The 243,793-nt window shown below is 50.1% G+C and overlaps 17 protein-coding genes across 32 annotated transcripts in view; 7 read left to right on the top strand and 10 right to left on the bottom strand.

Annotated features, from left to right (window-relative positions):
• Positions 1–3,592: 3,592 nt before the first annotated feature.
• Positions 3,593–13,968, bottom strand: nlk.2 (nemo-like kinase, gene 2). 2 transcript variants are annotated; one of them, NM_001123445.1, is given in 11 exon segments: positions 3,593–4,627; positions 5,047–5,140; positions 5,238–5,436; positions 5,952–6,038; positions 6,130–6,231; positions 7,028–7,237; positions 7,445–7,530; positions 8,308–8,414; positions 8,813–8,868; positions 10,390–10,519; positions 13,502–13,908. In NM_001123445.1, coding segments are annotated over 11 exon segments (1,365 nt in total). In that variant the 5' UTR covers positions 13,747–13,908; the 3' UTR covers positions 3,593–4,578.
• A 3,670-nt stretch (positions 13,969–17,638) lies between these two features.
• On the top strand, positions 17,639–30,796 carry LOC101732856 (zinc finger protein 850-like). Its single transcript, XM_018089975.2, has 3 exons — positions 17,639–17,738; positions 20,466–23,424; positions 28,646–30,796. The coding sequence occupies exons 2-3, from the start codon at positions 20,474–20,476 to the stop codon at positions 30,252–30,254; spliced, it is 4,560 nt and encodes a 1,519-aa protein (XP_017945464.2). The 5' UTR covers positions 17,639–17,738; positions 20,466–20,473; the 3' UTR covers positions 30,255–30,796.
• A 1,023-nt stretch (positions 30,797–31,819) lies between these two features.
• On the top strand, positions 31,820–41,050 carry LOC101732741 (gastrula zinc finger protein XlCGF26.1-like). The gene is made up of 3 exons (XM_031893044.1): positions 31,820–32,608; positions 38,217–38,275; positions 39,372–41,050. Exon 3 carries the CDS (start codon positions 39,431–39,433, stop codon positions 40,913–40,915), a length of 1,485 nt encoding a protein of 494 aa, XP_031748904.1. The 5' UTR covers positions 31,820–32,608; positions 38,217–38,275; positions 39,372–39,430; the 3' UTR covers positions 40,916–41,050.
• Positions 41,051–44,625: 3,575 nt separating this feature from the next.
• On the bottom strand, positions 44,626–51,849 carry znf208 (zinc finger protein 208). Of its 2 annotated transcripts, NM_001097373.1 has the most exon segments (4): positions 44,643–45,194; positions 45,317–47,502; positions 48,385–48,552; positions 51,521–51,542. In NM_001097373.1, a coding segment is annotated over 1 exon segment (1,602 nt). In that variant the 5' UTR covers positions 47,397–47,502; positions 48,385–48,552; positions 51,521–51,542; the 3' UTR covers positions 44,643–45,194; positions 45,317–45,794.
• A 3,558-nt stretch (positions 51,850–55,407) lies between these two features.
• xlcgf26.1l (XlCGF26.1-like) lies at positions 55,408–79,143 on the bottom strand. The gene is made up of 5 exons (XM_031893346.1): positions 79,020–79,143; positions 66,921–67,069; positions 63,768–65,604; positions 59,665–59,755; positions 55,408–57,380 (listed from the first exon to the last, which is right to left on the bottom strand). The coding sequence occupies exons 3-5, from the start codon at positions 65,518–65,520 to the stop codon at positions 55,745–55,747; spliced, it is 3,480 nt and encodes a 1,159-aa protein (XP_031749206.1). The 5' UTR covers positions 65,521–65,604; positions 66,921–67,069; positions 79,020–79,143; the 3' UTR covers positions 55,408–55,744.
• LOC101732639 (zinc finger protein 420) lies at positions 70,797–89,623 on the bottom strand. The gene is made up of 5 exons (XM_031893345.1): positions 89,528–89,623; positions 88,149–88,306; positions 86,284–87,452; positions 79,020–79,100; positions 70,797–72,418 (listed from the first exon to the last, which is right to left on the bottom strand). The coding sequence occupies exons 3-5, from the start codon at positions 87,359–87,361 to the stop codon at positions 71,280–71,282; spliced, it is 2,298 nt and encodes a 765-aa protein (XP_031749205.1). The 5' UTR covers positions 87,362–87,452; positions 88,149–88,306; positions 89,528–89,623; the 3' UTR covers positions 70,797–71,279.
• Positions 89,624–89,665: 42 nt separating this feature from the next.
• Positions 89,666–92,520, top strand: LOC101732550 (gastrula zinc finger protein xLCGF3.1). 2 transcript variants are annotated; one of them, XM_004919566.4, is made up of 2 exons: positions 89,666–89,752; positions 90,842–92,520. In XM_004919566.4, exon 2 carries the CDS (start codon positions 91,064–91,066, stop codon positions 92,204–92,206), a length of 1,143 nt encoding a protein of 380 aa, XP_004919623.1. In that variant the 5' UTR covers positions 89,666–89,752; positions 90,842–91,063; the 3' UTR covers positions 92,207–92,520. The 2 variants fall into 2 exon arrangements, with proteins under 2 accessions (XP_004919623.1, XP_004919624.1); XM_004919567.4 differs by having other exon boundaries at positions 89,691–89,756.
• A 1,352-nt stretch (positions 92,521–93,872) lies between these two features.
• Positions 93,873–99,834, bottom strand: cdipt (CDP-diacylglycerol--inositol 3-phosphatidyltransferase). Its single transcript, NM_001078906.1, is given in 6 exon segments — positions 93,873–95,929; positions 96,089–96,170; positions 96,279–96,360; positions 97,168–97,321; positions 97,463–97,597; positions 99,781–99,834. Coding segments are annotated over 6 exon segments (657 nt in total). The 5' UTR covers positions 99,824–99,834; the 3' UTR covers positions 93,873–95,768.
• Positions 99,835–102,244: 2,410 nt separating this feature from the next.
• Positions 102,245–138,126, bottom strand: taok2 (TAO kinase 2). 7 transcript variants are annotated; one of them, XM_031892746.1, is made up of 20 exons: positions 137,925–138,123; positions 122,951–123,151; positions 122,737–122,808; positions 122,551–122,652; positions 119,797–119,842; positions 119,571–119,667; positions 118,285–118,398; positions 117,817–117,908; positions 116,451–116,544; positions 115,761–115,842; positions 115,480–115,647; positions 114,790–114,996; positions 114,483–114,611; positions 114,142–114,378; positions 112,657–112,785; positions 112,264–112,467; positions 111,639–111,878; positions 105,060–105,272; positions 103,911–104,093; positions 102,245–103,657 (listed from the first exon to the last, which is right to left on the bottom strand). In XM_031892746.1, exons 1-20 carry the CDS (start codon positions 138,027–138,029, stop codon positions 103,115–103,117), a joined length of 3,258 nt encoding a protein of 1,085 aa, XP_031748606.1. In that variant the 5' UTR covers positions 138,030–138,123; the 3' UTR covers positions 102,245–103,114.
• A 10,621-nt stretch (positions 138,127–148,747) lies between these two features.
• On the bottom strand, positions 148,748–155,175 carry LOC100145486 (uncharacterized loc100145486). The gene is given in 4 exon segments (NM_001126937.1): positions 148,748–149,556; positions 149,663–149,695; positions 150,391–151,395; positions 154,937–155,175. Coding segments are annotated over 4 exon segments (1,218 nt in total). The 5' UTR covers positions 155,067–155,175; the 3' UTR covers positions 148,748–149,506.
• A 4,266-nt stretch (positions 155,176–159,441) lies between these two features.
• On the top strand, positions 159,442–163,226 carry nme2 (NME/NM23 nucleoside diphosphate kinase 2). Its single transcript, NM_001005140.2, is given in 5 exon segments — positions 159,442–159,474; positions 159,874–160,003; positions 160,533–160,634; positions 160,764–160,876; positions 163,051–163,226. Coding segments are annotated over 4 exon segments (465 nt in total). The 5' UTR covers positions 159,442–159,474; position 159,874; the 3' UTR covers positions 163,172–163,226.
• Positions 163,227–169,251: 6,025 nt separating this feature from the next.
• On the top strand, positions 169,252–190,614 carry sez6l2 (seizure related 6 homolog like 2). Of its 2 annotated transcripts, NM_001127416.1 has the most exon segments (18): positions 169,416–169,775; positions 170,729–170,878; positions 178,219–178,455; positions 178,835–178,968; positions 179,333–179,525; positions 180,047–180,232; positions 181,019–181,199; positions 181,279–181,442; positions 183,431–183,625; positions 184,443–184,581; positions 184,688–184,884; positions 185,434–185,628; positions 186,583–186,774; positions 187,458–187,649; positions 187,902–187,940; positions 188,224–188,341; positions 188,974–189,076; positions 190,009–190,224. In NM_001127416.1, coding segments are annotated over 18 exon segments (2,703 nt in total). In that variant the 5' UTR covers positions 169,416–169,717; the 3' UTR covers positions 190,039–190,224.
• Positions 190,560–196,999, bottom strand: dppa2 (developmental pluripotency associated 2). The gene is made up of 8 exons (NM_001126950.1): positions 196,709–196,999; positions 196,373–196,429; positions 195,601–195,658; positions 192,978–193,167; positions 191,603–191,649; positions 191,392–191,437; positions 191,206–191,272; positions 190,560–191,046 (listed from the first exon to the last, which is right to left on the bottom strand). The coding sequence occupies exons 1-8, from the start codon at positions 196,835–196,837 to the stop codon at positions 190,915–190,917; spliced, it is 726 nt and encodes a 241-aa protein (NP_001120422.1). The 5' UTR covers positions 196,838–196,999; the 3' UTR covers positions 190,560–190,914.
• On the top strand, positions 194,327–201,402 carry dusp14 (dual specificity phosphatase 14). Of its 4 annotated transcripts, none has more exons than XM_012954136.3 (3): positions 194,327–194,433; positions 198,512–198,597; positions 200,006–201,402. In XM_012954136.3, the coding sequence occupies exon 3, from the start codon at positions 200,370–200,372 to the stop codon at positions 201,027–201,029; it is 660 nt and encodes a 219-aa protein (XP_012809590.1). In that variant the 5' UTR covers positions 194,327–194,433; positions 198,512–198,597; positions 200,006–200,369; the 3' UTR covers positions 201,030–201,402.
• Positions 201,403–201,412: 10 nt separating this feature from the next.
• Positions 201,413–208,338, bottom strand: hirip3 (HIRA interacting protein 3). 2 transcript variants are annotated; one of them, XM_004919572.3, is made up of 7 exons: positions 208,122–208,338; positions 207,920–208,040; positions 205,259–205,382; positions 203,779–205,055; positions 203,320–203,479; positions 203,097–203,195; positions 201,413–201,726 (listed from the first exon to the last, which is right to left on the bottom strand). In XM_004919572.3, exons 1-7 carry the CDS (start codon positions 208,190–208,192, stop codon positions 201,539–201,541), a joined length of 2,040 nt encoding a protein of 679 aa, XP_004919629.2. In that variant the 5' UTR covers positions 208,193–208,338; the 3' UTR covers positions 201,413–201,538. The 2 variants fall into 2 exon arrangements, with proteins under 2 accessions (XP_004919629.2, XP_002940819.3); XM_002940773.5 differs by having other exon boundaries at positions 205,259–205,379; positions 208,122–208,332.
• Positions 208,339–208,426: 88 nt separating this feature from the next.
• ino80e (INO80 complex subunit E) lies at positions 208,427–212,273 on the top strand. 2 transcript variants are annotated; one of them, XM_002940772.4, is made up of 8 exons: positions 208,427–208,535; positions 208,797–208,947; positions 209,951–210,021; positions 210,262–210,314; positions 211,153–211,228; positions 211,398–211,494; positions 211,646–211,774; positions 211,934–212,273. In XM_002940772.4, the coding sequence occupies exons 2-8, from the start codon at positions 208,867–208,869 to the stop codon at positions 212,150–212,152; spliced, it is 726 nt and encodes a 241-aa protein (XP_002940818.2). In that variant the 5' UTR covers positions 208,427–208,535; positions 208,797–208,866; the 3' UTR covers positions 212,153–212,273. The 2 variants fall into 2 exon arrangements, with proteins under 2 accessions (XP_002940818.2, XP_004919628.1); XM_004919571.3 differs by having other exon boundaries at positions 208,534–208,717.
• A 3,187-nt stretch (positions 212,274–215,460) lies between these two features.
• Positions 215,461–243,793, bottom strand: part of doc2a (double C2 domain alpha) — a 39,669-nt gene continuing 11,336 nt past the window's right edge. Inside the window, exons 3-11 of the mRNA XM_031893060.1 lie at positions 237,454–237,533; positions 236,779–236,853; positions 231,562–231,671; positions 230,979–231,105; positions 228,868–228,927; positions 227,311–227,468; positions 221,928–222,009; positions 221,040–221,136; positions 215,461–219,862 (exon numbers count right to left, since the gene is read on the bottom strand). Coding sequence (XP_031748920.1) covers positions 219,726–219,862; positions 221,040–221,136; positions 221,928–222,009; positions 227,311–227,468; positions 228,868–228,927; positions 230,979–231,105; positions 231,562–231,671; positions 236,779–236,853; positions 237,454–237,533 — 926 coding nt within the window. The 3' untranslated portion in view covers positions 215,461–219,725. The remainder of the gene's footprint in view (positions 219,863–221,039; positions 221,137–221,927; positions 222,010–227,310; positions 227,469–228,867; positions 228,928–230,978; positions 231,106–231,561; positions 231,672–236,778; positions 236,854–237,453; positions 237,534–243,793) is intronic.

The raw sequence follows: 243,793 nt of genomic DNA, 5'->3' as shown, positions 1-243,793 counted from the left end.
CCCGAACCCGACCCATCGGGGAGTGAGCCGCACCCCATATGTGCAAAAGCCGGGGGGGTGGCCGGCCTGGGAATGTGTAGGGCCTGCAGCGCCAGGGGGACCCCAGGCAGGAGTTATTATGGCCTTGCCATAGCAGGCTTACACTCCATACCCAGCCCCGGGGAATCAGGCTAAGCACACACCAGTGATCCCAGCTGTATCTTGTATTTATTGTGATACTTTGTATTTATCTATTATTATATTAATAACCCCCTGTTTGTATTAATGTATTCTACTGTAAAGCGCTGGGTACATAAGTAGCACTTTATAAATAAACATATACATACATACATACATCCCAGGGCTGGAACATGGCCGTGTTATTCACATGAGACCCTATGGAAAGAATGAGGATACAACACACAATGTGATTCCCATAGAGATGAATGGAAACTCTATAACCAATAAGAGTAGGGGATCTCAATCTGATCAAATGCATTGTGTATAAGGCCCCCGGTCTCTCTATATACAGTTTCTATCCCCAGCGGCAGCCATGGCACCTCTGCAAGTCAGTAATGTACCTGCAACCTCGGCTGGCTACCTACAGGGGGCGCTAGTGTCCTCTCTAGCCAAACCCACCACCCTTTGTGCCCCAGTAACTAAACACAGCTTGGTAGACTCCTTTCCTTGCCTCTTAGCAGCCAAAGAGATCCTTGGGGGATATAATGCTTTAATAGTAAATGTAATTGCTATTGAATTCTATATCTGCCCCTTTATATTGCCTGCACTGATGGTTCTGACTCCTGAGAGAAGAAGAACGGGGAGCTTATTTGCTAGTGTGCAGCACATGAAAGAGCTCACATATAAACCCTAATTTGCCTGCAGATAAAGGGAATAAAATGAAGGTGTAGGTGCAGGGGAGGAAGCCAATACTCTGATGCAGGGTGTCTGTTTCCCTAACAACGTGTTTGTTTACTGCCTGTGTTGAGCGCAGTTTAGTCAATCCCTCCCTGTAGCACATCAGTTTGGTGGTTTTCTTGCTGAGCGATGGCATTAAGCAGTCACATCTCCAGGCCGAGAGACACACACTGAAGCACTCTCTGCTCCACCTCTCAGCCCTGTGTGTGTATTGGTTAAAGGGGAAGTAAAACTAAAACTTTGTCTTATGAAAGAAACTTTAATCAGTACTTTCGTTATTTGTGCACGTCAGTTTAGTATGTCAAGAAAAACCACGACGCGTCGCCATATACATCTCTACCATAAAATATTCCCATTCGTCTGGCTACTGGGCTTCTATGTAATCTTATTATTTCCTTGATACCAGCAGCAATGTACAAACCCAACTGCATCTTTAGGGGAAATTGTATGAAGAGGCAGATTTATAGAGGAGGGGGCACTGGCTGGTGTAGGTAGGTTTTAAAAAAAAAAAAACACTCAAATCTTGGGGTAAAATGGGCATTTGAAGAAGAGGGTTATATTTAGAGAGCTATAGCCTGGGGAGCTGGGAAGTTTAATGAAGACAAAGCATCTCGTGGGCAGAAGGGATCATTTAAAAAAGATGAAAAGTGCATGTGGGTGCAGGGGGTACTTTGAGGAGGAGGTTGCATCTGCTGAGGGGGAAAAGGGGCAGTTTGAGAAGGAAGATGATTAATGGGGATGGTAGAGAAGAAGCAACTCTGAAAAGAAGACAGCAGTGCTTGGGGGCAAACAAGATGGCGGTTTGAATGGGTTGAGGCACAACTTGCAGTTGGAAGAGCTGGGGTATAATGGGAGCTCCAAGGGTTAGGCAGTCTGAACTGGGGCAGGCACAGCCCAGGGGAGATGGGGCACTTTATACAGAAAGTGGTGGCAATTCCTGGGGGGGGGGGGGGTATTTCAGAGAGAAAGGCAACTTGCTATGGTGGAGTCCCCATCTGAAGGAACTGGGACAATTGATGAGTTGGTAGCTGGAAGCAAAACCTGGGGAATCCTGTTGGTTTAAATGAGATATGAAGATCAGGTATGAAGTCCAGTCTGGGAGGGAGAAGGTACAAAGATGTGGCAGCTGGATATAGGGCCTGGGTGGCATCATTGTAGTTTGTATTTCTGGAGTCCCGGTAGCTACGATCAACTGAGTCCTGATGTTTGATGTGCAGAGCATTTCGAAGATGAGGAGGCAACAACTGGAGGCAAATTGCAGTTTGAAGAGGAAGATGGATTGCAGATTGGGGGCAACAGTTGAATTTGTAGTGGAAGCAAAAAGAAGGTGCTTTAAATGGAGGAAGCAGCAACTGGTGGAAATTCATGGATCTTTGAAACCATGGGGGAATCATCTGGGGGTATCTTGGCACATAGAAGATGAAGAAGCAGCAGACAGTTGCAGGTGGAAGAAGCAGTTCCTGGAGGAGCAAAGGCAGAAGGTTTGGCACAACTGGAGCTGTGGTGATTATTTGAAGAGTCTGTTTGGCAGATGGTTTGGTGTTAATTTGAGGGCCGGCTCTGGAAGGGATCGGTTGTAGCATTTAGGCCAGCACTGGAAGGGATCGGTTGTAGCATTTGGGCCGGCTCTGGAAGGGATCGGTTGTAGTATTTAGGCCGGCTCTGGAAGGGACCGGTTGTAGTATTTAGGCCGGCTCTGGAAGGGACCGGTTGTAGTATTTAGGCCGGCTCTGGAAGGGACCGGTTGTAGTTTGGGGTCGGGCTCTGGAAGGGATCGGTTGTAGCATTTAGGCTAGCTCTGAAAGGGATCGGTTGTAGTATTTAGGCCGGCTCTGGAAGGGTTCGGTTGTAGTATTCAGGCCTGCTCTGGAAGGGATCGGTTGTAGTATTTAGGCCGGCTCTGGAAGGGATCGGTTGTAGTATTTAGGCCGGCTCTGGAAGGGATCGGTTGTAGTATTCAGGCCTGCTCTGGAAGGGATCGGTTGTAGCATTTAGGCCGGCTCTGGAAGGGATCGGTTGCAGTATTCAGGCCTGCTCTGGAAGGGATCGGTTGTAGTATTTAGGCCGGCTCTGGAAGGGATCGGTTGTAGTATTCAGGCCTGCTCTGGAAGGGATCGGTTGTAGTATTTAGGCCGGCTCTGGAAGCGATCGGTTGTAGTATTTAGGCCGGCTCTGGAAGCGATCGGTTGTAGTATTTAGGCCGGCTCTGGAAGGGATCGGTTGTAGTATTCAGGCCTGCTCTGGAAGGGATCGGTTGTAGTTTTGGGTCGGCTCTGGAAGGGATCGGTTGTAGTATTTAGGCCGGCTCTGGAAGGGATCGGTTGTAGTTTTGGGTCGGCTCTGGAAGGGATCGGCGTGGGGCATAGTTTCAGAGCAATGAATGCTGAAGGTCTGGATGTAGCACATTGCAGACACATAGCTATTCTGTACCAGGCGCAATAGGGGCAGGTTTAGAGCAACCTGATTGGGTAGTGGAGGATCTGGGCTCTAATACTAACAGGGCCCTTACAATCCAAACCAACAGCCCTTTACTTTGAGCATTCTGGACCCCCAGTACTGCTATGCACCTCTCCTATAAACCTGGGAACTCAGAGCCCCCACATAACAGTTTAATCGGACTTGGGAGATCCAAGGGGACAGAACTAACCCAGCTCCATTACCAGTTCAGCCGGACAAACAGCACAAGAGACAAGAGTTTAAAAGGCAGGAAAGAGTTTATTTAAGCTGCTGGGCTCACCCAACAGGCACTAAATAAAACCTTTTAGACGCTAAATTCAAGTTTTCAGGGATTCTGGGTTTTTTTTTTCACATTAAGGAAAAAAAAAAAAAATATTTAAACATAAATCATAATAAAAATAAACACTTAATGGAAGAGGTAGATTATTGAATGGGTTTCAAACCATTGGTACAGTGATACATTTCACTCGCCCTAACACAACGTGATACACACATCTGTACACAAGATATAAGTTAAAAATGAGGATATTGTGAGAAGGGAGGATAAACAGTCAAACATATTCGGTCTAGGAACGTGCCCTGCCATTGGCTATTGCAGCTCTGTCCCCAGGAACAACAGGGTTAATGATGGAACCTACCACAGCCCCTTGCAATACCAGCTGCGGCCATTGGGGGGAGTCTGTAACCCCCAAGTGTCATTGCTGTACCAGAGCAATGTAAGGGGGTACGAGAAGCGCCTACAAGGTACCACTGTAGCCAATCACATTTCCCAGTGTATAAAATAGAGAAATGGTCGTTGCTTTGGGGCAAAAATAAAAATATGCACGGCTGGGGCGCCAGAGTGTTCAGACTGTAGATGTGGGTCGGGACATCGGGGCAGTGCCGGAGAGGGGAGAGTTGGATAAGGCAGAGAAAAACTCTGTACAGAAAATATTTACAGCGTCCTTTATCCATGGAACAGGGCCCTCAGCCAATCACGGCCGCCCCCCCATTGGGGGGAGGAATGGAACCACACAGGATTCTGGGAGGCCAAATGCAGCCAGCGGTTTGGTGATCAACGAGGAAGGTGTTGGGGTTGCCGGGTAGAACATAAACAGGGAACGGGCCTCGGGGGATAGGGGCAAGCAAGCGAGATACTCCCATACAGCAGCTCCATGTCACTCCATGCCCCGGGGGTTTAACAGCCCAAGGAGAGCGAGACGGGAGGCCAAAACCTGAGGGGGTTCATCTCTCTTCCTTCTTGGAAACCTTTGAGGAATGCCACGCCGTCGATCTAGGGGAGAAAAATACACATCATATAATTACCCCTTTGCATAAGCGCAATTCAGCAGGAACAGCCCCCTAAGTTTGCCCATAGCCTGTACAGAGAGATACCATAAAACTATGGCACATAGGGATTCCCCTGTACTAAGCACAATTCAGCAGGAACAGCCCCCTAAGTTTGCTCATAGCCTGTACAGAGAGATACCATAAACCTATGGCACATAGGGATTCCCCTGTACTAAGCACAATTCAGCAGGAACAGCCCCCTAAGTTTGCTCATAGCCTGTACAGAGAGATACCAGTGTGGCCCCAGACTACCGCCCACCTACTGGCCACTCAGCACATCTGGGGTACAACTGGGGGATGAAGGTGGATCACACCATTCCTGTCAGTGGGAAATGAGCCCCAGCGAGGGCCACCGTTACCGACCTGATGAAGGTTTTGAAGGCGGCAGAGTGCGGATTAATGCACAGAGGGGGGCGCTTTCCCTGTTGTTGGTCTGTGATAAAGCGATGAACCAGCTCTGTGTAAAATAAAGCAGAGAAAGATACAAGATGTAGGTGGGTGAGAAACAGGACAAGGAATCAGAACACGCAGGGGGTTAATATGGAGACACTGACCTTTGACCTGCCAGACGGAGGTGAGGCTTTTCTCGTAGGAGTCATCAAATCGGTTGGTGGCCGTGGGCTCGAAGTCCGCAGTGTAGACACGCCCAGAGGACACGGAGTAGCAGCAGTGACACATACACGTGTGGTAGCGCAGGCGCCCTTCCTCCAGGTAGGGGTGGGCCAGGGCATCCTTGGCAGAGATCCGCTTCAGCTGCAAGCACATTATAGGGTTAATGCCTTACTGTCTGGATCGCTCTCACTAGTGCATGTCTGTGGCGAGGGGAACCGCCCAATTCCACTTGGGATCCATAGAAGGCGCTCAGTGCACACCCCACAGGAAACAAGGAGGGGGGGGGGTAAATAAATAACATTCCTTTCTCTGTTAGAAGCAACTGAACTGCAGCTCTTTTACTGACTTCCTTGTCTAGTATGAAGCTCCGCCCTTCTTTTGCTTCCTGAGCCCTCTCTGGCTATGAAGACATCAGAGAGGTGCCTACTGAGCATGCTCACTGCCTCTGCAGCAATCAGGCATGCTCAGTAGGCACCTCTCTGTGGTCTTCCTAGTCGGGGAGGGAAGGAGGGCTTCAAAAGCAAAGGAAGGGCGGAGCTTTACACTAGACAAGAAAGTCAGTAAAAGAGCAGCAGTTCAGCTGCTTGTAATAGAGAATCGGTGTAAAAAAGAAGTTTTTCCAATACATACAGACTCAAAGGACAGGATTGGCTCACCGGGTCAAACAGCAGCATCCGGCACAGGAGGTGAACGGCCTCATGGGTAGCTTCTCCCGACAGCATGTACAGGACCGAGAGGGACGGCTGCAGAGAGACATTAGGACACAGTTAAGTGCAACACAGATACAGTAACATGTATAGAGGCTCCATCTGCCCACAGCGTCTCCTCACTTACCGGCTTGTGGGGCCCACGCAGAATGTGAGCTCTTGCTCCCTCACAGGCCGAGCGCATTGCGGTGAGAGGGGGGGTGCCCAGGAGGTCGGTGATCAGGTCCAGCTGTGGGGGGAACACACCATTACCCAAAGGAACCCACATTAACAGCATTGTGGGCTCAAGGCGGCTTTGCATAGGCTCCCCATGTTCACAGTACAGTACTGGTCCCGCCCAAGGAATTCGGACCAATGACAGCAGTTTGAGTTTTATCCAACAAGGAGATACTATTCCTATAGGATTCCAAATTGCTTACATCAGGTTCTGGCCCAGAACTTCATGAACAATAGCTACTTGTCCAAATGTGTTACTGGCAATGGCTACCTGCTCCTATAGGAGACTGTATGCAGACTAGGAAATGGCTCAACCCAAGGGATTGTGGGTAGCTGTTGAGGGCTGCCCCTAAGGGATTGTGGGTAGCTGTTGAGGGCTGCCCCTAAGGGATTGTGGGTAGCTGTTGAGGGCTGCCCCTAAGGGATTGTGGGTAGCTGTTGAGGGCTGCCCCTAAGGGATTGTGGGTAGCTGTTGAGGGCTGCCCCTAAGGGATTGTGGGTAGCTGTTGAGGGCTGCCCCTAAGGGATTGTGGGTAGCTGTTGAGGGCTGCCCCTAAGGGATTGTGGGTAGCTGTTGAGGGCTGCCCCTAAGGGATTGTGGGTAGCTGTTGAGGGCTGCCCCTAAGGGATTGTGGGTAGCTGTTGAGGGCTGCCCCTAAGGGATTGTGGGTAGCTGTTGAGGGCTGCCCCTAAGGGATTGTGGGTAGCTGTTGAGGGCTGCCCCTAAGGGATTGTGGGTAGCTGTTGAGGGCTGCCCCTAAGGGATTGTGGGTACCTGCTGAGGGCTGCCCCTAAGGGATTCTGGGTACCTGCTGAATGGGGCTTTGTGCCTGGAACAGGATCCTGCGCCCCAGGAGTTCAGCGAAGATGCAGCCGACAGACCAGATATCGATGGCACTGCGGTAGTGCCGACTCCCCATCAGGATCTCAGGGGCCCGGTAGTACTGAGTTACTACTTCCTGGGTCATGTGCTGGGACTCGTCCAGTTCCTCCACCCGGGCCAGGCCAAAGTCACAGATCTGTGGGGGGGGGGGGGGGGAGAGGAAGGGTTAATGGTATGATCTGGGGTGTCTGACGGGGAAGGGGCAGAGCGAGTGAATGGTGAGAGGAACAGAAGGAGTAAATGGAGTAATGCAGGGCTGGGGCAGAGCACACAGGTGGGTGCAGGAGAGAGAGTGAAAGTAAAGGAAGAGACCAAGTGTAACGTTTGGGGGGGGGGGCTGCACCTTCAGGACACAGTTGCTGTTGACAAGCAGGTTCCCCGGTTTAATGTCTCTGTGCAGGATCCCAGCCGAGTGCAAATACTTCAGGCCTGTGAGGGAGAGAGCAGCCAATGAGATCTGCAGCTCAGCGTCGTCTCTCCTCAATATCCCTTCCTTACTGCGCATCTACCCCCACCCAGTACCGCCATCCTCCCACCCAGTACCGCCATCCCCCCACCCAGTACCGCCATCCCCCCACCCAGTACCGCCATCCCCCCCACCCAGTACCGCCATCCCCCCCACCCAGTACCGCCATCCCCCCACCCAGTACCGCCATCCCCCCCACCCAGTACCGCCATCCCCCCCCAGTACCGCCATCCCCCACCCAGTACCGCCATCCTCCCACCCAGTACCGCCATCCCCCCACCCAGTACCGCCATCCCCCCACCCAGTACCGCCATCCCCCCACCCAGTACCGCCATCCCCCCACCCAGTACCGCCATCCCCCCCCACCCAGTACCGCCATCCTCCCACCCAGTACCGCCATCCTCCCACCCAGTACCGCCATCCCCCCACCCTGCTCTGCACCCTGCTCAGCACCTACTCAACCAGTATCATCCCTTCCTTCCCAGCAGCAGTCCCTTGACAGCAATTGCCAGTCCTTCTATCCCAACCCCCCCGCCCCCCCAATCTCCCAGTCCAGCCATTCCTGCAGAGCATTCCCCCCCCCAGTCCAGCCATTCCTGCAGAGCATTCCCCCCCCCCCAGTCCAGCCATTCCTGCAGAGCATTCCCCCCCCCCCCAGTCCAGCCATTCCTGCAGAGCATTCCCCCCCCAGTCCAGCAGAGCATTCCCCATTCTAAGCAGAGCTGAAGGGCAATCCTTACCGCGTAGGATCTGATAGAGGAAAACCTTGATGTGGTCGGAGCTGAGTGGCTGCGGGGACACTATAACCTTGTGTAGATCCGTCTGCATCAGCTCTGTGATCACATATCTGTCATGGCGGCAAGTCAAAGACCATAACTACTGGCCAATATGGTTTATTTCCCTCGCTTGTCGGGGGGAGATTAGTCTGTGCACATCTCACTTCCTGCTGGGGCTTGCCTCGAGAAATAAAGACTTCCTGTAGTGGGGTCAGCGTTGCTTGGGGAAATAGCACCCCCAGTTGGCTGATAATACAGCGAGAGTTGCACTAGGGATGCATGGAATCATTTATTTTGGGATTCATACTGTATTTTTCATAAAGGATTCTCCTGACCCAAACACAAACGCTAATTTGCCTTCATGGAGAATCTGGTGCTAAATGGAAACAGATAAGCTTTTCCTATACCCCCTGCCCAACGCCCAATCCCTGGGAAACCTGCCCTGTGGGGCCCCGAGGAGTAAGGATACATCTCTTCGAAGCAGTCGATCTGCGGGGGCTGCAGGATATCCAGTGCCGACAGGACCTGCGGGGAACAGACGGGGTTAAAGAGCGGCAGCCATGTTGCCTTTCAGCATATAGGGCTAAACATTAACCCTATCTGTAACAATGGCCCCTTTATTGGAGCTCCCTATAGATCCTCTCAGGTCCCTGTCTGGGTTTCACATGAGGGGTGGGCGTGTCCTAACAGTCCCTGCCAGAAGCACAGTAGGAGGGGGAGAGCCAATCACAGCCCTGCAGTCACACAAGCACAGACAGGCTTCAGTTCCCTATCAGTTCAGCCTAGCTGCTGATTGGTTCCTATCCTACAGTGCCGCTGGCCCCCCTGCACAGCCTGGGAAAGGAGGCAGCAGGAAGTGGAACAGATGGGCGGGGCTAGTGGGGTTTGGGGGGAATTTCTCAATAAATCAGTCTGAAACACAACTTTAAGCACATTCCTTCTATATTTAGATGAATATAATGCACTGGCACATTCCTAATGTCCCCTTAACTGTAGCTGCTTAGGAGAAGCTTTGGCAGAAATGTACCAAAACACTAAAAAGCTACAGGGCAGCTCCAACCTCTCACACATGCCCATCAGGGAGGGTAGTGCCAAGCAGAACGCCAACCGATTCATTTTACAGTCCATGTAACATCTCTAAGCATAAAGCAGGGCTGCAATGTGTCTAGCACCAACTTGCCATATACACAGGGGTTAACTCACCTCAAAGGGCAAAATATGGGATAATTATAAACCAAAGCTATAAAAAGTGCAGACTGGACCCTCTAGTGGCCAAAGAGGGAAATGCTGCAAAATATATATAAATCTGCACCACTATAGAAGTTACAAAATAATGTCTTTATTATATATTTATATATTATATTTATTTTGTATACACAGTGGTACCAGTGCCAGGCTTAGGTATGTCCCGTAGTGCCAGCCACGTGCCCCACATGCAGTAAAGCCTTCCTGTAACGATACTACAGCTAACCCCATCCCACTGACAGATGAACAACGCCAGGGTTGGCGGCACAACGTGCCCATCTCTGCCGATACACGGGCAGCCAAAGCCCAGCGCCCATCTCTGCCGATACACGGGCAGCCAAAGCCCAGCGCCCATCTCTGCCGATACACGGGCAGCCAAAGCCCAGCGCCCATCTCTGCCGATACACGGGCAGCCAAAGCCCAGCGCCCATCTCTGCCGATACACGGGCAGCCAAAGCCCAGCGCCCATCTCTGCCGATACACGGGCAGCCAAAGCCCAGCGCCCATCTCTGCCGATACACGGGCAGCCAAAGCCCAGCGCCCATCTCTGCCGATACACGGGCAGCCAAAGCCCAGCGCCCATCTCTGCCGATACACGGGCAGCCAAAGCTCAGCGCCCATCTCTGCCGATACACGGGCAGCCAAAGCCCAGCCCCCCATCTCTGCCGATACACGGGCAGCCAAAGCCCAGCGCCCATCTCTGCCGATACACGGGCAGCCAAAGCCCAGCGCCCATCTCTGCCGATACACGGGCAGCCAAAGCCCAGTGCCCATCTCAACCCGCGCCACGCAGCCTCTTACATTGTCGTGTTTGAAGAAGCAGAGCATTTTGAGTTCTCTGAAGACCCTCTTGCAGGACACCAGGTTCTGGAAGACGTTTGGCATCTTCTTGAGAGCAACGCGTTTGCCATCCCGAGGGTCAGTCACCGACCTGTGGGTCCAACAGAAGCAGAATGAGACGGGACTCTGTGCCACAATGTGTGTGGGGGTATGCCAGGATTGCCCCCCTGGCTTCATTAAGCTAACGGGTGCCCCCTTACTGATTACCCTGTAGGGATCTGCCCTGCAGCCCAGCCCGCAGTTGTGCCCGTTACCCCTCAGTGGTAGTTACCCCACTGGGTACAGGACAAAGGACCATTCTGGGCACATAACCCATTAACACACAATCCTACATCCCTCTCAGCTTGCCGAGCAATGTGCCATACAAATGCCCCTTGAGATGCCCAGTAATCTCCAGTCCCAGAATGGGCTCCTTTGAGCATAATAAAGAATAATGCCAGTGGCCTACATTATATGGCCTACATTATACACTACCCCAAGGGGCACCCAGATGCCACCAACAGAAGTGCCCTATAGGTTCTCAATCCTGCAGTCCCCTGTGCCTGCAGCCAAGAAGAAGGGAACGTTGTGCCCAGTGATGCCCACCATGCTCTATATACAGCGCAATGCTTCTCTATTAGCCATTAGTGCCATCAGCATTCAGTGCCACCCAGCCATAGAGGTGCCCTTCAGTCTCTGCTTTCTCCAAGGGGATATGGTATCTCTAACATATAAAGCTCTCACCCAGCTAAGGCAGCGCCCACATTGCCCACTATGCCGGGCAGGCAGTGCCACAGGCCCAGTCATTTCCTACTCAGGGCGGCAGGAATACCCTGGGGGCCCCGGCACTGCTTCTTGTCATCTCAATGGACATTTTGGCAGTGAACACCTCCTATTGGCCGTGCTTAGGGCCACATTCTACACCAGGGATCCCCAACCTTTCTTACTCGGGAGCCACAGTCAAATGTAAAAAGACTTGGAGAGCAACACAAGCACCATAAAAGTTCATGGAGGAGCCAAATGAGGGCTGTGATTGGCTGTTATGCAGCCTCTATGCACCCTATCAGCCTACAGGGGGCTTTATTTGGTAGGAAATCTTGTTTTTATTCAACCAAAACTTGCCCCCAAGTCAGGAATTCAAAAATAACTCCCTGGTTTGGGGGCACTGAGAGCAACATCCAAGGGGTTGGGGAGCAACATGTTGCCCCTGAGCCACTGGTTGGGGATCCCTGTTCTACACTATGGGCAGCAAACACTTCTATGGGCCCCAGGGATTCCCCATAAGGACAACGGGCAGGGCTAGGGGCCACAGCTATGCAAACCTATAGGCAGCAGGCAGGGCTAAGGGCACACATATATTGGCACCTATGGGCAGCAGGCAGGGCTAAGGGCACATATATATTGGCACCTATGGGCAGCGGGCAGGGCTAAGGGCACATATATATTGGCACCTATGGGCAGCGGGCAGGGCTAAGGGCACATATATATTGGCACCTATGGGCAGCGGGCAGGGCTAAGGGCACATATATATTGGCACCTATGGGCAGCGGGCAGGGCTAAGGGCACATATATTGTGGCACCTATGGGCAGCGGGCAGGGCTAAGGGCACGTATATATTGGCACCTATGGGCAGCGGGCAGGGCTAGGGCCCATATATATTGGCACCTATGGGCAGCGGGCAGGGCTAAGGGCAAACATATATTGGCACCTATGGGCAGCGGGCAGGGCTAAGGGCACACATATATTGGCACCTATGGGCAGCGGGCAGGGCTAAGGGCACATATATATTGGCACCTATGGGCAGCGGGCAGGGCTAAGGGCACATATATATTGGCACCTATGGGCAGCGCTAAGGGCACATATATATTGGCACCTATGGGCAGCGGGCAGGGCTAAGGGCACATATATATTGGCACCTATGGGCAGCGGGCAGGGCTAAGGGCACATATATATATTGGCAGCAGGGAGAGTTGGGGCCACAGGAGGCAGTGCCAGCCCCCCAGTGACCCCCAGCTACACTACTGCCCCCCGCCAGGGACCCCCAGCTACACTACTGCCCCCCCCCAGTGACCCCCAGCTACAGGGTTAGGCCCCCCCCAGTGACCCCCAGCTACAGGGTTAGGCCCCCCCAGTGACCCCCAGCTACAGGGTTGGGCCCCCCCAGTGACCCCCAGCTACAGGGTTAGGCCCCCCCCAGTGACCCCCAGCTACAGGGTTAGGCCCCCCCCAGTGACCCCCAGCTACAGGGTTAGGCCCCCCCCAGTGACCCCCAGCTACAGGGTTAGGCCCCCCCAGTGACCCCCAGCTACAGGGTTAGGCCCCCCCCAGTGACCCCAGCTACAGGGTTAGGCCCCCCCAGTGACCCCCAGCTACAGGGTTAGGCCCCCCCCAGTGACCCCCAGCTACAGGGATTAGGCCCCCCCCAGTGACCCCCAGCTACAGGGTTAGGCCCCCCCCAGTGACCCCCAGCTACAGGGTTAGGCCCCCCCAGTGACCCCCAGCTACAGGGTTAGGCCCCCCCAGTGACCCCCAGCTACAGGGTTAGGCCCCCCCCAGTGACCCCCAGCTACAGGGTTAGGCCCCCCCCAGTGACCCCCAGCTACAGGGTTAGGCCCCCCCAGTGACCCCCAGCTACAGGGTTAGGCCCCCCCCAGTGACCCCCAGCTACAGGGTTAGGCCCCCCCCAGTGACCCCCAGCTACAGGGTTAGGCCCCCCCAGTGACCCCCAGCTACAGGGTTAGGCCCCCCCCCAGTGACCCCCAGCTACAGGGTTAGGCCCCCCCCAGTGACCCCCAGCTACAGGGTTAGGCCCCCCCCAGTGACCCCCAGCTACAGGGTTAGCCCCCCCAGTGACCCCCAGCTACAGGGTTAGCCGCCCCCAGTGACCCCCAGCGACAGGGTTAGCCCCCCCAGTGACAGGGTTAGCCCCCCCCAGTGACCCCCAGCTACAGGGTTAGCCCCCCCCAGTGACAGGGTTAGCCCCCCCCAGTGACCCCCAGCTACAGGGTTAGCCCCCCCCAGTGACCCCCAGCTACAGGGTTAGCCCCCCCCAGTGACCCCCAGCTACAGGGTTAGCCCCCCCGTTCATACTCACCAGACCACTCCGAATGCCCCGTATCCGATGGGCCTGTCGGGCTCCGGTTCCCCCCTCCCATCCCCGTTACACTGGGGGGCGCTGAGCGCTTGGGGCAAAGGGGAGGGCACAGCCGGCACCCCTCCCCCGCCGCTCCCCCCATTGGGACAGTAGAACTTTTGCCCCAGCGGGGGCTGAATGAGGCCGCCAAATACCCCAGCGCAAAGCTGCCCCGGCAGGGAGCGCCCCGGGCCCTGAAACGCCATGGGGGCAGGGAGAGAGCGGGACTGGGCTTCCTACAGCGAGCGGCCCCGGGCAGCGGGAAGGGACATGGCGCTAGCGGTATCAGGGCCCCGGTGCCCCCCAGTCGGCCCGATGCTCAGCAGTCACAGTGTAGGAGGAGGGGGGTCCCTGCTCCCGCTGCTCCGGAGACCCCGTACTGCATCAGCTGGAACAATGCAGCGGCCCGGCATGCACCGCGGCTTAAAGGGCCGCCCTTAAAGGGGACGTGTCCTCCCTGTCCGTACGGGGAGAAGGGGCGGTCTGTGCGCTGCAGCGGGAAGGGACTGGGCTATAGGGGGGACTGGGCTATAGGGGGGACTGGGCTATAGGGGGGGGGGGACTGGGCTATAGGGGGACTGGGCTATAGGGGGGACTGGGCTATAGGGGGGGGGGACTGGGCTATAGGGGGGACTGGGCTATAGGGGGGGGACTGGGCTATAGGGGGGGGACTGGGCTATAGGGGGGACTGGCTAGGGGGGACTGGGCTATAGGGGGGGACTGGGCTATAGGGGGACTGGGCTATAGGGGGGACTGGGCTATAGGGGGGGACTGGGCTATAGGGGGGACTGGGCTATAGGGGGGACTGGGCTATAGGGGGGGGACTGGGCTATAGGGGGGACTGGGCTATAGGGGGGACTGGGCTATAGGGGGGGGACTGGGCTATAGGGGGGGGACTGGGCTATAGGGGGGGGACTGGGCTATAGGGGGGACTGGGCTATAGGGGGGACTGGGCTATAGGGGGGGACTGGGCTATAGGGGGGGACTGGGCTATAGGGGGGACTGGGCTATAGGGGGGACTGGGCTATAGGGGGGGGACTGGGCTATAGGGGGGGGACTGGGCTATAGGGGGGGGACTGGGCTATAGGGGGGGACTGGGCTGTAGGGGGGGACTGGGCTATAGGGGGGGGACTGGGCTATAGGGGGGGGACTGGGCTATAGGGGGGGACTGGGCTATAGGGGGGGGACTGGGCTATAGGGGGGGGACTGGGCTATAGGGGGGGACTGGGCTATAGGGGGGACTGGGCTATAGGGGGGACTGGGCTATAGGGGGGGGACTGGGCTATAGGGGGGGGACTGGCTATAGGGGGGAACTGGGCTGTTAGGGGGGGACTGGCTATAGGGGGGGGGGACTGGGCTATAGGGGGGCGACGACTGGGCTATAGGGGGGGGGGGGGACTGGGCTATAGGGGGGGACTGGGCTATAGGGGGGGGGGGGACTTGGGCTATAGGGGGGACTGGGCTATAGGGGGGGACTGGGCTATAGGGGGGGACTGGGCTATAGGGGGGGGACTGGGCTATAGGGGGGGGACTGGGCTATAGGGGGGACTGGGCTATAGGGGGTACTGGGCTATAGGGGGGACTGGGCTATAGGGGGGACTGGGCTATAGGGGGGGGGGGACTGGGCTATAGGGGGGGGGACTGGGCTATAGGGGGGACTGGGCTATAGGGGGGGGACTGGGCTATAGGGGGGGGACTGGGCTATAGGGGGGACTGGGCTATAGGGGGGGGGACTGGGCTATAGGGGGGGGGACTGGGCTATAGGGGGGACTGGGCTATAGGGGGGACGACTGGGCTATAGGGGGGGGGGACTGGGCTATAGGGGGGACTGGGCTATAGGGGGGGGGGGACTGGGCTATAGGGGGGACTGGGCTATAGGGGGGGGACTGGGCTATAGGGGGGGACTGGGCTATAGGGGGGGGACTGGGCTATAGGGGGGACTGGGCTATAGGGGGGGGACTGGGCTATAGGGGGGACTGGGCCCCGGCATTTCAAGTACCCAGAGGCCCAAACAACCCCCCCAGCCCTGCCCCTAATACTGACTGACTACAGCAGCCTCTCTGGCATTTGCCTGAATCCACAGCTTGCCAGTCCGGGCCTGCTGGCTGTTTATATAAATATATATATTGTGTCTGTGTATCTGTATCCTAATACTGACTGAATATTTAGTGTATATTTATATACTGTATGTGAGTACACAGTTTTACAGTCCTGTCCTACTGTCTCCATTTTGCCCCAGGGCCGACTAGCAAAGAGTGTGTATCCTTTCCCTACTGTGTGTCTGGGTGGGTTACTCTCTGTGCGCTGTTCCTTCCACACCCTAAATACAAGCAGGAAGGTAATAGGCTCCTCATTAACTGTCCCTACTATGTGTGACTGCACTGTGATAGATTGTAAGCTCTACGCATATAGATTGTAAGCTCTACGGGGCAGGGACCTCCTTCCTCTTGTGTCCTCGACTCTTAACTTATTGCAGCTGTATTTATCTGTATTTATTATTATAATTTGTATTTATCTATTATCTTATTAACACCCTGTTTGTATTAATGTATTCTACTGTACAGCGCTGTGTACATAAGTAGCGCTTTATAAATAAAGATATACATGCATACATAAATTGTAAGCTCACTGGGGCAGTGACTGATAGGAATGGGATAGGGACCTTAGAGTGTAAGCTCACTGGGGCAGGGACTGATGGGAATGGGATAGGGACCTTAGATTGTAAGCTCACTGGGGCAGGGGCTGATGGGAATGTGATAGGGACCTTAGATTGTAAGCTCACTGGGGCAGGGGCTGATGGGAATGGGATAGGGACCTTAGATTGTAAGCTCACTGGGGCAGGGGCTGATGGGAATGGGATAGGGACCTTAGATTGTAAGCTCACTGGGGCAGGGACTGATGGGAATGGGATAGGGGCCTTAGATTGTAAGCTCCACTGGGGCAGGGACTGATGGGAATGTGATAGGGACCTTAGATTGTAAGCTCACTGGGGCAGGGGCTGATGGGAATGTGATAGGGACCTTAGATTGTAAGCTCACTGGGGCAGGGACTGATGGGAATGTGATAGGGACCTTAGATTGTAAGCTCACTGGGGCAGGGGCTGATGGGAATGTGATAGGGACCTTAGATTGTAAGCTCACTGGGGCAGGGACTGATGGGAATGGGATAGGGACCTTAGATTGTAAGCTCACTGGGGCAGGGGCTGATGGGAATGGGATAGGGACCTTAGATTGTAAGCTCACTGGGGCAGGGACTGATGGGAATGGGATAGGGACCTTAGATTGTAAGCTCACTGGGGCAGGGGCTGATGGGAATGGGATAGGGACCTTAGATTGTAAGCTCACTGGGGCAGGGGCTGATGGGAATGGGATAAGGACCTCAGATTGTAAGCTCACTGGGGCAGGGACTGATGGGAATGGGATAGGGACCTTAGACTGCACTATATAAATAAAGAGTGTTATTACTGCCTTCATTGAGCCTTACTTATTGACTGGTTTCTAACAACTTCATAAACTCTTCTCTTTGCTGAGCCCCAGTTTGCGCAGAATAAGGATAATAGCACCTACCAATGCCCTCCAGTGAGTGGCGCTGTAACAGTGACCCACAAATGGTGCGGCGTTGCTAACCCACACACACTGTGGTGTAACACACTGGGAGAGCCGCACCAATATCAGCCTACGTATGGCTGCCTTACTCAATTGGCCTTCACTAAGTACCCGGTGCCACACTGCCACCTACTGGCAGATTCCCCACAAACCCTGTGGGTAACTTTTCTTATTGGCGCCAGTGTCTGTGCCTTTTAAACTACAGGGAACAGCCCTACAGCGTGTATGGATGAGAGGATACTGGGGTAGAATGGATGGGGTAGAAAGGATGGGGTAGAGGGGTAAAATAGGGAGAAGAGACCAGGGGAATAGAAGGGGTTTGTGCAGTTTGTGGATTTATTAGGGTGTAATGGGATTACATGAGGGCACCGTCTGTTGGAACTAAAGCCCCAGTAACACTCAGCTCTAGTACTGTTACCCCTAAATGTATAGCCACGCCTTCCTCTATACCCCTCCCCATTTAGCGCCTAGCACATGTGCACTGCCACACCCCCTTTGCTTGTGAAACCCCGCCTCCCAGTGTGAAAGAGCCAACCCCTTCCATAGCTGAGGTTGAGGCGCTTCCACCAAAGGCCTGTCTGTCTGTCCTGCAGGTAAGTGCTGACTGTTGGTTGGGGTGGGCAAGGAAAGGGTGTTGTGCCATCCCTGGGGTATCCTTACTCTGTGATTGGGGGGGCTATGGGGTGCTCATGGGAGTTGTAGTACAACAATACCTGAAAAAACAATGATTAAACATTCCTGGAAATGTTATTAGTAACAAAAAGTGGGGGTTCCACATCACATTTATATTGGCTATATATATGCTAAATGGCTAATAAGCAAGCGGTGTGGCTGCATGGCCTCACAGACACCGGTGCAGCCAGCAACATGCAACTAATTGCCAACTGGCCCTGCTGGATGCTCATTTAAAGAGACAGTACTTATAAAAGAGAAGGTGTTTATCTGTGTGTAGTTGGGTTACGTGTGTCAGACATGGTGGAATTAGCAAGGAATTCCACTTAATAATCTGGTAACGAGCCCTGGAAGGTGCTGTGAATCCGTCTCCATGGTAACGAATGGTAATTACTGCAGGTGTAGCACAAAAACGCTAACGACCTTCTCACGCCGCAGGCAAAACCGCCACGTATCGCATTAGCCAATGAAAGCAACGTTTCAATGCACATTCATTCCTCATTATCACTGCCTTTAATTAAAGGGCTGCTTCACCTTTAGTTTTTAAATTATTCACCTTCTTTGCAGCTTTCAAATGGGGGTCACTGACCCCGGCAGCCAAACCCTATTGCTCTGTGAGGCTCCAGTTTTATTGTTATTATTACTTTTTATTCCTTATCTTTCTATTCAGCCCCTCTCCTATTCATATACCTGTCTCTCATTCAAACCACTCCCTGGTTGCTAAGGTAATTTGAACCCTAGCAACCAGGTAGCTGCTGAAACTCCAAACTGGAGAGCTACTGAGTTAAAAAACTGCAAATGATGAACCAAAAAAAAGACCAATTGCAAATTGTCTGTTAAATAGACAGGCGCTGCTTTCAATAGAAATTACATTGGCATAAAGAAGTGAAAATGACTGTATATTGGGAAGCTGCTCGGAATGACATTGACCCATTATGACCCTCTTGTACGACCCTATGGGGCAAGTGATTGGGCCCCAGACACATACATTGCTGTCGGTAGGGGTAACTGCCCAGCAGCTGCAGGAAGGGGTGAGGGCAAGAAGGCAACAAGACTGTGACGATGTGACTTTATATCACTCTTGCCTAATTTGTTGAAGTGCAAAATGGCTTAATGGGGTGGTTAATCTTCAAGTTAGGCACCCCTCCTATTCATATTCCCGTCTCTCATTCAAATCAATGCCTGGTTGCTATGGTAATTTCTACCCTAGCAACCAGATAGCTGCTGAAATTCCAAACTGGAGAGTTGCTAAATAACTCAAAAACCCTGCTGCCTTCTGTACGGCAGCATCTGGGGCTCAAACACTGATACACGATGTACTGGTCCATACTCCGCCATTACTGACCGGCGAGCCTGGTGCATGCTGGGATATGAGCTGCTGCTAGTTCTATAAATGTAGCCGCACAAACAGGGGTTGTTCCCTGGTCCCATGTGTTACTGCAAATTAATTGCATTTATGGACACATATTGTATATTTAGTCACAAAATGTTACAAGTGGTCAGGGGTATACGTTGTGACCAAGGGAACCCCATAACCAACACCTAGAGGATCATGGGAAGGAAGATGTCTGCAGGTTGTCCAAAATGTGATCATAGGCCAAGAAGTCACGAGATCTGCTCCCCTCTAGTTGCACCACTGTATGGAGTTTATCTTTGTATCTGCCCCTGTGTGGGCTTCCTCAGGTACTCAGCTTTCCTTCCACACCAGCAGCACAGGCAGGTCCATTGGCTTCTGGTAACCCTGCCCCTAGTGTGTGTCACTGTTATAGGGACCTTAGATTGTAAGCTCACTGGGGCAGGGGCTGATGGGAATGTGATAGGGACCTTAGATTGTAAGCTCACTGGGGCAGGGACTGATGGGAATGGGATAGGGACCTTAGATTGTAAGCTCACTGGGGCAGGGGCTGATGGGAATGGGATAGGGCCCTTAAATTGTAAGCTCACTGGGGCAGGGACTGATGGGAATGGGATAGGGACCTTAGATTGTAAGCTCACTGGGGCAGGGGCTGATGGGAATGTGATAGGGACCTTAGATTGTAAGCTCACTGGGGCAGGGACTGATGGGAATGGGATAGGGACCTTAGATTGTAAGCTCACTGGGGCAGGGACTGATGGGAATGGGATAGGGACCTTAGATTGTAAGCTCACTGGGGCAGGGGCTGATGGGAATGATGTATAATATGTTCATGCAAAGCTGTAGAATCCCCTTTCCCACAGTGTCACTGCCCTGTCCCTGGGATCAAACACCGCTCCTTAGCCAGATATTTATATTGATTATATTATAGATTATACTGGTTCCTGTTATACAAATCAAGTCAATTAGTTTCCTTTGTAAGGGGTCAAAGCCTTGAACCCCACTTTGCACTTATTTATTTGTAAAAAATGTTTGGAATCATGTATGATTTTCCTTCCACTTCTCACGTGTACCCCACTTTGTATTGGTCTTTCACGTGGAATTCCAATAAAATTGATTCATGTTTGTGGCTGTAATGTGACAAAATGTGGAAAAGTTCAAGGGGGCCGAATACTTTTGCAAGCCACTGTATATATATATAAAAATATGGGTGTTTAGCTCTTGCTGTATGTAAGTCGCTAGGAAGTGACTAATAATCATTTCTCACTAAATATCACCATTTCTTCCTCGGCAGGAGTGCAGATGGATCCAACACACAGTGAGAGCAGATCTTCTTGTCTCCATGAAGAACAATGTCCTCTGACCTCAACCAAGATGGATCTGCAGTTGCCCCTGACTGAGGCAAGAAGTTCTGAGTTGGAGGAAGATGCTTTGGGCTGTAGCGGCCTGAGCGCCATCCCTGCGGCTGCTGTTGCACAGACTGAGGCAGAAATATTCCAACTAAAGACAGAGGTAGTGGAACCAGAAGAAGCAGCTCATGTACAACCCACAAAAACCTCAGCAGTTAACAGGGGCCCACGAGTGGGTTCTCCTAGAGAAGAAGAGGAGGAGGATGAAGAAGCCGATGCCAATGAGCACAAAGCCACAATGAAGACTGAAACGTCTTGTTTCCCTCCAGCAGAATCGGAGCCAGAAACCCTACAGATAAAGGCAGAGAAAGACCAACAAGACCTTGAAGACCACTTGGTAGCCTTTATACTCAGTGAGAGGAATTGCTTAGATAATAAAGAGAGTTTTGGCTTAGATGGACCCCAAGAATTTCAACCCAGTCCAGAAACCAATGAATTCTGCTGCTGTTCAGATGTCTTGGATCCTGGGGGGGTTTATGGGCCAGCAGAGTGTAAGCTTGAGTCCAGTTGCCCGGACGATAGATTCGGGATTCCCGACAACTTGCAGATACATCAGCTGCTCCATGGAGGAGAAAAGGCTTCTGTCTGCAGAGAATGTGGGAAAAGCTTCTCTCTAATCCACAAGCACCAAAGGCTGCACACGGGGGAGAAACCATTCACATGTGTAGAATGTGGCAAAATGTTCTTCCTAAAGACCAGCCTTCAGAATCACCAGAAGCGTCACACAGGGGCGAAACCTTTCAAATGTCCAGAATGTGGGAAATATTTCTCTCAGAAATCCAGCCTGTGCACCCACAAGAAGATTCACACCGGGGAGAAACCATATACGTGCTCAGAGTGCGGGAAAAGCTTCTCTCTAAAGAGCCGGCTCCGCCATCACCAGAGAGTGCACACCGGGGAGAAACCGTTTGTGTGCACCGAATGTGGGAAAAGCTTCTCTTTAAAAAGCACGCTCAATGCTCACTGGAATATTCACACGGGGGAAAAACCATATACTTGCACGGAATGTGGCCGAAGCTTTGCTCTAAAAAGCAGACTCCAAAATCACCAGAGAGTGCACACTGGGGAAAAACCGTTTACGTGTACAGAGTGTGGCAAAAGCTTTTCCCTAAAGAGCACGCTCACAAACCACTGGAATGTTCACACAGGGGAGAAACCATTTCAGTGCACCGAATGTGAGAAAAGCTTCTCCCTGAAGAGCCGACTCCACCGGCACCAACGGCTGCACACAGGGGAGAAACCGTTTATCTGTACAGAGTGTGGCAAAATGTTTTTCCTTAAGACCAGCCTCAACAAACACCATGAAACTCACACCGGGCTGAAACCCTTCAGCTGTACTGAATGCGGGAAAAGCTTTTCTCAGAAATCTAGCCTTTATACCCACAATAAGATTCACACCGGGGAGAAACCGTATACGTGCACAGAATGTGGCAGAAGCTTCTCTCTAAAGAGCCGGCTTCTCCATCACCAGCGAGTACACACCGGGGAGAAACCATTTACATGCACAGAATGTGGCAAATGCTTCTCTCTGAAAGGTACACTGACTACCCACTGGAATGTTCACACAGGGGAGAAACCATTTAGCTGCACAGAATGTGGGAAAAGCTTCTCTCTAAAAAGCAGGCTCCGCAATCACCAAAGAGTGCACACTGGGGAGAAACCCTTTAGGTGCACCGAATGTGGGAAATGTTTTTCTCTGAAATGCTCGCTGACTGCTCACTGGAACGTACACACGGGGGTGAAACCATTCATGTGCACTGAATGTGGGAAAAGCTTTTCCCTAAAAACCAGGCTCCACACGCACCAGAAATTGCACGCAGACGCCACATGTTACACATGTTCAACCTGCGGGAAGAGTTTCTGCAAGAAGTGGGACTTCTACGTCCATTGTAACATTCACACCACGGAAAAACGGCTTACCTGTGCCGAGTGTGGCAAAAACTTCTCTACACAAGGCGTCCTCCGTAAGCACCAGAAAATCCACACAGGGGAGAAACCCTTCACGTGTACGGAATGTGGCAAAAGCTTTTCCCTAAAGAGCATTCTCAACCGGCACCATAGAGTTCACACAGGGGAGAAACCCTTTACGTGTATAGAATGCGGGAAAAGCTTCTCCCAGAAAAGCTCGCTTGACCTTCACTGGAATATTCACACCGGGCTCAAATCTTTCTCATGTACCCACTGTGGGAAAGAATTCTCTCGAAAGAGCAGGCTTACCATTCACCAAAGGGTCCACACAGAGGATAGAGGCTTCCCTAATACAACTGGAACTCACTGCAATACCCACATGGGGCAGAGACAGTTTCCATGTATGAACTGTGAGAAAAGCTGCTTGCATGACCACCATAAAGATAACACGGCGGCCTATGGGAAAAGCCGGTCTCAAAGGGGATACCTTGAGAACCATCAGAAAATGCCCACTGGGGGGAAACCATTCAGATGTACAGAGTGCGGGAAGAGCTTTTCTCTAAAATCCACACTTTACAAGCACCATATGGTTCACACAGGGGAGAAACCTTTCAGCTGCACTGAATGTGGCAAAAGCTTCTCTCTAAAAATTAGACTGCGCTATCACCAGAGAGTGCACACCGGAGAGAAACCCTACATGTGTAACGACTGCGGCAAACGCTTCTCTCTGAAGCCCAACCTCAATGTACACCAGCTGCTTCACACCGGGGAGAAACCGTTCACGTGCACCGAATGTGGGAAAAACTTCTCTCTGAAGAGCCGACTCCAACTTCACCAGAGAGTGCACACCGGGGAGAAACCATTCAAATGCAACAAATGCGGCAAAAGCTTCTGCCATAAACGTACACTTACTGTCCACTGGAAGGCTCACGTAGTGTAACGGCTGCACCGACACAACCAATATACCGTATAGCCGGGAGCATTTACTTTAGGGGCACATCTAAATGCACTAGGGATGGGAACCCCCCCCCCCCCCGTGGGTTCCACAGATTCACTAGGGGGATGTACAGGCTCAACGGGCAAAGTGTGAATGGGGGGAGTTTATTTCTAAGGACATCTATACACAAGTTATGTTATTGTTTTGTGTGTCTTATTTCTGTTCATTTGTGTGACTAGCAAAGAAAAATGCTTAAAATAAAATAAATGCAGATTAAACTGTGGGGAATTGTTTATATAGATAGAGATAATGTACCAGGGAATTATACTCCTCTAGATATAGAAGGATTGTGCTTAAAGTTGTGTTTCTGACTGATTTATTGAGAAATTCCCCCAAACCCCACTAGTCCCGCCCATCTGTTCCACTTCCTGCTGCCTCCTTTCCCAGGCTGTGCAGGGGGGTGGCGGCACTGTAGGATACGAACCAATCAGCAGCTAGGCTGACCTGATAGGGAACTGAAGCCTGTCTGTGCTTGTGTGACTGCAGGGCTGTGATTGGCTCTCCCCCTCCTACTGTGCTTCTGGCAGGGGCCGTTAGGACACACCCACCCCTCATGTGAAACCCAGACAGGGACCTGAGAGGATCTATAGGGAGCTCCAATAAAGGGGCCATTGTTACAGATAGGGTTAATGTTTAGCCCAAAGGGAAACCAGCACCGGATATTATTCATAACTGCCAACTGGGCAGGCACATTTGCAATAAAATATCCACTGGGCAGAAACGGTATTGTAAGTGGATCCAAAATGTCGGTGTGATGGTCTCTAAGAAAGGAGGTTGGTGGGGATTTTATGGAAGGGACCCCCCAGCTTGGGCCACAAGGTGATTTTCCGTTACTGGCCAACATACTGGGATCCCCCAGTGCTTAACTTTTAAAACAGAAGTAGTGTCACTGGGGACATTTCCCTCAGGCGCGAATTACCCTGCTGGTAGATTAGGGGGAAACCAGCGCTCCCACAGAATGCCCCCCAAACTACAAACAATTTCATGCTTAAAGCTCTGTAACTAAAGCAGTGCTACCCCTGTACAGCTGGGCCCCCACCCCATGGCAGGACTGTCACCCATGGAAGCTGGGCAATGTATGTATATATAACTTTATTTATAAAGTGCTACACGGACACGCAGCGCTGTACAATCTTACAGTAAATACAATGACACACAGGGAGGGCAAGTGTTATAATAAACTCAATAAATAAGTATAAATACACAGGGAGTAAGTGCCATGGGGTATGAGACACAGTAGGAAGGAGGTCCCTGCCCCATAGAGCTTACAATCTAAGGCCCTGTTGCACTACTGGCAGGGGCCGGTGGCTCAGTTTGTGTGAGGTAAATGAGCCGTATGGGCAAGCAATGGTTTTTTACCTTGAGTGCAAATGCCCTATATAGGCCGAGGCTCATGTACTGAGATATTATGTGCTACAGCAGGGCTGCCAGATTTATTTTTCCAAAGTCAGTTCTACAATAGCCCAAAACTAGCCAAAAGCCACATTGAAAGTAGCCCAATATGCGCAATGAAAAAAAGGTTACTGGGATGGCTGTTTCCCTGTAGGTTATAGTAGTTTTGCTGCTTCAGGTTCAGCAAAGAGGAATAGAAAAAGCTTCTGTGTATAATTGCATGCTGGGTATTGTAGTTTTACATTAATCTTAACTGTAGGCTAAATGTAAGATACAAACTACATTACCCAGCATGCACTGGGATAAGCATGTCAGAAAAAAAAAACTTTGGCTAGTTTCCAAACTACAAACCCGCCAAAGGCGTCAAAAACTAGCCCAAATCTCTAGCTTGGCGGGTTTGTACTATAGAAACCCTCCTGCGCTTTAAATTAGTAGCCCAATTTGGCGGAAAACCCGCCAACCAATCAGCTCCAGTGTATCAATCCCAGCAGGCCTTGCTTCCTGGCACAGAGGAGTTCAGGTAAAGTGAGGGGCTTGATGGGCTCAGTTCCAGGATATGTGAATGAAGCACATTAGGCCACAGTAGCCGTAAAACAAATGTATTAGTCCTCTCACACAGCTGGAGCCATTACTGTTTAGGCTGCTTCACGTTGAACTTGGCGGCCTCTCACTACCAGTTAGCCAATAAGAATACAGCAGCGTTTCTCCGCCTCTTCTTGCGCGTCACTTGACATAGAACCGCCTCCTCCGTAAGAGCGCAGGGATTGGTTGACGTTCAGCGTTGCTTGCGTGGGGTGCCTTCCGCAAATATGGCGGCATCCGTGCGTATCCAACAGCAAAGTACTGTCTGGGGGAGAATGTTGTTCGGTACCGAGCCGGGAAGCGGCCGCTTGTGGGAGGAGCGAAGTGGATCCACAGTAGCGACTGAAATGAGTTAATTTTCCTTTGCTGGATCTGAACTGGCAATCCTACATATAGAGATAGAGAAACAAAGATCAAATGTGGAAGATGAGAATGGGGTTAATAGAGGCCTGTAAGGCACCGGGGCCCCCGGTGAGGGGGAGCAGGGACAGTACAGGGGATACAAACAGGGAAGTGTTACACTAGAGGAAGCACAGACTGGCTCAGGGTGGATGAAGGCCAAGTTACCCTGAGTTCTGAATCACCAGGTTTTATCTGCTGTAAATGTGCAAGGAGCTTTTCTGCACTAGACCCATTACTGCACTACCCCGGCTGGCCATAAGGTGGCGGTATCACATCTGAGCCGCACACTGTGCTACTGACACTGCCAATGAATTAATTTCTGACTGAAAGGACACAAGTCAAATGTGTATTTCGGTCCCCTTCCCGCTCATTAGATTTCCCGCTGCTGCTGAACTAACACCCACCGGGCCCGCAGGCTGCAGCCTCAGCTCGGAGTCACTGCCCTCGCCTGTCTCTTACACATAGTCCCGCCCCTCACCCACACTGAGCATGCGTACACGCAGTTAGAGGCTCCTCCGGTGGTGCGCGCTCCTGAGAAAGGAAATGCGCGTTCCCGGCAGTGAATATGGCGGCGCGCTGCCCTCTCCCATAGGTAAGCGGCACAGTAGGGGAGGGGTAGCGGCTCAGTGTGTGTGCCCGGAGGCTCAGGGCAGTGCGGCCCGTCCTACTGTCTCACAGAGCCCAATTCCTATTATTGTAACGGGCTGTGGGGCAGGGCTGCTCCTTGTACTTATGGCTGTGGGGCAGGGCTGCTCCTTGTACTTATGGCTGTGGGGCAGGGCTGCTCCTTGTACTTATGGCTGTGGTTCTGTATCAGCAGCTCGCACATCCCTCCTGTATATAATAGCCAGAAATATGGCTATCAAATATCTGTCACCCCAGAATCCCAGAGCGGTGTGCCCCATGGGGTTCCGCTTGGCCTGGGACCCAGGGATTACTGTGTATATCCATTTAACATATACTATGCCCTATTCCTAGCAACTTTGCAATTGGTTTTCATTATTTATTTTGTATAGTTTTTCAATTATTTGCCTTTCTTTTCTACCCCTTTCAAATGGGGGTCACTGACCCCGGCAGCCAAACCCTATTGCTCTGTGAGGCTCCAGTTTTATTGTTATTGTTACTTTTTATTACTTATCTTTCTATTCAGCCCCTCTCCTATTCATATTCCCATCTCTAATTTAAACCACTGCCTGGTTGCTAGGGTAAATAAAGACCCTAGCAACCGGATAGCTGCTAAAATACCAAATGGAGAGCTGGGGGTGGTTCACCTTTAAGTTAACTTTTAGTATGTTACAGAATGCCCTATTCCTAGCAACTTTGCAATTGGTTTTCTTATTTATTTTGTATAGTTTTTAAATTATTTGCCTTTCTCTTCTGCCTCTTTCCAGCTTTCAAATGGGGGTCACTGACCCCGGCAGCCAAACCCAATTGCTCTGTGAGGCTCCAGTTTTATTACTATTGTTCCTTAGTATTACTTATCTTTCTACAGTGTTTCCCCAAGAATCAGACACTGTCTTATATTTTTTAAAGCTTCAAAATATGCACTAGGTCTAATTTTCAGGGGATGTCTTATTTTTCCATGAAGAAGAATACCTTATTTTCCGAGGGGGGTGAAAAATCGGGGGGGGGGGGGGGGGTGCCTTACTTTCAGAGGATGTCCTATTTTCGGGGAAACAGGGTATGCAGGTCCTCTACTATTCATATTCCCATATCTCATTTAAACCACTACCTGGTTGCTAGGGTAAATAAAGACCTTAGCAACCAGATAGCTGCTAAAATACCAAATGGAGAGCTGCTGAACAAAAAGCTAAATAACTGAAAAAATGAAGACCAGTTGCAAATTGTCTCAGAATATCAGTCTACAACATATTTAAAGGAGACATATCCTATAAAAATTATGAATGTACCAGGGAATTATACTCCTCTAGATATAGAAGGATTGTGCTTAAAGTTGTGTTTCTGACTGATTTATTGAGAAATTCCCCCAAACCCCACTAGCCCCGCCCATCTGTGCCACTTCCTGCTGGCTGAATTCTCTGGATGAGCTGGGGAGCCGGCGGCCCTCCGTACCCTGCACTGTAGGATAGGAACCAATCAGCAGCTAGGCTGACCTGATAGGGAACTGAAGCCTGTCTGTGCTTGTGTGACTGCAGGGCTGCGATTGGCTCTCCCCCTCCTACTGTGCTTCTGGCAGGGACTGTTAGGACACGCCCACCCCTCATTTGAAACCCAGACAGGGACCTGAGAGGATCTATAGGGAGCTCCAATAAAGGGGCCATTGTTACAGATAGGGTTAATGTTTAGCCCAAAGGGAAACCAGCACCGGATATTATTCATAATTGCCTACAGGGTTAGGGGTTTCCATTTATCCAATATGTCTCCTTTAAAGATGAAATACCCCTTCAATGCATTGTCAGTGCTGTGCTTGTGAGTATAACGTTACTGCATAGAGTTTTTATAGGGTCACATGACCATATTATTATTAATGTATTTATAAAGCTCCAACATATTCTGTAGCACTGTACAGTAAGTGGGTTTATACAAGGGACTTATAGAATTACATACAAAGCTAATAATCTATACAAGAGGTGAAGAGGGCCCTGCCCAAGAGAGCTTACAATCTATAAGACTGTTATTAATGTACACACTTTACCTGATGTCTTAATTCCTCTGTGACAGGGCAGCGTATCTGGTGTGCAAGGAACATGGGTCGCGGAGCTTTCTATCCCCACACAGACCGAAGGGCCCCCCCATTACTAACATGGATCCGCCCCTGTAACTGACTGAGATAAGGGGGGAAACCAGAACATTAAGCAGCATCATAAATAAGAGTATAATGGCTTCCTTCTCTGCCAGCGGTTTAACTGTGACTGAAGGGGAAATACTGACTATAAAAACAGAGAAAGAAGAAGCGGCCTGTACAGGGAATCTGAATATTATTCACTCTGCAGTTGATACACTACCTGATAGGAAACCTGTGCCAAGAGACGTGAAATGTGAGAGGGAAGGGTTGGGCTCAGTAAAGATTGAACTAAACTCATCACCTCTGGCTGAATCTGAACCTGAGTCCGACCCAGAAATCGTACAGATAAAGATAGAGAGGGATGAACCCGAGGCTGAGGATCACCTAAATGCCATAAAGAGGATGGTGGTTAGGATAACTGACGAGGAGAACAGTCTCACTGACGAGGGGAACCGGGGCTCTGAAATGACTGTGCCTTTGTTAATACACCAGGGGCTTCCATTAGCCGAAGCCAGCGACTCTGCCGATATCCTGCATAAAGCGAGGGAACAGTTACAGAACGTCGGCTTCCTACTGGCCCAGCACAAAGCACAGACGGACGTAGAGGGGGTCTCAGGCACAAGGTATGGGGACTGCCCAGAAAGCTCCCAATCAACCTGTTACATATGCTGTAAGTGTGGGAAAAGCTTCTCCGTGCATAGAGACCTCCTCACCCACCCCTGTGCCGCCGCTAACAGCCCCCGAGGGAGCGTTGCCGAGGGGAACACTTTCATTTTCACCAAAAATAACATTCACCAAATGGTCCACATAGAGGACAGGCCTTTCAAGTGCACGGAGTGTGGCAAATGCTTCTCCCAGAAAAGCAACCTGCGCAGTCACCAGAAGATTCACACGGGGGAGAAACCATTCACCTGTACAGAATGCGGGAAAAGCTTCTGCCAAAAGATCCACCTTATTCGGCACCAGAAAGTTCACGCAGTTGAGCAGTTGGTTGCAAGCGAGGCAAATGTCGCTCACATCCACGTCCTCTATGCCAACCATAAGAATGATACGGAGGAGAAACCGTTCCCCTGCGCTGAGTGCGGCAAAAGCTTCTCCCAGAAGGGGCAGCTCAGCAAACATGAGAAAACCCACTTAGCGGAGAAACCCTTTAACTGTACAGAGTGCGGGAAAGGTTTCCTGAGAGAGAACGAACTGTATATCCACACGAGAGTGCACACAGGGGAGAAACCATTCACCTGTACGGACTGCGGCAAAAGCTTCTTTCAGAAAAACAAACTCAACCGGCACCAGAAGGTCCACTCGGGGGACAAGCCGTACGCGTGTTCCGAATGCGGGAAAAGCTTCTACGAAAGATGTGTCCTTTACACTCACCTTAGGGTTCACACCGGGGAGAAACCATTCGCTTGCCCAAAGTGTGGTAAACGGTTTTCCCAAAGGAGCACCCTATACAAGCACGACAGGATTCACACGGGGGAGAAGCCATTTACCTGCGGCGAATGTGGGAGGAGCTTCACGCTAAAAAACCACCTTCACGATCACCAGAAGACGCACAGAGGTGAGAAGCGGTACTCGTGCGCGGAATGCGGGGCGAGCTTCTCTGTGAAGGACAAACTTCTAAAGCACCAGAAAATCCACACTGGTTAGAAACCTTCCTGGAAAGCACTTGGGCCAAAATGGAACCAGAGCCTTGTTTTTAACAACCAATGGGATTGGGTACTGACCTATATACCCCAGGCTCAGTGCTGCTCACTTCTGGGTTCTCCAGTTCCTTACATGTGCTTCACTATGTGAGTGTTAGGGGGCGACATCTCTCTGCAGACTACAGGGATTACTATATAATCATTCCCGAAGCTGAACTGTACCACCCAACATTCCAAATGTAAAACTTTAGGAACACATGCACAGCCCCACGCTTATTTTGGGGCGAAGAGACTTGAACTCGGGACTTGGTGATCAGCTGTTGCCACTTCCTGGTGCCTGAGAGCGAGGCCATCACTGCCCCAGAGCTATAGCCACATTCCCAGCTGTATAGACCTGTGCAGCCAGATAAGCCATTGCAGCACCCAGTCTGACCCCTGTGTCTCTTGGTTTTTCTGCCATTTCTTTTCCAAGCCATAGTTGTATTTTCTTATCAGCCTCTTATAGATAAATGCAAATAAAATAGTTTACATACAGTGGGTGCCTAATCGGGTGCCAATGTGTTTATTGGGGTTAAACTCGCCCCAAACCCTGCCCTCCAAGCCACAATACTCTCTTCCTTGCGATTGGTCCATATGGGGTTAGGGGGAAGCTGAAGAGAGAGAACACAGACAAATAAAAGAGTGGATGAGACCAATGAGGGGCAGATGGAAATTGGTTGAGGCTGAAGAGATGGGTGAGGAGCAGATGATACAGAGTAGTGCAGAGGGGTAGAATAGGGGAGATGGGGGACACTGAATATGAAACAGTGAAATCAATGGAGGCTGAACATCTTCTCCTGTGGCCCCTGGGAATAATAACACTCAGAGCCGGGGCTACATATACAGGCACCCCATGCCCTCCAGTACCAATGGGCTGCCTTCCTGCCACCCAACCCACTGCGCTCCTCACCCCTCTGCTTCTCACACACAGGATTCCCTTTAGAGGGAGCCGAGCCTCATTAACCCCTTCCTCTCATGCTTGGAATTGCACCCCCGCTAGTTGCACCCTAGGCACATGTCTTTCCTGGTTCAGGCCCAGCTCACACTTTATGACATTCACATAGAGCTGCACCCAGATGGTTTATTGCACCAGTGAAACAATCAGTGTAAAAATGAAACTGGATAAAATAGACAGACTGTGCAAAATAAATAATATTTGTCATATAGTTAGTTAGGCAAAAATGTAATCTATAAAGGCTGGAGTGGGCAGGTGTCTAACATAATAGCCAGACATTGGCAATTTCCTATTACAGTGCGGCTACCTGGATTGTATCCTGTGTAACAGAAGCCCCGCCCCCTCCTAATGGCTCCTCCTGCAAATGTGGCCCGGTGGGTCCTGGCCCTGGTGGGCCCCAGTGGCCCAGACCTGACCCTGTTGGGGCTTACTTTGCCGCTGATGCCCTCCCCTGATGCATTTACAAACGCGCATTCAGGGGAGGACATCCGGGGGGGGGGGGGGAGGCTGTGCGCGGCAGGGGCCCCTGCGGGAGGGGGGTAGGGGTGCGCGGCGGGGGCCCCTGCGGGAGGGGGGTAGGGGTGCGCACCCCCCAGGCTAACCCTGTGTGAGCAGCAGGTTTTGCTGAGAGCCCCGGGGTGCATAGGGTTCTAGGTCCCCTTACAACGATCAATAAAATCCATAGGTAATATTGTGTTACCCCCACAGGGGAATATTGGAAAATAGAAAAAAAAACAAAACATTACCCTTAGGGTACTTTTTACAACTTTTCAATTGGTCTGTATTATTTAATAATTTTAGATGTATTAAATTGGATTTGTTTTTCTGCTCTCAGGCTTGGAACGTAATACATGTATCTGGCTGCAAGGGGTTAATTACCATAGCAACCATGAGCAGTCTTCAATTAAAAAAGGAAGGTGAACAGTAGAAAGCTTAAGTTTAACTATACAAAATAAGATTGATAAGAAAAGAGTTGTTTGGTTGTGAGCTCAGAGTCCCTACGGAACAAGGCACATGGTACTGGGGAAAAGATCCAGTTACATCGGTACCGGAACAGCCCGTACCACATGGCCTCATCGCATCACTTTGTTTGTGGGCGGCACCCACACACCGCCCCTTGGGCACTTAGACACGCCCATCTGGAGCCGCCGCACAGTGACCACTCCCCATTCACGCCCACCCTGTGCTTCCGTTGGCTAAAAAGCGATTACATCTGCTCGGCTCCGCCCCCGCCCCGCCTGACTCCCCTACTGTCCTGTCAGTGTCCCCGCCCCAAGCTGGCAGTGCGCGTACCCGGCCGGATGAGGAATTCCTCGCTCCCGCGGGCAGCCGGGAAGATGGCAGCGCCCTCAGTGCCTCTGTAGGTAAGTACTGCCTGTCTGGTACTGAGGGAAGGGCATGGGGGGGGGGCTGTGCCATGAACTGATCCCTGACTATCTTGTCTATATATAGTCAGCCATTCCTCCCTCTCCCTGATCTGTGGGATCCCCTGAACCCCTTGTTCATAAACTCCCCTTATGCCCCCTCCTGCCCCCTATAGGCACCCCATGTGTATAGCTTATATACTGGCCTGTATATACACTGAGTGACTTGTCCTTGTAGGGTCAGCCATTCCTCCCTCTCCCTGATCTGTGGGATCCCCTGAACCCCTTGTTCATAGACTCCCCTTATGCCCCCTCCTGCCCCCTATAGGCACCCCATGTGTATAGCTTATATACTGGCCTGTATATACACTGAGTGACTTGTCCTTGTAGGGTCAGCCATTCCTCCCTCTCCCTGATCTGTGGGATCCCCTGAACCCCTTGTTCATAGACTCCCCTTATGCCCCCTCCTGCCCCCTATAGGCACCCCATGTGTATAGCTTATATACTGGCCTGTATATACACTGAGTGACTTGTCCTTGTAGGATCAGCCATTCCTCCCTCTCTCTGATCTGTGGGATCCCCTGAACCCCTTGTTCATAGACTCCCCTTATGCCCCCTCCTGCCCCCTATAGGCACCCCATGTGTATAGCTTATATACTGGCCTGTATATACACTGAGTGACTTGTCCTTGTAGGATCAGCCAATCCTCCCTCTCCCTGATCTGTGGGATCCCCTGAACCCCTTGTTCATAGACTCCCCTTATGCCCCCTCCTGCCCCCTATAGGCACCCCATGTGTATAGCTTATATACTGGCCTGTATATACACTGAGTGACTTGTCCTTGTAGGATCAGCCATTCCTCCCTCTCTCTGATCTGTGGGATCCCCTGAACCCCTTGTTCATAGACTCCCCTTATGCCCCCTATAGGCACCCCATGTGTATAGCTTATATACTGGCCTGTATATACACTGAGTGACTTGTCCTTGTAGGGTCAGCCATTCCTCCCTCTCTCTGATCTGTGGGATCCCCTGAACCCCTTGTTCATAGACTCCCCTTATGCCCCCTCCTGCCCCCTATAGGCACCCCATGTGTATAGCTTATATACTGGCCTGTATATACACTGAGTGACTTGTCCTTGTAGGGTCAGCCATTCCTCCCTCTCCCTGATCTGTGGGATCCCCTGAACCCCTTGTTCATAGACTCCCCTTATGCCCCCTCCTGCCCCCTATAGGCACCCCATGTGTATAGCTTATATACTGGCCTGTATATACACTGAGTGACTTGTCCTTGTAGGGTCAGCCATTCCTCCCTCTCCCTGATCTGTGGGATCCCCTGAACCCCTTGTTCATAGACTCCCCTTATGCCCCCTCCTGCCCCCTATAGGCACCCCATGTGTATAGCTTATATACTGGCCTGTATATACACTGAGTGACTTGTCCTTGTAGGATCAGCCATTCCTCCCTCTCTCTGATCTGTGGGATCCCCTGAACCCCTTGTTCATAGACTCCCCTTATGCCCCCTCCTGCCCCCTATAGGCACCCCATGTGTATAGCTTATATACTGGCCTGTATATACACTGAGTGACTTGTCCTTGTAGGATCAGCCAATCCTCCCTCTCCCTGATCTGTGGGATCCCCTGAACCCCTTGTTCATAGACTCCCCTTATGCCCCCTCCTGCCCCCTATAGGCACCCCATGTGTATAGCTTATATACTGGCCTGTATATACACTGAGTGACTTGTCCTTGTAGGATCAGCCATTCCTCCCTCTCTCTGATCTGTGGGATCCCCTGAACCCCTTGTTCATAGACTCCCCTTATGCCCCCTATAGGCACCCCATGTGTATAGCTTATATACTGGCCTGTATATACACTGAGTGACTTGTCCTTGTAGGATCAGCCATTCCTCCCTCTCTCTGATCTGTGGGATCCCCTGAACCCCTTGTTCATAGACTCCCCTTATGCCCCCTCCTGCCCCCTATAGGCACCCCATGTGTATAGCTTATATACTGGCCTGTATATACACTGAGTGACTTGTCCTTGTAGGATCAGCCATTCCTCCCTCTCTCTGATCTGTGGGATCCCCTGAACCCCTTGTTCATAGACTCCCCTTATGCCCCCTCCTGCCCCCTATAGGCACCCCATGTGTATAGCTTATATACTGGCCTGTATATACACTGAGTGACTTGTCCTTGTAGGGTCAGCCATTCCTCCCTCTCCCTGATCTGTGGGATCCCCTGAACCCCTTGTTCATAGACTCCCCTTATGCCCCCTCCTGCCCCCTATAGGCACCCCATGTGTATAGCTTATATACTGGCCTGTATATACACTGAGTGACTTGTCCTTGTAGGGTCAGCCATTCCTCCCTCTCCCTGATCTGTGGGATCCCCTGAACCCCTTGTTCATAGACTCCCCTTATGCCCCCTCCTGCCCCCTATAGGCACCCCATGTGTATAGCTTATATACTGGCCTGTATATACACTGAGTGACTTGTCCTTGTAGGATCAGCCATTCCTCCCTCTCTCTGATCTGTGGGATCCCCTGAACCCCTTGTTCATAGACTCCCCTTATGCCCCCTCCTGCCCCCTATAGGCACCCCATGTGTATAGCTTATATACTGGCCTGTATATACACTGAGTGACTTGTCCTTGTAGGATCAGCCAATCCTCCCTCTCCCTGATCTGTGGGATCCCCTGAACCCCTTGTTCATAGACTCCCCTTATGCCCCTCCTGCCCCCTATAGGCACCCCATGTGTATAGCTTATATACTGGCCTGTATATACACTGAGTGACTTGTCCTTGTAGGATCAGCCATTCCTCCCTCTCTCTGATCTGTGGGATCCCCTGAACCCCTTGTTCATAGACTCCCCTTATGCCCCCTATAGGCACCCCATGTGTATAGCTTATATACTGGCCTGTATATACACTGAGTGACTTGTCCTTGTAGGGTCAGCCATTCCTCCCTCTCTCTGATCTGTGGGATCCCCTGAACCCCTTGTTCATAGACTCCCCTTATGCCCCCTCCTGCCCCCTATAGGCACCCCATGTGTATAGCTTATATACTGGCCTGTATATACACTGAGTGACTTGTCCTTGTAGGGTCAGCCATTCCTCCCTCTCCCTGATCTGTGGGATCCCCTGAACCCCTTGTTCATAGACTCCCCTTATGCCCCCTCCTGCCCCCTATAGGCACCCCATGTGTATAGCTTATATACTGGCCTGTATATACACTGAGTGACTTGTCCTTGTAGGGTCAGCCATTCCTCCCTCTCCCTGATCTGTGGGATCCCCTGAACCCCTTGTTCATAGACTCCCCTTATGCCCCCTCCTGCCCCCTATAGGCACCCCATGTGTATAGCTTATATACTGGCCTGTATATACACTGAGTGACTTGTCCTTGTAGGATCAGCCATTCCTCCCTCTCTCTGATCTGTGGGATCCCCTGAACCCCTTGTTCATAGACTCCCCTTATGCCCCCTCCTGCCCCCTATAGGCACCCCATGTGTATAGCTTATATACTGGCCTGTATATACACTGAGTGACTTGTCCTTGTAGGATCAGCCAATCCTCCCTCTCCCTGATCTGTGGGATCCCCTGAACCCCTTGTTCATAGACTCCCCTTATGCCCCCTCCTGCCCCCTATAGGCACCCCATGTGTATAGCTTATATACTGGCCTGTATATACACTGAGTGACTTGTCCTTGTAGGATCAGCCATTCCTCCCTCTCTCTGATCTGTGGGATCCCCTGAACCCCTTGTTCATAGACTCCCCTTATGCCCCCTATAGGCACCCCATGTGTATAGCTTATATACTGGCCTGTATATACACTGAGTGACTTGTCCTTGTAGGATCAGCCATTCCTCCCTCTCTCTGATCTGTGGGATCCCCTGAACCCCTTGTTCATAGACTCCCCTTATGCCCCCTCCTGCCCCCTATAGGCACCCCATGTGTATAGCTTATATACTGGCCTGTATATACACTGAGTGACTTGTCCTTGTAGGATCAGCCATTCCTCCCTCTCTCTGATCTGTGGGATCCCCTGAACCCCTTGTTCATAGACTCCCCTTATGCCCCCTCCTGCCCCCTATAGGCACCCCATGTGTATAGCTTATATACTGGCCTGTATATACACTGAGTGACTTGTCCTTGTAGGATCAGCCAATCCTCCCTCTCCCTGATCTGTGGGATCCCCTGAACCCCTTGTTCATAGACTCCCCTTATGCCCCCTCCTGCCCCCTATAGGCACCCCATGTGTATAGCTTATATACTGGCCTGTATATACACTGAGTGACTTGTCCTTGTAGGATCAGCCATTCCTCCCTCTCTCTGATCTGTGGGATCCCCTGAACCCCTTGTTCATAGACTCCCCTTATGCCCCCTCCTGCCCCCTATAGGCACCCCATGTGTATAGCTTATATACTGGCCTGTATATACACTGAGTGACTTGTCCTTGTAGGATCAGCCATTCCTCCCTCTCTCTGATCTGTGGGATCCCCTGAACCCCTTGTTCATAGACTCCCCTTATGCCCCCTCCTGCCCCCTATAGGCACCCCATGTGTGTAGCTTATATACTGGCCTGTATATACACTGAGTTACTTGTCCTTGTAGGGTCAGCCATTCCTCCCTCTCTCTGATCTGTGGGATCCCCCTGAACCCCTTGTTCATAGACTCCCCTTATGCCCCCTCCTGCCCCCTATAGGCACCCCATGTGTATAGCTTATATACTGGCCTGTATATACACTGAGTGACTTGTCCTTGTAGGATCAGCCATTCCTCCCTCTCCCTGATCTGTGGGATCCCCCTACTGTGTAGTTTGCAGCTATTATTACTGTTATATTAATATTATTTTAGAATAACTGTGCTACTGGGGCTTATACAGCGGATCTGGGAGTTGCAGTTGAACTGGGGCTGGTTGCTGTGCTGGAGCAGTGTGGGTTTCCCAGCCCTGCGCCTACAGGAAAGGATACTCTATTATAGTATATTATTATTATTATAGCAGCAGGGAGTGTCCCATTGTGTTATACGGGGGGGTGGGGGGAAGGAAGTCCTGTTTCCTGCAAGTTCTGCACATTGAACAAGAAGAAATTGTGTTGTGTGTTGTGAAGCTGAGAGGTGCAGTTCTGTTTGGTTGATCCAGGCTGGCACTTCTGTATATGTGATCACTGCTGGTGCCTTTTCTCTCATTCTGTTCTGGGTTTGTAACTGGGGAAGAGGATCTATGAGGTGTAAGTGAATGTCATTAGCACTGGTCCCACTGACCCATCACTGGGGGGGGGGGGGGTAAGAATGAAGTGGGTCTTTATCAGCCGGTACAGTTCTGCTTTGGGCTGGAATCCAGTCGAGGAAGCGTCACAGAGGGGCCTCTCTGTCCCCATTGGTGTAAGATATGTAAGTGTATATTCAGCCATACTTTCCTATGTGCCGTAATCTCGTTGCACCTTCTGGTCACTCAGCTGCTCCTTACAGAGGAGGATGGAGTAACACAATGTGCACATACATGTACATGACACATACATGCTATTCACCCCACTTTATTGTATTCCTCTCCTCCTACAATGTTCCAGTTTGGTTCCTAATAAACATCACTCAGACCCCTTATTTCTATTCCCAGGGTGGATCCCGGAGTCCTGATGACATCCCAGAATTCCCAGGTTCAGGAGTACAGCTCTGGTAAGTACTCGTTCTCTCACTCGGGCAGCAAATGTCCAGTCAAGTTCCGGATAAAGACTGACAGTTTGTGTGTATAGGCACCGGTGTCAGCTGTATTCATAAAGACTATTGGGTCATAGCCCCACCTGTAAGCCTGGCGTCATGGGGCTGTTAGAGTCTGGCACAGGTAAGTTACAGGGGCCTAGTGGGAGGGCTTGGATAGGGGCTGCCAGAGGTAAGTGCCACAGGTAAGTTACAGGGGCCTAGTGGGAGGGCTTGGATAGGGGCTGCCAGAGGTAAGTGCCACAGGTAAGTTACAGGGGCCTAGTGGGAGGGCTTGGATAGGGGCTGCCAGAGGTAAGTGCCACAGGTAAGTTACAGGGGCCTAGTGGGAGGGCTTGGATAGGGGCTGCCAGAGGTAAGTGCCACAGGTAAGTTACAGGGGCCTAGTGGGAGGGCTGGGATAGGGGCTGCCAGAGGTAAGTGCCACAGGTAAGTTACAGGGGCCTAGTGGGAGGGCTTGGATAGGGGCTGCCAGAGGTAAGTGCCACAGGTAAGTTACAGGGGCCTAGTGGGAGGGCTGGGATAGGGGCTGCCAGAGGTAAGTGCCACAGGTAAGTTACAGGGGCCTAGTGGGAGGGCTGGGATAGGGGCTGCCAGAGGTAAGTGTCACAGGTAAGTTACAGGGGCCTAGTGGGAGGGCTTGGATAGGGGCTGACAGAGGTAAGTGCCACAGGTAAGTTACAGGGGCCTAGTGGGAGGGCTTGGATAGGGGCTGACAGAGGTAAGTGCCACAGGTAAGTTACAGGGGCCTAGTGGGAGGGCTGGGATAGGGGCTGCCAGAGGTATGTGCCACAGGTAAGTTACAGGGGCCTAGTGGGAGGGCTTGGATAGGGGCTGCCAGAGGTAAGTGCCACAGGTAAGTTACAGGGGCCTAGTGGGAGGGCTTGGATAGGGGCTGCCAGAGGTAAGTGCCACAGGTAAGTTACAGGGGCCTAGTGGGAGGGCTTGGATAGGGGCTGCCAGAGGTAAGTGCCACAGGTAAGTTACAGGGGCCCAGTGGGAGGTAAAGGTTGATATAACAAGTTGCTCACTATATCATGTTCTGCCATGACAGGGCTGTGCTAAAGAGCTTGCTATCCAGTCACGGGCAGAGGGGCGTTGCCCTTTAGCAGCATGGATTCCGCCTCCTCTCCGGGTGAGACAGGAAGCCTGAGGCAGAGCGCAGAGAATGAGAGCGAGACAGCAGCGCATCTCGAGGATGATCCTGAAATATTGAAGATAAAGGTAGAGGAGGAGGATCCAGACTATGAATCCCACCCAGATGCGATGGGAGGCTCAGCGGCTGCAGCGACTGATGAGCAAATAAAAGTGGAGAAAGAAGATTCCGAGCCCCAGAGTCACGTGACAGACACAGAGAGTAACTCCGAGCCAGAGATATTAAAGATAAAGATTGAGGAAGCGGATTTGAAGGATGATTGGGGTCTGAATGCAGTAAATGGGGAGCAGTTCAAAGTCCGGACTGAGGGGGGCAGTAGCGTAAGGCACAAGGGTAACTCTCCCTGCAGGAAGCCCTCTTGGTTGGCCTGTATGAAATGTGGCAAAAGTTTCACTGCCCTAATTGATTTCCACACTCACCCCTGCGCTGGGCGTAGGTGGAACAGTACAGCCACACACAGAGGGGCACAGTTACTGGTCGGTGATCCCTGTCAGACGCCGCAGCTTTTCCACACAGGGGAGGAGCCATTCACAGAGGCACAAAATGGGATAATCCACCCTGGGGAGAAACCATTCACCTGCAGGGAGTGTGGCAAGAGCTTTTCCCACAGGAGCAGCCTCTACAAACACCAAAAGGTACATACGGGGGAGCGATTCTCCTGTACGGAATGTTTGAAAAGCTTCACCATAAAGAGCGACCTCCTGCGGCACCACAAAGTCCACACCGGGGAGAAAGCGTTTATCTGCACCGAATGCGGGAAAGGGTTTTTCCAAAAGAACCAACTGCTCCGACACCACAAGTCTCACACGGGGGAGCGACCGTTCATGTGCACAAAGTGCGGCAAATGCTTTACGTTCAAGAGCACGCTGCAGTGCCACCTCAAGGTGCACACCGGGGAGAAACCGTTCACCTGCACCGAATGCGACAAGAGGTTTGCGCAAAAGCACGACCTCTACACCCACCGAACCGTTCACACAGAGGAGAAACCCTTCACCTGCGGCGAGTGTGGGAAAGGATTCAGTCTAAAAAATCAACTCCGTCGGCACCAGAAGGTTCACACCGGGGTGAAACCATATACCTGCACCGAATGCGGCAAAAGCTTCTCCCTCAAAAGCAAACTGCGCCGGCACCAGAAGATCCACACGGGGGAGAAACCATTCATGTGCATGGAGTGCGGCAGGAGGTTCTCCCACAAGCACGACTACTACATCCACCAGAAAGTGCACACTGGGGAGAGACCGTTTACCTGCACCGAGTGCGGCAAAAGATTCGGCCTAAAAAGCACCCTGCACCGGCACGAGAAGGTTCACACCGGGGACAAACCGTATTTATGTACAGAATGCGGCAAACATTTCACTCTAAAGAGCTCCCTCAGCCGGCACCAGAAGCTGCATATAGCGGGGGGCAAACCACTGGCCTCCACTGGGAAACAGTCTGTGTGACGGATAACATGTGACTGTAACGTGCGGTAATGGCTGCCCAGGCACCGAGCCGCTACTGCAGGACACAAGCCTGATATTTGCACTCTCTATGGGGAAGTCTGTCTGATTAAAGACTTCCCAGTTACTGAGCAATCAGTCCTTTATTTCCCCCTTATTGTGCTCTTTGTCTCATTCTTACGGTGTTACGAGTAGTAGATGGGAAGGTGAGTCCTTTAGGCAGGGGCTGCTACAAGATGGAGCGGGCGTAGACAGGCCGAAGCGGGCATAGACCAGATAGGACTAGACAGGACTAGACAGGACAGAGTGGGCGTAGACCAGGCGGGACTAGACAGGACAGGACGGAGCAGGCGTAGACCAGGTGAGACTAGACAGGACAGGGTGGAGCAGGCGGGACTAGACAGGACAGGACGGAGCGGGCGTAGACCAGACGGGACTAGACAGGACAGGACAGAGCGGGCGTAGACCAGGCAGGACAGGACGGAGCGGGCGTACACCAGGCTGGACTAGACAGGACAGGGCGGAGCAGGCGTAGACCAGGCGGGACTAGACAGGACAGGGCGGAGCAGGCGTAGACCAGGCGGGACTAGACAGGACAGGGCGGAGCAGGCGTAGACCAGGCGGGACTGGACAGGATGGAGCGGGCGTAGACCAGACGGGACTAGACAGGACAGGACAGAGCGGGCGTAGACCAGGCAGGACAGGACGGAGCGGGCGTACACCAGGCTGGACTAGACAGGACAGGACGGAGCAGGCGTAGACCAGGCGGGACTAGACATGACGGAGCAGGCGTACACCAGGCTGGACTAGACAGGACAGGATGGAGCAGGCGTAGACCAGGTGGGACTAGACAGGACAGGACGGAGCAGGCGTAGACCAGGCGGGACTAAACAGGAAAGGATGGGACAGAGCGGGAAAGGCAAAGATCAGGAGTGAGGAGCGAGTACAGGAACAAGACAAAGGAGCCAGAACAGGAAACACAAGCTAGGGACAGTGCTTAATGTTAACCAATGTTCAGGCAACGAGTGTGAGGAGGGCTGGGCTTAAATAGGGCAGAGTCAGCCCTGATTGGCTGTCCCCCAAGCAGGAGGTCATGGGATCAAACCCCAGCAGCCCCTTACATACGGGTAAGGAGAAGTTTATCATATGGGAAGTTTAGCTGTGAGGAAGGATCTAGGCTGGTGGCATTAGGTATAAACCTATAGTGGTATCCAGGGTTATGGGTCTGTACTACATACACAGGCAGAATGCGCAGTTATTTCCTATAGGAGAATTTGGCCCAATTGAATACAAAGCATTTGGCAGATTTCATCTCCTTGGCTGAAATACAGACCCTAAGCAGGAGCTCTGCCTTGGTTCCCTATGGGGAATATTCAAGGGGAAGTAGAACCCAGCTGGGGATATAGGGATGTGTATAGGGAAAATATATGGCTAGCAGCAAGGGGTTCCATGGGCAGCCCGGGCATATATTGTTTATAAGAACATACAGGTCTAAAGGGAAAATATACCCTTCTTTCTGCCAGAAACTCCCACAGACTGAAAGGAAACCATCACAGCCTGCCTGTCATGGGGGGAGAGGGGGGTATTTTTAGAATATCATGCAGTACAAGTGGCACTAAGTACAAGTGTAGCATGGCATTAGAGAATACACTGGCGTGTTTGTGTAAGAATATCATACGATCCCAATATGGCAGCCAGATAGCGCATGTTGGTGTATTCAGGTAGGTGAGCAGATGGGTGCCCAATGGAGGTGGCTCTCCCTGTGGTGGAAGGATCAAAGCTCTGGAGGTGTCACAGGGGGAATGGGATTTATTACAAGGGCAAATGTGTGCTCCAGGCGGGGAACCAGGGCCGGAACTAGGGGTAGGCAGAAGAGGCAGCTGCCTAGGGAACAACGATTGGGGGGCGCCAGGCTGGAGCCTCTCCTGCCTACCCCTAGTCTGTGCTCCATTTTCATTGCCCCCGCCGTTTGTCATTACGCAGTGGGGGCAATGAACTATTGTTTTGTACCCACACCCCACGTGGACTGCACGCCGAAACACATGGGGGGGCAGGGGGTGCGATGCAATAGCACAGGTGCGGGGGTGACATGGCCGACCGGGTTGTCAAGTGCTATCTGGTTGCTAGGGCTTTTACCCTAGTAAGGTGACACGAGCTGAGAGCAGGGTATACAGATGGAGCAGAGAGGTGACACAGGGTTGGGAGCAGAAAATACAGATGGAGCAGAGAGGTGACACAGGGTTGGGAGCAGGGTATACAGATGGAGCAGAGAGGTGACACGGGGTTGGGAGCAGGGTATACAGATGGAGCAGAGAGGTGACACGGGGTTGGGAGCAGAAAATACAGATGGAGCAGAGAGGTGACACGGGGTTGGGAGCAGAAAATACAGATGGAGCAGAGAGGTGACACGGGGTTGGGAGCAGGGTATACAGATGGAGCAGAGAGGTGACACGGGGTTGGGAGCAGAAAATACAGATGGAGCAGAGAGGTGACACGAGGTTGGGAGCAGAAAATACAGATGGAGCAGAGAGGTGACACGGGGTTGGGAGCAGAAAATACAGATGGAGCAGAGAGGTGACACGGGGTTGGGAGCAGAAAATACAGATGGAGCAGAGAGGTGACATGGAATAAAAGCAGAGGATACAGATGGATCTCCACCTGAGCCTCTGTACCAACTGGGCCAGTAACAAACCAGAAAGTACCGGTAATGCACAACCCTACCCACTACTGTAACTGTATATGGGCTGAATTGTCCCTGTTCTTACACCTCCCTCAGTCTGTTATGGGCGTCACCCTCCTGAACTGAGCCACACCCTCTCAGAGGACTCCGCCCTAGCCTACATTCTTCACCCATTTAAATATAGGAGTTGAGTGAATTTGGTGTGCCCCACTGTATGCTGGGAATATGGCGGCTCCCTGCTATCTCCCATAGGTAGGGACCCCTAAGCAGCGGCTCCCCATACTAACTCCGCCTGTGCCCTAGCCACGTATCCCTCTCCCACATATCCTTCTCCCTGAGCAGCCGTTACCCACAAGGAGCCACTGAGTGACCCACGTAAGCATCCGGCCTGGCAGAACTGATATGGGTCTGTGTGGGGCTACAGGCACAAAGGCAGGGCTGTCACACAGGCAGTAGTAGTAGGGAGGATTCCCATTGGAGGAGATTTTGCATCTTTAACTGTTTAGAGATAGAGGGAAGATAGAGGGAAAATGGCTGTAGGGTACCCATCCGCTTCAGTTCCATGCGTCCCCGCGTGCGCTCTGATGGGCACGAGCTGTACAGGGGTGTATATGAGAAAGGCAGAGGGAATATAAACAGGGGCTGCCAACCTGACCCGGGCACCAATATACATAAATAGAGCACTGATGCCCAACCATAGTCCCTTATATTGGCATCCCTTGGTGCAGCCTAGAGTGCTGTCATTATAGAGGCGGGGCTACCAACAGACTGCTATAGTCAATGGGTACAAATACTGATCTGTCAGTAATATCATTCTAGGGGGGACATGATAACTATGTATAAATATATAAGGGGATCATATAATAACCTTTCTAATGCTTTATTTACCAGTAGGGCCTTCCAACGGACACGAGGGATCCATTCACATTAGGAAGGAGGTTCCAGGTACCAGGAAGGGCCAGGCCCATACCGTAGGGCCCCCCCAAACTGCACTTGGGGTTACAGCTGTGACACACACAATACACACAAGGAATGACACTGACACGATTGTTTGTATTAGAAAGGAACACGGATTCTGTACATTTATACATTATGTACATAAATATCACCTTGACTTCGCTTAGTGAGGCTCCTGGGCCAAGTCAGCCAGCTGAGAAAGTTATAAAACGTGATATGAAGCACAGAAAGAGTATTCCCATGTCCGACTGTAGGAAATGCTTCTCTAAATCACACAGCTGCCACGCCCACCAGTCACAGAAACCATTCATTACGTTTAGAATGTGGAAAAGCTTTGAAAAAAGTGATTCTCATCTTAACCAATAACATACTGTGTATACTCACTTAGTAACCTTTTCCACATTCTGAATATATGAATGGTTTCTCCCCTGTGTGTACTCCCTTTAGAGATATATTTTCCACCTTCTGAATATATGAATGGTTTCTCCCCTGTGTGTACTCCCTTTAGAGATATATTTTCCTCATTCTGAACATATGAATGGTTTCTCCCCTGTGTGTACTCCCTTTAGAGATATATTTTCCACCTTCTGAATATATGAATGGTTTCTCCCCTGTGTGTACTCCCTTTAGAGATATATTTTCCACCTTCTGAACATATGAATGGTTTCTCCTCTGTGTGTACTCCCTTTAGAGATATATTTTCCACCTTCTGAACATATGAATGGTTTCTCCTCTGTGTGTACTCCCTTTAGAGATATATTTTCCACCTTCTGAACATATGAATGGTTTCTCCCCTGTGTGTACTCCCTTTAGAGATATATTTTCCACCTTCTGAACATATGAATGGTTTCTCCTCTGTGTGTACTCCCTTTAGAGATATATTTTCCTCATTCTGAACATATGAATTGTTTCTCCCCTGTGTGTACTCCCTTTAGAGATATATTTTCCACCTTCTGAATATATGAATGGTTTCTCCCCTGTGTGTACTCCCTTTAGAGATATATTTTCCTCATTCTGAACATATGAATGTTTTCTCCCCTGTGTGTACTCCCTTTAGAGATATATTTTCCTCATTCTGAACATATGAATGGTTTCTCCCCTGTGTGTACTCCCTTTAGAGATATATTTTCCTCATTCTGAACATATGAATGGTTTCTCCCCTGTGTGTACTCCCTTTAGAGATATATTTTCCACATTCTGAACATATGAATGGTTTTTCCCTCACACTGTGACTGCCCCTTTTCTTCAGACGCTGCCATCAGCGAGAGGTTTCTCCTTATGAACCTTCTGGTGGCGCTGAAGGTTGCTTTTTTTAGCAAAGCGCTTAGGACATTCAGTGCATGCAAAGGGTTTCTCCCCTGTGTGAATCTTTAAATGAGTGTTTAGTGTGTCTTTCTTAGAGAACGTCTCGCCGCACTCAGTGCATGTAAAGGGTCTGGCTCCTGTGTGAAGCTCCTGGTGGCAGCGAAGGGTTCCCTTTAGAGCAAAGCATTTCCCACATTCTGTGCACTTAAATGGTTTCTCCCCTGTATGAACTGCCTGGTGATTATAAAGTCGCCTCTTTTCAGAGAAGCCTTTGCCACATTCTGTACATGTGAATGGTTTCTCCCCTGTGTGAACTGCCAGGTGACTGTAGAGCCTCCTCTGCTGAGAGAACCCTTTCCCACACTCTGTGCACGTAAACGGCTTCTCACCGCTGTGAACTTTCTCGTGAAGCTGAAGGTCGAATTTCCTCGAGAAGCTCTTCCCGCAGTCTGTGCAGATGAAAGGTTTTTTCCCCGTATGAACAATCTTGTGAGCAATTAGCGTACTCCTTCGAGAGAACCTTTCTCCACACTCCGCACAAGTGAACGGTCTCTCTCCCGTGTGAACCCTCTGGTGGCAGCGAAGGTTTCTTTTCTGGAAGAATTGTTTCCCACACTCTGAACAGGTGAATGGTTTCTCCCCTGAGTGACGCTTAAAGTGTATTCTGAGAGTGCTTTTGTAGCCAAACCTCTCGCCGCACTCTGTACAGGAGAAGGGTTTCTCCCCTGTGTGCACTCTAAGGTGTATGAAGAGGCTGTACTTGTCGGAGAAACCTTTCCCGCACTCTGGGCACTTGAAGCGCTTCTCCTCAGTTTGGGCATCACTGGGGCTTCCCCCACCCTCAGCACTTTGGAAAGGTTTCCCCCCTCTGTGCACTTTCTGGTGACCTTTTAGAATGCTTTTCAGGGAGAAGCTTTTCCCACATTCTGAACACGTGAATGGTTTCTCCCCGGTGTGTACCCGCTGATGTACCTGTAAGTTATATTTCCTCTTGAAGTTTTTGCCACAGTGGCTGCACGTGAAATCTCTCTCCTTGGCTTTTCTTCTCCTATTTGTAGTAGTGGGACGGTTCTTCTCAGTATGGGAAGCAAGACGTGTGCAACAGACGTGTGCAACAGATGTCAATTCAGTTTGTATGACCCCTGGATCGTTACAGTTCCTTCCTTCCAGCTCAGATTTTACTTCTCTGCCAGAGTTGGGTTCTTCTTCCTCTACCTTTACTCGCAATATTTCTGCTTCCGCCCCAGAATACGGATCCCCTTCTCTCTTAATTCCGGTTGGATGCCGAGAGTCAGACAGTTCATCCTTCTGTTCCTTGTGGAACTGCACGGCAAGATGATCTGTGCATACGGAAGGGTAAGGGGACTCTGTATGTTTCATTGCATTGGGCTCATCTCCACCACCTGCTTCTTCTTCTTCTTTTATCTTTATCTGTAGGATTTCTGGTTCTTCCTCGGAGGAACCAACTCCAGGCCATGGATCCGTTTCACTCTTCATCACTGTCCCCTGGTTACAGTCAGGCAGCTCCTTGCCCAGTTTCATGGCTACTGACCCAGTCTCTGGAGATTCTCCACCACTGAGCTTTTCCCACCTTCACTGCATATGGTGGATCTGAGTTGGGTTCATAGGGACATTTCTGGTTCGGTGCCTGTAAAACAAGCCAGAGAAAAGGAGCCAATTTTACTCCTGGTTGCGTCAAGACAATCTATTTCTTCATTCTCTGATTTCCAATAGCTACAAGCTCTAGGCCGGGCCGGCTACAAGCGCTACAAGGCCATTCGCCGGGGTGATCAGTTATGAATAGTTTTTCACTATTATGGCAGATTGTGCTACTATGTGCACTCTTTCCATCTCTGCTGTCTCTCTTTCACTTTGCACTTCCTAATCTCATTGCACTGTATTCATCACCAGTTCTCCCTGCAGTCCTGCAACTGGAACATTTTATAAAGCTCCCCATAAGCTCCTCCCTTATCTCGGTACTCGGGTATTCATCCTCAGTCTCTCATCTCACCCGGTGTCACGCTGGCTGATCACTTTGCTGGTGACTCGGTTCAGATCACTTGTGATTCTTCAGTTCTGTGTACAGCAAATTCAGCACTTTGTGTATACAAGTTACCAACTTAGATTGTAAGCTCTGAAGGACAGGGACCTCCTTCCACTTGCAGCTCTTAATCTTTAATGTAACTATATAGGAAATACAGGGTAATGGGAGATAGCTCTCAGTACAAGTTGCCCCAGGGATGGGTCCAATTGCCATCTTGGAGTCAGGAAGGAATTTTTTCCCCTCTGGGGCAAATTAGAGGCTTCAGATGGGGTTTTTGCCTTCCTCTGGATCAACTAGCAGTTAGGCAGGTTATATATAGGCATTATGGTTGAACTTGATGGACTTATGTCTTTTTTTCAACCTAACTTACTATGTTACTATGTATTTAGATTGGTTTATTAAGGAGCCCTGTGTGTTCTATTCATGTACTGTTCGAATGCACAGAGCCGAATACACAAGTATATAAACAAAAATATACATACATACCTTCCATCTGGTTCAGATGGTCAAAGAACGCTTCACCTTCATCTGAGATAATTATTGCTCATCTCTTGCCAATCAGTGAGGAGTGTGGGTCCATGTGGGTAATGGGTGGAGCTCCTATGAGTGGGAGCAGGAGGCTACTTGTTCTACACTGGGTATCACGCAGGATTCCTGTCACGGAAGAATAAGATATCTCAGCGTATAACAGTAAGTTCCCAGACCTATAGCTTGCCAAGCCAGAAATACTGTACTCTGGGTACTGGGAATGCCAGGGGGGCTGTAAGGTGCCACAGACAGTCACTATTTATTGGGCTGGGGGGGCTGTTTGTGCCTCTGGGTACTGGGAATGCCAGGGGGGCTGTAAGGTGCTACAGACAGTCACTATTTATTGGGCTGGGGGGGCTGTTTGTGCCTCTGGGTACTGGGAATGCCAGGGGGGCTGTAAGGTGCCACAGACAGTCACTATTTATTGGGCTGGGGGGGGGGGCTGTTTGTGCCTCTGGGTACTGGGAATGCCAGGGGGGCTGTAAGGTGCCACAGACAGTCACTATTTATTGGGCTGGGGGGGCTGTTTGTGCCTCTGGGTACTGGGAATGCCAGGGGGGCTGTAAGGTGCCACAGACAGTCACTATTTATTGGGCTGGGGGGGCTGTTTGTGCCTCTGGGTACTGGGAATGCCAGGGGGGCTGTAAGGTGCCACAGACAGTCACTATTTATTGGGCTGGGGGGGGGCTGTTTGTGCCTCTGGGTACTGGGAATGCCAGGGGGCTGTAAGGTGCCACAGACAGTCACTATTTATTGGGCTGGGGGGGGGCTGTTTGTGCCTCTGGGTACTGGGAATGCCGGGGGGCTGTAAGGTGCCACAGACAGTCACTATTTATTGGGCTGGGGGGGGCTGTTTGTGCCTCTGGGTACTGGGAATGCCAGGGGGGCTGTAAGGTGCCACAGACAGTCACTATTTATTGGGCTGGGGGGGCTGTTTGTGCCTCTGGGTACTGGGAATGCCAGGGGGGCTGTAAGGTGCCACAGACAGTCACTATTTATTGGGCTGGGGGGCTGTTTGTGCCTCTGGGTACTGGGAATGCCAGGGGGGCTGTAAGGTGCTACAGACAGTCACTATTTATTGGGCTGGGGGGGCTGTTTGTGCCTCTGGGTACTGGGAATGCCAGGGGGGCTGTAAGGTGCCACAGACAGTCACTATTTATTGGGCTGGGGGGGGGGGGCTGTTTGTGCCTCTGGGTACTGGGAATGCCAGGGGGGCTGTAAGGTGCCACAGACAGTCACTATTTATTGGGCTGCGGGGGGCTGTTTGTGCCTCTGGGTACTGGGAATGCCAGGGGGGCTGTAAGGTGCCACAGACAGTCACTATTTATTGGGCTGGGGGGGGGGCTGTTTGTGCCTCTGGGTACTGGGAATGCCAGGGGGGCTGTAAGGTGCCACAGACAGTCACTATTTATTGGGCTGGGGGGGGGGCTGTTTGTGCCTCTGGGTACTGGGAATGCCAGGGGGGCTGTAAGGTGCCACAGACAGTCACTATTTATTGGGCTGGGGGGGGGGCTGTTTGTGCCTCTGGGTACTGGGAATGCCAGGGGGGCTGTAAGGTGCCACAGACAGTCACTATTTATTGGGCTGGGGGGGGCTGTTTGTGCCTCTGGGTACTGGGAAAGCCAGGGGGGCTGTAAGGTGCCACAGACAGTCACTATTTATTGGGCTGGGGGGGCTGTTTGTGCCTCTGGGTACTGGGAATGCCAGGGGGGCTGTAAGGTGCCACAGACAGTCACTATTTATTGGGCTGGGGGGGCTGTTTGTGCCTCTGGGTACTGGGAATGCCAGGGGGGCTGTAAGGTGCCACAGACACTCACTATTTATTGGGCTGGGGGGGGGCTGTTTGTGCCTCTGGGTACTGGGAATGCCAGGGGGGCTGTAAGGTGCCACAGACAGTCACTATTTATTGGGCTGGGGGGGGGCTGTTTGTGCCTCTGGGTACTGGGAATGCCAGGGGGGCTGTAAGGTGCCACAGACAGTCACTATTTATTGGGCTGGGGGGCTGTTTGTGCCTCTGGGTACTGGGAATGCCAGGGGGGCTGTAAGGTGCCACAGACAGTCACTATTTATTGGGCTGGGGGGGGGCTGTTTGTGCCTCTGGGTACTGGGAATGCCAGGGGGGGCTGTAAGGTGCCACAGACAGTCACTATTTATTGGGCTGGGGGGCTGTTTGTGCCTCTGGGTACTGGGAATGCCAGGGGGGCTGTAAGGTGCCACAGACAGTCACTATTTATTGGGCTGGGGGGCTGTTTGTGCCTCTGGGTACTGGGAATGCCAGGGGGGCTGTAAGGTGCCACAGACAGTCACTATTTATTGGGCTGGGGGGGGGCTGTTTGTGCCTCTGGGTACTGGGAATGCCAGGGGGGCTGTAAGGTGCCACAGACAGTCACTATTTATTGGGCTGGGGGGCTGTTTGTGCCTCTGGGTACTGGGAATGCCCGGGCCTATACTGAATGCCAGTGCAGACCTGGTGTATACACACTCACACACAGTGTATCTATACTAAGTGCTAGGGATGTGCAGGCTCACACAGTACTGGGGTCAGGGCACAGTATGCTGCACACCCGTGGGTCACTGAATAGTACTATATTAAGGGTAAATATACCGTGCGCACTCTGATGGGACAAACTGATTGGGAGTTGCAGTTTAACATCACTGTGGGACACACTGGCCAATGGGACTGGATAGTACAGGATATTTAGGGGCATATTTATTCGTGTGTAAGCCAACGTCACAGGTAATGTTGCCCATAGCAACCAATCAGCAATTAGAATTGAACATTAACCAACAAGTAAAGCGAATCTCTGATTGGTTGCTATAGGCAACACCCCCAGTGACGTTGCTTACACACAATAATACACATTCCCATAAGAGGGTGGGACCCAGCAAGGCCAGTGAGAGAGCGCAATAACAAACACCCACTGGAATGAACTTGCAGCCCCCACACTGTGCCTCCCACAGGGGCCCCTCATGCACCTCCCTCCCCAAACTCTGCAACCGAACCTGCGGCAGGAACTATAAGCTGCAGTGCCTACCCAGCAGCCTTAGCGGCCTCTCCCCCAGCTGCCAGTTACTCCGCACAGAAGCCTCTCACCTGCCTAACTACAAGCCGCTTCCATCTTCCCGACTTCGCCAGTTACTCACTTCCGCTTCCGGGTTGGCAGCGGTGGGTGAGGGAATAAACAATGGGCGGGGCTCCGCGATGTGAAAACTTCAGCGGGAAACGGCTCCTTCATTCGACCAATAAGAGAGAGCGTGTGATGACATGCGGGGCGGGGCTTCTCGGACTCATTGAAAGTAAATTACAGCCTGACAGTGTGCGCGCCTCGGGAGCACGCCTGGTACTAATGAGCGGTTTCTGTAATGTGTGTAACCCCCTCCTGTCCTGATCGGTACCGCTTTCTGCTCCGCTACCGGCCTTCTCTAGCCCCCCCCCGGCTCCACCCGTCTCCCTGTACCCAGTGTCCCCCCCCTCCCAGCTCCATCCATCTCCTCCTACCCAGTGTCCCCCCCCTCCCAGCTCCATCCATCTCCTCCTACCCAGTGTCCCCCCCTCCCAGCTCCATCCATCTCCTCCTACCCAGTGTCCCCCCCTCCCAGCTCCATCCATCTCCTCCTACCCAGTGTCCCCCCCTCCCAGCTCCATCCATCTCCTCCTACCCAGTGTCCCCCCCCTCCCAGCTCCATCCATCTCCTCCTACCCAGTGTCCCCCCCCTCCCAGCTCCATCCATCTCCTCCTACCCAGTGTCCCCCCCCTCCCAGCTCCATCCATCTCCTCCTACCCAGTGTCCCCCCCCTCCCAGCTCCATCCATCTCCTCCTACCCAGTGTCCCCCCCCTCCCAGCTCCATCCATCTCCTCCTACCCAGTGTCCCCCCCCTCCCAGCTCCATCCATCTCCTCCTACCCAGTGTCCCCCCCCTCCCAGCTCCATCCATCTCCTCCTACCCAGTGTCCCCCCCCTCCCAGCTCCATCCATCTCCTCCTACCCAGTGCCCCCCCCCCAGCTCCATCCATCTCCTCCTACCCAGTGTCCCCCCCCCAGCTCCATCCATCTCCTCCTACCCAGTGTCCCCCCCCCAGCTCCATCCATCTCCTCCTACCCAGTGTCCCCCCCCAGCTCCATCCATCTCCTCCTACCCAGTGTCCCCCCCCTCCCAGCTCCATCCATCTCCTCCTACCCAGTGTCCCCCCCCCAGCTCCATCCATCTCCTCCTACCCAGTGTCCCCCTCCCAGCTCCATCCATCTCCTCCTACCCAGTGTCCCCCCCTCCCAGCTCCATCCATCTCCTCCTACCCAGTGCCCCCCCCCAGCTCCATCCATCTCCTCCTACCCAGTGTCCCCCCCAGCTCCATCCATCTCCTCCTACCCAGTGTCCCCCCCCCCAGCTCCATCCATCTCCTCCTACCCAGTGTCCCCCCCCAGCTCCATCCATCTCCTCCTACCCAGTGTCCCCCCCCCCCCAGCTCCATCCATCTCCTCCTACCCAGTGTCCCCCCCCCCCAGCTCCATCCATCTCCTCCTACCCAGTGTCCCCCCCCCCCCCAGCTCCATCCATCTCCTCCTACCCAGTGTCCCCCCCCAGCTCCATCCATCTCCTCCTACCCAGTGTCCCCCCCCCCCAGCTCCATCCATCTCCTCCTACCTAGTGTCCCCCCCCTCCCAGCTCCATCCATCTCCTCCTACCCAGTGTCCCCCTCCCAGCTCCATCCAGCTCCTCCTACCCAGTGTCCCCCCCCTCCCAGCTCCATCCATCTCCTCCTACCCAGTGTCCCCCCCCTCCCAGCTCCATCCATCTCCTCCTACCCAGTGCCCCCCCCCCAGCTCCATCCATCTCCTCCTACCCAGTGTCCCCCCCCAGCTCCATCCATCTCCTCCTACCCAGTGTCCCCCCCCCAGCTCCATCCATCTCCTCCTACCCAGTGTCCCCCTCCCAGCTCCATCCATCTCCTCCTACCCAGTGTCCCCCCCCTCCCAGCTCCATCCATCTCCTCCTACCCAGTGCCCCCCCCCCAGCTCCATCCATCTCCTCCTACCCAGTGTCCCCCCCCAGCTCCATCCATCTCCTCCTACCCAGTGTCCCCCCCCCCCAGCTCCATCCATCTCCTCCTACCCAGTGTCCCCCCCCCCCAGCTCCATCCATCTCCTCCTACCCAGTGTCCCCCCCAGCTCCATCCATCTCCTCCTACCCAGTGTCCCCCCCCCCAGCTCCATCCATCTCCTCCTACCCAGTGTCCCCCCCCCCCCCCCAGCTCCATCCATCTCCTCCTACCCAGTGTCCCCCCCCCCCAGCTCCATCCATCTCCTCCTACCCAGTGTCCCCCCCCCCCAGCTCCATCCATCTCCTCCTACCCAGTGTCCCCCCCCTCCCAGCTCCATCCATCTCCTCCTACCCAGTGTCCCCCCCCAGCTCCATCCATCTCCTCCTACCCAGTGTCCCCCCCCTCCCAGCTCCATCTATCTCCAATGATTTTGTGCCCCAGTAACTTACCCAGGGTGCAGCTGCCATACTGGGCAGGAGGGGGATCTGACCGGCTGAAGGGATAAATAAAGCTCCAGTGTATGGGATCTGTACACCAGCCTGACATGATGGCTGCAGGGGAGTGAGGCAATGAGAAGGGGTGCCATACAGATGGGAGCAGGGAGGGCTGTTCCTGTTGGATTGTGCTCAGTGTAACAAGGGGAATCCAGCAGGAACAGCGCTCTTAGCCTCTGGTTCCACATGGGGAATCTTAGGGGGCAATAGAGGAGTGCAGTCCGACCCCCACCCAATATGAACCTGCCTAGATTTCAACCCATCCTGCAGGTCCCACAGGGATTCTGGTCAATTTGAGCTATTGTACCTTTATTCCCCTGGCTGAACCCATAGTGAAACCCATTCACGTCCCTCGCTCTTACCTGCAGCTGTCTGTACCTGGAGTGCAGGAGTACCTTGTACTCTTGCAACAGCCCCATCTTGCGATTAGAGATTCTGGTGAAGTTACCCATAGCAACCAATCCAACCTTTGCTTTCGTTTTCTAACTTGTAGTAGACAGTTCAAAGCTAAATGCCGATTGGCTGCTACTGTTGACCAAACTGGATAAAGATGCACTCGTTTGGCAAGCACACCAACCGCACAGATTGTACAGTGTATGCCCAGCTTTAGCCCCCCATCCCCCTCTCTATACAGGCAACGTTGTCTTACAGTCAGATTCTAATAAAGATTTAAAGCTGAAAAGTAGAGAGGGGACTGGGAAGAAAGACTGTAATGAATGTGACCTAAATTTGCACTTGCGTTTTTGTTTTTATGATACTTACCCTTTAAAAGGAATATATTGTGTATATATACAAGGAATGTGGCTTTAATTATTGCTTTGTGCCCCTTTAGTGTAAGCCTCCCCTAACTTTCCACCAGGGTCGGACTGGGCGGTGCAGGGCCCACCGGGGCTTCTGCGTCAGGGGCCCCCCTAACCCCCCAATGGCCCCCCGCTGCCTTCACCCCCCCGCAGAGGCCCCAACACCCTCCGACCCCCTCCCCCGAGCATTCCTAAAAGAAACTTACCTGCAACGCGTCGGGGGAGGGAGACGGCAGATCAGGAGCGCCCTGGGGGGGGGGATCAGATCTGGCTTGGTGGGGCCCACCAGGTTTTTTCCCGGTACCCCGTTGGCCCAGTCCGATGCTGCTTCCAACTCCAGCCCTCCCACCTATTGGGGGAGGAGCCACCAGCACCACACATTCTGTCTTCTTTTGCTGTGTGTGAAGACAGAGCTGTGATTGGCTATAATCATCCTGCTTTGCTTCTGGGGAGTGATTTTAGGACACACCCACCACTCATTTGTAGCCGACACTGGCCAGAGAGTGTCTATGGGAGCTCAAATAGACGGGCCATTTTTAAACTTAATGACCCTTTTTAAGCCCAGGGACCATATATTAGTCATCAAATATTCTATATATTTCTTTTACATGACAGTGGTGCATAAAAGAATAAGCAATGCCAGTATCCCTTTAAATAGAAACACAAAGCACCTTTAATATCCAGGGAATCCTTAGGCAGACAGAAAAGGTACAAAGTCCGGTGGTGCCAATCTCCTGTATGTGCCGAGTGGGGGCCATGGATTCTAGAGTCTGTAAATACTGAGCATAATTCATAGACACCCTCAGGCTGGGATTACAGAGCGCCCAGGGCTGTGCAGTGATATTCCTACATACAAAGGCCCATTGTCATTCTTAGCTGGACAGTTATTCCTTGTGTAACCCTTTGTGCATAGTGGGATACATCTGGAGAACCTCAATAAGTGCCAGGGGTTCTCCCCCTGCAGTCCCGCCCCGGAGGTTCCCTACACAGAGTGGGTTTTTTGGTGCTTCTGAAGGCTGATCTTCACAGAGAAGCAATCCCCGCACTCTGTACATATGAATGGTTTCTGCCCAGTGTGAATCCTCTGGTGGATCTGAAGGTTGCTCTTCTGAGTGAAGCTCTTGCCGCACTCTCTGCATGGGAAGGGTTTCTCCTTGGTGTGCACCCTAAAGTGAGTGTGGAGCGCACCCTTGTCGGAAAAGCCCTTCCCGCAATGGGAGCAGATGTACGGTTTCTCCCCGGTGTGGATAGCCTCGTGACGGTGCAGATTCTTCTTTTCATAGAAGCTCTTCCCGCACACCTTGCACGAGAAGGGTTTCTCCCCTGTGTGAATTCGCTGGTGACTGCGAAGGTTGCTCTTTTGGGAGAAATTTTTCCCACATTCCGGACAGGTGAATGGTTTCTCCCCCGTGTGCACGTTCTTGTGGATGCTTAGGGTGCTTTTCCGAGAGAACCTTTCCCCGCATTCCGGACACATGAATGGTTTCTCCCCCGTGTGAATGGTCTGGTGGTTATAAAGGTTGCACTTTTCGGAGAAGCCTTTGCCACACACTGGGCATATGAAGGGTTTCTCTCCCGTGTGGATCTTCACGTGACTGTGGAGCTTGCTCTTCTCGGGGAAGCTTTTCCCGCACTCCGTACACACAAAGGGTTTATCGCCTGTGTGGAACCTCACGTGATTATTAAGGCTGTACTTTCTGGAGAAGCCTTTCCCGCATTGTGTACATACAAACGGTTTGGCCCCCCGGTGAATCTTCTGGTGGCTCTGGAGGTTGCTCTTCGTAGAGATCCCTTTGCCGCATTCTGTACATGTGAAAGGCTTCCCGTCACTATGGGCCAGCAGATGCAACTGGCAGCAACTCCTCAGGGGGTTACCAGTATTATCCATATTAGTGTCAGAGACACAGGGGTGGGAGAGAAATTCACTTTGCAGTAAAAAGTATTTCCCGCACTCATTACAGACGAAGCAAGAAGACTCCTGGGTTTCCGAGTCACTCTCACATCTTGCGTTTGCCTTGCCCGTGTCTGGGGGCTGTCTCGACCCTACAAAATCCATGGATTTATCCAGCCCGCCAGAGGAGTCACTAGACCCGGACACAGTGAGGCTATAGTGCCTTGCCCAACTCCTCTTATCATGTAGGCAGCCCTCCGTGTCACTGGCTGCACATTCCTCACTTTCCACTGCACTCGGATCATAGTCTTCCTCCTCTACCTTTATCTGTAATACCTCTGCCTCAGGGTCACCCTCAGCTGTATCTGGATCACACTCAGAGTCCAACTCTACCGTCTCCATTTTCACTTCTCTAGGCAGAGAGTTCAGCCCATCTTCAGAGCCTGAGTCCATTTCCTCTCTCTTTACCTGATTTATGTTGTGTTCAACCTCTGGGGAACTAGGCCCAGATAAAGAACCCATTTTACTCTTTATTGAGCTCAGGTGATATTTGGAGTTCCTTGGTTTATTTCCAATTTTCCCCTTTAACTTCCTTGGCTTTCTCAGCAGCGAGGGTGGTTCCATGGTGATAACAGATTGAGTTCCTCTGTCTATTTTGAGATGGACGGATCCTTGATCCATATTCACCGTGTATGCAGAGAGCTTACGTTCCACTAGTGGAGCAGCCCTGTTGAGAGAGAAATGGGAATTGAAAGTAGATCATCATTACCTGTATGGCAGTTGGCAAAACAGTGATCCCCAACCAGTGACTCAGGGGCAACATGCTGCTCCCCAACCCCTTGGATGTTGCTCTCAGTGCCCCCAAACCAGGGAGTTATTTTTGAATTCCTGACTTGGGGGCAAGTTTTGGTTAAATAAAAACAAAATTTATTACCAAATAAAGCCCCTGTAAGCTGATTGGCTATTAGGCAGCCTCTATATACCCTATCACAGCCATTATTTGGCGCCTCCATGAACTTTTATGGTGCTTGTGTTGCCCCCCAAGTCTTTTTACATTTGACTATGGCTCACAGGTAAGAAAGATTGGGGATCCCTGATGTAAAACAAAATTTATATGAGCTATGATAGGAGATAATGTATAACAGACTCTTCTCATCCTTCCTGCTCCACAGTGATTGGCTTATCGGAGGATCTCTATCTGTTGTTAAAGTATCAGTAACATCAAAAAATGAAAGTGTATAAAAGTAACTAAAATATAATGTGCTGCTGCCCTGCACTGATAAAAGTTGTGTGTTTACTTCAGAAAGTCTACTATAATTTATATAAATAAGCTGCTATGTAGCCATGGGGGCAGCCATTCAAAGGAGAAAAGGCACAGGCACATAGCAGATAACAGATAAAACACTATTGTATTCTACAGAACTTATCTGTTATCTGCTATGTAACCTGTGCCTTTTCTCCTTTTTTCCAGCTTGAATGGCTGCCCCCGGGGCTACACAGCAGCTTATTATATAAATTATAGTAGTGTTACTGTAGCAAACACACCAGTTTTACCAGTGCAGGGCAACAGTGCATTATATTTTTATTACTTTAAAGCTCTTTCATTTTTTGGTGTTACTGTTCCTTTAAACTACACTCTATTCATGGCATTTCTGTGTTTCATGGCAACAGTGTGGGGAGAGGTTGAATAAGGCTAAAAGTAACAGAATTTGAAAATATGTTTAAGTTTCCCAAACTGGTCAACTGGTAGGAGAAATTATTATTTACTGCCTTAGCTCATTCTGGAAGCCCAGCCTTGTGGTAATAAAGTAATATGTTAAATATTACCAGGATAACCAATAAGATGAGAGCCAAAGGGGGCCCTGAACAAGACCTGGCTAATGTATCCAATAAATGAAAACTTCCACAAATGGCAACGTTTCCCAAATAAAAACCATGTGAAGTACTTCAGGAATGGAACTACACAATCATACAGAATGGCCTTTTTGAAAGGCAAGTTTCATGCTAACCCAGTCCCAGTGTGTACCTCGTGACAAATGTTTGCACACTCAATGTATATAAGCTATACACATGGGGTGCCTATAGGGGGCAGGAGGGGGCATAAGGGGAGTCTATGAACAAGGGGTTCAGGGGATCCCACAGATCAGGGAGAGGGAGGAATGGCTGACCCTACAAGGACAAGTCACTCAGTGTATATACAGGCCAGTATATAAGCTATACACATGGGGTGCCTATAGGGGGCAGGAGGGGGCATAAGGGGAGTCTATGAACAAGGGGTTCAGGGGGATCCCACAGATCAGGGAGAGGGAGGAATGGCTGATCCTACAAGGACAAGTCACTCAGTGTATATACAGGCCAGTATATAAGCTATACACATGGGGTGCCTATAGGGGGCAGGAGGGGGCATAAGGGGAGTCTATGAACAAGGGGTTCAGGGGGATCCCACAGATCAGAGAGAGGGAGGAATGGCTGACCCTACAAGGACAAGTAACTCAGTGTATATACAGGCCAGTATATAAGCTATACACATGGGGTGCCTATAGGGGGCAGGAGGGGGCATAAGGGGAGTCTATGAACAAGGGGTTCAGGGGATCCCACAGATCAGGGAGAGGGAGGAATGGCTGACCCTACAAGGACAAGTCACTCAGTGTATATACAGGCCAGTATATAAGCTATACACATGGGGTGCCTATAGGGGGCAGGAGGGGGCATAAGGGGAGTCTATGAACAAGGGGTTCAGGGGATCCCACAGATCAGGGAGAGGGAGGAATGGCTGATCCTACAAGGACAAGTCACTCAGTGTATATACAGGCCAGTATATAAGCTATACACATGGGGTGCCTATAGGGGGCAGGAGGGGCTGAGCGCTATGGGGGTCCCGCAGTTGGTGCTGCTGTTGGTGTCGGGGAGGGCAGGACGGTTCCCCAATGCCCAGCCTACCGCATATCCCTGCAGGGAGTGGCGCCCATACCCCGCATTCCCATAAACACTACCCCAGACAGAGCAATTACCTATAAAGTATGCAAAGGTGCCGCCATATTCCCGGCTTTCCGCAGCAGCACTGACTTCCGCTTCCGGCCTTGGGTACGAGCGCTGCCAGTTAGTAGGCGGGGCCAAGAGGAACAGGCGGAGATTTACAGTCTGAAGGCGGAGTTCGTGTTTAGAACGAACCTTTGTAACCAATGAAAGATCAGTTGAATAATAAAGGGTGTGGCTATACGGCAAAGTAGCCTTCCCACTAAGTTGTTGTTGGGCGGGGACAATGGGTGGAGCTATGTAGTTGCGGAGATTGATGTTGTTCGTTACCGTGGTTACGCCGCTAATGTGGCCGTGTGTCATGTGATCCTTCTGTTGATCGGTGGATGCGTATGGGAACAACCCACATACCCAGCAGGGGGGGGGGGGGCTGATTATTGCCCCTAAAGTGGGGTTTGTAGGCAGTCCTGTAGTGTCACTCTGCCCCTCAGCAGCGATGTGCCCGGCCCGCTGTGCCACCTACATGCCCCCCAACAAGTGCAACACGTGATCCGCCCGTCTCCCCCCCCCATTCCCAGCCACGCCCCTCACCCCTATACGCAATTATACTGTCCCTCTTTTATTCAGCGCCCCCATGTGCGCTATCCCTCAGTCTCCGCTCAGTAACCCATGGCAGCCAATGAGATTTTAGCTTTCATGTGAAGGAGGCAGGACAGTGAGAGCTCCTCCCCCAATATGCCCACACTGAGGTGCAAGTGACAGGATTCCAATGATTGGTTGGGTTGTCAGGCACCAATAAGCCAATGTGGTTCTTGCCCCCATGGGAGTTTCAAACCTGCCCCACTGACAGGAGGCTGATGTTGGGGCAGCTATGGGGTTTGGTGGGCAGGTTGGAGGGCCCCATACATGGGATGATAGGCTAACAAAGCTAAGCTGTAATTGGCTGCTGTGGGTTTGTAAACCCTTGTCTCCTCTCTGCCCGATGCCACTTTGTTTTGCCCCTCGCTGAGTTGGCACAACCTCCCCGTTATTTTCCCCACAATGCCCCTGTGCCAGTCCTCGTCTCCCCTTCCCTTTGGCTGAGAACCCATTGTGTCCTTACTGCCCGACTTTCCCTGTGCCATCTTACTGGTACCTTCCAATCTCTAGTCCAGGGGTCCTCAAACTTTTTATACAGGGGGCCAGTTCACGGCCCCTCAGACTGTTGGGGGGCCGGACCATAGTTAGTCCTCAAACGACACACCCCCCTGTCCTAACTGAACAGGTGGGACGCAGAAACTTGGGGTGCTGGGGCCAAGGACCCCGCTGAGGCAGAAAGGGGTTAGGACACAGCAGGGGCCGCGTAAATGACCTTGGAGGGCCGTATCCGGTCCCTGGGCCGTAGATTGAGGACCACTGCTCTAGTCAAAGCTTATTGCCCTGACTTAGTAAAGCTATTGACTGTCTATGCCCTTTATACAGTGCCCCCCCCCCCCCCACTGTCAGCCTGGACTGTAATGCGCGGTAGTAAGCACCCCAAGAATAGCATTGGCAAAGGGACACAAACTGGCTGCTCGCTTGCCCCCCACTGAAAGAGAAATCTGCCCCTTTATTTCACTCCCTTATGCCTGATTTCACCCACACTCCCTAACTAACAGCCTGATCTATGTGTCACCCTTATGTATGTGCTAGTTACTGATAGTGAATTGGATGTGAACAATAACACTGCTAGACACCCCAATAAACACAAACTAGGACTGCACTGTGTTATTAAAGGGGAAATCACACCTAAAAGGGTCTTTCTTGTTTAACATGGTCTTTATTAAGACATTCCGGGGTACAGAAGACAAAGAGGGGAAGGTTTATGGGTTAGAGTAATAAATACAATATAACATATAAATGTACAACCGCAAACACAGAAGAGCATAAGTCATGCTAAGAATGAAGAGGCCGGTGGGTAACAGATAATCTACATCCAATCACCCCTTTTTGTTGTGGAATTGGAATTATCTGCCTTTCTCATTCCCCTTTGATTCAGTCACTGGCAAGGTTAAGGGGGGGCAGAGTTACAGAGAGTAGATATTAATGCTCTTACATTCCTCTTGCCCCCCTCTCCTATTCAGCCCCCGCCCTTTCATTCAAACCAATGGCAGATAGGTAGGGTTACTTACCCGGGCACCTTGGTAACAGCACAAAAATACCAAACCAGAGGGCGGCACGAGAGAAAGGTACATTCATAAACACACAATAAAATAAATGCTGACTGCGAATGATCTTCAAATACTGAATACAGAAAGTATTTTTCTAGGGCACATTTCCCCTTTAAACTCTCTCAATGGCGCAATAAAATCTCAATAAATACACAAATGTCCTAAAAAACTGCTACACGTTTTAAAATGGGCAAATATCTTTGTCGATCAAAGAGCTAAACGCTAATACATGTCCTATATACTTGTGTATTTAAAGGAAAAACACTATTGGTTATGGCAAACAAAACTACCCGGTAACAGACGATGTCAACACTGATACGACTGTATAAAGGGACGCACGGAATCCTGGGTTTTGCGCATTGTTCTGCAAGATTCAAATTGGGCAAATGAGATTATTTATTTGTCCAAATGTGAAAATTACATACTTGGTGCATCCCTAGTTTTATACGAACACTGGCCTCCAAACTGACAACTAGCCTATAATACCATGGCGGTTAAAGGGGAATTATCACAAAAAGTAACATAATGTAATATAAACCTTATCTCATGGAAATAAGAAACTAAATATCATTTAAAAATCCTGTATCGGATCTAAAAGAATCAAGTTACTCTTCACTCTCCCCTTCTCAGCAGTCTGTCTCTCTACATGCAGCCTTGTGTCAGAGTCAGTTATTATGAAAGACAGTTATTGTAGCTTTGTGTCGGAGTCAGTTGGAGAAGGAGAAGGATCTGGGGGTTTTTGTAGATAACAAGTTGTCTAATTCCAGGCAGTGTCATTCTGTGGCTACTAAAGCAAATAAAGTGCTGTCTTGTATAAAAAGGGCATTGACTCAGGGGATGAGAACATATTTTTGCCCCTTTATAGGCCCCTGGTAAGGCCTCACCTTGAGTATGGGGGTCAGTTTTGGGCTCCAGTCCTTAAGAAGGATATTAATGAGCTGGAGAGAGTGCAGAGACGTGCAACTAAACTGGTAAAGGGGATGGAAGGGTTAAACTATGAGGTTAGACTGTCAGGGTTGGGGTTGTTTTCTCTGGAAAAGAGGCGCTTGCGAGGGGACATGATTACTCTGTACAAGTACATTAGAGGGGATTACAGGCAGATGGGGGGGCTTCTTTTTTCCCATAAAAACAATCAGCGCACCAGAGGCCCCCCCTTTAGATTAGAGGAACAGAGCTTCCATTTGAAGCAGCGTCGGGGGTTCCTCACGGTGAGGGCAGTGAGGGGGTTGGGGAATAGTATTCAAGGCTATTGTGATACTAATATCTACAGTTAGTACTAGTGTTTGTATTTATAGTTTATGTATGTGAGTGTATAGATTGGTAGGTGTGGGGTGTGGGTGCTGGGTTTACTCGGATGGGTTGAACTTGATGGACTCTGGTCTTTTTTCAACCCTATGTAACTATGAGTATGGTATTGTAGCTTTGTGTCAGTCAGTATTTATGAAAGACAGTTATTGTAGATTTGTGTCGGAGTCGGTTATTATCAAAGTGAGTCAGTGCTAACACACTGTAGAGGTAAAGGGAGCACACACCAATGTATTTGATCTAACTGTCAGTTACAATCCTACACTGACTCCTGCATGTAGACAGACAGATTGCTGAGAGGGGGGATATTGATATTATATCAATTATTTCAGAAATGGTGCAAAATTGTTTTCTGCACAGATTTAGAAAGTTCCTTTTTTCCATCAGATGAGGCTCGGTTCCCCTTTAACTGTTTTCAAGTTTCAAATAAACATCCCAATAAATGAAATACACGTTTGATAATAACCCTAGAGAAGGAACGGGAAGAGGCTCCATTTTTTTTCCCTATCTGCTTCCTGTTAAATATTAAGGGAGAAGGTAAGGTATAAGTACAGGGGGATACCAAATGTTATGCACCCCCCCTAGTTCTAATGGCTTGTAATAGAGGCTACCCAATTCCATTCATACCCTAAGAGCCCCCTAACCAATGTCCATTGTCTGGTGAACTCTCATGTGTTTGTGAAGGCTGTTTCGTACGGAGAAGCTTTTGCCACACTCTCTGCAAGTGAATGGTTTCTCCCCTGTATGAAGGATCCAGTGAGTATTAAGGGAGCTCTTTCGAGAGAAGCTTTCCCCACACTGAGGACATGTGAATGGTTTCTCCCCCGTGTGAATTTTCCAGTGCGCTTTGAGAGAGCTGTTTCGAGAGAACCTTTCCCCGCACTGTGAACATGTGAAGGGTTTCTCCCCGGTGTGAGTGTTCCAGTGCGTGTTGAGCGTGCTTTTCCTAGAGAAACTCTCCCCGCACTGTGTACACGTGAACGGCTTTTCCCCTGTGTGAATGATCAGGTGCCTCTGGAAGTCATTCTTTAGGGAGAAGCTTTTGCCACATTCTGAGCACGTAAATGGTTTGGCCCCCGTGTGAACTGCCATGTGGTTGTGAAGGATGCTCCTCTGGGAGAAGCTTTTACCGCACACTGCGCAGATGAATGGTTTTACCCCCAAGTGGATATTCCAGTGAGTGGTGAGGGAACATTTTTTAGAGAATGTTTTGCCGCATTCTGTGCACTTGAACGGTTTCTTCCCTAGATGAATGTTCTGGTGAGCGGTGAGTGTGCACTTCTGGGCAAAGCCTTTCCCGCACTCTGTGCAAGTGTACGGCCTCTCCCCGGTGTGCCCCCTAAGGTGTATGGTGAGTGCAGTCTTTTCAGAGAAGCCTTTGGCACATATGGTACAGGAAAATTGTTTCACCCCCGTGTGAACCTTATGGTGGGAATAGAGGTTGGTCTTTTGCGAGAACTTCCTTCCGCACTCTGAACATGTGAATGGTTTCTCCCCGGTGTGAACTCTAAGGTGATTGTGGAGTGTGGTCTTCTCGGCAAAGGCTTTCCCGCACTCGGTGCATTTGAACGGTTTGTCGCCGGTGTGGATGGTCTGGTGTCGGTGAAGGCTCCTCTTCTCCGAGAAGCTTTTCCCGCACTCCTTACAGGTGAATGGTTTCTCCCCGGTGTGAACTCTCTGGTGACTCTGAAGGATGCTCTTTCGTGAGAACCTCTCCCCACATTCTAAGCATATAAAGGGTTTTTCCTCCGCTTTGCTAGAGCAGCGGCTATGGCACTGGTGCGTGATCAGATCACTACTTGTAGCAAAGCATTTGCTACATTTATGGCAGGAAAACCCTGAATCGGTGGCCGGCTCTAGCCCCCCAAGCCCTGCCGCACTCTGTAATGGTTCCCTGCCTGTATCTAAAGTATCTGGGTAATAACTTGCTTCTGTCAGGGCTGAGTTCTGGCGCTTACGCCAAAGTCTGGAGGTTTCCGAGACCCAGTTCCGTTGCACATTTAAGCGGTTCTCCCCGGCAGTAAGAGATGAACTAATCATGGAGTCCGGATAGGTTATAGACTCTGTTTCTTCTACCTTTACCTGTATTATTTCTGGATCTTCTGTATCAGAAGGAGAACCTATTTCGCTATTTTCTGTGGTTAAATTATTTTTATCCTCCTCTTTCACTTCTAGAGACTCCCCGTCAGTAGGGGAATCAGCGCTGTCCAGTGAGTCTAGATCATCTTCCCAATCTGTATCTTCATGTTTTATCTTTATCTGCAGGATTTCAGTCTCGGGGAGGTCGTCGTCATCAGAAAATGAGTCCCTTTCACTCTTTACTGCGGTCAGATGACCTTTATTCTCTAGATTCTGTGCTAGAGTGCTTGTCCCAACCAGTGGTACGTGCCGATCCATGTTGGTAAAGACCAGGCAGGGGCACCTCTTCAACTGGCATTCACCGTATATCAGAAGGTACTGAAATCCATCAGAATGGCAATCCTGTCAAGGCAGAAACATATTTATGTAGCGCCTAGTGACCCAACCATACATTTATGTAGCCCCCAGTGACCCAACCATACATTTATGTAGCCCCCAGTGACCCAACCATTCATTTATGTAGCCCCCAGTGACCCAACCATACATTTATGTAGCCCCCAGTGACCCAACCATTCATTTATGTAGCCCCCAGTGACCCAACCATACATTTATGTAGCCCCCAGTGACCCAACCATTCATTTATGTAGCCCCCAGTGACCCAACCATACATTTATGTAGCCCCCAGTGACCCAACCATACATTTATGTAGCCCAGTGACCCAACCATACATTTATGTAGCCCCCAGTGACCCAACCATACATTTATGTAGCCCCCAGTGACCCAACCATACATTTATGTAGCCCCCAGTGACCCAACCATACATTTATGTAGCCCCCAGTGACCCAACCATACATTTATGTAGCATCCAGTAACCCAACCATACATTTATGTAGCCCAGTGTCCCAACCATACATTTATGTAGCCCCCAGTGACCCAACCATACATTTATGTAGCCCCCAGTGACCCAACCATACATTTATGTAGCCCAGTGACCCAACCATACATTTATGTAGCCCCCAGTGACCCAACCATACATTTATGTAGCCCCAGTGACCCAACCATACATTTATGTAGCGCCAGCCCCAGTGACCCAACCATACATTTATGTAGCCCCAGTGACCCAACCATACATTTATGTAGCCCCAGTGACCCAACCATACATTTATGTAGCCCCCAGTGACCCAACCATACATTTATGAGCCCCCAGTGACCCAACCATACATTTATGTAGCCCCCAGTGACCCAACCATACATTTATGTAGCCCCAGTGACCCAACCATACATTTATGTAGCCCCCAGTGACCCAACCATACATTTATGTAGCCCCCAGTGACCCAACCATACATTTATGTAGCCCCTGCCCATTGACCCCAGTGACCCAACCATACATTTATGTAGCCCCCAGTGACCCAACCATACATTTATGTAGCCCAGTGACCCAACCATACATTTATGTAGCCCCCAGTGACCCAACCATACATTTATGTAGCCCCCAGTGACCCAACCATACATTTATGTAGCCCCCAGTGACCCAACCATACATTTATGTAGCCCCCAGTGACCCAACCATACATTTATGTAGCCCCCAGTGACCCAACCATACATTTATGTAGCCCATTTGCCAAGAGATAAAGTACATTTTATTCATGCAGAATTGTCTAATAACACAAGGTGGCATTTAGTGGCCCCACAGAGAGAAGATTTAGCCAATTACTTACCTACACACATGGGAATGGAACACTACCATGTTCATTATGTATCGTGGGCTGAAGGCTGCGGCACACAACACTGACAGGCTTATGGCACACAAGTCCTTATCTCTGCTCGGGCTGATTTGCTCATCCTGCCGTTGCTGCCTGGCACTGACCTGAAATTAACCACAGATTTGTGAATTAGAAGCCGTTTGTGGGATATCCCAGCGGCACTCATTTCTAATAGGAATATCTAAAACCCATTATATTGAAGAAAATACATTTGTATTTAATAAGAACAATGTACAATAACAGGTTACTGGTTCTGAAGTTATCAGAGTGCCGACTTTAGGGCTGGGGTATTTGGTGCATATAATACATACTAGCCATGCTGGGCTGAAGTATAGGTTACACATTACAAGCTTAGTTACATAAGTAGTTTGGAGGCATTCCCATTTATGCTACAACAGCAGAATTTGTTCAAAAAGTAGGAATAAATACTATGTTTATATGCTGAAATCCAGCTGCAAAACAGTTCTTCCCTTTCTGCATCATTTAAAAGGCAGGGGAGGAGGGACTAAAACACTGATGTTACAGATTGTAACAACTTCTCCACAGCTTACAGACAGCCTGCAGGAACTACTAACCCACAATGCACTGTGCTGTGAGGTTCCTTTCCTTACTGATATCACGTGTGCAGCAGGGGATTGTGGGATTGGGAGGAGGCAGGCTGAGGGGAGGCGACTACTGTTACATTTTATTTGAGTCACAAAGTAGTCAGTCAGATCAGCAGGGGAACAGGGGGCAGGGCTTAGGGAACTGTTCAAAACCAGATTATTACATTAAAAAATAATAAAAAGGCTGTTTATTTGTTTAACTTTTGTATAGTGCAACTTTGCTTGAAATTGTGTTTACTTTTCAAAAAGCTGTGTTTGGGTGGGTGGGAAAGAAAACACTGTAAGGTCATGGGCTGGGTGGACGGAAGAAAAAGTTGGGCCAACCCCACCAGCAACCCTAGGGCATGTGTGGATATCGGCCAGAACCCACCCGCCCCATGGTTCCCGGCCTTATGTGCACATCTCTGCCCAAAAAGCCCCACAGTTTGGGAACCTCTAGTTTAGCTCCTCAGGCACATAAAGCCATAAATATCCACATTATTTACTAAAGGAAGTCTAAGCTTAGCTCAGTCAGAAGGTTGGATAAGCTGAACTAATAGCATAAACTGGCAGGGAATTTATCCTCAGGAGTTTTATGTTCTGGTAGGGACAGATGGGAATGGGATAGGGACCTTAGATTGTAAGCTCACTGGGGCAGGGACTGATGGGAATGGGATAGGGACCTTAGATTGTAAGCTCACTGGGGCAGGGACTGATGGGAATGTGATAGGGACCTTAGATTGTAAGCTCACTGGGGCAGGGACTGATGGGAATGGGATAGCGACCTTAGATTGTAAGCTCACTGGGGCAGGGACTGATGGGAATAGGATAGGGACCTTAGATTGTAAGCTCACTGGGGCAGGGACTGATGGGAATGGGATAGGGACCTTAGATTGTAAGCTCACTGGGGCAGGGACTGATGGGAATGGGATAGGGACCTTAGATTGTAAGCTCACTGGGGCAGGGGCTGATGGGAATGGGATAGGGACTTTAGATTGTAAGCTCACTGGGGCAGGGGCTGATGGGAATGTGATAGGGACCTTAGATTGTAAGCTCACTGGGGCAGGGACTGATGGGAATGTGATAGGGACCTTAGATTGTAAGCTCACTGGGGCAGGGACTGATGGGAATGGGATAGGGACCTTAGATTGTAAGCTCACTGGGGCAGGGACTGATGGGAATGGGATAGGGGCCTTAGATTGTAAGTTCACTGGGGCAGGGACTGATGGGAATGGGATAGGGACCTTAGATTGTAAGCTCACTGGGGCAGGGACTGATGGGAATGGGATAGGACCTTAGATTGTAAGCTCACTGGGGCAGGGGCTGATGGGAATGGGATAGGGACCTTAGATTGTAAGCTCACTGGGGCAGGGACTGATGGGAATGGGATAGGGACCTTAGATTGTAAGCTCACTGGGGCAGGGGCTGATGGGAATGGGATAGGGGCCTTAGATTGTAAGCTCACTGGGGCAGGGATTGATGGGAATGTGATAGGGACCTTAGATTGTAAGCTCACTGGGGCAGGGGCTGATGGGAATGGGATAGGGGCCTTAGATTGTAAGCTCACTGGGGCAGGGACTGATGGGAATGGGATAGGGGCCTTAGATTGTAAGCTCACTGGGGCAGGGGCTGATGGGAATGGGATAGAGACCTTAGTGTATAAGTGCCACTATGGCAGCAACTTGACGGCGCTATTTAATAATAGCAAATAATTAATACACAGCAGCTCTATGCTCCCCTCCACAGGCTCCAACAGAGCCAAATAGGAGCAACAGTCCAGGGTAGGGTAAAGCTGGCCACACACACGTGGCGATTGTCGATCTTTCATGTAACCATCGATTGCACAAAAGATTGTTCCAACTCTCCACTGATGTTCTGGGCTGAATCTTCAGATATGGGGGTAGAAGCAATAGGATTTCTACCTCCTTCTGCCGACTCAGCCCTGAACGTAGATTTTGCTCAGACGCCTTCTATGGCGCCAACTGATCAGCAAGTCGACCGATATTAGCAGCCTCCTGCGATATCGGTCGCCTCGCTGGACTGGGGGAGAGTGGGTTAGGGTCGGGTGCAGGTTGACTTGAACGTGATGGACGTATGTCTTTTTTCAACCCAACTTACTATGTTACTATGACTTTTAGTAGCCCCTCATCCCTAACCGGCAGCCCTTTAGCTGTAACTGAAGCACCTACGTAAGGCTGCAGGGGGGCATGGAGAACTAGCTCCAGCTGAACTGATGCAGGTTGGTAGGTTGGCAGGTTGGCCCTAGCTACTCATGGCCCCGGCCCCCCGCTACTCGTGGCCCTGACTAATCTGCACTCTAGCCAACTCCTCAGGTAGAGGCATGTGTGTGCAGGCAGGGCTACCATAGAATGACTAGACAGACCCAGCCCGAGGTATTGAACACAAGCTTTATTGCTTTAGCTGGTTGGTAGGCTGCAGAACAAGTGGGGGCTACCATACAGCTATATTTGGTGAGGTTGAAATGAAACTTCTTCCACAGATTCCTCTCCAACTCTGCTCACAGGGGGCCAAATCATCCCGTAGTACCTTTAGGTGCTTGGGTTTAGCAGAGAAGTAATGACAAACACAGGCACATGTTTATTAGAGACAGATGCACAAATAGAGATAACACAGGGGAACAGCAGTATATTCAGTAGCCAGAATAAGGCACAGGCAGGTAATGAAAGGGCAATAAACCCCCGGCCCATAGGGACCCAAACCCTCCCCCTGCTGGGGCAATGGAATAGGAAGAACATTTTCTTAGGGTCTTGTAGCCCAAAGCAACTGGAAGACCAGTACATGCTATCTGCTGATTGGTTGCTATGGGAGCACACAGCACCAATTACCCCTGTATGTGTAGAGTTAGACATACAGGTATATTTCAATGGAAAGTTCCCCCTACCTGAAGTATCCCCATACAGAATGGGCAAGCTCTCCGGCTGATAGAGCGGTGAGGGGGTGTACAAGTTTTAAAGGAGACATACAGCATAAGTGAACCCCCCTAATAAATAATATACGGTGCTGGTTTCCCTTTGGGCTAAACATTAACCCTATCTGTAACAATGGCCCCTTTATTGGAGCTCCCTATAGATCCTCTCAGGTCCCTGTCTGGGTTTCAAATGAGGGGTGGGCGTGTCCTAACGGTCCCTGCCAGAAGCACAGTAGTAGGGGGAGAGCCAATCACAGCCCTGCACTCACACAAGCACAGACAGGCTTCAGTTCCCTATCAGCTACTGATTGGTTCCTATCCTACAGTGCCACTGGCCCCCCTGCACAGCCTGGGAAAGGAAGCAGCAGGAAGTGGAACAGATGGGCGGGCTAGTGGGGTATTCAGAGAAATTTCCAATAAATCAGCCCAAAGCACTACTTTTTAAAGCCCATTCCTTCTATATTTAGATGGGTACAATTCACTGACACATTCTTGTTTTTTTTTTTTTTTTTATACAATGTCGCCATTATGTCGTCATTATTAATATTGGCCAGTAACCCCATTTACTTATATACTCCATACATATACATGATATACATATCATTCGCATTCAAGGTATCACTAGCAGCAACAACGCTATTAAGTACATAGTAGGGTGTTGGGATCAAGATATAAATATGATTATCGAATCATTGAAGGTTTCTCTTCCCTTTGTGTATTTTCTACTCTGACCAAGTTTAAAGGCCAAGTTATTCAACATGATGGATATATGGATGCTCTCTAACCTGTGTGAACAATGTTCTATGAAGATGACTCTTCTCCATGTTCTGGAATTGATAACGCCTTTGCCCCTAAGTGAGTGTTGCGGTGAGTGTTGAGGGAACCCCTTTGAGAGAAGCTCCTCCCACAGTCTGTACAGGTGAATGGTTTCTCCCCCGTGTGTACCCTAAGGTGGGTGTTTAGCGTGGTCTTTTCGGCAAAGCTTTTCCCACATGTGGTACACGAGTACTGTTTCACCCCCGTGTGCACTTTATAGTGGGTGTAAAGGTTGGACTTTTGGGAGAAGGTTTTGCCGCAGTCGGAACACGTGAATGGTTTCTCCCCTGTGTGCACCCTGAGGTGTATGTGGAGTGTGGTCTTTTCAGAGAAGTCTTTCCCACATTCGGTACATGTGAAGCGCTTCTCCCCGGTGTGTACGATCTGGTGTCTCTGAAGACTCCCTTTTCTGGAGAAGTTCTTCCCACATTCCGTGCAGTTGAATGGTTTCTCCCCGGTGTGGGCTCTCTGGTGGTTATGGAGATAGCTTTTCCGGGAAAACCGTTCCCCGCATTTCACGCAAGCAAAAGGCTTCTCCCCTGTGTGAACCGTCTTGTGCCTGTGCAGACTGCCCTTGGTGGAGAAGCTTTTGCCACATTCGGCACAAGAGAACAGTCTCTCCCCTGTTGGCGCACAGATGTGGGTGTGATCGCTACTCGGGGCAAAGCTTTCCCCACATTTACAACAGATAAAGTGTGATGATTTAGCGCCCCCCTCGGCTCTTGTGCGTGACTCACACTTGGAGTCAGCCTCCCCGTCGGGGTGCATATGGGCCGCACTGCCCTCTGTACTCACATTATCTTCACAGTCCGACTCATCTTTCTCAATTTTTATGTTTATTATCTCTGGTGCACAATCAGAAAGTGAGGAAGAATGCATTTCAGTCTTTATTCTGATCAGAGGAGCAGAGTCCAACTTGTCATTCCCTTGTTTCCGCTCTTTCAGGGACTCCCCATCATCCCCTTCATCTTCAGAATCAGACTTCTCTATCTTTACTTGTAATATTTCTGGTTCGGCGCCATTTTCCGTCTTTATTGCAGTCCCATGACGTCTACAGTCTAATGGGTTCTCTCTGAATTGTCTTAATGGAGAGTGTGGGTCCATGTTGGTAATGGGCAGCTGTCACTCCTCGGTCTGTAGGGATAGGAGGCCCCTTCATTCAGATTCTCTGTGGATCCATTAGAGTGCAGGCCTGTCAAGGTAGAAAGTATAATACCTGGTAACTTGTAACAGCAGGTCACGCCGGCTGACAAGGAATTTGTCAGCACAGCAATAAATATATTTTTTCCCACCTATTAACTAATTATACTAAAGCTTGTGTTATCTAGATTCTCAGCCATAAAGCAAGGCAGGACTGCTGCTTACAATGGGGGGATCAGATAGGATCTGTGCCACTATGACAGAATGCTCTGTTATACAGATAGCTAGAATCTCCGCCATAAAGCAGGGCAGGACTGCTGCTTACAATGGGGGGATCAGAAAGGATCTGTGCCACTGTGACAGAATGCTCTGTTATACAGATAGCTAGAATCTCAGCCATAAAGCAGGGCAGGACTGCTGCTTACAATGGGGGGATCAGAAAGGATCTGTGACACTGTGACAGAATGCTCTGTTATACAGATAGCTAGAATCTCAGCCATAAAGCAAGGCAGGACTGCTGCTTACAATGGGGGGATCAGATAGGATCTGTGCCACTGTGACAGAATGCTCTGTTATACAGATAGCTAGAATCTCCGCCATAAAGCAGGGCAGGACTGCTGCTTACAATGGGGGGATCAGATAGGATCTGTGCCACTGTGACAGAATGCTCTGTTATACAGATAGCTAGAATCTCAGCCATAAAGCAGGGCAGGACTGCTGCTTACAATGGGGGGGGGGGGGGATAGGATCTGTGCCACTGTGACAGAATGCTCTGTTATACAGATAGCTAGAATCTCAGCCATAAAGCAGGGCAGGACTGCTGCTTACAATGGGGGGATCAGAAAGGATCTGTGCCACTGTGACAGAATGCTCTGTTATACAGATAGCTAGAATCTCAGCCATAAAGCAGGGCAGGACTGCTGCTTACAATGGGGGGATCAGATAGGATCTGTGCCACTGTGACAGAATGCTCTGTTATACAGATAGCTAGAATCTCAGCCATAAAGCAGGGCAGGACTGCTGCTTACAATGGGGGGATCAGAAAGGATCTGTGACACTGTGACAGAATGCTCTGTTATACAGATAGCTAGAATCTCAGCCATAAAGCAGGGCAGGACTGCTGCTTACAATGGGGGGGGGGGGGGGGGGGATCAGATAGGATCTGTGCCACTGTGACAGAATGCTCTGTTATACAGATAGCTAGAATCTCAGCCATAAAGCAGGGCAGGACTGCTGCTTACAATGGGGGGATCAGATAGGATCTGTGCCACTGTGACAGAATGCTCTGTTATACAGATAGCTAGAATCTCAGCCATAAAGCAGGGCAGGACTGCTGCTTACAATGGGGGGGATCAGATAGGATCTGTGCCACTGTGACAGAATGCTCTGTTATACAGATAGCTAGAATCTCAGCCATAAAGCAGGGCAGGACTGCTGCTTACAATGGGGGGATCAGATAGGATCTGTGCCACTGTGACAGAATGCTCTGTTATACAGATAGCTAGAATCTCAGCCATAAAGCAGGGCAGGACTGCTGCTTACAATGGGGGGGATCAGATAGGATCTGTGCCACTGTGACAGAATGCTCTGTTATACAGATAGCTAGAATCTCAGCCATAAAGCAGGGCAGGACTGCTGCTTACAATGGGGGGGATCAGATAGGATCTGTGCCACTGTGACAGAATGCTCTGTATTTATTTATTTCCATATTGTTGTTATGTATACCCCTATCTGTGCAGTGGCATGCAGTGCAGCTTCAGCAACAACAAATATATTTTAAATAAAGTTTTTCATTTTGTTATTCTGTAGGGAGCCATAACCCCCATTTGGACCTCATTTCCCTGAGTCAGAACTAAGCCCATTGTATCCTGCACAGCTTATCAGTTATCTGCTATGTAACCATGGCTTATGTATAGAGACTATATTCAAGCTTTTGAAGCAAACACACAGTTTGGGTTAGTGATGTGAAAAAATACATTATATTTAAATAGATAAAAAACTCTTCTATATTTAGTTTTACTGGTCCTTTAACCCTTTGAGTACTAGTAACACAGACTCCAGGGAGAAGGCAAGCAGGTATTTGAGAGGAGACAAGGGCTATTTGTAACATAGTAAGTTAGGTTGAACGAAAAGACGTACGTCCATCACGTTCAACCCTAATGCCTATATATAACCTGCCTAACTGCTAGTTGATCCAGAGGAAGGCAAAAAAAAACCCAACTGAAGCCTCTAATTTGCCTCTGAGGGTAAACTGAATGGCAAAGAAATGGAACCCAAGACAAATAACTTGCAAAGAGAGTTTTTAGCTTAAATAGAGAATATAATGAAGTGCGTGTCGTTTGATGCAGGATCCTATAGGTGGGAAATCACATTACTCCAGTCCTACAACATCTGCTTAGGGTATCTGGAATCATTACCCCTGAGTAAGCGCTTAGGTGTCATGATCCAATGTACAACATTATCCGGCCAATAGCGGCCACTCACAGCAGATGGATGTGAGGGTGATGTCCCCACACTTTGTGGTCTGTAAATTTAGAGACTCGGGAGTCCATACACATAACACTGCCCCTATTGTAGCAACGCCACATACAAATTCAAAGGCCTAGTACTCTAACTGCATTACACAACGTTGTTGCTGCCCAAACCAACACTGGCTTCCCACCCCTAAGCTAAAGGCATGAATGAGCAGAGACAAGAAATGCACTGGAGGAAATATAAATGTATATTGTTTTAGTGGTTTATTGAACTTCGCCAAAGCCAAATGAAGAACATTTGTAGGCTAAAGACTTTTTATGGATCTTGCAACTGATCCCAACCAACAGAAAACAATTCCCACCATGAATGGACTCTTACTTTAAATTCCAGGTGCTTTTGATGGTCCCTCTTCTAACCGAGCGTTACAGGGGGCTTCTCTATCGATATTTGGAAAGAACCATCTTTACATCCTAGGGCTGAACCTTCTGCTGAGTGATGAGTGTGGCTTTTTGAGAGCCCTTTCCCACAGTAACCCCAAGGTTCAATACTTCTCCATGGTTTCTCCATGCTTTCTGAAACGCCTGCAAGGTTTCTCCCCTGTGTGAAGTTTCTGGTGACCCGTAAGGGTAAGTTTCTAAGAACTTTTTCTCAGATTCCAGGCCAAGTACCACTGGGCCAATATTGTAGGACTGTAGTAATGTTTTTCCCCTGGTGTAAAATATGCGGTGGTTGTGTAGATATCCCTTTCCATTAAACCTTCTCCCACTTTCCCTACATTGGAAAAGTTTCTTTTTTGTGTCTGAAACGTGACCTCTTCCAAGAGAAATGGCTCACTCAAAGAGGTAAAAAGCTTTTACCCCTAATATCAGTTTGTATCCCAGGGCCCAATAGCACAGCGTAGTGGATGTGTCCCAGGTACTGATGGGAATCACTGGAATCTGCTGCCTTGGCCACGGCCTACAGGCTTTGGAGTTCTTCATAATCATGTTGTTCTTACTGCTCTTAGTGTCCTTCGCTGTATCTTCTCTGTGTATCAGTGAGAGATAATGATGCATTTTCCTTTTTATTAGGATGATCTTTCCTTACTCACAGAAAATGAAGCCCGATAGTGGTTCAGATGATCATTATTATAGTCAGGTTTCTTCTCTAAAACTCTTGGTGGTCATTGTGGGTCCATGCTGATTATGGAAAGGATCCCAAACTCTGTATAGGAACAGAAGGATCTCTGATCCCTTTAGTACTTATCATTAGTAATTATGATCCATCAGAGGGGCAGTTCCTGTTAAGGCAGAAAGCAGAATATCCTGTAACTGGTGATGGTGGGTCCCAGGCTATTGACCAGGCAGACTGCAGCACACCCCACTTTTTCAAACTTTCCCAACTCATCATATATTGACAGTTTAAGTCTTGTGTTATTATAATATACACTGGGAATCTGTTTAAATCTATTGTATTGTGTATACAATAAGCCATTGCCTGACTGTTGTATGTACAATCAATCTTGTCAGACACAGCTTTCCCATAACAGAGACAGGCACTCAATCCATCATGAAGTGTAATTAATTTTAAACTGTTACAATATAGATTGTAAGCTCTATGGTGCAGGGACCTCCATCCTCTTGTGTCTTTGACTCTTAACTTGTTGCAACGGCATTTATCTTGTATTTATCTGTATTTATTGTTATACTGTGTATATATCTATTATTATCTTAATAACCCCCTGTTTGTATTAATGTATTCTACAGTACAGCGCTGCGTACATAAGTAGCACTTTATAAATAAAGGTATACATACATACATACATTAGGTAGAAATATATAACCATATGCTACACAGCCCCCAAGTTACATGTACATACTCACATATACACAGGCAGACTGCTGTCTCACATACAATCATGATTGCTACAGCATTTTTACTAAATATATCATATTTTAAAGCACATAATGTCTGACATGCTTACACCAGCAGGAAAAATATATATATGTGTAACAGAAGAGAGTCCCACTTTCACCTTTTCCAACTAAACATGGCGAAAAATATACATATATGTGCGAGTACGGTGCCCCACTGGTCCTGAATGATACCATATAATAAGGATATTGCCAATACACGTCAGCCAGTATAGCTTCTCTTCCACTTTCTGTTGTACAGGTATGGGATCCCTTATCCAGAAAGCCTGTCTCCCATAGACTCCATTTTAATCAAATAATTTAGAATTTTAAAACGGATTTCCTTTTTTTCTGTAGTAATTGTACCTTGTAATTGATCCCAACTAAGATGATGCAAAATAATCATATTGGGTTTAATTAATGTTTTATTGATTTTTTAGTAGACTTAAGGTATGCGGATCCAAATTACGTAAAGACCCCTTATCCAAGCATTCTGGATAACGGGTCCTATACCTGTACTAGATGGGCCCAGGTTTGGCAACCATAACTTGCATTGCAAGCGCTATGGTCTGGATATTGTCCCAAGCGTTCTGTAAGTGCAGCCATGATATAGGAACCTTAGATATGAACATAACCTGTATAACAACAGTTCTCCACTTTTGGCCTTCGACAGGCCCATTTAACTAACACCAATAAATATTTTTTAAAAAGTTATTTTATTTCACTAATAAAATTCATTATTTAAATGTAAATAAAATGTAATAATATGAAATAAAATACTTTTCACAAAGATGTTGTCAGAATGTGAGCCCTTGGCCAGGCTAGAGGCCTACACAGCTAAAGCACAACTGCAATCTAGTACATTATATCAATTAAAAACTAACTAATCATTTCTGGGGTATACTGCAATACAGAAATACAGAAATCTGATCCCACAGAAAAGACACATAAAGGTTATCCAGCACCTCAACACAGCTGCTCCCAAAGAGCCCCCAAATGACTTCCTATCATTCCCAGAACAGGACATGATTCTCATGTTAAGCAATGGGAGGTGATTTAGGAAGTTTTGATGGTTAAAAAGGCAAGCAAGCCATCCTCATATACAAAGGGCAAATTGAACTATAAACCTCCCACTAATTAACACATTTCTCTGAAGCTTATTTGCGCGAGCATCCACACACATACGTGTAATAGGTTACATGAAACTGAAAGCTGCTGGCGTGACCATAACCATATAATTAACTCTATCCGTAGGCACGTAACTGTGCAGAGTAGAATGGATAGTGCTACTCAGCCCCTGAGTCAGTGTATGGAGGCCTGACAGATGTCTATCAAACAGGTTTGCAAAACTTCAATCGGAGCAGGACTGCCATGGTGCACTGATCCAGTTCCCACAAGTGGGTTTCTGTAGAACTGCAATCAGTCAGATAACTGCAGGTTTAATGAGAGCATCTCAGTGTATATGGCCAACATATACAGGCAATATACATGAACAAGGGGTTCAGGGGATCCCACAGATCAGGGAGAGGGAGGAATGGCTGATCCTACAAGGACAAGTCACTCAGTGTATATACAGGCCAGTATATAAGCTATACACATGGGGTGCCTATAGGGGGCAGGAGGGGGCATAAGGGGAGTCTATGAACAAGGGGTTCAGGGGATCCCACAGATCAGGGAGAGGGAGGAATGGCTGACCCTACAAGGACAAGTCACTCAGTGTACATACAGGCCAGTATATAAGCTACACACATGGGGTGCCTATAGGGGGCAGGAGGGGGCATAAGGGGAGTCTATGAACAAGGGGTTCAGGGGATCCCGCAGATCAGAGAGAGGGAGGAATGGCTGATCCTACAAGGACAAGTCACTCAGTGTACATACAGGCCAGTATATAAGCTATACACATGGGGTGCCTATAGGGGGCAGGAGGGGGCATAAGGGGAGTCTATGAACAAGGGGTTCAGGGGGATCCCACAGATCAGGGAGAGGGAGGAATGGCTGACCCTACAAGAAGACGCTGCTGCTAGCATTAAGCAGGTAACGGTTGGTGGGAAAGCCCGGGGAAGCTGCACAAGGGACAGGTGCCGGAGCCCCCACAGCGCAATAACACTGCTAATAAAGGCTACACAGTAAGTGCCAGGGAGCACTCCTACCCAGCAGCACTAGCGCCGCCTCACACACACGCACAGCGGAACAATAAAGCCCCTCAGCCAGTACTTACCTATGTCAGAAATAATAGCGCATCCATCTTCCAGCCAGGACCAACACACTTCCTCTTCCGGTACGGGCAGCTCGCCTTTAGCTAGGGGGCGGGGACACGCATAGAAAAAGTGAGGGCGTCACTGAATGGATGAGTGACAGCCAATGAGCTGCGAGGGGTGTGGTAAGGTTTCACCTTGGGTGGAGCTTCCAGCGTCCCAGTGAGTACTGAGATTATTATACATACAGCTGTCGGTAACTGCTATAAATCCGTGTAGGGTGAGACCAAGTTAAGATCAGCAAACTAACCCTTCCCATAGTGCCTCACACCCTCAGGTATGCACACTGCCCGTAGGAGCCGAGTAGCCCAGTCCAGCTCCCTATTGGTCAGTTACACACACGTGGTTTGGTTGGAGGAAGGATACAGGTGCAGGCAGGACAGCAGAGCTCACAGACCTGAGGGGTTATTACCAGATCCAGGCCCCCTGCAGTCTCTGGGGCTCCTGTATAGAAGGGACACCACTGACCTCCCACCATTATGTTTGCCTAATACAGGTTTCTCCTTTGCAAGATGTGAGGATAAAAGCTCCTCCCACTACAGGTTGAAAGGTTTGCCCCTTGTGGGAATTGTTTGTTGGTACCAAAGAGCTTGCATTCTCACCAAAACCTGCACTTAAACCTTTGTGTGGATAAGGTCATGCTTGCAAAGCTTAGTCAGAAAAACTTCCAGACTTTATATATAAGCAGTGGGATTAACAACATATGACACCCCTAGGCTACACTTTCCAAAGGGGGCGTCCATCCAGGGAGAAGAGAGGCATATATGTCAGTGCAGCTTGAACAATTAGCAAGCCCACACATGAAAATAGTATCTCCCCCCCCCAGTAGGAGTCCCACAGCAGGCCAGTTACCCACACATGAGAATGGTATCTCCCCCCCCAGTAGGAGTCCCGCAACAGGTCAGTTACCCACACATGAGAATGGTATCTCCCCCCCCAGTAGGAGTCCCGCAACAGGTCAGTTACCCACACATGAGAATGGTATCTCCCCCCCCAGTAGGAGTCCCGCAACAGGTCAGTTACCCACACATGAGAATGGTATCTCCCCCCAGTAGGAGTCCCGCAGCAGGCCAGTTACCCACACATGAGAATGGTATCTCCCCCCAGTAGGAGTCCCGCAACAGGTCAGTTACCCACACATGAGAATGGTATCCCCCCCCCCCCCCAGTAGGAGTCCTACAGCAGGCCAGTTACCCACACATGAGAATGGTATCTCCCCCCCCAGTAGGAGTCCCGCAACAGGTCAGTTACCCACACATGAGAATGGTATCTCCCCCCCCAGTAGGAGTCCCGCAACAGGTCAGTTACCCACACATGAGAATGGTATCTCCCCCAGTAGGAGTCCCGCAGCAGGCCAGTTACCCACACATGAGAATGGTATCTCCCCCCAGTAGGAGTCCCGCAACAGGTCAGTTACCCACACATGAGAATGGTATCTCCCCCCAGTAGGAGTCCCGCAGCAGGCCAGTTACCCACACATGAGAATGGTATCTCCCCCCAGTAGGAGTCCCGCAGCAGGCCAGTTACCCACACATGAGAATGGTATCTCCCCCCAGTAGGAGTCCCGCAGCAGGCCAGTTACCCACACATGAGAATGGTATCTCCCCCAGTAGGAGTCCCGCAGCAGGCCAGTTACCCACACATGAGAATGGTATCTCCCCCCAGTAGAAGTCCCGCAGCAGGCCAGTTACCCACACATGAGAATGGTATCTCCCCCCCAGTAGGAGTCCTGCAGCAGGTCAGTAGCCCACACATGAGAATGGTATCTCCCCCCAGTAGGAGTCCTACAGAAGGCCAGTTACCCACCCATGAGAATGGTATCTCCCCCCAGTAGGAGTCCCGTAGCAGGTCAGTAGCCCACACATGAGAATGATATCTCCCCCCAGTATGAGTCCCGCAGCAGGTCAGTAGCCCACACATGAGAATGCTGTGATGGGGTATATATACAATACCAAAGACCTCAGCGCTCTAAAAATGATGTGATTTCCAATCTTATGTGAATCTTGGGTCAAATCATGTGTGCGTGTGGAGTCCTTCTTGCAGCTCCGCTTTAGATCAACCCCTTTGACTGGGTCCCAAAGACGAATTCAGCAATGCATACAAACGGAGCGCATGTGTAGAGAAAAATATATACAATAGTGCAACAGAGTATATATAGAGAGAATCCTTCTCCCCAAAAGGTAACCAAACAATGTAACAATTAAGAGAGAAAGTTTGTGCTCATTTAATTTACACTCTCACCCAAGTGCAGTACTACAAACTGCTTACCAGATGGCAGTGTAGATGTGGCAGACTGATATAATATATCCAGTAGTGGCTTCTAACTAGATAGATGAAAGCAGCATTCTTGATGTGACTCGCAACTGTATCCTCATGTGAAGTCTGTCAAACGAATCTAATTGCGGAGTGTCGCTGTATCCTCAGTGAGGCACAAAAGGGGAGACAGCAACTGGTGCAATATTATTTATTATAAAAGTAGGAATAAAAGAATAAAACTTACAAATTGCGATGTAACACAAGCTCTTAAGATAGCCCAACGCGTTTCGTGTACTTAACGGTACACTTCCTCAGGAGCAGAGATCAAATGGTTTTCACCCCCAAATGAAGCACCTTATATAGTGCTATTAAAACGGTACCAGTGCCTCGTGTATAGATTCTGTCTGGCATTAATGACGTCATCACATGAGAATGGTATCTCCCCCCAGTAGAAGTCCCGCAGCAGGCCAGTTACCCACACATGAGAATGGTATCTCCCCCCCAGTAGGAGTCCTGCAGCAGGTCAGTAGCCCACACATGAGAATGGTATCTCCCCCCAGTAGGAGTCCTACAGAAGGCCAGTTACCCACCCATGAGAATGGTATCTCCCCCCAGTAGGAGTCCCGTAGCAGGTCAGTAGCCCACACATGAGAATGATATCTCCCCCCAGTATGAGTCCCGCAGCAGGTCAGTAGCCCACACATGAGAATGGTATCTCCCCCCCAGTAGGAGTCCTACAGCAGGCCGGTTACCCACACATGAGAATGGTATCTCCCCCCAGTAGGAGTCCCGCAGCAGGCCAGTTACCCACACATGAGAATGGTATCTCCCCCCCCAGTAGGAGTCCTACAGCAGGCCAGTTACCCACACATGAGAATGGTATCTCCCCCCAGTAGGAGTCCCGCAGCAGGTCAGTTACCCACACATGAGAATGGTATCTCCCCCCAGTAGGAGTCCCGCAGCAGGCCAGTTACCCACACATGAGAATGGTATCTCCCCCCAGTAGGAGTCCCGCAGCAGGTCAGTTACCCACACATGAGAATGGTATCTCCCCCCAGTAGGAGTCCTGCAGCAGGTCAGTTACCCACACATGAGAATGGTATCTCCCCCCCAGTAGGAGTCCCGCAGCAGGTCAGTTACCCACACTTGAGAATGGTATCTCCCCCCCGTAGGAGTCCTGCAGCAGATCAGTTACCCACACATGAGAATGGTATCTCCCCCCAGTAGGAGTCCCGCAGCAGGTCAGTTACCCACACATGAGAATGGTATCTCCCCCCAGTAGGAGTCCCGCAGCAGGTCAGTTACCCACACATGAGAATGGTATCTCCCCCCAGTAGGAGTCCCGCAGCAGGTCAGTTACCCACACATGAGAATGGTATCTCCCCCCAGTAGGAGTCCTGCAGCAGGTCAGTTACCCACACGAGAATGGTATCTCCCCCCAGTAGGAGTCCCGCAGCAGGCCAGTTACCCACACATGAGAATGGTATCTCCCCCCAGTAGGAGTCCCGTAGCAGGTCAGTAGCCCACACATGAGAATGATATCTCCCCCCAGTATGAGTCCCGCAGCAGGTCAGTAGCCCACACATGAGAATGGTATCTCCCCCCCAGTAGGAGTCCTACAGCAGGCCGGTTACCCACACATGAGAATGGTATCTCCCCCCAGTAGGAGTCCCGCAGCAGGCCAGTTACCCACACATGAGAATGGTATCTCCCCCCAGTAGGAGTCCCGCAGCAGGTCAGTTACCCACACATGAGAATGGTATCTCCCCCCAGTAGGAGTCCTGCAGCAGGTCAGTTACCCACACGAGAATGGTATCTCCCCCCAGTAGGAGTCCCGCAGCAGGTCAGTTACCCACACATGAGAATGGTATCTCCCCCCCAGTAGGAGTCCCGCAGCAGGTCAGTTACCCACACTTGAGAATGGTATCTCCCCCCCAGTAGGAGTCCCGCAGCAGGTCAGTTACCCACACTTGAGAATGGTATCTCCCCCCAGTAGGAGTCCCGCAGCAGGTCAGTTACCCACACATGAGAATGGTATCTCCCCCCAGTAGGAGTCCTGCAGCAGGTCAGTTACCCACACATGAGAATGGTATCTCCCCCCCAGTAGGAGTTCGCAGCAGGTCAGTTACCCACACATGAGAATGGTATCTCCCCCCAGTAGGAGTCCTGCAGCAGGTCAGTTACCCACACATGAGAATGGTATCTCCCCCCAGTAGGAGTCCCGCAGCAGGTCAGTTACCCACACATGAGAATGTTATCTCCCCCCAGTAGGAGTCCCGCAGCAGGTCAGTAGCCCACACATGAGAATGGTATCTCCCCCCAGTAGGAGTCCTGCAGCAGGTCAGTTACCCACACATGAGAATGGTATCTCCCCCCAGTAGGAGTCCCGCAGCAGGTCAGTTACCCACACATGAGAATGTTATCTCCCCCCAGTATAGAAGGAATAGGCTTATTGGAAATTTCTCCAAAACCCCACTAGCCCCGCCCATCTGTCCCACTTCCTGCTGCCAGCTTTATTTTCTTATCTAGGCCACAAATATACATTATCTACGTCCTCAAACCAACCTAGCGTATATATCCTTTCCTGTGTAAGGGGATAACTGTATATGGCTGCTGGTACTTCTCCCACTCAGGACCTGTTCGAGTGTGTTTATTGAAGAATATACAAATAACAAACATCATAAAACACATTTAAAGCCAATTAGAAGAGCAGCCACAACCCAGGTACATCCCAGGGGGTATAATCTCATGAAGGTAGTAACGTACAAGCTTGGGCCCCGTATGTGCGGTACCACAATACACACGAATGCCTTATTGTAAAGCCCATTTCATGATAACACTGTAGAAAAAAGTTACATTATTTTGTGTTGATCCGTTATGGCAGTGTGCCTCAGTGAATAGGCCCGACGCACAGACAGGTCAGCCCAACGGGAGAGCAGCCTACATGTTCCTGGTACTATGGCCAGTGTAATGTCACTGTTTCACATACAGTATCTGTAACCTTGTTACAGGCCGGAATGGGACAGACCAGTTATTGGACCACAAGATACCTTAAAGTGATACTGACACGAAAAATGTAGTTCTCAAAATAATCATGTACATCAGAAGTTAGCTATGGCTTATTTTGCCCAGATGTTTGCTTTATTTAGTAACTGTCACTTTATTTAGTAGATGTCACTAATGATGCCCAGCTCGAAAAAAAATTGACCCACACCGGATCCTAACCCGCTCTCTAGCCTCTGAGCTGGCCTGCTGAGCAGAATCCATTTATATACCCGCAGCTGCTCCACCTCTGACGTGTCTATAGACGCTGACGGAGCCAGAAGAGTGGCACAGTTATGTCGCGGGCAGGGAGAGTGGCACAGTTATGTCACGGGCAGGGAGGGTGGCACAGTTACATCGCGGGCAGGGAGAGTGGCATAGTTATGTCACGGGCAGGGAGGGTGGCACAGTTACATCGCGGGCAGGGAGAGTGGCATAGTTATGTCACGGGCAGGGAGGGTGGCACAGTTACATCGCGGGCAGGGAGAGTGGCACAGTTATGTCACAGGCAGGGAGGGTGGCACAGTTACATTGCGGGCAGGGAGAGTGGCATAGTTATGTCACGGGCAGGGAGGGTGGCACAGTTACGTCACGGGCAGGGAGAGTGGCAGAAAGAGCCAAGCCTGCATCCACCTATGACTCACATATTTGCTGTGCTTGTTGGCCCGAACCCGCTGGACCCGCAGGTTTCTGGCCAATCCGCACATCACAAATTGTTACCTGAACATCTGTAACTCAACTGGTTTGCAAACCCAACTGGCACTTCTCATACTGTCAGTTATTGTTTCTCTTCTGAGTGGAAGAGAAACACTGAGCGGATCTATTTTTTTTTCCTTACTTCTTGGCAGTCTGTGCGTCCCACACTACTCACATCAAGGAGCTTTCACTGAGCGCTGCCTGTAAGTGTGTTCTCAATAAGTCTTTGCCATCAGAACTATGCTAACTAGTCCTCCAGTGATTTATGTTAAAGGAACGCTCACTCCGGTGCAGATAATAAGCATACACGCTGCCTGCTCGTGCACTCTGGTCTCACATAAGATACCACCCTGAATGTTTAAGAGTTCAAAGAGCATCAGAAGGGAACATGAATGCCTCATATCAGGGATCCTCAAACTATGGCCCATGGGCCGGATCCGCCCCCCCAGGTTAATTTACCCAGCCCCCCGCTGCATCCTCACCCCTGGCAGCGGAGAGAGGACTCAACGGGGAGCAGGACTGGGGAGCTGAGAGGGAGGATTGATGGCGCTGGCAGAGAGAGGACTCAGCGTTGAGTGGGAGGGGGGAGCAGGGAAGATGGACGGAGCGGGAGGAGCTGGAAGAGAGAGAATGCAGGAGTGGGCCATAGTTTGATGGGGGGTCCGCCCCCCCCAACAGTATGAGGGACCATGAACTGGCCCCTTGCTTAAGAAGTTTGAGGACCCCTGCCTCATACCATAACACTTCAAATGGCAATATAAAAGTGATGGTTATATGGTTATAGGTTGAAGAGAGGATACAATGAGAAAGCAATGAAAGGTTTTAAAAAAATCATTTTTGGTGTCAATATCGCTTTAAGATCTCTGCTTTACTGTAAACAAAAACATTCACCGTTGGGTTTATTTGATAAGGGGACCATCAAGGTGGCCATATAAGTGGGAGGGTAGTGCATTTGTAACAGTCTAAGTTGCTGTGATCTGATTGCAAGGGTCTGAATGACCCAGTGGATCTATCTACATGGTCACGGCAATGTGAATGAGGTCTCGGCGTGGACTAAGAAAAGTTGGGTTTTATGTACCTCAATAACACCATTTAGCTCGTGCTGGCCAATCTGACACAGTATCAAACAATCGAACTGTGGGCCGAACCAACAGATAATGTATGAGGGGCCACACATGTCCCTTGCCATTGTTCTGTTCTTTCTGGCCAATTGCATTGTGTGTTCTGCGTGTTAGACCCCAATGTGCAACTTATGGTGCTTTGTAAGGTGAATCTTCCGGGTGAAGCCCTTGCCACATTCTGTACATTTGAAAGGTTTCTCCCCGGTGTGGACCTTAAGGTGCCTCTGGAGGCTGCCCTTTTCCGAGAAGCTTTTTCCACATTCCGTACAGGTGAATGGTTTCGTCCCTGTGTGCACTATCTGGTGTTTGCGCAGGTTGCTCTTTACGGAGAAACACTTGCCGCAGTCTGGGCACGTGTGCGGCTTCTCCCCCGTGTGAACTTTCTGATGGGTATGAAGGTGAATCTTCTGGGCGAAGCATTTGCCGCATTCCGTGCACGTGAACGGTTTCTCCCCCGTGTGAACTTTAAGGTGGGTCTGAAGGATGCGCTTTTGTGAGAAGCTTTTCCCGCACTCTGAGCACGTGAATGGTTTCTCCCCCGTGTGTACCAGTTGGTGTATTTGGAAATTGAACTTTTTATTGAACTCCTTCCCACAGTAAGTGCAAACGAAAGGTTCCTTGGGTGTTGTCACAGTCTCGGGGGAATCGCTGTCCTCTGAACCCGACGACCAGGAATCCTCAGGGTCATCTTCCTCGATCTTTATCTGTAAGATTTTTAAGTCGTTTATTTTAACCCCCGGAGGGATAATCTCCAGACCATTCTCGTCAATGAACGTCACTCCGGTGTTTTCCATTGTGTCCAAATAACCTTCCGAATTTGGATGATCTTTTTCTGACCTCGGTGGGAATATTTCTGGGACGGTGAGAGAGCACCTCTGAGTGTTTGCTGAGGTATGATGTTCTTTAGGGCACAGCGTTTCATTCTCCAGTTTCTTGTCTCTCAGCGCCAGCACTTGAGTCCTCCCAGCACTGAAGTTTAATACTGAGCTTTTCTTTTGCTTCAGATGATCTTCAGAGCCCGGCTGTCCCTTCTCAGTCTTTACTGGTAACATTTCTGATTTAGACTCTTCCACATCAGTCGCGGAAAATGATGGCATTTCATCATTTATAATTATTATATGATTGGTTGAGTTTGACGCTTTTCCCCCCGATCTCTCCTCTGACCTCCCATCTTCTAGGCGTAGATTCATGCTGGTAACATGCAGGGGGGGTCTTTTTGTGAAGACACCAAGCACTTATCGTTCACATCAGGAGTGTTTATGATCCAACAAAAAAACAGGCCTGTTATGGTAGAAAGCATGATATCTCATAACATCTGATAAGTGCGGTAAAGTCATTTTTCAAAGTCATTTTGCTGCCTCCCCCATAAAAAATTATAGTATAGTTAGGAAATCATCAAATACATATACTGAATTCTATGCAAACACGTAAAGATCTGCTCACTTGGCTTGGGATCTTCTCCCATTATCCCCACCTACGGGTGGGCGATATTGGGGGAATTTAGGCTAATTTAGTCGATCGAATTATAACGACTGGAATAGGCGCAGTCGGTTCAGGGACCGCGTCAACGAGCCGATGTGGTCCCCAATCCAACTGAATTTTTTAACCTGCCCGATCGATATCTGGCCAATTTCAGGCCAGATATCGGTCAGGCAGGCCAGTCATTGTTTTCTCCTGCAGGCATAATGATACAGAGGCCCATAATAATGTAATTATTATAGATAAATTCCATAATTGCACAAATACTACTGCAATCCAAAGGAACAGAATTGACTACTATGTGGGTTATTTTCTTGCTTCAACAGAGGTCACCTCCCACCTAAGCCTAGCAGTATATGCCAAAATATGTTTCAGTTAACGTACATTACATGCTCTGAGAAAACAAAACCGATGGGGACAAAACCTCATCAATGTAATTCCAGAGAGACGGACTGGGATTCACTTTTAACCAAAATGGCTCCCTCACACAAGTGTTACCTGGAGTTCTGCCACATGTCTGCCCGTGGGATTATGGCGGTCAGGGCTCTTCCCGCTTCTTCCTGGCACTGTTTCCTCTTATTCGTGTCACTGGAGCTTGGAAAACCTGGATCATATTCAGCATCTCTTTTATATTCAGATAAATCCTATGGGAAAGGCTACAGCACAGAGAGAGCCTTGGGTGAAGACTTTTCCAATAAAGTATGTTGTGCAGCTAAACTGTGACCCAAAGCAGGCGTTGCATTTAATTCTACTGCTAACAGCCTTGCAGCTGCGTCTGGGTGCAACTGAGCCAGTGATTAGCTGCCTGCTGAACTCCACAAACAGTATGATTTCTTTATCCTGAAACCCTTTCAGTGGGTCATTTTTTCCAAAAAGAACTGTATCCTACAAGCTACAGGCCAGTATATAAGCTATACACATGGGGTGCCTATACGGGGCATAAGGGGAGTCTATGAACAAGGGGTTCAGGGGATCCCACAGATCAGGGAGAGGGAGGATTGGCTGATCCTACAAGGACAAGTCACTCAGTGTATATACAGGCCAGTATATAAGCTATACACATGGGGTGCCTATAGGGGGCAGGAGGGGGCATAAGGGGAGTGTATGAACAAGGGGTTCAGGGGATCCCACAGATCAGAGAGAGGGAGGAATGGCTGATCCTACAAGGACAAGTCACTCAGTGTATATACAGGCCAGTATATAAGCTATACACATGGGGTGCCTATAGGGGGCAGGAGGGGGCATAAGGGGAGTCTATGAACAAGGGGTTCAGGGGATCCCACAGATCAGGGAGAGGGAGGAATGTCTGGCCCTACAAGGACAAGTCACTCAGTGTATATACAGGCCAGTATATAAGCTATACACATGGGGTGCCTATAGGGGGCATAAGGGGAGTGTATGAACAAGGGGTTCAGGGGATCCCACAGATCAGGGAGAGGGAGGAATGGCTGACCCTACAAGGACAAGTCACTCAGTGTATATACAGGCCAGTATATAAGCTATACACATGGGGTGCCTATAGGGGGCAGGAGGGGGCATAAGGGGAGTCTATGAACAAGGGGTTCAGGGGATCCCACAGATCAGGGAGAGGGAGGAATGGCTGACCCTACAAGGACAAGTCACTCAGTGTATATACAGGCCAGTATATAAGCTATACACATGGGGTGCCTATAGGGGGCAGGAGGGGGCACAATCTGGCTAGGGGGATCCCACAGACCGGGGGCGGGGCTTATGGTTCATTAGGAACAAGATGCTGTTGGTACCAGGCAGCCCTGAGGATGGTCGGTCATTTCCCGGAAGAGCCGGGCCCGCTGTACCGCACCAATAAGGCAGTGACACTCCCCCAACCCTGGGGCTTTATTGCTACTGCCACTTACCTGTATATAGGGACAGGTTGCCGCCATTTCCCCTGTTCCCATCGGGGACGCGCACAGCTGTACCAGTGGGCGGTGCAAAGCAGCGCGATTGGGAGGCTGTGTGAGTGAGACCCCGCCCATTCTCTCCCACTCTAGCGCAGCGGTCACATGGTACAGTGACGCCACTGGCCGGAAGTTGTGTAGAATGCGCGCCCCCGGGAAGATGGCAGCAGCTTTCTCAGTCAGGTAGGTGAGTGTTAAACTCTCAGGCAGCAAAACCCTTCACTATGGCAAACCACTGGCCCATTGCCGGCTTCTGTATAGTGACTGCTACACCCACCGGAACCCTGTCACAAGGGGGAGATGGGAGATGGGGCAGGCAAGGCTGTACCGAGCTGCTGCTTGGAACCAGGGGTGTAGTGCAACTACAACTCACTGTAGCTGTGTGCAAATGCAGATTAGCAAAAATATACACCAGAAGGTTCTTGCAGTTGAACAATAGAACTGGGTTATTGTCAGAGACAAGTAGCAATGCAGGGATAAATCAATACTCACAAATGCAGAAATAGCACAAACCCTCTGAGGATAGTAAGAGAGGATGCCGCTGGTTTATCCCACCTCTGTTGGAGACTGGGCAGGGTAAATGCAGCTGTCAGCTCGGCACCACTATGGAGGGCAGTCTAGACAGATACGTCAGTCCTCAGGTTGAATACCTTTAGCTGATCCGACAGCCGACTATGGACCAGGGATTTACACTGACCTGTATCCTGCGTCTTAACCGTGGCCCTAGGCTGAGGCAGCATTGCCTGTATGGAAGGGTACTCCCAGCTATCCTCCTGGTTGGAGCCTGAACTGCTCTTACTATCCATAGCTATCTACCTCACTCTCCTAGAGATTACTGCTATTACTGTATTCTGCTCAGCTAAATAGTCCTCATTCACGGGGTCCCTGCCCCCGACTTCACCAGAGTGGATGGTAACTCTGGGGCAAATGGCTTTACTGGGGCTCATTCTGATCCCAGTGGACTTCACCTGAGACACAGAGGCACTATATCAGTTTGCAAGGGGTGTGGTCAACCCAAATAACCAATAGGTATAAGTGCATAACTCTAAACTGATACATGGGTCTTTGCCCAGTAACAGTACAATCAGGAAGTGGTAGGGTTTAAAGCCATAGGGGGCAGATTAACCCTATGGGTCCCTACACATTATAGAGAATAATAATTTTCAGGAGGTCAGTAGGAAAACCTCCTTTGAGTCTATAGGCACATCTTAGATTTTATACCAGTATATTTACTACATAGATGATAGAATGTCCTGCTTTATGCCATGACAGGGGTGTCTGATGGACCTTCTGATACTCAGCGAATGAGGCTGGAGAACAGATTGGCCCAGCCAATTACCAACATGGATCTCTCACCCTCACGGATTTAGCCGAGGAAGTTAGGCGATGACCCCCACATGCATTCATGGATCCTGAAACTCATCTGGAAAGAATGAAATAGATGTAGAGATATTACAGGTAACGACTGAGACAGAAGAATATCGTCTGAGTACAATGAACAGTAAATTAGTTCCCCCAACTGATGGGGAGTCTCTAGGCACTGCGGGCAGGGATGTGGGCCTGCAAAATGAACAGGGGGATCACCTGACTGCAATTAAGGCTGAAGCAGAGATATTAGAGATTCAGATAGAAGCTCCAGACTATCAGAAAGCAAATACCAGTGCAGCAGTTTCCTTCATGAAGGGGGAGGTTTGCTGTAACAGTGAGGAGTCTGGAAATGCCAGGCCTTGGTTTTGCCCATTCCAGAGTGTTCCAGCAGCCATGGACTCTGATCCGTTGGATACAGGTAGGGAAGCGTTACAACATACTGCCTTGTTACTATGGCTGAAACAGCACAAAGAGCACACTGCCTCCAACCTTAAGCCCGACACGACGTACACGGGCTGCCCAGCTAATTCCGCCTTTTCCCATTTTCTATGTTATAAATGTGGAAGAAATATATCAGGGAATAGTGCTATCCTGACGCACCTTTGCTCCTGTACCTGGAGTGTAAATTCTACCAATAAGAAGAGCTATACAGAACAGAAGCCGTTTGTCTGCTCTCAGTGTGGAAAGCACTTCAGGAAGAAATATCACTTTCAGATACATCAACAGCTCCACACAGGGAAGAAACCATTTATCTGCACAGAATGCGGGAAAGGCTTCTCGCAAAAGATTCACCTTTTCACCCACCATAGAACTCACACAGGGGAGAAACCATTTACATGCACAGAATGTGGGAAATCCTTCGCGAAAAAGATTCACCTCAACACTCACTATAGGATTCACACAGGGGAGAAACCGTATACATGTACCGAGTGTGGGAAAGGTTTCTCTGAAAAGACTACGCTCCACTCACACCTAAGAGTACACACTGGGGAGAAACCATTTGCATGCACTGAATGTGGCAAAGACTTCTCTCTGAAGAGCAGCCTTCACAAACACCAGGCGGTTCATACAGGGGAAAAACTGTTCATGTGTTCAGAGTGTGGGAAGAGGTTCTCCCGCAAAACCAGCCTTCACAAGCACGAGACAATCCACGCAAGGGAGAAACCATTCACCTGCAATGAGTGTGGGACCAGCTTCACTCGAAAGACTCACTTGTTCAAACATCGATCCCAGGTTCACAAGCAGGGGAAATCATTCATGTGTAAATAATATAGTGGGAAATGCGCCTTCAGCCCCACAAGGAGATACTAAATATAATATATTTACAAGGATCGCTTAAGTTAGCCATACATATGCTCGTTTGGTGAGGTTACTAAATGGGTGGGTCCCTGCCTAAAGGGACAATGATTGGCTCATAACACTGGGCCTATGGAGTCCTGTCAAACATGGACTGTATCAATGCACTGTTGTGGTCCAAAGAGGCTTCAAAGCTCTTTAATTATAACTGACTACTAAAGGCAAATGTTTGTATAAAAAAACAAGTGTTAATATACTCTCACTTAAATAAAATATGTATTTATATATATATATGCTTAAGATTGTTCTGTCATAGTTAGGCTGCCATTTTTGCTTGCTGAGGTTTGTTGCAGTTCCCCCTGCTAACCAATAGGCACAGCAACTGCAGCTTAATATTTCCTACCCCTAACAAGGACCTTAGGGCAGGCCCAGACTGGCAATCTGTAGCTTTTGGCAAGAGGGGCTGTAAGATGCCATAGACGGTCACTATTTATTGGACTGTTTGGGCCTCTGTGCAATTTTGAATCCCAGTCTGGATTAACAGTCACCACCCTCGCTGGGGACTGAAACCATGTGACTATAATACAGAATCGTTTTTTTAAGAATTGTAAATGAAGTCACGTTAAAGCAGTTGTGGCTCTACAACAATGGCACCGTAAGGTTCTTTTGTGGACCAACAGCACCTTTGTTCCTCAAGTTTTTTACAAGCCTTTATATCCCACTGATCTCTACACAGGAACCTGCCCCCGTCATTAAAAACAATTAATAGTTAAAGGAGACATATTGGATAAATGGGAAACCCCTAACCCTGTAGGCAATTATGAATAATATCCGGTGCTGGTTTCCCTTTGGGCTAAACATTAACCCTATCTGTAACAATGGCCCCTTTATTGGAGCTCCCTATAGATCCTCTCAGGTCCCTGTCTGGGTTTCACATGAGGGGTGGGCGTGTCCTAACGGTCCCTGCCAGAAGCACAGTAGGAGGGGGAGAGCCAATCACAGCCCTGCACTCACACAAGCACAGACAGGCTTCAGTTCCCTATCAGGTCAGCCTAGCTGCTGATTGGTTCCTATCCTACAGTGCAGGGTACGGAGGGCCGCCGGCCCCCCAGCTCACCCAGAGAATTCAGCCAGCTGGAAGTGGCACAGATGGGCGGGGCTAGTGGGGTTTGGGGGAATTTCTCAATAAATCAGTCAGAAACACAACTTTAAGCACAATCCTTCTATATCTAGAGGAGTATAATTCCCTGGTACATTCATCATTTTTATAGGATATGTCTCCTTAAAGAAGCAATTGCAGTACAAGGACTGAAACTGTCAGCCTAACGGAGGCACAAATGGGGGAAAAAACTGCCCAAACATTGATCCCTCACCCTTCTCCTACCCATGACCACTAGTTAGTTTTTAAAATAAAAACTTACCATTACAATATTGATTACCCATAGGAACCCCAGTGCATTAATAGCAGCAGCAAGTTTTTGTACCAGCTAAGGCACCCATAGCATTTAAATGCTGCAAAAATGTTTCTTTTTGGAAGACTTCTTCCTGAGTGCCATTGATTATACAGGCCACTGCCCGTTATGCACCCACTTTGCTTCTACCTCACCCAGCCTTGGCTGAAATCAATAACACACAAAAACAACTCCCAACATGTTTATTATAGGTTTATTATTGCAGAGGCCTTTGGATAATAACCACAAAAGAGCATCAGATCCATAAACAAAGGCAGCTGTTTGGTAACCACCCAATCACAACCACCAACTATTGAAGGATCAGTAGTACTAACACTGCAGCTTATCTATAAGGGACACATTTGACTGATAGAGGTCATAGTTCGTGGATGACTACATGGAAATAATATGTATTGTGAAGGTGAACTGTGCCTTGAACATGTGGCCCCACAGACAAATTCATTGGAGGAAACACATTACAAACAAAATACAGTGAATATTATTGATATCAGCAGATTTCATAGGCCCCAGTAGGGGAAGGAATAACCTTAATCTTAAATGCTAATGTTTGGGACTGACAATTTGAATTCCTACTCCACTTACTGAGCCGCAGAAGAAGAAAAAAGCATGGAAACAGCCATTTCTGGTCTCTTTTCAGAATGTAATACTTTTAAGAAGTCCCATTGTGTGCATCTTATTACTCTATCTGCTTACGGGATCCATGTCGTATCCAACCATATGAATTAAACAGGGAAGTGTACACAGATATAATATTGATACAACTTTATATAAATGTAACTGGAAATAATACAGTGATAGAGGGGTGCTGCTGTGATAAAACAACAATGCAGAAGTAAACTGGTACATGGACCTTGCATTTGTGGTCCCATAAGTGACTGCTGGCCCAGCAGTTAAATGAATGTTAATGGCTATGGAACATTTAGCAACAGTCAAAATGCAGCTGATTTCTCCCTACTAAGGGCTATGGGATGGTGATTGTCACCCAAATGTAACAGAGACTGCAACTGGCCTCCACATTTAAACGATTTACCTATTTGGTTCCGTACTCTTCCTGTTTTGCATTGAAACCATTATCTGGTTGCCAAGATCACAAACACTAGCAACAAGATAGCGGCTTAAATAAAAGAAATAAAGAATCTAATAGGAAGAGAAATACCTATATTTCTCAAAGATGACTTTGCGGCACTCTGTTGGGCCCAATTTATGACTCTGGCCAGCAGTTGTGAGACTGGAGGGCTGTAAATACACAATAGATCAAAACCGTTGCCAATCACCACCATAAATGCAGCTACACTGCCAATGCAAGGCATACATTTTATTTGGGATTATTGGGCCTTTAATGGTAACTAATACACCACAATGCTATTTAATGAAACCTTGCAGACCTGCTGACAGGCTCAGTGCCCACACGGACAGTATAGAACATAACCAGAAGTATTATGTAGCAACTACCCCCATCCCTGCTGCATTCATCCTTACCAACCAGTGCCGCCATTTTTACATTTTAAAGCTGTGCAGAGAATGCTGGGAGCAGTTCTGGTATCAGTTTTGCTCTGTGCTATGGAAACTTAACACTTGTTCCCTAAGTATTATATAAAAAAAAAAACAAATTATGAATAAATAACATCAAAGAAAAATCACATTCCAACAATTTCTAACATGGAAATAAAAAATAGGTTTTACAGTAGAACAATTAGCGCTTCCCTCATTCCCTGATTTGTATTTCATACTTGCTTCCATTATGATCTAGTCCGGCAGTAAGACTGATAGCAATGTAGTTGTGCCAAAATATACCACCCTTCAAGGGGGCAACATAACAGGGTTAACCCTAAGGGGGGGCAATGTCACACTGCATTAGCAATACAAGAGCTAGAAACTTTGGCCCTGAGTCAGATCTTGGAACAAACAGTTGGTCCGCTCCTTCGCCGCAGAACTTAAACATTAAACAAGAGTGTGCCCTGCTGAGGGTATAATACCTAAATATTGCCCCATTCAAGGGTAATAAGAGATTACAGTATTAATATGGTCACGTGGACGTTCTAAATACATAAGGTAGCGCCCCCTTATTTCTTTTTTGATCGTTCAGCGCAGTCCAGGGAGGCGATGTTGCTGGAAGCAGTGACCAGGTGGATGAGACTGATGAGGGACTTGATGAGAGAGATGGGGCAGCACAGCCAGACGATGAGACGGAACAAACCAATGGCACCAACGGGACCCAGGATGACTGTGGAGAGAGAACACAGTTATAAGTGTCATGGCCTCCTCCTACATAACTTACTTTTTTTTTTAGCCAATTATATACTGCCCTGCTAAAGTGACCAGCCCCTTACTTATTGTGCTGTGTATTCCCATCCCTCAATGTAGTGAGATCACCAGCACTCACCTGAAGGTCCCTCAGTAAAGTGCAGCAGGTACAACATGCAGTAGAACAGCTCATTGCCAGCGCACATGAAGAACAGCACCGGCTACGAGAGACAAAGGGTGTCAGTAACTGGCAGTGTCACGTGGCCTAAACACCTATAACAATGCAGGCCAGTGTGGCGCTGCACAGAGCAAGGCCAGGACTCACTTACCCTTGAGGTGTAGTAGAGACGGAGCACTGGGTTCCCAGCCAGGTTGATGGTTTTATGGCTCTCGCTGCCCTTTAGAATGGAGCTGATTGGACGACAAAGAGATACCATTAATTTGTTACAACTTGCCAATGGGTAATTACGGTTACCCAAGGAAAAATTCTCCCAAACCCAAACTTTTATTGTCATTCTCAGCAACTTTACAATATATATGAATTACAAAGGAACCTATAGGATAAGTTAACATCCACCCCCTCATCCTGTAGGCAATAATGAATACTACATGTGTCAGCTTTCACTCTGGACAAAAAATGATCCTCTCAGGTCCCTGTCCATGTTTCACATGAGGGGGGGCGTGTCCTAAAGGTCCCTGCCAGAAGCACAGTAGGAAAGCGAGAGCCAATCACAGCCCTGCACTCACACAAGCACAGACTGGCTTCAGTTCCCTATCAGGTCAGCCTAGCTGCTGATTGGTTCCTATCCTACAGTGCCACCGCCCTGCACAGCCTGGGAAAGGAGGCAGCAGGAAGTGGGGGTTTTGGGAAAAATTTCTATTATTCAGTTGGAAACAAAACTTTTTAAAACACATTCCTTTTATATTTATAGGATTATAATGAACTGACATATTCTTGTTTTTCAAACTTTTAAACTTTGTCAGTGGTTTTAAAATGATTGTAAAGAAGTGTTTGTTTATCCCTTTCTGCACTGCTGATTCTCACTCATGAAACAATGCAGCCAAAGCTATATCTCCTCCAACCATGGAATTTGTAAGCCTGGCAATGGACCCATGTATATTTGTGAGGGAGAAATACTCTCACAGTAGACAGTGGGTCCGTAGCCAATCAGAAAAATGGACCCTGCTTATCAGGCAGCTGGTTGGGAGGAATGTTACCTGTGAAGGTGCAGCCAGTGGCTGGCGATGTCCAGGCTCATGCTAAGCTGAAAGAGCAATGTGTAGGAAGGGTACAGGAGGGACAAGTTGACCAGTAGGCACATGGTGGCACATCGATCTGTCAGCATATCCAGCATGGCTCCAAACTTGGTACCTAAGAGAGAAACAGTCTTTATGGAGCAGTGTTTGCCATAGTATTTGCTTTATTCCAACTCTCCGGCTGATAAATAGCTGAGAATATCTTGATAGCATAGCCAGCCCTACAGCAGTGTCTTCCCATCCAGCCCACACTCACCCTGATTGAGCAGCCGGGCAGCATGTCCATCAAAAGCGTCCAGCAATCCGCTCAGCAGGTAGAAAGTCGAGGCCAAGACGGGGGAGGTCGGCATGAAGTAAAAAGCAACGAATGCAAAGACGATGCGAGCATACCCTGAGGGGAAGGGGATACATAGCGGTTAAAGGAGACATATTGGATAAATGGGAAAACCCCTAACCCTGTAGGCAATTATGAATAATATACGGTGCTGGTTTCCCTTTGGGCTAAACATTAACCCTATCTGTAACAATGGCCCCTTTATTGGAGCTCCCTATAGATCCTCTCAGGTCCCTGTCTGGGTTTCACATGAGGGGTGGGCGTGTCCTAACGGTCCCTGCCAGAAGCACAGTAGGAGGGGGAGAGCCAATCACAGCCCTGCACTCACAAAGCACAGACAGGCTTCAGTTCCCTATCAGGTCAGCCTAGCTGCTGATTGGTTCCTATCCTACAGTGCAGGGTACGGAGGGCCGCCGGCTCCCCAGCTCATCCAGAGAATTCAGCCAGCAGGAAGTGGAACAGATGGGCGGGGCTAGTGGGGTTTTTGTGGAATTTTTCAATAAATCAGTCAGAAACACAACTTTAAGCACAATCCTTCTATATCTAGAGGAGTATAATTCCCTGGTACATTCATAATTTTCATAGGATATGTCTCCTTTAAATATCTGTCTGTGAGGTCACCAAATGAATGAATGGGTCATAATGGGGGTCAGACAAGGACCCCATAAATGTGCTGACTTAGGCTGCACCCACTGGGATTTTCAAACCTACCCAACAGAAATCCAGCAGATCCTCAGCTTTTAATTTGGTGCCATCCGCTGTCCAATAAACTGCCAGCTATGATTTCCCTGTCACCTTTCCATCCTTTTCATACCCCGGAGCAGCTGATTGGCTGTTGGGGGGGAACACTGGGCCCTTCCTGTTGGGGGGGAACACTGGGCCCTTCCTGTTGGGGGGGAACACTGGGCCCTTCCTGTTGGGGGGGAACACTGGGCCCTTCCTGTTGGGGGGGAACACTGGGCCCTTCCTGTTGGGGGGGGAACACTGGGCCCTTCCTGTTGGGGGGGGAACACTGGGCCCTTCCTGTTGGGGGGGAACACTGGGCCCTTCCTGTTGGGCGGGAACACTGGGCCCTTCCTGTTGGGGGGGGAACACTGGGCACTTCCTGTTGGGGGGGGAACACTGGGCCCTTCCTGTTGGGGGGAACACTGGGCCCTTCCTGTTGGGGGGGAACACTGGGCCCTTCCTGTTGGGGGGGAACACTGGGCCCTTCCTGTTGGGGGGGAACACTGGGCCCTTCCTGTTGGGGGGGAACACTGGGCCCTTCCTGTTGGGGGGGAACACTGGGCCCTTCCTGTTGGGGGGGAACACTGGGCCCTTCCTGTTGGGGGGGAACACTGGGCCCTTCCTGTTGGGGGGGGAACACTGGGCACTTCCTGTTGGGGGGGGAACACTGGGCACTTCCTGTTGGGGGGGGAACACTGGGCCCTTCCTGTTGGGGGGGGAACACTGGGCCCTTCCTGTTGGGGGGGGAACACTGGGCCCTTCCTGTTGGGGGGGGAACACTGGGCCCTTCCTGTTGGGGGGGGAACACTGGGCCCTTCCTGTTGGGGGGGGAACACTGGGCCCTTCCTGTTGGGGGGAACACTGGGCCCTTCCTGTTGGGGGGGAACACTGGGCCCTTCCTGTTGGGGGGGAACACTGGGCCCTTCCTGTTGGGGGGGAACACTGGGCCCTTCCTGTTGGGGGGGAACACTGGGCCCTTCCTGTTGGGGGGGAACACTGGGCCCTTCCTGTTGGGGGGGAACACTGGGCCCTTCCTGTTGGGGGGGAACACTGGGCCCTTCCTGTTGGGGGGGAACACTGGGCCCTTCCTGTTGGGGGGGAACACTGGGCCCTTCCTGTTGGGGGGGAACACTGGGCACTTCCTGTTGGGGGGGGGAATACTGGGCCCAACAATACTGAAGGGCCAGGTTTTGTATAACTAAACAATATGTTTCTGTTCTTACTGGGCAGAACCAGCCCACCCCAATACTATGCCCTGAATGTACCACTTTGCTTTATTGGGTTCCACCAGTGACAGATGCAGCCCCTGGGGCTCTGGTTACCTGTGTCAGTAACTTCCGGTCTGAAGCTGAACTACAGCCCTCAATATCTTCCCTGAATTACCCAGCGTGCATTGAGGGGAACCGGAACCCTTTAGACATATATATATATATATATACCATTCTATACACATACTAACCGTCCCCTCCCTGCCCATATGGTAGCTCCCCAGCCACACATCCCTTCTCACTCACCGATAAGGTTGGGCACAAACAAGAAGATGTTCTCCTGAGCCATTTTGTTCCGTCTCCAGCTTCTACTGACGTCACATCTCCCGGCAGCCCCCGCTTCCCAGGGGCGGGCCGAGCTGTCACACTGACAGATGGGCGTGTCAGTCAGCCGAACACACGGCGCGGTAACTGGGCTCTGACAGAAAGGTGAGGTTTGAAGCGCAGGATAGAATGTCTCCCACACGGAGCTGTGAGGTAATAAGGCCCCGGCTTAGTCAGTGATAGAGGAGTCAGGTAGTGGCTAGAGCGTCTCCTCCTACTTTGTGGGGGCGGGAAGACTGTAATAGAAGAGCTATGTTGTCAAACTGCTGCTCTCTCTCAGTCTTTACTGTTTAACCCCAAGGAAACCTTCCCAGCTGTACCCAGTGCAGGGTTCCCAGATTTATTTTTCCAAACCAGCCCCAAACTAGCCAATCCTGAGAGTTATAGCTTAAGGACCAACTGCAGAAAGTAACAAATGGCAGCCCCACCTCATCTCAGTAGAAAATAATGGTACAATCTCATACCCTATAGAGCAGGGAGCAGAGCCTGAATAGAATAGAGGTAGGGGGGTCTGTCTATACTGTCCCATTGCATGCTGGGTATTGTAGTTTTATATGAATCCTAGCTGTAGGCTAATTGTTAGATACAAACTACATTACCCAGCATGCAGTGGGACAGGTAGGTTAGGTTTACTAAGGGAAAAAAACTTTGGCTAGTTTGTACTTTGGTTTGTACTTTGGAAACCAGGGATTTAAATTAGTAGCCCAATTTGGAGGCAATACCGCCAACCTGGCAACCCTGACCCAGTCCCCCCCCCACCCCATGGATGTCAAATCTGAGGGGGCGGCAGTACGAGAATTTGCTTTCCAGCCACAGAGCAAAGGTTTCCTGAGGTAAATTTGCTACAATGTGGGAGCCAATCCCCGGCCATGTTGTGCCCAATTCTCCAATAAAGGGTAGATAAACCCTCACAGAAATGCATTTGAGTATAAATATAAAGCTACTGTAAGCTTTCCTTTGTGTAGCAGCCCATTGTGGCAGCTGCCCTATCCCCACCCCTACAGTCTCAATGTCCCAGGCCCTCTGCCTTTGGGCCTACCTATATCCTTGTGCCCAATCAGAAGGGGCCATTGGGTGTAACTGGGCACACAGATATGGCCAAATGACTAGGGGATTTCCTGAGAGCGTGAGCTGGAAATACTGGCAATGAGTTCCCATGTCCCCCAGCCCAGGTCTGTTGGACTCATAGCTGCCTGTGGATTACTTTACTCCAGGCCTTGTAACCCCTAGCAACCTGTGGGTTAACAGTTAACTATGTGATGGTTGCTATGGGATACATGTATGTGATCGGTATGTTTGATGGTTTAATTGTACAGCTCTCAGGAAATGTCACTCCTGGCTCTTTATAGCTCAGCAATAGCTGAACAGTCAGGTCACATGTTATCAAGTAACTATCTAAATCCACTCATGCTCACATATACATTGTGCGCTTTAAGGAGACATATAGTATAAATTAAATAAAACCCCTAACCCTGTAGGCAATTATGAATAATATCCGGTGCTGGTTTCCCTTTGGGCTAAACATTAATCCTATCTGTAACAATGGCCCCTTTATTGGAGCTCCCTATAGATCCTCTCAGGTCCCTGTCTGTGTTTCAAATGAGGGGTGGGCGTGTCCTAACAGTCCCTGCCAGAAGCACAGTAGGAGGGGGAGAGCCAATCACAGCCCTGCACTCACACAAGCACAGCCTGGGAAAGGAGGCAGCAGGAAGTGGAACAGATAGGCGGGGCTAGTGGGGATTTTGGAGAAATTTTCAATAAAACACTACTGTTTAAAGCCCATTCCTTCTGTATTTAGATGAGTGCAATTCATTGGCACAATATTTCATCCAGATCTTGATCAGGCAGGTTTGAGTTTCCTGTCAGATCGGGGGCCACATCAGCTCATCGGTCTGACAGCTCCTATACCCGTCGTCGTAATTCGATTGTTTGGCCCTTGAACTAAGGAGTGGATCTTAACATGTATGTCCCCCTTTAGTGATGTTATGAGATGCGCCTACAATACTGCCTGCAAACTTGAACTTGGTCATAACGGCTGGGGATGCTGTTGCTATGGAAACACCTGTTGCTAAGGACCAGAAATGTGCCTTGTTGCCAGGCTTTCCTGACCACATTGTGGTCTGGCCTTAAATATACAACATATATCTGCTTGTGAGTACATTTATTTTGGGGTTTAGGGGATAGCCAGATATTCTGATTCCAAGGGAGTCTATTTTGTCTTGCTTCAGGAAAAACTGCTCCCCCTGCTGTACTTGGTACATTCCAGTGGCTACCCTAAAAGTCCGAACCCCCTTATGTGTATTAGTATACTACACGGCGGTACCCCCCCCCACCCCCACAAAATGGACTCGTCGGTAGGCAATGAACACAAATTCCAAGCTCTTACTCCAGTTTAACCCTTTAATGTCCAACATTTTCCATGTGCTATAAAGTCTCTGTGGTTTAACATGTCCTTCTGCCTCAGCAGAAAACCCGAGCACGAGATTCCAACTTTTCCCGCCTTTCTCAAGTTCTCCACTTTTAACAAAAAGGAAAAAAAAAAAAAAAGTGACCTCGACGGGCCCCTGGAATCCCCCTCGGAGAGGGGATATTAAGTAGTTTTTATTTTTAATACATTCCTTAATAGTTTGTCATATTTTTTTTTTCTTTTTTTTACATTTTTTTTGTTTCCTATTTAAAAAAAAAAAAAAACAAAAAAGAAACTATCACACACTCGGCCTCTCACATACGCACGTTACTCACAGACGCACAACCGCCCATCAGAAAACCCAGTGACAACATCATTAAAATAATACAGCGACTCAACATATCATAAAAGGGAATTTAAAAAAAAAAAAACAAAAAAAACTATATAAGCGCTTAACTGGCGCCAGTGCCACAAGAGCAGTGAGGGGGGATCTTTGGCTCTTTTGGCACTGAACAGGTCAAGCAGTGGCAGATAATACGGTTTGGGGGGGACCATGAACCAATATTAAAGATAGGAGTCGGACAAATATATATATACAAAGGGAGATTATCTAGGTATGGAACTTTGGGCAGTGGGTTATTGCTGGGGAGGGGGGGGGTTGCTGGAGAAATTGAACTGTAATGAGGACATAAAATATAAAGTTCATGTGCTGGAAGAGAAATGCTAAAGAAAATGGAGCTAAAGGGAAGCAATGGAGGTAGAAGGGAATAGAAGAACAGGGTGGGAGTGTTTGCTCCTGGAGTGCGGTACAGAGGATAGGGTCGGTAAGCTCCTTTTGGCTGTAGTGGCTCAGGAATAGGATAGATGGGAGCCATTAGAGAGCTGGGAGGTGACACTGGTGCTACGACTCAGGCCCGCCTCCGAAGGACCCCCAGATCCCCCTCTCCGAAGTGGCTGGGGGCTATTGCGAAGCAGCAGAAGCCCAGGCCGGCCACCTGAAGAGGACGATGGAGAGGCGGAGGAAGAAGAAGAAGAAGAAGAGGAGGGTAGAATGGACGAAGAGGATGAAGAGCCAGGGGGGTGAAGTCCCCAGGATGCAGAGGGTGGGGCAAGCAGGGTAGGCTGACGCCACAGTTGAGGAGCACCAGTGTTTTGCACCCCGTGGCTCCAGTGCGAGCCACTACGGGGGACTGGGCGGGATGGCCATCCAGGAGGAGGTGCTGGGTAGCCTTGGTTGAAGGCCTCAGCAGGAATGCCTGTCAAAGCCATGTTGCTAAATCCGAGCCGCATACTCTCCGAGTCGAAAGCTTCGATTTCTCGGGCTTGGCGCTCTAGGAGACTCCGGATTCGCTCCGAGCGCTCGGTCTGCAGGGCCAGCATCTCTTCCTCTATCTGTAACAAACAAGGAGCATTACGGTTGGGTTGCACAGCACTAAAGCTGGACACAGGAGAACAAAGCTGGAGCAAAGCGGGGCACTGCTGTCTAATAAACTTTTCAAAGGCTCAATCTGAATTTATATGGGTGTATAAGGCGGTAAATAAGAAATGGAACGGATTCAGTTTATCCACAAGCACAGCTGAGCTCTTCAGTAGGGCCCAAACCTCAGCCCAGAGCTGCCCCTTAGGGTGACGGCTTCCGACCTACCCTCTGTTCCAGAAGCGCTCGGCGAATCGACACTCGTTGCTCCAGCTCTTTCAGCTCGCGCTCATGTTGGGCTTCCGTGTGGATCTTGATCTTACTTTGATAGGCGTTCAGGAGTTCCAGTTCCTTCTGTAGCTGGATCCGAAGCTCTTGGTATTCCGCTTCCTGGGTCTCGTCCAGGCGCAACTGGGGAACAGACAGAGTCAACATTTAGTGCATGGACGTACAGGAATATAAGGTTTATTAGTGTCAAATCTGTGTATTAGTGTAAACTTGTTATCTCTGCCACTTGAAAAATGTTAATGGTATATGATAAATAAGGGTCTCTGAAGGAAGGTTACGTGGGAAATAATGTTTTGACAGGGATGGAATTGGGTCTGTGAAAGGACATTAAAGTGTCAGATCTCTATTTTGAGTCTGTGAATGGAATGGGACAAAGGACATGCAAGAGAATAAACTGTCAGGTCTCTTGGAGTGGACAAAAAGGGGTATGATGGGAAGAGTGGGACCATGCTGCTGGGGGGAAAGGAGGACACTGGGGTCATTTCTCAGCTGGGAGAGGAAGAAGGACATTGGGTCCAACGTGGAGATAAATCAGTGTCAGTTCCTGTTGGAAGGAGAGGCAGGTCTTTTACACGGGCCGATTGTAGCTGCTAATATTGGTCCCTTGGACAGATTCGGCAGCTTATCGGCCCATGTAGGGGCAGGAACGAGGGGCCTTCCCAGCCGACATCTGGCCTGAAATTGGTCAGATATTGATTAGGCAGGTTAAAAGATTTAGTCGAATCGGGGACCACATCGGCTCGTTGATGCGGTCCCCGAACAGACTGCCCCACTGCCGCCAATATAATTTGATTAATAATTGAATTAGCCTACATTTTCCCCGATATCGCCCACCTGGCGACCTTGTGTATGGTAACCTTAAGTTCATGCTAGGAGATAGTCATGGTCAGATCCCTGTTGGACTTAAGGGCTATTATGGGAAGAGTGGGACCATATATGTTGTGGGAAGTTAGGGGGACACTGTCTGTGATGGGACGGGGGCTATGCCTGGGGGATAAATCAGAGTTAGTTTCCTGTTGGAGGAGAAACATGACATTATTCTATAAGGGCTGGAGAAACCGGCCATATAATACTTAGCACAGTACGTACAGCCTGGGTGGAGAGCATCTCATTGATGCTGTGATCGTACTGCTCGGCCAGGATTGCCAGCTTGCGAGTCTGCTCATCCTTCAGCCTCTTTAGGATGCTCTTGTGTTCGCTCTTAGGGGTGGTTTCCAGCAGGTGATTGCGCAAAGCCTTGTACTGCCGGGTCTGGATCTTGCACGTGTCCTGGAACTGGCGCTTTATCTGCAGCTCCTTCGACTTCAGGCGGGAGAGAAAACGAAGAGAAATGAACCAATGGAGGCAAAAGAAGAGGTTAATCACCAATCTGCAGCAAGTAAATCAATCCGCTTTCAAATGATCTGTGTTCTCCTGCCTATATACAAGCCCTGTGCGAGCGCCTGAACATGTGCCTTACGGTGGCCATACACGTTGTGGTCTGCTCAATTGTGAGGTTGCCAAATGGGCCGAACTTCTCCTGATATACCTACCTAAGGTTAAACGTCAAGCAGACTGAGGAGCATATCAACGAGCCAACGCAGTCCCCCAATCCAACGGGAAAATTAATGTTGGTTGGAGAGGCCCATCGGTGGTGCCCATACACAAGCAGATAAGCTGCCCAATCTAGAGTCGAAGGACCCGAATCAGCCTGTGTATGTTATCTGTGGTGTCTATGAGGCAGACGCTGGCTGGGTTTGCAGTTTCACCCTTGCACAAGGCTCCGGCCCAGCTTTACTACTCCCTTGTCCCTCATGTCGCATAGAGCTGCCCGCTCACCTTCTTATTGTACACCATTGCCTCCTTGCAGCCCCCAGTAGCAAACGGTTATTCTCTGGCACAGCTCCTGCCCCTGGGGCATCAGGCTCTGCCCTTACACAGGATAGGAGTTAAGCCTCTGATATAGCAGGGGCTGTGCCAGTAATGGGGGCTGCAGGGAAGTAGGGGACACAATAAAAGGGGGGAAATGACGCCTTCTAACGTGTCACTGTCCCTATTACAGAAACCAATAGAACCACAATACTGTACCGTCTGTAATACAATCCACTTCCTGGTCTGTGCCACAGGCTTTATGAGGGACGGTTAGAACAGTCTTCTCACTACAAGGTAAAAAGCCCCCATTCTAGAGGTAGGGTTTAACCTGCCTCCCCCAATACATGCTCAGTGGAACATTTAGCTGTACAGATGCAGTTACCCTGCTCCCAATAAGCACGTGCCTCCCCATAGCTCTGTACAATGTCATAGCCCCCGGGAATGGCGCTATCACCCAAACCCACCCTCCGTGCTGTTTATAAGTCTCCCACATTAAGCCCCTCATCCCAAACCCACAAGTGATCAGAGTTTAATACAAAGTAGAAAATAAAAGCAAAACTCTCATTGGTTGCTATGGGTAACTGCACTGGTGCAATTTAACACCCATGCATGTAAATCAGTCCCACCCCCTTTAGGGTTCCTTTCATTGATTAACCTGTGGGAAAAGCTCCCCCCCCCCCACCCATAATGAGTGCTGTCCCCAGGCTCACACAGATGGAGCAGCACTCAGTCACATGGTTTGTGGCACTGAATGAGCCGGCTCCATCTGTGTCCCCTACGCCTCCGCAAAAAGTGGGTAGACGTCCTGCCGTAGCTTCCAATGTATTGTGTAGGTACTCATCCACAGGTAGCAGTCCCCGTGCTGGCTGTATATTTTACAATTATAATTACAAGCACCCGGAGAGTACGCTTATTTGCAGTGAAACAGTGTAGATTTATTGAGACATCTTTTTTAGCACTAAAAAGATGCTAAAAAAGATGTCTCAATAAATCTACACTGTTTCACTGCAAATAAGCATACTCTCCCCTACGCCTCCCCTTGCCCTCAGTCTGCCAATCAGTACACTAACACACCAACCCACTCAGCATTATATCTGTGCTACCCACCTTACCGTCTCTAACTCGCTCTGTATGCACCCAATCCCTCCCCCAGGCTATCCCCCACTCACTCGCCAGTTACCTCTTCTGTATATCAGTAAGGCTCCCTCCCTCTGAGCCTTCCATCTAATTCCATCCCATCCTCACCCAATATTTAACCTTTGTAAATCATCATGCCTCAGAGAACCCCCCCTTACTATTTCTTTTCATTCTTCCCATGTGAAGGAACATTAAACCTTGGCCACCAGCTCAACATCGTATCTGCCCCCCACCTAAACTGCAAATCTAAGGGAAAAGTTCCTTACCAGTACCCACTGTACCAGTGCCCAGCCCGTGTGTGCGCCTACCCGTCCCAGTGCCAACCCGTGTGTGCGCCTACCCGTCCCAGTGCCCAGCCCGTGTGTGCGCCTACCCGTCCCAGTGCCCAGCCCGTGTGTGCGCCTACCCGTCCCAGTGCCCAGCCCGTGTGTGCGCCTACCCGTCCCAGTGCCCAGCCCGTGTGTGCGCCTACCCGTGTGTTCGCCTACCCGTCCCAGTGCCCAGCCCGTGTGTGCGCCTCTACCCGTCCCAGTGCCCAGCCCGTGTGTGCGCCTCTACCCGTCCCAGTGCCTAGCCCGTGTGTGCGCCTACCCGTCCCAGTGCCCAGCCCGTGTGTGCGCCTACCCGTCCCAGTGCCCAGCCCGTGTGTGCGCCTACCCGTCCCAGTGCCCAGCCCGTGTGTGCGCCTACCCGTCCGAGTGCCCAGCTCGTGTGTGCGCCTACCCGTCCCAGTGCCCAGCCCGTGTGTGCAGTGCGCCTACCCGTCCCAGTGCCCAGCCCGTGTGTGCGCCTCTACCCGTCCCAGTGCCCAGCCCGTGTGTGCGCCTACCCATCCCAGTGCCCAGCCCGTGTGTGCAGTGCACCTACCCGTCCCAGTGCCCAGCCCGTGTGTGCACCTACCTGTCCCAGTGCCCATCCTCTGTGTGCACAGCTGTATCTATTTCTAACCCCCACCCCACTCCAATGACAGCAACTGCCAAGCGCCATGTTACCCAGTCACATGACCTCTGGGGCAATCACAGCACCACCATTAACCCTTTCCTTGCTGAGGATAGACAGCCAGGCTAATGCTGGGGGAATCCCCATGCCAGACAGATGGTGATAAAACAGAAATAAATGAAAGACACCGGGATGAGGTCAAATTCCATTCATACGTTTATTACAAAAAAAAACAAAACAAAACACAAAACACAAAAGAAGCCTTATTTACATTGGGACAAAGAACAAAAAGATGGCAAGGAATATATATATGTAAGTCCATGTAAACCTCTCACTGGCCAGTGTGCAGGGGGTCTGGCAGCAGGGGTTAAATGCAAGTACATATATATCTTCATGTTGATAAATCACAAATGTCAGCAGTTTGTACAGTGTGCGGGGAGGGGACAAAATAAATATAGGAAATGATACAGAAATTTCAGGATTATGTACAAAAGACTTAAATAAAAATAAAACAAAAACATAAGGTGATATACCACAAAAACGTGTTTTGTTTTGTTTTTTTTTTTTGACCTGCGTTTTGGGGGGGGGGAGGCTGGTCTCTGGCAGAGAAAGGGTTAATGGATTTTCCTAAACTGGTAGGAAACAGCAATTGGATTTAAAAAAAACTCTGTTACCGAGAATGCCCACTAGGTGTCACTGTAAGGTGCGTCACAATGCAAACAGTACCCAGAAGGGCTACACACAGCCACAACTGTACTGATCCGAGCTTGGCCACCAGAGGGCGCTGCAGACACCAATGGAAATCCAATGCTGAAATAACCAGGATTATGGGCTGCTAAAGGCATCAAACAGATGAATGCCATTGGCCGTCCCAGGCAGAACAATCCTAACAGTGCAGTAAAGCTATACAGTATGGATTTCCCCTCCCAGACACAGAGAGATATGCAATATTATAGAGGCACAGTACCCACAGGCTCCCAGCCCACCCATACATTCTGTGCATATGGCCAGAAAAAGCCTTAAAATTATATATATAAATTGAACTGAAAGCAGAATGTAACAGGCAGGGATAAATGCTGCATCCAGCTGCAATCAAAGACCTGGGACAATTCTAATGCAACTTGGGCTGGTAACGTAAAGCAAACGCATTCTTTTACAAGAAGCAATCATCTTTGGCAGTCGCTTTCTAATTTCTATTTACCATTTCCCTAAAATACTTTTTTTATATAAAATATTTGACCCCCCCCCATATCATTGGATCACTTAGTGCAAATAGGAGAGGGGGAGAAGGGGCTCGCCAGAAATATCAGCAGCTCGAGATAATAAAGATCTGAAAAGGCCCCTCAGCCCCGTGACCCCAAAACATTTTATAAAAAGAATAGAAAAATAAAAAAACCACAATAAAAACAGTAAATGGAAATACACTCACACCCACAGAAAGCATTTTGCTTTGGCCTGGGCACCCAGTAGCACAGACTCACCCTGCAGGCAGTGATTAACCATTAGAGCTCCCGTGCCCCCCAACCCCTACAGTCTCCTGTATTAACCCATTATTGCACTACATCAAACCTCATGTTTAGGGGTATATTTACCAATGCTGTGTAAGAAATGGAATGAAGCTTTACCGGTGATGTTGCCCAGGGCAACCAATCAGCAGTTAGATTTAATAAGGAAAGCATCTGATTGGCTGCCATAAGCAACATCACCGGTAATGTTTTACTCCACTTTTTACACATTGTGATAAATATACTCCTCAGTGTAGACAAGTTACATTAAAGTCAAATCAGTGTGTCTGACTCCAGCAGCTCACCATAGCCAGATCAGTGCCGGACAAGCACACCGACCAAGATGGGCAAGCTCACTTTCTATTGGCCCGTGCCACGTCAGACTCAGCAGCCACGTGGGCAGGGCTATGCTACTGTAACTTACTGTATCTCACCCCAAGGAAGTCATCCCAGAGAATCTGCCCAATAAAAAGTGACCAATGACTTCAGTCTAAGAGAGCCTGCTCAGCTTGATGAGAAAATATTAAAAATACACTTTTCCCAGAGTAATAACAGGATAAGATTAAACAGCATACATCAGAATAACGCAAAGGATGACAAATAGGCCCAAATGCCCCCACATAGAGCTCCCATACAATCATGGAGAAACATACAGAGCAGCCACACACCCTATAGGCCACTCCCAGTATGACATCAGTTTAAGACAACCAATGGTTGAAGAAAGCTGGGATCAGCTTCACAATGGAAAACAAGCCTCACAAAAACCACAACATATAAATACAAGCTTTTCTATGCAGTTATCTGGGTAGTGTTACTAACTAGTACTGGGGGGGTCAGTGGTATGACCCAACAGATGCCCCCCGCCCAGGAGGTCAGACAGCCCAGAACCCCTCAGTGCAGATATAGGTGGGGATTAGACTTCCTTGGCTCAGAGACCAGCACGACCCACCCAAACACAAGGAAAAAGGCAAAACAAAACTGCATCCCTTACAGACAATGCCAGTGGTTTGTTCCCATTTAATGGCCCCAAGGTGCTTCTGAACCCACCCCTAACTGCACTTCATTGCAATAAGGCACTTTATGGTTAAGACTAATAGCTTGTTGCTCACCTCCATGGTACGAGCGGCTTTGTTCTCCTGACAGCGCTGTGCCTGCCCCCCCCCCTACCCAGCGGGGTCTCTCTCAGCTCCCTACGCTTGGAGGCCTGTCGGCTGCGCTGCTCCTGGCTCATCAGTCTAGGAATTCTGCTGGGCTTCTCTGCTCGAAGGAGCCGCATCTTTTCCATGTAAATAAGAGCCACTGGAGGAAGGACCCCACACAGCCTTCGCACCCCCCTGGCAAGCTTCTGATTCACCATTTTTACCATTCGTGATGGTGCGTTAACAATCCTCCTGCGCCAATAGACCCAGCCCCCACTTACAGCCCGAGAGTCGCCGGCCAGCACTGGGATACGGCTTCGGAACCCACCTTTGTAGGTTTTTGGGAAAAGGTAAAACAGGCCGCCTTCTCCGGCCGCTCCGCAGCGCTGTAGGACTCTAAACAGAGGGCTGGGCAAGCGCAGGAGGGCACGGAGCCATAGTCGACGTGCCCGTTTTGGCCAGTCTTTCAGCCACTCCCCAGCTGGCCTCCCCAGTGAGCCAGCCACCAGGAAAAGCGAAAGGAAGATGCCTGGAGACGTGAACACCCCGACTGCTATGGCAAGAACAGGCACATAATATAATCGCAATCGGTAGCTTAAGGCTAGCGCGGCTACTGCCCCACAGCTTTGGGCCAGCAGCAGGAAGGAGGCAGGACTCAAGTCAAAGACCCAGTACAACATAATGTAGCAGCAAAGCAGGCTGGCCCCCAGTGTCTCTAGAGCCACCAGGACTGAGTCCAGCAAGGGTCCGGGCCTCCACAGGGTGAGAAGGGCCAGAAGCAGTGGGAGTAATGACCAAGGGCAAAAAGGACGGGAAGCTGCTAGCAGGGTAAGGATAGCACATAGGGCGTGGCTTGGCAGGGAGGAGCCAGTTGGGGCTGGAGCTTGGCGCAGAGGGGTGCTAGGCTCTGGAGCCCATTCGGAAGACAGCTCAAAATAGGGGACCTCCAGGTCTGGGCACCCGTCTGCCTCTGTGCGCTCTGGGGTCACCTCTAAATACACAGGCTCTTCCTCATCCTCAGAGCTACAGAGGCTAAAGTGGTCTCCCTCTCCCCCCTCTTCCTCCACATCCTCATCCTCCACCTCCCCAGGCCTTACTTTGAGGCTTTTGGGCTGCTGTCGGACCTCAGCGGCATGCTTCTGTCGCAGTTCCTGCTCCCGCCGCTTGTTGTACTCCAGCTGGTTCCCCAGTTCTGTCTGGTGCTGCATGCGAATGAGTTCGCTCCTCGTGTGCTGCAGGAGCTGCAGGTGGCGGAACTCCAACTCTTGGGTGCACTCGTGCTGGCGCAGGAGCATGGCGCACTCTAGATCCCGCTGAGTCTGCTTTTTGTTTAGCTCCTGGGAAAGAAAGCAATAAATCAGTAATGTTACACCCACAAACACCCAACATACCATTCCTTGCCAAGTCAGCATAACCAAAAGCACCCACCGTCCCAAGTCTCCATCTCAAGAGCACCGTAAGCACCCACCGTCCCAAGTCTCCATCTCAAGAGCACCGTAAGCACCCACCGTCCCAAGTCTCCATCTCAAGAGCACCGTAAGCACCCACCGTCCCAAGTCTCCATCTCAAGAGCACCGTATGCACCCACTGTCCCACTGCTGCCCAAGTCTCTCTTCTCAGGAACACCCATAGTACTGTCATGCCGCATCTTCCCCACTCTCCCTCTCAGGAGCACCATAAGCACCCACCATTGTATATTTCCTTATCAGACACCCCTCTTACCTCTCGAAGCAGATCCTGGTCCAGGTTGTGCCGCGCCAGCAGCATTTTGCGCTTGTACTGCCGGCACTGCAACTCAAAGTACTGTCTCTGTCGGCGCAGCAGGTTGGCCTCCTCCTCTGCCTGGTAGTGTTGCATGCTCTCCTTCTGCCGCAGCAGCCATTCCTGTTTCTCTCGTTTCGGGGTGCTCTGATTCTCCTGCAACTCCTGTGAGGGGGCGGAGGGAATAGGAAACTTTAGGCACTGGGAACACTTTGCAGTCCATAAATGGGAACTGCAGCCTGATTATTCTAATGTTTCCCCTTTAGACTTCATACATACCACATAAGCCAACCCTGCGAATCTTACCCAAAGTCATGTTACTGCATTACAGCTAATACCAGTCACCCCCCCTACCTCCTTTAGCTGCTCCTTGCGGATCTTGTACTGGCGCTTCTGGCTCTCCAGCAGGTTGGTGAGCTCCTTCTTTTGCTGGCCCAGGATGTGCTGCTGGAATTTCTTCTCCTCTGTCATAGCCGCCTTAGCCTGGGGATGATATGGCAGAACCAACCAGTGATTGGACTTTGTACCCTAATCTCCTGCTTCTACTTTAAAGGAAAACTATTCCCCCAAACAAGATCTCTATAAAAAAATATACTGCATAAACAGCTCATATGTAAAACCCTGCTTCATCTAAATAAACCATTTTCATATAAATATACTTTTTTAGTAGTATGTGCCATTGGGTAATCCTAAATAGGAAACTGCCATTTTAAGTACTAAGGGCCGCCCCCTGGGATCATAGGAGTCACAGTGCACACATACATGCTAGGCCCCATCGGCCAATGGATGGGCAGAGTTCTGCCTTTTGCTCCCACACTACTTCCTGTTAGTTAGAGCTGCATCACTTCCTGTCAGCTGATCTCTGAGGGAGCACACAGCCCATCACAAAATGGCGGCTCAAGGGAAAGGGTGTAAAAGGGCAATATTTACCGATATATATATTCCAGTTTGGGGAGAGTCTTTACGTATTCATTCTGGGGGGATAGTTTTCCTTCAAGCTCTTCTTCCTATAGTTCTTTCACCTACCCCCACTCCCTTCTTTCCAGCCCTAAGGCACCACCCCCAATATAATGCCCTCTTCCCTTTCTGCACCAAATATACTGCCTAATGAGATTGTAAGCTTCTCAGCCTAAGGACACTGCATGTATTTATTCCCTGCCCTTATGTATTTATCCCCTGCTTTATGACTGAGGAACATGGCGTCATTCTGCAGGGCTGTACAATACTGATGAGCGAGTAGACATTTTCCAGCCTGAACCTAACCCCTCCCAAGTCAAATGGGGACACTATAGTGAAAATGAAAACTTAGTATGAGCTTCATCATAATGAAATAAGCTACTTTCTAAATATAATCAACTAAAAATGAAGTGCTGTACCAATGTAATCCTCCCTCTCCCCCTCTCAGCATCTGTCTCTCTCATTCTCTCTTCAGGCAGGAGCTGGGAGTCTGATTATGATTGACATTCAGGTCTAATATAGCCTTTGGGGGGGGGCTCCCTTTCCCTTTCCAGCAGAAATAAAATAACTGACTTTGGCACCAGTCTGCAGGTAGCAAGGCAGGATTTCGTGCGATTTACCTATTACATATTCTAGGCCAAAGCAGCAACCCCCCACGGCAATAATCAGATTCCCCACTCCGGCATTAAGAGAAGGAGACAGATGCTGAGAGGGGTCAGTGAAGAGTAACTAGATCAATTCTGAACAGTTCCTGAAATAATTATATTTTGAAACTTCCAATCACAGAGCAAAGCTGTTTGCTATCCCACAACTGCATATGTGCCCCCTGCTGATACATACAGGCTGCCTCACCCTGTCCCAGGCTAATATTTCCTTCTCTACCTCCTTCTCGAAGATGGCTTGGTGCTTCTTGGATATCTTGTCATTCTCAGCAGAAAAGTTGCTCCGGTGAGCCTCCAGCTCCTTGTCCAACCGCTGCTGGTGCTCGTCCAGCTCCGACTTCAGCTTGTTCTCTAAAGCCATCAGCTGCTTCTGGTGCTGTCGCCGCATGCGTTTGTAGCCAGACATCTGCTCTCGCAGCGCCGAGTCCTGTTCATGTTCCTGGATCTGTCGGGTTACCTGGAGGTTGAGCAGAGCGAGAGGCCAGTGAGTGGTTATAGGGCAAGCGGAGAGGGCGGAAGGAGAAGGGGAGAAGGCGTTTCTCATCTCTTAATATCACTTACCAGAGATGCGGTTCTGATAGTGGCAAAGTGGTCACGGTTGCGGCAATAGGCCCTGCGGCGGGCTGCCGATGACGACTGCTGGGCTTCCATCTCTGGCTGGTACGGATCATCATATATATTATCGTGTGCCTAGCAAAGGGCAGGGTACATATGAGCAGTGTAGGAAAGGGACTCACAGATACTATATATACAGTACCTGAAAGATGCACACAAACAACTCATACGGCCACTGACTGACCTCATACCCACCGTGCCACTTAGCTCCATAGAACCATGGCACATTTACCCATTCCTCTGGTCAACTTACTGGAAGGCGGTGAATGACAGAGCTGTTAGACGTCACTGTGTGCTCCCCCTCCTGCATCATTGCCATTTCTCCGCTGTCGTCGGAAGCATCAGCGAGACTGTTGACGGAGCTGCTCTGACTGCTGGCGCTGATGGACATGCTTGGCACTGACTGGCTGCTTTCCATGCTGGTTATGGTGCCCGTGCAGTGTAAAAACTGTTCTGCCTCCTGGGAAAATAGGAAACATATTCTTAAGGTGGCCATACACGGGCCGATTCTAGCTACCGATATGGGTCCCTTAGACCGATTCGGCAGCTAATCGGGCCGTGTATGGGGACTACCGACTGGCCTGCCCGACCGATATCTGGCCTGAAATCGGCCAGATCTCGATCGGGCAGGTTAGAAAATCTAGTCGGATCGGGTAACGCATCGGCTCATTGATGCGGTCCCCGGACCGACTTTGCCTATGCCCGTCATTATAATTCGATCGCTTGGCACTGGGGGATCGAATTAGCCTGGATTCTCCCGATATTGCCCACAAGTAGGTGGGGGATATCTGGAGAAGATCCGCTCACTTGGCAACATCGCCAAGCGAGCGGATCTTAAGGTGTATGGGCACCTTAAGTCTACTTTTCCCTGCGTTTGGTATGAACCCAAAGCCCCACCCATTGTCCAGTTGCCCCTCCCTTCATTCCTCCATGTTCCCCTCACCTCCTCCTCCTCTGTAGTCTCGGTGTTTGGCCCATTCTGGGTGTCCTGGAAGAGGATTTTCTTCATTTTGCGGTACTGCAGATTATCCAGCTCTCGCACAGCATCCTTTGTGCGTTGGATCAGCTCCATGATGACGGTCTGCGGGCGCTCTCTTTGCAGGAAGCGGTGCTGGGATTGGACAAATAATGTTTCTTATAGGGAGAGCAGACAAGGAGCTCACACAAACAACAGCCACTAGAGTAAGGGGGCATTAGTCACAACTGCCCCTCGCTAACACTTACCTTCAGCAGCATGTCAGAGGTGGGTCTGTCCTGGGGGATCTTCTGCAGGCAGGAATCCACAAAGTTTCGAAAATATTCAGACCTAGAGATAGAGGCTCACAGTGAGGCTTCAGGCTGCTGCTTCCAGGGGCAACTGTTGTATATTAATATACAGTACGGGTAAATACACCCCTGTCTGACTGCGGCAAATAGCAAGAACTCTGGCTTTAAATTACACAGAGATCTCTGCCTTAATATCGCCTTTACTGTCTGGCAATGAAGTGTTCCCACTACTGCCTGTAGGTGGCACTCCCACGTGGTACAGCCATCTATTTATAGAAATATGCACGCTGGTCCTTCCAGTACAACCTGTGCCAAGTCTCCTTTCTGTAAGAACCTACGCATGCCCCCAGGAAGCACAAAATATACCGTTTAAAAAGCAATGCTTTCTTGCTCTTTATTCTTTTATAGAAGAGAAACACATTCATAAAGGATAATCTTGCTTATATAAACTGTAGCTATTGTGTGTGAGGGCTGCCATACTGCTTTCCATTGATGCCTGGAACTCCCAGAGTACAGGGCTGATGATAAACAGCAATTGGGTACAGTGAGGGGCCTGTAGTCACCAAAATAATGAGATTATAACATTACCCACGGCCACAGGGCAATAATCGTGCAAGTGCAGTATATTGTACACAGGTAGGTGCTCACCAGTGGTTGGACTGTAGGACAGGAGACTCATTCTGAGCGATGTGATATAAGGCACTCATTGCATTCATGTTAAACAAGGGCGGCTTCCTTTCGGCTAGACAGGGAGCAGAAGAGAGAGCATTATAGTGGCACCTTCATTAGACTTTCACGGCATGGAGGCACTGGGCCATTCTGAGAATTCAAAATGACAGGACTCAGGCTGCTAGCCGGGCTTGGGAAAGGCACATTAGCCTTTAGATGGCTAGCTTGGGCAGGGGGCAAGGCCAAGGAGTACAGAGCTGGGCTAGGCTTAAAGCTCGCCATACACGTTCAGATTTTAGTCTTCTTTCAATGAACATTTGGATATAGATTGTTAGTTTTAGTTTGTTGCATTTAAACGAGCATATCCTAAATTGTAAAGTGGGAGGATGTTCTGAACATGAAGTAGTTGGCAGACACCAACCGTATGAAAGTGACTTGCCTGAAATGCATTGTCGGTCCCCCAAGGATATTGTCAGATACACAATACATGCACAGATTTTATTGCTATCCAACCAAAATCTTCTAACCTATCCAATCGACTAAACAACGGCCATGGTAGGAAATTTATCGAGATGACACACGTGGTCTGGAAATCTAGTTTCATACAATATCAGTACATTTATGGTCAGCTTAAGAGGGGGTTGGGAGAGAGTACTCAGCGCCTTGGCCTGTTGGCAAAGGGTTGGGGAGGGGAAGAAGATAGACAAGCCCTGGGGTGTAGAAGAAGCCTGGAGCAGAGCCTGGGGAGAGGAGCAGGATTAAGCTATGTATATTAGGACTGGCCAAACTTTATACTCTGGCTACTGTGAGGGGCAGGAAACTAATAGGGAGGGGGCAGAGAGAAATCAGGGAGAAGGCAGGAAGCCAGCATGGCGTGTGTGTGTGCAGGATAGGGCTCTGCAGGAAGCCAGCATGGCGTGTGTGTGTGCAGGATAGGGCTCTGCAGGAAGCCAGCATGGAGTGTGTGTGCAGGATAGGGCTCTGCAGGAAGCCAGCATGTAGAGTGTGTGTAGGATAGGGCTCTGCAGGAAGCCAGCATGGAGTGTGTGAGCAGGATAGGGCTCTGCAGGAAGCCAGCATGGAGTGTGTGTGCAGGATAGGGCTCTGCAGGAAGCCAGCATGGCGTGTATGTGTGCAGGATAGGGCTCTGCAGGAAGCCAGCATGGAGTGTGTGTGCAGGATAGGGCTCTACAGGAAGCCAGCATGGAGTGTGTGTGCAGGATATGGCTCTGCAGGAAGCCAGCATGGAGTGTGTGTGCAGGATAGGGCTCTGCACAGAGCTTAGCACTGAGAGGGGCCAGGAAACCAATGACAGATGTGAAGCAGTCACTGTAAGAGCACTCACCTAATTCAATGCTTGTTATCCCCAGAGACCAGACATCCACCTTCCCATCGTACTGTCCCTCGTCCATGGCGAGAATCACCTCTGGAGCCATCCTATATAAAAGACATGTCAGCTGCCTCCTGCAAGCCACACGGGATCCTGCACAACCCAATCACAGGCAAGTGCTGGCAAACAGGATCTCTAGTGATTCTGTACCAGAGTGGAATGTACAATGTATAGGAAATGTTTAGCATTCCCATCAGCCCTCAGTGCTGAGCTTGCAAATGGCACTGCAATCAAAACCTTGTCATCTGAAAATGAGCAAACCTCTCTAACCTTACATACTCTCACTGGGTGTGCCACCGGTATGCACCCCAGCATGCACTGCTACACCGCACCATAAGGTCTGATTACCTGGGCACCTCATATTAAAGGGGTGGTTGGTCGTCTTTTTGCACTAGTAAGACAATTTGTGTACAATATTCTTACCAATATGGAGTCCCCACAAAGGAGTTGGCTGGAGCCACTATAGAGGCTGATCCAAAATCTCCCAGCTTCACTAGTCCTGGCTCAGTAAGAAGGATATTCCCTGCCTTCACATCCCTATGTGGAATAAAAAAATAGACGTACAAGGGTGAAGTGGAAGTAACTAGCAATAAAGAACAAAGCGGAGGGAAAAGATAGGACAGGCAGAGGTGGGCAGTTAGAGAGAAGTCAAGTAAGAGGTGAGTGGGAGGAGTGGCCATGGTGAGGTGGGCGGGTAGGGAGGAATTAAGAACGGTTGGATAAGTAGGAATTGAGGAGGGATAAGTGGATAGGGTAGCGGCCAGGAGGAACCAAGAAGGGTTGGATAAGGAGTAATTGAGGAGGGATGGGTGTAAAAAGAGCGGCCAAGGAAAAATAGATAGGGAGGAGTCAAGTAGAAGAGGGTGAAAGGGGTGAGGCCAAGAACAGGTGGGCATGTAGGGAGGAATCAAAAAGGGGTGGATAGGTAAGGAGTTGAGAAGAGGTGGGTGAAAAGGGGAGAGGCCAAGGAGAGGTGTGCAGATATGGAGGAGTAGAGGAGAGGTGAATAGCGGAGAGTGGAGAAAGAGGTGGATAAGGAGGAGTCATAGAGAAATAAGTGGAAGGCAAGAGGCCAAGGAGAGGTGGGGGGTAGAAAGGAATCAAGTAGGGCTGGATAGGGAGGAGTCTAAGAAAAGTAAAAGAAAAGTGGGTGGAAGGGAAGAGGCTTAGAAGAAGCGGCAGGTAGGGGGGAGTCAAGAATGGTGGATAAGGAGGAGTGGAAGGGAGGTAGGTGGAAGGGGAGAGGCCAAGGAGAGGTGGACAGGTAGGAAAAAGTGGTGGATAGGGAGGAGTCGAAGGGAGGTAGGTGGAAGGGGAGAGGCCAAGGAGAGGTGGACAGGTAGGGAGAAGGGGTGGATAGGGAGGAGTCGAAGGGAGGTAGGTGGAAGGGGAGAGGCCAAGGAGAGGTGGTGGATAGGGAGGAGTCGAAGGGAGGTAGGTGGAAGGGGAGAGGCCAAGGAGAGGTGGTGGATAGGGAGGAGTCGAAGGGAGGTAGGTGGAAGGGGAGAGGCCAAGGAGAGGTGGAAAGGTAGGGAGGAGACGAGAGGTGGGCACGAGGGGGTGGGCTAAGGTAGGAATGCCTGAGGATAGAACAAGGCACAGACATGCAGGAAAGGGTGCAGTAGAATGGCAATAGGGGAGAGAAAGGTAGGGGGGGTGCAAAAAGAGATGGAGCACATAGAGCATCAGACACTAGCTCTGCCTCTTACCGGTGGATCATGTTGTGGTTATGGAGGTAGGCCAAGCCTTGCAGTGCACCATGGGTAATAGCAGCAATTTCCACCTCCTGCAAAGGTTTCTTGTGCACTGGTGGGAAAGCAGAAACAGGGCAAGCAGATAAATACTGTGCTGCTCCATGGGATTTCACAGTAAAACTCTTAATTCAACTTGGGGGCGGGGCTTTAGTACATTTGGGAAAGGGACAGTGACACTCACCCTCCAGGAGATCGGAAGCAGATCCCAGGCAGTACTCCATCACCAGCTGAAAGAGAGAGAAAGGATCGGGGTGATAACAGGAGTTAATAACAGACCTGGGGGCCCCCGGGATACACAGTTGTGGGAGCAGGTGAGGGGAAGGCAGTCATATCAGTGAGAGGAGGGGGTGTTTGGCAGTGACGTGTGCAGCCTGCAGGGGGCTATTGTGGCTGCTTGAACTGTAGCAGCAGCCTCCCACACACACCGCAATCCATTAGCTTTAGCACAGAGGAAGTGCCAGCTATGGGCAGGGGAGTGCGGGCAGCCACTGTCAGATCAGACCGACTTGGCATAATGTGTGGGGAGTCATTTACAGTGTAAATGTGCAACTGTACAACTTGCATGCTCAATTTGTGGCTGAAATGTCCCAGCATCCCCCTGATAGCTCCTGGTTCCCCCCTCAAACTACACTGAGAGAGTGCTCCCTCTGTGCCTCAGCTTCCTGTATAGGGTGGTGCAGCAGGCTACACCGACCCCCTACCTACTCACCCAGGCAGTGTGCTCCCTCTGTGCCCCAGCTTCCTGTATAGGGTTGTGCAGCAGGCTACACAGACCCCCTTACCTACTCACCCAGGCAGTGTGCTCCCCCCTGTGCCCCAGGTTCCTGTTTGTGCAGCAGGCTACACCGACCCCCTAACTACTCACCCAAGCAGTGTGCTCCCCCTGTGCCCCAGCTTCCTGTATAGGGTTGTGCAGCAGGCTACACCGACCCCCTACCTACTCACCCAGGCAGTGTGCTCCCTCTGTGCCCCAGCTTCCTGTATAGGGTTGTGCAGCAGGCTACACCGACCCCCTACCTACTCACCCAGGCAGTGTGCTCCCCCCTGTGCCCCAGCTTCCTGTTTGTGCAGCAGGCTACACCAACCCCCTAACTACTCACCCAAGCAGTGTGCTCCCTCTGTGCCCCAGCTTCCTGTATGGGGTTGTGCAGCAGGCTACACCGACCCCCTACCTACTCACCCAGGCAGTGTGCTCCCCCTGTGCCCCAGCTTCCTGTTTGTGCAGCAGGCTACACCAACCCCCTAACTACTCACCCAGGCAGTGTGCTCCCTCTGTGCCCCAGCTTCCTGTATGGGGTTGTGCAGCAGGCTACACTGATCCCCTACCTACTCACCCAGGCAGTGTGCTCCCCCTGTGCCCCAGCTCCTGTTTGTGCAGCAGGCTACACCGACCCCCTACCTACTCACCCAGGCAGTGTGCTCCCCCTGTGCCCCAGCTTCCTGTTTGTGCAGCAGGCTACACCAACCCCCTAACTACTCACCCAAGCAGTGTGCTCCCTCTGTGCCCCAGCTTCCTGTTTGTGCAGCAGGTTACACCGACCCCCTACCTACTTACCCAGGCAGTGTGCTCCCTCTGTGCCCCAGCTTCCTGTTTGTGTAGCAGGCTACACCGACCCCCTAACTACTCACCCAGGCAGTGTGCTCCCTCTGTGCCCCAGCTTCCTGTTTGTGTTTGTGCAGCAGGTTACACCGACCCCCTACCTACTCACCCAGGCAGTGTGCTCCCTCTGTGCCCCAGCTTCCTGTTTGTGTTTGTGCAGCAGGTTACACCGACCCCCTACCTACTTACCCAGGCAGTGTGCTCCCCCTGTGCCCCAGCTGCCTGTTTGTGTTTGTGCAGCAGGTTACACCGACCCCCTACCTACTTACCCAGGCACTGTGCTCCCCCTGTGCCCCAGCTTCCTGTTCGTGTAGCAGGCTACACCGACCCCCTACCTACTCACCCAGGCAGTGTGCTCCCTCTGTGCCCCAGCTTCCTGTTCATGTAGCAGGTTACACCGACCCCCTACCTACTTACCCAGGCAGTGTGCTCCCCCTGTGCCCCAGCTTCCTGTTCGTGTAGCAGGCTACACCGACCCCCTACCTACTCACCCAGGCAGTGTGCTCCCTCTGTGCCCCAGCTTCCTGTTTGTGTTTGTGCAGCAGGCTACACCGACCCCCTACCTACTCACCCAGGCAGTGTGCTCCCTCTGTGCCCCAGCTTCCTGTTTGTGTTTGTGCAGCAGGTTACACCGACCCCCTACCTACTTACCCAGGCAGTGTGCTCCCCCTGTGCCCCAGCTTCCTGTTTGTGCAGCAGGCTACACCGACCCCCTACCTACTCACCCAGGCAGTGTGCTCCCCCTGTGCCCCAGCTTCCTGTTCGTGTAGCAGGCTACACCGACCCCCTACCTACTCACCCAGGCAGTGTGCTCCCTCTGTGCCCCAGCTTCCTGTTTGTGTTTGTGCAGCAGGTTACACCGACCCCCTACCTACTCACCCAGGCAGTGTGCTCCCTCTGTGCCCCAGCTTCCTGTTTGTGTTTGTGCAGCAGGTTACACCGACCCCCTTCCTACTTACCCAGGCAGTGTGCTCCCCCTGTGCCCCAGCTTCCTGTTTGTGCAGCAGGTTACACCGACCCCCTACCTACTTACCCAGGCAGTGTGCTCCCCCTGTGCCCCAGCTTCCTGTTCGTGTAGCAGGCTACACCGACCCCCTACCTACTCACCCAGGCAGTGTGCTCCCTCTGTGCCCCAGCTTCCTGTTTGTGTTTGTGCAGCAGGCTACACCGACCCCCTACCTACTCACCCAGGCAGTGTGCTCCCCCTGTGCCCCAGCTTCCTGTTTGTGTAGCAGGCTACACCGACCCCCTACCTACTCACCCAAGCAGTGTGCTCCCCCTGTGCCCCAGCTTCCTGTTTGTGCAGCAGGCTACACCGACCCCCTACCTACTCACCCAAGCAGTGTGCTCCCTCAGGTAACATCCTTTATACTCAATAGTGTTTGGGTGTCGCAGCTTCTGGAGGAACTTCACTTCCTTTATGATGTCCTGCCATTTCTGTTGGGCAGAGAGACAGAGGGTTCAGAGAAGGAGAATACTTCCGTTAGCCGCAAATTATTTTCCGCTGCTTTGCGCACCCACCTCATTAGATTGCTTCCCGCTGTAGGACATCTTCTTAATGGCCACAACCTCATTGTTACGGATATCTCTGGCCTGGGAGAGAGAAAAGGAGAGAACAAGGGCGGGGGGTCAGCAATGGAGAGATAAGGCCACAGAAGAAAATATGTGAGAGCAGCCATATTGCTTGCTCTGCCTAAATGCAGGCAGAACCACCATGCTGAACGCTTATACTCACAAAGTACACTGCTCCGAAGCTGCCATGTCCAATTTCCCGAAGGTCAGTGAAAAGCTTCTCGGGGTCATCTTTGAAAAAGAGCTCAGCAACCTCTGGGTCCTTCAGGCTTCCGGCCCGAGCGTTGGACGGCATGACGAGGCCCAGAGGGACCCCCCCGCGGGACAGCGCCACCACTCCCTGCGTATGGGGGACCACCCAAGGCTGTGGATAGGAAAAGGGCAAGGTTAAGGGCTGGGAGTAAAGACACCACCCGATGAGCACAGATACATTCTGAGGAACCTACTCAATGTACAGATACGCGGCTGCCGGGACTCCGGACAGGTACGCGGCTGCCGGGACTCCGGACAGGTACGCGGCTGCCGGGACTCCGGACAGGTACGCGGCTGCCGGGACTCCGGACAGGTACGCGGCTGTAAAGTGCCCAAAATGCCATTTATTTACCTTCCTAACCCCACCCCAAACCAGCCTGGTGTGTATATTGGACTAAATGGGGAGGGGTAACAGAGCAGTTTTATTGCCACCCATATTTCTTTCAGACATACATTTATATTTGGGTGCATTTCCCCTTTATATTACAGCATCTCCGCCCCCCCAGGCTCCAGTCTCCCTTGTTACACAGCTTGGATTACAGACAAAGCCTCACCAGGGGGTGTGCAGCCTAACCCAAAGGGCCAGTGTTCATGGGAAAGCCCCACAATGCACTGCTGTATCAAACCCAACTCCCAGCAGGAATAAAGAGTCAGACTCACACTGCAACAGAGCACTTTTTAGCACTTCCCCCTCCCATGGGAAGTGCTGGGCGGGGCTATCACAGGGATTAACCTCTTGTTCTGATTCTTCCCCCTCCCATGGGAAGTGCTGGGCGGGGCTATCACAGGGATTAACCACTTGTTCTGATTCTTTCCCCTCCCATGGGAAGTGCTGGGCGGGGCTATCACAGGGATTAACCACTTGTTCTGATTCTTTCCCCCTCCCATGGGAACTGCTGGGCGGGGCTATCACAGGGATTAACCTCTTGTTCTGATTCTTCCCCCTCCCATGGGAACTGCTGGGCGGGGCTATCACAGGGATTAACCACTTGTTCTGATTCTTTCCCCTCCCATGGGAACTGCTGGGCGGGGCTATCACAGGGATTAACCTCTTGTTCTGAATCTGTCCCCTCCCATGGGAACTGCTGGGCGGGGCTATCACAGGGATTAACCTCTTGTTCTGAATCTGTCCCCTCCCATGGGAACTGCTGGGCGGGGCTATCACAGGGATTAACCTCTTGTTCTGAATCTGTCCCCTCCCATGGGAACTGCTGGGCGGGGCTATCACAGGGATTAACCTCTTGTTCTGAATCTGTCCCCTCCCATGGGAACTGCTGGGCGGGGCTATCACAGGGATTAACCTCTTGTTCTGAATCTGTCCCCTCCCATGGGAACTGCTGGGCGGGGCTATCACAGGGATTAACCTCTTGTTCTGAATCTGTCCCCTCCCATGGGAACTGCTGGGCAGGGGTATCACAGGGATTAACCTCTTGTTCTGAATCTGTCCCCTCCCATGGGAACTGCTGGGCGGGGCTATCACAGGGATTAACCTCTTGTTCTGAATCTGTCCCCTCCCATGGGAACTGCTGGGCAGGGGTATCACAGGGATTAACCTCTTGTTCTGAATCTGTCCCCTCCTATGGGAACTGCTGGGCGGGGCTATCACAGGAATTATCCTAATTTAATTTTCCACAATGTATATTGAAATAATGTGACCTGTAGCAGACACAACCTTGAGGGGGCTGGGGGCAATTAACTGCATGTTCCAGTACCACTGCAATTACACAGCACTGCGGCCGAGATCAGACTCACAGGCCGGTAACTGCCAGACTCATCCATCCACGCTTTGCTAACCCAGTATCATTCCCAAATGGAAAAGTTCTCTGCCCCAAATTTCAAGCTATTAACACATGACTGAAATGTTAAACTATTGATACCTAAATAATACAGAGTCTTCATGTCCCAGCATGCTCTGCAAGGCTAGCAATTTTATAAATCAGTCCCCTGGCAACCATAGGCTTCACGCATTCGCGGCAGCCCCCCACTTTCTCAAAGCTACACAGTCATAAGAACCCTAACGACTTTTTAAACCCCACCCCTAAAGGCATTAACCCTTGCTATAACTTCTGTTAAATATCCACAATGAATGGATCCATACAACTCGTTTAGCTGTAGGCAAATACACATTTCTTGTAACAATACAAATGAATAATACATAATATAGAATAATAATAATATACAAAAACATGTGTATTTATACAGGGGCATAAAAGCCCCGATCACAAATAGCAGGAAATATCCCATTGGCCAAAAGTGTCGATTGTCTTAAGATGGTAAATCCAAAATGCTCCTCTCTCAGACTCCCTCCCTTTCTTATATTACTGTATATTTTGGTTTATCAATAATCTGTAACATCACATTAGTTTTGTGATTGTCCCCCCCCACATGTAGCCCTCGCCCAACAACATCTGCCCCAGCTGAGCCCCAAACACATATGGGCCAGAGAGCAGGGAGCAGCAGAAAGGTTTGGGGCGGGAGGTACCATGTGCCTAAAGTAAAGGGCCGACGTTCCCGGGAAGAGATGTAGTTCAATATGAGAAAATAAAGGAACTAAAACAGAGGGAAAATGGGTCAAAATTAAATCATATTAGAAAATAGATAAAATAATTGTGGAAAAATAAAGCAGCACAACCAACTATCAAGCATCCCTCCGTTAGCTCTTACCCTGCAGAGCATCCCTCCGACAACTCTTAACCTGCAGAGAATCCCTCCGTCAACTCTTACCCTGCAGAGCATCCCTCCGTCAACTCTTACCCTGCAGAGCATCCCTCCGTCAACTCTTACCCTGCAGAGCATCCCTCCGTCAACTCTTAACCTGCAGAGCATCCCTCCGTCAACTCTTACCCTGCAGAGCATCCCTCCGTCAACTCTTACCCTGCAGAGCATCCCTCCGTCAACTCTTACCCTGCAGAGCATCCCTCCGTCAACTCTTACCCTGCAGAGCATCCCTTCCTCAACTCTTACCCTGCACAGCATCCCTCCGTCAACTCTTACCCTGCAGAGCATCCCTCCGTCAACTCTTACCCTGCACAGCATCCCTCCCTCAACTCTTACCCTGCTGAGCATCCCTCCGTCAGGGACTGATGGGAATGGGATAGGGACCTTACTGGGGCAGGGACTGATGGGAATGGGATAGGGACCTTACTGGGGCAGGCACTGATGGGAATGGGATAGGGACCTTACTGGGGCAGGGACTGATGGGAATGGGATAGGGACCTTACTGGGGCAGGGACTGATGGGGATGGGATAGGGGACCTCACTGGGGCAGAGACTGATGGGGATGGGATAGGGACCCTACTAGGGCAGGGACTGATGGGGATGGGATAGGGACCCTACTGGGGCAGGGACTGATGGGAATGGGATAGGGACCTTACTGGGGCAGGGACTGAAGGGAATGGGATAGGGGACCTCACTGGGGCAGAGACTGATGGGGATGGGATAGGGACCCTACTAGGGCAGGGACTGATGGGGATGGGATAGGGACCCTACTGGGGCAGGGACTGATGGGAATGGGATAGGGACCTTACTGGGGCAGGGACTGAAGGGAATGGGATAGGGACCTTACTGGGGCAGGGACTGATGGGGATGGGATAGGGACCTTACTGGGGCAGGGACTGATGGGAATGGGATAGGGACCTTACTGGGGCAGGGACTGATGGGAATGGGATAGGGACCTTACTGGGGCAGGGACTGATGGGGATGGGATAGGGACCTTACTGGGACAGGGACTGATGGGGATGGGATAGGGACCCTACTGGGGCAGGGACTGATGGGGATGGGATAGGGACCCTACTGGGGCAGGGACTGATGGGGATGGGATAGGGACTGATGGGGATGGGATAGGGACCTTACTGGGGCAGGGACTGATGGGAATGGGATAGGGACCTTACTGGGGCAGGGATTGATGGGAATGGGATAGGGACCCTACTGGGGCAGGGACTGATGGGGATGGGATAGGGACCTTACTGGGGCAGGGACTGATGGGGATGGGATAGGGACCTTACTGGGGCAGGCACTGATGGGAATGGGATAGGGACCTTACTGGGGCAGGGACTGATGGGGATGGGATAGGGACCTTACTGGGGCAGGCACTGATGGGGATGGGATAGGGACCTTACTGGGGCAGGCACGGATGGGAATGGGATAGGGACCTTACTGGGGCAGGGACTGATGGGGATGGGATAGGAACCTTACTGGGGCAGGCACTGATGGGGATGGGATAGGGACCTTACTGGGGCAGGCACGGATGGGAATGGGATAGGGACCTTACTGGGGCAGGGACTGATGGGGATGGGATAGGGACCTTACTGGGGCAGGGACTGATGGGGATGGGATAGGGACCTTACTGGGGCAGGGACTGATGGGGATGGGATAGGGACCTTACTGGGGCAGGGACTGATGGGAATGGGATAGGGACCTTACTGGGGCGGGGACTGATGGGAATGGGATAGGGACCTTACTGGGGCAGGCACGGATGGGAATGGGATAGGGACCTTACTGGGGCAGGGACTGATGGGGATGGGATAGGAACCTTACTGGGGCAGGCACTGATGGGGATGGGATAGGGACCTTACTGGGGCAGGCACGGATGGGAATGGGATAGGGACCTTACTGGGGCAGGGACTGATGGGGATGGGATAGGGACCTTACTGGGGCAGGGACTGATGGGGATGGGATAGGGACCTTACTGGGGCAGGGACTGATGGGGATGGGATAGGGACCTTACTGGGGCAGGGACTGATGGGAATGGGATAGGGACCGATGGGAATGGGATAGGGACCTTACTGGGGCAGGGACTGATGGGGATGGGATAGGGACCTTACTGGGGCAGGGACTGATGGGGATGGGATAGGGACCTTACTGGGGCAGGGACTGATGGGGATGGGATAGGGACCTTACTGGGGCAGGGACTGATGGGAATGGGATAGGGACCTTACTGGGGCAGGGACTGGTGGGAATGGGATAGGGACCTTACTGGGGCAGGGACTGATGGGAATGGGATAGGGACCTTACTGGGGCAGGGACTGATGGGGATGGGATAGGGACCTTACTGGGGCAGGGACTGATGGGGATGGGATAGGGACCTTACTGGGGCAGGGACTGATGGGGATGGGATAGGGACCTTACTGGGGCAGGCACGGATGGGAATGGGATAGGGACCTTACTGGGGCAGGGACTGATGGGGATGGGATAGGGACCTTACTGGGGCAGGCACTGATGGGAATGGGATAGGGACCTTACTGGGGCAGGGTCTGATGGGGATGGGATAGGGACCTTACTGGGGCAGGGACTGATGGGAATGGGATAGGGACCTTACTGGGGCGGGGACTGATGGGGATGGGATAGGGACCTTACTGGGGCAGGGACTGATGGGAATGGGATAGGGACCTTACTGGGGCGGGGACTGATGGGGATGGGATAGGGACCTTACTGGGGCAGGGACTGATGGGGATGGGATAGGGACCTTACTGGGGCAGGGACTGATGGGGATGGGATAGGGACCTTACTGGGGCAGGGACTGATGGGAATGGGATAGGGACCTTACTGGGGCAGGGACTGATGGGGATGGGATAGGGACCTTACTGGGGCAGGGACTGATGGGGATGGGATAGGGACCTTACTGGGGCAGGGACTGATGGGAATGGGATAGGGACCTTACTGGGGCAGGGACTGATGGGGATGGGATAGGGACCTTACTGGGGCAGGGACTGATGGGAATGGGATAGGGACCTTACTGGGGCAGGGACTGATGGGAATGGGATAGGGACCTTACTGGGGCAGGGACTGATGGGGATGGGATAGGGACCTTACTGGGGCAGGGACTGATGGGGTGACACACACTATAAAATAAACAGTAAGAATAATAATAATAATTACCCAGGCCCAGAGAGTGTCAGACCTTCAGAACATCCCTCCATTACTCTGATCCAGTAACAGAGCTGCAAAGCCATACTCCCTAACCTGCTCCAGATCCGCCGAGTACTACTCCTTTAGCCCAGACTAGTGCCCGAGCAGCGGAACATTATCCCAGTACCAAGGGCTGCACAGAATTACCCCGGTACCCTCTTTAACCCCTGAGCTGCCACAGAGAGCAGTTGTGCACAAGGAGGTGAGAGACTAAGAATTCTCAGAGATTTCAAGTCCCGCCCCCTCTGCTGACAGCCCTAGTTACAGCTCTTTCATTGGCTCCAGCTGGAGGGCAAAGGAATCATGCCCCAACCACCGCCTCCGACCCACAGTCTGCCTCACACCACATTGCCACTTACGGCTCTGCCAACCAGCAGCTCGAGAGTTACCTGCAATTCAGCTTCTTTACCCATGTGGTAATGTCCCTTCTATTCCTTCATAGCCCAGTACCCATCAGAAGTGCTCCCTCCTGCACCCATACACCTACCTACACCTACATACAGCATCCCCCCCCCTCCCCTGCACTCAAACCTCATGCGCAAAGCTGGCACCGCCCTCTCTCCCTTCTGTACCGCTACCCCTCCTGCCATTGCCCTCTCTCCCTTCTGTACCGCTACCCCTCCTGCCATTGCCCTCTCTCCCTTCTGTACCGCTACCCCTCCTGCCATTGCCCTCTCTCCCTTCTGTACCGCTACCCCTCCTGCCATTGCCCTCTCTCCCTTCTGTACCGCTACCCCTCCTGCCATTGCCCTCTCTCCCTTCTGTACCGCTACCCCTCCTGCCATTGCCCTCTCTCCCTTCTGTACCGCTACCCTCCTGCCATTGCCCTCTCTCCCTTCTGTACCGCTACCCTCCTGCCATTGCCCTCTCTCCCTTCTGTACCGCTACCCTTCCTGCCATTGCCCTCTCTCCCTTCTGTACCGCTACCCTCCTGCCATTGCCCTCTCTCCCTTCTGTACTGCTACCCTCCTGCCATTGCCCTCTCTCCCTTCTGTACCGCTACCCTCCTGCCATTGCCCTCTCTCCCTTCTGTACCGCTACCCTTCCTGCCATTGCCCTCTCTCCCTTCTGTACCGCTACCCTCCTGCCATTGCCCTCTCTCCCTTCTGTACCGCTACCCTCCTGCCATTTCCCTTCTCTCCCTTCTGTACCGCTACCCCTCCTGCCATTGCCCTCTCTCCCTTCTGCACCGTTACCCTCCTGCCATTGCCCTCTCTCCCTTCTGTACCACTACCCTCCTGCCATTGCCCTCTCTCCCTTCTGTACCGCTACCCTTCCTGCCATTGCCCTCTCTCCCTTCTGTACCGCTACCCTCCTGCCATTGCCCTCTCTCCCTTCTGTACCGCTACCCTCCTGCCATTTCCCTTCTCTCCCTTCTGTACCGCTACCCCTCCTGCCATTGCCCTCTCTCCCTTCTGCACCGTTACCCTCCTGCCATTGCCCTCTCTCCCTTCTGCACCGCTACCCCTCCTGCCATTGCCCTCTCTCCCTTCTGCACCGTTACCCTCCTGCCATTGCCCTCTCTCCCTTCTGCACCGCTACCCCTCCTGCCATTGCCCTCTCTCCCTTCTGCACCGTTACCCTCCTGCCATTGCCCTCTCTCCCTTCTGCACCGCTACCCCTCCTGCCATTGCCCTCTCTCCCTTCTGCACCGCTACCCCTCCTGCCATTGCCCTCTCTCCCTTCTGCACCGCTACCCCTCCTGCTATTGCCCTCTCTCCCTTCTGTACCGCTACCCTCCTGCCATTGCCCTCTCTCACTTCTGTACCGCTACCCTCCTAACATTGCCCTCTCTCCCTTCTGCAACGCTACCCCTCCTGCCTTTGCCCTCTCTCCCTTCTGTACCGATACCCCTCCTACCATTGCCCTCTCTCCCTTCTGCACCGATACCCCTCCTGCCATTGCCCTCTCTCGCTTCTGCACCGCTACCCTCCTGCCATTGCCCTCTCTCCCTTCTGTATCGCTACCCCTCCTGCCATTGCCCTCTCTCCCTTCTGTATCGCTACCCCTCCTGCCATTGCCCTCTCTTTCTACGCCACTATCCATAATGGCACTGCCCTCTCTCCCTTCTACACCACTATCCATAATGGCACTGCCCTCTCTCCCTTCTACACCACTATCCATAATGGCACTGCCCTCTCTCCCTTCTACACCACTATCCATAATGGCACTGCCCTCTCTCCCTTCTACACCACTATCCATAATGGCACTGCCCTCTCTCCCTTCTGTACACCTATCCATAATGGCACTGCCCACACTCCATTCTGCACCACTATCCATAATGGCACTGCCCACTCTCCATTCTGCACCACTATCCATAATGGCACTGCCCTCTCTCCCTTCTGTACCCCTATCGATAATGGCACTGCCCTCTCTGCCTTCAGTACCACTATTCATAATGGCACTGCCCTCTCTCCCTTCTGTACCCCTATTCATAATGGCACTGCCCTCTCTCCATTCTGCACCACTATCCATAATGGCACTGCCCTCTCTCCCTTCTACACCACTATTCATAATGGCACTGCCCTCTCTCCCTTCTGTACCCCTATTCATAATGGCACTGCCCTCTCTCCCTTCTGTACCCCTATTCATAATGGCACTGCCCTCTCTCCATTCTGCACCACTATCCATAATGGCACTGCCCTCTCTCCCTTCTACACCACTATCCATAATGGCACTGCCCTCTCTCCCTTCTACACCACTATCCATAATGGCACTGCCCTCTCTCCCTTCTACACACTATCCATAATGGCACTGCCCTCTCTCCCTTCTACACCACTATCCATAATGGCACTGCCCTCTCTCCCTTCTACACCACTAGCCATAATGGAACTGCCCTCTCTCCATTCTGTACCACTATCCATAATGGCACTGCCCTCTCTCCCTTCTGTACCACTATCCATAATGGCACTGCCCTCTCTCCCTTCTACACCACTATCCATAATGGCACTGCCCTCTCTCCATTCTGTACCACTAGCCATAATGGCACTGCCCTCTCTCCCTTCTACACCACTATCCATAATGGCACTGCCCTCTCTCCCTTCTACACCACTATCCATAATGGCACTGCCCTCTCTCCCTTCTACACCACTATCCATAATGGCACTGCCCTCTCTCCCTTCTGTACACCTATCCATAATGGCACTGCCCACACTCCATTCTGCACCACTATCCATAATGGCACTGCCCACTCTCCATTCTGCACCACTATCCATAATGGCACTGCCCTCTCTCCCTTCTGTACCCCTATCGATTATGGCACTGCCCTCTCTGCCTTCAGTACCACTATTCATAATGGCACTGCCCTCTCTCCCTTCTGTACCCCTATTCATAATGGCACTGCCCTCTCTCCATTCTGCACCACTATCCATAATGGCACTGCCCTCTCTCCCTTCTACACCACTATCCATAATGGCACTGCCCTCTCTCCCTTCTGTACCCCTATTCATAATGGCACTGCCCTCTCTCCCTTCTGTACCCCTATTCATAATGGCACTGCCCTCTCTCCATTCTGCACCACTATCCATAATGGCACTGCCCTCTCTCCCTTCTACACCACTATCCATAATGGCACTGCCCTCTCTCCCTTCTACACCACTATCCATAATGGCACTGCCCTCTCTCCCTTCTACACCACTATCCATAATGGCACTGCCCTCTCTCCCTTCTACACCACTAGCCATAATGGAACTGCCCTCTCTCCATTCTACACCACTATCCATAATGGCACTGCCCTCTCTCCCTTCTACACCACTATCCATAATGGCACTGCCCTCTCTCCCTTCTACACCACTATCCATAATGGCACTGCCCTCTCTCCCTTCTACACCACTATCCATAATGGCACTGCCCTCTCTCCCTTCTACACCACTATCCATAATGGCACTGCCCTCTCTCCCTTCTACACCACTATCCATAATGGCACTGCCCTCTCTCCCTTCTACACCACTATCCATAATGGCACTGCCCTCTCTCCCTTCTACACCACTATCCATAATGGCACTGCCCTCTCTCCCTTCTACACCACTATCCATAATGGCACTGCCCTCTCTCCCTTCTACACCACTAGCCATAATGGAACTGCCCTCTCTCCATTCTGTACCACTATCCATAATGGCACTGCCCTCTCTCCCTTCTGTACCACTATCCATAATGGCACTGCCCTCTCTCCCTTCTACACCACTATCCATAATGGCACTGCCCTCTCTCCATTCTGTACCACTAGCCATAATGGCACTGCCCTCTCTCCCTTCTACACCACTATCCATAATGGCACTGCCCTCTCTCCCTTCTACACCACTATCCATAATGGCACTGCCCGCTCTCCCTTCTGTACCCCTATCCATAATGGCACTGCCCTCTCTCCCTTCTACACCACTATCCATAATTGCACTGCCCTCTCTCCCTTCTGTACCCCTATCCATAATGGCACTGCCATCTCTCCCTTCTGTACCCCTATCCATAATGGCACTGCCCTCTCTCCCTTCTGTACCCCTATCCATAATGGCACTACCCTCTCTCCCTTCTGTACCCCTATCCATAATGGCACTGCCCTCTCTCCCTTCTGTACCCCTATCCATAATGGCACTGCCCTCTCTCCCTTCTGTTTCCCTATCTGTAATGACATTTCCCTTGCTCCCTTGTGCACCCCATCTCTTCTAACAGTCATTTATTTTCTGCTTGCCACCCACTCCTGGCACTACTCAATCTTAATTCTGCAGCCCATGCTTATCGGCACTGACCGCTCCCCATTATGTATTGTTATGCTTCCTGACACTGCCCTTTCTGCCATCTGCAACTCTGGCACTGGGTCATCTCACCCATCTATGCCACTATCCATAATGGCACTACCCTCTCCCCTTATCTTTCCCTATACATATTGGTACTGCCCTCCGTTTCCCTTCTGTACCCCTATCCATAATGGTGCTGTGCCCTCTCTCCATTCTGCAGACTAAGCCATAAGGGTACTGTGCCCTCTCTCCATTCTGCAGACTAAGCCATAATGGTACTGTGCCCCCTCTTCATTCCATTGACTAAGTCAAAATGGTACTGTGCCCTCTCTCCATTCTGCAGACTAAGCCATAAGGGTAGAGTGCCCTCTCTCCATTCTGCAGACTAAGCCATAAGGGTAGAGTGCCCTCTCTCCATTCTGCAGACTAAGCCATAAGGGTAGAGTGCCCTCTCTCCATTCTGCAGACTAAGCCATAAGGGTAGAGTGCCCTCTCTCCATTCTGCAGACTAAGCCATAAGGGTAGAGTGCCCTCTCTCCATTCTGCAGACTAAGCCATAAGGGTAGAGTGCCCTCTCTCCATTCTGCAGACTAAGCCATAAGGGTAGAGTGCCCTCTCTCCATTCTGCAGTCTAAGCCATAAGGGTACTGTGCCCTCTCTCCATTCTGTAGACTAAGCCATAATGGTACTGTGCCCTCTCTCCATTCTGTAGACTAAGCCATAATGGTACTGTGCCCTCTCTCCATCCTGCAGACTAAGCCATAAGGGTACTGTGCCCTCTCTCCATTCTGCAGACTAAGCCATAAGGGTACTGTGCCCTTTCTCCATTCTGCAGACTAAGCCATAAGGGTACTGTGCCCTCTCTCCATTCTGCAGACTAAGCCATAAGGGTACTGTGCCCTCTCTCCATTCTGCAGACTAAGCCATAAGGGTACTGTGCCCTCTCTCCATTCTGCAGACTAAGCCATAAGGGTAGAGTGCCCTCTCTCCATTCTGCAGACTAAGCCATAAGGGTAGAGTGCCCTCTCTCCATTCTGCAGACTAAGCCATAAGGGTAGAGTGCCCTCTCTCCATTCTGCAGACTAAGCCATAAGGGTAGAGTGCCCTCTCTCCATTCTGCAGACTAAGCCATAAGGGTAGAGTGCCCTCTCTCCATTCTGCAGACTAAGCCATAAGGGTAGAGTGCCCTCTCTCCATTCTGCAGACTAAGCCATAAGGGTAGAGTGCCCTCTCTCCATTCTGCAGACTAAGCCATAAGGGTAGAGTGCCCTCTCTCCATTCTGCAGACTAAGCCATAAGGGTAGAGTGCCCTCTCTCCATTCTGCAGACTAAGCCATAATGGTACTGTGCCCTCTCTCCATTCTGTAGACTAAGCCATAAGGGTAGAGTGCCCTCTCTCCATTCTGCAGACTAAGCCATAAGGGTAGAGTGCCCTCTCTCCATTCTGCAGACTAAGCCATAATGGTACTGTGCCCTCTCTCCATTCTGTTCCTCTATCAATACTGGCACTGCCCTCTATTCTGTACCCCTACCCATAATGGCATTGCCATCTCTACCTTTTACAATCCATCTCTTTTGGAACTGTCCTCTTTTTCTGCAAACCTTCCACTCCTGGCATTGGCCAATCTCTATTCTACAGCCCATTACATACATTATGTCACCCATTCCCCCAAACCCTTCTGGTGCTGCCTCTCTCTCCTGGTATGTGAAGCCCCAATCTCCTTCTCTGCCAGCTCTTGATGCCCCTTCCTACGCCACCCTTCATACCCAGGCCCAAACAGCAGAACCACAGGCCCAGTGCCCAGGCCCAAACAGTGGAACCACAGGCCCAGTGCCCAGGCCCAGACAGTAGAACCAGAGGCCTAGTACCCAGACCACAGCCAGTAGAACAACAGGCCCAGTACCAGGCCACAGCCAGTAGAATCACAGGCCCAGTAGACAGGCCGAAACAGTAGAACCACATGCCCAGAACCCAGACAGAAGAACCATTGGCCCAGTACCCAGGCTGTAGAACCACAGGCCTGTTACCCCCACTGCAGAACCACAGGTTGTAGACAGCAGAACCACAGGCCTGTTACCCACACCACAGACAGTAGAACCACAGGCCTGGTACCCAGGCTGCAGACAGTAGAACCACAGGCCCGGTACCCAGGCTGCAGACAGTAGAACCAAAGGCCCAGTACCCAGGCTGCAGACAGTAGAACCACAAACCCAGTTTCAAGGCCACAGACAGCAGAACCACAAACCCAGTACCCAGGCCGCAGACAGCAGAACCACAAACCCAGTACCCAGGCCGCAGAGAGCAGAACCACAGGCCCAGTAGCCAGGCCACAGACAGTAGAACCACAGGCCCAGTACCCTCACCACAGAACCACAAGCCCAGTAACCAGTTAGAGCACAGCAACGTATCAGATGTTTGCTGTTCTAGTAAATACTTGCTGCTGATTGGCTTTCCCCTTTAACTGCAATTTAACCCCCACCCACGTGCCACATAACAGTAAAACTAATGGGGCCTATACTGCACCCCCCTCCCCTTGTAATAGAGTTGGTACATGTACCATAGCAGGCACTACTGGAACCCACTTACCCCATATACCCCCCCTCACACTTTCTTACCTGCACCCCATTGTTACATGGCTGCTGCACACATGCAGCGGATTCCTGGCTTTAGAGCCCAGGGCCCTTGGGGTACCCATGAACACTGCACTCTATTCCAGCAGCCTATTAGGGGTGAAGCGGCCATTGTGCTAATTGAGCAACACCATATGGTGGGCTTCATCTATTTACTCGACAACCCTGCACAGCTGTTCCTATTAGTGCCCTGACTCTAATAGCATTGCTATAGTGCTACAGGCTGTAGTTCAGCAACATCATAACGGCTGACTGACTTCTATAGGGCAACCATGCTGATACCTGGCAATATATATATATATATAGCCACGTATGGCAAGTACTGTATAACAGATCCCACGCTCCTTGGCCAGGAACACAAAGGGCCCTAATTACAAGCGCCCAATCCCGGGCCAGTGTGTGCCCAATGCCAATCTGCCCCATCCCAATGAAGTAACAAATACAAACAATACAGTGTATAACCAAGGAACCAGCAGGTAACTCTCCATGCCCTCATACACAGGGCACCGACTCAAGCAGCCACTGGCTGCGGGTTAGCCCCGCCCCCTCCCTAAACCACATGCTCCTCCCCTTATGAGCAGCCATATTGTTGCTCTGGTGCAGCCAACGAGCAGATCATTTATACATTTACATATATATGTTCAGTTGCACCAGGCTGGGGGCACATGGGGCATTTTCACAACCAGTGGAATATTTTGTTTGCAGGAGACCTTTTAAAGGGGAACTCCACCCAAAAAACATCATTCTAACGTCCCAATGCCCATGCATTCCTCATCCTCCCCAGTGTTAGAGTTACGGCTCAATGCAATCGCCCAGGGCGCGTTGGTTGTTTATATTTTCTGCACTGCTGCTTGCGACTCCTGAGGAATGTAGCTTTCAACGTCAATGCAATGTACAAATAAGGAATAAATGGATATTGGGGAGTCGCTTAGATTTCCATTTTCTTTCAGTAAACACAAAAAAAGGTTCTTTTACATGGAAATGAAATATTTTCCCCTGTATGGAGTTCCTGGGCCTTCCAGCCTCAGAACATAAGTCCTATGGGAGTTGTTCCCACATAGGCTGTACCCCAAAAACCTGCCCCCCCCTGGTGGCAACAAGGAAGTGAGGAAGGTCTGTACCAAAATGAGGGGGTGGGACTAGACCACTGTTGAAAGATTATAGGGGGGTACTAATTGCTGACAGTTAGTTTGAGGGGGTGGGGTGAGTGCAGTTCCCAGGGGGATATCACTAATATCACATATAGTACAGCATTGGCTCCTGGGCCCCGGCACAAATGTCATTGGCCGTTTCTCATGGGGCCCCCCAGCCATTGCCCCCCCCCCCCCCATTCCCCTAACGCCTATAGAGACACCCAGGCCGAGCCCCGGGCATATTTAGGAAACGTGACCAGAGCCCTCACCAGCAACGCCTGGACTACAACTCCCACAATCTTTATTAACAGCCCGATTGTGAGTGGATGCCGGGAGTTGTGGTCAGACCACAGCGGGAGGGGGCAACGGGCGAGTAAAAGCACGGATGCGATTGGAAAACAGGGGTATTAAAAGCAAATATGCAGCGGTCACAGCGAAACCCCTACGCTGCCCCTTACTAACCCCCAGTTAGGGAAATGGTCACCTGGTAAGTGCCCTTCCCGTCCCGGCGGAGGGAGACAGTAGGGTGGGGGCCCGGACTCACCTCTTTATCGGCTGCGGCGGATCCGCCGCCAGCTCGGGTCTGCATTCACTGACGCCATTACGCGTGACGTAGGGGTGCGTTCCAGCTGATCGCCTTCCCAGCCGCCATCCTTGGCGTGTGACGTAGTGCGTTCCAAAGCCGGCCCCGCCCACGCAGCTCTCTCAGGCGAAAGGATAGAGAGGGGATGTGGGGTATCCGACGCGCTTTCGTCACACGTTAAGAAGAAGCCAAAATGGCGACAATGTGGGGTGAATGGGGAGAGTTTATGGGTGTTTGCAAGAAGAGACGTCTGGTAGATAGTTTTTCTGGTTAGGCTGACCGTCCTTAGAGCTTCTGCCGTCAATAAATGTTTTATAGAAACTGTAATAACAAGTTACTAGTGAGTTTATGTGAAAATTAGGCAACCTTTTCCTTGGGCACTCATGTAACCCCATATAAAAACTCTTGCTGCCTATAAGAGGGTATGTAGCTTCAAAAAATATATTTTGCCCACAAAAAAGGTATAGTTATGGGCAGTAATAATTCCAGAGTTCCCTTATGGCAGTGCCTGTTTGCATGTAATGCGTCAGGTTGCAAAGGAGCATGTATTGCACCATTGCATGGGCAGCTGTGCAACAAAACATACACAAAAGCTGGCCATTATTGTACCTCATTACTGGGCCTGTAATGATTGGTACCAGGTTATTAGAGTTATACTGGCTATTAGCAGCCTGCACCTTAGACTGTAAGCTCTATGGGCAGGAACCTCCCTCCTACTGTGTAACATACCACATGGCACTTAATCTCTCTGTATTTTTTACTTATTGTGTTTATTATAACACTGTATTTTGGCCAAAAAAAGCTTTAGTTATGGCCAGAAATAATTCCAGAGTTCCCTTGTGTCAGTGCCTCTGTGCATGTAATGCGTCAGGTTGCAAAAGAGCATGTATTGCCCCATTGCATGGGCAGCTGTGCAACAAAACATACACTAAAGGTGGCCATACACTTTAAGATCCGCTCGCTTGGCGAGGTGGCCAAGCAAGCGGATCTTCTCCCAATATCCCCACCTACGGGTGGGTGAATTTAGGCTAATTCGGTCATTTGGCCCTGGGGCCAAACAATCAAATTATAATGGCGGCAATGGGCCCAGTTGGATAGTTGACCACATCAATGAGCCGACGCGGTCCCCAATTCGACTACATTTTTTAACCTGCCCAATCGATATCTTCCCAATTTCAGGCCAGATATTGGTCAGGCAGGCCTGTCGTTAGTGCCCCTACACGGGCCGATAAGATGACAAATTGGTCTAAGGAACTGATATCAGCAACTACAATCGGCCCGTGTATGGGGACCTTTAGAACTTGCACTTGGCTGGAGAATAGGGGTGTTGGTATCAGGCTGGACTGACAATCTGTGGATCCCGGGAAATGCCGGGGGGTTGCTGTAGGATACAGTCACTATTGGGCCTCTGTACCGGAGATGCCAGGGCCTGGTGTGAATGCCAGTCTGGAGCTGGTTGGTACAGTAGCCATGGTGCTGCTGTGCAGGTCTGACTGTACATAAGTAAGAAAAGATATTTCTATTATCATGAATGTATCTGTCGGCTGTTTCCCCAGAGTGGCCGCTGAGTAACGTCCTGCTGTGTGCGAGAGCCATTTGGTACAATAGGAAGCGGCTGAAAGGCACAGCAGGGAGTTCTCTGGCAGAACAGGAAGCCGGTAGAACAGAGCGCTGCTTCCCCAACAACATTCCTTTCACAGATTTTCACATTTCTTAAAGAAGCCGGCACAGAGGTTCTGCTGGGGAGTCTCCCCTTTCCTTCCAATAGAGAATGTAATGTCTTTCATTGTACAGAGAGCTGTAATGATAATATTAGGGGGCTGCTTTACCTTATGCTGCAGCTCAGTATATTACTGTTTACTACTTACCTTACTCACCCTCCTGATTGCCCTGCTTCCTTTGTCCCCCAAATCCCTCCCTTTAAACAGTGTATTTAGGGCCCCATTAGAAATCATGGTGCTGCATACTATGATATGAAGTAGATGTACTAGCCACCCAACCTATGCATATATTTATTCCCTCCCTTTTAGAATGTCAGCTCTAACCTGTAACTCTAACCCATTTTTTGAGAATTGTTTATAGGTACATGCTAACTGTCCTGTCTTGTACCCCTCTATTCTGCAAAGTGCTGCGTAAATTGATGGCGCTATATAAATAATAATAATAATATTTAGCAACTCAGCACTGGGGCTATTTACAGCTGATCAAGTCTATGCCATGGGCACCTAGTCACTTTCTTTTCATAGTCAACTCACCAAAATCTCATCTCATATGTCATTATTCAGATTGCCAGTGTCCCCCCCAATCAACTGCCAGCCACCAGGCCAGTGCCAGGCATATGCAATAGAGTTTACATACTGTACATGCAAAGGCTCTGCTTCCAGATTTAGCTAGGTACCCAGTTGTGAGAACATTGGTAATAATTCTTTATATATATATATATATGCACCCATGGGTTGCCCCATAACTACCGCCCTAGGCACAGGCCCATGGGTGCCTATATATAAATATGACCCTGCAGTGTCGGACTGGCCCACCAGGATACCAGGAATACTCCCGGTGGGCCCAGGTGTCAGTGGGCCCAGGTGTCAGTGGCCTTCCTGCTCCTGAGCATTAGGCCTGCTTTATGGTCATTCCCTATTTCTGTATGGGATAAAGAGGAGAAATAGATGGAAGAATAGATGCTAGCATGTAAATAAAAGAGACTGGGAGAATAAAGAGGTTGGGTGAGGAAAGGAGAAAAATAATCTAGAAAGTGGGCCTAGGGTCCAAGGTTTTCTGGTGGGCCCCTGGCTTCCCAGTCCGACACTGTGACCGTGCCTGTAGACAAGAGCAGCTGGTTCTTCTGCCTGCCCCTACTTATTGCCCTGAGCTCTGCTTTAGCTGATTTTAACCCTCTCAAAAATAAAAACCTCACTTGTTGACCCTTCAATTGAATGTCCCCCAGCAACTCAATCATGCTTCAAAAGAATGCCCCCTATCTGTGCATAACCCCATTACTGGGCCTGTAATTATTGGTACCATTACACTGGCTATAACCAGCCTACACCTTAACTCCCATTCTGTTGTCTTGCCTACATCTTAGACTGTAAGCTCTATGGGCAGGGACCTCCTTCCTACTGTGTCTCATACCCCATGGCACTTAATCTCTTTGTATTTATACTTATTTATTGTGTTTATTATAACACTTGCCCTCCCTGTGTGTCATTGTGTATATTGTAAGATTGTACAGCGCTGTGTGTCCATGTAGCACTTTATAAATAAAGTTATACATACATCTTGTACCCTTCCCATCCCATCTCAGTTACAATCCCGAATTCAGGATTTGGTTCGGTATTCAGCCCAAATCTTTCACAAAGAATTTGGGCTGAATCCTGAAACAGTGGATTGGGAGTATCCCTAGTTTGTAACCTGTAGGACAGCCATGACATGCCCTGAGCCTGGGGGGGGTGCTTGAGCCAACAGCGCTGCTATGGGACTCAGTCAGTTTCTGATACATTTCCCTAGCTTGCTCCCTAACCCTTCCCTCCTCTCAGCATCATGCCGTGCAGCTGCCTCTCCCCGTGTATAATCAGCCGGCAGTTACAGCTGGAACCAGGGCTACGTTCCATGGCCACATCGCCGCACAGCTGGCAGTTGCACAGGAGCCAACACCCTTTCTTATGGTCGGATTTTGCCCATCCCTGACCTAAATATACATCCCTTGCTTCACTGCCGCCGGAATGTAGTCAGGGCAAATGGGTAAAATTAGCACCCAGCCCACAGCACTGCTGCCCGGCGTTAGGTGTAACCTGCTCATTTAGCTTCCATTAACTAATCCACCAAACCCACAACATGGAGAGTGTAACGTTAGTACATACGCTCCCTAATAAATCCCAGCAGGCAGCGGTTCCGCCCTGTATCTGGGCTGGGGTTACGGGATTTACAGCTTGGCTCCTTTCCTTATGGGAAACATATGGGCTGTGTGTACATAACTAGTGCTATGGCCCCGCCATCTTCCCTGTGCTACAGCAGCACCAACCCTGTCATCTGTATATATAATATATACACACGGGAATACAGGGGCTCTCAGTGTCTGGCAGCTGCTGCAAAGGCTCTTGGGATGTTAGCATGTACGCATGTAAGCATAACTCTGTATGGGGCAACTGGTTCAAATATAACTCTGTATGGGGCAATTGATTCAAATATAACTCTGTATGGGGCAATTGATTCAAATATAGCTCTGTATGGGGCAACTGGTTCAAATATAACTCTGTATGGGGCAATTGATTCAAATATAACTCTGTATGGGGCAATTGATTCAAATATAACTCTGTATGGGGCAATTGATTCAAATATAACTCTGTATGGGGCAATTGATTCAAATATAGCTCTGTATGGGGCAACTGGTTCAAATATAACTCTGTATGGGGCAATTGATTCAAATATAACTCTGTATGGGGCAATTGATTCAAATATAACTCTGTATGGGGCAATTGATTCAAATATAAATCTGTATGGGGCAATTGATTCAAATATAACTCTGTATGGGGCAATTGATTCAAATATAGCTCTGTATGGGGCAACTGGTTCAAATATAACTCTGTATGGGGCAATTGATTCAAATATAACTCTGTATGGGGCAATTGATTCAAATATAACTCTGTATGGGGCAATTGATTCAAATATAACTCTGTATGGGGCAATTGATTCAAATATAACTCTGTATGGGGCAATTGATTCAAATATAACTCTGTATGGGGCAATTGATTCAAATATAACTCTGTATGGGGCAATTGATTCAAATATAAATCTGTATGTATTCAAGTAGAATCCAGTAGAAGGTACAGTTTGGGGCAATTGATGTAAGTAGAATTCTGTAGAAGGTACAGTTTGGGGCAATTGATGTAAGTAGAATCCTGTATAAGGTACAGTTTGGGGCAATTGATGTAAGTAGAATTCTGTATAAGGTACAGTTTGGGGCAATTGATGTAAGTAGAATCCAGTATAAGGTACAGTTTGGGGCAATTGATGTAAGTAGAATTCTGTATAAGGTACAGTTTGGGGCAATTGATGTAAGTAGAATCCAGTATAAGGTACAGTTTGGGGCAATTGATGTAAGTAGAATTCTGTATAAGGTACAGTTGGGGCAATTGATGTAAGTAGAATCCTGTATAAGGTACAGTTTGGGGCAATTGATGTAAGTAGAATCCTGTATAAGGTACAGTTTGGGGCAATTGATGTAAGTAGAATCCAGTAGAAGGTACAGTTGGGGCAATTGATGTAAGTAGAATCCTGTAGAACAGGGTGGGCAAACTACGGCCCGCGGGCCACATCCGGCCCCTTGGCCTTTTTAATCCGTCCCGCCGACGACGCCAAGTCTCATCACGCGAGACTTGGTGTCATTGGCGGGCCGGAATTAAAGAGACGAAGGGGGCGTAACGCTGGCCTGGCACTGCCCGCCCTGGCCCGGTCCGGCCCGGGGGTAAGTAATGTGGCCCGTGAGCCAAAAAGTTTGCCCACCCCTGCTGTAGAAGGTACAGTTGGGGGCAATTGATATAAGTAGAATCCAGTAGAAGGTACAGTTGGGGGCAATTGATGTAAGTAGAATCCAGTAGAAGGTACAGTTGGGGGCAATTGATGTAAGTAGAATCCAGTAGAAGGTACAGTTGGGGGCAATTGATGTAAGTAGAATCCAGTAGAAGGTACAGTTGGGGGCAATTGATGTAAGTAGAATCCAGTAGAAGGTACAGTTGGGGGCAATTGATATAAGTAGAATCCAGTAGAAGGTACAGTTGGGGGCAATTGATATAAGTAGAATCCAGTAGAAGGTACAGTTGGGGGCAATTGATGTAAGTAGAATCCAGTAGAAGGTACAGTTGGGGGCAATTGATGTAAGTAGAATCCAGTAGAAGGTACAGTTGGGGGCAATTGATGTAAGTAGAATCCAGTAGAAGGTACAGTTGGGGGCAATTGATGTAAGTAGAACCCAGTAGAAGGTACAGTTGGGGGCAATTGATGTAAGTAGAATCCAGTAGAAGGTACAGTTGGGGGCAATTGATGTAAGTAGAATCCAGTAGAAGGTACAGTTGGGGGCAATTGATGTAAGTAGAACCCAGTAGAAGGTACAGTTGGGGGCAATTGATATAAGTAGAATCCAGTAGAAGGTACAGTTGGGGGCAATTGATGTAAGTAGAACCCAGTAGAAGGTACAGTTGGGGGCAATTGATGTAAGTAGAATCCAGTAGAAGGTACAGTTGGGGGCACTTCTGTACACAATAAAGGCCCAGCAGTCTGTAGTTCAGGGATTTGCACCCTCGCTGATGTATGGAATAAATACCATTCTCGGGGCTTTACCCCTCCAGTAGGGGAGCCACGGGGCTGGAATCTAATGGCCGAGCCAGTAAGCCCAACCAACCCCGGGGTCAGTATTACAAAGTAAGCATGAGTATACCTGCAGGTAAATTTATAAAGTCGGCCATACACGTTAAGATCCGAGTGGATCTTCTTCCGATATCCCCACCTACAGGTGGGCGATATCGGGCGAATTTAGGCTAAGTTGGTCGTTAGGCCCGGAGGCCAAATGATTGAATTATAACGGCGGTAATGGGGCAGTTGGTTCGGGGACCACATCAACGAGCCAATCCGGTCCCCGATCCAACTAAATTTTTTAACCTGCCCGATCGATATATGGACGATTTCAGGCCAGCTATCAGGCAGGCCCCTCGTTCCTGCCCCTACATGGGCCGATAAGCTGCCGAATCTGTCCAAGGGACCCATATCAGCAGCTACAATCGGCCCGTGTATGGCACCTTAACACCCTTTCCTCCCCTGGCCGGCCCTATTCCTGTGTGTTTGGGTCCTTCCAACATCATAATCCCACCTCTTCATGTTCCTCCCCTCCAGCCCCCACCGGTATTTAACTTCATAAAAGGTGGCGACCCTATTTCCTGTGGGCGGGGGAACTCCTCTAGGGAAACCCCCCCGCAGCCTTAATAACCCCCTGGCACGCAGCAGCCCTGCAGCAAAATATGCATAAAAAGTATTTTCGACAAAGTATTACATTATAGTTAAAGGAGACATATTGGATAAAGGAAAACCCCCTAACCCTGTAGGCAATTATGAATAATATCCGGTGCTGGTTTCCCTTTGGGCTAAACATTAACCCTATCTGTAACAATGGCCCCTTTATTGGAGCTCCCTATAGATCCTCTCAGGTCCCTGTCTGGGTTTCACATGAGGGGTGGGCGTGTCCTAACGGTCCCTGCCAGAAGCACAGTAGGAGGGGGAGAGCCAATGACAGCCCTGCACTCACACAAGCACAGACAGGCTTCAGTTCCCTATCAGGTCAGCCTAGCTGCTGATTGGTTCATATCCTACAGTGCCGCCGGCCCCCTGCACAGCCTGGGAAAGGAGGCAGCAGGAAGGTAAATATAACAGGCCCCTTTTAGCCCCATGACCATTGATGACCCCCGTCGGGTGATGGGCACATTTCAACCCTGTGTGTGCCCTGGGCAGCTCTCTTCCTACACAATGGGAAGCTTATTGGACAAGCGATTTCCACTTTGTCTCTGTTACCAGAACAAACAAAATAAAAGTTGAGTGTGTCATGTAGGTAGCAGTTTCTATTGAGATTTCTGAGTGATCTGTGAAGTACAGCGTACAAGGAATCTGAAAATTATACAGTGTAAGGCGCAACACTGACTCCTGCAGAGAGAATGTGCCTTTTGGTCAGTGACTGCTAATATCCTTATCATTTACAGTAGGGGGTACATTATCCCTTATAATACATGAGTGATACTCAGAGTTCCCTGTATAACTCAGCCTGCAGCCTTGTGCCTTTATATGGGGGGCACAGAACCCCTCAGTGACTGCTAATATCCTTATCATTTACAGTAGGGGGTACATTATCCCTTATAATACATGAGTGATACTCGGAGTTCCCTGTATAACTCAGCCTGCAGCCTTGTGCCTTTATATGGGGGGCACAGAACCCCTCAGTGACTGCTAATATCCTTATCATTTACAGTAGGGGGTACATTATCCCTTATAATACATGAGTGATACTCAGAGTTCCCTGTATAACTCAGCCTGCAGCCTTGTGCCTTTATATGGGCACAGAACCCCTCAGTGACTGCTAATATCCTTATCATTTACAGTAGGGGGTACATTATCCCTTATAATACATGAGTGATACTCAGAGTTGATGAGTAGTATGTGTGTATGACAGGGGTAGGTAGTTCTCTGTATAATAATGGGAAGGCTAAAACAATGCTGTTTGGGTGCCCCTCCTGCCGTTGGGAATAGTCAGGGCTACAGACAGTGGGGTAACTGGCCGTTCTGACAGGTAAAGGTGGCCTCTATAAAATGCAATTTAAGCTTAGTGTTCCCGTAGATGCCCCCCAAGGATGTATTTAAGAGTAACTGGGCTGCTAAACAAACCCCTTGGGCACAGCAGCATGTCGGCCATGCCAGGCTTAACTCTTGCTTTTCGCCCACATTCAAATCAGACCCCTTTATTTGAGCCCCCAGTAGATCATCTCTGGTCACAGTCACATTACCCATGAGCAGCGGGGGTGTCATGTTGGGATGTTTGGAGCCAATCACAAGGAAAGGTAAACTGCAGGCCCCCTATCAGGTGACATATGGGCAGTACCAGCCTGGGGTAACTAACACACAAGAGGCTACTGTTAAAGGCTCATCCCTCCTATTTTAGCGGCTTATATTGCGATGGCACATGTGAGAGGCAGCCACTGGGCGCCTGTAGCACGGCTACTGTGCAGTCAGCCATACAGAAAGCCACACAGCCTTAGCCCAACTGCGCCCCCTGCTGCAGAGTCTGGGGGCTTATATGTATATAAATCCCCAAATGAACCCTTTATGTGCACCTCTCGTTAGAATAACTCCAACCTGAAGACTCCAGGTAACCCACAGGCTACATATACAATGGCACCATCTAGTGGGCATCCTGTTCATTGGTCAACTCCCACAATTCCCAGAAAGTGTACAATGGGGTGCAGTTCAGTAACTAATGAAACATCACAGAACTAAGACTATGAATATTTTCATTCAGGTCACGGTATATCTACAACTGAAGAAGCTGCTCGAATGAGTAGTGAAACACCTTCAATGATTACTTAGTAAGTCCAGTTGCTCTAGATTTACTTACACTAGAACTAAATTTATAAAAATCTGGGCCAATCTCGGGCTTGTGTTTATAGTTTTGGCTGTAGGCAGGGAATCACCAGGCGGAGAGACAACCTAAATGCTATTTCTCCCTGACTTTCAGCTCTGCACTCTAATTAAACACTGGCAATGATGGGCCATTATACATATGGGAGCGATGCCATTCGCTTGCCCCGGGTGGGGGGCAGCTATTTATAAGCACTTGCCTGGGCTGCACTATTATCTATATAGAGGCAAATCCCCCTACTCATCTATAGAACAAAGCAAAGAGGGATAATCCTGTGCATGTAGCAGTGTCAGCCGGAAAGAAAATGCACTGCAGGGAACATTTACCATTTGGATACATGGGCTTTACTTCCCCTTTAATCCTCTATGCAAATGGGAAGAGTTTGTTTTTTTTTGCTGCACAGGGAATCCTATTGGTAGTAAGCATCCAAAGCCTCTCATGGAACAGCGCCACCTGGAGTGCAAGCTTTCCTGCACGGTAGCCAGTATTACTGCCAATCTTGTAGATTGTAAGCTCTTTTGGGCAGGGCTCTCTTCCCCTCCTGTATCGGTTACTGATTGCTTTATATGTTACTCCTTGTAGAGTGTAAGCTCTTTTGGGCAGGGCTCCCTTCCCCTCCTGTATCGGTTACTGATTGCTTTATATGTTACTCCTTGTAGAGTGTAAGCTCTTTTGGGCAGGGCTCTCTTCCCCTCCTGTATCGGTTACTGATTGCTTTATATGTTACTCCTTGTAGATTGTAAGCTCTTTGGGGCAGGGCACTCTTCCCCTCCTGTATCGGTTACTGATTGCTTTATATGTTACTCCTTGTAGAGTGTAAGCTCTTTTGGGCAGGGCTCCCTTCCCCTCTTGTATCGGTTATTGATTGCTTTATATGTTACTCCTTGTAGATTGTAAGCTCTTTGGGGCAGGGCTCCCTTCCCCTCCTGTATCGGTTACTGATTGCTTTATATGTTACTCCTTGTAGAGTGTAAGCTCTTTGGGGCAGGGCTCTCTTCACCTCTTGTATCGGTTACTGATTGCTTTATATGTTACTCCTTGTAGAGTGTAAGCTCTTTGGGGCAGGGCTCTCTTCACCTCTTGTATCGGTTACTGATTGCTTTATATGTTACTCCTTGTAGAGTGTAAGCTCTTTGGGGCAGGGCTCCCTTCCCCTCTTGTATCAGTTATTGGTTGCTTTATATGTTACTCTGTATGTCCAATGTATGTAACCCACTTATTGTACAGCGCTGCGGGATATGTTGGCGCTTTATAAATAAATGTTAATAATAATAATAATCCCAGGCTGTGTATATAGACTGCCCATAGTCTCCATGCATTCCCTCCCACACCCCTAAATAACAGGCAGGTTAACTGCCCCTGATAACAAGTAATGGGGACCCCAGAATAGCACAGCAAGCTTTTTCAAATGATTTATTGGAATAAAAGTGCTTCTGAGCCACATAAAAGTTCTACAGCATTTGCCAAGAGCTCTGGGACCTAGAACAGGTTACCACGGCACGAGTTCTACTCAGCGGAGAGACAGTCAAATAAAACTAGAAAAACCGGGTAATAAAACAGATTTTTTGCTTTAATCACAATATAAATCCCAGGCCGGCAGGAAACCAATTGCCAGTTTGGTATCACAGCCAGAAATTTAGCGTGGATAGGGTTAAAAGAAGGGAAGGGGGGGCATTGCACTGGGATGCAGGATTCCTAGTGGGATCAGGCCCTGACCAATCACAAAGCGGAGCAGCGCCGGTTATGCCCAGTGCCCCCTGTACAGAAACCGTGCCAACAAATGTGGAGACTGGAGCTTGTACAGATCCAGCCTGGGGCAGCTGTTGGGGCAGATTCCTTAGCAATCTACACCGCTGTGCACCCAGTCAATATACACTGCATGGATGGGTGGGACAGAGGGAGGGGGCTCGGCCGACAGAATAAAAGCAAGAACAGAAAGGGGTCTGGCTAGGCGTCAGCTGCAGGGAAAGCAACAAGCCAACTCCTATGGAGTCTGATGCAATTAAAGCCCAGTGTGTGGATGAAACCTCTCGCGCCTCGGAGGGGTTACCTCTCACATTGGAGGGGTCATACAAAGGTGCAAAAACAAAAAGAACATAAACAGGGAGAGCGTTAAAATCTATTTGTCGAGAAGATGCCTCCTTAGCCCTTCCTCCTACAGGAGAGCCGGGCAGCGTAAGGAAGGGAGGGGCTTCCGTGGGGCACCGTTTCCGTGGCATCCTGAATCTCGCTCTGTGGGCTCTGTGCGTGGCTGTCTGGGGGAGGGGCGTGGCTCTCGCGGCTCTCTGCGCCCCCCGGAAAGGGGCAGGGACTAGCCCTTTCCATCCATGGATTCTGCATAAACTACTACACGGGAAGGATCTGAGAGACGGGGAAGAAATGGGAAAGCGGTTACTACACACGCCTGCTGGTACCCCCCACTCTGCCCAGCACCCCCACCCAGCACCGCCACATGGAGCCAACTCACCTTTCTTGTGTATGGTCCAAGCTAGATTCCACTCTGAAAAGGCAAAGACAGTAACATTAGGGGTGCATACATATGCAATATATTAACCATTTCAAAGCAAGGAACGTATTGCACCCCCCACTGGCAAATCAGTGGTCCCGTCTGCCCAGCCAGTTTGCAATGGCACACAAACCCTTATGCACCTCCAATACCCTCATAAGATGCACCCAGCACCTTCCGCTTTCCTATTAATTTAATCCCAGCTCCTAACCCGGCTGTACCCTACTCCTGGTACCAGTGAGGGGTAGAAGTACTGAGAAAGGGTCGTGGGCCCATTAAAGTTCAGCAAAAGTCTAAACAGCATAACTGTGACCCCAGAACCTGTACACCCCCACACTGGGGTCACAACTGGGTTGTGGATCTGGCGATTCAGTGACCCGACTCCTGCTAACAGCGCAGAATCACTAGGCAGCGGTGGCCCCAGATCCTAGGCTGGAATTATAGGAATATATTGGAACGTAGCAAGTTGGGCTATGCAATGTTCTGCTGGAAAACCAGGCAGAAAAGATGCATTTTACAATAAATGCCAAAGGGGTCCCCCAGTTGGACTCATGAAACAATCTCTCCTTTCTCCTGAACAGAAGGAAGGTGCCCCCAGGCCAAAATGCTGCACCATTTATGTGTATCTGCCTTTATCTACATGCAATACCCGATAATGGCCACCAGGTGGCAGCAGGAAGAGGGCTCACCTTGCATACTGTAGTTGACCATGGCCTCCCAGTCTCTAGGATTCTCCAGGCAGGCATCATCATCCTCAACTCTGTCCACGTAGAAGCCATGCAGGTTGAGACGATCCAAAACAGACACTGGAGTAGCAGCGTGACTTTCCTCCTCTCCTTCGGGCCCGTCCTTCGACCCCTGACTTGCAACTGGTGCCTGCCCAGCCCCTGGGTCGTTGATGAAAGACAGTCCCCACTCATTCTGAAATATGGCGCCCAGGTTGTCCTGGCTCACAGGGGAAGGAGGAGCGGAGGAGAGGGAGGAGCAAGAGGAGGAGCAAAGGGAGCCTGGGGTCTGTGGGCTAGTGGGGTCGGTATTGCCCCCTGCGACACTGGCGGCCAGCAGGCAGTTAGGGAGGCTGTTGGAGGTTCGGAGGGCACTGCTGGGCACAAGTCCTTTGCCATCTAGGTTTTCCTTTACCTTGCTGGCGTAGCTGATTTTTGGCAGTGTCCGGGCACTGCTGCTGTCAACCGGAAACACCGGCAGGGGTTTAAAAAGGACCCAGCTGTCTGCTGTGTGCTCCTCCTTAGCCGGGGGCGAGGGCTGGCGGGGTGTCGCTGGGGCCGGCACAGTCTTTGCTTTCTCTACCCCAGCCTGCTCTGGCCGCCCATCCACGCACTCTGTGGAGTTAAAGGCTTCGCGATTTCTGGGGCGTTGGGTGCGACTGCCACCGCCGGGCCTGGGCACCCACTCTTTGCGCTTGCCATCTCTGTATTGGCTCTCATAGTCCCAGTAGCCTTTGCGGTAGCCGGAGTAGAAGGGGCGGTAGTGGTGATGGTGGGACGAGTAGCTGTAGGAGTGGTGATGGGAGGAAGGGGAGCGCTGGTGTTGGCGCCCAGACGGGTCTCTCTCGCAGCCTCTCAGGTGGCGCAGGTTGAGGGAGTTGGAAGGGCTGAGAGGGACGCTGTCCTCCGTACGGCCCGCTAACGTCTCGATCTCTGGGTCCGGCCCAAAGCCGTTAGACTCCCATGAGCCTGTGTGCGGGAAATACAGGGTTAAAACTCATTAACGCCCAGTAATTAATCATCAGATTGTAGGAACCCCTTCCCTTGTCTCTATGGCACTCTATGTAACTGTACTCTGTATTTATTACTGTACTGACCCCTTTGTTCATTTCATTTACTGTTTTACCGTTTTGTATTTGTAAAAACAAATATACTGAATTAAAGGGGAATTAGCACTTAAATATACAGAGTTGGAAGTGTGTGGCACCTGTTTAAAACCCCCTGAAATATATTCCCAGCTCTGGGCTGTATGGGATTATTATACAGCCAGTGAGAGTGTAGGGGCAAATCATCCTGCCGGCTCCAACCAAATCAGTCTGAGAAACTAGCGCTGGCAGATCTGTCCCTGCCTCTAATAGGGAGATACGGCCTGGCACACCGATACCCAGAGAGATGCCCCCCCTAGGCGTCTGTGCCCCCCCCAGCAAAGCCTCCTATGATAACAAGCCAAGTTATGGTAAACATGGGTGCAATGCCCCCCCTCTCCCCATGATGCAGCCAATACTCAGTTACCCCCAGCTCCCACCCCTTACGGTACTGGGGACTATATACATGAAGGGTAACAGGCCCTCGCTCCACTCACTACTTATGGCACCAACTCCTCTCCTGGACCTCATCACTTTGTTGTTACATTACTATCCCTCACCCCTTCTACTTATGATACTAGCCCCCCACACTGTGTCACCCCACTATGGCCGCAGCCCCTACCCCACAGTCCCTTACAGTAACAGCCTCTCACCCCTCTACAATCTTGGGACCCATCACCCCTCACAGCATTAGTACTTCCTGTCTTGCTTTTTGGCACCTCAGCTCCACCCTCTGTAGCAACAGAAAATACTAATCTTACCCCACCTTCTGGTACCAACCCCTACTGCCACCCCACCTCCAAAGCTATGGTAACAATTCTAACTCTTACTCATGGTGCCAGCACCCCCACATCTCCACTTGTTACAGACCTACTCTACCCCAACCTATGGTATACCGGCTTTACTCTCCACTCATAGTACCAGCACCCCCACTTGGTACAGACCTACTCTACCCCAACCTACAGTACATATACCGGCTCTTACTCCCCACTAATGGCACCCCCAGTTGGTACAGACCTACCCTACCCAACCTAGGATACAAATACCGGCTCTTACTCCCCACTAATGGCACCCCCAGTTGGTACAGACCTACTCTACCCCAACCTATGGTATACCGGCTTTACTCTCCACTCATAGTACCAGCACCCCCACATCTCCACTTGGTACAGACCTACTCTACCCCAACTAATGGTATACCGGCTTTACTCTCCACTCATTGGAGCAGCACCCCCACTTGGTACAGACCTACTCTACTCCAACCTATGGTATACTGGCTTTACTCTCCACTCATTGTACCAGCACCCCCATATCTCCACTTGGTACAGACCTACTCTACCCCAACCAATGGTATACCGGCTTTACTCTCCACTCATTGTACCAGCACCCCCATATCTCCACTTGGTACAGACCTACTCTACCCTAACCAATGGTATACCGGCTTTACTCTCCACTCATTGTACCAGCACCCCCATATCTCCACTTGGTACAGACCTACTCTACCCCAACCAATGGTATACCGGCTTTACTCTCCACTCATAGTACCAGCACCCCCACATCTCCACTTGTTACAGACCTACTCTACCCAACCTATGGTATACCAGCTTTACTCTCCACTCATAGTACCAGCACCCCCACATCTCCACTTGGTACAGACCTACCTCTACCCCAACCTATGGTATACCGGCTTTACTCTCCACTCATAGTACCAGCACCCCCACATCTCCACTTGGTACAGACCTACCCTACCCCAACCTATGGTATACCGGCTTTACTCTCCACTCATAGTACCAGCACCCCCACATCTCCACTTGGTACAGACCTACTCTACCCCAACTAATGGTATACCGGCTTTACTCTCCACTCATAGTACCAGCACCCCCACATACCCACTTGGTACAGACTTACCCCAACTAATGGTATACCAGCTTTACTCTCCACTCATAGTACCAGCACCCCCACTTGGTACAGACCTACTCTACCCCAACCTATGGTATACCGGCTTTACTCTCCACTCATTGTACCAGCACCCCCATATCTCCACTTGGTACAGACCTACTCTACCCCAACCAATGGTATACCGGCTTTACTCTCCACTCATTGTACCAGCACCCCCATATCTCCACTTGATACAGACCTACTCTACCCCAACCAATGGTATACCGGCTTTACTCTCCACTCATTGTACCAGCACCCCCATATCTCCACTTGGTACAGACCTACTCTACCCCAACCAATGGTATACCGGCTTTACTCTCCACTCATTGTACCAGCACCCCCACATCTCCACTTGGTACAGACCTACCCTACCCCAACCTATGGTATACCGGCTTTACTCTCCACTCATTGTACCAGCACCCCCACATCTCCACTTGGTACAGACCTACTCTACCCCAACTAATGGTATACCGGCTTTACTCTCCACTCATAGTACCAGCACCCCCACATCTCCACTTGGTACAGACCTACTCTACCCCAACCAATGGTATACCGGCTTTACTCTCCACTCATTGTACCAGCACCCCCATATCTCCACTTGATACAGACCTACTCTACCCCAACCAATGGTATACCGGCTTTACTCTCCACTCATTGTACCAGCACCCCCATATCTCCACTTGGTACAGACCTACTCTACCCCAACCAATGGTATACCGGCTTTACTCTCCACTCATTGTACCAGCACCCCCACATCTCCACTTGGTACAGACCTACCCTACCCCAACCTATGGTATACCGGCTTTACTCTCCACTCATTGTACCAGCACCCCCACATCTCCACTTGGTACAGACCTACCCTACCCCAACCAATGGTATACCGGCTTTACTCTCCACTCATAGTACCAGCACCCCCACATCTCCACTTGGTACAGACCTACTCTACCCCAACCAATGGTATACCGGCTTTACTCTCCACTCATAGTACCAGCACCCCCACATCTCCACTTGGTACAGACCTACTCTACCCCAACCTATGGTATACCGGCTTTACTCTCCACTCATAGTACCAGCACCCCCACATCTCCACTTGGTACAGACCTACTCTACCCCAACCAATGGTATACCGGCTTTACTCTCCACTCATAGTACCAGCACCCCCACATCTCCACTTGGTACAGACCTACTCTACCCAACCTACAGTACAAATACCCCCAGTTGGTACAGCCCTACCCCCAAGCTTCCCACTCACAGTAAGAGAGGGGCAATAACCAATAAGATGATACAGGCCCCCCCGCACCACTAACACCATGATTACAGCTTGGGAAGAAGTGACCCGTTAGCCCCCAAAGCCCTCCCCTGCTCCAGCCCCCACCCATTCCCCCTCGGATGGGCAAAGTGCACGGAAGCCCCGGAGCTCAGCCCAACCCCCCTGCCCCAGTAGTAGCAGGCCAGCGCTCGGCTATACGCGCCGGCACTCCCGGGCCTACCTGTCTTTGCCTTGCTCTTGTTGATGTGGTTCATGTCCTGCTCGCTGGGGCTCAGCTTGTCCTTCTTCCGGCTGCCGGGGCCCTCCCGGGGATTGCTATTCTCATCCTGGGCCAGGTGCTCCTTATGCATAATCACTGCGGGCTACTCGGGACGCGGCTTCGTTTGGCGGAGGCGGAAGGAGTCGCTGCGGGCGGAACAAGGCGGGAGGTTAGACAATCTGGCGCGGCCCCGGACAGCGAACCTCACCCACACAGGAGGCAGCAGGAAGGAAGGAGCGAGGGCCCAGTCGCCTCTGACGGAGCGGTGGGTGGAGTCTCAAAACGAAGGACGGACGCCAGATGGCTCAGTTAGGCCAATGGGAGGGGGAAGTCAGAGTCATGGGATAGGGCGGAGCTTGCGGGGGAGGTGGAGCCAGAAGTTTGAACTGGTAATATGCAGAAGGGGAGGAAAAAGCGCTAGCCAATGAAAGACTAGCATTGCTAAAGGGCGGCGTAGCTAGGCGTGGTTATGCAAGCCTCCGCTGTTGGAAAGGGTGACGGTTGCTGAGAAGGAGGAGCCAGTGGAGTAGGGAATGGAGGAAGAGATGGAAAATCGGACATTAACGGATAGGGGAGTGGTCTATAAGGAAGGGAGTCCGCGGAAGGAAAATGGAGAAGACTTACATCAGAGAATTGGCGGGGCTCAGGGATGGGGAGGAGCCCGAATATATGGCCGCTGAGCGGGGTAGGGGAGGAGCCATGCCTATGTCGCTGCGTGGTACATGGATGCCATTTTGTTGGTGGGCAACAGTTATTTTTGGTGTAGCGTAGGTATCGGGTGTCACTATTTCATGTGAAAAGCGGCCGTAAGGAACATTGCTGTCAGCTTTTCCCCATTCCCAAAATAAACACCGCGTCAAGGAATGAGCAGAAGAAAATCCTGTCTTGTAGTTAAAGGGAAACTATAACCTCACCCAACAGCCATGCACATCATTTCTTACTATACTGTGAAGTATGAAGTTTGTGAGTTTCTGTGTGACGATATTTAGATTACAGCAGTTGTTAACTAGGATCATAGGAAAAGATAGCTAGAATCTCAGCCATAAAGCAGGGCAGGACTGCTGCTTACAATGGGGGGATCAGATAGGATCTGTGCCACTGTGACAGAATGCTCTGTTATACAGATAGCTAGAATCTCAGCCATAAAGCAGGGCAGGACTGCTGCTTACAATGGGGGGATCAGATAGGATCTGTGCCACTGTGACAGAATGCTCTGTTATACAGATAGCTAGAATCTCAGCCATAAAGCAGGGCAGGACTGCTGCTTACAATGGGGGGATCAGATAGGATCTGTGCCACTGTGACAGAATGCTCTGTTATACAGATAGCTAGAATCTCAGCCATAAAGCAGGGCAGGACTGCTGCTTACAATGGGGGGATCAGATAGGATCTGTGCCACTGTGACAGAATGCTCTGTTATACAGATAGCTAGAATCTCAGCCATAAAGCAGGGCAGGACTGCTGCTTACAGTGGGGGATCAGATAGGATCTGTGCCACTGTGACAGAACGCTCTGTTATACAGATAGCTAGAATCTCAGCCATAAAGCAGGGCAGGACTGCTGCTTACAATGGGGGGGATCAGATAGGATCTGTGCCACTGTGACAGAATGCTCTGTTATACAGATAGCTAGAATCTCAGCCATAAAGCAGGGCAGAACTGCTGCTTACAATGGGGGGATCAGATAGGATCTGTGCCACTGTGACAGAACGCTCTGTTATACAGATAGCTAGAATCTCAGCCATAAAGCAGGGCAGGGGTGGTGGTGGGAGTTCCAGCAAAAGGGCAGCAGTTTATGGCACATAAATCCACTGTGTAAAAAATTAACCAGAATTCAGCTGCCGGTGCTGTGCCATTCAGTCTGCTAGGTACAAACAGATGTTAGCTGGTAGTGGGGTTGCCAGCTCATCCCTTTAATACCAGCCACATATTGAATTGAAGGTGCATGCTGCATGGCTGCACATAAATCACTTCAGTCTGCAGAATGCATCTAAATTAAAGTTTGATTAGCCATTCAGGATGTGGATTCAATATGTGCCAGTATTAAAGGGGTGAGGTGGCAGCCCTAGCTGGTAGTAGTATCTTCCTTCATGTAGTGCTTCTATTTACAGCAGACTGGGAACAAGGAGCAGGTATGTGTGGGAGCAAGTCATAAAATGTGCCAAACACTCAACCGGGGCCTTAACTGAAACCCTAGTTGGAACTCTGGGGCCCTTACAGGAACTTTGATTTATGCAACAGCAGGAAATACTGCATCCCATCTCCCCAACCCCTGGAAGGGCCCTTTGTACTCAAACCCCTGCCCCATGGAATCAACTGAAAGTGAAACTCACTGTCTCTGACCTGGGTTTGCATAACACAATGAAGTGAATTAGATTAACAACCAATGCAGCCTCCCCTGCTGAACTAATTAGCACTTACACCCTATTGGCTGCCTGCTGCCCCTTTACCCACATCTCAGCCATTGTAAGGGCCAACAGTACTTTGGCTAATGAAAGAAGAATAAGTAACTGCTACGGTTGGTTACAAACAGGTTCACTGTGTTGTGTGGAGATGTTGTCTACTTGCTGCACAGCAGGAAGTCTATTTCTAGCTACTTATTAAAGGGAACATATTGTGTGAAAAACAATATTGTGCCAATGAATTGTACTCATCTAAGTATAGAAGGAATGGGTTTCGGGCTCATTTAATGAAAATTTGTCCAAAACCCCCACTAGCCCCGCCCATCTGTGCCACTTCCTGCTGCCTCCTTTCCCAGGCTGCGCAGGGGGGCCGGCGGCACTGTAGGATAGGAACCAATCAGCAGCTAGGCTGACCTGAAAGGGGACTGAAGCCTGTCTGTGATTGGCTCTCCCCCTCCTACTGTGCTTCTGGCACGGACCATTAGGACACGCCCACCCTTAATTTGAAACACAGACAGGGACCTGAGAGGATCTATAGGGAACTCCAAAAAGGCTATTTTATCCTATGGAAAATTGTGATTCATGTAAAAGGATCTGTGCCACTGTGCCAGAATGCTCTGTTATACAGATAGCTAGAATCTCAGCCATAAAGCAGGGCAGGACTGCTGCTTACAATGGGGGGGATCAGATAGGATCTGTGCCACTGTGACAGAATGCTCTGTTATACAGATAGCTAGAATCTCAGCCATAAAGCAGGGCAGGACTGCTGCTTACAATGGGGGGGGGATCAGATAGGATCTGTGCCACTGTGACAGAATGCTCTGTTATACAGATAGCTATAATCTCAGCCATAAAGCAGGGCAGGACTGCTGCTTACAATGGGGGGGATCAGATAGGATCTGTGCCACTGTGACAGAATGCTCTGTTATACAGATAGCTAGAATCTCAGCCATAAAGCAGGGCAGGACTGCTGCTTACAATGGGGGGGGGGATCAGATAGGATCTGTGCCACTGTGACAGAATGCTCTGTTTTACAGATAGCTAGAATCTCAGCCATAAAGCAGGGCAGGACTGCTGCTTACAATGGGGGGGGGATCAGATAGGATCTGTGCCACTGTGACAGAATGCTCTGTTATACAGATAGCTAGAATCTCAGCCATAAAGCAGGGCAGGACTGCTGCTTACAATGGGGGGATCAGATAGGATCTGTGCCACTGTGACAGAATGCTCTGTTATACGGATAGCTAAAATCTCAGCCATAAAGCAGGGCAGGACTGCTGCTTACAATGGGGGGGATCAGATAGGATCTGTGCCACTGTGACAGAATGCTCTGTTATACAGATAGCTAGAATCTCAGCCATAAAGCAGGGCAGGACTGCTGCTTACAATGGGGGGATCAGAAAGGATCTGTGCCACTGTGACAGAATGCTCTGTTATACAGATAGCTAGAATCTCAGCCATAAAGCAGGGCAGGACTGCTGCCATGACAGAATGCTCTGTAAGGCAATATGGCGTCAGCAGAAGAGACTCGGAGCTGTAGGTTTGTGTATATAGTGAGGCAAGATGATGTCAGGGATAGGAGCTGGAAGCTGGCTGGTATTTTACTAGTCTAGCTATTAAAAATGTTAAATGCCAGTGTTATTAAGAGGAAAAATATAACAATACAGGAAGATGCACAGTAAGGGGAGATAGTATCAGGGGAAATGCCTGTAAGCATTAATAACAGCCTCCTTAGTTACTCAGTGTCAGGCTAATGCAGTAATGTATATAATATATGTAACGTGTACAGCGCCTCCCCACCATGCACCGCGGCACTGCCCTTGCCCTCAGGACTTCTGCATCTTACCCAACATGCACCGGGACAGAAAGACCTTATACAGGAGACGCGCAGTCACGTAGCTGCCAATAGCGAACTTGCGCGTATTCAACCAATTAGAGTTCGTTTTACTTTATACTTACTCCTCCCCTTCTAGAAGCAGCGCCAGACCCTCTCCTTAGCCAATGAGAAGAGTAGGTTTCGATGACGCAGGGGGCACTATATAAACAGCCTGTGCGGGCGTTCTGTCTTCTTTGGTTTCCTGCCCCCCGGAGAGTGAAAGTGAGTCGTGCGGCTGCTACAGAGCGGCCAATGGGTGTTCCCAGCATGCTTTGTGGCTTAACTTGGCATTGACCGCCTCACTTTCATTGCTAGGGCAGTCTCCCGTCTAGTTAGTTACCCAGCATGCTTTGTGGGACACCAGGGGGATAGGGGCTTCTGCTCTTTGTTTCCCAGATGGGTTTGAGCTAATAGTTCCTGTGTGGGGGGGTCATTGTGACTGGGAAGCCCTTCTTGTGGCTGTAGTGCTGTTAGATCATTGGGTGCCTGCATGTTATTTGCCCTTCCCCAGTTCTTTATTGTGTCCATGCCTTGTTGCCCCAGCTATTTGCCCCAGCCCTATCCTGTAAGGTGGGGGCCCTCCATCCCTAGCCCAGTGCTAATGTCCCACATTCCTTGCAGGATGGCTGCCAACAAGGAACGCACTTTTATTGCCATCAAGCCAGATGGAGTCCAGCGCGGCCTCATGGGGGAAATCATCAAACGGTTCGAGCAGAAGGGTTTTTACTTGGTTGCCATGAAGTTTGTGCAGGTAAGTGACTTTGCCCCGTCTCCCAGGGCTACTGTTACCCACAGAGCAGCTCATTTAGAAGCCGGGTAGGTGGCGGCATGGAAGCCGGTGTAGGCTGCGGCATTACTAATAACCTTTGCTGATGTAGAGTTTCCTGGTTTGTCACCTGATGCCCAGTTTGTTACCCACACTGCACCATGTCCTACCCCAGTTCAGCTGTGTTTCCCCTCCCGGTGTGGGGTGTAGGGCAGTTTGCTTGGTGCTGTTTGACCTTGCGGGGTGCCTAAGCCTCCCAGTGACAAGTCTCAATCTGCCGGGGCTGCTGCGCTTCCGGGTGTGTACAAGGGAACGTGACTCGCTGCCACTGAATGAGACTCTTTAGGTGCCAGGGAAGTGTGTTGCCCTTCATATTCTGACATCATTATCTGGGACTTGTAGTTCAGTGTGTAACAAGCTGCAGCCTATTAGCCCCCTGCCCCAAGCGTAAAGGGTTAAATCTGCAGCTGCCGGCACAGATACCGGAGTTGGTTTTGTGCCTTTGTTTCTTCAGGCTTCTAAAGACTTGCTCAAGCAGCACTACATCGACCTGAAGGATCGGCCATTTTACCCCGGACTGGTTGATTACATGAGCTCTGGCCCCGTTCTTGCCATGGTGAGTATAATGTGCCAGTCGTATTAATGGCTGCCCTGTTTCTTGCCCAGCCCCTTATGGGTTCACTATGGACAGACCAGTAACCCTAGGGTGATCCAAGGTGCTAACGTGGTTCTTACCCCCTTGCAGGTCTGGGAGGGACTGAATGTGGTAAAAACTGGCCGAGTGATGCTTGGCGAGACCAACCCTGCCGACTCCAAGCCTGGCACCATCCGGGGAGACTTCTGCATACAGGTTGGCAGGTAGGTACCAATGGACTCTCCTTAGGGCATTTATACCCATGGCTGTTGTGTTGGCCCCTGGCATTCTGTATTGGCATCTTTAGCTGCCCCGCTGGTGGCATTTGTATAACGGTTTAACCCTTTCCTGTCCCTGCAGCAGGGGAGTAGAGCAGAGAGGTAAGGCCCACGGGGGAGCAGTAGGTCTGTAGAACTAAGTAGCGCCAACAGCTGCTTCTGCTCACAGGGGGATTTATTTCCAGCTGCTTCCTCACAGCTTCATTTCCTCTGTTAGAATTCAGTGGGGGCTGTGCCCAATCCCTGCCTGGCATAGCTCTGCATCTGTCTACCCGGCTCAGGGTTTTCTTTAACCCTCTAAATCCTGTTCATCTGGAGAGAATAACTGGAGCAGTGGCATTACAGAACCTCTTACACCCGGGGCTTATGCCTAAATGGGTCGTGCTGAGATGCTCTGTATAACCTTGGATGAGCTCAGTTACCCCTCTTGCCCCAAGTCTGCTCTGCTCCGGCCCGGCTGTCCCTTTATAAACTATAACTCCCTCCACCCCCCCATCTGCACACAGAAAGCTGCTCCATGGGAGTCTGGGAGGGCAGTTCGGCTGATGTGGCAGGTTTCCCTGTAGGAAGTTCTCTAGCTGCTAAATATTAAAGGGGATATAAACCCAAAAATGAATTGCTGTAAAGGGTGCTTCTCTGAGCAATTTCTATTCATTGGGTATATGTAGCGGTTTGACTTTTCTGTGGTTCTAAACTGCTAACACCAGGCTTTTGGCTCAAGTCAGCAGCCATAGGGTTAATTGACTATACACTTCCTGCAAAAAGCTGTTGAAAGTGCTGGGGGTTTGCCGGTCTGCTTTACCGCAACTCATTTTTTTTTTTTTTTAGATTCCCTTTAAGTGCTGTAAGGGGATATTTGGAGCAGAACATTCTAGAATACTGTTCTTAACCCTTGATGGGGGCCGTGCGCTATATTTGTAATACAGCATATTGTTTAGGGGCTTTAGTTCTAGAACTTGGAAGTAATAAATGCACCGCTTTACACCTGAGCCATGTACAGACACGCACCTCTGCCCAATTAGCCCCGCCCTCCATTGTATTCCTGACAGGCACAGGTTTAAAGGAGACATACAGGATAAGCTAAAAAAAAAACCCTGTAGGCAATTATGAATAATATCCGGTGCTGGTTTCCCTTTGGGCTAAACATTAACCCTATCTGTAACAATGGCCCCTTTATTGGAGCTCCCTATAGATCCTCTCAGGTCCCTGTCTGGGTTTCACATGAGGGGTGGGCGTGTCCTAACGGTCCCTGCCAGAAGCACAGTAGGAGGGGGAGAGCCAATCACAGCCCTGCACTCACACAAGCACAGACAGGCTTCAGTTCCCTATCAGGTCAGCCTAGCTGCTGATTGGTTCCTATCCTACAGTGCCGCCCCCCCTGCACAGCCTGGGCAAGGAGGCAGCAGGAAGTGGAACAGATGGGCGGGGCTAGTGGGGTTTTTGGAGATATTTCCAATAAATCAGCCTGAAACACTATTTTTTTTTTTTTTTTTAAAGGAGACATATCCTATAAAAATGATGAATGTACCAGTGAATTATACTCCTCTAGATATAGAAGGATTGTGCTTAAAGTTGTGTTTCTGACTGATTTATTGAGAAATTCCACAAAAACCCCACTAGCCCCGCCCATCTGTGCCACTTCCTGCTGGCTGAATTCTCTGGATGAGCTGGGGAGCCGGCGGCCCTCCGTACCCTGCACTGTAGGATAGGAACCAATCAGCAGCTAGGCTGACCTGATAGGGAACTGAAGCCTCCCTGTGCTTGTGTGAGTGCAGGGCTGTGATTGGCTCTCCCCCTCCTACTGTGCTTCTGGCAGGGACCGTTAGGACACGCCCACCCCTCATGTGAAACCCAGACAGGGACCTGAGAGGATCTATAGGGAGCTCCAATAAAGGGGCCATTGTTACAGATAGGGTTAATGTTTAGCCCAAAGGGAAACCAGCACCGGATATTATCTCTTCCTTACATGGAACTGTACAGACCAGGCTGGGGAGTGGCTGGTACAAAGGTGCCAGTGTGTATGTGGCTGGGGGTGTATTTGCTGGCAGTGCTGCCACCCTAGAGGCCTGTAGAAGTGGCGCCAATCTGTACCCGTCTCTCACTCCATTTCCCTCCCGCAGGAACATCATTCACGGCAGCGACTCCGTGGAAAGTGCCAATAAGGAAATCGCCCTGTGGTTCGAAGACAAGGAGCTGGTGGAGTACAAATGCTGCGCGCACGAGTGGGTGTACGAGAACTGAGCCCCCTTCTGCCTTCCGTTACCTCTTTACTCCAATAAAGTGTTACCATCCTGCCCCACCGACTGTCTGCTGCCCCTTTCCTGGGTGCCAAGTGCATGGGGTTTGGGTGGGGGGGGAAGGTTACAGAATGTGTATAATCTTGTGCCTATGGGCAGTGGGGCAGGGCCACCTACCTGCACTCATACTCCTAGGTTTAAAGGCAAAATAACCCTATTGATCAGTGTAAAGGGGAAACGTTCCTATAAAGCAGCTCTTCCCATGAGTGCAGGAATGTGCATCTGGCGGCTAATAGTGTTATGGGGTTACCCCGCTGAGCCGCTTAACTGTCCCTGACCTTAAAGGAACAGCGGGGGATAATACCCAAGAGGATCTTTGATCTCCTAAGCAGGTTTTATTGAGGTTAACCCTTTCCTGCCCTGCAGCCTTAAGTCTGTCCCTTCCTATACCTATAGCTCTGCTGAGCTGGGATTTCTACACTATATAAGCAACGTATTCACTGACCCCTTTGTACTTGTTTTTCTAATTCTATTTAGTCCATATTGGCCTACCCAATAGCCAATCAAAGCCCTTATTGGTTACCCCCTAGGAACATTTTTCATTCTTCTGTTGCTCCCCAATTTTTTTATGTTTAAATGTTGCTCACAGGTAAAACCAATAAAGGCTGGGGGCCCCTGCTATAAGCAATCAGTTGGTATCTCCCTTGGGATAGGGCGGCGAGAGTTTTGCTGCTCAAGGACCTGAGCTGATGCCTTATAAATGCAAATAGTTTAAGGCCCTTTGCCTCTTTTATATGTATATATGGGATAATGTACCCCCTACTGTAAATGATAAGGATATTAGCAGTCACTGAGGGGTTCTGTGCCCATATAAAGGCACAAGGCTGCAGGCTGAGTTATACAGGGAACTCTGAGTATCACTCATGTATTATAAGGGATAATGTACCCCCTACTGTAAATGATAAGGATATTAGCAGTCACTGAGGGGTTCTGTGCCCCCCATATAAAGGCACAAGGCTGCAGGCTGAGTTATACAGGGAACTCCGAGTATCACTCATGTATTATAAGGGATAATGTACCCCCTACTGTAAATGATAAGGATATTAGCAGTCACTGAGGGGTTCTGTGCCCCCCATATAAAGGCACAAGGCTGCAGGCTGAGTTATACAGGGAATTCTGAGTATCACTCATGTATTATAAGGGATAATGTACCCCCTACTGTAAATGATAAGGATATTAGCAGTCACTGAGGGGTTCTGTGCCCCCCATATAAAGGCACAAGGCTGCAGGCTGAGTTATACAGGGAACTCTGAGTATCACTCATGTATTATAAGGGATAATGTACCCCCTACTGTAAATGATAAGGATATTAGCAGTCACTGAGGGGTTCTGTGCCCCCCATATAAAGGCACAAGGCTGCAGGCTGAGTTATACAGGGAACTCCGAGTATCACTCATGTATTATAAGGGATAATGTACCCCCTACTGTAAATGATAAGGATATTAGCAGTCACTGAGGGGTTCTGTGCCCATATAAAGGCACAAGGCTGCAGGCTGAGTTATACAGGGAACTCTGAGTATCACTCATGTATTATAAGGGATAATGTACCCCCTACTGTAAATGATAAGGATATTAGCAGTCACTGAGGGGTTCTGTGCCCATATAAAGGCACAAGGCTGCAGGCTGAGTTATACAGGGAACTCTGAGTATCACTCATGTATTATAAGGGATAATGTACCCCCTACTGTAAATGATAAGGATATTAGCAGTCACTGAGGGGTTCTGTGCCCATATAAAGGCACAAGGCTGCAGGCTGAGTTATACAGGGAACTCTGAGTATCACTCATGTATTATAAGGGATAATGTACCCCCTACTGTAAATGATAAGGATATTAGCAGTCACTGAGGGGTTCTGTGCCCATATAAAGGCACAAGGCTGCAGGCTGAGTTATACAGGGAACTCTGAGTATCACTCATGTATTATAAGGGATAATGTACCCCCTACTGTAAATGATAAGGATATTAGCAGTCACTGAGGGGTTCTGTGCCCATATAAAGGCAGGGGTATGTGGGCAGTAAAGGCCACAGGTCAGTGGGCCGGGGGAGCCGGCGGTGCCCTAGGAGCAGACAGGGGAAATGCTGTTGGTAGGTACAGGTGGGTCACTGCCCGAGTCCTGTGAGATATTTCGGCACCACAACTGCCTCCATGGCTTAGGGCTGCCCACCGCTGGCACAAATAGCTTAGGAGTGATTGCTTAGTTGCCCTTTAAATCCCCAAAAGACACCGGATCCTGGAAGATGGAGAGAGTGTTGGCCGGCCAACCTTATAAACATGGATTTTAGTTGTAGGAGATGAGATGATTGCAGCCAATAACAGGTAAGTATGATTAATGCCATGGGAGGGAGGAGCAACAAGATTCAGTGGAACCTCATTTCATTAAATGCTCTCACATTGCGCTTGATTTATGGAGTAGTGTCCCTTTAAGTGCCGCGGGCTCCTCTCTGGGAGTGTCAGCGCCACCATGAGATATTAAAGGCAAAGTACACCCTATTCATCAGCAGTCTTTCCCCCCACCCAGATATGTACAGACCGCACTACTCCATACTGGGAGAGGTTACTCTGCACAGAGAGCATTAAAGGGCACATTAACCCAAATAATAATTGTGGGCACGGCTGTACTGACACTGCTCATTTTGCAGTGTTTTCATTTTTGCCTCCCCAAGTGTTTCATCCCCTTTATATTAGCATTCTGCTATTGGCCTAAACAATCACTGAAACCGTGGAATGGTTATTGTGTACATGGGCAGGTGTGGCCCCTGTCAGGTGTTAGCTGCACCCCAAGTGTAAAATCCTTACTGCCCAACAGCACTGCCTGGGGCTCAGGTGCTCTGAAATGGACATAGTGGTGCATATTGAGTGCCGCTGGCCCCCTGCTATAGCCAGGGGTACCCAGGGCACAAATAAGCACTCACCCCAAATCCCCCCCTAACTGGCCTTCAGGCTGGGCCCCCTTAGCCCATAACAAGGTTACAGATATATAGAAACATTGGGGTAACAGTCACCCCGCTATAGTTCCAGGGGTACCCAGGGCACAAATAAGCACTCACCCCAAATCCCCCCCTAACTGGCCTTCAGGCTGGGCCCCCTTAGCCCATAACAAGGTTACAGATATATAGAAACATTGGGGTAACTGTCACCCCGCTATAGTTCCAGGGGTACCCAGGGCACAAATAAGCACTCACCCCAAATCCCCCCCTAACTGGCATTCAGGCTGGGCCCCCTTAGCCCATAACAAGGTTACAGATATATAGAAACATTGGGGTAACAGTCACCCCGCTATAGTTCCAGGGGTACCCAGGGCACAAATAAGCACTCACCCCAAATCCCCCCCTAACTGGCATTCAGGCTGGGCCCCCTTAGCCCATAACAAGGTTACAGATATATAGAAACATTGGGGTAACAGTCACCCCGCTATAGTTCCAGGGGTACCCAGGGCACAAATAAGCACTCACCCCAAATTCCCCCCTAACTGGCCTTCAGGCTGGGCCCCCTTAGCCCATAACAAGGTTACAGATATATAGAAACATTGGGGTAACAGTCACCCTGCTATAGTTCCAGGGGTACCCAGGGCACAAATAAGCACTCACCCCAAATTCCCCCCTAACTGGCCTTCAGGCTGGGCCCCCTTAGCCCATAACAAGGTTACAGATATATAGAAACATTGGGGTAACAGTCACCCTGCTATAGTTCCAGGGGTACCCAGGGCACAAATATGCACTCACCCCAAATCCCCCCCTAACTGGCATTCAGGCTGGGCCCCCTTAGCCCATAACAAGGTTACAGATATATAGAAACATTGGGGTAACAGTCACCCCGCTATAGTTCCAGGGGTACCCAGGGCACAAATAAGCACTCACCCCAAATCCCCCCCTAACTGGCCTTCAGGCTGGGCCCCCTTAGCCCATAACAAGGTTACAGATATATAGAAACATTGGGGTAACAGTCACCCCGCTATAGTTCCAGGGGTACCCAGGGCACAAATAAGCACTCACCCCAAATCTCACCAGTAAAGAATAAGTTACTTAGCTTTTTGTTCAGCAGCTCTCCAGTTTGGAATTTCAGCATCTATCTGGTTGCTAGAATTCAATTTACCCTAGCAACCAGGCCATGGTTTGGAGGAGACACAGGAATATGAATAGGGGAGGGGCTGAATAGAAAGATAAGGAATAAAAAGTAACAATAACAATAAAACTGGAGCCTCACAGAGCAATAGGGTTTGGCTGCCGGGGTCGGTGACCCCCATTTGAAACCTGGAAAGAATCAGAAAAGGAAAGCAAATGATTGAAAAACTATAACAAAAAAATGAAGACCAATCGAAAGGTTGCTAGAAATGCCATTCTATAACCCTCCAGGGCCCCTGGAATGAAACATCTAAAAATAGTGATAGCATTTTCAGCCACGTAATCTTTTCCTTGGTTGCCAAGAAGCCAGTCCCAGGCAACCAGATAGCTGGTATTGCCTGGGCCGTGCTTATTGGGCAGAGTCGTACATACAGACACACAGCCAATGGAGTAAAGCTGCAAAGTCTGCCCAGGTCCCATCACCCCAGCAGCCAATCAGCTCTTCGATTTCATGACTGTAATTGTAGGAGATTAGAATTAATGCTTCCTGCCGACTGTTGCTATGGGTACCTAGGGCCCGGAGGAAACTTTGCACCTGTTACATTCACATAGGGCTGTGCCTATGGCAATACCGCTGCTGAGTGGGCTCATTTTAGCACAGGGGGGGCAATTGTAGCGTAGTGAGTAGTGTGTGTGTGTGGGGTGGGGGGCACCCTAGTGATGTGCCTGTGTGTGGTTTGTGCAACACCCTAGTGCATGGGTGTATTTGAGCAAAGGGTGTTGCTATGTGGCCGTGCCCAGTGTATCGGTGGGTTCTGACTCCCTGCCCCTCCCTTTGCCCCCCCACTGCCCATTCCTCTATACATTATTCCTTCCCAGTCTCCCTATTGATACGCTGCTCTCTCTCCTCCCAGTGCCCGGAAGAGCCTGCAATGCAGAGAGACAGAGAGGGGGAGGCAGGAGGGAGGGGACAGAGGCTGGGGGGGTGGGGGAGGGAAGAAATGAGAAAGACTCTGGGACATCTTGGGAAGGGAATCATTGGAAGAGGGACAGAGAGGGACAGGAGCAGGAGGAATGAGACAGACCCACAGCTATGAATGTGACTGCCCATACAGACTGCCTCATCATACTGGTCACATGGTCTGTGCTTCAGTCTCAGGCACTGGGGGGGGGGGCAAGTGTTGGGCTGGGAGCTGTCCGGGGAATCCAGTGCTGAAATGGCTCCTAATGTTACTCTATGAACCCTATTGGCTGCTTTGCTGCTTCATTGCAGGGCTGTCTGTAGTGGGGTGAAAGCTGGGAGATTGTGGGGGTTAATAACACTTAATATGCTCCCCTGTCTCTTACTGGACTACAACTCCCACAATCCTCTGATATACAGAGTCTGTTAGAGATGCTGGGAATTGTAGTTCTGTAATAGCGCTGAGTCATTATTAGGAGGCTCTTCCTGCCCCCCCCGGCCATCTGTAAGGAGTCTCTGTGGCCAGTGAATTCCCTGCCAGCCAATCCAACTGAGTGGCCAACGCTTGGCCCGGGAATTCGATTGTTCAGACAGTGATAAACATAAAAGGGGCCCCCGATACAGGACCATGGGGCCCATTAACTGAAACACAAGCAGATTTGCTCCTCTGCAGTAGCCCATATCAACCAATCAGAAATCAGCTTTGATTGGTCTAGTCCAGTTAAAATAATAAAAGCGATCATCTGATTGGCTCCTGTGGGACACTGCACCCAAGTCACTAAAGGAAGTCTCTGCTGCAAAAGAACACGCCTGATTTTTGGAGACGTTGCCGCGCACTCTTTTTGGTATATGCCCCCCCCCTGTATATTTAATACACACCAAGTGGACCTATCAGCCGGCAGGAATGTGAGCAGCACAACTGGCATAAGGAATCTGCAGATTTCCAATGACTTAGATATTTGCCCCCCCCGTGTGTCATATATATAAGTCCCCCGAATGATCAGGGTTAACCCTGCCCCTCATGGGTTAATCCCCTCCCTGTTTGTGTTCCCACAGGGGACAAGATTCTGTCTGAGTCCCATCTGGTAACACGTTCATCACCAGCAGCCTCTCCTCCCTCCCCCCTCAAGCCTCCCCTCCTCTTCCAAAACCCATATTGATTCAGCTCCTGGGTAAAGAATCACCTTCAGCCGACAGACCCTCTCCAGCGTCCTGTGGGTCTGGCAAAGCCGGGGGACCCTACGGCCAAGAACCCCCCGCATCTCATCCCCCAGAGGGGGCAGAAGTGAGGGAGGGGGGGAGATTGGTAGGTGGGAGAGAGCTGCACCTTTTCCATAAGACACAAGGAGGTGTGTGTGTGTGTGTGCGTCCATCTCAGCACCCGGAGCAGCCAGCAGGACCGGTACCAGCCTCCTAACTGGATCCAGAGACCCAGCAGCCCTTCCCAGGGTCCGTCCGGAGGGCAGGATGATGCCTCTCGCTGGGGTTGCCTGGAACCTGCTGCTGCTTTTCTCAGCTGTACAAGGTGAGGGGGGATAGGGCTGTCTGTGCTGCAGTAAGATATATATATGTGTATGTGTCCTATGTATACCCTATCTGCCTGTAGCACCCACATTAACAGCGTGCCATTCACGTATACCCGCAGCTCTATATCTCTATAGCCATAATACGCCTGGCTGGGGTGGGGGGGCTGATATAGACATATATTGATACTCAGTGCGTCTAATATTGGATTCATATGTAATGCACCTATTCTGTATATAGATACATATTTCTATGCACAGGGCAGGGGTAGGAATACAGACACGCACATACTGGGGGGGGGGGTATAAGGGAGAAGCGATGCCTCCTTAAGGCTCTATGTGCGACAGACTGGAAAAAAAGGCCACTAATTGCTTTTGTCTGCCCAGTACATGTGTATCTACGCCAGCCTAGACATGGTACCGGTTCTGGGCATGTATAACCCATTGGGCTCAGTCTATGGATGGATATGTCTATGCCTGTATGGGCGGGGGGGGTACCGCTGGCTGATGGATGTGCTACGTGCTCCTCTAACCCTCGCCGCTCGCCCCGCTGCCCAGGCTTTGGCACAGGAGGTCTCCCAGGAGTTGGGTTATCTCACCGAACTGTCACATGTGGGAGATATCTCATTTGGGGAGGGTATCAGGTGTCTATTGCCCCCCCCTGTATCTTCATTGCCTTCTCCTCCTGCTCTTGTGTTTTTCTTGCTTTCTATCTGTCGCTGTGACCTTCTCCTTCCTCTCTCCCCCTCTCTGCCGGGGTGTGGAGAGACGAGGGGGAGAACGATGGGCAGATGTAATGAGGTGGCATGGTAACAGAGGGAAAACCTGGAGAGAGGGGGATACGAACTAGCGGCTATGGGAAGAGGGAACAATGGAGAAGGAATGGGAGAGGGGCCATAGGCTTCCCATAAACACACCAGCAAATACATCTGAGAATCTCTCTTCTGCCCCCCAGGTCTGCCCCTACAGGATGGGGAGGGCACCCAGCCCCCTGACCTGCTGAATACGCCCCCCAAGGGCAGCTCAGAACCTGTTGCTCTGGAGCAGCTCGTTCATCAGGCTCTTCTGAAGAAGGACTTTCTGGCGCAGGATGTCTTCTTCCCAGGTGAGGAGATGTCTCTTGGCTGAAGGAACTGTTCCGTGATAGTTACATCTGCAGCAGTTGCCATTTAGTCATAACCGCCACTGAGTGAGTCACTAGGTGTCTGGGAGCGAGTAGATGGGTCTCCTGGAATGGTCAACATCTCCCTGAAATTCAACAATATCCATACTGGGCCTGGAGTCATTGGAGAGGGTTGACCCAAGGGGGGAGGGTTGATAAGTGCAATGAGGGTTCAGCTCTGGGAACCCAATAAGAACAAGCCAAGTGCAATTACTCGGTGCTCAGAACCTGCTTATGGGTTGGCTGAGAAGGACTTCACTGTGGTGGGAATGGATCCTCCAGCCATTCTTTCACTCTGATTGGCTACTGTTTTAGGATAGACTTTCTACTGTAGTCCTCACAGATTTCTTATGCTTTGGGCAGAGGTGCCTTCCTGGTCCCTTATCCTGGTCCTTTGCTTTCCTCAATCTCTTGCATGGATCCAGTGAGTCCAGGAGATCAACCTTCTTGCCCTTTTGTACTGACCAAGATCCCCAGTGCTGCCCAGTAATGCTTATTGCCCCTCATTCAGATCTCCTAGGCCTTCCCACTCCCCAGATTTCCTTTTCCTCTTTACTCCATACACCCATTGCTTGTTGACTTTAGCTCTCTAGGGATGAAGGCCTCACCGGTATATGAACTGGGATGGGTATTACCCTATCAATGGATTTTGCGTAAGGATGAAGTGTATGGGGAGCTGAAGTCTTATTCCAGGTTATTAATCTAGTTCGGATTACCTATGACCTCACTACTATCTGATTGGAATAAAACCAACAGGTCCTGCTGCTCTCTACTCTCTCCACCTCTCTATGATTAATTCACTGTTGATTGGCCGACATTCGGCTGGCCTTGTATTTAGCGACCAGTCACTGGTTTACTCCTACAGTAGAGGGTGTCTCACTAGTGGGAAATGAATTCTAACATAGTAAATGCCCCAACAGTACTGCCCTCTTGCCCCTTTAGATCCTCGATTATACTTTCCATGCGTTGGGCAGATTAGTTGCCATTAGAGATATCTGAGGGCCAGATTATGTTTATATGATGTTGTCATTCAAACAAGTCAAGTGAGCTCCAAATAGGATGGGGCCCCCCCCCAGAGGCTACTTCTGGCCCATGGGCCCCCAGTTGGACAGCCCTGATCTTTGTGTATTGCACTGGTTATTGATTGGCCATTCTGCTAAGCACCTACAGATCTCGGGCATGTTCCACACATACACCCCTTCCTTCCATCCCAGTCTGCCCAATCCCCTACTGAATATTTCATATCTGGGCTTTACTACATTCCCAGTCTAACAGTATTTAGTTTCCTGGTATATTTAGTATAGTAGGTATATAGCTGAGGTATAGTTAACATATACACTTGCTTGTGAAAGCTCCTAATTACGGAAAGGCCGTCTCCCATAGACTCCATTTTAAAATGGAAATAATTCAGAAGTTTAAAACTGATTTCCTTTTTGTCTGTAATAATAAAACAGTACCTGTACTTGATCCCAACTAAGATATAATTACCCCTTATTGGGGCAGAACAGCCCTATTGGGTTTATTTAATGGTTAAATGATTCCCTTTTCTCTGTAATAATAAAACAGTACCTGTACTTGATCCCAACTAAGATATAATTACCCCTTATTGGGGCAGAACAGCCCTATTGGGTTTATTTAATGGTTAAATGATTCCCTTTTCTCTGTAATAATAAAACAGTACCTGTACTTGATCCCAACTAAGATATAATTACCCCTTATTGGGGGCAGAACAGCCCTATTGGGTTTATTTCATGGTTAAATGATTCCCTTTTCTCTGTAATAATAAAACAGTACCTGTACTTGATCCCAACTAAGATATAATTACCCCTTATTGGGGGCAGAACAGTCCTATTGGGTTTATTTAATGGTTAAATGATTCCCTTTTCTCTGTAATAATAAAACAGTACCTATACTTGATCCCAACTAAGATATAATTACCCCTTATTGGGGCAGAACAGCCCTATTGGGTTTATTTCATGGTTAAATGATTCCCTTTTCTCTGTAATAATAAAACAGTACCTGTACTTGATCCCAACTAAGATATAATTACCCCTTATTGGGGGCAGAACAGCCCTATTGGGTTTATTTAATGGTTAAATGATTCCCTTTTCTCTGTAATAATAAAACAGTACCTGTACTTGATCCCAACTAAGATATAATTACCCCTTATTGGGGGCAGAACAGCCCTATTGGGTTTATTTAATGGTTAAATGATTCCCCTTTCTCTGTAATAATAAAACAGTACCTGTACTTGATCCCAACTAAGATATAATTACCCCTTATTGGGGGCAGAACAGCCCTATTGGGTTTATTTCATGGTTAAATGATTCCCTTTTCTCTGTAATAATAAAGTTGGGATACAAGGTACTGTTTTATTATAACAGAGAAAAAGGAAATCATTTTCAAAAATCAAAATTATTTGCTTATGATGGAGTCTATGGGAGACAGCCTTTCTGTAATTCAGAACTTTCTGGATAATGGGTTTCCGGATAATGGGTCCTATACCTTTGCCTTTGAATGAGATGTTACCAACAGGATATCTTCTCCATGAACTATAATCTTTACACCCAGGGTCTTTTTCCCATAACAGTTTAGTACATGGCGGCCATTCTGATTTGCTCTTTGTACCATTATTGCTCATACACAGGGATACCCGGCAATAGGAGGAGTAAATCCCCAGTTAAACGTATCAGTATCTGTATGTGCTGCCCCCCCCCGGTGCTAATGGCTGTTATATTTTGATGTGAGTTTATGTATGTGATCTGCGCCAAGTTCTGAGTTATAGCATTAAACATACAGGGAGTCACATATTCCTGTGTTTCCTCTGTCTATTTAGCCCATTGCCCCATCTGCCCCTGTGCTTCTGCCTCCCCAGTACAGCCGGATCCCTTATCTACCCCAAGTGCTCAGGCCTCTACTATCCCCAGTACAACCTCATAACCACCCCACGCGGCCTACTGACTCCCCTATATATCTCCTGTACAGCCCCATAACCCCACGCGGCCTACTGACTCCCCTATATATCTCCCGTACAGCCCCATAACCCCACGCGGCCTACTGACTCCCCTATATATCTCCCGTACAGCCCCATAACCACCCCACGCGGCCTACTGACTCCCCTATATATCTCCCGTACAGCCCCATAACCCCACGCGGCCTACTGACTCCCCTATATATCTCCCGTACAGCCCCATAACCCCACGCGGCCTACTGACTCCCCTATATATCTCCTGTACAGCCCCATAACCCCACGCGGCCTACTGACTCCCCTATATATCTCCCGTACAGCCCCATAACCACCCCACGCGGCCTACTGACTCCCCTATCTCAGGGATCCCCAACCAGAGGCTGGGGGGGGGGGAGAGGAACATGTTGCTCCCAGAGGCCTCAGAGTAGGAGCCATTTTTACATCTCTGGCTTGGAGACAAGTTTTAGAAGCCTAGAGACACAGTTTTACCACAAGCAGAGCCTCCTGCAGGCCAGCAGTCCCCATTGGGCGACCAAATAGCCAATCACAGCCCTCATCCATCATCTATCTATCTATCATCTATCTATCTATCATCTATCTATCTATCATCTATCTATCTATCATCTATCTATCTATCATCTATCTATCTATCATCTATCTATCTATCTATCTATCTATCATCTATCTATCTATCATCTATCTATCTATCATCTATCTATAATCTATCTATCTATCTATCTATCTATCTATCTATCTATCTATCATCTATCTATCTATCTATCATCTATCTATCTATCTATCTATCTATCTATCTATCTATCTTTCTATCATCTATCTATCTATCTATCTATCTATCATTTATCTATCTATCTATCATCTATCTATCTATCTATCATCTATCTATCTATCTATCTATCATCTATCTATCTATCTATCTATCTATCTATCTATCTATCATCTATCTATCATCTATCTATCTATCTATCTATCATCTATCTATCTATCTATCTATCTATCTATCATCTATCTATCTATCATCTATCTATCTATCTATCTATCTATCTATCTATCTATCTATCTATCTATCATCTATCTATAATCTATCTATAATCTATCTATCTATCTATCTATCATCTATCTATCTATCTATCTATCTATCTATCTATCTATCTATCTATCTATCTATCTATCTATCATCTATCTATCTATCATCTATCTATCTATCTATCTATCTATCTATCATCTATCTATCTATCTATCTATCTATCTATCATCTATCTATCTATCTATCTATCTATCTATCTATCTATCTATCTATCTATCTATCATCTATCTATAATCTATCTATAATCTATCTATCTATCTATCTATCTATCTATCATCTATCTATCTATCTATCTATCTATCATCTATCTATCTATCTATCTATCTATCTATCTATCTATCTATCTATCTATCTATCATCTATCTATCTATCTATCTATCTATCATCTATCTATCTATCATCTATCTATCTATCTATCTATCTATCTATCTATCTATCTATCTATCTATCTATCATCTATCTATCTATCATCTATCTATCTATCTATCTATCATCTATCTATCTATCCATCCATCCATCTATCTATCTATCTATCTATCTATCTATCTATCTATCTATCTATCATCTATCATCTATCTATCTATCATCTATCTATCTATCTATCTATCTATCTATCTATCTATCTATCTATCTATCTATCTATCATCTATCTATCTATCTATCATCTATCTATCTATCTATCTATCTATCTATCCATCCATCCATCCATCTACCTATCTATCTATCTATCTATCTATCTATCTATCTATCTATCTATCTATCTATCTAAAGTCCTTGATCTTCTTCCATCTCAGTGCAGCCTTATGATCATCTCACTATTCAGTCCATTCCTTTTTGCACCTTCAAGTTTATCCCACCCCGTCCCACTGCTCACCCAATGGGCTCGGGCCCCTTCCATTCCCAGCGCAGCCTTATATCTCCCCCATACAGTCTGCTTATTGCACTATTCTGTCTCCGGGGCAGCCCTACTGTATGTCCCATAGGGTCTGTACCTGCCAATAACACACAGGGTGCTGGCACCATTACAAGAAGCCTTATTGGTTATACGGAGGGGCTTTAGCTTTATTAGAAGATGTGATGTCAGTGCAATTGCTGTAATATGATTGGATGACTGGGCAGCACATCCAGCAGGTTATAGGGGCAGGGTAAATCTTTGTGTTCAGTCGTAACTGGAGACTGACAAACTATAGCTGTATGTATATATATATATATATTATGTGCCAATGAGTTACTGTATGTATCATATCTATCTGTGCTATGTCTGTGGGTACCTGCTACAAGGCTGCCAGTTCTGCATCATTGCTATGGGGGCAAAGCAGGGGGAAGGGGGTTGTTTATGCAGCCGCAGAGCTGGACTCATGGGAGAAATCTGTAAGCTCTGTTTGACAGGAATAGGTAGATCCTCCTGGGAGGGAATGTCAGGGGGAAGGGAGAGATTCGCCATTGGGTTCCTTGGCGCAGCCCTCAGTGTTGGGCTGTTTGGGGCCTGGGAGCTTCCGACATAAAAGGTTCAGCAGCAGAAAATGTTACGTGTTCAATTGCCCTTTATGTCTGATAATCAGCCGGCTTCTGCCACATTGTTTCAGGAGTCAGTGCCAGCAGTGCAGATACTATAAACAGCCAGACAGGGGCAACTTCCAGTAGTAATTACATTATGCCAAATGCCCCCCTAGGGGAGCTCCCTCCCTCTGCCCCTGTAATAAGTTCCCCTGTAATAAGTGCCCCTGTAATAAGTGCCCTTGTAATAAGTTCCCCTGTAATAAGTGCCCCTGTAATAAGTGCCCTTGTAATAAGTGCCCCTGTAATAAGTGCCCCTGTAATAAGTGCCCCTGTAATAAGTGCCCCTGTAATAAGTGCCCCTGTAATAAGTGCCTCTGTGGCCCCGCGTGGAATACGCTTTGTCTCCGGGGCACAAAATGGACATTATGGAAGGAGAGAGAATGCAGTTAATAAAGGGAATGGGGGATATGATGTAGAATGACAGGCCGGCCGGGCGGGGATTAATTACACTGCAGGAGAGGCACTTATGGGGAATTATAGCGGCGATGTATAAATATATAAGTGGGTTTATACACGAGGCTTATTCATCAGTTAATATCTCTGGAGGGCACAAACATTCACTGAGATTAAAGCTAAGGAGGCCTCTATGTTCCATGAAGGGTACGAGGGAATATGGGGATCTATTATTATCTTCGTTTATTTAAATAGCTGCAGCTCAGCGGATCCTGTCGTTTCCCTATCAGAGTAACAGATTCGGGTCAGTTTTTTTAGTCAAGGGCCAAGGAACAGCCCTGTTTTTGAATGGGGGGAGGAATACAGGCTCTGCAGGCAGACTCCACTAGAGGGCGCTCTCATTGGAACTGTCCCAAGAACCCCCTGCTATAAATGCATATAATGCTAGTCAGAATGGAGCCAGGGCGGCTCTGTCCCTCTTCTGACACATGATGGGGACGTTATATTTAGGCTTTGTTGTTTTTAACCCCAGCAGCCATGTTTCTAGTAAGATAATTACTTGAATGAACCATAAGCGGCTCCCTAGTGGCCACGGTAATACCCAAACCCAGGGGCCACAAATACCAGCAGAACATAGGAACCATTGCTATTCAGAGATATAATGTGGCTGCTATCTATCTATCTATCTGTCTGTCTGTCTGTCTGTCTGTCTGTCTGTCTATCTATCTATCTATCTATCTATATATCTATCATCTATCTGTCTGTCTGTCTGTCTATCTATCTATCTATCTATCTATCTATCTATCTATCTATCTATCATCTATCTGTCTGTCTGTGTGTCTATCTGTGTGTCTATCTATCTGTCTGTCTGTCTGTCTGTCTGTCTGTCTATCTATCTATCTATCTATCTATCTATCTATCTATCTATCTATCATCTATCTATCTATCTATCATCTATCTGTCTGTCTGTGTGTCTATCTGTGTGTCTATCTATCTGTCTATCTATCTATCTATCTATCTATCTATCTATCTATCTATCTATCATCTATCTATCTATCTATCTATCTATCTATCTATCTATCTATCATCTATCTATCTATCTATCTATCTATCTATCTATCTATCTATCTATCTATCTATCTATCTATCTTTCTGCCAGTGGTGCATGTATATAGGTAGGTAGATTATACATGGCATATGGGCAATGGGACCCTCTTCCCAATGGGCCAATGAGCCAATGTTTCTCTTCTCAAACAGGAACAACTGCCATCCCCACTCGGGCAGCTCCCATCTCTCTGACGGAGGGAGTCAGTGATGCTTCGGGGGTACTCACCACAGCAGTTGGGGGGGCCTTCTCTTTGCCTCCCCAGCTCAGCACCCTTGTTCCACCACCGCCTGCTCCCACTGGGGGTCCAGGACCCTCTCCTGAGGCCGAGGAGGAGACAACAACCACCCTGATCACTACAACGACTGTAACTACAGTGCATAGTCCAGGTAAGTGGCCCAAAGTATCCCAAGTCTGAGCTGAGCAGGCACATTTGTGTATATGCCCCTGTATGCCTGTATCTATTCTGAGCATTAGAATGCCCAACACCAACGCTGGGTGCCCCTAAACCCTTTAATATCTCTCTGATGCTACTGTTTTACCACTTCTCAGTGGGTGCAAAGGACCATGCCCCCTGCTGGCTATTATGGGAATAATACAATAGTAGGGTAGGGTAGCTACACTTATTTATAAGGAGTCATTCCACGTGTATACGGATATCTCTGTGACTTTGCCCGTATATCTCCGGATCAGTACATGTACCTTGGCACACGTATCTCAGTATCTGGATGTACAGGGGCATTCCCATCAGTGGCTTTACCTTTGCAGTGCTGTGTAATAACAACATCTCCGAGGCGGAGGGACTGCTGGAGGCTCCTGAGTATGGAGGAGGCACTTTCTTTGGGGGCCTGGACTGTACCTACAGCGTGTCTGTGTATTTGGGCTACGGAGTGGAGATTCGGGTAAGTAGGCAGTTGGAAGTCATGCTATGCCCCAACAATGGAATGGCTGAATGGTCATTTTACAAAATATATTCCTAGAAGGAAGCCATCTTGGCGACTAATGGAGAAATCCCCCTCCCCTACTGGCACATTGGTCAACCAACACCCACCTTGGCCAACAGAGTAAAGTATTCCCTCTCTAGAAATCAGAATCAACCAACTAGTTAGCGTCTACTGGAAACCCTTGGCCATGGCCTCCAGTGAGCATTGCTGCCCTCACTCGCTAGCAGCACCAACCCTAGGATACTTAGTGCCCTAGCCATAGAGCCTACACATCCCCTACCTGTTACATACAAACACTCATTGACTAATTGCATTTATATAGGTGGAGAGGCTAAACCTGTCCAAGGAGGAAGCGCTAAGCATAGAGGGGCTGGAGGAGGACCGGCGTTTCCTACTGGCCAACGAGACACTAATGGCAGAAGGTCAGGTGATCCGGAGTCCAACCAATCACGTTGCAGTGCGCTTCCAAACATACCGTGCCACCAACCCAGGGGCGTTTAGACTCCGTTATCAAGGTAACTGCTCTGGCACTTTGGTTCTAAACATTTATGAAACCTAAATATAGTTGTAAATATCCCATATATTTCATTCATTTCCAGAATGGGTTTGGGGAATATTGTATGCGGTGAGGCCAGCAGGTCCCAGCCTTTGCTACCCTACAAATATGGCAAATAAATATGGGCTAAACATTAGTCCTATCTGTACCAATGGCCCCTTTATTGGAGCTCCCTATAGATCCTCTCAGGTCCCTGTCTGGGTTTCACATGAGGGGTGGGCGTGTCCTAACGGTCCCTGCCAGAAGCACAGTAGGAGGGGGAGAGCCAATCACAGCCCTGCAGTCACACAAGCACAGACAGGCTTCAGTTCCCTATCAGGTCAGCCTAGCTGCTGATTGGTTCCTATCCTACAGTGCCGGCCCCCCCTGCACAGCCTGGGAAAGGAGGCAGCAGGAAGTGGAACAGATGGGCGGGGCTAGTGGGGTTATGTTGAAGGTACATGGCAGCCATTTCTCATTAACCTGTTCCTCCTTCCATAGCCTTCGTGCTCAGCTGTGTGTTCCCACCTCGGCCTGAGAATGGGGAGGTCACAGTAACAGATTTACACCCAGGAGGAGCCGCCAACTTTCGTTGCTCTCCAGGATTTACCCTGAAAGGGGGCGAGTCCCTTGTCTGCCTCAATATCAGCCGCCCCGAGTGGAGTGGGAAGCCCCCAGTGTGTGCAGGTGAGTGGGGCATTAGTGCCATATAGAGGCCCAGCCGTGTAGCAGCCTGGGTGGCTGGAATGCCATAGAGTTTACACAGGGGGGTAAATGCAACCCTGGCTGAATCAGTTCTATCCTTATACTATCTGTGGGGGGCAAGTGGTTTAAAAATGATGTTCTGGAGAATGGCATTATGGGTAGGAATCAGCATGGCTTTATGAAGGTTAGGGCCTGTCAGACCAATCTGATTGGCTTTTATGATGAGGTGAGTAAGAAGTCAGGCTGTGGGGGGGCAGTAGTCAGAGGGTGGGGGGCAGTGGGGGGGCAGTAGTCAGAGGGTGGGGGCAGTGGGGGGGGGCAGTAGCCAGAGGGTGGGGGGCAGTGGGGGGCAGTAGTCAGAGGGTGGGGGCAGTGGGGGGGCAGTAGTCAGAGGGTGGGGGCAGTGGGGGGGGGCAGTAGCCAGAGGGTGGGGGGCAGTAGCCAGAGGGTGGGGGGCAGTGGGACATTCCCTACTGGGAGTAAGGTTCTCAGTGGGGTCCCTCAGGGTTCTGTACTGGGGCCACATTTATATCACTTATTTATATAACTTGTTCATTAATGACACAGGGGAGGGGATTATAAGTAAGTATATAACTCGTTGGGGTTCCTCTGGCTCAGCTGGCAGTTAGGCAGGGTATATATAGGCATTATGATTGGACGTGTATTACAGTGAGATGCAATGAGATAGGGAGAGGGAAGGGTGTGAGAGGGACAGGGGACCCATTGCGGGATCAGTAGACTCAGCAGAGCCCTCTCGCCCCCCCATAGCATCCTGCGGGGGAATTATCCGGAATGCCACCGTGGGGCGCATCGTCTCCCCCGATATCACCGCCAGTCATGGCAGTAACCATGGGAATAACCTGAGCTGCCATTGGCTGATTGAAGCCGCGGAGGGGCAGAGGTTACACCTGCACTTCGAAAGGGTGTCGCTGGACGAGGACAATGACAGGTCAGTCCCCCCCCCCCCCATTATTGCCCTTCCAGCTCCTCCTATAGGTTCCTGCCTCACGTCTCCCTTCTGTCCCCAGGCTTGTTGTGCGCTCAGGGAGTTCCCCTCTGTCTCCTGTCATCTACGACTCCGATATCGACGACGTCCCAGAGAGGGGCCTTCTGAGCGATGCACAGTCTCTCTATGTGGAACTCATCTCTGAGAACCCGGCGGTCCCCCTGCTGCTCAGCCTGCGCTATGAAGGTGGCTGCTCTCTTGCCTTGGGCTTCTGCCCCCTCTGTCTCACCCCCAACTGCCCCCTCTGTCTCACCCCCAACTGCCCCCTCTGTCTCACCCCCAACTGCCCCCTCTGTCTCACCCCCAACTGCCCCCTCTGTCTCACCCCCAACTGCCCCCTCTGTCTCACCCCCAACTGCCCCCAGACCCTTTCTGCCAGTGTGGTATATAATGATATACTGTATAACCCTATAAGCTGTTCTGGTACCAAGTTCTGGTGGTACCATAAACCAACATACATATACTGCTGCACTAATCACATTTTAGCAGGTACATTTGTAGGTATTATTATTATTATTAACATTTATTTATAAAGCGCCAACATATTCCGCAGCGCTGTACAATAAGTGGGTTCCATACATTGTGGCACAGGCACAGCGGTAGAGGTGAATAAGCTAGAGGAGTAGCCCCATAGGGAGCAGAAGAGCTTACAAACGCTAGTGGAGTATTATTATTAATAACATTTATGTATAAAGCGCCAACATACCCCGCAGCGCTGTACAATAAGTGGGTTCCATACATTGGACATACAGAGTAACATATAAAACCAATAACCGATACAGGAGGGGAAGGGAGCCCTGCCCAAAAGAGCTTACACTCTACAAGGAGTAACATATAAAGCAATCAGTAACCGATACAGGAGGGGAAGAGAGCCCTGCCCAAAAGAGCTTACACTCTACAAGGAGTAACATATAAAGCAATCAGTAACCGATACAGGAGGGGAAGGGAGCCCTGCCCAAAAGAGCTTACACTCTACAAGGAGTAACATATAAAGCAATCAATAACCGATACAGGAGGGGAAGGGAGCCCTGCCCAAAAGAGCTTACACTCTACAAGGAGTAACATATAAAGCAATCAGTAACCGATACAGGAGGGGAAGGGAGCCCTGCCCAAAAGAGCTTACACTCTACAAGGAGTAACATATAAAGCAATCAGTAACCGATACAGGAGGGGAAGGGAGCCCTGCCCAAAAGAGCTTACACTCTACAAGGAGTAACATATAAAGCAATCAGTAACCGATACAGGAGGGGAAGGGAGCCCTGCCCAAAAGAGCTTACACTCTACAAGGAGTAACATATAAAGCAATCAGTAACCGATACAGGAGGGGAAGGGAGCCCTGCCCAAAAGAGCTTACACTCTACAAGGAGTAACATATAAAGCAATCAGTAACCGATACAGGAGGGGAAGGGAGCCCTGCCCAAAAGAGCTTACACTCTACAAGGAGTAACATATAAAGCAATCAGTAACCGATACAAGAGGGGAAGGGAGCCCTGCCCAAAAGAGCTTACACTCTACAAGGAGTAACATATAAAGCAATCAGTAACCGATACAGGAGGGGAAGGGAGCCCTGTCCAAAAGAGCTTACACTCTACAAGGAGTAACATATAAAGCAATCAGTAACCGATACAGGAGGGAAGGGAGCCCTGCCCAAAAGAGCTTACACTCTACAAGGAGTAACATATAAAGCAATCAATAACCGATACAAGAGGGGAAGGGAGCCCTGCCCAAAAGAGCTTACACTCTACAAGGAGTAACATATAAAGCAATCAGTAACCGATACAAGAGGGGAAGAGAGCCCTGCCCAAAAGAGCTTACACTCTACAAGGAGTAACATATAAAGCAATCAGTAACCGATACAGGAGGGGAAGGGAGCCCTGCCCAAAAGAGCTTACACTCTACAAGGAGTAACATATAAAGCAATCAATAACCGATACAAGAGGGGAAGGGAGCCCTGCCCAAAAGAGCTTACACTCTACAAGGAGTAACATATAAAGCAATCAGTAACCGATACAAGAGGGGAAGGGAGCCCTGCCCAAAAGAGCTTACACTCTACAAGGGGACCCCTTGAGTTCCTTCCCACCCTGACTCCATTCTCTCATTCCTTTCACTCTCCTGGAGTGTCTCACTCCCACCTCCCTGTCTCTCTCATCACAAGTGTCTCTCTCCCTGCTTAGTATTCTCAGAGTCTCGTTGCTATGAACCATTCTTGGCCCACGGGAATTTCACCACCACGGACCCTCTCTACTCCCCCGGCTCGCTGGTTTCCTTCTCCTGCAATGCAGGGTATATGCTGGAGCAGGGCCCCCCTGTGATAGAGTGCGTGGATCCTGCCGACCCCCACTGGAATGAAAGTGAGCCAGTCTGTAAAGGTGAGTGGAGTAAAGGAGAAAGAGAAACCATTACTGCACAATGACCCCTTTATTGGAGCTCCCTATAGATCATCTCAGGTCCCTGTCTGGGTTTCACATGAGGGGTGGGCGTGTCCTAACAGTCCCTGCCAGAAGCACAGTAGGAGGGGGAGAGCCAATCACAACCAGGGTCAGACTGGGCCCACGCCCTAGTGGGCCCTGGCAGCCCAGACCCGATCCCTGTTGCCACTTCCCCTGGTCACCAATGTCCTCCCTGCAGGGGGTTAGGGGGGCACCCTGCGGGTGACACAGCTGGTGGGGGCACCTTGGGGGTGCGGGGCCCCTGAGGCGGCAGCCCCGGTGGGCCCTGCACCCCCCAGTCCGACCCTGATCACAGCCCTGCACTCACAGAAGCACAGACAGGCTTCAGTTCCCTATCAGGTCAGCCTAGCTACTGATTGGTTCCTATCCTACAGTGCCGCCGGCCCCCCTGCACAGCCTGGGAAAGGAGGCAGCAGGAAGCGGAACAGATGGGCGGGGCTAGTGGGGTTTTTTGGGAAAGATTTCACACATTCCTTCTATATTTAGAAGAGTACAATTCATTGGCACAATATTGTTTTTCATACTCTGTGATATGATTTATAAGCAGCTATGGTATTAAATGACTGAAGGTTAGATTTAACCCTTGTTAGACAAGCACATCTTGCTCTATAAGTTGCTAGGCAACATGTCCTCCCATAGGGTTAGACTTTTAACGGTTAATAACATTTCCAATGGAATCTGTTTCCTTCCCCATTTGCCGAATACGTTCATTTCCCTTCTTGTCTGTGCGGCGCAGCTCTGTGCGGTGGGGAGATTTCTGAGCCCGCGGGGGTGATCCTGTCTCCTGATTGGCCACAGAACTACGGGAAGGGGCAGGACTGCGTATGGGGCATTCACGTGCAGGAGGATCGGAGGGTTCTACTGGAGATAGAGATGTAAGGATAATGTTCTGTAATCTGCTCATATATTTGTATTTGTATTGGTCCCAAAACCACTATAGGCAACATGGCCCCTATATAACCGTATCCTCCTTATCCGCAGCCTGAACATCCGGCGCAGCGATGCCCTTACTGTGTATGATGGGGACGATCTCACCGCCCGGGTCTTGGGCCAGTACATGGGCGTCCACCAACGGTTCAACCTCTTCTCCTCAGCCAACGATGTGACCCTACAGTTCCAGTCTGACTCCAACGACCCGGTGTTCAGCCTTAGTCAGGGCTTCATCATTCACTTTAAAGGTATCTCAGTGTCCCCTGTTTCCCATATACGCAGCCTTGGCCTTAGCTCCAAGGAGTCCAGTTCCTGCCATGGTTCTGTCCTATTACCCTCATCCATAAATCTTTATTTATAAGATATCTCTCAGTAGAAAGGCCCATGGAGTCCTGCTCGGGGCATATTCAGAGCATTCCCAGGCTTGGAGCCATGTGAAACAACCCAAGTTCAGCCCAAACTCAGCCCCAGAACCCATGTAGCTGCCAGAATTTGTTTCTTCACTGAACAAAGAAGCCACTATGGATAGAAGCCTGGGGGCAGAGCAACGGAACATTCTCTTATAAAGAAAGGAATTCCATCATCACTAATTACTCAGTCTCTTTAATGATTTAATGAGTTCTGTAATTAGAGGCTCAGATGTTTTACACTTCTATTGTTTATCAGTTTAGTGTAATGATTACTTTGCCTCAGTGATGTCTTATAGTCCAGCGTGACCATGAAAAGTGTCCCTGCTGCAGGGACCCCACAATAAAGCAATGTCGGGGTGCCACTGACTGTCTCATCTCCCCCTGCAGAGGTGCCACGCAACGACACATGTCCGGCCCTCCCTGAGGTACCAAACGGCTGGAAGACCTCCTCACACCCAGACCTGATCCGGGGGACTGTAGTGACCTATCAGTGTGAGCCTGGCTACGATATCTCTGGCTCTGACATACTGACCTGCCAATGGGATCTCTCATGGAGCAACGCTCCTCCCACCTGCGAGAAAAGTGAGGCTTGTTCCCTCCTGCCATGGAATGCAGATATACCTGCTGTTCATAACAACCTTACACTAAGGGGCTGGTTATTACATAGGGGAAGAGAGAGGTGGGAAAATGGGGAAGGAGAGGGCATGAAGCAGTGAGGGCACAGAGATGGACAGAAGAGGGCATGGAGATTGGAGATGGAGCAGTGAGGAGGCAGAGAGGGCACAGAGATGGATAGAAGAGGGCATGGAGATTGAAGATGGAGCAGTGAGGAGGCAGAGAGGGCACAGAGATGGATAGAAGAGGGCATGGAGATTGAAGATGGAGCAGTGAGGAGGCAGAGAGGGCACAGAGATGGATAGAAGAGGGCATGGAGATTGGAGATGGAGCAGTGAGGAGGCAGAGAGGGCACAGAGATGGATAGAAGAGGGCATGGAGATTGAAGATGGAGCAGTGAGGAGGCAGAGAGGGCACAGAGATGGATAGAAGAGGGCATGGAGATTGGAGATGGAGCAGTGAGGAGGCAGAGAGGGCACAGAGATGGATAGAAGAGGGCATGGAGATTGGAGATGGACCAGTGAGGAGGCAGAGAGGGCACAGAGATGGATAGAAGAGGGCATGGAGATTGGAGATGGAGCAGTGAGGAGGCACAGAGGGCACAGGTATGGATAGAAGAGGGCATGGAGATTGGAGATGGAGCAGTGAGGAGGCAGAGAGGGCACAGGTATGGATAGAAGAGGGCATGGAGATTGGAGATGGAGCAGTGAGGAGCCAGAGAGGGCACAGAGATTAGAGAAGAGAGGGTATATGGTATTGAGGTGCCAAGTATGCAGTAAGATATTGGCCCCATCCAGTTCATGTTACACACCAATAGGATTGGGCTGAGGTAGGTATAGAATGTAATCCTACTGGTGCGGGACATGACCTGGGTGGAGCCATTACTTATAGTATAATGTGTGTTTCTCTCTGTTCCTCCAGTTTTGAACTGTGCAGACCCCGGAGAGATCGCTAATGGCGTACGGCGGGCTTCCGACCCACGTTTCCCCATTGGCTCCCATGTGCAGTATTCCTGTAACGAGGGCTATACCCTGGAGGGGAGTCGCATTCTGACTTGCTACAACCGAGACACAGGGACCCCCAAATGGAGCGACCGCATCCCCAAGTGTGTCTGTGAGTGATGCGCACGTGTAGCCGTGGTATTTGGGTTAGCCATGTGACATGGGGCAGTTACCCAAGGGAAATGTACCCTTTGTACCACTTGCCTACGTGCAGAGACTGTGGCGATGGATTACACCACTGGGGGTTTGATCCTGCAGGCCCCACAAGGTCCACTGAGCTATCTGTGGCTAATAGAATTGCATGGGAATTATGCAGTGTGACCACGTCCCATCAGCCAATGGCTGCCCACAAAGCAGAAGCTCAAAATGATTGGCTGAAGGCTCCATGCAGTCCCCTTAAAGGGATGATATCATCTCAGATGGTCCCTTTTTAGAAACTTAATTTCCCATTCACTCTGTGGGCTACATCCTGCCCCCTTGTGGCCAAGCCTGGCTTCCATGCAATACCCATAACAACCAGCTGGTGTCACTGGCATTATTCTATTTTTTTCCCAATGACCAATCACTGCAGTGCTCTTTCTGCATTTAGCCGTGCCATCTGCTGTGTGTAAATGCCACTCCATTGGCATCATGTTATGCACCAGTTGCGCCTATGGGCTGCCACCAGAAACCCACTTTATTGCCCTGTGCAAGTATAATATTGTGACCTACAGAGATGGGAGTTGAGGTTTAGGAGCTAAAGGGTGCAGATTGGGTGTAGCCGCCATCTCTGATTTGCTGCCATGTCCTTTCCAGTGAAGTACGAGCCATGTCTGAATCCCGGCGTGCCAGAGAACGGCTATCAGACTCTCTATAAACATCACTACCAAGCAGGGGAGGCACTGAGGTTCTTCTGCTACGAGGGCTTTGAGCTTATTGGAGAAGTCACTATCACCTGTGTCCCTGGGCACCCATCACAATGGACCAGCCAGCCCCCACTGTGCAAAGGTGAGTCTGCCCCATTACTACACAACACAACACAACAACAGCTCTAGGCAGGGCCTCCCAAGGCCACTACACAAGTCATAGTATCGACAGTACAACCCAATCTACCCAAAAGCTGCCCACCTCTAGGCAAGCACGGGGCATTTTATGGGCCACAACTTACACTGGGACCAGAAAGTCGTTTATAGTTGGCAGGAATGTTTTATAAAGGGTAAGTGTAACCTCACACCCCGATGCCTTATTCTTTCCCTTTAGTTGCATACGAGGAGCTGCTGGACGACAGGAAGTTGGAAGGTTTGCATGCCTGACATCAGAACCTGTCGTGACATCACTTGTTTGCATTTCTGTGACCACATCACCATTACTCTTGCATTCCCATTGGTCCCCCTGCCCGCCACTCATGCATTGTTTTGTGTTACGCCACTTCCTGTGGATTAATCCGTCACTTCCTGCCATGTGTTCACCACACTTCATTGTTCCTCGTGTTTGAGGTTTGTGATCAGTCTAAGAATTCCTGGGGTGGGAACAAAAAGCCAGCGGTAGGCTCTGATTGGTTCCTCTTTGTCTCTTCCTGCAGTGACCCAGACAACCGACCCATCCCACCAAATGGAAGGCGGGAACATCGCTCTTGCTATCTTTCTGCCCATCATCCTTGTCATCTTGCTGATTGGAGGCATTTATATCTACTACACCAAGTAGGTTGGCCACTGGCAGGAGAGAAATGCAGTGCTAGCCCAAGTATTAGCCATTATGGCAGAACATTCGCCTTTTTCTTCAAACTGTTCCTCTCTGGTTGGTGCAAAAAGTCAACACGGAGAGATGCAGGAGATGCAGGTTGAAGATCATTGCTTGAAGGCCCTGAATACTATACGGTTATGCCTATATCCCAGGGAAAGCGCTAGGGAGCCATGTACAGGGCATGCTTAGCATGTTCCACCTACCCGAATTGCATGGGAGGAGCATGTATGTAGACATGGGGCACATTGGCTTTATGGGCTGAAAGTAACATGACCATCATGATGTTGGAGGCCATATTTAGCACCTAAGGGTGATGTGCCGGTGGGTAGAATGATAACTGGTGCTCTTTGGGCATTATTGGGAGCTTTGGGTCATGCAACCATTGTACCTCAAGAACAGGGGAAAGGCCTCTGTTATAACTATGGCTGTGGCTCTTCCATGAAACACACAGAGAGTACATTTCGACTCAAACCAACATGGCCAGTTTAGCCACAAGAGAGACAGAGGTGCAGCTCCCCATCAATGGTCAGAAATAAGTCCTCCCCCAACAGGGCATTAATGTTCTTTATCATCTTCTGCTGCTCCCTAGGTTCCAAGGGAAGTCGCTCTTTGGATTTTCTTTCCCAGCATCTCACTCCTACAGTCCCATCACCGTGGAGTCCGACTTTAACAACCCATTATACGAGGCTGGGGTGAGTTTACGACGTGGATGTATAAGAGTGCAAGTGTGTAACACAGACAGAGCTTGTGAGGTGGGGCACCCTGTGTGTGTGCTGTAGGTGGCCCATAGGCCGTGAGTTATCCAATCAACAGGGGCAGATATCTGGGTGAGTGAGGAATACACTGGAAAGTGCTAAGGCCCAAGGAGAAGTTGACCTTTATTCTGTGTATAGGAAGGGTGCAGGGTGGGAAGGGGGTGATGGGCGCTGGATGGTTGGGTTGGAGATATCTTACATAGTGGTGCATGGGAAGGTGGAATAAAGCATGATACTGGATTATGGGGGCAATTAGAATGGATGTGGGGAGGTTTGTATGGTGTCCATTGGGTGCTACACACTGCATTTTGGAGAGCTTCTGTAATTTTAGTATTTTTTTGTAGTGCTTTTTTTTGGGGGGGGGGCTGCTGGGACAAAGGGGAGATTGTGTATGCTGTGTTTGGGAGACAAGGGGGGAGTGAATTTGGGGGTGAAGGCTTTGCTGCTGTGCTATCAAGTGGCTTGTATAAGGGTGGGGGGTGTTGTGTATTTTACAGAATTGGGGGTCCCTATGCAGCCCCACCTAATGCCATGTCCATGGGGAGGTGGAATAAAGCCTGATACTGGATTATGGGGGCAAGTAGAATGGATGTGGGAAGGTTTGTATGATGTCTATTGGGTGCTACACACTGCATTTTGGAGAGCTTTGTAGTTTTAGTTTTTTTTTGGGGGGGGGGGGGGTAGGGGTGCTGGGACAAAGGGTAGATTGTGTATGCTGTGTTTGGGAGACAAGGGGGGAGTACATTTGGGGGAGAAGGCTTTGCCTGCTGTGCTATCGAGTGGCTCATATAAGGGTGGGGGGGGGGGTGCTGTGTATATTACAGAATTGGGGGTCCCTATGCAACCTAATGCCATGTCTCTTGTTCCAGGATACACGGGAATATGAAGTATCAATCTGACGCAGGGGCGGTTACGGGATCGGGGGTACGGGCATACACGGGAATGTATCTAATTATACACAGAATGAGGGGGGGTCGTTATGTACAGAGCTGCACAGTCCCCCACCAACCGACCTTCCATCCTTCACCTTGTGATGTTCCATCGCTCACTGTGTGAACTTTCACTTTTGTTAAAAAAAAAAAAAATTAATGAAATGTCATTTGTGCCAAAGTAACCCTTTCAATGCCTGGGCTCCCGCGGGGGCCTGCAGAATGTCACCCCCCCCATTAGGCCTCTCCATCAGATGTGCAAAACTTTCCCCCAGCATCTCTCCATTCAGCCACTGTGCCATTATCATCCTGCCCGGGTGGAGGAGGAGAAGGAGCGCAAGCTCAGTTGCCAAGCCCACAACTTTGTCTCATCTGTTTGATGACCTAATTCCGGAGATTGAAAAATACCTACAAAGCTGCAGTTTCCTTGAGCGAAGGGCAGCAGATATTCTTAAATCTCCCCCCACGGCGTTTGTCTGCATCACTCTCGGTTACGCTTCTCAAACTGGCTTTATTTTCAGGCAATAAAGAGCGAGATTTGTAAAATAAAGGCTCCTGTTATCGATACAAGGGGGGGGCTGGGGGGCTCCCTATGGGACATCACCCAACACACAATGCATTTTGTCAATATCCCAACACACAATGCATTTTGTCCGCACAAAAGTTCACAGTTCATGTTCCAAAATGCTCGGTGTGCAAAGGGTCCCCCTTGTGTTATAATTCCCACTGATCCATGGGGAGGGCAGGACCTCCCGGCACTGGGAAAACCCATAAAAACACACATTTTATTCACCTCTGTGTGTAAAATACAACTTTAAAATCCACAAAGAGCTGGGAAAGCTGCGCTTACTGATCGATTGCAATGGGGCTGCTTTCTGGCTTTGCGAGGGGCGAATGCATAACGGCGGGGCGGCTCGGCTTCAGCACTTTCTGGGAGTCAACTTGCCCTGTAGCCAATTGGCCGAGCAACTCATCCACCTGCAGAGGAGCAACAAAAGCATCAGGGCAAATAGGAATGGCGATAAGTAGGCATGCATTAACCCCTTCTAGCTATGCCAGTTCCACAGGGGTGCACTATAGTATATACATGATCCCTGGCACCACCCCTCCCCCCCCCAGACCGGGCACTTTCCTTACCCTACGGGCATATTCAGGGTCTTCTTGAGGCTGGAACCGGCCGGACTTTTTCCGTGAGCGAGACGCGCTGCGTAGAGATAACACTATTAGGGGGGGCAGTTTGCCATCCTGTATAGAAACCTATGTATATCCCTATGAGACGATTTTTTTTAATCAGTCTAGAACAAAAAAATCAAACATACTCACCTTATGGTAGATTTTCTCATTTGCCCCGAAGGGGGGTAGTTTTTATCTGAAACAGATATTGTGTCCATGATTAATGACAAATATTGGTTTTCAGAAACTATGGCTGCCAAGTGTACGGTCCCTTTAAACGCACCCCCCCACTGATATTCCTGCTGCAGATTGTATTAACCCTTCACTTCCCCCCCCCCCCCCCCAAATTACATACAGGTACCTTGGAAGGCCGACCTTTGCTGCAAACGGCATTCCCTCTCCTGATTCCTGGGCAAGAGAGAAGGAGCGTCACTTTAACTTGCAGATACAACGGAACATTCTCCCTCGGGCAGTGATGGGGCCCAGGGTAAAAGCAGCCTCTTATTATCATTTGGTGCTGAAGGGCCACAGGTTGGGCAATAGAGATATTAAAGGAGAAGGAAAGGTAAAAACTATGTAAATACAGCCATAAGCACTCACAGAAACGCTGCACTGAGTCCTCTGTCAAAAGAAACACAGGATTTGTTGTTTTTGTTTTCCTGTGCCAGAGTCTGTGCAGCTCTCTCCTCTCCCCCCTCCCATAAGAATGTTAAGGACTCCCTCCTTTTGATCTGAGCCAATCAGCAGGAAGCTTCCTCATAGTCTTACAAACTGCACATGTACAGGGGTCTTGGTGCAGGAGTGAGGCATTATGGGAACTTTTTTCTGCGTTCTTTTTTTCCTATGAGGCTTTGGATCATCTGAACGGGAGAAATATGGGGAGACTTAAGGGCACTATTGAGAGAACTGAAGGTATGCCTGCAGCTTGAGATTAACTCTTTATTGGCCTTTCCTTCTCCTTTAAGTTCTATTGCCCCCATCTTGCTCTGGGTGCATGTATGGGCAGAGTGCCAGGCATATGATATATATATATATATATTATATACACACACACATAATCCCCAGTTTGCCTATTCCTGGCCAGTCTGGGAATGACAAGATATTCTGTTGCCACTTGGGCTCATTCCTATCCAGCTCTGCCTATTCCTGGCTCATAATTGGGAGGTTACACCCAGTTCCGACTGTGGAATCTCTGGGCTCGGAATGTGCCGAGTAAGTAACACACTCATGGCTTCATCACTCAGGCATGTCAGTGATCCTCTCCCCGGGGCGGGATTTCATTTCAGCTGCTGTGACCCCAGGGGAAGGGAAATGAATACGGACCATACCCTCCTGCTGCATCCTGGGAACCCTACTAATTGAAATGAGAAAGCTTAGCAAGTTAAGGGAAACAAAATGACTAAAACCGGTGATACTATATTTAGTTAAAAGGAATATTTAACAAGGTAAAAGCCTGGGTTTGGGGATAACACCGTGGGGCAGCAGGAGGGACAGGACACCATGATGGATTCAGTCAGCCCCCAGAATTGCTTGGTTTCCTATTCCAGCTCCTATCCCCACAGCCGTGACCCAATGTGATTGGAGAAGGGAACAAACACTTATGTGGGAAATATTTTTCACTTGTGCAGAAGTCACTGGGCGTGACACACACACATGCACAGGATCCTTACAGTGGGTGTGGGGGGGTGATCAAGTCACGGGGAAGGAACCTTCTGGAAACAAACAGAAGCACTCACCTCTCAAAGCACTCCTCACAGATGAGGTTGTCCTGTAGGCCGCAGGGAGTTGGAGTGGAGGAAGGAGTCAGGTGTAAGGGGATGCATGATCCCTCGAACGTCATACAGACGCGGCCGCAGCGGAGAAACAGCGGCTTCCAGCGACTCACAGTCAGCTCCTGCCCATGTACCACACACCAGCCTCGGCCTCCTGGGAATTAGATAGTGACCCACATACAGGGTTAAATATCTGCTCACACACAGCAGCACAGTGACTTCTAATATCCTTATCATACTCAGAGTTCCCTGTATAACTCAGCCTGCAGCCTTGTGCCTTTATATGGGCACAGAACCCCTCAGTGACTGCTAATATCCTTATCATTTACAGTAGGGGGTACATTATCCCTTATAATACATGAGTGATACTCAGAGTTCCCTGTATAACTCAGCCTGCAGCCTTGTGCCTTTATATGGGCACAGAACCCCTCAGTGACTGCTAATATCCTTATCATTTACAGTAGGGGGTACATTATCCCTTATAATACATGAGTGATACTCAGAGTTCCCTGTATAACTCAGCCTGCAGCCTTGTGCCTTTATATGGGGGGCACAGAACCCCTCAGTGACTGCTAATATCCTTATCATTTACAGTAGGGGGTACAGTATCCCTTATAATACATGAGTGATACTCAGAGTTCCCCGTATAACTCAGCCTGCAGCCTTGTGCCTTTATATGGGCACAGAACCCCTCAGTGACTGCTAATATCCTTATCATTTACAGTAGGGGGTACAGTATCCCTTATAATACATGAGTGATACTCAGAGTTCCCCGTATAACTCAGCCTGCAGCCTTGTGCCTTTATATGGGGGGCACAGAACCCCTCAGTGACTGCTAATATCCTTATCATTTACAGTAGGGGGTACAGTACCCCTTATAATACATGAGTGATACTCAGAGTTCCCTGTATAACTCAGCCTGCAGCCTTGTGCCTTTATATGGGCACAGAACCCCTCAGTGACTGCTAATATCCTTATCATTTACAGTAGGGGGTACATTACCCCCTATAATACATGCAAAGAGATTATTCCCTATACACCCCACAAGCACACACATATATATATATGCAGTAGGTACGTCAGGTAAGAGTAGACAGGACGGTGGATATTTATATAGCGGCCCCAGGTACCAATCCCCTTTCCCTAAAATAGCCCAGCGCCCTCACAGCATCACAAACGCCATCACGCACTGTTCCCATAGCAACCGACTGACTTCACTGGCCCTGACGTCATTGGAAGGGTGGTACGAGCAGCGCCGTGATTGGCTGATGCTTGCATATGCGGCTCAGCAGGTGGGGGCGGGGCATGGAGGGGCGTGGCCTAGCAGGGCTGTACCGTTGGATACAGCGGGTCAGGTGGTGCTGCCGTTATTGTAACCCGTTCTTCTCCGAAGGCTAGAGGAAGGTGCTGTCCATCTCAGGTAAACGTGTGGCCGGTAAATTATATATGAGCCCCACATAGGGGCACAGGGAAGCCCGGTATTTAGTATTGGGTCAGGTATATGAAACTGAAGCCCCAGGTACCCAGTGGCCAATATTGGCCGGCCCAGCAATGCTTCTGTATGGCAGCTCCCACAGCCCAACCCAGAGCCCTGCCCGGTGGGGTCCGGTCAGACAAGCAGTAGCCATGGCTGATGGTTCCATTGCTTTGGCTCTTACCCATTTGTGTAGTGCCCACACTGGCAGCCCATAGTGTAGCATTGGTACAGCTTGTATAAGCACATAGTATGGCAGCAACATTGCCCAGCCCTGTATCTGTATTAGCCCCAGTGTTCCATGGAGTGTGAGCTTAGGGGCCCAGTGTCTGTATTAGCCCCAGTGTTCCATGGAGTGTGAGCTTAGGGGCCCAGTGTCTGTATTAGCCCCAGTGTTCCATGGGGTGTGAGCTTAGGGGCCCAGTGTCTGTATTAGCCCCAGTGTTCCATGGGGTGTGAGCTTAGGGGCCCAGTGTCTGTATTAGCCCCAGTGTTCCATGGAGTGTGAGCTTAGGGGCCCAGTGTCTGTATTAGCCCCAGTGTTCCATGGAGTGTGAGCTTAGGGGCCCAGTGTCTGTATTAGCCCCAGTGTTCCATGGAGTGTGAGCTTATGGGCCCAGTGTCTGTATTAGCCCCAGTGTTCCATGGTGTGTGAGCTTATGGGCCCAGTGTCTGTATTAGCCCCAGTGTTCCATGGAGTGTGAGCTTATGGGCCCAGTGTCTGTATTAGCCCCAGTGTTCCATGGTGTGTGAGCTTATGGGCCCAGTGTCTGTATTAGCCCCAGTGTTCCATGGAGTGTGAGCTTAGGGGCCCAGTGTCTGTATTAGCCCCAGTGTTCCATGGAGTGTGAGCTTAGGGGCCCAGTGTCTGTATTAGCCCCAGTGTTCCATGGAGTGTGAGCTTATGGGCCCAGTGTCTGTATTAGCCCCAGTGTTCCATGGTGTGTGAGCTTATGGGCCCAGTGTCTGTATTAGCCCCAGTGTTCCATGGAGTGTGAGCTTATGGGCCCAGTGTCTGTATTAGCCCCAGTGTTCCATGGTGTGTGAGCTTATGGGCCCAGTGTCTGTATTAGCCCCAGTGTTCCATGGTGTGTGAGCTTATGGGCACAGTACCTGTCAGTTCCCCTGAGACACTCTCATCCTTCTCTGGGCTGGGAGTCTGGGGATCCTCCTGTTGGCACAAAAAAGGAGAGTGAGGGTCAGGGGGGGGGGGGTCGGGGCCAGCGTCAGGGGGGGGGGTAGGGGCCAGCGTCGGGGGGGGGGAGGGGCCAGCAGGTAGGGCACGATGGCAATATTAACACTTTGCGTTAATGCTGGCCAGGTTGTAGGTTGGCCAGTCCTATTAATAATGTGGGCCCCACAATGGGGGGGTTAGTAGCCTTTCTATGCAGTCTCCCTACAGTGGGACACACATTGGGCAGCCATGCTGGCTCATTAGCTCTACATGTACAGCTGGGGAAGGGCTGATTAACCCAGGGATCCCCAACCTTTTATACCCAAATGATAAGTGTTGGGCAGCAACACAAGCATGAAAGGTTCCTGGGGTGCCAATAAGAGCTACAATTGGCTATTTGGTTGGACAGGCAGCCTATAGAAGGCTCTGTTTGGCATTATACTGGGTTTTTATGCAGCCACAACTTGCCCCCAAGCCAGAAATACAAAAATAAGCCCCTGCTTTGAGGCCCCTGGGAGCAACATCACTGCTTTCACATTTCCTATTCCTCCTCCATTCTTGCATTTAAATAGATGCCTTGTCGGTAGGGTAATTTAGCCTAGCAACCAGATGCAGTATAAGGGCAAAAACAGAGCCACAGTAAAAGTGATGAAAAGAATTAAGACTACCACAGCCCCCCCCCCCCCCATGATAGTAAATGCCCAGACTCACCTGATTGGCAGCTGCCTGCTGGAAGTACTCCAGGAGCCTTTGCACCAGCTCTGCATTCTGGGCACAGGGACAGGGCAGAATTAATACATATTATATATATATTTATGCCTTTACACACTACACTATTAGGGTTGCTGCCTCACTGCTTTATAATGTAACATATAAATATCATGGCATTTAATGTAGAGGCATTGTGCATGGCTGTACAGAAACCAACACAGCCTGCAGTTAGAGGAACTAATACAGGGTGGGGGTTTAACATATATAAGGGGCAGCCCTACACACAGGCTCCTGGCATTGCTCATGTCCCCCCATGCCCCCGCGGTGCCCCCACACCTTGCCTGTCCCCCGCAGTCCGAGCCGCTTGCAGTGCTGCTGGAGCTGAGCCCGCTTTAGGAGTTGCAGGGAGGAAGGCGTCAGGTCCGGCTGTGGCGGCGCAGGGTTCTTGCCTTGCCGTTTGGGCATGATGGCTCCGGGGCTGGCACCTGGGTATATGCCCCGGGGTGGGGCAGTGGCTTCCAATCAATACCTGGAATGTATAGAGCCACACCTCAGCCCCCAGGGTAGGGAGGGGCAAGTCTATACCCAGGGTAACTGATTAATGCCCCCCTTGTATGTAGTACTTGGCCGTAACACCCTCACCTGTGCCCCCCAGTCAGTGCTCTGAGCCGAGGGGGAGCAGGGTCCCCTTATTACATCACCTAATTAGCAGCCTCCAATCTCAGGCCACTAATTACTCACTGTGGGAATTTAACTAGTTCTTTGCTGTGTGCCCTACTCCCTGCAAGCTATAAAGCATTAACCCCTGTGGTGTGGAGTTGCAACCAATCAGTAATTAGCTCTGCTCATTCAGCTGCAGGACGACTAATGAAAGCTGCATTCTGATTGGTCACCGCTCCTGTTTTGTGAGTTCCCTCTGAACCCTAATTGGCACAGCTGTGTCCAGCCAGGGATCTCTTGGCAAGTGATTTCTGTTGCCAAAACTACTGCTCCCAGCATCCCAGCTCAGCCCATAGGGGCAGGTTGGAAGTTGTAGTTCTGCAGCATGTGGGGTGCAAGTTGCCTGTCCCTGCAGCAGTTTAACCCTAATAATCAGCCATGGAGCATAGGGGTATTATGGGAGGGGCCACTTTAGCACTTAATAACAGAGGGGCGTTTCATACATAATGTGCCCACCCTATTGGGCCACAGGGCAACCCTCACATTTTGGCCCAGATTCACTAAGCAGTGCTACAGATTCCTGGCATAGGAAACACTATTTTTTTTATATATCATTATTATCTCCATCCATCATTGGGCAGGAGAGTTTCCCCTTTAATAATGCAGCTAAGCAATGGGCTGGCTTGCTGGGGCTGTGAGGCCAAGGGGCTGAATGAAGAGACGGGGGCAGCTCGGGGGCAGCTCGTATGGATTTCCGATCCCTGCCCTGATGATTAATTGCTCTACAATCTGCATCCCTGCGGCTTCCCCTGCCCAGCACCAGCCAGGAAAGGGTGCCTGGAATCCTATTGGCTCTTCATTGTCACTCTGGTGATGTCAGAAATCGAAGCATTTTCTGCTTCTTCAGGCTCCACCCATGCTTGTGACATCATAGTCCCCAAAATAAACTACTCCTGGCACAGGGGACCTGCAGGGATGGGGGGCACAGGGGGGCAGAGCTGGTAGTGGGTGATAATTATATATATTATGTTCAGGGATGGGATTGTGTTATACTGCACAGTGCTGCCAGGTTCCTGCCAGGGGCCACATTATCTTTAGGTGCCCTAGGGGCACAGTTTGGGCACACATAGAAAGTGTTTCCATGCCCATGTTGCCACACTACCTGCTGTCTCTCTATCTATGGGGCCCTAGGGTCTAAAGGAACAGTGGGGCCCCACACCCCTACCTTGCCCAGAACCCCATTCTGCTATGGGTGCTGCATGCCGTTCTGGTGCAGAGCCCTTAGGGTGCTATGCTCAGCAGTTTGTGTGGGTGGGGAGGCTGCCCATTCCCCTCCAGCAGCCAAGCAGTTAACGGAAGCAGCTCTCAGATCCCATCATGAATATGTATAATAGCGAGGGGCTTTGTGGCCCCCCCTTATCACACACGCCCCCCTCACACCCTCCCTCAGCCCTGACAGCAGCACCATCCTCTCTGCAGAGCGAGCAGATAAAGAGGGAGCGACGCAGAGAGACAGACGCAGTGCATGGGCAGACAGCTCCGGGACATGAGACAGCACAGCCCAGGTAAGTGCTTTTTATCCAACGAGGCCCCCCCATAGCATTCCAGCCTCACCCCCTACTGCTGTAAATAGCTCACCCCCTGGCTATGCCAACCTCCTCAGCTTGTAGAGGCTCCATGGCAGTGCCAGCTCTCCCTGCCCACTCTCCGCCATGTATGCACAGCACTGGTACTGATACTGGTACTGATACTGGTACTGGTACTGATACTGATACTGGTACTGTGCTGTGGCAGTTTCCCTTCTAATACTTCCCCTGGCATGGGCAGCTGAAGGCTGCAAGGGGATCCTGGGAAATGTAGTTTAACTGCAGGGTGACTTACCTGTAAGTTTGCTATGAGGGAAGGGGGTGCCTGGCTAAATGTGGGGTCACTTACCCCTAGTGATACACCACACCGCTATATTGCAGGCAGTGCCATTCTCCACTCGTTATAATTGCCCACCCTGCAATGCCAGCTGCCCTGCTGTACCCACAGCCCCTGCACCGTGCCACTGTATCTTGGCTATACATGCCAACCTTCCCTCTACCATATATGTTGGTGCCAGCCTTCCCTGGTATGTACCGTGCTGCCAACAGTGCCTTGTGGCCTAGAGCCCAGTGCCAATGAAGGATATGGAGACCCTGAGATATTCCCAGCTGGCAGACACACACTCCTGTGGCATTTGGGGTTCCCTATCTGATACGTAAAGGAGAATATGGGAGGGTGGATGCAACTCTCATACGTGCCGTGGGATCCTCGTGATGCCCAGTTAGTGCCAGGCTCATTGTACTCTGACATTGACTCGCCCCTCTCCCTCCCACCCGTCAGCTCTCCCCCCCACACTGCTCTGATTCACTCGATGAGTCAGTCTGGCCCATGGCTTTCTAGGGGGGCTTCCTCCGTCTGTGGCCTATTTTCTACCCAGACCCCTTCTGCCAATTCCCTCAGGTGGGGTCTCCCATGCCCCTGCCCCCCCCCCCCCCCCCAACCAAGCACTGAGCCCCCTGTCTCTCCAATGCCAATGGTTGTTCCTCTTGAGCCTTCTCACCCCCTTGGTGCCCCCACTCTCCACCGTTCTTACAGTGAGGTTGGAGTCCCTTTGGGCAGCGCTTAGTACTCAGCCTGTGAGTCACTCTCCTATTGGCAGCGAGTAGGTGGGCGCTCTCGGCAATACAGAGTGTAGGTGGCACCAGTGTACGGACTGGCACTGCTTTACACACAGATTCAATTACTGACAGCGGCACGGCTTGTGAAATTGCTTCTATGTGGGCTTGTTGGATTGCAAGCTCCTTTGGGCAGAGCCCTCTTTACCTCCTGTACCAGTTGCTTTGTATTTAATTCTGTATGTTCAATTGTGCAGCGCTGCAGAATATGTTGGCGCTTAATTATAAATACATGTTAATATTTCATAGGATTCTTTCTGTCTCTGCCCAGATTGCACCCAGTGAGCCGTTGGCACCAGGTCTGTGCCCAGATTGCACCCAGTGAGCCGTTGGCACCAGGTCTGTGCCCAGATTGCACCCAGTGAGCCGTTGGTAGCAGTTCTGTGCCCAGATTGCACCCAGTGAGCCGTTGATACCAGGTCTGTGCCCAGTTTGCACCCAGTGAGCCGTTGGTAGCAGTTCTGTGCCCAGATTGCACCCAGTGAGCCATTGATACCAGGTCTGTGCCCAGTTTGCACCCAATGAGCTGTTGGTAGCAGGTCTGTGCCCAGGTTGCACCCAGTGAGCCCATTGGTACCAGGAGACTTTCAGCCGTTCTTGCTTGGCAGCTCAGCTCCTGGACCCCCCTTCTCTCTATGCCCCTGCAGCTCCCCACAATGAATTTCCGTAGCCACCGGCTCCTCCGCCGCTCCCCGCCTCCCCCCCCTCCAATCTCCAGCAAGCCGACGGCAATCAGCGGTACCAGCGGCACCGGGCTCTCCAGCCTGAGCAGCATCGCGCAGATCAGCCCCTGCCTCTACTTGTCCAGCGGGAACGCCGCCGGCAGCCGCCACTTGGTTTACTCTCGCAACGTCACCTGCATCGTGAACGCCACGCTGGAGATCCCCAACTCCAACTGGCCAGACGTGGACTACATCAAAGTGCCGGTGCCGGACTTGCCCCACGCGCCCCTGGCTTTGTACTTTGACACTGTGGCCGACCGCATCCACCAAAATGGAAAGCGGAACGGCAGGACATTAGTCCACTGCGTAGCCGGGGTGAGCCGCTCCGCCACGCTCTGCATTGCCTACCTGATGAAGTACCACCGCCTCGCCCTGCTCGATGCCTACCAGTGGGTGAAGACCAGGCGGCCAGTTGTTCGGCCAAACATGGGCTTCTGGCAGCAGCTGATTCAGTACGAGAAAAAGCTTTTTGGCAAGAACACTGTGAGGTTGGTGCCATCTCCCCTGGGCCTTATCCCCGACATCTACGAACGGGAGACCCGCAGCCTCATCCCAGTGTGGAATTTCAGATAGAGACCCCTCCCGTCTCCTCTGGGACTTGGCAAGGGGACATCACCTCTCCCTTTTATACTGGGGGGGGGGGGGGGGGCACAGCCTAGCTTACAGGACCTTTTTTAATCCTAGGATAATATTTTTTAGGTTACACACCTTAATTTGCCAACTTCCATAAGGGTGAAATGGCTACGGGCAGTGCCAGGCAGCAGGGAGTGTTGTTGTTTGTTACCCTGTGTGTAGAGTTGCACAAGTTGCCCCGTAACGTGCCTCCCGGCTGTGTGTGTGTGCCCCGTTGCTAGGGAGACTGGGCGGGGGAAGAGGAGGGGGGGTGCGGGGAGGCACAGGCTGGGCGCACAAACATAGATTTCTAAATAAAAACTTATTTATCGTACGGAATCCTGTGTTTTTAGCATGAAACATTTATTTACAAAAATACATATAAAAATAACGTAGAACAGGGTGAAAAGACAAGAATGGAGCAACACTGAGGCATGCTGGGATACGGGCACCCACTGGGCGAGCCACACTCACTCACTCTCCCCATCATCGCTGATGATTCCCTTCAAGGAGGACCAGTCCATGGGTTTCTTTTTCCGGGGTGGGGCCTCCTCGCCCTCAGAGTCCGACGCCACCGCCTTACGGTATCCCGTGGGGGAGGAGTCCCGGGACGGGGAGTTCTGGTAAGGGTTCCAAGTGTTACGGCGCCTTGTGCGGCCTGGAAGGTGGGGGAGGAAAAGAGAGTAAGCTCACAGGGCTAGTCATGGTGTATTTGACATAGTAACATAGTAAGTTGGGTTGAAAAGAGACACACGTCCATCACGTTCAACCATAATGCCTATATATAACCTGCCTAACTGCCAGTTGATACATTATTACTTTCTGCCGCTGTCCCGACCAGTAACAAATGAGAATAACTTTATATATGGAAGTTTAGTCCTGGTATGTCGGTACCAGCCGGATCTGTGACTCCCGGGAGCGCAGCCAGTGTTGGTCACATGATACCTGCAGCCTTTATACTGACAAGGCAAGATTGGGCGAGGGCAACACCCCTAACTGGCGTGCCAGCAATGCTGAGGTCATGTGACTATCTTCCCCAGACCCAACGGAACCATGGTAACCCATGTATAACAACGGTAAATACCGGTTGGTCCTGCAGAGCGACACCCTGAGAGAGTTTGTCTCCCCGAATATAAAGAGCTGTACAATATTCACATCTCAGCAGGGTCATTTCCCCTTTAAATAAGGCATTAGCTGAAGGTAACATGCTGAGGAACCAGTTTATACCCTGCACAGGCTCTGTAGGGACACACGGGGCAAACAAACTGTCAGCGGCTGCAACTGCCGGCGGCCGAGGCCTCGAGTGTGAAAGAGAAAATTAGAACTCAACCAATATCAACAAATATAATTTTCCTCAATGGAAAATAAAAAGCAGTTAGTTTCCAATATACAATTGTTGAGCATTTTCAGTGCTATTCCCCACACTGTTGGTTCTGACTACTGCGACGTGCTTCAGTGGTACATGCAGTCAGAACCAGCTATATATATATATATTGGAAGACTGCTTAGATATCATTATTTGGGTTCAGTTACCCTTTAAACATGTCCTTAAGTAGTCACCCTGAGGCAGCCTGTATCAGCACTTTAGGGAAGGGTTGGGCAGTGCAGTACAATTACAGGGGGGGCTATTATCTGACACAGAGGAAAGGCATTTGCCCCGCAGCACAATGATTGGACGATGGGATGAATAAGGTGCATATAATGATGATGATGATGATGATGATAGGGGAGGCAGAGGGAAGTACTCACTCTGCTGGCTGGGACTACATCCTACACAGCTGGGGGGAGCCCGAGGGATCTGTCACATGACTCCTGCCCCCCCTCCTGCGATAAAGGGGAAGTATCACGGAAACCAACAGGTAATGAATACAGTACATAGGCAGGGTCCCCCCATTCCCCAGCAGCACCCAGACACCCTCAGGGATGCAGAGAGTTATAGCACGAGCCCTACAGCCACTGGCAGGATGCAGAGACCCCCACTGGGCTCCCCCAGACTGACCCATTAATCCTACCCCCCCAGCAACTTACCAGCTGTTTCAATGATGTTACTGGTATCCAGTTCCGCCAGTTCTGCTGCCTCCTCTCTCTTCATTCTAACAATGCGGCACTTGGCTAGTGATGGCTGCCCTGCGCGGAACAAACATTGCCTCTTATGAGCAGCTGCCATTCACCCCACCACTCTCTGTGCCCACCCCCTTCTGCCCAACCTCCAGCCCCAGCAAGGTAAGTCATCCCCCCACCGTACCCTCACCTTTAACCCCCAACTCTTCCAGCTCGTTCTTCAGGAGCTGCACCATGGATTTCACCGAGCGGCAGTCCTGGAAGAGCTTCTTGTAGTTCCTACGCGCCCCGCAGGCAACAATGTAGCGCTTCAGCCGCGCCACCGAGGGGTGGTCTTCCCGGGATGAACTCTAGGGGGGATAAAATGGAAGTCAGGCCGTGTAGTTCAGATACAGGGAAGGATTTGGGCTCAGGGTCAGTTGGAAAGGCTAAGGATATACTTGTTCCTTGAGAAACAGAATCTTTGTGAGAAGTCTTTAGTTCCCCTTTAAAGGTAATGCTCATATTTAGCCCATATCAGGCACCATATAACACTTCATATGGGTATGGAATATGGCAGGGGGGTGCCACGGGGATCCCCAGTGCAGATATGGCAGGGGGGGCACAGGGATACCCAGCATGGGGGGGGCACAGGAGTGGCACAGCTCACCTTACTCTGCTTCTTGCTGCTTTTCTCCTTGTCGCCATCAGATGCCACAGAGGAGTCGCTCTCAGTTCCACCATCGTTTGGTTCTTCTTTCTTATTGGCCGATTCCTCACCAGACTCCCTGTCCTTGGCACCTTCTCCTTTCTCCTTATCTTCATCCTCGCTGTCTGTCTCCTCCTTCTTGTCTGGCTGTCTCTTCCTTTTCTTGGCACTGCCGCTTTCCTTATCTGACTTGGCCTTGCGCCCATTCGCTTTCCTTTTCTTCTGTCCTGCGCTCTCTTTTTCACTCTCACTATCGGAGTCTCTCTCGGAAGCACTGCTCTCTGCACTCTCGCTGTCTGTCTCTTTCTTCGGAGAGTTCTTTTTAGGCATCTCATCTTCGCTCTCAGATTGGCTCCTGCCATTATCGCTCTCTCCCTCGCTATCGGCCTTTCTCCGTTTCTGCGCTGCTTTTACCTTCTCTCCCCCTTTCTGTAGTGTAGCGCTCCCTGCACTCTTGGCTCTCTTAGCTTTGCTCTCTTCCTCACTCTCACGGTCGGTTTCCAGCCTGGTGTCTGTCTCTTCTGCTTCATCCTCACTGTCCGAGCCCTTTGATTTGCCAGCTGTTCTTTTGCTACCAGTCTCATTCTTACTGGGACTGTCTGAAGAGTCCATTTCGACTGCCTCCTCCTCATCACTATCGCTCTCTTCTTCACTGTCTGTCTCTTTTTTATTCCTTCGCTTTGCTGGCTCTTTGCCTTGCGGCGCTCTCTTGGGGCTTGCGCTCTCCTTTCTCCTCTGTGCAGGTTTCTTTACTTTGCTTTCTCCCTCACTCCCACTGTCTCTCTCCTGCTTTGGCTTTTTCTTTTGCCTGGTGTCTGTCACTTCTGTTCCACTCTCACTGTCTGACCCCACGCTAGGCGCTCTCTTTCCCTTCTTTGCTGGCTTCTTCTCCCTCCCACCTTTCTGATATTTCCCAGAAGCCCCCTGTTTGCCAGACTTTGGCTTGGCCTGTGGATCACTGTTGGATTCCTCCAATGGCTTTTTCTTTACTGTTCCCTTTGTGCCACTGCTGTCGGACACCTTACTCTTTTTGGTGGGTCTCTTTCGTGGTGGGCTCGGCCCCTCGGAATCACTGTCACTCTCGGTCTCATTACTCTTGCTGTGTGATCTCTTTTCCTTCTCCGACCTGCTCGCAGTCTGTCTCTCAACAGCTGCCGCCTCAGAGGAACTGCCAGACAGTCTTTTGCGGTCGCTCACAAAGGGTTCAATCCCAGAATCCTCCTCATCAGAAGCATGGCCTGCAATATAAGCGGCTTATTACCATAAAGGCGGTCATACCTTACGGAATCTGACCCTTTGGCCAGTGGGCCAAACACACGGCTACTATATGAGCCCCTGTACTACCACCACGAACAGCAGCTCATTTACAGATACCCCATAAGAACCTGTATGAGACTGCTCATGGTGGGCTTCAGCTGGGACATACCCCAGTCTCCCTTACCTTCTGTGGGCTTCCGTTTCTTCCCTGGGGGCTCTCTGCCCCCTTCACTATCAGGTTCAGGAATCTCTCTGCCTCTCTTCTGTACCTTCCTGATCAGTGGCTCCTCGTCGCTGGACGACTCCTGCTGCAGAAACACAAGCCTTTAACTACAGAGTGAAGCCTAGGGATAAAGGGTTAATAGTTACAGCCAAGTTGCCCCCCCCGCCCCCCCCCCCCACCATGGGCCACAGAACACTGAATAGTTAGCCACGTGCCTGGGTTATTGACAAAGAACAGGAGCGGCAGTAACACAATGTAGGCTGGCACTGGGGCCACCTATAATGCAGGAAAAGCAGAGCTTGTGGCTAGTAAATGTGGCTAGTAATACAAATGGCTATATGTAACCTTGCACAATAACTCTGTGTGGGCTGAAAAGCTGTCCTCAATTCCTAAGAATTCAGCAGTCTTGTGCGCCCCCTAGTGCTTCCCCCGGGCAGTGCAATTGCCTGAGACTGAGGATCCCCTACGGCCCATGTATGACGATTATGTTTGTCAGTTTCAATATAACGGTGCAGCAGAGGCTGCCCAATGGCACTACCCTTACTAGTGGGATATAAGTCTGCCAGTCAGCTACAGGCTGTTAATGCTAATGGCACAACAGGGCCCCCCCCAAAAAATGATGTATTGAGTCACTCAACCCATAGGATCTTTCTTTAGCCATAATCTAGACATGCCAGTATGATCACTACAGAAAATGGACAATGGGTACTCCATTAACCCCAGACATGCCAGTAAGATCACTGTAGAAAATAAATAATGAGCACTGAATTAACCACAAACCTGCTAGAAAGATCTATGCATTGGCATATGGGCTGTTTGTTGCCCCACAAAGCCCAAGTGCATTGATGGCAGTGACATGTATATGGGTCAGTCCCCCCTATAGAGCCAATGGGCAGTGACATGTATATGGGTCAGTCCCCCCTATAGAGCCAATGGGCAGTGACATGTATATGGGTGGGTCCCCCCTATAGAGCCAATGGGCAGTGACATGTATATGGGTGGGTCCCCCCTATAGAGCCAATGGGCAGTGACATGTATATGGGTGGGTCCCCCCTATAGAGCCAATGGGCAGTGACATGTATATGGGTGGGTCCCCCCTATAGAGCCAATGGGCAGTGACATGTATATGGGTCAGCCCCCCCTATAGAGCCAATGGGCAGTGACATGTATATGGGTCAGCCCCCCCTATAGAGCCAATGGGCAGTGACATGTATATGGGTCGGCCCCCCCTATAGAGCCAATGGGCAGTGACATGTATATGGGTGGGTCCCCCCTATAGAGCCAATGGGCAGTGGCATGTATATGGGTGGGTCCCCCCTATAGAGCCAATGGGCAGTGACATGTATATGGGTCAGCCCCCCCTATAGAGCCAATGGGCAGTGACATGTATATGGGTCAGTCCCCCCTATAGAGCCAATGGGCAGTGACATGTATATGGGTCGGCCCCCCCTATAGAGCCAATGGGCAGTGACATGTATATGGGTGGGTCCCCCCTATAGAGCCAATGGGCAGTGACATGTATATGGTCAGCCCCCCCTATAGAGCCAATGGGCAGTGACATGTATATGGGTCCGCCCCCCCTATAGAGCCAATGGGCAGTGACATGTATATGGGTCGGCCCCCCCTATAGAGCCAATGGGCAGTGACATGTATATGGGTGGGTCCCCCCTATAGAGCCAATGGGCAGTGACATGTATATGGGTGGGTCCCCCCTATAGAGCCAATGGGCAGTGACATGTATATGGGTGGGTCCCCCCTATAGAGCCAATGGGCAGTGACATGTATATGGGTGGGTCCCCCCTATAGAGCCAATGGGCAGTGACATGTATATGGGTGGGTCCCCCCTATAGAGCCAATGGGCAGTGACATGTATATGGGTGGGTCCCCCCTATAGAGCCAATGGGCAGTGACATGTATATGGGTGGGTCCCCCCTATAGAGCCAATGGGCAGTGACATGTATATGGGTGGGTCCCCCCTATAGAGCCAATGGGCAGTGACATGTATATGGGTGGGTCCCCCCTATAGAGCCAATGGGCAGTGACATGTATATGGGTCAGCCCCCCCTATAGAGCCAATGGGCAGTGACATGTATATGGGTGGGTCCCCCCTATAGAGCCAATGGGCAGTGACATGTATATGGGTCAGCCCCCCCTATAGAGCCAATGGGCAGTGACATGTATATGGGTCAGCCCCCCCTATAGAGCCAATGGGCAGTGACATGTATATGGGTCAGCCCCCCTATAGAGCCAATGGGCAGTGACATGTATATGGGTCAGCCCCCCCTATAGAGCCAATGGGCAGTGACATGTATATGGGTCAGCCCCCCCTATAGAGCCAATGGGCAGTGACATGTATATGGGTCAGTCCCCCCTATAGAGCCAATGGGCAGTGACATGTATATGGGTCAGTCCCCCCTATAGAGCCAATGGGCAGTGACATGTATATGGGTCAGCCCCCCCTATAGAGCCAATGGGCAGTGACATGTATATGGGTCAGCCCCCCCTATAGAGCCAATGGGCAGTGACATGTATATGGGTGGGTCCCCCCTATAGAGCCAATGGGCAGTGACATGTATATGGGTGGGTCCCCCCTATAGAGCCAATGGGTTGGGCCCCCGGTACCTGCATCCTGATCAGCTCCTCCTCCACGAAGCCTTTGAGCTGCTTGATCTCCTGGGGAGTGAGTGCGGAGCGGCCGGTGTGGGCCAGGTACCGGGAGCGGACCCGGGAATGGGTGAGGACACTGCGGGGAGAAAACAGCACCGTTACGTAACTGCGCCCCAGGAGTGTGACGCCATGACACGGACAGTGACATCACTCCCACCTGAGATCCGGGCTGCCCTGAAACAGTTCCCGGGTAAACCGCCTCATCTCCTCAGCACCCTCTCCCGCCATGTTTTAATCTACAGCCAGCGTTACGCCACCAGCACCGCCCACTCCGTTCTGATTGGCAGGTAGGCTGGAACCACGCCCACGGCTTGAGGCTGTTCGCGAAAATGCACTAACAAGTGTATGGGTTGAATGTTCTGGGAGGAGGAGCCTAATCACACTTGGCCAATGACAGTTTTCACCTTTCCAGTTTATATTGTCTCCTGCCCCTCCCACCCGTCCCCCGGCTCCCTGATTCGACTCTGGGGAATGGCGGACTCGCTGGGGGCGGGTCATAGCGCCGGAAGTGACGCCGGGGTACCCCGCTTGTTGGCTCGGCCGGTTCTGCGTCTGCGGGTCGATATTTTGTGTGAGTATTCGGTGCCTTATAGTATTGTGTCTTCTTACTGTGGCGCAACGGCTAAAGTACTCCGGGTGCCGGGCCGGCATCATGGTTCCTACACACCGTGTTGTCAGGGTTGTTTCCTTCGAGAATGTGGGTGTCAGGGCTCTAATGTGCTCCCCGTACCCTGCCCCCGCCGTGTGTAACGGGTGTGTAACGGGTGTGTATGAGGGAAGTGCCCGGCACATAACGGCCCCCCTGTATAACCCCACTTGTTACTATTCCCAGGTACGCCCCGTATTGATACAGTTGGTCGGTACAATCTCCCCGGGGCTCGGCCGGTGCCTCCGGCGCAGAGATGAACGGACAGGCCGACGAGGAGGTGGATTATAAGCGCAAATACAAGAACCTCAAGCGCAAACTCAAGTTCCTCATCTATGTAAGTGCCACTGGGCCTTCTGGGAGCCGTGCTGTGTGCCAGGGGTGGGCGGGGCGCTGTGTGCCAGGGGTGGGCGGGGCGCTGTGTGCCAGGGGTGGGCGGGGCGCTGTGTGCCAGGGGTGGGCGGGGCGCTGTGTGCCAGGGGTGGGCGGGGCGCTGTGTGCCAGGGGTGGGCGGGGCGCTGTGTGCCAGGGGTGGGCGGGTCGCTGTGTGCCAGGGGTGGGCGGGGTGCTGTGTGCCAGGGCGCTGTGTGCCAGGTGTGGGCGGGACGCTGTGTGCCAGGGTTGCCGGGGCGCTGTGTGCCAGGGGTGGGCGGGGCGCTGTGTGCCAGGGGTGGGCGGGGCGCTGTGTGCCAGGGGTGCCAGGGGTGGGGGGGAGCGCTGTGTGCCCGGGGTGCTGTGTGCCAGGGGTGGGCGGGGCGCTGTGTGCCAGGGGTGGCGCTGTGTGCCAGGGGTGCCAGGGGTGGGGGGGGGCGCTGTGTGCCAGGGGTGGGGGGGGTGCTGTGTGCCAGGGGTGGGGGGGGGCGCTGTGTGCCAGGGGTGGGCGGGGCGCTGGGTGCCAGGGGTGGGGGGGAGCACTGTGTGCCAGGGGTGCTGTGTGCCAGGGGTGGGGGGGGACGCTGTGTGCCCGGGGTGCTGTGTGCCAGGGGTGGGCGGGGCGCTGTGTGCCAGGGGTGGGGGGGGGCGCTGGGTGCCAGGGGTGGGGGGGGGCGCTGTGTGCCAGGGGTGGGGGGGAGCACTGTGTGCCAGGGGTGCCGGGGTGCTGTGTGCCAGGGGTGGGGGGGGCGCTGGGTGCCAGGGGTGGGGGGGGGCGCTGGGTGCCAGGGGTGGGGGGGGGCGCTGTGTGCCAGGGTGGGGGGGCACTGTGTGCCAGGGGTGCCGGGGTGCTGTGTGCCAGGGGTGGGGGGGGGGGCGCTGTGTGCCAGGGGTGGGCGGGGCGCTGGGTGCCAGGGGTGGGCAGGGTAACAGGGGGCCCTCTCACAGCTAGTTTCTGTCTCTTGCAGGAGCAGGAATGTTTCCAGGAGGAGCTGAGGAGAGCACAGAGGAAACTACTGAAAGTCTCCCGGGACAAGAGGTACAGCTGCCCTTGCAGCGCCCTGCAGCGCCACCCCTAGGCCTGGGATACAACTGCAACACTTTAGTTTTACTCCTTACCTTTCCCTGTAACCTCCGTACATAGGGCGTCACCCTCCATTATTTCAAAGTGACCCCCTAATGATAGCTGTGCTAATTGTACCCCATGTTTGTGCTCTTCCTGCCATCACTATTCTCTCTATTCCCCCCCCCCCGACTGCTTTCTCTCTGTGTCTCGCAGTTTCCTATTGGACAGAATCCTGCAGTATGAGAATGTGGATGAGGACTCATCAGGTACAAAGGGAGATATGGAAACAGAGGGGTGAAGGAAGGGGTTAAAGGGATATAAATATACCTATATCATCCATTATCAGTCGTCTCTGATGTGACCTACAGTCAGTGTTGAACTACAACTCTCAGTGACCCAGTGCCACAAAGCATAATATCACATATATTCATACATGAAAGAAGCTTTTTTTATATCTCTTTTTACATTACATTAACATTTATTTATAAAGCGCCAACATATCCCGCAGTGCTGTACAATAAGTGGGTTACATACATTGGGCATACAGAGTAACATATAAAGCAATCAGTAACCGATACAGGAGGTGAAGGGAGCCCTGCCCAAAAGAGCTTACACTCTACAAGGAGTAACATATAAAGCAATCAGTAACCGATACAGGAGGGGAAGAGAGCCCTGCCCAAAAGAGCTTACACTCTACAAGGAGTAACATATAAAGCAATCAGTAACCGATACAAGAGGGGAAGGGAGCCCTGCCCAAAAGAGCTTACACTCTACAAGGAGTAACATATAAAGCAATCAGTAACCGATACAGGAGGGGAAGAGAGCCCTGCCCAAAAGAGCTTACACTCTACAAGGAGTAACATATAAAGCAATCAGTAACCGATACAGGAGGGGAAGAGAGCCCTGCCCAAAAGAGCTTACACTCTACAAGGAGTAACATATAAAGCAATCAGTAACCGATACAGGAGGGGAAGGGAGCCCTGCCCAAAAGAGCTTACACTCTACAAGGAGTAACATATAAAGCAATCAGTAACCGATACAGGAGGGGAAGAGGGCCCTGCCCAAAAGAGCTTACAGTTTCTCCTCTGAATCCTTGTACGGCAGACTCGGATGTGACCGCCTCGTCGGAGAACAGTGACACAGAAGGGGGCCGCGGACCCAGCACCCCCCCTACCAAGCGGTGAGTGAGCGCTGATTAATGTCTAGCTTAGGTGAGATGCAGAGCTTGCAGCCTATTGGCTATGAGAGTCTGTATGAATGCAGAGTGCCCACTTCCCTTGGTACTAGTAGCACTGAGCGCCCCCTGCTGGGAGGCTGTGTCATCACTTAATGTTCTTTCCATTTCCCAGGAAGAGAAGCCCTCCTGCCGGCTCGGCCTCCCCTCAGCCACCCTCCTGCACATCTGGTCTGTCTCTGCACACAGCGGGGGGCCCGTACCTCAGCGCAGTAAGTACATCTCCCACTCACCCATGTTCTACATACCGTTTCCTTCTCTTTATTTGCTATCATCCATGCTCTTCTGTTTCGCCCCCCACCCCCCCGTCTCATTCCGCCTCATGATTTATTTTCTCCCCTTCACCTTTTCCCCCATCATCAGATGAGCTCACCCCCTTACACCCCGTTTCCCTCGGAATATCTGGCTCCTCTCCCAAACTCCACGCCCCCCAAACCTGAACGTGCCAAGAGAGATGGGAAGAATCGTGGGGTTAAACCTAAGAAGCCCAAGGTACCTGCGCTTGAGTGTGAGTGTGCCTGACTGAGTGTGAGTGGACATATCACAAAGGGATGTCTGGGATTAATGGGATTTTCTATTTGTCCACCCCCCCCCCTTTTTTCTCTTTTTCTGCTTGTTACCCCTTATCTATGGACCCTCCATCCCTGGCAGATACCCCTCAGCTCCTCTCCCAGCTGCGGTGGGGTTCTCCCTTTCAGCCCTCGTTCATCCAGCCTCCCGCCTCTGTCCTCCTCTTCCAAGCACACCCCCCCGCCAACCATCCTCAGCACCGTACCCCAGCAGATGTTCAGCGACGGTGGGGAAGGGAGTGGAGATGAAGGCCCGGATGGGGACGAAGAGGACGATTTAGTTATCGACATTCCCGAGTAAACGCCTCCAGTTGGTGAACTTTATTTTCTTCTATTGCCCGTTTCCAGTATTTCTAACTTAAACATGTAAATATTTTTTAATAAACGCGTCTGGCTGATACGAGGCGCATCATTGGCTCTAAGCCTGTTCTACTTGATGTAACTCCTAACAGCACTACCCCTTACTGACCACTAGATGGGGCTCTTGTACCAAGACAAACACTGACTATGCTAAAAATGCCAACACTCTGGTTCATCTGTACCTTAAGGAGAAATCTGCACCAGCCCGGGGCAGCTGCAAACCATTGATCCTCTTCCTTCTTCATTCCCCTCATCGATTTTACCTTTACTTCTCTTCTATGACAGGGCTTGTTGCCTCAGAGAGAAGAATGTTGCCCTAACCAAAGATGGAAGCCAAACTGTGCTTATAACTAGGGTGTAGCTGCCTGATATTGAGATGTTGACAGGGGTTCTGGGTATCTGGGGCTGCGGGCAGTATATTCAGGGAGATTGTGGTGCTTGACTTGGTGCAGGCGTGAAATAGAGAAACATTTAAGCTGTTGGTTGCTAGAATTGTCCAGTATATGTGGTCCATTGGTATCCCCTTATCTTGGCTGAACCCCAGGTAGAACGTTGACTTCATATACATGTCATTGTTATTCAGCTGCAATTGTGAATTTTCACTGCAGTTCCCTGTCAGGTCCACCAATCTGCTTCCTACCCACCCACCGTTACTAAGTCACCATAGGCCACACCCCTAACCCTTGGTCATACGTCATTGGCTGGAACCTCTATGGGTTTTTGTGCCTTGGGTTCCCCCCGGGATGATGCACTGGTTATGACTTTTTCTATTTGGGGGGGCTGCCCTAGCTCTGTGTGAATGCCTAGTGATACCCGGGAAGGGGTTTCTCCCTGTGCTGTGGCTGATACCAAAGGGTAATACTAATATGAAGTTTCCCTTTTGGGAAGGATGTTTGCCCCCCAAGCTCTATTAACTGTGCTGCTGAAGCTCAGCCGGGCCTCGCCAATACATAGAACATTCATTAGCCCAGTCCTGTCCCTAGCAAGCCCACCCCCCCAGCTCTAATGAGCAATCTCCCTCTCTGCCGTCGCTCAGCACAAGCCTTAATATGGCAGCCAATATGGGCCGCGCCCATGGGAAATTCTCATTGCAGCCGGTTTGGTTTGGATCTTGGGAAAGGGGGCAATCAGTAATCATATCCAAATGCGGCGCCGTGGCATTTAAACGCGTCCCTAATAGCCGCCTTCTGATTGACTGGCTGCAGCGAGACGCACACACACGAGATACGGGCAGAGCTTTATTGTTATTATTATGGTTATTACCATTGGGCAGCAGCCAGGGAAATTATCAGAGCGGAGTGCGGTGCTACATCCTGGGCATGGCGTCTATTTAGGGAACACGTCGGCCCTTGTGGGATTATTATCACCGAGAATCGATCGGCCGCCTTCCTGCTCACGTTATCACTCGTAGGATGAGTCCTGTGACTGCTTGGGCCCATTAAACCCCGTGGCTTTGGCCCAATCCCGAGCCCCAGAGCCAGCCCTGCGGGTCTCTCGCTATTTAAATATCGCAATTAGGCGTAACATCAGGGGAAGGGTGGTTTGACCTTCTGTGATTCGATCCGGGATGTTAATGGCAGCGTTTCAGGAACCAGATAAGGGAGTTTGATCACGTTGGCGGTTTAAAGGTCACTTTCATTACTCACTCGCCAGCGTAGGCTTCTTCCCTCTGCATGTTAACCGTGTGCTCCTCATAGCGCCCTCCATTCTGGTTTATTTAAAGCAAGACTGTCCTGCCTAGGGCGTGGCAGCCATTGTTGTACAGGTATGGGATGCCTTACCTGGAAACCCGTTATCCAGAAAGCTCCGAATTACGGATAGCCCGTCTCCCATAGACTCCATTTTAATCAAATAATTCAGAATTTTAAAACTGATTTCCCTTTTCTCTGTAATAATAAAACAGTACCTGTACTTGATCCCAACTAAGATATAATTACCCCTTATTGGGGGCAGAACAGCCCTATTGGGTTTATTTCATGGTTAAATGATTCCATTTTCTCTGTAATACTAAAACAGTACCTGTACTTGATCCCAACTAAGATATAATTACCCCTTATTGGGGGCAGAACAGCCCTATTGGGTTTATTTAATGGTTAAATGATTCCCCTTTCTCTGTAATAATAAAACAGTACCTGTACTTGATCCCAACTAAGATATAATTACCCCTTATTGGGGGCAGAACAGCCCTATTGGGTTTATTTCATGGTTAAATGATTCCCTTTTCTCTGTAATAATAAAACAGTACCTGTACTTGATCCCAACTAAGATATAATTACCCCTTATTGGGGCAGAACAGCCCTATTGGGTTTATTTAATGGTTAAATGATTCCCTTTTCTCTGAAATAATAAAACAGTACCTGTACTTGATCCCAACTAAGATATAATTACCCCTTATTGGGGGCAGAACAGCCCTATTGGGTTAAGTTAATGTTTTATTAATTTTTTAGTAGACTTAAGGTATGGAGATCCAAATTACAGAAAGACCCCCTTATCCCCCTATACCTGTATTACAATTCCCAGGATCCCCCTTCCCCGCGTATCAATAGATGGCAGAGCTTCCCTAAAGCATAAGCCTGAGCTCCATGCCCCCATACATACTGGGCTCCTTATTTAGGTGGCTATACAAGGGCCAATAAAAGCTGCCAATTTAGACCCTCCATGCCAAGCAAGCAGCTGATTGGCCCTTGTATGAGACCTTTCTAATGTCCCGCCCAAGGAAATATCTATTGATCAGGTTAGAAAATTCCATTGGACGTAGATTGCATGGGCATCTTGGTGTTCTTCCCTGCTGGGTCTCCATAGGCCTGAGGAATTATGCAGTGTTTGGCCAGAGGTCCAAGTGGGCAAGGGATCAGCCCAATAGGTGGCCAAATGGGACAAACATCTGCTCCTTTGGCAGCCTCACCAACAGGATCTTCCAGTTTATGTATGCCCATCTTTATAGGTGGGATATTGACTCTCATTGTAACCTGTACCCATGGGCAGGGAGGCACTGGCAAGACCTTTTTATTTCCCTTTTAAATGTAATTGCTATGCCATTGGCTGCTGCTACCTGCACGTTGTGTGGGGCCATTTCATACAGCTGCTACACAAGGGAGTCTGGAGCAGTGACCCCCAAAACAGAGAGCTCAGAATGTCAGACCTTTGGTATCAGAAAGTATTTTCTACTTGCCTTTTCTATCCTGTTATGCAGTAAATTTATTGTGGCTACGGTAGCCCAGAGGGACCAACATTGCACAGACACATGGCTGAGGTCATTTTGCCTTTATTGAGTGCAGTAGTCGAGAGGAGGCTGGAACATGCAGTTACAGGGTGAGCAGCCTCCCTCACAGCCCACCCCTCACATTGCACAAACAGAAAAAGCACAGACAGGGCACTTCCTGCGTTGCAACCCCCCCCAGCCTTACTGCTGTAACCTGGGGGCACCCAATGTTCATGGGAAGGCCTTTCTCTTTAGAGACACATCATGCTTCAACATTGACTGATAACTTCATCTTGAGATACACAAGGCCCCAGAGCATTCCTTCCGCCATCAACTACCCCCCCCCCCTTCCTGCATATGGACCATCCCATATTTGTACTGTTCAGCACTCCAACTGCCCCGCTTGGGCACCCGTCTGCCCCTTGGAGACCAGCAATAGGCGTTGGGAAAGTTTATACACCATCCTCTTACCAGTTCTGACAAACCAGTGAGACCATTCAGCAACATTGTGGTCCAATAACTGAAACATTCTATCTCTTCCTGAATGTCACCGTGTAACTGGGATCCTAGAGACTCCCCAGTGCCAGCGCTGCCCCCCCCGCACATATATGCGTTGCTATATAGACTTTAAATGTATCTCTGCTTTCCTAGATCCAAGCGCAATGATCTGTGTGACTGTACAGATGCAGACAGATTGGGTCACAGTCCATTGAGATACAGACTCGCCGTGACATTTCTTGGTACTACAGATCCACACACAGACCATAACAGCCCCTCTCTGTCTGGCTAGAGACACCCAAGGCAAATCTCAGTACTTACAGTCTAGCAAGAGACTGCTGTAGTGCAGCATTCTATTCACTGTATAGTGAGAGCCACTTACAGCACATCACACTCCTCTGTGTTCAACTACAGACCCCTGCAGCAGATCATTCTTTTTATAACTAGAGACCCCTGCAGCACATTATATTCCTCCCTGTATAACTAGAGACCCCTGCAGCACATAACACTCATCTCTGTATAACTAGAGACCCCTGCAGCACATAACACATACCTCTTATTTTATCTAGAGACCCCTGCAGCACATAACACTCCTCTCTGTATAACTAGAGACCCCTGCAGCACATAACACTCCTCTTTGTATTACAAGAGACCCTTGCAGAACATAACACATACCTCTTAGGTTATCTAGAGACCCCTGCAGCACATTATATTCCTCCCTGTATAACTAGAGACCCCTGCAGCACATAACACTCCTCTCTATATAACTAGAGATCCCTGCAGCAGATAACACATACCTCTCAGTTCATCTAGAGACCCCCGCAGCACATAACACTCCTCTCTGTATAACTAGAGACCCCTGCAGCACATAACACTCCTTTCAGTTCATCTAGAGACCCCCTCAGCACATAACACTCCTCTCTCTATATATAACTAGAGATCCCTGCAGCACATTATACATACCTCTCAGTTTATCTAGAGACCCCAGCAGCACATACCTCTCAGTTCATTGAGACCCCCGCAGCACATTATACTCCTCACCAAATATCTAGAGACACTGTAACAAATCACGCTACCTGCCCAACAAGTGTGCCTTCTCTCACATAAGGACTCTGATTGGATGGTGTATAAAATCTTTCCCAAGGGGGCACCTTATCGCTGCTGGCGATTGTCCTGCCGCCCCCCTTTCCCCCGGGCAGATGTGGCAGTGCATTCAAACCATAAACAAGAAGTAATAAAGTTACAAAAGAGACACAAACATTGCATAACCGCAGTGCCTACGTGCAAATTTCGAGCACCGATGCATCTCCCGTATAGAAAACAAGTCACATTCCCCAAATATACAAAACAAGAAGTCACAAAACATTGGGAAAAAAAACGTGCAAATAGTGAGTGTGTCCAGTGTGTGTGCATAGCCCATAATGAGTGTGCATAGCTGTGTGTGTGTGTCAGGGCCACAGGGGCAGGAAGCAAAAGCCCCGGGGCCATTTATAATTGAAAAGGTAGGTTTTTACACTTTGGCAGTAGGTAAGGTACCCAGCTACGTGCCAGTTGGGCCACCACACACTAATGGGTACTTACTGAGCAGGGGTAACGTTCATGTATTAAATACACTTATTATGGAAGTACAAAAAGTACAGAAAACAGCAACAAAATAGAATGGGGGGACATGTTAGTTTAGCATGAGTAGGTCACTGGGGGTCTTTGTGCCAAAGTGCAAAAACAGCACAAGTTTGTGCATAAAGGAACAGCCTGGCCCCTTGAACCCCTGTCCTGCACAGCCAATTAGCCAGCTACATTCATGCTGCAGCCTGCACTTGTTTCTGTGCAGCCAGGCATACTGTATCTGAACGGATTAGCCGCACATGAATTCCTTGTATGCATGGGGTACAAGGGGCCCCGGGAAAAAAAAGCCTTATTGAGATGCAAGTGCAGCAGGGAAAGACCTGAGCCCAGTTGGCACCGCTTGGAGATGTAACCCCTCCAGTGATCAGCCCACCAATGGCAAGCTTCGAGACTAGCCAATCGGGGAAATCTCTTCTGCATACAGAGTTAGATGATGAGCATTTTGGAAGGGGGGATCCGTTGCTTGGCAACAGAAACAAATTGCGAGCAGTTCCTTATTATTTGTGGCTAATTGTAAACCAAGGGCGAGATTTTGCGTTTGGCACGCCCACTTGTCTGACAGTAGGGGGCGCATGTGTGCATAGTGCGGAGGCTCCATGTGGGAAGGTTATCGGCAGGGAATAGGGTTTGAAGCTGGTGTATAATACAGACTTAGCAGCGCTCGCGGGGTGCCAGTCACATAGCACTTGCCCCGTCAGCGGTGCCATTGGCACCACTTGTACTGTTAATAGCATGGCTGGCGAAGCACATACATGCCATGATTAGTGCGCAAGTAAGGGGATTATATGTGGATCTATGGGCAACCCACATATGCGCCTGGCACCCACATATACGCGCCTGGCACCCACATATACGCGCCTGGCACCCACATACACGCCTGGCACCCAACAGCTCTTGTGGGCAACTGTTTGAACTCCGTTAACAATGGTGCTGAGTTGCATTTGAGAGGGGCAAAAAAAAAACCATGGCGCTTTGCAATTTGCACCCTGCCCCCATTGTAGTAAATGAGCTCTTATTAGTAGGGAAACAAAACATAAATGTGCCGAATCTCGAATTCAGTTGGGGATTTGGTCGAATTTTTAACGGGTCGGCCGAATCCAAGAGCCTGGGTGGATGGAGTCCGAACCCTATGAATTTTCCCTTCATTTACGCCACTTTCCGCTTCTGGGTTCGGGTTTGGTTCAGTAATCGGCCGATACCCAGGGATTTGGGGGTTCAGACGAATACTGAAATTAAGGGTCAAACGTTGCGTACAGTTTGCTATTGAGGTGGGAACTCAGTGCAGCCAATGAGCAGTTAGAATTTGCTTAAATCTGATTGGCTGCAATTGGTTATTACACCTGGGGCAAACTTAACACTTGTTACTCTTCCCTTTTTAGGTTCTTTAGGGCAGGGACAGGTAAACTTCAGGGCTCCAGCTGACTGGAAGCTCCAGCTCCACTGTACATGCCCCGCTCAGCATGCTGGGAGTTGAAGTTTTGCAGCAGCTAGCCCGTGGCCTGCTATGGCTATCTCCTAAATGGAAAAATTACAGGGGTAAGACAGGCTATAAATACCACAAGCAGCTGCCTATGGCCGCCGAATGGCAAACTGCAAGTACCCCTGAGCCCCCTGTATAATGAGCCTATCAGGGCTCGGCTTGTAGAAGTGCAAGGATACGCTGCGCATCAGATTGTTATTATGGAGTCCTAATGTACTGGGTGTATCTATGGGCCCCAGCTGTTAAACTCCCAGAAGGGATGCTGGGGCTTTGGGGGGGATAAAGGTTGGACAGACATCGAGCCAATGGGACGCAGTGCGTAGGAAGGGGCTGCTGTACAGTTAATAGGATGAGAAGATTACCCATAATAGGCTTTTAAAGCAGCATGGATACCCGGCATAGCAAGGGTTAATGGGCAGACAAGATCAGTCGCGCTCAGTTCCATCACCTGAGATGTCCATGTAAAATACAAAATGGCTTCCGGGGATCAATAGAAAACCATGTTGGTGTCGGGGTGTGTGATTCTATGGAAGCTGAATGAAGGATTTAATAGCCTCATGGATCCCTGGCGCCGGTACCAGGCAATGAGCCCAAATTCTGGATATTTTATACTTTCTGTGACGTGGGTGAGCGTGGGTCGCCTCTGTCCCTCCTTGATTCTGATTGGTTGTTCTTTAGCTCTGTTCTCCGGTCGGTTGGAGGCGTTGCTCAGTCGGCGTAAGTCGATCCTGGAAGCTCATTGGTTAGTGTGTGCCAGTGTTCAGTCCTCTTATTGGGGGTAGAGAGACATTCCATCCAGTGCTTTAAACACTCGCCCTTGGAGCTCATTCCGAAGGTCACACCCCCTGTGGGGCAAGAGGAGAGCCCATTAGTAATAATTCACTAGCCGTATAAATGCAATATAATACCAAAAAGTTATTGTTATTATGATTCCCTTTTCTCTGTAATAATAAAACAGTACCTGTACTTGATCCCAACTAAGATATAATTACCCCTTATTGGGGCAGAACAGCCCTATTGGGTTTATTTAATGGTTAAATGATTCCCTTTTCTCTGTAATAATAAAACAGTACCTGTACTTGATCCCAACTAAGATATAATTACCCCTTATTGGGGCAGAACAGCCCTATTGGGTTTATTTAATGGTTAAATGATTCCCTTTTCTCTGTAATAATAAAACAGTACCTGTACTTGATCCCAACTAAGATATAATTACCCCTTATTGGGGGCAGAACAGCCCTATTGGGTTTATTTAATGGTTAAATGATTCCCTTTTCTCTGTAATAATAAAACAGTACCTGTACTTGATCCCAACTAAGATATAATTACCCCTTATTGGGGCAGAACAGCCCTATTGGGTTTATTTAATGGTTAAATGATTCCCTTTTCTCTGTAATAATAAAACAGTACCTGTACTTGATCCCAACTAAGATATAATTACCCCTTATTGGGGCAGAACAGCCCTATTGGGTTTATTTCATGGTTAAATGATTCCCTTTTCTCTGTAATAATAAAACAGTACCTGTACTTGATCCCAACTAAGATATAATTACCCCTTATTGGGGCAGAACAGCCCTATTGGGTTTATTTAATGGTTAAATGATTCCCTTTTCTCTGTAATAATAAAACAGTACCTGTACTTGATCCCAACTAAGATATAATTACCCCTTATTGGGGGCAGAACAGCCCTATTGGGTTTGATTGGTCCCGAGCATTCTGGGTAACGGGTCCTATACCTGTACTAGTAAAACAGAGCATGATTGTATTATCCCTCCGCCAAGGGCTGAGCTGGCAGGCAGAGGAGAGGGGTAAATGTGCCACTTTTGCAGCGGGCTGGTCACATTAGGGCAGCGCTCAGGTTGTTCCTGCTCTGGGGATTAGTCATGTGACTGCACCATGTGACCCGGGGTATTACACACAAATGCCCTGCTGATCTGGCTGAGGCTCGGGGCGCCATTTTGTATGGAGTCGACCCTGACTGTGTTGTACCCAGCAATGAGATAAAGGTATAAAGGAATTCACCTATAAAGTCATTGGATTTGCCCAGGTCGTAGTCCCACACCGTGACTTCCAGACTCCTTTTCTGCAGCTCCAGTTGACTGATGTTATAGAAGAATTCCTGACCAATGAGAAAGGCACATTCTTTATTCCCGCCCCCTGTGAGCAATAATTCCTCCCTACCAACCTGTCGCAGTGCCCACCCTATCCCTTAGCTCTCTGTGATATAATGCAAAATATTACCCCCCACCAACACGGCTGTTTGCACCCTTCTTCTGAATTGCCCCTGTAGTTAAAGTTAAACTAAAAACCCCTAACCCTGTAGGCAATTATGAATAATATCCGGTGCTGGTTTCCCTTTGGGCTAAACATTAACCCTATCTGTAACAATGGCCCCTTTATTGGAGCTCCCTATAGATCCTCTCAGGTCCCTGTCTGGGTTTCACATGAGGGGTGGGCGTGTCCTAACGGTCCCTGCCAGAAGCACAGTAGGAGGGGGAGAGCCAATCACAGCCCTGCAGTCACACAAGCACAGACAGGCTTCAGTTCCCTATCAGGTCAGCCTAGCTGCTGATTGGTTCCTATCCTACAGTGCCGCCGGCCCCCCTGCACAGCCTGGGAAAGGAGGCAGCAGGAAGTGGCACAGATGGGCGGGGCTAGTCAGGTTTTTTGAGAAATTTCCTATAAATCATCCCCAAACACTCCTGTTTAAAGCCCATTCCTTCTATATTTAGATGAGTACATTGGCACAATTGTTTTCGACACAATATGTCCCCTTTAACCTCGCTACTCCTTCCTGCAAAGCATGGAATCTCTTCCCTGTTCAAACAGGGCTTCCCAGGCCCCGATTGGGCCACTGGGGCTCCTGTAGAAATCCTGACAGGCTCCCACCCTACGTCCCCATCTTCTCACCTCATTAAACTCAGGGTTCAATGTCTTCTTCTTGACCACTGTTTTGTGCTTAGATTTCTTCTCTACATCGGGCTTCAGATACCTGCAAAGCATGGGGGTCACTCATCAGATACAGGGTCCCACCTACAATCAGCACTGTGTAAGGTCAAACCTGGTACGTTCCCAAATATCTTCCCTAGAACAGTTGTGCAGCCATGCCAGTAAGGGAAGAGGGGAACATTATATGCAGGGCTGCCATCAGGGGGGCACAGGGGGGACAGTTGTCCCAGGCCCAGGCGATATCTTCGCTTTAAAGCGGGCCCGGCCGTGATACAGTTTTTTTTAGGTCGGGCCCCCTTTAAAGAACTACGGGCCCTGTCATTGGTGGCCAGTGGGAAATTTGATTGGTTGCGCCCCGTGTGGGGGGGGAACTGGAGGAAGTCGCTGGTTGGGGGGGAGCTGGAGGAAGTTGCTGGGGGGGGTGGGGGAACTGGAGGAAGTCGCTGGGGGGGTGGGGGAACTGGAGGAAGTCGCTGGGGGGGTGGGGGAACTGGAGGAAGTCGCTGGGGGGGCTGGAGGAAGTCGCTGGTGGGGTGGGGGAACTGGAGGAAGTTGCTGAGGGGTGGGGGAACTGGAGGAAGTTGCTGGGGGGTGGGGGAACTGGAGGAAGTCGCTGGGGGGGGGCTGGAGGAAGTCGCTGGGGGGGGCTGGAGGAAGTTGCTGGGGGGGCTGGAGGAAGTTGCTGGGGGGGCTGGAGGAAGTCGCTGGTGGGGTGGGGGAACTGGAGGAAGTCGCTGGGGGGGGCTGGAGGATGCTGGGGGGGGCTGGAGGAAGTTGCTGGGGGGGGCTGGAGGAAGTTGCTGGGGGGGCTGGAGGAAGTCGCTGGTGGGGTGGGGGAACTGGAGGAAGTCGCTGGGGGGGGCTGGAGGATGCTGGGGCGCAAATCAAGAGGGGGGAACCACAGGAAGTCACTAGGGCGGGAGCTGGAGGATGCTTGGGGGGTGGGAGCTGGAGGAGAGTGGGAAGGACGCTGGGGGGGGAGCTGGAGGATGCTGAGGGGGAGGAGCTGGAGGACAAGGGAGGGGGTTAACTAGAGGATGCTGGGGAGATGCTGGCTACTAATGTTTTAGGGGAGCCCGGGCTACCACTGTCTGTGTGTCCTTTGTACTGATGGGGGAGGGGCCATTGGGGGGCAGGGCGTGGGAGGAGGGGGCCCCGTGATTTCTGATGGCGGCCCTGATTATATGTAGTTACAATGTCTAACCGCTGGCCCTTTGGCAGAAGCTCAGACACCATTATGAGCATTAAGGCCTCCCCACCCCTACAGGCAGCCCGACAGCCAATCCCTGCAGCTCTGCTGTTTGTCTGGGCACATCTGTTCTCCTGTACTGGTTCCCCCGGGGACCCATGATGGACCCCATGATATTGTCCCCTCTCGCCTCTGCACAGATACAAATAGGTCAGACGTCCCTGAGGGACAGGAGCGCCGAGTGCATCCATTTATCTACACGGGAGCTTTCAGTGACAAATGGCTCTCCCACAGCCGGATTATGTTCATATAAAGTCTGATGGGTCTCTAAATCCGCTTTATATTCTGCGCTGCTGTTTCTATCCCTCTGCATTTGGCAGTGTGTCGTCCCAGCTCCGATACAGGATTATTATCTGTCATAGTGTTGGGGCCCGAGTAAAACTGAATTTTTACAGCTACTTTATATAGAGTTGGGCACTCCGGGCTCAGTAACAGCTGAAGGCCAATATTTTAGGCAAAACTGAGCAGTCTTACCCTACTGTTTCCATCTTGTTCTACTGTCTCCATCTTGCCCTACTGTTTCCATCTTGTTCTACTGTCTCCATCTTGTCCTACTGTCTCCCTCTTGTTCTACTGTCTCCATCTTACCCTACTGTCTCCATCTTGTCCTACTGTCTCCATCTTGTCCTACTGTCTCCCTCTTGTTCTACTGTCTCCATCTTACCCTACTGTCTCCATCTTGTCCTACTGTCTCCATCTTTTCCTACTGTCTCCATCTTGTCCTACTGTCTCAATCTTGTTCTACTGTCTCCATCTTACCCTACTGTTTCTATCTTGTCCTACTGTCTCCATCTTGCCCTACTGTCTCCATCTTGTTCTACTGTCTCCATCTTGTCCTACTGTCTCCCTCTTGTTCTACTGTCTCCATCTTACCCTACTGTCTCCATCTTGTCCTACTGTCTCCATCTTGTCCTACTGTCTCCATCTTGTTCTACTGTCTCCATCTTACCCTACTGTTTCCATCTTGTCCTACTGTCTCCATCTTGTCCTACTGTCTCCATCTTGTTCTACTGTCTCCATCTTACCCTACTGTTTCTATCTTGTCCTACTGTCTCCATCTTGTCCTACTGTCTCCATCTTGTCCTACTGTCTCCATCTTGTTCTACTGTCTCCATCTTACCCTACTGTTTCTATCTTGTCCTACTGTCTCCATCTTGTCCTACTGTCTCCATCTTGCCCTACTGTCTCCATCTTGCTTTACTGTCTCCATCTTGCCCTACTGTCTCCATCTTGCGTTACTGTCTCCATCTTGCCCTACTGATTCCATCTTTCCCTACTGTATCCATCTTGCCCTACTGTCTCCATCTTGCCCTACTGTCTCCATCTTGCCCTACTGTCCCCATCTTGCCCTACTGTCTCCATCTTCCCCACTGTCTCCATCTTGCCCTACTGTCTCCATCTTTCCCTACTGTCTCCATCTTGTCCAATTGTCTCCATCTTGCCCTACTGTCTCCATCTTGCCATACTGTCTCCATCTTGCCCTACTGTCTCCATCTTTCCCTACTGTCTCCATCTTGTCCAATTGTCTCCATCTTGCCATACTGTCTCCATCTTGCCCTACTGTCTCCATCTTTCCCTACTGTCTCCATCTTGTCCAATTGTCTCCATCTTGCCCTACTGTCTCCATCTTGCCATACTGTCTCCATCTTCCCCACTGTCTCCATCTTGCCCTACTGTCTCCATCTTTCCCTACTGTCTCCATCTTGCCATACTGTCTCCATCTTGCCCTACTGTCTCCATCTTGCCCTACTGTCTCCATCTTTCCCTACTGTCTCCATCTTGTCCTACTGTCTCCATCTTGCTCTACTGTCTCCATCTTGCTCTACTGTCTCCATCTTGCCCTACTGTCTCCATCTTGCCCTACTGTCTCCATCTTGCCCTACTGTCTCCATCTTGCCATACTGTCTCCATCTTGCCCTACTGTCTCCATCTTGCCCTACTGTCTCCATCTTTCCCTACTGTCTCCATCTTGTCCTACTGTCTCCATCTTGCTCTACTGTCTCCATCTTGCTCTACTGTCTCCATCTTGCCCTACTGTCTCCATCTTGCCCTACTGTCTCCATCTTGCCCTACTGTCTCCATCTTGTCCTACTGTCTCCATCTTGCCCTACTGTCTCCATCTTGCCCTACTGTCTCCATCTTGCTTTACTGATTCCATCTTTCCCTACTGTCTCCATCTTGCCCTACTGTCTCCATCTTGCTCTACTGTCTCCATCTTCCCTACTGTCTCCATCTTCCCTACTGTCTCCATCTTGCCCTACTGTCTCCATCTTGCTTTACTGATTCCATCTTTCCCTACTGTCTCCATCTTGCCCTACTGTCTCCATCTTGCCCTACTGTCTCCATCTTCCCTACTGTCTCCATCTTGCCCTACTGTCTCCATCTTGCTTTACTGACTCCATCTTGCCCTACTGTCTCCATCTTGTCCAATTGTCTCCATCTTGCTCTACTGTCTCCATCTTGTCCAATTGTCTCCATCTTGCCCTACTGTCTCCATCTTGTCCAATTGTCTCCATCTTGCCCTACTGTCTCCATCTTGCCCTACTGTCTCCATCTTGCTCTACTGTCTCCATCTTCCCTACTGTCTCCATCTTGCTCTACTGTCTCCATCTTCCCTACTGTCTCCATCTTGCCCTACTGTCTCCATCTTGCTTTACTGACTCCATCTTGCCCTACTGTCTCCATCTTGCCCTACTGTCTCCATCTTCCCTACTGTCTCCATCTTGCCCTACTGTCTCTATCTTGCTTTACTGACTCCATCTTGCCCTACTGTCTCCATCTTGTCCAATTGTCTCCATCTTGCCCTACTGTCTCCATCTTGCTCTACTGTCTCCATCTTCCCCACTGTCTCCATCTTGCCCTACTGTCTCCATCTTGCCCTACTGTCTCCATCTTGCCCTACTGTCTCCATCTTGTCCAATTGTCTCCATCTTGCCCTACTGTCTCCATCTTGCTCTACTGTCTCCATCTTCCCCACTGTCTCCATCTTGCCCTACTGTCTCCATCTTGCTTTACTGACTCCATCTTGCCCTACTGTCTCCATCTTGTCCAATTGTCTCCATCTTGTTCTGTTGTCTCCATCTTGCCCTAATGTTGCCATTTTGCCCTACTGTTTGCATTCTGGCCTATTTTCTGCATGGTGACCTACAGTTTCCAACTTCTCCCAATGTCACCATCATACCCTGCTTAATATGTTATTCCCTGCTCTTCCTACCTACAATAGCCCCACCTACTTATTTAATTGTATTTGCATGTGTCAAATGGTAAAACTAAATCAGACGCCTCGATATGGAGAACTCATATAAAATATTAGTTACAGGCTCCACCCTGACTTTATGAATGTGCCATACAGTACAACTGACGAGCCCCCGGGGCCCAAACAGCCCCACAGTGAGTGTGTATGGCCCCTGGCAGCAGTGCCCCGCTGTACCCTGTAGTAATTATTAAGTAATGATTCATATTGTTGATTTCCTGGATGGAAGTGCCTATATGAATGTATTCCCCTGTGTCCCTCTCACAGGCAGAGCCTTTCCAGCAAGTGACTATAAACAGGCCTGTGCCTCAAGCGAATGAATTAGCGCGTCTCCCCCACATTTCGCACATGGTGTGCCTGTGATTGAGGGGAGGGAGGGTGAGGTTGCTGATGCGGAACGGAGGGCAAGATAATAAGCACCTAAACCCATACTAAGCGCCAGGGATGTGTTATTCTGTTCCTACGCCCCAAATAACACCTCTCAGCAAAGTGCCAACCCCCAGTGTGCCCAGCGTGCCCGCACATACCCACGGGCTGGAGGGGAATAATAAGGATTGGTATTCCAGCCACTGCTTATTGGGGCCTTCTAGACTCCCCTGTCCTTTGTATCCAGAACCCTAACAGAGGAGAATGTTCCTACTGGATTTCTCACTTGGATCCATTAAATTTAACCATTACTTGGAACAAACCAAAGCTCTGATTGGCTGCTTGTTCTAGCCTTGTCATTCTGTGTTTGGCTGTGCAATGTCCCAACTGTCACTCTGTGCAGAGAGGGCTAAATAGGGGGCTTATTGGGAACAGTCTGAATCTGATGGTTTTAACCCCCCCATTGAGTCACTCACGTTTTCACGTAAGGGTCTGAGAATCCATTTACATCCATAGCAGCGAGATGAGCGCAACGCATGATTCCCACCACTAGGCCGCCCCGCTCACTGCTGTACGTTAGTGACAGGAGGATGCGCCCCCTCTCCTCCAGCTCCCACTCCTGGCACCGCTCCAACTGGGGGTACAGAGACAGGGTTAGTACAGGGTGCTGGGAGTGCAGAGAGGAGGTGGGGTTAGTTAGGGTGCTGGGAGTGCAGAGAGGAGGTGGGGTTAGTTAGGGTGCTGGGAGTGCAGAGAGGAGGTGGGGTTAGTTAGGGTGCTGGGAGTGCAGAGAGGAGGTGGGATTAGTTAGGGTGCTGGGAGTGCAGAGAGGAGGTGGGGTTAGGGTGCTGGGAGTGCAGAGAGGAGGTGGGGTTAGTTAGGGTGCTGGGAGTGCAGAGAGGAGGTGGGGTTAGTTAGGGTGCTGGGAGTGCAGAGAGGAGGTGGGGTTAGTTAGGGTGCTGGGAGTGCAGAGAGGAGGTGGGGTTAGTTAGGGTGCTGGGAGTGCAGAGAGGAGGTGGGGTTAGTTAGGGTGCTGGGAGTGCAGAGAGGAGGTGGGGTTAGTTAGGGTGCTGGGAGTGGGAATACAGATGCAGGGAAATGGTTATAGTTGGGAGCAGGTTGAATGAATTGAATTTTTCTTAATCCCCCCTCTCCCTGCTCCCTGCCCCCTCTCCCACAGCTCATTGCAGCCCCCGCAGGAGGTGAGCGAGGGAATAAAAATAGGAAAATCCAGAGAAATGTCACATCCCAGGGACTGGGGGGGAGGTGGGACTGTAGGTGCCACAAGTGCAGGGGGGGCGAGGGAGAGACAGAGCTAATGAGCCGCGGAGGGGAGAGCCAGTCAGGCAGTGGCAGTAACACAAAGCTCATTAGGGGATAATTAGATATTAGGGAGAGCTGACAGTTATGGGCCCCTGTCTCTGGGGCCACTGGGTCACACAGTAGAGAATTCCAAGTCCCTGGAAATATATACGATATAAATACTGAGAGAGGGATGAGCCCTAGCGATATACTTACATATTTATATATATCAGTGTAGCCATACTCTGCCTTTTATCTCTACAACTCCTATCATTTATGTATATGGCTGCCCATGCTGTGTAACTGGGATTGTGTTTAATTCCACTCAGCGGGACATTACGGCTCCTTTGCACTAGAACCCCATGTAGTCCTCCCGGGGTAAGTGGGTCATCTCCCCAGTACTTACCTGGGAACAGAGCACTGTGGTTCCTATGGCTGGGCTGTTCTCTTCCCATTGCATGGGAGTGGCCTATAACTGATAATGGGAGGTGTTTATCCCACATACTGTATATATGTCTGTAGAAACTATACCCAATTGCTTTACACTGATTCCCCTGATACCCAGAGATCAGTTCTGTGGGCAGCCTATTGCATTCAAGGTGTCCCACCCCTGGGCCGACCATAGGAGAGAGAGCAGCCCAAGAGCAGGAAGCACAGAGCGCTGGAGCCAGGCATCTTACTGAGGGTATTGGGTGAGTTCAGAATATGGGCCTTGGATTCACTTTATTCACCTCTTTTAGATAACAGGAAATGCCACGCAGAGCCGCCGTCATGGAGGAGGGAGAGGCGAGCTGGGAGAGATCGGAGAGAGAGGTTAGAGGTTAGTGATGAGTTGGTAGATAATAATTTAATACCAGGTAATTGCAATTAACTCTAAAAAGGCCCATTACCTTCAATCATTTTCAGAATAGTTTTCTGTACAGTTGAACCAGTTTCTGTTTTGTCCAGTTCAGTATTGTTACCCCCTTCTTCTTAAGGAGAAATCTTTACTTGTGCACTGATCCCCAGTCCCCTGCCAGAACTCTCCCTCCTGTTACTCCTGATCTTCACTTCCTGTAGGAACTCTCCCTCCTGTTACTCCTGATCCCCACTTCCTGTAGGAACTCTCTCCTGTTACTCCTGATCCCCACTTCCTGTAGGAACTCTCCCTCCTGTTACTCCTGATCCCCACTTCCTGTAGGAACTCTCCCTCCTGTTAGTCCTGACCCCCACTTCCTGTAGGAACTCTCCCTCCTGTTACTCCTGATCTCCACTTCCTGTAGGAACTGTCCCTCCTGTTACTCCTGATCTCCACTTCCTGTAGGAACTCTCCCTCCTGTTAGTCCTGATCCCCACTTCCTGTAGGAACTCTCCCTCCTGTTAGTCCTGACCCCCACTTCCTGTAGGAACTCTCCCTCCTGTTACTCCTGATCTCCACTTCCTGTAGGAACTCTCCCTCCTGTTACTCCTGATCTCCACTTCCTGTAGGAACTCTCCCTCCTGTTAGTCCTGATCCCCACTTCCTGTAGGAACTCTCCCTCCTATGCCCCCCACTGGTGCTGATCCCAAGCCTCGGGTTAATACAGACGTAAGTCTATCAGTTGCCCCCTCTAGCAGTATGTGCCCCCCACTGGTGCTGATCCCAAGCTTCGGGTATGTGCCCCCCACTGGTGCTGATCCCAAGCCTCAGGTATGTGCCCCCAGTGGTGCTGATCCCAAGCCTCGGGTATGTGCCCCCCACTGGTGCTGATCCCAAGTCTCGGGTATGTGCCCCCAGTGGTGCTGATCCCAAGCCTCGGGTATGTGCCCCCCACTGGTGTTGATCCCAAGTCTCGGGTATGTGCCCCCAGTGATGCTGATCCCAAGTCTCGGGTATGTGCCCCCAGTGGTGCTGATCCCAAGCCTCGGGTATGTGCCCCCAGTGGTGCTGATCCCAAGTCTCGGGTATGTGCCCCCCACTGGTGTTGATCCCAAGTCTCGGGTATGTGCCCCCCACTGGTGTTGATCCCAAGTCTCGGGTATGTGCCCCCCACTGGTGCTGATCCCAAGCCTCGGGTATGTGCCCCCAGTGATGCTGATCCCAAGTCTCGGGTATGTGCCCCCCACTGGTGCTGATCCCAAGCCTCGGGTATGTGCCCCCAGTGATGCTGATCCCAAGCCTCGGGTATGTGCCCCCACTGGTGCTGATCCCAAGCCTCGGGTATGTGCCCCCAGTGATGCTGATCCCAAGTCTCGGGTATGTGCCCCCCACTGGTGCTGATCCCAAGGCCTCGGGTATGTGCCCCCAGTGGTGCTGATCCCAAGTCTCGGGTATGTGCCCCCCACTGGTGCTGATCCCAAGCCTCGGGTATGTGCCCCCAGTGGTGCTGATCCCAAGCCTCGGGTATGTGCCCCCAGTGATGTTGATCCCAAGCCTCGGGTATGTGCCCCCCACTGGTGCTGATCCCAAGCCTCAGGTATGTGCCCCCAGTGGTGCTGATCCCAAGCCTCGGGTATGTGCCCCCAGTGGTGCTGATCCCAAGCCTCGGGTATGTGCCCCCCACTGGTGCTGATCCCAAGTCTCGGGTATGTGCCCCCCACTGTTGCTGATCCCAAGTCTCGGGTATGTGCCCCCCAGTGGTGCTGATCCCAAGCCTCGGGTATGTGCCCCCCACTGGTGCTGATCCCAAGCCTCGGGTATGTGCCCCCCACTGGTGCTGATCCCAAGCCTCGGGTATGTGCCCCCCACTGGTGCTGATCCCAAGTCTCGGGTATGTGCCCCCCACTGGTGCTGATCCCAAGCCTCGGGTATGTGCCCCCCCAGTGGTGCTGATCCCAAGCCTCGGGTATGTGCCCCCCCAGTGGTGCTGATGGTGCCACTCACAGGGATTTGCCGCTCCAGACACAGATTAAAGTGTTTCCGTTCCCCAGGCTTTAGCCGGCGCAGGGGAACCCGGGTCTCTCCGATGAACTCGTTGTGGCTCAGTTTATCCTCGTCGCACACAGAGATCCTGTAAGATAATGGGGGACAATAAGCGGGAGCTTCCCACCCCCCCCCCCACATGGCCCAATATGGTCAGTGCTGCAGGGATTTAGCTGGATCATAACTGGGATACATGGCCATTACGACCCCCTCCCTCTATCTGGGGGCAATCCCTGCTGTCACAGATCTATGTTTATCATCGCTGATCCCTTTATCCCCTATAATCATATCCTGCATTCTTTCTCGCAGAACTATCTTTAGATGATCCAAAGGTTTGAGTGGGCATTTGTCAGAATGGGGGCAGTAGGGCAGAATGGTGACGGTAAGACAGGGGCATTAGGGCAAGATGGCAAGGTAACACTTTCCCATAGGGTTATATTTATCGGTGCAGCTCTTTCCTTATGCTCCAACTCGACTCTACCAATCAGCTTTAGGACTTTTAGAGTCCCAAGTTAATGATAGGAAGAACTAGAGCTTCACCCACCTGAGAATCTTCTTCCCCATGTCCTCCTGGGTAATCCCGCAGTACGTCAGGCTCTCGTTCCACGTGGGGTTCAGGCTGTTCCTCACCGTTCGAGTCTTTAGCTTGTTGGCCTGGAACGAAGACAATCTAGAATGATGGGGGAACCATCGACTGCCAAGGAGTGTTTGGATCAGACAAATTAATCCTCTGTGTCATATGGAGACCCCCAGGCTCAGCAAAGGCAAAAGCTGGTTGTTGTGGAATTAGTAGGAAAGGGCCCTGCCAACCATAGTTAGTCTTTATCTGGTGGGTACCTGTTCTGAGTCCCATTCTGAGTTTCTACAGGAAGTGGGGATCAGGAGTAACAGGAGGGACAGTTCCTACAGGAAGTGGGGATCAGGAGTAACAGGAGGGACAGTTCCTACAGGAAGTGGGGATCAGGAGTAACAGGAGGGACAGTTCCTACAGGAAGTGGGGATCAGGAGTAACAGGAGGGATAGTTCCTACAGGAAGTGGGGATCAGGACTAACAGGAGGGACAGTTCCTACAGGAAGTGGGGATCAGGACTAACAGGAGGGAGAGTTCCTACAGGAAGTGGGGATCAGGAGTAACAGGAGGGACAGTTCCTACAGGAAGTGGGGATCAGGAGTAACAGGAGGGACAGTTCCTACAGGAAGTGGGGATCAGGAGTAACAGGAGGGACAGTTCCTACAGGAAGTGGGGATCAGGACTAACAGGAGGGAGAGTTCCTACAGGAAGTGGGGATCAGGAGTAACAGGAGGGACAGTTCCTACAGGAAGTGGGGATCAGGACTAACAGGAGGGAGAGTTCCTACAGGAAGTGGGGATCAGGAGTAACAGGAGGGACAGTTCCTACAGGAAGTGGGGATCAGGAGTAACAGGAGGGATAGTTCCTACAGGAAGTGGGGATCAGGACTAACAGGAGGGACAGTTCCTACAGGAAGTGGGGATCAGGACTAACAGGAGGGAGAGTTCCTACAGGAAGTGGGGATCAGGACTAACAGGAGGGACAGTTCCTACAGGAAGTGGGGATCAGGAGTAACAGGAGGGACAGTTCCTACAGGAAGTGGGGATCAGGAGTAACAGGAGGGATAGTTCCTACAGGAAGTGGGGATCAGGACTAACAGGAGGGACAGTTCCTACAGGAAGTGGGGATCAGGAGTAACAGGAGGGACAGTTCCTACAGGAAGTGGGGATCAGGAGTAACAGGAGGGACAGTTCCTACAGGAAGTGGGGATCAGGAGTAACAGGAGGGACAGTTCCTACAGGAAGTGGGGATCAGGAGTAACAGGAGGGAGAGTTCCTACAGGAAGTGGGGATCAGGAGTAACAGGAGGGACAGTTCCTACAGGAAGTGGGGATCAGGAGTAACAGGAGGGATAGTTCCTACAGGAAGTGGGGATCAGGACTAACAGGAGGGACAGTTCCTACAGGAAGTGGGGATCAGGACTAACAGGAGGGAGAGTTCCTACAGGAAGTGGGGATCAGGAGTAACAGGAGGGACAGTTCCTACAGGAAGTGGGGATCAGGAGGGACAGTTCCTACAGGAAGTGGGGATCAGGAGTAACAGGAGGGACAGTTCCTACAGGAAGTGGGGATCAGGAGTAACAGGAGGGACAGTTCCTACAGGAAGTGGGGATCAGGAGTAACAGGAGGGACAGTTCCTACAGGAAGTGGGGATCAGGAGTAACAGGAGGGACAGTTCCTACAGGAAGTGGGGATCAGGAGTAACAGGAGGGACAGTTCCTACAGGAAGTGGGGATCAGGAGTAACAGGAGGGATAGTTCCTACAGGAAGTGGGGATCAGGACTAACAGGAGGGACAGTTCCTACAGGAAGTGGGGATCAGGACTAACAGGAGGGAGAGTTCCTACAGGAAGTGGGGATCAGGAGTAACAGGAGGGACAGTTCCTACAGGAAGTGGGGATCAGGAGTAACAGGAGGGACAGTTCCTACAGGAAGTGGGGATCAGGAGTAACAGGAGGGACAGTTCCTACAGGAAGTGGGGATCAGGACTAACAGGAGGGAGAGTTCCTACAGGAAGTGGGGATCAGGAGTAACAGGAGGGACAGTTCCTACAGGAAGTGGGGATCAGGACTAACAGGAGGGAGAGTTCCTACAGGAAGTGGGGATCAGGAGTAACAGGAGGGACAGTTCCTACAGGAAGTGGGGATCAGGAGTAACAGGAGGGACAGTTCCTACAGGAAGTGGGGATCAGGAGTAACAGGAGGGATAGTTCCTACAGGAAGTGGGGATCAGGACTAACAGGAGGGACAGTTCCTACAGGAAGTGGGGATCAGGACTAACAGGAGGGAGAGTTCCTACAGGAAGTGGGGATCAGGAGTAACAGGAGGGACAGTTCCTACAGGAAGTGGGGATCAGGAGTAACAGGAGGGACAGTTCCTACAGGAAGTGGGGATCAGGAGTAACAGGAGGGACAGTTCCTACAGGAAGTGGGGATCAGGAGTAACAGGAGGGAGAGTTCCTACAGGAAGTGGGGATCAGGAGTAACAGGAGGGACAGTTCCTACAGGAAGTGGGGATCAGGAGTAACAGGAGGGATAGTTCCTACAGGAAGTGGGGATCAGGACTAACAGGAGGGACAGTTCCTACAGGAAGTGGGGATCAGGACTAACAGGAGGGAGAGTTCCTACAGGAAGTGGGGATCAGGAGTAACAGGAGGGACAGTTCCTACAGGAAGTGGGGATCAGGAGGGACAGTTCCTACAGGAAGTGGGGATCAGGAGTAACAGGAGGGACAGTTCCTACAGGAAGTGGGGATCAGGAGTAACAGGAGGGACAGTTCCTACAGGAAGTGGGGATCAGGAGTAACAGGAGGGACAGTTCCTACAGGAAGTGGGGATCAGGAGTAACAGGAGGGACAGTTCCTACAGGAAGTGGGGATCAGGAGTAACAGGAGGGACAGTTCCTACAGGAAGTGGGGATCAGGAGTAACAGGAGGGATAGTTCCTACAGGAAGTGGGGATCAGGACTAACAGGAGGGACAGTTCCTACAGGAAGTGGGGATCAGGACTAACAGGAGGGAGAGTTCCTACAGGAAGTGGGGATCAGGAGTAACAGGAGGGACAGTTCCTACAGGAAGTGGGGATCAGGAGTAACAGGAGGGAGAGCTAGTTTTGGGTGTACGTTGGTGAGCGTACAGCTCTGTAGATGGTTTGCGCTGACCTTGTGGGAGTAGCGGCATCACAACCCCAATGAGCCATACTGGGTGCCTTCCCTATAGGGGAGATATTAATGGAAAATCATGTGCCCTCGCAGCCAATAGGGACTCACCATAAAAGCCCAGAGGCAAAGGTGCTGGGACTGAGCCCATCTGTAAAAACTGTCATTTTAATTCAAAGCTGAATGTCCCTGTCAGGTATTGTCACACTATATAGTGCCACGTCCCGAAAATAGTGCAGATGTGTCGTATATAGAAAGTTACCAGCTGATCTGCGCGGGAACAGCCCCCCAAAATCCAATAAACGAGGGGAATGAGTTCTTTGTGCAGACAAGGCCTGACAGCTCCCATCAGCATCTCCCTTTATTACCTGCCACTTTATTTTCCACCGGGCAGATATGAAATCTAATGAGCGGAAGATGAAATGAATGGGGGACTCATGGGGGTGGCAGGAATGGGATATGGGAATAGCACCGAGCGGGTTATTAGAGAGAGATTGAGAGAGAGAGACAGAGAATGAGACAGAGAGAGAGAGACAGAGAATGAGAAAGAAAGGTACTGAGAGTATGAGACAGACAGAGAATGAGACAGAATGAGACTGAGAGAATGAGACAGAATGAGACAGAGAGAATGAGACAGAATGAGACAGAGAGAATGAGACAGAGAGAATGAGACAGAGAGAATGAGACAGAGAGAATGAGACAGAGAGAATGAGACTGAGAGAATGAGACTGAGAGAATGAGACTGAGAGAATGAGACTGAGAGAATGAGACAGAGAATGAGACTGAGAGAATGAGACAGAGAATGAGACAGAGAATGAGACTGAGAGAATGAGACTGAGAGAATGAGACTGAGAGAATGAGACAGAGAGAATGAGACAGAGAGAATGAGACTGAGAGAATGAGACAGAGAATGAGACAGAGAATGAGACTGAGAGAATGAGACTGAGAGAATGAGACAGAATGAGACTGAGAGAATGAGACTGAGAGAATGAGACTGAGAGAATGAGACAGAGAATGAGACAGAGAGAATGAGACTGAGAGAATGAGACAGAGAATGAGACAGAGAGAATGAGACAGAGAGAATGAGACAGAGAGAATGAGACTGAGAGAATGAGACAGAGAATGAGACAGAGAATGAGACTGAGAGAATGAGACTGAGAGAATGAGACTGAGAGAATGAGACAGAGAATGAGACTGAGAGAATGAGACTGAGAGAATGAGACTGAGAGAATGAGACTGAGAGAATGAGACTGAGAGAATGAGACTGAGAGAATGAGACAGAGAATGAGACAGAGAATGAGACAGAGAGAATGAGACAGAGAGAATGAGACAGAGAGAATGAGACAGAGAGAATGAGACAGAGAGAATGAGACAGAGAGAATGAGACTGAGAGAATGAGACTGAGAGAATGAGACCGAGAGACAGTCAGAATGTAACTGAGGTAAAACGGGGGCTGCTTTATGGCTCATTCATTGCTGTAGGAAGGGGAGGAATGAGCCCCAGTGCAATAAAGGATTAAACACATAAACGGATCGGTAATTAAAAGAGAGGAACAATAAATGACATTACAGTGGGTGACAGAGCCGGGCTTGGCGCAGAGATAACAGGGCGCAGATAATGGGAACAGGTGGGGGGCTTGGCCCGTATAACCGGGAACAATAGGGGTTGGGCCGTACCTGCATAATGTGAAATCAATAGGCACCACTTTCACCCCATTACGTGCTTTTTGGTTGGCAATTAGTACTGACATTTGGACTGCTGTGAGTAATCAGTACAGAGCTCTCTCATTGGCTACAGCTTTATACCATCCCTGCTTACTGTTACATGACTGCCCAGTGCAAACAATATGTGAGCCCAGTGTGCCCCGGCCAGCCTGGTAGATGGCAATGGTATTAATGGAAAATGGCAATGGGCAGATTGTGGCTGTAAGCATCGGGGAACCATAGTGAGAAGTGCCCAGTGTGCCCCATTAGAGCCCAGGGCAGGCTGGCACAGTGCTTATATGGGTATTCAGAGGCTGGCATGTAGGATATAATCACCTTGCAAGCCCCAGGGAGCAGATGAATCTTCACATATGGATCAGCCAAACCATTGAAATCCATCGGCTTGAGGCCCTGAGTGAGACAGAGAGACATGAAACAGAGCAGGTCCCTGTCCATGTTGCCCACCCTTATCATTGTGCTCAATTCAGATACAATGGCCCCCCCACTAAGCAATGGAGGTAACTGGGGAGCAGGGAAGGCATAACCCCTAGCTGCTCAGTCTCAGTGTGCGGCACTGGCACATTATTCCTCCTCCCCTGCGTTACCCCCCCGGCCTGGCCCCCGGCCTGGCCCCCAGCCGCAGGATCTGTGCCACTAACAGGATTAGGGGATATTGCACATCACAGGGGGATTTATGGGTAATACCTGCTGCAGCTTTATGTTCCGAGAGCTGGCAGACAAATGAGGGGATTATAAGGATGAGAGGGATCCCACTCTCTGCTCCTCTCCTTATTCCTCTATCAGATGATATGGGGGGGGGTACAGAATCTGTTTGATCGATCAGTGGCAATGGGAGCCCTGTTAGTTACTGCAGGACATCTTCTTTATTATCTGCCTGTACTGTGTATAGGAACCTTTCCCATGCTGATTGTAAAACCTCCTTCCCTCCCCAGGAGCGTGGGGGGCACCTTAATAACAATTGCCCATAGTGGGGGTACAAAGAGCACCTACCTTGGCTCTCAGGATGCAGCACTGCAGGATACATTGTTCTGGGTCATACAACAAGTCAAATTCCAGGGTTCCCAGTGCCGCTATCATAGAGAAACAGAGAAACCGTTTATAGGACCCTATTTATCTCTTTCATATTTACCTTGACCCCCCTCCCAGACCTCTCTCTAGAGTCAGTATTGCAGCACTAAGGTGTTCCCATGAGCACCCACAGACTCAGATACACTAGTACTTAAATGTCTATGGAAGGAAATTAGACAATGGCAGCTAGGGCAAGGCTGAAACTGCAAGCTGAATTGCAGCCACCCTTGAATTTCTATATTTATTATATTTCAATTAGACAAATACAAAATGAAGGTTATTCTGTTTTGCTGTATAGAAAGTAGCCACTGGGGGCACTGTGCTCTCAAATGATCTCCCTAACTCCTGAGATGTAGGTTTTATGCTTAGTGGTCCTAGTTTGCAGGTAGCCCGGCCCAGTCTCTAGGCCTAGTGGGTAAGGGAGCACTTACAGACCCTTTATATAGTACAAGGTAAGTGGGGGGGGGGCACAGCTTCCAGGACTGTAGAACTATAATAACTAGAAGTAACTGGGCCCCATAGCAAAGGCAAAGGGCCTCAATAAACATTAGCAATGATTATAAAGATACAGTTATTAGTTACTAGTGCTTTACTGCCCCCCCCATACAGTCACATGGTTTCAACCCTATATAGCTATCCATATATATATATATAGTTATGTGCTGCAGGAACCCCATTGGTTGCTATAGCCCCATATTAGTGCCTGTAGGTTATATCTAAGAGGGAAGCAGTATGGCAGCATATGTGCATAGTATGTACGTTGTGTTGCACAGTTACAGGGGAAGCAAATGTTACATCTGATTATGGTATTTATTTGTCTGAAACACCCTGCTGTTTTCTGTACTGTTACCCCCCCCCCCCTTGGGGTAATATTGTTTGATGTCATAGCATTGGCACATCAGAGTCATGTGGTGCAAGTGCGCATTATACTCCTGTTGCCCCCCCACCGCTCACAGCTTCTCCTGCACTTTCTGTGTTTCCGACACCCCCGGGGGTCCCACTTCTGTAACCTCGTTATGTGACACATCCTGACGTATTCAGACCCCGAGGAAGAGTGAACTGTCTTCTCCTTTATGTTACAAGGGGGCAGGGTTTGCCTTACTATACACTGTTTTATTATGGTGGGGAATAGGCCTGCGGGGGGCGCTGGAAGGGGTAGTTGCTAGGGGGCTGCTGGTGGGACTGATTCTTTGCTTTTTAGTATCACAAACATGTCTTGTAAGGGGGGCTTCCTGCTTATTACAAAGAAGGGCCTTCCAGCTTATCTGTTGCTGGAGCTCTGTCAGGGTCGCCATCAGAAAGTTTGGGGCCCCACATAAGTTATTTATATGGGGCCCCCCATGAACACAAGCGCCCGGTACCAAATGTTTGCCCCCCCCTTGTGTGTGCAATTCAGTTCCTATAAAGAGTTCCATTGATTAATGTGCTAATTAACACTCAGTTTATTGGGGGTCAGTGGGGTTTGCCCTAAGTTTAACCCCTTCCCACCTATTTGCCCCAGCTCCGCACTGTCATTGCTTTATATGGAATGGATAAGGATATGGAAGCTATGTAAGTTTTTGCATAAGTTACATAAGCGTAGGGGCCCAATGATATTGCTGTGGCGCCCCCTTACAAAGGAAGATTTCAAGGGGCAGTGCAGCTGTACCCCCTCTCCCCACCCCAATGGCAGCCCCGTGCTTTGTGCACAGTAAAATCACCAGCACCCAGGTGGCGCCCATGTCAACCAGCACCCAGGTGACGCCCATGTCAACCAGCACCCAGGTGGCACCCATGTCAACCAGCACCCAGGTGGCACCCATGTCAACCAGCACCCAGGTGGCACCCATGTCAACCAGCACCCAGGTGACACCCATGTCAACCAGCACCCAGGTGGCACCCATGTCAACCAGCACCCAGGTGACACCCATGTCAACCAGCAGCCAGGTGGCACCCATGTCAACCAGCACCCAGGTGGCACCCATGTCAACCAGCACCTAGGTGGCATCCATGTCAACCAGCACCCAGGTATCACCCATGTCAACTAGCACCGAGGTGGCACCTATGTCAACCAGCACCCAGGTGGCACCCATGTCAACCAGCACCCAGGTGGCTATCATTAGGGACAGGTATACCAGCGGCGCCCCTTGTGGCCATTACTGGAGACACAGGCATATCCCCAGCGCCTCAGCCTGTCCCAGACCAAAGGCGCAGTAGGGTTACCTGTGTATCAGCATTAATATTCCCATTGTCTCAATGTGGGGGGAATCCAAGCAGCGCCGGAGCTCTCTGCCCTCCAGGGAACTGCCACAACTTGTTCCCAGTAACCGATCCCCTTTAGCACTGACTGAATGTGACATGAAAGGGAAACCGCGCCACTAAATGCAGTTACTCACTAGGCCATTCATCTTAGTGATCTAAACAACTGGCACCCATGTCCCAGGCACCCCCTCTGCCTCATTCCCCAGATACTTCTACTGGAGCCTATCTGTGTGCAGGGCCTATTATCCCCCCACTGCTACTATAGGCACCATCTCTCCCTACTATACCTGCCATCCCACAGCCCCAGTCCCTTCCCAGAGGCTATTATCCCCCCACTGCTACTATAGGCACCATCTCTCCCTACTATACCTGCTATCCCACAGCCCCAGTCCCTTCCCAGAGGCTATTATCCCCCCACTGCTACTATAGGCACCATCTCTCCCTACTATACCTGCTATCCCACAGCCCCAGTCCCTTCCCAGAGGCTATTATCCCCCACTGCTACTATAGGCACCATCTCTCCCTACTATACCTGCTATCCCACAGCCCCAGTCCCTTCCCAGAGGCTATTATCCCCCCACTGCTACTATAGGCACCATCTCTCCCTACTATACCTGCTATCCCACAGCCCCAGTCCCTTCCCAGAGGCTATTATCCCCCCACTGCTACTATAGGCACCATCTCTCCCTACTATACCTGCTATCCCACAGCCCCAGTCCCTTCCCAGAGGCTATTATCCCCCCACTGCTACTATAGGCACCATCTCTCCCTACTATACCTGCTATCCCACAGCCCCAGTCCCTTCCCAGAGGCTATTATCCCCCCACTGCTACTATAGGCACCATCTCTCCCTACTATACCTGCTATCCCACAGCCCCAGTCCCCTTCCCAGAGGCTATTATCCCCCACTGCTACTATAGGCACCATCTCTCCCTACTATACCTGCTATCCCACAGCCCCAGTCCCTTCCCAGAGGCTATTATCCCCCCACTGCTACTATAGGCACCATCTCTCCCTACTATACCTGCTATCCCACAGCCCCAGTCCCTTCCCAGAGCTATTATCCCCCCACTGCTACTATAGGCACCATCTCTCCCTACTATACCTGCTATCCCACAGCCCCAGTCCCTTCCCAGAGGCTATTATACTCAGTGCTACTATAGGCACCATCTCTCCCTACTATACCTGCTATCCCACAGCCCCAGTCCCTTCCCAGAGGCTATTATCCCCCCACTGCTACTATAGGCACCATCTCTCCCTACTATACCTGCTATCCCACAGCCCCAGTCCCTTCCCAGAGGCTATTATCCCCCCACTGCTACTATAGGCACCATCTCTCCCTACTATACCTGCTATCCCACAGCCCCAGTCCCTTCCCAGAGGCTATTATCCCCCCACTGCTACTATAGGCACCATCTCTCCCTACTATACCTGCTATCCCACAACCCCAGTCCCTTCCCAGAGGCTATTATCCCCCACTGCTACTATAGGCACCATCTCTCCCTACTATACCTGCTATCCCACAGCCCCAGTCCCTTCCCAGAGGCTATTATCCCCCACTGCTACTATAGGCACCATCTCTCCATACTATACCTGCTATCCCACAACCCCAGTCCCTTCCCAGAGGCTATTATCCCCCCACTGCTACTATAGGCACCATCTCTCCCTACTATACCTGCTATCCCACAGCCCCAGTCCCTTCCCAGAGGCTATTATCACGCTGCTATTGTAAATGCTGCATTATGGTTAGTTTTTTGGTGCATTAATCATCTTTCCCTCTCTATTCCCACCCACACTATATGGTGCTGGGGGCAGTCGCCCCTGTTTGTTTCCCCCCAGACGGAAGGCAGAGAAGACAGACTCGGGGGGATCTCAGCGCCCTGCACTTGTGCCATTGTTCCAGTCTGTGCTATTCAGACTCTATTCATGCTGCTGTGAGTGACAGGGAGGGGGAGCCCCACACATATAATTACATGACTGTGCTCGCGGCTGCGTTACAATACATGTCCCTTAAATGGAAAAGCATGTAACCTATTTATTCATGGATATACTCCTTTGTTTATTGCCCTTGAATAAAAGATGTTTCCTTTGCCTGAGCTATGCCCTATAAATGAGCAACACGTTCCTTCTGTTCTGTCACATCTTTCTGCCCTGGGAGCCTAATATATTGCCACATCTTTGTTTATGGAGCCTCATCCCTTATCCCCAGTGCCAAACAGTATATATACAGTATATATGGCAGCACCTTACTGACTCCCGCCCTTGGGCTCTGATAGACAGCATAAGACTATGGCTTTGGATGCAGGAGAGGATTGGTTAAACATATACTGTATATTTATATATATATATATATATATTTATCGGGTACAACTTGCGCATTTGTATTCATATAACAACGCTCCTTGATCAGCGATACAGAGATTTTCCTGACTTATAAAGGGTTTGCTTTGCCTTTGAGACACATGCGTACATATTTATACTTCTATACTGACGTCTTGACATACATTTTCATGGCCTGGTGCATTTTAATTGTGCCCCATGAATAAATATTCTCCCATATATATTTCCGCCTTGGGTCCCTTGGCCATGGGGCGGCTAAATAATGTATTTGTGGTGGGCGTGTTATATGCTAAACTGCCTTATCTCTGGTTCCTATACGGCACAGAGGGGCCGCCACTCGCTCTATCCAATTGGAGGCAGTTAATTAGTGCTTTTCATTTGAAGATAAGGCCCATACCATGTGTCTCTCTGGCAGGGATCAGACTGTCTCGCAGTGACTGCCTGACAGTCTCACACAATCCCAGGCCCCTGGGGATTAAAGCCTTAAAGAAGGCAATTTCACTCAGTGCCATATCTCCAACTCCCCAGAGAGTCCCACAAAACCCTCAGCCCAATTCATCTTCCCAATCCGCCGCTGTTTGCTGTGATTGGCCCTGGGGTGGGGGAGCCCGGGGTGTCTGTTTGTTCCCCTACCGTTTCCATTGTGGCTCATAATATTGGCACATAGGGGGGCTATTTTGGGTCAATATGGAGTCCATGGGAAATACAGCTCATTATGAATCCACAGAACTCTATTCAACAATTTAAAAATAGGAGCTAATAATAAAAATAGGCCCAAATAATAAAAATAGACACTAGGTACTGATAATAAAAATAGACACTAATAATAAAAATAGACGCTAATAATAAAAATAGGCCCAAATAATAAAAATAGACACTAATAATAAAAATAGACACTAATAATAAAAATAGGCCCTAATAATAAAAATAGACACTAATAATAAAAATAGGAGCTAATAATAAAAATAGGCCCAAATAATAAAAATAGACACTAATAATAAAAATAGGTACTGATAATAAAAATAGGAGCTAATAATAAAAATAGACACTAATAATAAAAATAGGCACTAATAAAAAAAATAGACACTAATAATAAAAATAGGTACTGATAATAAAAATAGGAGCTAATAATAAAAATAGACACTAATAATAAAAATAGGCCCTAATAATAACAATAGACACTAATAAAAAAATAGGACCTAATAATAACAATAGACACTAATAATAAAAATAGGAGCTAATAATAACAATAGACACTAATAATAAAAATAGGACCTGATAATAACAATTGACACTAATAATAAAAATAGGAGCTAATAATAACAGTAGACACTAATAATAAAAATAGGAGCTAATAATAACAGTAGACACTAATAATAAAAATAGGAGCTAATAATAACAGTAGACACTAATAATAAAAATAGGAGCTAATAATAACAGTAGACACTAATAATAAAAATAGGAGCTAATAATAACAATAGACACTAATAATAAAAATAGGAGCTAATAATAACAATAGACACTAATAATAAAAATAGGAGCTAATAATAACAATAGACACTAATGATAAAAATAGGAGCTAATAATAACAATAGACACTAATAATAAAAATAGGAGCTAATAATAACAGTAGACACTAATAATAAAAATAGGAGCTAATAATAACAGTAGACACTAATAA

The sequence above is a fragment of the Xenopus tropicalis genome, chromosome 9 (genome assembly GCF_000004195.4).
Source record: "Xenopus tropicalis strain Nigerian chromosome 9, UCB_Xtro_10.0, whole genome shotgun sequence".
Classification (NCBI taxonomy): domain Eukaryota; kingdom Metazoa; phylum Chordata; class Amphibia; order Anura; family Pipidae; genus Xenopus; species Xenopus tropicalis.
This window is presented reverse-complemented; position numbering and strand designations above follow the sequence as displayed.

Excerpts from the sequence above, each read along its gene's own strand:
- LOC101732741 (XM_031893044.1), top strand. The coding sequence starts at position 39,431 with ATGGATTCCGCCTCCTCTCCGGGTGAGACAGGAAGCCTGAGGCAGAGC.
- hirip3 (XM_004919572.3), bottom strand. The coding sequence starts at position 208,192 with ATGGCGGGAGAGGGTGCTGAGGAGATGAGGCGGTTTACCCGGGAACTG. Across the intron at positions 208,041-208,121 it reads CAGGGCAGCCCGGATCTCAG|TGTCCTCACCCATTCCCGGG; the intron begins GTGGGAGTGATG and ends TTCTCCCCGCAG. Across the intron at positions 203,196-203,319 it reads GGAAGAGTTGGGGGTTAAAG|GGCAGCCATCACTAGCCAAG; the intron begins GTGAGGGTACGG and ends TGTTCCGCGCAG.
- znf208 (XM_018089968.2), bottom strand. The coding sequence starts at position 47,396 with ATGAAACTGGGCAAGGAGCTGCCTGACTGTAACCAGGGGACAGTGATG.
- ino80e (XM_002940772.4), top strand. The coding sequence starts at position 208,867 with ATGAACGGACAGGCCGACGAGGAGGTGGATTATAAGCGCAAATACAAG. Across the intron at positions 211,229-211,397 it reads AGCACCCCCCCTACCAAGCG|GAAGAGAAGCCCTCCTGCCG; the intron begins GTGAGTGAGCGC and ends TCCATTTCCCAG. Across the intron at positions 211,775-211,933 it reads TTAAACCTAAGAAGCCCAAG|ATACCCCTCAGCTCCTCTCC; the intron begins GTACCTGCGCTT and ends CATCCCTGGCAG.
- taok2 (XM_031892744.1), bottom strand. The coding sequence starts at position 138,029 with ATGCAGACCCGAGCTGGCGGCGGATCCGCCGCAGCCGATAAAGAGGTG. Across the intron at positions 119,843-122,550 it reads TGAGGGAGCACACTGCTTGG|CTGGTGATGGAGTACTGCCT; the intron begins GTGAGTAGGTAG and ends TCTCTCTTTCAG. Across the intron at positions 114,997-115,479 it reads AGACTACAGAGGAGGAGGAG|GAGGCAGAACAGTTTTTACA; the intron begins GTGAGGGGAACA and ends CTATTTTCCCAG.
- dppa2 (NM_001126950.1), bottom strand. The coding sequence starts at position 196,837 with ATGCCCAAACGGCAAGGCAAGAACCCTGCGCCGCCACAGCCGGACCTG. Across the intron at positions 191,650-192,977 it reads TGTGAGGAGTGCTTTGAGAG|GAATCAGGAGAGGGAATGCC; the intron begins GTGAGTGCTTCT and ends TCTCTTGCCCAG. Across the intron at positions 191,273-191,391 it reads ATGAGAAAATCTACCATAAG|CGCGTCTCGCTCACGGAAAA; the intron begins GTGAGTATGTTT and ends ATCTCTACGCAG.
- xlcgf26.1l (XM_031893346.1), bottom strand. The coding sequence starts at position 65,520 with ATGGATCGGCACGTACCACTGGTTGGGACAAGCACTCTAGCACAGAAT. Across the intron at positions 59,756-63,767 it reads TCACCAGACAATGGACATTG|AACTGGCAGCGCTCGTACCC; the intron begins GTTAGGGGGCTC and ends GCCCCGCCTACT. Across the intron at positions 57,381-59,664 it reads CACCTTTGCATACTTTATAG|GGCTGCTCCACTAGTGGAAC; the intron begins GTAATTGCTCTG and ends CTCTCTCAACAG.
- LOC101732550 (XM_004919566.4), top strand. The coding sequence starts at position 91,064 with ATGAACAGTAAATTAGTTCCCCCAACTGATGGGGAGTCTCTAGGCACT.
- nlk.2 (XM_031892495.1), bottom strand. The coding sequence starts at position 13,746 with ATGGCGTTTCAGGGCCCGGGGCGCTCCCTGCCGGGGCAGCTTTGCGCT. Across the intron at positions 6,232-7,027 it reads CACAAAGCCCCATTCAGCAG|CTGGACCTGATCACCGACCT; the intron begins GTACCCAGAATC and ends TTCCCCCCACAG. Across the intron at positions 5,437-5,951 it reads GGATGCTGCTGTTTGACCCG|CTGAAGCGGATCTCTGCCAA; the intron begins GTGAGCCAATCC and ends ATGTGCTTGCAG.
- dusp14 (XM_012954136.3), top strand. The coding sequence starts at position 200,370 with ATGCCCCTGCAGCTCCCCACAATGAATTTCCGTAGCCACCGGCTCCTC.
- LOC101732856 (XM_018089975.2), top strand. The coding sequence starts at position 20,474 with ATGGATCCAACACACAGTGAGAGCAGATCTTCTTGTCTCCATGAAGAA. Across the intron at positions 23,425-28,645 it reads CACTGGAAGGCTCACGTAGT|GACTGAGATAAGGGGGGAAA; the intron begins GTAACGGCTGCA and ends GCCCCTGTAACT.
- sez6l2 (XM_031892522.1), top strand. The coding sequence starts at position 169,718 with ATGATGCCTCTCGCTGGGGTTGCCTGGAACCTGCTGCTGCTTTTCTCA. Across the intron at positions 187,941-188,223 it reads GGACGACAGGAAGTTGGAAG|TGACCCAGACAACCGACCCA; the intron begins GTTTGCATGCCT and ends CTCTTCCTGCAG. Across the intron at positions 189,077-190,008 it reads ACCCATTATACGAGGCTGGG|GATACACGGGAATATGAAGT; the intron begins GTGAGTTTACGA and ends CTCTTGTTCCAG.
- LOC101732639 (XM_031893345.1), bottom strand. The coding sequence starts at position 87,361 with ATGAATCTACGCCTAGAAGATGGGAGGTCAGAGGAGAGATCGGGGGGA. Across the intron at positions 79,101-86,283 it reads TAAGTTGCACATTGGGGTCT|CTAAAGGCGAGCTGCCCGTA; the intron begins AACACGCAGAAC and ends CCCGCCCCCTAG. Across the intron at positions 72,419-79,019 it reads CGCTATTATTTCTGACATAG|GACAGCTGCCCATTACCAAC; the intron begins GTAAGTACTGGC and ends AGACCGAGGAGT.